The sequence below is a fragment of the Epinephelus moara genome, chromosome 16 (assembly GCF_006386435.1).
Source record: "Epinephelus moara isolate mb chromosome 16, YSFRI_EMoa_1.0, whole genome shotgun sequence".
Taxonomy (NCBI): Eukaryota; Metazoa; Chordata; class Actinopteri; order Perciformes; family Serranidae; genus Epinephelus; species Epinephelus moara.
This window is the reverse complement of record NC_065521.1, coordinates 36,731,898-36,969,617: the sequence shown is the minus strand read 5'-3', so window position 1 is coordinate 36,969,617 and position 237,720 is coordinate 36,731,898. Positions and strand designations below refer to the sequence as shown.

Genomic DNA, 237,720 nt, shown 5'->3' with positions numbered 1-237,720 from the left:
TTGCCTAAACCTAACCTATGTAACTTTACTTGCCTAACCCTAACCTATGTAACTTCATTTGCCTAAACCTAACCTATGCAACTTCACTTGCCTAAACCTAACCTACGTACCTTCACTTGACTAAACCTAACCTATGTAACTTTACTTGCCTAAACCTAACCTATGTAACTTTACTTGCCTAACCCTAACCTATGTAACTTCATTTGCCTAAACCTAACCTATGCAACTTCACTTGCCTAAACCTAACCTACGTACCTTCACTTGACTAAACCTAACCTATGTAACTTTACTTGCCTAACCCTAACCTATGTAACTTTACTTGCCTAACCCTAACCTATGTAACTTCATTTGCCTAAACCTAACCTATGTAACTTTACTTGCCTAACCCTAACCTATGTAACTTCATTTGCCTAAACCTAACCTATGCAACTTCACTTGCCTAAACCTAACCTACGTACCTTCACTTGACTAAACCTAACCTATGTAACTTTACTTGCCTAACCCTAACCTACATAACTTTACTTGCCTAACCCTAACCCTAAACTATGTAATTTACTCACCTAAAGCTAACCAACGTACCTTAACTTCCCTAAATTAACTTAACTTGCCTAAACCTGAACTATGTATCTTCACTTGCCTTAACCTAAAGACGCCTAACCATGTTTCTTTTCCTAAACCTAACCTACATAACTTTACTTGCCAAAACCTTACCTATGTAATGAGGTGCCTAAACCTAAAGATGAGGGCTGTCCTGAATATCAGTTTTTGGACATTAAAGCCTCAGTGAGAAATATCCACAATTAATCAACGCCTAGGGGGAATGAGGGTAGAGGAGGACATAAATCAGACTAAAACACAATTAGCCACTTTGTTAGCATGTTGGCAGGTTACAAGAATACTTTGCAAGACGGCTAAGATGTTACCTACAGTTCTCAGCTAATTTGCCAAGCCTGTTGTACTTTAATTTGACATTACTGGCACACAGCTTTTTGGGGGTCATCTTCACAAAGTTTGAAACTTTTCCATTTTCTTAGTTTATGGGCTATTTGCAAGCTTTGAGGCTTTGAAGCATTCATGTCAGCCCTACTAAAGACATCCAACCATGTTTTTTTCTAAACCATACCTATGTAACTTTACTTGCATAAACCTAACCTACGTAACTTTACATTAAGTATGCAATGTCATTTGTAGGGTGCTAATTTGTTAGTTGGTTCATAGGAACCATTGTGTGTACATTTCAGAAGATTTCATATGAACTATGTACTAGGAGAATACGTTTCTAATTCACACCTCACCCAACTTCACAGAACATGTTCTTTTTTTTCTCCACACATTTTTGTGGCCAATTTATGCTTTAATTTCAGGTATAGGGTGCGAGCTGTCTCCTACCTCTCCCTCTTACCTTAATTGTCTGTTTCTGCTCAAGCTCTGTGTTCAAAGGCTCAGCGGTCTGCGTGTACTCCATGGCTGATATCCGCAATGTCTTCAATGGACCATTTGCCCACAAACATGGCCATAATTACCAATGGACAGAGTACACTGGCAAGATTCCCTACCCACGGCCTGGGACAGTATGTTTCAGTCATGTTATCTCCAATCAAATAAACCACAAACATCTAAAAAGACACTTAACAAATTATTTTTCCACCTCTTCTCTTTTTTCATCCAGTGTCCAGGAGGAACCTTCACTCCTGGTATCCGTTCCTCCAAGAACTTTTCAGATGAGGCTGTGAATTTCATCCGAGCCCATCCCCTCATGATCCATCCAGTTTATCCAATCCACCGCCGCCCCCTGGTGGTGAGAACTGGGGTGGACTACCGCTTCACTGCCCTGGTAGTGGATCAGGTGGATGCTGTGGATGGACGCTATGAGGTGCTCTTCTTGGGGACAGGTGAGGCAGTTGCGGGGCTGATGGCACTTTGTGGCCGGAAGATTAGTTTGGAAAGCAAATGTTAAAATAATTGTTCTCATTTCCAGATCGAGGCACCGTCCAAAAAGTTATAGTGTTGCCGAAGGACCCAACTAGCATGGAGGAACTGACACTAGAGGAAGTGGAGGTTTTCCGGGTATGTCTAAATATGTGGTCCTGAAGAGACAAAATACTGTAATCTCAAAGACTAAGAGGTGTTGCTGATTTATCTTTTTGCTGTTTATGAATTTACAGTCCAGAGCTCCAGTCAAAACTATGAAGATATCCTCCAAAAGAGTAAGTCTGACATGGTGATACATCTTTCAGCGCATGAATTCAACCACCCAGCCACACTGAGATCAATTTATTTTTCTTGTGTCACCACAGCAACAGCTGTACGTGTCATCAGACGCGGGGCTGACCCAGGTGTCACTGCACCGCTGCAGCGTGTACGGCCGGGCCTGCTCTGATTGCTGTCTGGCTCGAGACCCCTACTGTGCCTGGGATGGAGAGAGCTGCTCTGCCTTCACCCCATCCACCAAGAGGTCAGGGGCATCTCATATAATACAGCGCACTGTCTCTGGAATATAAAGTGATGTTGACTTAATCCTGAATTCTGGTCTGTGTCTCAGGAGGAGCAGAAGACAGGATGTTAAACACGGCGACCCACTGAGGCAGTGCAGGGGCTTCAATGCCAAAGGTGTGGCAGCCTTTTTGTGTGTTTAAAGATCATACACACTTCAAATTTTTGTTTGTTTTGAGCAGTTGTCACCATTTCTTCTCTCTTTGTCTCTGCAGTGGAGAAACGTCTGAGAGAAACGGTGCAGTTTGGGGTGGAGGGGAGCAGTACATTCCTGGAGTGTCAGCCTCGCTCTCCCCAGGCTACTGTCAAGTGGCTGTTCCAGAGGGAAGGAAAGAGGAAAGTGGTGAGGAAGAACAGTTAGTTTTAGGAAATGTTAAAGGTATACTGTGCAGGAATTATCGGTTATTGTTTGTAAACACAACATTAAAGCTTGGCCCCTCCACCCTACACCTCTTGCATGTACACTGCAAGCTACTGTTGTGGGAGCAAAAATGGAAGGGGTGATACTTCAGCAAGCTCACTAAGCTAACCGCCGGCACCCACCTGTCCAACAGAAAACAGGCCACCTCTGCTTTGTTCTTCATCTTCGCTTTCAGTGCTCGCCAGCAAAAGTGAAAGCCAACCTCAGATTCACTCTCAGTTTGGAACGAGCTTCATCCACTTCCTGTTTCGCCACACTATATTTGCAGTTTTTTGGTGCTGCATCCATGGCGTTTTAGCTCCCTCTTGATGCGTGCTGCCACTACTTGATCACTACCTTTATTTTTTTTTTTTAAAAAGTTCTGACCTCACCTGTGGGCTGTTTTGGCTGGGGGCTACACAGAAGAAAATAAGACAGTGTCTCTGCAGATAAATACACTACCACATATTTAGGTTGTGGCCCCGATCACACACAAGGTGTTTTGCAGCTTGCAAATGTGAGGCGCACCGCACTTCCTTTTTTTTTTTTAAATGAATGCCACTATTAAAAAAAAAAAACGCTTGCTGCACCTTTTTATTGTTGCCAGCCTCCTTACCCTAACCTTCCTGTGTAATCAATCGACCACTTTTTTTTTCACAGTAATTAGTATCTAGTCCCTAAAATGTTGAGGCAGAGAGTACTTGCTGTAGCTCTGGTTGAGGGTGAGAAACTGTCAGCAAATAGGTTGTTGGTCACAGATAAACAGAGATCTGTGTGGGTACATGAGACCCTAAAAAAAGAGGGTGGATTGTGGGGAGTACAGCAAGTTGGTCCAGGAGCTTCGCCTCCATGATGGCTGTTTCCAGGCATATTTTAGGATGACTCAGGGGCAGTTTGACAACCTGCTGTCTATCAATTGGGTTGTATAGCTCTGGGTGTTCTGCAACTGCTCCACCAGTTTCTCCTCCGTTGTTTACCAGCTATAAATGTGTTGTCATGACCACCACAGAAGGCCCGCCTCTTAAATCATCTGATTGGACAATGGGGAAAAAATATGACAAAAAAAAGAGATGATGTGGGGCAATTGCCGCTCTGAGTTGGAAGTTTTATTCAACTTCAGGAGTTCAGAGTGCGTTGGCAAAAACGCCAGGCGCCTAGAGTGCAAAAACGGTGCCTCACAATGCAAAAAAACCCAAGCAACTCAGTTCTCTTTAAAAAAAAAAAATATACAAAAAGCCACCACCAGCTGCCTAAACACTTTTTGTGTGATCAGGGCACTAAGAGGGATTTTTTTTGTGGGAGCCCAGACATTGTATATTTTTAGGAAACTCCTGCATAGTATATCTTTAAAGGGATTGTTTGACTTCATTTGTAACCTGTATACAAACTCAGATATGTTGTTCCCTCTCTCAGACTCCTGCGGTTTCATTCCCTTCTCTGCAGCTCAACCGTGTGGCAGGTGTTCTGAAGACCAACCATGGCATCCTCCTGAAGTCCCTCAACCAGTCAGATGCGGGGCTCTACCACTGCCTCGCCACTGAGAACAACTTTAAACACACAGTGGCCCGCGTGGCGCTGCGCATCCTGGATCGAGACATAGTTTTAGCTCTCACCGCTCAGGATGAGGACGAAGAGCCAAAAACTCGCCAAGCGGGACCTTACCCAGAGTCGTCCCTCGTCTCCACACCCTTCCCGCCCGAGATTAGACTGATTAACCAGTACTGCCAGTCCTACTGGGAACAACTCAGCCCCAAACAGCAGCAGCAGCGCAAGCGCACCAGCCGCAGGCACACAGAGGGCCAGGACCAAGGCCTCGGTTAGAGGACGGGACTGACGCTGTCCAACACTGGTCTGTGTGGACTTTTATGGTGGACTTTTATGTTTGACATGCATGTTTGTGTGTCGCCTCCAGTCATTAGGCAGGTGATGCTGTCATGCTGTCGTCAAAGTACTGTATTTGTGGTTTTGCAAGTGTCAGTCTAAAGAATGCAAATTGTGTATATTTTACATTACCTGTGACATTTTCCCAAAGAATACTGTACAGTTTTAGGATTTTCTGTCTTTCAGGGATCAGCTTGTGTTAAAGGACCAGCGGCTAGTCTGTAAGGGGGCAGAAATGGAACAAAAGTATGTTTTCAATAGTGTATTATCACCTGAATTTAAGAACTGTTGTGTTTTTGTTACCTTACAATGAGTCCTTCATATCTACATCGGTAGCAGGTCCTTGTTCATGGAGCCTATCATGTTGCACCGCCATGTTTCTACAGTAGCCAAAAAAGAACAGATCGAGATACGACTCTAGATAGGGCCTTTTGCATTTTTACGTAACCTGAAGGCCTCTGTAGGTTCTCATACGTGCTTGGAAAGGGAGGGGTGAGCAGAGAAGTATTCAGTTGGTTGCAATCTGCAGTCTCACCACTAGATGTCACTAAATGATCCACACCGCTCTTTTAATTTGACATTTAAATCAATTTACAGACTTGACACTCCCTCAAGATTCATCACCAATCATAGAGATTGTTTTAAAACTTCTTCGCCATGGTGTGTTCAGGTGCTTGTGGGAAACTCCGGCATCTGTTACTCAAGAATCACTGTGGAAGATCAGCGTTTTAATCTGAGAACTAAAAAGAAATGTTCACAACTTCCATGTTTGTTCATCATGTGTCTCCTAGGTTTGATTTTCCAATTGGCGGCTGATTCATCAAATTTATAATTGTCTTTAAAGGCACCAACAAAGAAGAGTTTTCTAAACAAGACTGCTCACTGTAATGGATTACATATTTCACACTTTTTTGTCGTTGTTTTGGAAAATTTCAGAGCCCCTAAAGTCCTGAAAGGTGATATTTTTTGCTTTGTGCACTCAAGATAATTAACTTGTTCCCACAAGATAATTAAGTTGTGTGCACAAAATAAAAACTATCACCGTTTGGGACTTAAGGGGCGCCATATAAATGGTAAACTGTGATGTAAAGTATATGCAGCATGTGGTTAACAGGCTCCAACATGCAAAACCACAGGTATGGTACTGTTAAGTATCTTGAAACAGAAATGTAATATATTGATTGTGAATATAATATATATGGTCATTGGATTACTCTTGTATTGTATGAAGATAATATGATGATATAAATGCATAATGTTGCATGCGTATCTGTTGTTTGTTGCAAGTTGTACATTTTACTTGGTGTGTACTGATGTTTGTAAAGTGTACTGTATTCTGTTAAGCTAATTCCATTGGATGTTGTCATATAATGACTCCCCTACTGTCCTGTGCTCTAGTGACCTACAGTATGTGAGTGTTGAAGATATGCATAGCATACAGTGTTCTTCCAGTTATGCACTTTGTCGGTGGTGGTATTCGAGGGGATTTTGGGATCTTTGCACAGATGTATGAGAAAATGAAACGGGAACTTAATGTTTTTTTTCTATGTACAGTATGTTATTATAAAAATGGGAATGGAACTGACTCAGATTTAGTATTGATTGTTGGTGTTCTGTCGTATGCTGTATTTACAGATTTTTTTAAACGGCTCTTTTTAGTGGAAGCATAAGGAACAAGATTTTTTTTTTCTTTTTTCCAGTCAGAGCCACATTCACCGTCATTGTGAGTGACACAGTGCTATGCTGTCATGCTGATGAATCCTACACTGGAAATGTTCGAACAAATATATAAACATTTCAGAATTCTCTTACACTTGTTTTCTTTCCCTTTCAAGTCCTTTATATTGAGTTATTTAGGATTTAATCACATCAAGTCATATTCCAGTTTTATTATTAATTCTTGAACCTGAAATTCAACATGTACCAGTACTGCAATTCAGAAGTTTGACATCAAAATCACAGTTGAAGGAAGTTCAAAATCCACACAAGCAAGAACTTCAACATCAGTCGTCCCATTCATCGTCCTCATCGTCCTCATCTCCACCGTCATCTTCGCTTTCCTCTGAAAGAGAAGACAAATACAAAGATATGAGTCCTTTCGGTTCAACTCTTCTGTTACATAGGGTGTTATTAATGTTCTGATATTTACCGGAGGAATGGATGACTTTACTCCTCTTCTGCATGACCATCATAAGAGCACCAACGATGCCTTCACCTGACTCTGGTGGTGTAGGCGCAGCTACATCAGGGCTGTCTGTCACCTATAACAGGAGAGAATTTAAATATCAACATCTGCTACAAACGTCCAAACAAACCATAATCATGATGCACAGCATGTCAGTCCAGACTTGTGTACTTGTATAGCATGTATAAAATGTTTTTCAGAAGAAGAAGTTTGCGTTACATTTCTGAGCTTCTTCCCCAGTCGGATCTGATCCAACAGAGCTCCTCTGCCATCCCCGCCTCCAGACACAGGAGCAGGTGGTGGCGGTGGGCCTCCAGAAGCAGGAGGAGGAGGTGGGAAATTTGAAGATATAGGAGGTAGGGAAGGTGGAGGGGGTGGAGGAGGAGGAGGTGGAGGGGCCCCTCCGCTGGGTGTCGATGGGACTGGAGGAGGTGGGAAACCCATGGAGCGCTGTTGGTTAGATGGCGGCATGGGAGGAGGCAGGCTGTGGGAGGACATTGGGGGCCTTGAGGGCGGCGGTGAGGAGAACTGAGAAGAGTGCACTGGTGGAGGTGGCGGTGGAGGACCGCCTCTGCTCATTGCAGGAGGTGGTGGTGGCAAGCCTCCACGTGAGGGAGGCGGGTGAGGGGGCGGGGTCCCTCGAGGTGACTGGCCTGGGATAGGAGGCAGGGGGCCAGAGCGGCCTCGTGGAGGTGGAGGGGTGGGAGCGTGGGAGCCGGGCACAGGAGGCAGAGGTCCTTGTCTGCCAGGTGGAGGTGGTGGAGGTGCACTGGCTGTAATGCAATGGGACAAGATATGCATAGCAATTCAGTCTGAACTTTAGAGAATCACATAGGGAGCAGTGAGATTAATAAAAAATGAATCAGTCTAACCTCTGTTCACCTCCCTCTTCACCGCCTCCATGCCTCCAGACTGCTCGATGACATTATAAATGAGCTGGGAGGTCTTTTCATCCTTCATCTCGTCTTCACCAATTCCAGCTTGGGAGAGCAGCTTCCACAGATCAGGGTCGAGGTTGTTGGGATCCCAGCCGACATGACTAACATGCCTGACAAGAAGGAAACAAAAGGAGACTCCTCGTATTTTGGATTTACTTGACCTTTTACTTCATTCTACTTGACTTAGACCTGTTGTTCTTGGTCGTGGACACTTTTTTGTGCCATGTAGTGGTAGTAAGAGCAAAATACACTAATTCATGTAAAAACAAGATGGCAGCCGTCTCTGCCAAGTCAGTCTGCAGCCGATCCTGACACAAAAGAGGACAAGATCCAAAACCTGATCACTTTTAATGGTTGAAACTTGTTTATTTAATAAAATTAATAATGTCTGACACTGTTAATTAGTAAGTGCTCATTTGAAGACGTTGGGACTTTACTGTCGTCACAGTTAAGGACATTAGGCCATAATTATCATTGACAAAGTTTAGTTTTTTATACTAATCTGGTCCTACTGACCCCAAACAACTAGGAGAAATTAAAAATGCATACCAAACAAAAGCTCAGGTCTCAGGAGGATGTTGTAAAACCACATCCTCTCATGCCTAACATAAGGGCAAAACACTCACTTAAATCCACTGGGTGCCCCAATGTCTGCTTTGGAGATTTTGGGGCCCTTCTTCCCTTTCTTCTTATCCTTCTTTCCTTTGCCGATCAGGGCTGTGGAAGCAGCAGGTGAAGGCATTGAGCGGTACCGTGAAGAATGGATATCTGGGTTTTGGATGTCCACTGTGGCCATGTGAAAAGAGCCAGGGCTGCCAGATGATGCGGCTGGAGGAGATACAATGCACAGGCAGGATGGCATGTTATAATTATTTAATTTCATGCATCACTGGTGGTAGAAAGAGTTACAGCAGAGACATGTTGTGCACCTTTCTCAGGAGGACGGGGCAGGGAACCTCTATCTGCAGTGACAGGAAACAGGAAAGAAATAGTTTTACTCATTGTTTGCTACATATGTAAACGCAATCATGCAGTCATGAAGTTCATTGCTATCTTACCACTGGGCGGCGGGGGGCGCTGTTTCCTTTCTGTCATTGAGAAGGAAGTGAGAGAAACCATTTTGAGACACATGCCACAACACAACACAACACAACACAACACACTCACATACAGTATATATACATATATATATATATATATATATATAGTCAGCTAAAATAGCATAGACATTTTTTATATCTATGTGAAATACCCTTAAAAAATAATATTCTACCTAAGAGTAACCTGAAAATTTACTACAGTTTCTGTTTAATGGAAGTCTCCTCACAATAAAAACTCACCTGTAAAATATTTCAGATTTTGGCAAAAAAAAAAAAAAGAAGAAGAAGAAGAAGAAGAAATAAATGAAATAAAATAAAATAAAATAAAATAAAATAAAATGAAATGAAATGAAATAAAAATAAAATACAGTAAGGTAATATAAATAAAAATAAAATAAAATTAATGAATAAAAAATATAAATAGATAAATATGAATAAATAAAATAAAGTTTTTTTTAAGTTCATTATAATTATTTTTTCAGGGTCAAATTGCAAACAAAATATAAGCCCCCCTCAAAAAATTAAAATAAATAAATAAATAAAATAAAATAAAATAAAATGAATGAATAAAAAAATGTAAATAGATAAATATAAATAAATAAAATAAAGTTTTTTAAGTTGATTGTCATTATTTTTTTCAGGGTCATATTGCAAACAGAATATTAGCCCAATAGCATATTGTAGTTGCAAATTTACCTCTAAATTAATTGTATTTATTTTGTGCAAAAAATGACACATCACGGTGATATGACCAATGACCCCACTGACCTGAACGGGTGTGTCTCTGGTTTATTTTATCCTCGACAACATTTTGGAAATCGTCTGCTTCCTGTTGCAGAGCAAAGTTCAGTCCGACCTGACAGTCCTGCGTCGGGTAAGAAATAAACAAGTAATCACATTGAACGTGTTTCAACAGTTGACTTCCTGCTGATATTTGTAACGGAAATAATGGCAGTGCACCACATCAACAGCTCGACAGTGACTGAAGCGGGAGGAAAAAGGTCAAATGAGGGTGCGCTTACATCCGCTGCAAAGGTATGAAAGTACGGCTGTGGCGAGGAGTAAACAATCTGGTTGTAGAGCTCCTGCTCCCAAATCTGCCTCCCTGCCTGTAGAAGAGACACATGGTAAATATTTCTGCAGAGCAACAATAATAACTCAGGTAAGATGTGAGTAATCATGTGCCATAGTTCAGTAGGGGAGACTGGGGATAGTTGTAACAAAGGGATGGTTGTAGCAGCAACACTTTAATCAAGAAGCCATGAACAGATTGTCATGTGATCAGTTTCATATATGGCTGATGTCTTATATGACCTTGGATGTGATAGTAAGTGCAGATTTTACAGCTAAAACACAAATTTTCAGACATGAAAGTAATCTTTTTGCACCATGCACCCCCACTGTTGAAGTAAGAATTAAGTAATTAGATTAAGGAGAAGTCTATTAAAGGTAAAATATAGGGTATTTCATCTGCTAATCTCAAACCACCATGCTGCTACAGCTAGTTTAACTGTGACAGTCAGGGGTTAGGATGGTTGTAACACCTTTTAAAGTGTTACAACTAACCCCCAGTGTCACATACTGTATGCATATACAAATTCAGTATGTAAATAAACACATGCAGTGCTCTAGAAGTAAGTTCATGTAAAGTTTTAAAAGTAGCAACACCACTGTCAAGGCCAAATACAACACTGTGGACAATGTATTACATATGGCACACAGTGCGACTGTCACTGCTAATTTCAGACTACCGCAGCTGTCATTTTCATGGCCAGCGCCCATGTTGTGTATGTAGCCAGTGTACTTGCACCCATGGGCACCTAGGTCTTAAATGGGGCAGGGGTAGGTGCAATGGTTAGCATTGTTGCCTCACAGCAAGAGGGTTTCTGGTTTAAACCCATGGTAGGGGCTTCGTACCCGTGTTGGGGGAGCCTTTCTGTGTGGAGTTTGCATGTTCTCCCTGTGTCAGTGTGGGTTTTTCCGGGTACTCCAGCTTTCTCCCACAGTCCAAAGACATGCAGGTTAATTGGTGACTCTAAATTGGCCGTAGGTGTGAATGTGAGTGTGAATGGTTGCCCTGTGATAGTCTGGTGACCTGTCCGAGGTGTACCACGCCTGTTGTAGGCCTAAAGAAATTCTTACATTCTCCAGTTGTAAAAATATGAAGCCTGTATCCAATTTAAAAAAAAGTCTTTTAGCATTTCAACAACGAAACTGTGTGTAATACATCTACTGCCTGGCGCCTTTACCTTGAAATTTTGCCGAACCTCAATAGCAGTGGCCAGTCTCAAGTCTCCCTAGTGGGTTAGCTATAGATGCCAAATCCAAAAAAGTATAAGTCTCAGAATAAAGTCAAGAATTTAGTAGAGTGTGGACAGATTTGTTTGCTTTCACTGCCAGCTCTGCAAAGTTAAAGTACCACATAATCATAAATAGTGCCCTGCCCCTGTTAATGAATTTAGACTATTAGATAGTCTAATTTAGATTTAATAGGCTGTTTTACCTTCATTATAAGACTCAAATATGTTTTGCGGCTCCACACAGATTTTTTTGTTATTATTTTTGGTCAAAAATGGCTCCTTTGACAGTAAAGGTTGTGCCGACTTCTGTAAACGAGGTGTGGTCAGGCTCGTTGTTAAGGCCTTGCTATATTGAGGCAGCTGAAAGTGTTTGTGCCACTGACCAACAAAAAACTGGTCTGAAGTCAGAATGGCGCAGTATTTTCCTGCTGTTTCAAGGATGCATTAGTCAGACAGTAAGATGCGCCTACACAGAGTTACACTCTGCTTGTTAGACACACAGGGAAGCTGGGGGTGTGAATCAGAAGTTTCATCATGATAAATTAATTTATTGATCACTAAATCTGCCATGTTACGATTTCAGTTCAGTTCAGAGCTTGCAATCGAGACAACATCAGTAAATATCCTCTGTCTTTTTCTTGGCTGCTCACCATTATCTGCCTGGCTAGGCTGCAAGAACTGTGTGAATGTTTAGAAGGAGGTGTGCTTTGACAGAATGGTGACACAGACGTGCCATGGAAACTTCAACATAAAGGTGTATCTTAAAGATGACGATATGTACCTGTGTTTTCACTTAGCATTGATGATATTGGACCATTGATAACTGAATTGATATATTGCTCCAGATTGATGTATCGTCAGATTTAAAAGTCAGTGGTGAGTTCAGTTTGTTGTGGGGTGGTCTCAGTTTTTAATGCGTCACTCTTACTGTGTCAGCTAACCCCTGGTTGTGTTACAACTTACCCAGGCAGTAAGGCAGCTTGAAACAGTAGAACTCCTTGTATTTGACAACAATTAATTAATTCTGTGATATAGTTGGAGAAGTTGAAACCATTGCTATTTGTAGTAGGCAAATAAGGCTACTTTGTATAAAAATCTGAGAGCTCAAACCATGCGGAAACCTCCAGGGCCGAGAAATGAAGCCAACATGGTGGTGCCAAAAACTGCAGTTCTTTGCAGTTCTTTTCTTTCATCAACTGTACATGAGTACATTTTTTTTTTACAACTCACCTGTTTACCTTATTTAGTTAAGGCTTAAAGTTACAGATAACTAAGGGCAGGCAGCTTTGAGTGACAGGCTGACTGCCGGTAGTGTCCTTGGCTTCTCAGACAGACCCCTCCTTCGCTCCTCCACACTGCCAGCCCATCGCCTAAACATGGTCACTTTTGTCTCCCAAAAACCAAGATGGCATTGGCCAAAATGCTGAACTCAAGGTTTCAGAACAAGTCAACAAACCAGTGGGTGATGTCACAGTAGCTACGTCCAAAAAGTGTTACAACCACCCCTTGTCTCCCCTAACTTTACATCGTTAATCTAAGGAGGATCTAAATATTCTTGTGATTAGACTCTTGGTATAAATGGCAGCATTGTCTGAGAGGTTACCTTCAAATCATACATCCGTATGAAGTAGGAGCGCTGAGGGTTGTCTTTGATGAAGCACACCACTCCGGTGTGCTGCAGGCTCCATGTGGAGGGACTGTGAGGCAGAGCCATGAACAGCTGTGCTACTGCAGTGGCCATGGACTGAACACACACAGAGAGACAAACACACATTGAAAACAGTTAAGCACTGATAAGACGCTTGGAAGCATTTTATTGCACTTCATGTAAATCAACAGTTTGTGATGATTCACTTCCTCGTCGGCTTTATTTGTTTAGATAAGAACTTAAAGTGCTGTAATGCTGTTAATTTGCCAGCACTGATGTGTATATATGTCACTAAAATGTGCAGCTGGTGGTGCTCTGTTGTTGACACACACAGTGTTTGGCTCGGTATCTTAAAGAAAGTAAGGAACAAAGCAACTTCTGCTCTACTGTAAGACTAAACTCAGTGATAGAGTCTAATTCTGACACCAGAGGAGGAAATGGTTCAGCCACCATTTCCTGTTAACAGCTACCTCCTTTTTGTGATGACCTAATGTCAGCAAGTAATTTTAAACGGCATTAGCATGAACGTACGGTAAATTCCTTCGAAGAAAATATCTCAAAATAGGACTAGAATTCAAATTGAAATGAGTGTAAATAAGGTAACAAATAGCAGCTTAGAAAAAGAGTCAAACTATGATGCGGTTTGGTAGTAAAGCTGAATATTTAATCTAACAGTCCTCAGCTCAGGTTTGTGCTCATCAGCTGTACTCATTCAAATTCAGGATGTGATGTTTAACCACTAAAGGCAAAGGAGAGAAGTCTTGAGGGCTGAGACGATTTACATCACTATGCAGCAACTGGAACAACCTGTATTATCTTGGACACCTTCTGCTTTCACTTTTACAACAAACTCTGCCGTGAGAAAGGACACAAGACGAGAAATACAGCAGGTTATTATCCCCCACAATGGACAATCCCCTCCCTGGTCAGTTCAGGACTTACAGCACACCTTCTGCCCAGCAGCTCCTCCAACTTCTCATTCTCCTGGAGGCTCAACAAAGAGCTCCGGGCGCTCTCTGTTTTAGCTTTAGATCCACGGCTCATTATCCTCTAGTAATCTCCCAGTTTATCTTAAATTCATGTGTACAGCATTCGAAAAAGGCGTCCTGTCTGCCTGTCAGAATACTGAGCTCTACAGTCAAGGAAGTTTCTCTTCTCTGTTCTGCGCACACATCAACTGAAAGCAGGAAACGGACAACCGCACTTCTCTAACCCCCACTTTTCTTCTTTCTCTCAGACGCAGAGCACAAATGAATGTGTTACTTCCATTTTCAGAGGGAGGCAGTGCACTATGACTGCTCTTCTCTTGCTGTGAGTACACTCATTTTACAACCACGCAGATGACTTATTAGCCTGTGTAACTTTTTTTTTAACTTACCGTATTTGGAACCGGCGGTTATTTATCAAAATATACACCTGCACCTGGCGTTTAAAGGGGACCCTGCGGTTATTTGAAACACGGCTATTATTTGGTAATTTACGGTAGATTAAAAAAGCAACTCAGAGCTTTTGTACAAATGAAAGACATACTTTATTGACAGATAACAACATTAAAATTAATTTAAAATGTACAGGATGAATAACAAAGTCAGATTATCTTTCAGTTAAAAATTTAAAGACAAAAACCAACTCCATTTTAACTTAAAACCCATAGGTCATTATTCACCATACTGAACAGTTTCTGGGACTGCTAAAACAGACACAGCATTTTTAACACTGAATTTTTATTGGCCTTTGCCGAATATTGTAAAAAAAAAAATAGTGTGTTACATCATATGTTACTGTAACACTATATTCTATTCTTTGGTTTTCAATGAGGGATTTTTTCAATAATACATAAAAACTTTAAAAATTGTACAAACCACCTCTCTGTGTCTGTCGATTTACACGCGAGCGTCAGTAACTGTCTGTTTGACCTTCATAGATAGCAGCCGAACACCACAAACACTGTGTCTGTTGGATTCTTTAATACAAGATCACTTCAGGCTGAGGTTTGAAGGTGATCGTATTTACAACAGACATGCTGAGTGTCAGAATAGATAAACACATATATTACATAAAGAACATTTCTTTAACGCCATGTAGAAGCTGTTGTATTTTGGTAGACTAAAATGGTTAGTGTGAAACTGCAGACCGGTCATTTTTAGCTGAATCTGTCAAGTTTGTGGAGACTAGGCCATGTCCACACCTATACAGATATTTTTTTAATTTTGGCCCTGAGTTTTTAAAAATCTCTGTACACACTAGAATGCATAAGAGAGTATTTTGGCCTTGTGATGTGCAGTTCGTAAATTCAAGATCGGCCTAAAAACATTGTTATGACGTATTTAAGAAGGAGAATAAAATGTCCAACACCATAAATTGGTCTCAGGCCTATTAACCTGTTAAATATTTCTTTTTGTCTAAAATGAAATCCCTGATTAAAAAGAATAAACATTGCATGTGGAGTGCCACAAGGCTCAGTTATGGGTCCTCTACTCGAGTCTCTGCCACAAGGGGTTATCATTCAAAACGACTCCAAATACTTGCCGGCTACCTCGCCATGATGGTAGTAAGGTGTACAGGCTAACGTTAGCTTTTTCAAAACACCAACTGGAGATCTCATCAACTTTTATTCTCGTTCAGTTTAAGGACGGTGGAGCTAACTCAAAGATACGAGTACCGCTCTCAACATGAAAAAGTTTTCCTTCCAATCCTTTACAATCCAACATCTGCTGGTTTGACCAGCTCGATCAAAAACCTTTAGCTTTAGCGTACTTCAAAGGTGGACACTGAGGTGGAGCAAAAATGTTAGGTCTGTTTGTCCGAGAAGTGGCGTAGCAATACTAGGTTTAAGTGTAAAGTAGTCATTAGACCAAGCAGTGCTAACAAAACATTAGCAAACCGGTCATTGGCCGTAGCTGTTCTTTCTAGCATATGCTCATTACACAAAGCAACAACAGGAATGCATAATTTGAGAGCATTATGTTATTGAATGCTCTGTTTTACATGCCAACACATGGAACCGCAGTTTCAAAAAATCAGCACTTTAGAAAGCATTTTTAAAAATGACCTAAAACTCTGTTTGCTTGTGGACGAGAGGCCAAATCGTAAAAGAAAATATCCATTTACAAAATTATCTGTATACATGTAGACAGGGCCTTAGACAACACTACACCAGCAAATTTTACAGTCCTGAATTTATAATCTAAAGACCTGATGGTTGAATAAGCTGAAATGCTTTTTTTTGTATTAATAAAAAAAAAACTCCTGGTAAACTGATTGTCTTATGACATATTTCTGTCCTGTAAAATCTGAAATGGTAGGGAAGTAGACTGGGAGGATTTTGGCAGTGACTGAGCTATTCCACAGAACTGTACACATCCATACTCTAAAATGGGATTTCCATTTGAGTCATGCTGTTCCCATTCATCCCTTTTCTGTCTTTACACGTGCCTTCGAACAACACCCTTACTGCGAGGCGTGACATAGGTTTTATTCAGTCAGAACACATTGCTTTGTATTCTCATGCATCCCCTCTGTTACTGGGCCTTTCACCGGCCCCATCACATGTCAAAATGCATTCTTTTTCTTTTTTTGGTTCAAGTGAAGGTTCTTCACATATCCTTCGTCTTGTGCAGCCAAACTTTCCTGTTTGGCTTTGGTTGAGAACTCTGTAGATGAGGGGCAATTTATAATGACAGGGAGAGCTTTGGTTGGCATTTTTTTTTTTGTAGTATCTCTGTTCAGTCACGACGGCTAATGCCCGCCTCCGCTTCTAGACTCCCCAGTCGTCCAGTCAATGATGATAAACGACAAACTCATGACCATGAAGATGAATCCCAGTGCGGCAAAGCATGCGGCCTGCAGCAAAGGAGGGAAAGAAAACATCTGTGTCAACAACACATTAAAAATACACTGGTATTTAAATGACAAAGATAAATTCATTGCATCATTGATAGCTGAAGTTGTACCTGAATCTTGGGTCTTGACAGAAAAGGCTCCTCGTCATCAGGAACGATCCGGACATAGAAGATTCCTGGTAGGATGAAGATGAGGCTGGGGGCAGATGTGGCTCCTAAAGATGGAGAAGAAGTTTATGTTACAAAGAATTTCACTGCTGGAATGATAGTCATTTTATAAAACTGGGCTGTAGAAAGATGAAAATACTTCTGAAATTGGTGCTACATGGCAAGGGAAAACAGAGGAACAGGGCTGTGGCATTTGCTTTTTCTCAAAAGGTAGAAAACCTACAACTACCAGAATGACCTGCGCCGCACTTGACCAATAAATGCTCCCACTGTTTGGTGACAAAATGCAAGCTTGTCCGTTTTGACGCAGGAGACAATATGGCGCAGTAACAGAATCTTGGTTAGTATTTGATCAGCACCTTAGTTTTACCATTTGATCTGAATTTATCCTGCCTCTGGTTTTGCTAAAATATGTTTCTGAAAACATTTTAGGTGAGAAAAGTTCAAACTGAAAAGTTCAGTTAATTTGAGCCAGGCCCACAGGAACCCTGCTCAGTCTTGCTTCCAATTTTTCTCAGTGGCCAGAGCAAAAAAAAAATCCCCAGTGGCTATAAGCATTTTCCCCATTGTCCACTATTGTAAAAGAGACAGCTGTCAAACTGTTGACAGGACACCTCGAACTGCAAACAAGGTCAATTATGACTCTTTCTATTCTGAATTTCTGATCCATGAAGGTTTTGTTTTGTTAAACTTTCCTTGACACGAGAAAAATTGTTTTAAAAATGTGTGACATCATCACCATGAAAAGTTGCGGAAGAAACACCACTGTGCATATTCAGTGGGCCACATATTTGGGAAGTAAACCCAGAGGCTAGAAATGTTTTGTTGACGTATGTGCTAGGCAAGCAACACCACTGGAATGAATAGGCGCCATCTTGGGTTTCAGTGTCTAGTTATTTTTATACATCTATTGTTTGAGCTGGGAGATGAGCAGGGAGATCTGGGCACTGGTGAGATGAAGTTTACCACTGTTCACTTACACATACTACCCACATTGTTATACAAAGCTGGTTGAAAATCAGCAAAGTATTTATTTAAGGTGGCCATTCTTCCTGTGTAAACATACCGATGAGGCCAAAGATGTCGCGAATGGAGGGCACAAAGATAACCAGGATGTTGACCACAAAGATGAGACAAAATGCAATTGTGATGTGTATGGCCCAGTTGAACGGCTTCTCAGGGAACAGGATCTGGAGCACTGCTCTGCGGATCTACAGAGGGAAGGAGGGAAAGAGGAGAAATGTCATGTTTTCTTTACAAATAAAAAGAGCATTAGGATTGACAAACCAAGCTATTAAAAGTAGAAGCTGATCTTAGTTTATCACCACAGGTAACATTATCATTATAGAACTGCTGTTGAGGTTCTCTCTGGGCACTCCGGCTTCCTCCCACAGTCCAAAGACATGCAGGTTGGGGATAGATTAATTGGTGACTCTAAATTGTCCGTAGGTGTGAATGTGAGCATGAATGGTTGTCTGTCTCTATGTGTCAGCCTGCGATAGTCTGGTGACCTGTCCAGGGTGTGCCCTGCCTCTCGCCCAATGTCAGCTGGGATAGGCTCCAGGCCCCCCCCCCCCCCCGCGACCCTCAAAAGGATGAAGCGGTTAGAAGATGGATAGATGGATNCCGCCCCCCGCCCCAAGCCCACCGGGGAAGGCCCCCGGCCCCCCCCCCCCCCCCGCGACCCTCAAAAGGATGAAGCGGTTAGAAGATGGATAGATGGATGGAACTGCTGTTGAGAAGTAGTTGTGCAAGACAAGCTTCTATATGCGTCATGTTAACCCCATCCCAAACAGGTATTGCAGGTATTTTCTGTCACCTGTTTAAAGCAAAATACCTGCGTTAATATGGAGAGAGGTGAGATTCTAGAATTCTAGATATCTGCTTATTTGCTTTCTTGTTGAGAGTTAGATGAGAAGATGGATACCACTCTCTTATCAGTTCAATGTGAAACTTGAGCTGGTTAGCTTAGCGTAGCATAAAGACTGGAAACAGCTAGCCCGGGTCTGTGCAAAGCGTGCCAGCGCCTCTAAAGCTCACCACAGTCAACCAGTGGAGACTCCCAGTAAATAACCCCCTTGTATCCTTTGGCAGCACCAGTTATGTTGTGTGGAGGCAACATCAGGAATACTTTGGATAGGATAGAAGGATAAAAATTGTCCAACATCATACATTTGTCTCATGAAAAAGAATAAGCATTGCATGTGGAGTGCCACAGGGCTCAATCATGGGTCCACTACTCTTTAAGTCTCCACAGGGGGTCATTATTCATAATGCTGAAACAGATCTTCCACAATGATGCAGTACTAATTGAACTTCACACATATATGTATGGTTATCTCATTTAAAGGTCTACTATGCAGGATTGTTGGCTACAGTTAGTAAACATGCTTGTCAGTGAAAATAAAAACCAACCCCAGATTCACTCTCGTTTGGTGTTTGGCCTCACTATAATGCAATTTTTCGGTGCTGTCTCTCTTAGACACCTGCTGTTTATGGTCTGTCACCTGGCCACTACCTTTTTATAAGCCCCAACCTCACCTGAGCGATGTGCGGATACATGCCCATAAACATCCCAAACACAGAAAATAAAAAATAAAAGCAGATGGCAGTCTCTGCAGAATAATAAACTGTCACACACTACTAGTGGGTCATAGTGATGATTGAAAGGGATTACTTCTGTGCGAGTCTATATATTGTTTTTATGAAAATTCTGTATAGTATGTTTATTATGTAGCATTACTACATTATATTTTCAAGATTTTATCTAGGTTAGATGTGTTTTTTAGACCAGTGGTTCCCAACTGGCCCAACCACAGGGTCCAGATTTGTCCTTTGTCATCAGTTCAAGGTCCACACAGTTTAATATAATTAGCGTCATACTTGTGTTTGGCCATGTTGTTGAGCTAGTTTGCTGTCTCTGTCAAGTAACTGTCCATTGTGCACTCACTCTACAGCAGAGAAAGGCACTTCAAAATAAAAGCTCTGGGCCAGAAATTTACTGTACTTCAAAATAAAGTGTGTTTTTTATAAATGTGACACATTTGCGATTTACTTGCGGTCCACTAAGAATGGACCTGTGACCCACTTTTGGACCACGACCAACCAGTTGGGAACCAATGCTTTAAAGAAACTTGTAATATTTCTTATAAGAAGGCTTCACCATAATGCAGTGAGGTTCTCTTATGTACAGCATTTATATTTATATACAATACATATTCACATATTCTAGGAAATTGAAGCTTTTCTATGTTTAAAATGTCTTTACATATTTGCTTCAGGCTGCAACTAATGATTGCTTTTTGAATAATCAATAAATTATTTGGTCAAAAAAATGCCCAGAAATATAAAGTTCACACAGTCATAGTCATCAGTACAAAACACAAAGACATTCGGTTTACTATCATAAAAGACTAAGAAATATTCACATTTGAGAAGCTGAAACCGTTTGGGCTTTAAAAGTCTTAAACATTTAACTGATGAGTTAAATAATTGATCAGTTATGGTTTTAGCTCTGTATTATTATTTAAATCTCCTCTTTTGTGTCTCTTGGTTTTCTTATTTTTTTCTGAATCTACTTTTGTTATTATATAAAGTTCATTGAATTTTGTTTGAGTGGAAAGTAAATCGTAACAAATATTGGGTTTTTTTTTCGTTGATAGATGTCTTACCGGGAAAAGAACGACGGGGACGGTCAGAGTGACGGCCACCAGCACAGCCAGACGCACACAGAGAATCAGGACATCCAGCGTGTCCACTTTACTGTAGGTGTGTAACAGTTCCGACTCCACAGCACCTGCCCACAGAGAAGCAGACACCCCTTAACGTGTCTCACGTGGCCCAGTCCCTCATTCACAACACACTCTGGGAACAAGTGGGTCATTCATTTGAAAGTCTTTCCATTCACAACCTCAGAGCAAGGTGACCTTTGACTCTTGGGAGTAAAGAGCATCTTACCATAAAAGGTGAGGTAACCAAACAGAGCTGTTAGCAGGTACATGACGAACATGGCCAGGATGGAGGTGTTGGCGACTTTCTGCATACGTTTCTTGGTGGCACTGGGGTAAAGCCAAGCAGGAAAATACACATTAATGTTAATAAAACATTTTAGTACATCCAACAAAGGCACTACATTTTGGTTTTGGGGAATGGATGAGGATATTCTGACTTACTCTCGTAGCTCAGTGTAGATTGGTAGCACCTCTGGGTGGCAGACGAAAGCGAAGGCCAGAATTGGAATGGTGTACGCTGTCTAAAAGCCAAACACGCCAAAGGTCAGTGAGAAACCCTCCCAAACGTGACTTGAGGAACACAATCAAATGCTTGTTCTACACCCGACATCGCTGTTGACATAACATGTCTTAATGCTGTTGACATAACACGCAGGAGTGCAGAACCAAGGAATAAATACACAGCTGACGCAAAAAAACTGGACGCACACGTGAAAATGTTTTCTGTCTGACCTGTGAGTTGACGGTGAATAGTTTGGCCTCACAGAAATCGTCTGTTCCGTTAATGAGAGCGTGGTCATCAGCAATAGGAGTTGTGTTGTGATGTTCGTCATCCAGTGGACACGGGATGTTGAATTTCTTGTAGATAACCTGTGGAGACACACCCCTTGGTTAATCAAAGATGGATGTTTATAGGTCCAGTGTGTAGGATTTAGGAGGATATACTGGCAGAAATGAAACATAATATATTTAGTAAGTTTTCTTTAGTGTACAATCACCTGAAAATAAGAATTGTTGTGTTTTGATTTATCCTAGAATGAGCAGTTTATATCTACATAGGAAGCAGGTCCTTGTCTACAGAGATCATCATGTTGCAACGCCATTTATACAGTGGCCCAAAAGAGACAAACTGAACGGCTATCATAGTTAGCAGTTAACGTGAAACTGCATTATTCAGTGTTTTAATAGGTTTAAATCAGTGGATCCGTTTGTTTTGGAGTGAAAGAGACCACTGCGAATAATTCAGCTCACGGTAAAAACCTCCTGACCAGAAAAAAGGTAAGCACACATGAGCAGGTGCTAGGCTAGCGGCCCATCTGCAGCGAGCTAAACATTGTAGGAGAAACACTGATTTGTAACATGAAACTGCTTTATTCAGTGTTTTACTGGTTTTAATCACTTGATCTGTTTGTCAAAGAAAGGAAGAGACCTCTGGGAATAATTCGGCTCCCGGTAAAAACCTCCTGAACGTCTGGATCTTAAGTTATCAAAGAAAAATGTTGAGCCCATATTAGCAGGAGCTGGGCTAATGGCTATCTCCGACATGCCGAACAGCGTTGGGAAAATTTACCGGTCTAAATCAGTGGATCAGTTTGTTTTGAAGAGAAATAGAGCTCTGCAGAAAATTCTGCTCACGGCAGAAACCTCCTGAGAGTCGGGATCAGAAAAAAGGTGAGCAGGTGCTAGGCTAACGCCCCATCTGCAGCAAGCTAAATAATGTAGGAGAAACACTGATTTGTAACATGAAACTTCTTTATTCAACGTTTTACCGGAACAAATCAGTGGATCAGTTTGTTTTGAAGAGAAAGAGACCTCTGCAGTTAATTCCACTCATGGCAAAAACTTCCTGAACGTCGGGATCAGAAAAAGGTGGCCGCATTTTAGCGGATGCTAGGCTAACGGCCCATCTGCAGTGAGCTGAACATCATAGGAGTAACATTGATTCTTTATTCATCGTTTTACTGGTTTAAATCACCAGGTAAGTTTGTTTTGGAGATGGAGAGACCTCTGCAGATAATTCGGCTCCTGGTATTAAACTCTTTGAACACTGAAGGAGTTTTAATGGTAGAAATAGAAGAACAGTAGAAGTTTCATCTGGTGCAATCTGCAATCCTCACCACTAGATGCCACTAAACTCCCCTAAATCCTACACACTGGACCTTTATCAGAGTATCATGGTGGTATTGTAGGTGTCTTTGTTGGCTCAATGGTTGAGACTCACCGAAATTAGGAAGAACACCATGCAGGAGAGGGAGAACCCACTTGTGTAGCCCAAGTAACCTGTGTTGCAATGATGATAAGATGTTGCAGAATGATTTATGGATTCTGGAAGTGATGTTTTAACTTTGATACAGGACATGAAAGTAAATACAACAAAAAAACATGGAGACATGATGTAACATGGGAGAGTACGGGGAATAACAAAAGTGTGTGGAGACAGAATGAAAAACATACCAAGTTGTTTCATGAGTGCTAGAGGAAGGATGATGCAAGCACTAACGATGATGATCAAGTAGTTTCCATTCAAGTACCACTCTCTAAGAGACAGCCAGACAAACAGATGGAAAAAATCAGTACATAACTAAACAAAAAAACTATTCATGAATCACAGTCAAATTAACATTGGGACACTCACCCTGTGATTTCGTGTTTACCCAGGAAAGCTTGAATAACCAGTGGGAGCTCAGACTTGACAATGAAGAGGTAGCTGGACATTGCTAAAAGGAAGTGAAAACAGTCAATCTTAGCTAATGCTTTCACTTACAGATTTCAGACGTGAACATCAAAGAGAAAAATAGCACGACAATACCTCCTATGTTGTGTATTGTAATGATGCATGCAGCCAGCATTTTTCCTGGAGCACCAAAAGCCCGATTTCCAAGCTGCTCATACGCCCGGATGCCTGAAGAAACATTATATATACATGAATAATGAGATAAGTTATGAATGCAGGATTGACTCTGTGGCTGTGTTTGATAAATTGTGTGCACTGAGACTGGCTTTGGTGCTTACCAACAACTCCAGCACTCTTCAGCAGGAGGTGAATTGAATATGCTGACAGAATGGCAATGGACACCAGCAGGATTCTGAAACACACAAGAGCAGAGATCCCAAATGTTAATCTATCTACAAATTACATGGCAGAAATGTATCAGTGGTCTCATACACCTGGACATTATACTTATTATAGGAGCAGTGTGTAAGATTCAGGGGGGTTTAGTGGCACCTAGTGGTGAGGACTGCAGATTGCAACCAGCTGAAACTTCAGGTTAGAATTCCTTCAGTGTTCATTATTCAGAATGTTTTTAACGGGAGCCAAATTATCCGCAGAGGTCTCTTACCCTCTTAAACGCATGGACCCAGTGATTTTAACCAATAAAATGCTTAACAAAGCATTTTCACGTTACCAATCAGTGTTTCTCCTACGCAGTTTGGCATGTCACAGACAGGCTGCCTGCCCAGCACCTGCTAATGTGTGCTCATCTATTTTCTCTGGTAACTTAATGTGTGCTCACATTTTTTCTGATACAGAAATTCAGGAGTTTTTACCCTGAGCTAAATTAAACGCAGAGGTCTCTTCCTCTTTAAAACAAACTGATTAGGTGATTTAAACCAATAAAACACTGAATAAAGCCGTTTCATGTTAAACATCTGTATTTTTGCGACGCACTGGGCCCGGAGTAGCTGCTAACTACAGTGGATGACGCAAATGGCCCTATCCAGAACCAGTCTTTGGTTTGTCTGTTCTGGGCTACTGTAGAAATTATGTAGATATGAACAGCTCATTCTAAGGTAACAAAAACATAACAATTCTTATTTTCAGGTAAATAAAAGAACTAAAGAAAACTTTTTATATCATATTCCATTACTGCCAAGATATGCCCCTAAATCCTGCACACTGATCCATTAAAGCAGGGGTGGGTAACCTGCGGCTCCAGAGCTGCATGCAACTCTTAAGTCCCTCTCCAGTGGCTCCCTTTGGCTTTGACAGAAAATTATATGGAAATCAATAATCGCCTTTTAAAAAAAAAAAAAAAAAAAAAAAATTTAATTTGTATAATGCCTAACCTATTTACCAATCTTTTTTTTTTTTTTTTTAAATGTTTTGACATTTCGTCAACTAAAATGTGCATCATACTTCTGTGGCCTGGTGTCTTTTTTCTCTGAAACATCACTAGCGATGTAGTCATGAGTCTCCCAGACTAGGCTAGCTGTGGATTCCAAATCCAAAAAGGAAAAGTCTCAGGTGAAAATAGAGAATTTAATAGCGCATGGACCAATTTGTTTGCTTTCATCGGCAATGCTGCAAAGTTAGAGTACCAAATAATCCAAAATAGCCCACTGCAGGACAGCCACCTTGTGCTAAAACATATTAATAAATGCCCATTTAGATCTGTTAGTAATGTTAGTTGGCTAAGTTCAACTTAAAAGGCTGCGTTACCCTTATTATGAGGCCAAAACACGTTGCGGCTCTTTTTTTTCTTTTTTCTTTTGATAGTAAAGCTTGCCGACCCCTGCTTTAAAGAAATCCTTCGCCTACAAAACGATCACCTGTATATCAGTTACACACCCTGTGTTATGTTGAATTGTTTGTGTGACAGTTAGTAAATGGATGTTTTGATAGAGTTGTGCTGTTGTTAACTGCGGCCCCCCTGTTATTCGAATTCATCAAGAATTTTCTGTTTTTGGATTCTTGGTTTACTTGAAGCAAGAAAAACAGTTTTCTTCACAAATTCAACATTAACACGTGGTGAGTAATTAATATACAAACAATCATTTTGTGGGTGAAATATTTCTTGAAAGGTAAAACTGTCTCATCAAAACATAAAAAAATGAAACTGACAGAAATAAAAAAAAATCCTTTAGAAACTTCTTCGGAAACTAAACTCTTAATAAGCAACTCTTGTAATTGTTGTCTTTTTTTTCCACCCACACAACTGAGTCTGGCTCTGACAGACTGGCTGCCTAGCCATCCTCCTCCCCCTCCTGCCACATAGCACAGGACTGATCCAGGCAGGCGTGTCTTGGATCTGATCACTACAGGCTGCTATTTTTAACCACTCAAATCTGATTTAGGGAAGCTGCGTGTGTATGAGCTCTAATGTACATTCTGACAGATAAGGCTCCGTACAGCAGCCGGTGTCTATACAGTACAACACCCACAACACACACAGGTAGACAGACAGAAACACACACACACACACACACACAGACTGAAGCACGGGGCCCATCCCCCTGCCTCCACACATACCTGTCCAAACACAAATACACACACAGTCAGATGATACACACACGCCACTGGAGCTCTACTTCTAGCCTTATAAGGACCCTCTATTGACCATATTCAGTCTGTATCCACTAACAAAAGCTTTAGTTAAACCTTAAGCTAAAATTCTAATTCTAATAATAAATAAATTATTATTTGTAATTTACTTAAAAGCATCTTTCAGACAGAAGGCACAGTACTTTACATATGGAACTAAAATATACAACATAGTAAAAGATATGAAATGACCATAGTGCTTTGAAGCTTTGATTGTAGTCATGGTAATCGATGTCAAAATCAGTATTCGAATGCTCCGATTTTCTATACCATTACCCCAAGAATCCCAAAGAGCCCACAAATTTAAAAATAATATTCAACATGATTCTTTATGCATCAACATAATTCAGAATCAGAAATACTTTATTGATCCCCGAGGGTCAATTATTATTCATTACAGTTGCTGCTACAGTATGTTAAGAATAGAGAATTATAAGAAGTAAGAGTAAGACTATTAAGTAGAAGTATGTTAATATAAAGCAATAAAAAACAAAAAAACAAAATAGAAATAAAAATGTGCATTAAAATAAAAATAAAATTAAAAATAGAATGTGCGTTATGCTACAGTGTTTAACACTAGTACTTTAGATATTAAAATATTAAAAATAAAATATATATCGTCACTGAACTGAGGCAGTAAATGTGAAATTTAATAGAATTTAACAGAATAAACGAGCATAAGATAAAGGTAGACGTAAGAAATATGTATAGTTATGTGCATGATAAAGTCGTTTGAATAATTGCACACAATATTGCGGCAGCTGAATAATTGCACCCAATATATAATTATGAATTATAATTGCAGAGGATGAATGAAGTCCAGAGATGCCAGTCTGCTGACTCAGAGCAGCTGACACTCTGAGGGAGGAGTTGTACAGGTTTAAAGCTACAGGCAGGAATGACTTCCTGTGGCGCTCGGTGGTGTTTCCTGGGGGAACGAGTCTGTCACTGAATGTGCTCCTGTGTTTGAGCAGCACATGGTGGAGTGGGTGGAAGACATTGTTCATCATTAATTTCATTATTTTATTAATTATTAGTTATTCTCCAAGAAGGACATTTAAACTTATACATTTACATTACATTTAAACTCCAACAAAATGTCAAGCGTTTGGGAGAGTTTCAAGATTTACAAAGACAACCCCCCAGAAAACGCCGCCCATATGATTTCTAGAACTCCCTTCATAAACCATATTACTCCTGTTCTTCAGCAGCTTCTCTGGCTTCATGTTGAATATCATATCAAAGACTTTGCTTCTCACCTTTAAGGCCCTTCATATCCTCTCTGTATCTTTCTATATCTTCACACCCTCCCGTACTCTTAGATCCTCGTCTGCAATTCAACTCACACCATCATCTGCCCTCTTGACTACCATGGGATCCAAAGCCTTCAGCCATTCTGCCTCCCGCCTTCGGAACTCTCTCCCCATGACATTCGCAATATTGACTCCCTTTCCACTTTCAAATCCCGTCTGAAAACACACCTTTTCAAGCTGGCATAGTCGGTCTGGTGGTGACACACACATCATTTATACCCAGTTTTTATATATAGGATTTTTTGTCTAGTTATTTTATTAACTTATTACTGTATATTACTGATTTGTTTGACTTTAAGATCTATGGCTACATTGCTGCTTGTTTTTAACTGTGTCTTGAAAAGTGTCCCTGAGTACTTTGAAAAGTGGCTATAAATAAGATGTGTTATTATTATTATTCAAAAGTCGAGTGCCCCCATCCTTTGAAACTTTGATTAATCGCAAATGTCCTAGCGAAGCGTCAGTGCCCAAGAACTGATTTTCAGGACAGCCCTGGTAAAAAGTATACAGATATGCAAAATAGAGCAGTGTAAAAGGTCTTTCAAAATAAAAGAATTCAAGTACAGGGTGTCTACGGATATATAAAAGTTAAATTTAAGATTTTTAAGGACCTTTTTTTACCACTGTATATGAAATTTAAGACCAAACCTACAATGGAAATACACAGTTTAGCTTTAGTGTGTTTAATGTAAAAAGAAAATATCATCGCTGTCACAAATGCTATGTATTACTGCAATTTGTTGGTCTCTCCAGTGGATTGTAAACAGTCATTGGTTCTGTCAGGGTTGAGAAATTTTTACCGTAATGTGGCCGAAAATATTTAAGACCCATCAAATCTGAATTTAAGACAATTTAAGACTTTTTAAGGACCTGTAAACACCCTGAGGTATTATTTTTAAAAAGAACTTTAAGACATAGCCCTTTAAAAAGTGTGTACCAGCCCAAAAAGTTTTCAGAAACCATCACTGTGTCCATCTATAACTCATGAACTAAAACACAATATACTGGCTCATTGGCTGCTTTCATTCTTTACTGTTCTGAGTCTAACACAGAAACATCTGAAAGTTACCAGCGAGGTGCTGCTGTCTTTCACCCATACTACAGAAACAGAGCCATTTCTCCTACAAGCTTGAGAACACACACGATTAACCGCCTCACTCTATTCTAATAACCTCAAGGAGTGTACATATATTTTACCTAAATACATTACATAAATCACAAGAAGGTGACAGTATATACGATATACCGCTGTGAGCAAACACATGAACCTACAATGGTAGAATCGCACAGACAAACAGACGGGGCACAAAGTTTAGCCAAAACACAGAGTGTGTGTTTGTCTTGCATACTCACAGAAAAAGAATGATTCCGGTGTTGGACATCGCAAAAGCCAATCCCAGAATTCCACTGCCCATTATGGCATTACTGAGGTTAAAGATGGACATGCCAAATGAAGTCTTCCCCTCAAACTGCAGACAGAGGACAGCAGAGGATGTTAGACGAGCAAATCAACTCATGAATAAGAATCACATCAGCATCAATATTATTTACTGATGTAGCTACAGCACATCAGTCGACACTTTCTAACACGTGGCTCAGTAAAAGCACTCACATCTGTGAAGTGGGTTGCTTTCTTGACACCGGTTTTATGTGGAAGAAACTCCTCATGTTCGGCCAGGGCATCCAGCCCATCGAACCTACGATGGAAAAAAATCACTGGTTTGAGGGAGCCACAAAAATACTGAAGCTTTTTAAAAGACACATGTTTAAAGTTACATTTAAAACACTTTCATCTGTTGAGTTGACGTTTGCTGGGGCATGCTGTGCCAGTATGAGTAATTACTGCTCATTTGTGAGTCTTACCCGTCTTCCCTGCTGTGTCCGTTCATCTTCTGAAGCTCCATTCTGGTTGCTGTGGCTGGGACTCGAGAGACTTTGGAGATCAACTTTTGCTGGACTGGAGAAAGTTTCTTCAAACTGTCACTTGGCTGGAGATAAAGAGAAAAACCTTGTTTAATTTGTGGTGTATTTACCAAAACCTGCTACAAATTAGGCCGTTATTTATGCAAGGAGACGGAGAAGGTTTAATGTCAGCTGGCATTGTTTTCACACACTATACAGAACATTCAAACACACCTCGGCTGCACCCGTCATCCTGCCAACTTTCCATCATTTGTGAGGAAAACTGCAAGCTGTACCTCAGCATGTGTCTTTACCTTACATAACAGCCCTATGTATCACCCTAACTTTAACAAGTTCAGACAAGCTCTCAGATTGAGTCTTCCCAGAAGCTGAGCGTGAGTTGTAATGCATGTAGAGAATACTTTAATGACATAGATGTAAGGTGTCGGCTCTGGTCTACAGTACAAAAACTATTAGAGGTGTCAATTATCGTTAAACATCATGTTTTCTTATACTGTATCAAATCTCAAAAACTCAACTGATTTTTAATTAATAGTTTACATACAAAGATTTGTGGCAGTGTTGAAATCTTTCTTCAGCCATGTGACTCTCAACACAGGGCCGGGCGATATATCGATATTTTGTTGATATCGTGATATGAGCTAGGTATAGTCTTGGAATTTGGATATGGTTATATCTTAAGTGTTTACTTTCCCTGGTTTTAAAGGCTGCATTACAGTAAAGTGATGTCATTTCCTGAACTTACCAGACTGATCCAGTTGTTCTTTTATTTTCCTTCACCCACTGAGTCATTATACCCACATTACTGGCTATTTATCAAGGATCTCATTGTGTGAATATTTTGTGAAAGCACCAATAGTCAACTGTACAATACCATTGCAATTTCAATATCGAGGTATTTGGTCAAAAATATTGTGATAGCACAGGAAGGGAATCGATGTATTGACAGAAGTATGTCAGACTCACTACGATAGATGGAGATATGTCCCCTCTCAGCTTGTTAGTATTGGACCTTTTTCCAGTTGACCCATTACATCACAGACCAGGCAATCGACAAGTTAGCTACAGTTAGCTAGCTGCTAACTGGTACCATGGTGGACAACTTTACAGCTCTGTACATTTCGTCTGTCCAAATATGCTCTGGATGTAGATTTCACCATGTTGTTACGGGCTTCTTCTTCTGTTTCGCATTTAGTGCTGTTTGACTTCCAAGTCAAAGCCTGGGGTGGAAACTGTGGAGCATGCGTTGAGCACCTCGTCCAGTTTGAGTCTGACTCTATACATGCAGGAGTAATTCAACTCCCAGTCACGTTATCTGGGTGTGACTTTGAGAAATCGGATTTAGTTCGATTTCAGTCAGACTGACATGTTTACATGTATTTTAAAAGGTTTTACTTGGACTAACACAATAAATTCGATTTTTTTCTAATGCCATGTAAACATACTGACTGACAAATACAAAGGCAGATCCTGCTGTTCCTGCATACAATGGTGTTTTCTTCATACTATCACAGGTTTCCCCAAATTAGATGTTGAAAATTCACAATATATCGCCTTGCTTACAGTATCGCAATATATTGAATCACAACCACTGTATCGTGATACTAATCGTCACCAGGATGTCGCCAAAGCACAGCCCTAAGGGACAGAATCCCTGAGACATCATGCTAACATCTAAAATCACTTCAGGGTAAATTAACTAGCAGTTGATTTCAAATATTTATTTTCCTTTGTCATTTTCAGCCATAACTGTAACGCTTAAAGATATGTGGTTAAACAAGGTGGTCCGACCTATCTTGACGTTCCTGCTGTGCTTATTTTATCTGCTGTGTTGCTTTGCCTGGTCTTTGATAAACCACTTCTACTGGCAGGAAGCTCAGCAACGTCCTTCTGTGGACAGGGGCCGCAGCAAAACGTATCTTAGCCACCTAAAAAGATCAATATCACTTAAGACAAACACTATATTTGAAATATTTTCCTCACTTTACCCCACACACTGACTGATGAAGGCAGCGGTAGATTGGCAACTCCTGTGTTCTGTCAAGTAAAATTACTTTTTGTCAATGGAGTCTGGTGGCTTTGAGATAACGGCTTCAGTTTCCTGTTGGAAAGGGCCGTCTAACAGCAAGATAAAGAGTTAGGTGGCTAAGAACTACCAAATTAAGGCAGCGTTTGCTAGGTGCTGTTTAATTTTATGTATGAAGCGCTAGGGTTTTCACCCTGAAAGTTAAATGAACATCGTGGTTGAGTCTATAACTGAGTGATGTTACAGTAGCAGGCTGGCAAAGGTGTTTAAATAACCACAGCCTTTTAAAAGTAAACATCCTTATTATTTGTACTTAAACAGAAGGAAGCCACAGCACTAAAGACACACTGAATATGACTAATGTAATACAAACAGAAAATGTTATGTGGCTTCAAAAGGGCAGACCTATTTATAAAGTCTTGAGACACACAGCACTGCAATTTTTCTTGCTTGCCAAGGACAACAAGAATGTTGCTTTTTATAATACTTTTTTTCTTTTGGCGACGCAACAATCTTTTGGCACTGCTTTATTGTAGGAGTTCTGTTCCCTCCTTCAGATGCAAACCATCTAGATAACTGTGGTAGTTAACATGAAAAATTCCAGTAAAAATGGACACTTGGGATGTAAGTCCATTTAAAGCTGTTGTGACATGAAAGGCTTTAAATAACAAATGTTGTCAGAGGACTTATGTTGCTCTAATCTGTTGTGGGCTACACAAAGCTGGCATGGACGGACTCTGGGAATGAGCGTAGGTCTGCCCTGTTGCCACGGGGTCATGGGATACTTCACTTCTCTGCGGGTCAAACTGCCCTCAGGATTTTCACATCTGACCCCGAAGGTCACACTCACACTACATTGCGCCATTCCTCAAGAGTTTCACACAAAAACAGAATTCTTTTTTAAATGCTACGCTCTACGCTCAACAGGCCTGTGAAGGTACAATAATTCATACAGCTTGGTGGTTGATAGCAGTGGGCCATGAAGACAAACAAAGGGTGCCTGTGTATTTTGTCTAAATACAGAGTAGCCTTTCCCCTGCATACTGGCCTTGGGTCAAGTTTGGTTTCAGTAACTGTCTTTAGCTACATACCCGACAAGTTTCCCATGGTCTATGGCCAGGACACTCAACCAACAAAGTACAGAGGAAAGGTCAGGAGTATCTTGTCATTAAAAAGCCACTTTTGATGGATTCATTTCGACTTTCACATTGTAAAAGGCAGAATTTACATGGAAATGCTTTGCATTTTCATGTGGGGAAGATGGAGGAACTAGACAAACCTGGTTAACTAGAAATGTGTGGCTTGTTAGAGGTTTCAGCTTTTACACATTGGAAACAGTCAAAGAGTGGAAAAAAGTCATAAAAACAAAGTGCTCCTGAACTTATCATCTTTCTGTACAACTTTTTTTCCCCAAACAACATGCACTTTACAAAGTTTTATACCTGGAAAACAAACCTAAATATGACATAAAACAATCTCTATAACAATCCTGTCAATGACATTTTAGGCTAATTATAGTAGATATTACTGTATCCTCACTATCCAGCCGTGCGCACCACATGGCTCTTGTCTGACGCAAGACCAGCTCACTATTGACAGTCAGCCCTTCCCTTCTCTTCCTCAACATCTCAAACAGAGGGACACACACACACACACTTCTCAGCAACTTACCTCGGTGGTCAAGAACGAAGCTAGTTTTCCTTTCAGATTATTGACACAATAAATCCTTGTGCAAGTTCACTTAATTTTCAGACTCCTCCAATGTTTATATATAGCTTTGTTCTTAAGAGCCTCTCCAAAGCTCCTTGGTAGTGAGGAGAGGAGAGAGTGAGAGAGATTACAGGCTGGGAGGAGTGAGCAGGAAATGGGAACACCCATTCTTAACCCTTTGTTAAACCAGTTACAGGTAGAGTTGCGGGCAGAGAGGCTGTGGGGGATCCGCTCACCAGGTGTCTACACTGAAAAGGTGTCACCACCTTTGTGTAAACAAAGGAAGTGAATTGGCTGTGGTTTCAGAGACAGTCCGCAGTTGGAGGCAACAGGTAATCCCAGCAGCCCATCAAGTCAACAGGGTTTCTGGTGTTCATACCAATTACCATGTCAGTGCACAGTAAGCAAGTAGAAAGGAGGGGAGAAGCGGGTGTCAGCTGAGGGGGGCTTTGTTAGAGCACGGGCGGATACTCACTGACACTTTGCATCCTGCTGGAAGTCACAGTGATGGTAATTAGCTTAGGAGATAAGCGCTTTTTTTAAGATTGCCCACATGTGAATGTGCTTAAGAGTGGAAACATTGTGCATGCCTACAACTTATCGTGAGCTTGATCCAAAACAAACCGTAACACCTGAGCCGACACGTAACAGTAGACATGGACATGACATGTTAAAAAGATCCCTTAAATGTTCCCACACAGGGCGAGACTCTGGGAAAAGTACCCAGCTCCTCTGTTAGTGCGAAGCATGGTTTGATACAGTGAAATGTGGTGCACCACACTCACTTAACCAAGACTTGCCTATGTAAGATTTACAACAATGTCTCGCCAAACTGTGACAGATATAATCAGGCCCCTGCCAACTATATACATATTCTTTGGCTCTGGTTGTCCATGTCTATCGTCTGGACGATGATTCGTAGTACTTTGTCTGAATTGCCAGGCTGAAACCTTGACCTGAAACCTTTCAGTGCTCCCTATGGTGTGTCGACCTCTACCCTGTTTCTCTTTATCCCTAATGTCAAGCCCAGTTCAGTTCAGTTCAGTTCAGTACTCATTTCTTCCGTTTCCACTGTGAAAACTTGTGGATGGTACCAATTGAAACGTTCCTAACCGTCCCCATTTTTTGGTCATCCCTCTGTTGGAGTACCTAGCACACTGATCAGTATCAAAAGGTGGAGCTAGAAACACTTAAGTCTGTTGATTAGTCATCAGAACTCTCACTCTTGCTCAGGGCTGAGCTGTGGCTGGTTTTATGTAACCACTGTTCAAACATTAGTAAGCTATAACTATAAAATGAAAGGATGTTTTGCTGCCTCGGGCAACAGCTGTAGCCTAAGAAAAAATAACTTAATTCACTGTGTAATTGCCTTCACCATGTTAGGAGATTGATTCTGAGTGTACCTCCATCTCATACTAATTAGATTCAGATTGTGTTTCACTTTCTGAAGTTGGAGAACAAAAGACTGTCTCTCCAAAGAAGGTCCAGTGCATTTGTCAAGGTCTGGGGCCTCTTTTCTCACGTTTATCAAGACAGGTATTCCAACCTACATATCAGAGCTGTTCTGATACCAGTATTGGTAATACCTCCAATACTGCCTAAAATATTGGCACGGGTATCGGCAAGTACATAAGTCTATACGCAGATCTGATACCACGTCATTTATTGATAAACTTTTCCCTTCTTTTTATTACATTTATAACAACATACACATTTACAATTTAACAAATATGTTTGTTTGTTTCCCCCAACCCTAGAATAATTAACAAATAAATAATAATACATAATTTCCATACAATGTCAAATAATTCAGTTCTGAGTTTCCAAAAACTCCATATAGGGGCTCCACAAGCAAGCAAAGTTTTTATATTTCCTTTTTACAATATATGTTGGTTTCTCCAAAGCTAGACAGACTGCTAGCTCCCTAGTCCACATATCAGTAGATGGTATATCCATGCTCTTCCATAATAGTGCAATTGTCTTTCTGGCTTGCAAAAGTCCAAAATAAGTGAGCAGTGACTGCTGGAGTGTCACAGCAAAGTCCTCAAGACATATCCCCAATGCACGGTTTAGCTTGTAAAGGAGTTTCCTTTCCAATTATGAGACTTATACATTCATTGATAAGCCTACACAGCAAGGCAAAGTCATGAATAAAGTTAGTCATTAACAAAATATCAAACTAGATCATAAAAGAAAGTTTACGGCGTTCATTTTCTGTATGAATTTGTTTAGGTTTTACAAAGGGTTTAACCTGAGAGATGCCAAACAACGATAGCATTTTACGTCCATATAGGGTTAGTGGTATACAGGTGCTAGATTTGTTTTGATGCAATGGTATCAGGTCACGACTGAGTACTGGTCAATATGGAAGTTAAGGTTTTGGAATCAGGAAGAAAAAAGTTTTATCTTAGGTTATTTTACCTCAAACATGGTATTGGAAAATCTATACTAATTATTATCGAGAGGGAAGGTGTGGCTATGTTTGTTTTTTGTGTTTGTTTTTGAGTAGAGCTGCAACATTTATGTTCGTGTGTTATTGTTCTGGGTCAAGCGGGGCCTGTACTTACTTCTAAAAAAAAAAATACGTCTTTGATCCTTCATGGCACCCTGCAAAAGGTGATTGTATTTGCCTTTGATACAACTGTTGTATAATCCCGAAAACCCATTTAAAAAGGTTTTAAAATGTTCCTACACAGTTCCAGCATCTCTGACAATGTAGGTCACAGCATTCTGTCAGTGATAAAAGACACAGCAGACATCTATACGTATCCATCATATATGGAGATGGTTTGCAGTTCAGCTTACTTCCTGAACGCAGCAACAAAAACGTGCTCAACGTGTTGCTTGTTCATCAAGATTAAAATGTCATTCACTTCTATGGGACTGCATTTCAGTTGGTTGATAAAGTTCAGTTTAACTGAGATACACACCCAAGAAACACCCACATGCTTACTACATTATCTCAGCATGACACAGATACTCTACTGGAATGTGTGTTTTCTGATCTCATCTTGTGGCAGTATACACAGATACTAGAGTCCTTTTTTTATACCTCCTTGAAGAATATTTAGAAAGCTGGGTGTCATAATAAAAGCAAACCAAAAAACATCACTGCCATGTATTAATTAATATGTCAAGTTCAGACTATTTGGAGCAGCTCGTAAGCACATGATCAGGATCGAGGTCTGTCAGATGACGTGAATGTGAATGATAAAAAGATCATGGCTGCCCCCATCACCTTAAATGACCCTATGGTGACTTCAAGTCATTAGAACAAGAGATCTGGCAGAACTCCAGGACGAAGCCACTGACATATAAAAAGACCCACAGATGTAAAACATAGTTCATCAGGAGACATTTTGTCTGGATAAAACCATGCATCTAACGTTTAATGTTATTTCTGTACCAAACTGATGCCAGCATTTGCAGCCAAGATGATCTCCCATTTCAGTGAGTCATTTAAAATCCCACCTCTGTGCCGAGCAAACTGCCAGCATGTCAAGAAAGGGACAGCATTAATATACTGTATCCACAGCTGAAGCAGAAACCAGCTGAGATTTTTTTTTCATACATCTACTGTCAATACACAGCACATTATCAGTTAAGTTAAGGATAAAAAAATTTCTCACGTTTCCCCCCCCACGTGTATGAATGGGAAATGTGTCGTGGCTCGAATGCTGGAGCAGCTGGATTGTGCTGGTGTGCAGGCCTTCCTCTGGCACTCACCTCTCTGGTATCAGTCAGGCAGCTGGATGTCCTCAGTCTAGACAGAAGTAACAGGGTAAAAGTTAAATCTTGTCAGCTGGTAGACGTCCAAAATCTGCTTTCCTCAGAGCTGTGAAGTCCCCTGCAGCTGTAAGAGGAGAGGAAAAAATGGGGGAAGGAGGGAGGTAGTAATTGCGCGCGTTCAGATATTTCCTGCCATGTCACAGAACAGGCCACTCCCTGTTCCTGCTCAGGCCACACGTGGGACTCACTTACTTTATAAAGTACTTTAAAATAAGTGCAAATATCTGGACACTGTCAGTATTTATCTGAGTGTTGTGTTATGTTTGATGTTCAGTGTTTCATGAAAGTTAAATGCCTTCAACTGACAAACAAAAACTGCATCATGATTAAAGTACTCGGCTCACCGGCCTACTTTACAGTACTCATAATGTCGCTGTGCAGCTGGCAGTGTGAGAAAAATGTGTCACTGTGGAAAGTTTTTGTTCATGACTTCTCTGAGGTTCAGCTTTGTATCATCAGCTCACTGCCACCGCCATCTAGTGGGCACAAACACTGAGGTACCAAAGAACATTAGTGATGAGTAAATAAGAAATAAATGGCAGTACATGGCCTTCTCTGTACGTCTGCAGATGTTTGCATTGGTTGTTACTTGTATATAAATCTCTACTTGGGCTGGTTCGTTCTTGTTTGTGGGGCTGGTACAGGCGGGGTGCACACTGGACAGGTCACCAGTCTATCACAGGGCTGACACATAGAGACAGACAACCATTCACACTCACATTCACACCTACGGACAATTTAGAGTCACCAATTAACCTGCGTGTCTTTGGACTGTGGGAGGAAGCTGGAGTACCTGGAGGAAACCCACGCTGACACAGGGAGAACATGCAAACTCCAAATAGAAAGGCTCCCTCCCGAGATCGAACCAGGTATTTAACTGTTTTGTTTTATGTAATGCATTTTAACAGGATGTTGTGCTCGCTCATTTGTGGTGTGCAACAGTTGTATTTGTCCTACTTGTGTTTATTGTTGTAACCATGTTTTTGCTGATCTCTTGGATAAGATTTTTTATCTCAATGAGACTTTAACCTGGTTAAACAAGAGATACATACATTATACAAATAGTAATCAACATCATGGATGGCATCCAGGTGTGATAATTAGAATATTCACTCAATTATCAAAATAACTGACATTTTAAACCATTGGACTTTAACCCATTCCTACACACACCAGGTTCATATGTTTTATACAGAATCAAGTCAACAAGCAGGACTGCAGCTATTCTCAGAATTGATGCAACTGACAACTCCTTTCACAATGGACTTTTATCACAGCAGACATTGTCACAGTAGGAAAAGCACAGGTGAAACTGGTAGCATTTGCAATGCTTAGTTCCATAAAGTGTCCCAGTGAGCTGTTCCAGTGAACCAGCATGGACAGTATACTGGTCTCCTTTGAGTGGAATGCAGCTATCATGAATGTGATTAAATACACCTGTGCTTTTCCTGCTATGACATGCTAAATGTCTGCTTTAAAAAAGGTCTATTAACTGATTAATCATGTACAGGGTCTCGCAGTTTCTCGAATAGTCTCAGAAGGCACTGAATTCATCTAAAAAAATAAGGCATAAATTGGAATTAAAATGTCTTAAATCAAACTTTCAAAAATGCTAAGACACCAAAAGTCTGATATTAGAAATCTTTTTTTCTGATATTGCATTGTAAAATCTCAAAATAAATGGAAACATCTATTTAAAAAATAAATAAATAATGCACTGAATGCCTCTTGTATTAACATCACATTGATCAGGATAATGGAACTAACAACACATACATTTACCGCATCCAATCAAATGACATATGAACAAGCTTTTTCAAGGCAAACCAAATACTTTAATCATAATATAATTTGTTTATTTTTTACTTTGTTTTCTGCTGGAGATGGGTTTTTTGTTTTTTAAATCAGCATTTGAAGTAGATCATCTTACTTTTTAACTTCACCAAAAAACATGTATTATGTCACAGTACAGATTTGGGCAGAATTGTCCCTAATCCTCAGTAATTGATGTCAGTTCATGATTTTTTTTCCCCTTCAATTTTAGCTATTGTAAAATTGGTTTTAAATATTATTTCAAGTGGCATTAAAAAAGGTAGGAACACTGATTTAGTATTTAAAACGTCAGGAAATGCATACCACAATTCCCCAGTTCCCAAGGTGACATCTTCAAATTGTTTGTTTTGGGCAATCAACAGTCCAAAACTCTAAGATAATCAATTTCCACTGATACAAAATGGAGAAATATTGCAAAGTCTCACATTTCAGAAGCTGGTATCTGATGATATTTAGTACTTTTGCTTGAAAAATGATCAACATTGTTGCAGATTAATTTTCTATTGATCAACTATTGATTGCTTAATTGTTTCAGCTCCAAGATAAAATAAAACCAAGCTCAAAGTAATAGAAAACTACCGTCTTTTATTATTTAACAAAGAAAAAAACACAGTCAACATTTAAAATCTGTGAAATGATGAGAAGTCTGTAGCAGCCTTACAGTGCTTGTGTGAGCTAAAGGGAAAAACTAGTGGTTGGAACAGTAAACATGTCACTTCCCCTTCTCAACCCATAAAAAGAAGTTACAGCGAGCGTCAGGGTTGGAGGCGTGTCCCTGAGGACGGGCACACACAAAGAACTGTTTGCCCATGTTCGGCCCCTCTTTTTTCACAGTACGAAGCACACAGGGTTCCCCGTGGACTTTACAGGAGGGTGGCGGGGGCGGTCCATGAAGCACCGACTTCCAAAACACTGATGATGCCCCTTTCTTGGTGTTTGAGTTTCCCACTGTCAGCTGTGATGTTAAATGTTTTGTCTCTATCTGTTTGTCTTTTTCCTGTGTGTTGCCACTGCTGCACAGCTGCGGTGAATTATCAGGCATAAGGTCAGTGTCTTCAGGTACGCTGCCTGTGACTGAGGATGCCTCTTTGGAGTTCTGTGATGAGGTATCTTTGTCCATGCTGGGTGTGTTTTCACACTGCCTGACAGAGGCTTCAGTAGAGGAAATGACATTTGTGAGTTTGGGTTTGAAAAAGGAAAGGAGGCTGCCCTGTGGCTTTGAAGATGTCTTAACTGTCTTCGTCTTTTTCCCCTTGGGGACAACAGAGTCTGATGTTAATAACCGTTTTTTGCCAGAGGTGTTTCCTGCTCCGGATGGGTTTAAATTCTCCCTTCTCTCCTCCTCTTCCTGAGATCCAGGTAATGCATCGCTCTGCTCAGACTGAGCTGATTTTTGGTCCACCTTCACAAAGAAGCGGGAGAGTTTCTGCTGCTTGCCAGCAAACTCTGGCAGGTAGCGTGTACAGAGGGGAGGAGGCTTGGAGCTTGGCAGGAGTGAGCAGCTCAGTTCCCCCCACACGGGGCAGTGGTCTGACCCCTCTACCTCTGGCATGATGTCTGCTGCAACAAACTGCTCCTTTGCGAGCTGGCAGTCAGCGAATATGTAGTCGATGCGCGTGCCATAGTTGGTCTGCCGCGCTCCAGTGAGAGTGGACCAGCATGTGAAGGCGCTGGTGCGAGTTGGGTGGAAATAGCGAAAGGTGTCCATGAATTTTCCACCGTGGTTGGGATCTGTTGATGTTACCTCAGATTCTCCTTCATGTTCCTCCTCATTCTCGTCCTCTTCTTGTCTGCCACTGTACAAAAAGCCATTCAGCCACTTCCTCCCAGGGTTTTCATCAAAATCATCCTAAGTAATAAGAAAAACAAAGTAAGCAGAGTTTCATGTTAAAAATGTGCATCCACTGTGCTCATTTGACAGAAACATAACACTGACATTTTGTCACAGCTGACACTAGTCGTTTTTTCATGCAGATTTATTTGATTAAAAACATGAAATAAGAGATTTTAGAGGTGCTAGTGAGCAGATTTTGTTATCTTTGGACAGAGCCATGCTAACTGTTTACTAAAGCTGTAAACATAAATCAATTAGTTGTCAACTACTGAATTAATTGCCACCTAATTTGATAATAGATTAATCAGTTTGAGGTGTTTTTTTTTTATGAAAATAGGCCATAATTCTGATTCCAGCTTCTTAAATTTGATTGTTTCCTTGTTTCTTTACTCATCTATGACAATTAACTGAATATCTTTCGGCTGGTAACAAAACAAGAAATTTGAGGATGCCATCTTGAGCTTTGGGAAACACATTTTATTGGAATTTTTCGACATTTTATAGACCAAATAACTAACAGGAAATAATCGACAATGAAAACAGTAGTAAACTGTAGCCCTACTGCTTTTCCATTTTTAATGCTAAGCTAAGCTACCCAGCTGCTGGCTGCAGAGGGTGGGACCAAGTCATTGTTTTTTAAGTCACAGGTCAGTCACAAGTCCTTGCACTCAAGTCCCATGTCAAAGACAGGCAAGTCCCGAGTCAAGTCCTAATTAAAAACTGACAAGTCCCAGGTCCTAAACTAATGCTTTTTAAAATTTGTATTTATTTGTTAAAACAAGTGCAACTGAACTTCATCATAAAAAGCGACCACATTGCACTAATAATTAGTACCACAACAGAATCACTTTTGTATGTTTCGGTGCTTTCTTGGTGTATTATAAACTTACTTACATTATCACTAGGGTCACAGTGGTCTATTTGCCGGTGAGATGTGTTTACATCTCCTAAAACAATCACGTGGCTGAAAAACAAAACAGAACAGAAAAGAAAAACTATTAACTCAGAGTTTTTAATGAGAAGAAGTAAGTTGGAACCTCTCAAGATACGTAGTCTAAAATAGGACTGTTAATGAAAGACTCAATGTTATACTTTCATCACATTTTAAACAGCTGTAAGTTTTGGTGAATTTTACGGAATTGTGACATGAAACATATCAAAGTGCATAGACAGCAAGGTACATGTGTGCCATAGCTTGAATTCAACTTTGCAACAGATATAAATTGGTAAAAGGCTACATTGTAAGAAATAAGGTCAGTTACTTAGTCAAAAGGTCTGTGGTGAAAGTAGGATACAGCTGTGCCTCATTGTAACTACAACCTTTATTTTCAGTCTGTGGAAATTTTTCTGAACTCTCACCTGCCATCTTTCAGTATAGCTTCAGCCCGACTCTGAAGCAACTTGTAGAACTGCAGTTTGAACCGCTTTCGCTCCGGCTTCTCAGGGTCAGCCCGTGGACAGTACACATTGATTATAGTCACAGTTTGTTCTTTGTCCTGACACCTGTGGGGGTAAAACAGAGTCAAAAAGAGGCGCGGACATCTACGGCTTACAGCTACTTAACGAAATGAATCATACACACATCAGAATCTCCCTTGTGGGCTTTGGCAACAATAATGTTTTGATTAACGACTTGCAAGAGGAAACTCTAAATTGATCAAAATCTGGCTGCTTGTAAAGACTGCAAGGGATATGCTAGTAGTGCTTCAATAGTTACATTTTTTTTTAAATGATATTAGTACATGATCACAAATAATTCCCAATACAACACATATAACATGCAAGAAGTATGTTATTATCAGGAACCTCCAAGTGGAACATTTTTTCTCTTACATGATCCTGTGCTGTGTGATAACTGCCCGTCCTTCATTGTCCAAAAGCTGCAGCTCCTCGCCACAGAACTCAGCCTGGTCACTGTAACATCCCACAGCCCCTTCATGGTTGGTCAGCAGACCTGTAAGACCCTCCTCAGCAGCAAATGGAGCGGCACTGTCTTTGCAGTAGGTAGCAACACCTGTGCATGAGAATTAGTTTGTATGGTGTAGAAACGTGTATCAACGGGCAGTGGCATTAACAGGGATATTCTGTTACTTTAATAACTAAGTGCCCATTCAGTGAAGGTCATTATGGCAGTCTTTTATTTTGGAAGGCCACTGATATTAAAAAATAAGTACTTTTCTGATTCACAGACACAGATTGAATTGTTATGACAGTGTAATGGACCTGAATAACCGCTGCGTCCTCGACTGAAGCTGAAATAGGAGTTGTAGCCGTCAACAATGGCAGTTCTTTCATCGAGCAAGTCTCCTGTGGTGGAAAAAAATGTATGGGTTTATGTTTTCTTTACTATAAAACAGACTTATGACCGATAACGTTACATGATAGTTCCCGCGTTTTCCAAACACTACTTACTTGTGACTTTTGTCTCTTGAACACAGATAATATCTGCGTCCAGTGAATCAAGAGCCTTTTTAATGCCGCCTCTGAAAGTCCTGATGCCATTTATATTCCAGGTAACGATCTTCATGGTGCAGAACTAAGTGGAGACAGTGCAGCCAGACAAATGTGCACATCCGGAAGTGAAACGGAAGTAAAGAAAGGAACTAGCGGAAGTGCATTTCTACACTAATCTTTTATTATTTATTTCGCTCGTTAATTAATGAAATAAAATGGTTGTATTTATTTTATTCATGTTTATTTTTTGTCCGACAGCAAAAGCCACACAAATACATGAATTAAAGAGAATCTGGTGTAGTTGCATTTCGCCGTTGCCTAGCTAGAGGGGGTAATCGTGCTTTCACGTTTTCGGCGCGCTTTTGACACCAGAGCCCTCACTGAATGTGAAACCAGAGAACCGGGTGGGAGGAAGGAAAGCGGCTGCTCAGCTACCTGGGCTGGTTGGTACCCCCGGATACTGGCGTGATTAGCAACCGTTGCCGCTGACAGTTACCTGAGGAAGTACACAGCCAACGGTTACGTGCAACTCGCGAGCTCCATCTTTGAATTAAACCCAGAGGGTGAGTGGCTAGTTTGGCTAATGGTCGCTATGTAGCGTTAGCTAATTAGCTTGTCTGGCAGGATCCTGACTGACGTTAGCACCGGAGAACAGCCCCTTGAGCCGGGTAATGTGATGTCGTCTATTACGTTAAGCCTAGTTAAATGTTTCTAATTGCAAAGACAGGACGCTAGCTAGCTAAATTCTTTAACTCGTCGTTGCTAGCAGCATCACGGTGTCATTTGCTGCCTGCATTATAGCCTAAAACTAGTCTTGCTAGCTGTCCGGCCGTGTCCTGTTCCCAGTCCGGTGTCGTCTTAGGTTTTGTTTCCCTGTCAGAATATATTTCACTCTCTCAGATACCCTCTTACTTTGGAGTTATGGGGATGGGCATGTAATATGTCACCACGCATCCTTAAATTTACACTTAGTTGATGCTACGAAGAACTAGTTTGACGGCTATGTGAAACAGATGCTCATGGGATGCATCATTTGGCACCGGACAGCCGGTGGCTGGTGTTTCCATCTTCGGTCAAAGAAGAGGACACGAGGAAATGGGGGAAGTCAGCCCCACCCAGTTGATACTGATGGCCAAAGTATTCTTAATCCATATTCTTTCCACGGCTACTTTATGAGGGACACTTGGGAATACCACACTTCCCACAGCTGTCATAACTGTGTAGCTAACATTAGCTGTAGCTATCAGCTTATTGTGAGATGACGCTGCTGATGTTGAAAAGCAATTTGGTCAGTGATGTGTACTTGCCAGCCTTGCATCCCAGTTTCATAGCGACAATCTTTTAATACATGGCCTATTAAACTCCCTTTTAAGAGGATGAAAGGCAGCAATATGCTTGTTGTATGCCCAGATTATTAGTTATACCTACTAACTAAATATTTGCAAACTGCAGCAGTAGATAATTTATAGCTTTGTTTTTCTTGTGGCCATTTGGCCCTTTGAGCTCAAAGTATAAGTGTTTTTTCCATTCACTCAATCCCATAGTTAATCTTGCCCTTTGCCCAGTTTGTGACACAATATGATTTATACAAAACCTCTTTGCCACACCGGCTATTGTTCTGACTAGTTTACATAACCACCATCTTTGTATTTCTCCTCTGTAGTCTGGAGGAATGAGAGTGGGGGAGTGAAGGAGGCAGGTGTCCCAGAAGAACGTTGGCAGACAAGTTGGAGGCCAGGCAAGGATGCTGGAGGCCGATGCAGATGCAGCAGGTGCAGCAGCAGAGAGAGAAGGGGAGGTGGAGATGGGGAGCGGAGACTTGAAGGCTGAGGTGGTGCGGCTGACTCTGGAGCTCCAGGAGGCCACAGAGGAGAAGCTACAGGCAGCCCGCTATGGCCTGGTGGTGCTGGAGGAAAGCGCTGCCCTCAAGATGAAACACAGGCAGCTGGAAGAGGAGCATGAGGCCCTCAAAGGGGAGCTGCAGCAGCTCAAAGAGGTAGGAACACCTCAGGCCTTCTAGTTATATTTAGACAACGTTAGGTTTGTGAAGGTCTCATTCCCCCAGCAAATGTTGTTTTCCAATAACACGCTACTACTGCTTTATGACCCTTTTTTACCACACATTTCTTTTGCTCAGTGAAAGTAGATTTTTTGCCTTCATGGATTTGGTTTGATGTAGGTGCTGTTTATAATTGAAAGAAGCATTTTCTGGATTCAAATTCACACTGACTGATGAAAATTAGTTGAGACTTTCAACCAGCATGTTTAGTGGATTTTCACAGAATGTTCTTGGCTGTCACTTTTTTCCTCCATGCTGAAAGAAGATTACAGTAGAAAGGAACACAGCAATGGTTGCAATCTTTTTATATACGCACATTTACACAAGCAAATGTAACATACTGTTGGATTTTTGCAGGATATATTAAACAAGATGCAATAACACAGGTTTGTGGACTTACCTGTTGTCACATGACACTGTTGCCAAAATGTAAATGCAGTCAAAATTTAAATACTATCTATTGAGGCTGCTCATTTTAATTTAACAGCAGAGGAGCTGCCAGTGTACGCAGTCGTCCTGTAAAGAAACCATTGTGTCTTTTTCATAAGCACCAGTGACCTATGACATGAATTTGATTGCTCATCCCTTAATTTCATTTGGCTAACTCTGTCTTTCTGCTTCCACAATGACAGTTCTGTTACAGCTGTGACCTCATGTTATACTTTGAATGAAGAGGCTTGTGAGCACACACTGAGTCAGTTTTGCTCTCGTGTGTCATCTGATGCCGATGGCGTCAGAAAAACACCGGAAAACACCGTTTAATGATTAAGACAACTTCAACAGCCAATTAGTCAGCACATCCGGTGCTTTTACAGTATTACATTTGCTCTGTTCATCTTAAACTGATTTTGATACTTAACTGTACAGCATTAAGGATTACATTAGGTTAGCGCCGGATAGTCAAGATAAAAAGATTAGACCAATATGTCAATGCTCAGATTATCATCTAATCCATGTCTTTCTCAGCTGTATTGTAATTGTGACACATGCTTCTCATTTCTGTTCTAAACTAACTAGTGTTTTATTTGAAATCTCTTTTTTTCATAAATGATTTACCACTGCACAGCCAAAGTGACAGCTTGACAGTTTTTCTTCTAAACTGCATTTTATGTAATAATTTATGTGTAATTTTAATGCTCATGCACACGCTGACATAGTGCTGAATGACTGATGTGTGAGGGGTTAATATTGTTTAACAGTTGTGAACTTTGGCACAAATGCAGCAGATGGAACTTGAAGTTATTGGTATTGCTGAAAAAACTGGTTTATATAAGAAGTTAATCCCATAAAATGCAATCCCATCATGTGGGCACATTTTGATGTTGCAATTGTTTCATCCACCTATTTACATTGAGACATTTAAAATCCTGCTTGCAAGCAGTTGGATATTTAGCAATGAATTTGTGCCAGACGAACACTAAAACTGGGCCATCCTGATGTTTTATAACCACGTATCAAGCAAAGCTCTTTATGTCTTAAGGGACGTAGTGGTACAGAATTTCAGCTATTTTTTATAATCTGCATAAACCTCATGTCTTGGCTGTTTACCTACCTAGGCTTTGGCAGGGTTTTAGCAAAGCAGGGCGGACTCGTGTTGAGAATTGGCATAATTATATAACCACATCACGATGATCAGTTGAGCGTGTTTTGTAGCATGTTCATTTAGCACCCTATTTAATAGATCTTTCATCTGCAGTTACTGATGCGTAATGCGTCAAGGTTGCTGATTAAAGCAAGCTGTGAAGAAACGGCTGCAATCACAGCGTTTAGTGTCATCTATTAGGCTCATTTTAGCACATAGGCTGGATAAAAAAACATAGAAACAGCGTGGAAGCTGCTGTTAACGTCTGAGGTGTCTTGTTACCCAACCATTAGAGCCATTTCCTCACTGTAATCAGGTTTAACGAGATGGTTGTCAGTGAAGTCCTTTCCCCTTCCGTTGTTGAAGATGCCTACATTACTGCCTTGATATGAGAAGCACAGCATTAATGCATTTGTGTTTTAGTACTGCATATTATTCCAATGTGTAACTTACTGCAGCCTGCCAGATACTGCGGGTTTTGCCCTGACCTTAACCCTTTTTTTGTGTGTGTAAAGGCATTTGCAGATTCTGTGAGCAGCCAAAAGCGTGCAGCTGCCGATGGAGAGTGCCGGGAGGAGAACCTACTGCAAGAGACCGCCACGAAGGAGGCTGCCATGGCAACCCGCATGGAAGAACTCCAGGCAGAGCTCAAGCAAGCACGCCTTGCTCTGAGCAATGCCCATGCAGAGATTGATAGGCTGGGGGTTGTCTCAGGCCAGCTAAAAAAGGTATAGCAGCTCCCTCATGCACCTGTATACTGGTGTTATACTGAATATCACCAGTTCCTGTCTTGTCATTAAACATAAAATGAAACCCTGAGACCACTGGACTCATTCCCAAAGTAAAATTAACTGTGCATGACATGGAATAGGTAATTGTGCAGTTTAAATTTTATGCTTTGCAGTGGCTTAACAGTGGTTTGTGTTTGACAGGAGTGTGAGTGTCTGGAGGCAGAGAAGGGCCATCAGAGGGATGAGATGAAGGAATATAAAGTACGTGAACTGCGCCAGTTGCAGGACAACAGCGAACTAGAAGAGGAGAACATATCTCTGCAAAAACAGGTGTCTGTGCTCAAGGAAAACCAGGTCAGTTATCACTCAAGCTACGACTTAACCAGATAGATGCCTGCTGGCTTTAATTAAATGGATAGATAAAGAATAAAAATCAAGATATACAGAATGGTACTATTAATATATCTGTAAAAATACACAGTCAAGTGGAGAAAGTGTTTCCATGAACATTGCACCATATTATTGTTATTTCTGAACTTGTTTCTGAACTTGTATTTGTGTTTGCTAAGTACACATAGGTGGTTATTAAGACACTAGCTTATGGTCATTGTAGCGCACTGCTTGTTTGCATTTACCTTTCCTGCATGAGAGTGAAACCACTTTGCATGCAACAAACTTGAAATCTCTGTCACGTTTGTTGACATAACTTCACAACTGGGATACACATTGGCCACTCCTGAGGAGACTAGACAGACCAGTTGCTGGGTGATTAATGCTGTTACGTACGGAAAATTACGTACCTCCCACAGCTGAGCACAAAAGTTTGATCACCTGATCTGTTTGTCAGCGAATTCCCAGTGTAGCTGCCTCGCCTGAGAGCCAGACATCATGTCCAATGAAATATTTTGCTGGCAATATGCAGCAGGAAATAAAGAGATAATTATAGAAGCATGTAGCACTATGGCAACCAGGCTCCAGCCTAGCAATTTCATGATTTACAAGTGATTGCTGGACACTCAGATTCAGAGTGTTTTTCAAGTCTTGGATGACTTTGAATGTTTTGGGAAATAATTAAGTAATAATTTGTATTTTTAGCTGAGGACAAAGTGTCCAACATTGAAAGGATTAAAATAATAACTTAGGTACATTTTCTCTAAAATCATAAAATTTAATTCAACACAAATGAGCAAAAATAATGTTAACATACACATACTGTTTTCCTCAGTTAATGATTTGCTATCATGCAAGACAAAAGCATACTGAAGGGTCCTAATTTGTGTCATTGCATCATAAAAAATACCAGAAATGCTAGCTACGAAAGTTTTATAAACATATGCATACATTCCAAATGCTTCAGACATTTTCTGTAGTTGCTAACATCTCAGTCTTACTCCATGTGCTCAAAATGCATTGCAAAAATGTTGATAAGGATGTTCTGTATTCTTGTCAGTTACATTATGTAGTTATGTGAACTGTCATTGCTCAGATTCTTGAGGATGGAAGACGAGTGCTTCCGAATGCAGATGTGTGTTCTGTGTATGTTGCAGCTCTGCCAAGACAAACTGTCCATGACTGTTTCTAAATGTAGCCGAGGCCTGTTAGTGCGTCCGTGATCCTTCAGCGGACATTTAGATAACAGCTTGCTCTCGCCTTCAGAGTCTCTGAAATCCTGTCAGAAGTCCTTGTCTTGTTGTTTTACAAGAAACTCTCAAATGATCTGAAGGACTCTCAGTCACACAGTTGCAGTTTTAATCTAATAGATGTAGTATTGTTATTATATGTATACTGCATGTAAATATTGGGTCAGGCAGCAAATGAGTCGACGAAATGGATATATTATATAAAGAAAATGTACAAGATTTAGACTCTCTAATAGTGGGAGGAATTGTACATATCCATTTCAAAGAGAAAGTAGGCGTGTGACTTTATTTCCAAGACAAAGTGGGTGTGTGACTTTAACACTGTTGTGCTGAATGCAGTGATAGGTATGTATGTGTGCTGGGGCCGGAATATGCACCGATATGTGTTGCATAAATCAACAGAGAAAGATGCCTTAATAGCCGGTGTGCTCCTTATTCCATTTTAGGTCGAGTTTGAATCGATAAAGCTGGAGCTAACCCAGAAGAATGAGGAGCAGGATGAGTTACGAGCTCAGATGGAGGAGGCAGCAAGGCTGAGGGAGATAGCAGAGAGGCAGCTGGATGAGGCCCTGGAAGCCTTGAAGGAGGAGAGGGAGCAGAAGAACTGTCTGCGGCGGGAGCTCTCCGCCCTGACCCTTAACCCCTTTGATTCTGTGGGGAACCTGGAGCTCCACTTGGAGCAGCTGGATGACAGCCAGGAGGAGGGCCAGGGGGGAGAGGGAGAAGGGGAGGGAGAGGATCAGGACAGCGGCATTAATAACGGTCCTGGGTCTGCTCCCGGTTCTGCTCACCCTCCTCACTTGGGGGGCTCAAAAAGTAACGGCCTCATCCATCGCTACTCCACTCCACGCAACAGTGACGTCTTCCTGCGTGCGCCAGCGTCTGGACTGGTGTCGGACCTGCTGAGTGAGCTGCACTTTTCAGACAGTCAGAAACTAAAACAGCAGCTCCTACAGGTAGGCAACAACACAGCATGTGTCACTCTTTTAAACGTATTAATAGTGCACCAAAGAGAAAAAAAGATTGGAGCAGTGTTTACTTGCATTGTATTATTTAAATTACATTGACAAGATAAGTAATGCCAATTTGTAAGAACTTAATAATAGCCTCTACACTGCTGCAACACAATGCACTCATTAATGCAGTGTATATTAGCATTTTCTATTATTTACAGAACTGCATGAATCTGTTCTAATCAGGCCGAATAGTGAGGAAGTCATACAGGTTGGTTTGTGTCACAGCTGTTGACGGGGAAGTCTGCCACTTCCTGCTTTAGACCACATCCCCTGTATGTTGGTGAAGGAGTGTGCCTTTCTACAGTCATCAAAAGCACCTGGCACCATGTCGTATCATCTACTAAAGTGGTTCTCAACCAGGGGTCCGGGGACACCTAGAGTCCTTGAAGGAGTTTCAGGGGAATGGTTAATTTGTACTATTTAATCACTATAGAAGTGAGTCCAATGTGAGTAACAGTCATAAGAGTGAAAATCCTGATCATAGGTTTCACTTCCTCTGTGGTTATGTCCTTAACTGCTGTTGACAACAGTTAATGATATCTGACAACCAAAATCTTTTCTGATGGAGGTCCCTTAAGTGAAATCTTATCAAATGGGAGTCCATAACCCAACGTGTATCAACTTAAGGGACCTTGACACGAAAAACTGATCTTCTTCACCAAGCAATTCAGGCAACTCCCACTTGATACAGTCACACCTCACAAATACAGGGTACTTGAGAAAGTCAAGGATGTCTTGAACCATCATCCCTCTCTGTCTGAAGGCGATATATTATTCATGATGCACTTAAATCGAGGGTTGGGTTAGCGAGCGCCAGCCCACCAGATGTTGGGTGTGGAGCTGAATGGGGTCAGCTGCCTTTTGACATGAAAAATGCATTAAGAAGAGTAAAGGTGGTGGGGGGAGGAATTTCTGCTACATGAGAACTGTTCTTTTGTTTTCTGAAAAATAATTAACAATCAGTGTTGGCCTGGCTTAGATGAGAATGGAAGCTTATGAACATTTTTCATTCATTAATAATAGGGGACCATTATTCTTTTTCATGTTTTTATGTTACAGTGAAGTATGTTGATATCAAATGTGGCCAAAGTTTTAAGTAATGAGGTGAACATATGTAGAAGCAGCTGTGTGAGCAAAAGCCTCAGGCATCCTATCATTCTGAATACTCTGTTTCCAAGTGTGTTTTCTACTCTGGCTACAGTATGATGTCAAAGTGTGCTAGATTATTATTTTATTTTATTTTATTTTATTTTTTTAAAAATATGATCATCTGCTGCTGATGTTGTTAATTTTTCCTCAATTTTGGTTCATACTCCTGCTGGAACACGTCCGGTTGTGTTTAAAAGTTTTTTATTGGCACAGCCATTCCACCAGCTGCAGTGACAGCACAGAGAGTTGGAGGACTAGGGAATGCTGACCAGTCAAAGCAGAGTGGGCTTTTTTTTTGGGTTGGGGGCTTAAAGAGACAGGTGCTAAACAGAGTGTTTCAGACTGAGAACAAATACAGGTGTTCTAGCAGTGACAGTATGAGGGAATTAAAGGATTTTTTGACCATTAAAGCATTTGAATTTTCAAGTAGAAACCTTAAACAGAACAAAAAAAGTGCATATATGTTAATTCCTGTCAAGATTTTCATCCTTTGTGTGTTTGCGTACACAGGCAGAGCGAGAGAAGTCCGGTCTGGCTAGCAAGGTGGAGGAACTCCAGATGCAGCTGGTAGTGACCAAACAGGCACTCAGTCAGCAAGAGGACAAGGTCGGATCTCTCACCCAACAGCTGGATGCTGTGCATAACAGCCAGCAGCACAACCAGGACGCAGACGACAGGGGAGATGATGAGACAGATAATGGCAACGGTGGCAATGCGGTCTTCGACTATGAAGTAGACACCAAGAGCAAAGAGGTGCTGGAGGCGCGCATGCGGTCAGCAAGCGAAGAGCTTCTGAAGTTGAGAGATGAACTGTCTCAGGCAGGCGCTCGATACAACACCCTGGAGCAGAGATACAAGCAGGAGAAGGACCGTTGGAGGGCAGAGGCCCAGGAGCTGGCCGACAAGATCCGTCAGTGCATCAAGTCCAGCAAGCAGGACCAGGAGCGCATCAGCGAGCTGGAGAAGGAGATCGGAGCCACACGGAAAGTGGCGATTGATTCAGAAGGGCACTTGAGCGTCGCCCAGGAGGAGCTGCTGGCGTTCTCTGAGGAGCTCTCCAACCTCTATCACCACATCTGCGTGTGCAACAACCTAACGCCCAAACGAGTCACCCTGGACTATTACCGCGATGGTGCCAGGTCAAGTGGTGCAGGAGGTAGTGCACGAAGATCACACTACGTTTACCCCCAGCACAACTCCCAGAAGAAGCCACGAGCCAATGACATGTTCATCTCCAAAGCTTCAGCACTGCAGTTCATGGGGGAGGTGGACAGTGCAGGAACAAGCACTGAATCTCCCACCTGCCCTGGATCCCCCACCCTGGATTTCAGGGACCCTTCAAACGTCCGCAACTTGGTAGCGGTCATCCGTTGCCAGATCAAGCACCTGCGGGTAAGACAGCACTGTATATTCCACACAGCATGTCAGACATTAGAGTGCTTCTCTACTAGTACTTGATTGTTTCTGATCTGAAAGTTACAACCAGTGCAGAAACTCTAATTGCTTCATTGTGTTTCGATCACTGAAAGCCAGGCTTTTGTTCTGGGCAAAGGCCTTTCCTCCCTCACAGATTTCTTGCTAAGCGAGGCTCAGCTCAGACTGTTAGATGTAGTTGAGTAGCTCCCGTGTCAGCTCAAATCCAACGCCTGGAGTGGGACTTGTTGACACGTGTGTGTGTGTGGGGGTTTGAATGGATTGGATTATCAGGGGTCAGAGTCCAGTTGTTGCTTCGTCTACAGAGAATCCTTTCAGAAATCAGCTGCGTCTGGAACACTGGGAACTTGTTTCTACGTAGTTAAACACATGTACTTGGTCTTTTACATTGCTACAGTTCTATTCAAATCATGTCATACTCGGCACAAGACATGCTAGTTGGTTAAACTTATTACCCAGAGGAAAACGGGAGGAGTTTGGATCGGCATGCGAGACTAACCAGTGGCTCTGATCGTCAAAGGCAGCCCTTTTCTCTGTCTTTCATACATGCACAAACACACATGCACTCTCTGTCATGGATAGAACTGCGTGCATGACCGGTACAAGTCCTGAGCTGTCCACAAACATAAATGCGTAAAGTATGTCTGAGCCTCACACAAACTCGTGCCGGCTGGATGTTTTCTCACTCAGCTGAACAAGAGAAGCCCAAGAAGCCTGCACTTTGTGTCAGTTTGCGTGCACACTCAGTATGGCGATGAGTCAGGACATAAATTAATGTTATTTGTTCACTTTTAGTAAGTGAATTCTGTTTTGTGGGATAATGTGCAATGTTTATAATGCATAATGCAAAGAGCCGCACATTTCAGCTGCATTTGAATAACAGTTTTGTTTGTCCAATTTTGACTGTTTTCAGAGTGTTTTCCTGCTTTAAGGCTAGTAAACTAATTTAGGTTTTAACTTGGGGAACTTAGTTTTGAGGAATTTCCCTGGTATAATAGTCTTGTGGATGTACCGTATATTAAACAATCCAATACTATAAGGCGAAGAGATTTTCAGTGCTAAAATTCTGACAAAAGTTTAACTTTGTCGGTGAAACAAACACACTAAACTCACTCTTATGAATAACTTGTCTTCTCTCAGGTGGCAGTGGACCTCTGTCGTCAGAGGGGTGCGATGCCTTACTCAGGGTTCAGCAGCAGCGGAGAGGCAGAGCGGGATGCTGAGAGCCTCATGGAAGAAGTCCTCAAACTCAAGTCCCTTCTCAGCACCAAGAGAGAGCAGATTGCCACGCTCAGGACTGTTCTCAAGGCGAACAAACAGGTAGGTCACAGCAAGCACTGGCAACACTGCAGTTACAGGCTCGTCTTCCATTGTAGGGTACTGCTCTGAATCAGCCTGACCTTTTGTTGCCTGTCATTTGAAATAAGCTGTCCCACATTTGTCCTTTTTGGTTTACATTATGTTCTTTGCGTGTACATAAGATCCTGAGAACAGCTCCTTTGGTAGAGCGAGATTTTTCTGAAAACAGACCTGACCAAACCAAAGTGAGCAGGTCTCCACCTTTATCCACACATTTTCATGACACAAGCACTTTGCTATTTGCTATTGTCATTGTCTTGTCTAGACGGTCCTTTGGGCTCACGTGGTCCCGCACACGTACAGTGTGATGTTGCACTCCTCTCTCCTCCCCCTGCTCTTTCCTTTGGCTCAAGCACTGCATGGCCTGCTTCTGTCGTTCCTTTACCTGTCACTCTCCTTTTCACACACACGCTCACTCACTCAAGATAATCTGTTTGCTGATCCGTGCTCACATATGGTAGTTTACCCTCTGAAGTCTGATTTGTAGGACTCTGTTGCCTCTCCGTTTGTTCCACTGATGTAATCATGGTTTGTACACAAGACCTTTTGCATTGGTTATTGCAGTCAAGTCACAGATAAAGACTCACAATACTGTTTGCACACTGTCTTCATTACCAGATAATTTTATTTGCTTTCCTAGCTCTGTTACTGATTGCTCCTAAACAGAATACATGTTGTAGTCACATGGAATAGGAATTAAAGGACAGTAATGATGACAATTATAATTTTAGCGTTGGATCACATGTAGAAAAAAACTACATGTAGAAAAAAACTACAAAATGTAGAAACATGTAGAAAAAAACTACAAAACTACACCTGCTACAGGGTGTTCCCCACCCTGTAGCAGGAGCCTCAGTACATATATATAGTACAGTACATATAGTACGTATATTAGGGATAAACAGTTACCAGCTGCCGATGAATTGCCGTTAAATTCAGGATGGTTAGTACGACCATTTTAAAATATTAATCATCTTTAAAACCATGTTTGATTAATGTGCTTTGAAAAACTCACAGTTAATACTGAGCATCAACCAAAGTTGGCAACAGTCTCCCAGATGCAGGAGCAGCATGCAGTGTGGGTTTGTTTTGTTATTCCCGTGTTAACAGAGTGGGCGTGCAGCAAGCAAACCAATGATGCTACTGATCAGTTGTCCTCATCTACAGAGATAGACACTCGAGCAAGCGTTTCAGAGACAGGCTGTCTTTAATGTTACTGCACATGTGTTATGGTTGTTGTCCAGCAGTCAGGAAGAACTTAACTCTTTCAGCACTTATTAACAACACCATGATAATACCAATAGCTGTGATAATTTTACTAACTATAATCATGCTATAAACTCCTCATAGTGTTTCATTTCACATACGTACATGCTTTCTGCTCCCAAACTGTGCAACAGCATCTCCCTCCAAATCAGATCTGCCACCTCCACTGACTCGTTAAAGTCCAGGCTCAAAACCTTCTTTTATTCATTAGCATTTGAGTCCCTCTGACGTGGCTTTCTCTGACGTTTGCCTGTGTGTGTTGTCTTTCTGAATGTGTGAGCTGTGTACCTGACCACTATGTTGCCTCTTGTGTACGTGTTTTGAACAACGTACTCCTTCTGTACAGCACGTCGGTCAACGTGAGTTGTTTTTAAATGTGCTTTATGAATAAATTTGAGTTGAGTATCACGTATTAGCATACATTCACTTCACAGAAATGACCGCCAGTTTCTATAAAGATAATTAACCGGCAACGTTTGAAACACAAAAAAGGCTGTCAACACTTACTGTTGTTCTAAGGGTATTTCCAAAACCCACAGAGGCCCAAATTAGGGATAGAGACTCCCTAGTATGATGGTGCTATCAGTTTAGAATAAGTGCATGATCAACATTTTGTCGTAATCATTCAGCCATTAATCAGCCATTATTGGTCTGGTTGATTAATGGCTGTGATGTTTAGAATTTTTACGGTTTGAAATTGCTATATTGGAATTGTGACACTAACATTTATATTTTCACTGCAAATGTGTATCGGCTCCAAGTATCAGTTATTGGTCTCCTTGATTATTAATAATCTGTATCAGCCATCATCTGTCACCCCTAACTTAAACACCCCACTTTGAAAAGGGAACAATGGTGCTACAGCAGCATATGATTGTGCAATTGTCTGTCTTGTCAACACAGACTGCAGAGTTGGCTCTGTCCAATTTGAAAACCAAGTATGAGACAGAGAAGAGCATGGTGTCAGAGACCATGATGAAACTACGGAACGAGCTCAAAGCCTTGAAGGAGGACGCCGCCACCTTCTCTTCACTGCGAGTCATGTTTGCCAGCCGGTAAGTTTTCCTTTTATGTATAAGTAAAAAGCATCATATTCAACCGTGTTATAAAATAAGAAAACCCTGTATTTACTTACAAAGGAGATTTTTTTTAAAATTTCTCAAAGCTGAAACATGTTAATTAGTTCTGATCGTCTGCTCTTAACTCTTGTTTTTCATGCTTAGTAATGGTGCTCTTGTTGTGGTACAGCTTCTGCTGCCACTCATGTAATAAGCTTACCATACTTATTACGCCTGTGGACAATCCACTGGTTCACATGAAGATTATGAACCACATGCTCTGCCCTGTGCCGATGGGGGAGGAGGCAAGGACAGATTTGTCCCATCAAGCCAGGTCACCTTAGGGAAGGAGAGGCCTAACGTACGCTGGAGCTGGGTGGGACGTTTGATAGGGTGGGGGGGTGCTGTCAAGGGTTAAACTTATAAGGGCTGTGCCGAACGCTAAATAAACATTTGACAACATGTCTGTTATTTCTGTTTGAACCTGGTATTTCTGCGCAGTTGCAGACAAAGATTAGGCTCAAGTAAAATGAATATTAAACTATTTGTAAAATAATTCCAGATGTAATGATTTGCTAAATTCACAACATGGTTTTGTCCAACAAAATATTCTGCTTCAGTTTATATTTGTTGGTGTTAAGCCTTTTACAACAACAACATTTTTACTGTAAAAAAAACTGTTTGCACCCACATGTGTTAATGTGGTGGTCTAGTAGCAGTCTTAGCAGCACCGTAAGTTACATTCATTCATTTAAGAAAGCTGATTTAATGAGAGACCAACTCATTTAATCTGATAAATCCCTTTATTCAAATTGAGGATTTTCTTAAAGGATTTTTTTAGGGTGATGAAATCATAAAATATGACGACAGACTTTCAAAGCTTCATTTGAAAACATCAACAGAAGCTTCAGATGTTTACAAAAAAGGACATTCTGTACAGCCCTAAAACAAATCATAACACTTCACTCACTAATCACTAACCTCTTCTGTGAAACCGTTGGCATGAGGAGTGATTTTGTGTTGGGTTGAGTGAGTGAACTAATGTTTTTTTTCTGTTTTTGTTCTGGACAATAGAACCTTTGTTAATAATTGCCAGAGAAGCTTCTTAGACGTGCATTACCTGTCTGGGCCGTCTCCAGACAGTTATGAGCCGGCATATGATTATCCCTAAGAAGGATTGTAGAACAGACAGTGGTCAAGGACTGCTACCGTCTGTTGCAGCTAAAGATCCTTTGGTTTGTAATTAAGTTTAGTGGTGCCATCATGTGGATAACCTGAGTGACTGCATTTGTGTTCATATTTAAATTCTTATTTCAGTCAAGTTTGAATCCTGTTGTTGTCATCTTCACATACACCCCTCTTATCTTTCTCTTGACACTGTTATTAGTGTGCAGTCAACATAAGGATTTGCAGATTTTCTTTTGTTTTATATCTATGTAAATCAATAATTTTGTGGTCCAAAAATATAACAAGTGTGAAGGCATCACTGCAATAACTTGTGATCATTTGATGTTTTGCCTTTGGATTTAACAAAAACCTGCCAGATTAATCAATAATGACAATAATCTTTAGTTGCAGACAGTCCGAGTGTTTGGTCACAGCTGGTGTTTAAAGTTTGCATACAACACTAAAAGTCATGTTTAGCATATGTCGTGTGTTTCTGAATTTGTGCTTTAACGTGTTTTTGCCTGCGTGTGCATGTTGCATCTCTTTGTTGTGCACGATCTCTCAGGTGTGACCAGTATGTCACCCAGCTGGACGAGATGCAGAGGCAGCTGGCAGCAGCCGAGGATGAGAAGAAGACTCTGAACTCTCTGCTGCGTATGGCCATACAGCAGAAGCTGGCTCTCACTCAGCGTTTGGAGGACCTGGAGGCCCCTCTGTCTCCCCACAGCCTGAACAGCAGCCCCCGACGCTCCCGGGCCAAAGAGCTGGCCACCAAGTCAGGCCGGGCCCCACGGAGCCCTCGAAGCAGTCCAGCGCGCCCTCCACTGAGAAGCAGTCCACGGGCCAGCCCTGTTCTCGGTGGCAGCGTGTCTGCAATGGCCACGCACCACCTGCGAAGCTTAACCCGAAGCCTCCACACAAGCCCTGTAAGAACCTCCCTCTCTCTTTGTCCCGACAACCCCGTCCAGACAAGCAGCCGCTCTGGCAGAGGCAAAGGTCTCCCACGGGACGCCACCTTCGTTAGAAGTCATAGTGTCAGTGATGTTTTTAACACAGAATCAAGTTCTGGCTACTCTCCAACACGTAAAGGCTCCACCAGCTCTGCAAACAGCGAGATAATGGTAAAAAAAACACAAGTCAGTGAAGCAAGAAAAGGCGCGTCAGGCCGGAGAGCTTCAGTCCCTGTACGTCAGGACACCTTCATAACAACTCGTGTTGTACCGGCCTCATCCACCAAGCTAAAGTCTTCTTTGTTCTCTCCATCCATAGAGAATCTAACCTCTACTAAAGCGTTGTGTGTGTATCCTAACACATCTGAAGCATGTGGTGAAATTAAACAAAAGCCTGATGTAAAACCAAACTCAGATACGTCTGTTAGAAGAAAACAGTTTGGTTACAGGTCTAATTCTGTGCAAGCAGCAGCGGCATGCCGCAACACGTTTCAGTCAGACGCAGCCCCTCCTCAGTCGAATGCTAAATCTTCAGGGGCGCAGACAACCACATCCCAGCCTGGTTACAATCCACCTGGTAAGAACAGGATGACAGGGATCTGTAGGGAGTCGAGGCGTAGATTATCCACCTCCACGAGTAGAACCACTGAGGAACCGCTCGTTATTGTGAGTAGGAGCTGCGGTAATAAAGCTCAGGGTACACCTGCCAGGCCCCGCAGCGCACACTCTAAATCATCTCGCAGGCGGTGAAATAAAGTAGGAGCAGACTTATGCCTGTACGACACCACTTTATCTTTAGCTATACATTATGTTATAAAATACATAAACCATCCTTAATGCCATAAATATTAAATCTCATATCTTTAATATTTGTGTGTGTTTTTGGACAGATTTTGTTTAGAGCTAATGCTAGCATTGTTTGCTTTTATACATCTCATGTAGCTGTTTGCAGGTCCTAATTTGCTGATCCTTTTTATATGTTGTATCGATCCATTTATCCTTATGAATTACCCTCACCCTTTTCACTTAATTTTCATTTTTTTTTTTTTATTTGAACTAAACATGTTTCTTTGTCTCTGTCTCACCCTGTCTCTGTAGCGCTGAAACACTCCTTCCATTACTCCAAACCCCCTCTTCTCCATAAGGACCTGTCTTCATGTTGACTCCCCGGCTCCCTCCTCCTTTCCTGATTCAAGACATCCTGTCCATCCCAGATATGATGCAACATTCCCCCCAGTCTACCCACCAGAACCATGGATTTAAAAAAAAAAAAAAAAAAAAAAAAAAGAATCTCTCATCCCGTCCTCTTGGTTTTCTCTGTTGGAGCGGAGAAACCTGCATGCAGCCTGGAGAAGGATGAAGAGACAAATGTGCTGCTCATTGCTCTGTGAAGTCATTGACTGTGTCTTGTCCCGAGTGGATCCAACTCCCATCTGGTCTTGTTCAAGGCTGCTGTGTGTTGTGGTGAACCATTGACAGTATTTATCCCAGAACGAGAGACCTTTTGGTGTGCAGTATTTACTGTCCTCAGACTCTGATTCAAGGCTATGATCTGTTTTAAGGCTTTACGTCTTTACACTCTTGCCTTTAGTCTGGCTTTCTGGTCAGGCCTGTCTGGCGTCTTTTAGTGTCTGTAAGCCATTAGATCATCTGTGATAGCCCTCCCAGGTAGATGTTTTTGTAGAACAGTGCAGCCTTAACATAATTGCTATCCCACAAGTAGAGAGCCTGCTACCGTCTTGAGGTTTCCCCCCTTTCCACTGGTGGTATTGTTACATTTTTTATCCTGTTACATCTCTGGCTCTTCGGCTTTTGCCCATCAGCCACGCCCTTTAACTAGCGGTCAGTAAACATTTCATTGATGGAAACAGATCAGCCATAAGTCCACCACCTCAGGTCAAAAAGAGTAATCAGAGACATGATTTGGGAGATCTTTAATGCGCATCTTACTTTGCAAACTATGCAGACCAAGTCAGGACAGTGCCTGTATACTTCCTGCTGTTCTTTAGGGTCAGGGTGGGTTTTAAAACTTGCCTTTCTTTTAGTATACAGTGGCTGACTGCAGCTGCTTTAGCATTTCTCTTAATAAGCAGCTTTTGGACGTCATCTGGAGGTGCCAAGGGGCACAAATGCAAGCATCCCATTGGCTGATAATGTAATTTCCTGCTTGTTTGGCTGTGGGTTTTAAAAGACTCAAGTGGCTTGGTTTACCTAAAACGAATCGTAACATACTGGGCCATGCACATTTCTCTTGATTACGTAATCATTATTACAGTTCCCATTCAGCTTCTGCTTTTTCTCCCTTTGAACAGCAAAGCAGCGATACTCATGTTTTCTACTCCATCATGTCACCATGCTTCTGTCTGCTACCAAAATAGGCATGTTGTAATGAACTAGTATTACCCACGACAGGCTAGTTTTCTTCTCCTGTGGCTACGGCATCCATTGTTTTCATTTAGGAATGCTAATAGTGCAGTGTGTAGCAGGCTGCTGTTAGAGTCGCTGCTTGTAGAAAAATTAAATAATACTGTCCCATAATTTTAAAAGCACTTCTCAGTGCTTAATATCTAGTGGTACATTATGACTAAAAACAAAGTATGAAAACAATAGGGCTCCAGCAGCAAGTGTTGCTGGGACCCCCTAATAAATTTTACTGAACAAAAATATTTCAAAGAGAGATCTAACTCCAACCTGGCATTATTTTGCAAGGCAGAGCTCCTCAACCAGGGGCTCTTTTCTTGCAAAGAAAAAAAAACATGTAAATGCACATGTACCTGCTTATTACCCAACATGGGCTGCTTGTAGAGTAGTTTGATGCCAGGGCTGTGATTTGAGGACAGCGGCACATACGTTAAAACTAAACACCCGTCTCATTGAATGCAGTCTAAACTCAAACTGAATCCACCCGATGAGACCAATCATGATCTTTAAGACCACATTTGGAAAAAGGATGTTTAAGAAAAGAGAACTGAACGCAAGAAAATGTTGACATCCATTTTTTTGTAAGCTCAACTGTCCAGTGGTTCATAGAAAAAAGGCCACATCCTGCTGATTTGTTTATTTTTAGTGCCTTGGTTTTTGAACTTGTCTGTTGTTTTTAGACTACATCACATTTTCTGAAGTAGAGGCTACTATTCAACACTGTAGTTGTGATCTTTTTCGACGGTATGTTTTATTTACTCTTGAGGAAACTCAACGAGCAGTGTTCGCACTGAATAAAGCGATATCTCATTTTGTTGAAATGTTTTCACTTTTTAGCTGGCATGAACTCATTAGTAAAACTAATGGATAATAAATGAAGGAAATCAAGTTGATAATGTATCAAAAACACTGCCTTGCTAAAAAGTGGAAATGCTTTAACATTGTGTCCTGTTGCTTCGAAGTTTGTAAATGGATTTCTTAATCTATTTAATTCACTCCGCAGATGTGTGTATAATTTAATTACCATTGTTGTATAATATTTTAACTGTATTTATGTGGTCTGCGTTCTGTGTAAATTGTTCTATAGGACGACATGCACACACTCCGCATAACACATCTGATGGTCCTCAACTTTTTACGTGTATGCAGTTTCCTTTCATTGACCTGTGAACCACTTTTGTCATGAAGAATAAAAAACAAGCCAACACTGTATGTTGACTGTGGTCTTTTGAATTTAAACACAGTGTTTCGGGAAGAGCACTCCCTGGAAAATCTGACTGGAATTTGTTTTCCTGTTGGGGAGGGAAAGGAGGGAATGTAAACATAAACCAGCAGTCCCTGCTGCAACATCACTTTTGGTTTACATTTTAAATGAACTCCAGCTGAGTCAAGAGTCTCTGATGTGACTCAGCTGAGCAGTTTGACTAATGCCAGAATTTCCATGTCAGGGTGCCTGTAAAGTTCAAGAACAGCCCTATGACGAGCCAAACTATCCGGGGGTTGTCCAGACAGTTAATGTTGTGCAATCATTTCCTGGGATTTGTGAAATTTAAAAAAATCCTCTTCAGATGATCTAATCTGCTGAAGACAGACCCAAAGCTAATGAAAAAATAATGAAATGCAACCTGTATTCTACAAAGGACTTAACAATTTCATGTGTGAATTATTACAACTTAAGTCAAGATTTTTTTATTAAGTGTTTTTACTCTTCTTTAGACATAAAAAAAGTTATGGTTTAAACTAAAAAATATATAAACCAATTAAAAAATGTTAAATATCATGTGAAACTATAAAAATATATTGTAATGCTGTTAAACTAATGTGCTCACACTTAACAAATTCTAATACTGTTCAATGCTATGCAAAAGCGTTGAACTCCCAAGCGTCACTCATCTCTCGTTCTACTCCTCCCTTCCTCCCTCTCAACTCCTTCCTCTTCACTTCTCAGCCCCCCTACCCACCTCCTCCTGTTGGACTTCATGAACATTTTCTGCTAAAACAACAAAAATATTGTCAAAGTATTGTTTCTGTTACAAAAAAACTGTACATTCCCTTTTTATAACACAACTGATTCACAGCCAAACATCCACTGCAGATGAAGTAAGTGAAATATAGCCAGCGATGCATGATGCCCAGTTTATTGGAAAGATGATTAACTGCAATTCCCTCACAACATATAATCAATATGTGGAAATTTAACAACTCTACTAGATGTTACTTAATATTACTAGATTTTATTTACCTGCCAGGAGCTCCTATTATAGAAGCATTAGCAAGATATTCTTAAAGGGCACAACTGCCATCTTGGTTTTGAGTGTTTTGTGTTGCACTGACAACACCTGGCCAGTGGGGGGCAGTCTATGACATGACGCACTGCGGTCCACTGTAATGACGAAAATGCAACTATGGCATCAAAACCCATGCATATACAAGAAAATGGCTTTTAATCAGCTGTCCACTGCAGTGACCACTACATGTGAAAGGGTTAACATTAGAGTTAAAAGCAAATGATTAACCAAGTGCATCAAGATACAAACTTCATACAGTATCAAAACATTAAACATTTACATCAAAGATTTAAGCCTTTAATGAACCCTGAGTTCCTCAAACCTGTCGATCAAGTTTCTCAATCTGTGGTGGATTACTCCTGTCAGCGTGAAGCAACGCATTTGCTTTACAGCAGAGATTACAGCCTTTACTGTTGGAACAGGTAGCTAAGGCGAGCCTGCAGAACAAGTTTGATAAGCGTCAGATGTCCTCTTGAGGACTTCAGGCAAATCAGTAGTCTATTTAGAAAAGCTTCCTGGGCAAACACAAGCAGTGATGCATGTGCATTTGTACCTTCATACCTTACTGCCATTTCACTGGGGTACACAGTGTATTAGCTACTGCTGATATAAGTCAGTGTAGCATAGTTGTCAATGTCTAGCCTACAATGCAGTGTTTGTAATATGCAAGTAGCCCTCTTAAGCCCGATCTCCACCGAGCAGAACAGTACAGTTCAGTTCGGTACACTTGTTTCAATTTCCACTGTGAAATGGATGGTACCAATGGAACCGTTCCGTACGGTCCCCATTTTTGGTCCCCCCTCTGTTGGGGTACCTAGCACACAGATCTGGTACTAAAAGGTGGAGCTGTGAACACTGCAGTTTGATTGGTCAATAGAGGACGGTCACTCTGCTCAGGGCTGAGTTGTGGCTGGTTTTGAGGCTCATGTAACCACTGTTCATACTGTGGAGAGTTTTATTTTTTAGAACTTTAATTCACTGGGCCGACTGCCGGCAACTTTTAAGGTGGAACATTAACTTGTAATGTTACTCAATGCATGCACTGACAACATGAATCAATCAGCACAACTTAAATTTCACTGTGACAACTTTAACCATTCCATCAGCTTTTATATAACATAAAATTTTAGCAATGAGTGGATCCTCAAGTGTTTATATATATCATTTTTTAATGGGAGGGCATATATCCCACTCCTCACTTGGAGAAAAAAAGCGCTGTGGAACGTAGTTCCTGTGGGCTTCGGCAACACTTAACCTCTGAGCTTTCCTTGGAAGGACTAGTGCACAAACCCGCTATTTTTAAACATCCCATGGAGAGAGACTCTCACTGCAGCCTGTTTTATTTTGCTCTGAAAATGTCAGGGTGCAGCCTCGTTCTGTGGACGATAAACAAGGTGCAGACTTCCCTCTGTGTCAGTAGTAATGCGGAAACACAGTGAGTGCTGGACGGAGCAGTGAGTGACAACAACCCTGCCCACATTTAAGAGTACTGTTTGCAACGGACATGCGAGGGTCTAGGTACCATGTCTGAAGGGTTACTTTTGGTTCCAAAGGTACCATACCACAAGTGTTTGGTGGAAACTGGGCTTTGGACAGATAGGAAACAGGTGCCCTTCTTGCTGAAGACCTGATGACACTTGTTTGCATGTTCTCCCCATGTCAGCGTGGTTTTTCCCCAGGTGCTCCAGCTTCCTCCCACAGTCCAAAGACATGCAGGTTAACTGGTGACACTAAATTGTCCGTAGGTGTGAATGTGAGTGTGAATGGTTGTCTGTCTCTATGTGTCAGCCCTGTGATAGTCTGGTGACCTGTCCAGGGTGTACCCTACCTCTCGCCCAATGTCAGCTGGGATAGGCTCCAGCCCCCCCAGCTACCCCCAAGAGGATAAGCGGTTAGAAAATGGATGGATGGATGGATGTCCTATGATGTTATCCCCACCACCCACAGTCGCCATCTTTCTCAGCTCAACTGCCTGTTCCACCAGTAGAGACTGACCTCTGGTGGAACTTGCTGTGCACTACAATACATCGCCTCGGCAGCATCTTCTTATCAGTTTAATAGAAAGAGAAACATCTGTATTTTCAACAGTATTGAAAATAATACCTTCAGGTTATACCTTTATAGCGTCCAAGCATAGTGCGTACCTTAAAATGTACAGAGTGTGAATTGTCAAAAAATAGAGTGATAAACAGGATCTAGAGATCTTAAGCAGTCGTGGCGGTTTATACACGCATACAGATGACATCACCATAATCTAGGACAGACAGAAAGCCTGCTTACATAAGTTTATGTCTGCATAATCTGGATTAACAAGTGAAACTCAGCATTACCCTAAATTTGTCAGTTCAAACACTGTAGGCTCCATGACGGGTGACAGCTTTCAAATTGACAAGACAACATTTAGTTCAATCTGTTTTTAACTTTCTATTTTCATGGCAGTTGTATTTTAGTTTGTTTATTGGGAGTGTTGGAAGTAACTAAGTGATATATCAGCATCTGAAATTTGCAGAAGATCCCATTGACAGTTATAAATACCTAGTAATGCGAAACGTTGGGCGAGCATGGAAGCCCAGTATTCATGCTGAATGATGTTTTGACCTACACTATGCTTTGTAGTGTGCAATCCACTGGGCCCCATGACAGACAGCACGTACCTTTAAAGAAACAGTTCAACCCAAAATCAGTAATTGGCCAAAGAGATGTCTGCCTTCTCTCCAGTATAATAGACACAGATAACACTCAGCTTGTGTCTTTTGACCACTCAAATTGCTTTAACACGACATGTCACATTCACCCGTTAACACACAGTCACACACAGGTGGCTGAGGCTACTATACATGGTGCCATCTGCTACACGGTAACCATCCACAGGCACTAACACATAGATGAAACAGCCACCAGGAGCAATTTGGGGTTCAGTATCTTGCCCAAGGATACTTCATCACATGACCCGCTCTGCCTCTGAGCCACAGCTGCCCCAGCTTAGCCAAGGAGGGCGCCATTAGTGTTTACATCTCGCCCTGTCAAGCGCACAAGCCTCTCGTCTATGAGTAGATGCCATCGTCTCCAACACCTAACAGCTCACACCATAACAATGTTGGCTAATGAATAGCACCACAAGGGAGGAAAAATATTTTGTTATTTGGGTGTGAACTGTCCCCTTGAGTAAATTCAAATGAGCTCCATCCTGACCAACTTCAAACATGATAGTAAGGCACTCACAGGGACTATTCAATTCCTCTTTGAATTTTGATACTTTAAGTACATTTGCTTGTAATGGAGTTTTCTCAAACTGGCATATTGCTATTTTTACCTCAGGATCTGAATACCCCCTTTCAACACTGCTTTTGATGCGGATCAAAGTAAAGCTGTGTGTTTAGATACCCCCCCCATGGGGCATGGGAAGAGTGGGCCCTCTGGCTGTGTTTCGGGTGGAGGATGGGCCCTTATCAGTGGTGGCCACCTTTGAAATGTGCCTATAGAAAAACTCTAATCAAAGTCAGAGAGGTACCTTTTGCTATAGATGCACTTGAAAAAAGGCAGACGCATCTGTCATGTTTATTTTGTGTGTGTAAAATAGTCAGTTGCAACTATAAGAGAGGAGCAATATGCAAAGACTTAATGTGGCCTATAACAATGGCATTAGACTGCTTCTTCAACCTCTATGATGGTGTAGTGCCAGCCAGTTTGTAAATACTGGTGTGCCTACCTGCCCTGTTTAAATATGTAATCTTATCTATCTATATATGTGTACATATGTGTATATATGTGCAGGCTCTCTGTCTCAGAAAAGGGTATCATGCAGGCCTTGGCCGACCCTGAGCTTATCTCAGTCAGGTTTTCATCTAGACTGTGGGGCCACTGGCACTGCAGCTTGTTTGTGGGTGCAGTTTATGGATTTTTGTCCATTTTTATGAACATGTATAATGAATGTGTTGGGTATTTCTTGTCTTTATATATATAGTATTTATCATATCGTATTTTTGTACATAGATGATTGTCTGTTTTTGTGTGCTATGCTTTGGACCGTTCTCTGTGTCCTCAATAAAATCAGAATCAGAATCAGAAATACTTTATTTTAACCCCCGGGGGGAAAGTGTTGGCGTTACAGGTGCTCCTTACAAGAGCATAAAGATATATCGTGTAGGGCAATTCGAAGTGAAAATATGAGAAAATCTAACAAGATTATTTAAAAAAATATATATAGTAACATAAAACAAATATACACAGATACAGTGGCATTAAAATAGATCATAAACAGTATACAGTAAAGATAAAATAAGGTTTTTGCACAAGTTAAATTATTGCACTTGTTGACAGTGGGTGAAATAGTCTAAAGTCATTATCATTATTATTATTATTATAACAAAATTATATGCCTATGCATGAATAAACTATAAAATGATTAAATTAAATGAATATATACTTATTTTATTTGGTATTTTGGTCACATACAGATGCAGTGGTGACTGCTGGGTAATTTAAGTCGATGTTGTGCAGTGTTGTTGACTGTCTCTTTACGTGAGGACACACCGTGTGCTCATTTGCATGTTCTGGGGTCACGTCCTGAAAGCATTTTGTACATTACATAAAATAATTTTGTTTACGTGAATATGTGTTTGCTATGGCCATGCAGACTGGCTGCGGTGACTTCACTCCGCCCCTTTAAATTCAGAGGCGTGTTTATCCGGGCCATGGCGCTACACTGAGGGCGAGGCATTGTTGTCCTCTGCCTGCTTGCAGGGTACATACATCTGCAGAGCAGGCAGCAGTTGTTTATAGAAGTGTTTACATTTGCACAGTGAAGATGTCTCTAAAGGCGGTGGGCACCGCGCTGACATGGACACTGAGGACTACCGGACAAGGGACTCCTCCCGTGGTGCGGTCCCTCAAAGTGAACAGACTTTCTACAACATGCAGTGTGTCTGCAGGAACAAAACAGGGCTGCGGAAAAACTAACACACAAAGTTGCAGCTCCAACTCGGAGACACCGGGTGGAGACGTGTCTAACGTGTCATCAGACAGCGAGTCTCCTCACAGATGCGGCGCAGGGGAGAAGAAACGGGCCAAGGAGCCCGTGGGTGCTCCCGGTGTTACTGGTGTGAGACGACGGTCATACACCTCGTCTTCAGCAGCTCCGGTAAAGCAGAGCTCCTACATGTGGGCTCGGTACAATGACACGAAACGACTAGTCCACGGTAAGTTCAAGTTGTCCCCAATTGTCCTCTCAAGTCGACCGTAAACAGCGACGGTTAACCGACCTCGCGGTGCCAGGGCGTTCAGTCAGCCGTGGGGGACAGCTTGTTCACTTGGTGATTGTTTTTCATCCTCTGTCACAGTAACCAAAGCGGACAGATGGCACAATACCGCTGATGCCAAAAGCATTTAAGATAACATTCAAATAACTGTGCGCAGTTTTAAATCAAACTACAACTCAACAAGTCCAAGTCAGTTCCCTATTTGGTGTGGAAAACAACCCCCGCGTTAGCTTACAGAACAACTAGCTAGCTTATAGCTTAAATTCCTATGCTAATTTAAAGTAACAGTTTGTTGCTTTGACAGTAACAATAATGTTGTTTAGGGCAGGTTAGACCACTTATTTATTGTTTTATAATCTAAATTTGACAAAAAGTGAATGAGCCAGCGTTAGAGGTGGTGTTTAAGTGTTTAATTTAAGTATAATTATCTTAATAAGCAAACTGAAGCATCACAAAACTGAAAATGTGACCAGTCTGTGAAAGCACCATGATGCTAAATGGAGTCCCTCTGTCTATTCAACACATTTTATTATTAAATTACCAACAAAAATGTGCTTTTCTTTGTTGTTGTTGTTGTTCTGTCCACATGGTCCAGTCATACTTAAGTGTCGTATTACAATGGGGAAGTAAATATTGAAATGCTTAACCAACAGTGTCAGTCAGTAATAAGCAAATGATATAAGTAACAGTGCACAAGCAAAATGTACATAAAGTATCAGCATTAAAACACACATTATGCAGCATAGTGTGCCCTTACCATGCTGATTATGATATGTGATAAGTATTACTGTTGCAAAAACATGCAAACATCATTTTAATGTTGCAGCTTGTTGAATCAGAGCTTCATTTACTGCAGGGTAGCATCATACTTTATAAACTGATCATATGTTTTTTAGATAGAGTCTAGCTGTTCGATAAATAAGAAGTATGAAGTACAGTATTTGCATACTTAAATGTGAAGGAGTAGATGTATGAAGTAGCACAAGAAAAGTACAAGCACCTAAAAGTTGCATAAATGTAGTTAGTGCACTAGTGGATACATGGATTTTTTTTTTTAAAAAAAAGAAAATGTACAGAAAGTTCATCTCTAAGTAACTGATTCAAATCAAACTTTAAGTGAAATTCTCATTTTGCAGCATAATGTGCCCTCACAATGCAGACTATTATACCTAAAAGCCATGCATTCAAAATCTTAAGTAAAAATGCATGAGCAAAATGCACCTATATCAACAGTAAACTCATTATGCAGCATAATGCCTCCTTACAATGCTGTTATGATATGTGATAAGTATAACTGTTGCATTAACATGCAAACATCATTTTAATGTTGCAGCATGTTGAAACAGAGCTTCATTTACTGATTGTATACTTTCTAACAATGCATCACCATTTCTAAACTGGTCATATGTTTATCTGGATAAAATCTAGCTGGAGATGGAGTGCAATATTTGCCTATGAAGTGCTCCACTGGGTACATTGATTTTTTTTTTTTTTTAAAGTGTATAATCAATGTACATTTCTTTTTTTTAAATTATATATAAAGTTCTTCTCTCAGTAGCTGATTCAAGTCAAGCTATGAATCCCAAGCCTGGTTTTATTTAAAGCTCTTCCCGCTCCTCAGACTGACTTTGATAGATTCCATCTTTTGAAATGTGACCCCGGCAGAATGGCCAGACGAATCTTAGCCTCAGGCTTGGTGCATGCATTGAACTGTGCACAGCTGCAGCCCTCATTGAACTGTCCCAGGACAGAAGGCCATGGCCCACTGTCTCCCTATAGACCTACAGTGACACAGCCCTGTGCTCGCACTCCCGCCGGGGTGTGAGAGGCTGCCTCGGGAACAGATTGGAAACTGTTTGTTTAATCTGTGTCCACGTGTTCGCTGCGTGACAGTTGTGCTCATCAAAACAGTGGCTAACAAAACATGGAAGATACATAATGAAAAGAACCTCTGCCAGAAGAGGTCATGAATAAATGTTAGAGCAATACATTGAATAAAACACTGTATTTTGACAGGGCTGTACTGAATGTTTTGATGTTTTGGACTTAGTTCTGTGAAGTGTCAGTTTATATCCCAGAGCACATATTACGCAACCACCGACGAGCCTGCCAGCCTCACTAGATTGAACTCACCATCGGAAATTTCTGCTTGTCTCTGCAGAAGTGCATAATCAACAGGTTTCAGAGTACAGTACAGATTTTTTTTCCTGCAGTGTGAATAGTCTAATCCTTCCCTGCCTCATATGATAACAGTGGCTTGTGTTTTGCTCTCTTGTCTTGCTTGAGCATTGATTTCTGTCTGATTTAATCAGCATTTATCCTGTTTAATCTGAAGGAAGTATTTCCCCTCTGCTCTCAGAACTGATCCCACCAGGTGCATGTAATCTCCTCAACTCCTCCACCATCTACGCTAACAATGAGGTCGACCTGGCTGAAGTGGACATCTACGGCTTTGACTATGACTACACACTGGCTCTGTACTCAAATTCTCTTAATGAGATGATCTACAATAAAGCAAAAAGCTTCCTAATCGAACACTTTAAGGTGTGTTTTTACGGAGGTGGATCAAGTGTAATGGCATTACAGCTGCTTGTAGATTCAGGTTCACTTATCGCTTTTGTCCTCCTGCTTAACAGTACCCTGAAGGCATCCACAAGTACGATTACATTCCCAACTTTACTGTCCGGGGTCTTCACTATGACATCCAAAAGGTAAATTCTTTTAAATCCCAAATGTCCCGTTTGCAGGAAGAGAAATGTTTACTTTCTTCTGTACGGGTAATTATACGAGAGACTCTTCCCCCCTCTCTGTAGGGTCTCCTGATGAAGATAGATGCCTTCCATTACATTCAGCCAGGAACAGTGTATCGGTAAGAGGCTGTTGCTGTATTGGGTGTTAAGTTGTTTTGTCCAAGTGACTAATGGAAACAACGATTTTTTAAAGTGCTCCAGTATTGAGTGGAGAAACAGGCTGCGTGTAGCCACTCAGGCCACATTTACATTGACTAAAAGTACTTGTTTTTGCTTCTGACATGTTTAGATAATTACTCTAAGTATGTTACAACTTATGAAAAGGACCCTTTAGAGATTTTGTTAAATAGTAAGATCTTTGTTGAAAAAGAAACAGCCATAAAGTCGCTTTGGTCAGACCAAGCAGACTCCATTTTAACATTTGAATTAACAGCCTTTTATCATCGTAAAACACACTTCATTTAAAGTTTACAAAGCAAAATAAAACTCACAAAACCATCTTGGTTTGTCTTTCCACTGTTCCAACAATCTCCAACTCTGGTTTGATTGACATAAACCTTTAATTCACACAGTGGCTCTTTACATGATAACATTATAGTTGATTTAAAATGAGTTTGGTGTCTTGTGTGGCTTTTTTTTTTGGCTGTTTCTGGTTAAACAAAAAGGATCTTACTCTTTAACACAAAGGTCTGTCTCTGTAACGATCCTTTCCATAATGTCAGACACTTAGAGTAACAATCTGAGCCTGCCAGTGACAAAAACAAGCCATTTCAGTGAACGTTAATTGACAGTGTGAACATGACAGTGGTTACATTTCAGCCTGTTTCACAACTGCTGGCTGCTTCACTCTCACTCAATACTGGACCAGTTTCAAAATGGCTTTTACCATTAGCTATGTAGACTCAAAAACAAGGAAAAATAGAGCACCAGTTGAAAAATACTGGCTTCATCCTTTAAGTAGCTCTAATGCGACATTTTTTATTGGGCTTTTATTAAATTTAAATCCCTGCTGCCGAGGGCAAAGACATCTGTTTGTTTTATCTGATAATGTTGTGTATTTGTTTTAAAACTCCAGTGTAATTATTTATGTTTGATGTTCCCAGGGGACTGAGCCCAGTGCCAGATGAGGAGGTCCTTCAGCTCTACGGGGGGACCTTCCATGTCCCCCTGCAGCAGGACAGTGGCTTCTATGGGAAAGTAAGGAGGATGGTTTTTATTTAGTATAGCATGTACAGTTATATGAATACAATTGGACAGTCTGTATGAGGTACTTGACTGTTTGTTATAACTTCAAACAGTCCTGTGGAGAGAGCTATTGCATTTTGGATTCTCTGTGAAATGTGTGTGGTTGTTGGGTTTGGCACAGATGTGAAAGCACTTCTTAACTTTGGGGGCTCAGCACATCTGTTGTAATCTCATCCGGCCACCCTCTGGATTAAATCTGTTACCGTCCACCGATATTTCAAATGTCTGGCTCAGCATGGCTTTACTATTACATAAGTCCCTGACGTTAAATTTTGTAATCTCATTTGTTCCACTGCCGTCATGAAGCCGCTGGAAGGCTTTGTGCCAGTCTTTACAAAGCTGACCACAAGAACTCTTTTGAAATCTCTCAACCAGTCACTAAAGTAGAAATCTATCTTAAGTCTGACAGTCACAAAGGTTAATCTGACTCTTTTTGCTAATTAGGAACAATTTGGACTCAAAATGTTTTCAATCAGGCTCAAATAGTTTTCGGCCCATTGCCTCCTTAAAGAGCTTTCCCACAGCAGGAAGTATGCCTGCCCATCTTGTGATTCTCCTTGAAACAGCACTACGCATTATAGTTCTGGCCACAAGGACTCGATGTCCAACAAAATAATTTATTTTTAGTTTTGAAAGCTGCACGCAACCAGTCATGAAGGTAGAAATCTCTATTGAGTCTGACAGCCATAAAGGTTAATCTGACCTTTTTGCTAATCAGGAACAATTTGGACTGTTTGTTTTGAATCAGACTCAAATAGTTGTCGGTCCATCGGGTCTGCAAAGTGCTTTCCCTCAGCTGTAAGTATGTCTGTCCATCTTGTGATTCTCCTTAAACCAGCACTATCCAAAATAGTTTTGTTGTGACTATAATCTCATTTGGGCGCTCTGTCTTCAGGGTAGCTGCAGTGGTTGTAGGGGAAATGGTTCCTGATGTGATCAGGAAGTGTTTATTTTTACAACATTTCCTGCATGTGAAGTAATTACCAATCATTAAAATACATTTTCTCTCACAGGGACCCAAAGTGAAGCAGTACATGGACATCTTCTCCATCCCTGAGATGACGCTCATGGCTGTGGCAAATGATTTTTTCCTCACCAATGACATCGAATATGATCCAGTTCACCTCTTCAAGGACGTCTCAGTGAGTATGCCACCCCCAACTCTTGTGCTGGCCTGTAAAGTACACCCACGCACACACCATGAGATTGCAATACAGACATAAGGTGCACATCATGAAATTGTCTGCATATTCAGAGCCAATATTGCGTGAAAAAATCTTTGCTTGTCAATAGTTTTCTTGAGTCAGGAAGGTTTAGAAGACAACAACGAGGTCGACAAGGATGAAACAGGCCTACCTGATTGTAAAGACAGTGATCGACAGGAAAAGCAGATTAGATTACAGATGAGGTGGACATTGCAGTGGTGTTAGCATAAGATTAGATTAAGACTTCACCTTCTGCGCCCAGTGAGGGAAAGCCTGGTGTACCCTTGACAGATGTCACAGCGGTTTTTAATGTTAAAAAGCTCCAACAGTTACCCAGTACAATAATCTGTGTCCAGTGTTCTGAAGTGGTCTTGTTGAATTTGTGCATTTGAAATGATAAGTACCCTCACAATGAAAGTTGTTGAAATTCGCCTGCTCTGTGCTGCAGGAAAGGGGCCCACTCAGGGTTAGCTGCGGGAGTGGGGTGTGGGGTGTTCACATGGTTGCCCCATGGTGCTGCTCTCGCGGTATTAAATGTTGCACCCTATGTTTTAAGCCGAGGCCTCACCCTGCAGGTCATACTGAGAAGCATACTGACTAGTGTACTGGACTGTTTTTAGACACTGTGGTCCTTCAGCAGGAGTCTGAGGAATCTGCTGTGTTCAGTTGACGTTTGCAGTGGACTGTCAAGGGCCGAACAAAGAACAATAACTGTGTTTCCTCCTGGTCCAGAGATGCCAGAGTTTCGGGTTACAGGGAAATGCAGCCCAGTGTCCACTTTGATTTGAGAGGAAAAAAAGAAAAAGTCAGGTTTTACGCAATGTCATATAAAGGGCTATTTCTCTGTGAGGGACTGTAGGTCAGAGCAGTCTCTTGGCAGGAAAAGCTACATCTAAAATGTACCATGAAATCTGTAGATTTTGCGTGAAGCTCTGTTGCCTCTGTGGCTTTATTCACACTACAGGGCCTAATCCACATTTCCTCTTTTCCCCCCGATCTGATCTCTCTGCTTAGACTGTTCATATTTATGTTTCAAGTAACCCATATCTGACATCAGCGTCGACGGATCTCTGCCCTGAGCACCTCACGTGCCACTAGTAACGTCACACTTGTGCCTTGGAACAAAAACCAAAACATCACATATGTGCAACAGGCGTTTGGGAAAAAAAACTGATTACACAGCGCCCATTGTCCTGAACTGCAGGGCACTCTCCCCCCATAGACGCACTTGGCTAATCATTATGAAGAATGACTTCATGACCTTCTTTATTCTGCACAATAGTTAGCAACGTGCTGCTGTTTGGGAGAGTGTGTCGCTGTTTTCACAACAATGTGCGCTTGTTTTAGGGATAACTGGCTGTTAAAATGTCCTTTTGGTCCCTTGGCTACTCCCATGGCTCCCAGACTATTGAGGCTTCGGGATTATCAGCCGTTAGAACAATGGCACGAGAAGACGAAAGCAGCTATTGTTGCTAGTTCTTTGGAGCCGTTGCAGGAAGACACAGAAGTCGTCGGGCTGTGATATGGAGGGTTTTGTGGTGGAACGGTTGCTCCAAAACCAAAGCTACATTCCAATGTCCAGAGCTACATTCCAATATTTCCTTCTGCGCCTCACAACAAGCCTGTCATGATATGTAGGCAGGCTATCTCCGTCAGATAGTGTCTGGCGACTGAGGCAGCCTACAGCCTCAGCACCCTTGTGTCCAACACTGCATGGTAAATGATCTGCTGCTGCACAGCGGTCGCATGGCCAGTCATAGGATATGTATCGGATTCAGGACCACGTATGAAAGCGATCAGAAAAATAGATTTCTGTTTCCACACTATGAAAAAATCAGATCTGTCTCACGCAATAGCAAAAAAAGAAATCAGATTTGGGCCACGTTTGTTTGTAATGTGACTGTAGCCTATGTAACACTTATGTAATCCTCAGGAAGCAATTGGCATGGTCCACCTCAAGGGCTACATGTACAAATGGATCATGGAGGATCTCGGTAAGAAATCCTTTCCCTATTTTAGCATCAAGTCGGCATATTACGACACATGAAATAACATTACAGCTACACTATGTGCTACTGAGGCGTCTTCCTCCTCTTCATAGATAAGTTCATTCCGAGAGGAGAAGAGACCGATGCTGTTCTGCATCGACTGGTCAGCAATGGAAAGAAGCTATTCCTCATCACCAACAGTCCCTTCTGCTTTGTGTGAGTGTTGGCTCTCTGTTAGCTTTGAGTGCACTCTGACTCATAATGAGGGTAAACTGTTCTGTTCCAGTCTGTAATTTTTTTCTCTCTCCTTTGTGCAGGGATAAAGGCATGACACACATGGTGGGAAAAAACTGGAGAGAATTCTTTGACGTTGTAATTGTCCAAGCAGACAAACCTCACTTCTTCACCGATTGTATCAAGTGAGTAATGTTTTGGGAAAAGTGGTGAATACAGCATCAGTCATGTGCCCCAGAAATGTCATTAAAGTGTGCTGCTCTTACAGACCCTTCAGGCGTTTGGATGATAATGGGGACCTTCGGTGGGAAAAGATAAACAGTTTGGACAAAGGACAGATCTACAAACAGGTCTGTGTTACTTCAGGCTACCGTGTGACGTCTCTGAAAGGGAAATGTTTCCTCACGTTTAAGCTGCCCCCCTGGTCCTCTAGTCATCAGGCTCACTTCTCTTTCTCTGTTTCACAGCTGTGTTCTTACATGTTGTAAATGTTACACGTTTTTACTTGCTGCATTCTGTGTGACTTGAACTAAAAAGAACGACCTGTTGGTTTGTGGTTTTCTTTTGTGTTTCAGGGAAATCTGTTTGACTTCCTCCGACTGACAGGATGGCGAGGCCCAAAGGTTCTGTACTTCGGAGACCATCTTTATAGTGACTTGGCTGTAAGTGTCAAAGCCATGACGATTTTCCTGTGTGTTTAATCCACAGTTATGTCGTCAGAATTTCCTCTCAAAGTGAGAATTTCTCAGCATATGACATTTATTTAACAGAAGACGGTGGCAACTAAAATAATTACATTAATACTAATGAAGCAGTAAATATTTAAGGTCCAGGCCCTTTCAAACACATACAAAGAGACGCACAGATTCGCACACTGCCAGATTCCCACTTTCTTCATGTATTGCACAACATTGAATGTTCCAACGTGTCACTGGGGGGGGGGCTGGGGGGGGGCTGCACAGTGCAAACTTCAAACACCAGATGGCAGCACAGACTGCCTGACACTGTGTCAAAATATGTGGGATCAATGGCATGGATTACTGCATAGAACGTATACAAACGTGTTGGCAGCTGGAAACACACATTGTTTCTGCACTGCTGTGAAGTACTTGCTGATGAGACACAATCAGAAAGCACTTTGTTTTGCTGCGCTTTTAAAACAGACAACTTAAAGTGCTTATAAATAAATTAAAGCAGCAATTAAAACATATTAAGCAAAATAGATTAATTATAAATTATTCATTCATTCATTCATTCATTAATCTCAGATTTATTTAGCGTAGTACGTGCAACATATAGGCCAATGTCACACTAAAGACTAATTAACAGACAGATTAAACAGAGGAGCAGCTCTGTGTCTCTGAGTGTTGCTGGAGAACCTGTGCGTAAGAGGGGTAGAGCTGTGGGTGTGAGAGAGGAGAGATGCATGCTGGTATGCGTTATGTAAGGCAACTTGACCCTATATCAATATAAATGGTGTTGTCTAAATTTATGTCTTGCTTGAAAATCGATATATCGTATGTAGACGTTATATCGCCCAGCCAGCTCTTACACTGCAGAAGTTAATGAAAGGAAATTAAAGTGCAGTAGAGAAACCAGTGAATCAGAGGCGCAGGAGAGCAGCAGAGTTGTGGAATTAGATTTGAAAATGACTGACATTTGGGGAGCATATAAAACCATTTGGTTTTGACTCAAAGCACCACCATGTGACTGCTTCCTAAAGATCTAAGGGGTCTGCTGGGTTTATATTCTTCAAACAGATGGCCCAAGGTTGTGAGGGGATTCATAAAACAGCAGCAACACCTCAGTAAGGTGGACGGAACGGAAAGCCACTGATTAACTCATAAAATGGAGACATCAAAATGGGTGACACTGAAGGCGCCAGGTGACAAAACATGCTCCTGCTGAGTATATTTGGCGTTTGTGCTCAGATGTTTACAGAGAAGTAAATATGTGGTCTCACAGGGATGACTCCTCGTGTATTTCAGCTCAGGAACTAAACTTTTGCTGCCACTTAGTTCTTGATGCATTCTGGCAGGATGCTACAGTTCAGCATTGCACAGGCTAGAGTTTGACCAAAGCAATTTCACTTGTCGCGGCAGGATTTGATGTTACGACACGGTTGGCGCACAGCAGCCATCGTACCTGAGCTGGAGCAGGAAACCAAAGTGGTGAGCACAGACCGGTTTGGTCTGAGCCTCACCTGGCTCCAGGCGTTGACCGGCCTCATGGAACGCCTACAGGTAAGAAGTGATTACCAGGATTGTGTGGAGCTTTCACTCCGTTTTTACGTAGGAGCTCACCACATAACAGCATTGACACATCTCAGACTTTCCTTAGTGTTAAAGAAAACAGATGGTGATGTTTCATAGGCAGCAGTTACTGGTGTTTGGTAAGCCCCAAATTGCCAAATAAACTGACGGCAAACCACGATCTGCACTGACATTCAATTCCACCTGTTGTTACCAGGCTACACGAGTCCATGCAACTGTTTACAAGCCCATGTTGTCTCGTAATGAAGCAGTGGGAAACTGAATGAATTGAGCACAAAAATGCAGTAAAAACTTTCACTGTGGTTCAAATAAAACAAATTGGGTGTTCTTACATTTTAACAGAAGAACAGATAATTCTTTATGTATGTGTGAATGTTAAGTTTTCCATCTCCATCTTGCTGTTGTTTTGTTTCTGACAACAGCAGACCTTGATTTCCTCACTGTGTTTTTTGCCTCCATTATCTTAGACACTTCGGGACCCGGAGTGTAAACTGATTTTTCAGGAATGGCAGAAGGAGAGAGAAGAACTCAGGTGAGTGCCGTTATCTCAGTTTGTCACTCATCTCATGCACCTCCAATGACCATGCTGTCATCAGGTATATAAGTACAGCTCTGAGGTGCCTGTACTTGAAGAGTAACCTCATCTTATTTTGGCCTAGTCCACAACAGTGCTTAACATTTAGGGGGATTTAGTGACATCTAGTGGTGAGGTTTACACATTGCAACCAGTTGAAACTACATGTGGTCGGAATTCCGTCATTGTTTACTGTTCAGAAGGATTTTCTCGGGAGCTGAGTCACTGCTTTTCCTCTCCAAAACAAACAGAACTGGGATCTCAGTTCTGAACATTGTGTACGCACAAAACAAAGCCTGAAAGAGCTGTACGTCACCTCTCGCACACAAGTTGCTCTCTCGAAAAGCACACTTGATGGGAGAAACTTAGACCCATGCTTATAAACATTTTGGAGACGGGAAATTGGTGACGCATATGGTATTGTAGAAATGATCAAATATTTTTTGGCGCACACCATGTTTGGCTTTTGGAAGTATATACATTTTTAGTATGGATCCTACGCACTGTTCTGTTAACGAGGCCCCTGGTGAATAAAAACGGTAAAAACACTGTATAACACAGTTTCATGTTACAAATCAGTGTCTCTCCCATGTTGTCAGCCCAGCGCCTGCTAATGTGTGCTCACCTTTATCTGATCCAGACGTTCAGGAGGCTTTTGATGTGGTCTCTTTCTCTCAAACAAACGGACACAGTGATTTAAACCAGTAAAAACACTGAATAAAGTAGTTTCACACTGAAAAAAAATCGGTGATTTTCTGATCTAGTAGAGCCAGATTTTGGTTTGTCTGTTTGGGGCTTCTGTAGAAACTCTCCAAAGACAAATTCCCGCTCCCTTTGTAGATATACGGATCATTTAAAGGTAACAAAAACACAACAATTCTTATTTTTAGGCGTTTATATACGAAAGAAAATTGCCAATATATCCCCCTAAATGCTACACACTGGACCTGTAGTGCATAAGTAATGATAATTCCACTGCTACATATATGAACTGTACATGCTTAAAGTCATATAATCTTACACCTTGACCTTTTATGTCACAGGGCGATGACAAAGAACTTGTTCAACCCTCAGTTCGGCAGCATCTTCAGAACCTGTCACAACCCCACGTATTTCTCCAGGCGTCTGTCTCGTTTCTCAGACATCTACATGGCCTCCCTCGGCTGTCTTCTAAACTACGACCTCTCGTACACTTTCTACCCCCGCCGCACCCCTCTGCAGCACGAGGCTCCTCTGTGGATGGACCAGCTTTGCACAGGCTGCATGAAGACCCCTTTCCTGGAGGAGATGTCTCACATACGATGAGATCTGCGCTCTCCTCAGTGACTGATTAAGGTTTTAAACCTGCTGAACATTTCGATTTTTTTTTATTCAGGAAATGCCTCATTTTAGTTTAGAAGGTAACGCACAACGTCCTCCACAGGGTAAAGGTTTCATGTTCTCCACAGTGACCCACTTTCCTGATGATGTCACTAGAGGGTGCTGTAGATTTAGCTGCTGTTTAGAGATTGTACCATTCAACATTGACACACACTCTTTGCTGCCTGATTCAAAGGGATACAACAACACTGCGCAACTTAAAGCTACTACTGCACAATTACAACAAATAAATGAATTAAATGTTGCATAATTATGTGTTGATTTTTTTATTAACCATCTTATACCGTACCTATGTCATTGTAATGTAATAATAGGTAAAGGGAAGCAAGTTACCTTAAGATTATAATGAACAGAATGAGCACAGTTTAGCACAGGGTGTCTGCAGGTCCTTAAAAAGCCATTTCATAAATATAAGGCATTGGAAGTCATTGAATAGTCTGTATTTTGAATTTGTGAGATCTTAATTACTACAAACATTTTATTTGGTGTCATTAATCCATCTTTTAATTTCTTTTTGACAAAATGAGTGAAGCTCTTCTGCATGAAAGTCCACATATCTGATGTTGCACAGCTTTAAACCTACCACTAAACCTAAAACTGCTTTTGTAACTACTATATATGAACCTAACTCACTCTAATAACCATAATCCTACATTAAACCTAGGTCTACACGTGACTACATACATACTGCTTACCTCTATACTTACCTGCAATTCTTAGAAAAGATGATTTGTCCAAAGATCGGCCTTAAATTGTGGTTTGAAATTTTACTGGATGGTTTTAAAAACCCTGAGAAACCTGGAGTGACAACACTTTTCTTGCTCTGCTTTCAGATGCCTTTCACAAGTAAGTTCAAAGTAAACCTTTGAACCCTGAGCTAATAATTTCTTTCAAAAACATGGGGTAAAGGCAATGAGCAACTTTTTTCTCCAAACAATCTTTTTATTGAGTTTTGAAACATTGAATGTGAGCAGTAACATTTCAACAAAGAAAATACCTGTAATATCCCCAACCCTGGCAAGAAAATAAAAATACAATGAATAGATAAAATAAATCAGTCATTTAAATAATAAAAATAATAATAAAAAATACATAAATAAATAAAAGAAAAAATAACAAAATTATAATCACAGCAGTGCATAATTTACAAAAGTTTCAGCAATGAGCAACTTGATAAGAAATGGCCCAGAAATTGCCAAAAAATAAATAAATGGAAAAGTATAAAAATAACAAGGAAAAAGAAAAAATATAGGGGAAAACTATGATTATAATTATTATTATTATTATTACATTTTAAAATTATGAAAATTATGTTACAGAACTCTAATTTTTAAGCACCCTTTCCTGAAAGAAAGTTAAAATGATCATTGTTTGTTTTTAACTTTATTTCTTTTACTACTTGTCTTGTTTTTCATTTTCTCTTTTTACTAATTTCTTTTAGTAATTTCCTCTTTCGTTGCTCATTGCTTTCTTCCTATGTTGTTGATTGACCTCACGCCAAGCGGCTCAGGTTTCAAATGGTTAATTAAATATCCTACATAAAGTGAACTGTGCATATGGTGAAATTGTCTTCCTTTTATTTGACTGGTCGTTTGGTTGCTAAGCAGCGCAGCCTCCATTCATCCCCACTGTACTCAGCATCACAAACTCATTCACTTCCAGCCGCCGGCCCGAAGACAACACCAAAGGTACTGTACTCTCTGCATGCTGTATTCACACGGGGGGTGAGACGACATGTTTAAGGTGGTGCTGTGTGTGTTTGTACAAATGTTGGAGCTGAATTCAAATCGCTGGAAGATTAATCTTCGATCTTGGTTCATTAAGTTTTGTTGCGCCGTCCCGAGCAGGAATTATTGGCGTGGCTGCTACTTAAGCGTTTTTGTGCGGGGCAGTGTCGCTGCACGGGTGGTTGAGTTGATTGTTAGGTGGCAGAAATCTTTGTAGCATCCTTTATTCGTGCCTCTTTTTTGCCTGAATACTGTTTAGTAAGAGTCACAAGTCTGGTTTCAAGAAAGGCGCTATTTTTCATATATAAAAATAGACGTGTTCACTGACATCATCGTTGGGTTGTATGAGGACATTTAGCCTGGTGAAGTTTTTAGCTTTGGATATTTTTAAAAATGTCTCTAAGGAATATTTGGTATATTTGTTATTTGGAATAATAAATATTATTGATTTGGTGACCAAATCGCAAAATGTTTTCCTTCAGATGTGTCACACATAGGTGTAGATTTCAAAAAAATTTCAAAATTAAAGACATTTACACCGACAAATTAACCAGAATGCAGGAAATTAAAGGGTAACTCTAGTATTTTTCAACCTGGACCCTGTTTTCTCATGTTTTTGTGTCTAGGTAACTAATGGCTACAACTGTTTTTGAAACTGGTCCAGTATTGAGTGAGATTGCTGCAGCTGGAAGCAGCGAAACAGGCTGCAGTGTAACCCCGTGGGGCAACTGTGCATCGTCAATGTATGTCCACTAGAAGTGTTTGTTTTTGTCACTGACAGGCTCAGATTGTTGTTCTAAGTGTCTGACAACATTAAGGAGAGGATCCCTACAGAGATAGACCTTTGTGTTGAAGAGTAAAATCCTTTTTGTTTATCCATAAACGGCCTCAAAGTTGCCACCGCCAAATCCACCAGATTCCATTAAAAAAAACAAACGGTAATTTTATCATTGTAAAAGACACTTCGTTCAAAGTCCACAAAAACAAATCTCACAAAAGCCATCTTGGTTCGTCTTTCCACTGTTCCAACAATCACCAATTCTGGTCTAAATGAAATAAACCCTTAATTCACCCAGTTAGATGTGAAAATATGCTGCCTCTATACACACTAAAATTACTGTTTATTTAAATGGAGTCTGGTGGGTTTGGTGATGGCAACTTCAGGGCTGATTTGTGTCAAACAGAAAGGATTTTACTCTTTAACACAAAGGTCTATCTCTGTAAGAATCCTTTCCATATTGTTGCTAGATGCCTACAATAATAATTTGAGCCTGTCTGTGACAAAAACAAGCACTTTTAGTGGATGTAAATTGAGGGTGTGCAATAGAGCTCGTAAGTCACACCCCTTCCGGTAGACCCCCATCGGACCTCTAGGCTTGGAAAATATGAATGGGAGTCAATGGAGAGAAAATTATTATTTTCTGGTCCCAGTCATTAAATGCCTTGGATTACACGAATGTTTTGTGTGGGTCTAAATAATACTTTTTCAATAAAATACTCAATACTGGACCAATTTCAAAAGATGTTGTTCCCATTAGTCACTTAGACACAAACAAAGTTACCCTTTAAGTATCTGATGCTTAAAATTTTCTGGGGGAGGAGCCCAAACCCTGCGTTTGTATGTTTTCCCCAGTGTCTTAACAAAACATATGCCCTTGGTGTAACGTGGCTATTTTTCCACCCCACTTTGTCAATACAAAATATATTGAACTGCATCCAGTTATGCTCTGACAAAGTTGTCATGGAGATATGTCCAGATGACAGAACCAAATTTTATTTATTCCATAATGTCACTTCTCCTGACAGTTGCTGTTGTCTTTAGTTCCTGCAGCTTTGCCTTCTGTTCAGATTCATTTTCAACACCCTCAGACACCATTTGACATTCAGTGATTCACTGCACACCATCATTCCTGTTGAGGGCTCATAGTTTTATGTGAAATTCGATGACAGAATCTCTCAGTCATGAAAGCTACTGATCCATTTGTGGTTAACTGAGACCACATTTCCACTGAGGAGCTGCAGGACTTCCTGTTTTCTCAGTGAAGCCTTGAGTGTGTTTTTTGATTCTCCTCGACTCTGTCCTTTTGCACATCAACACCTTTTCTGGCACGGTGCTTGTTGGCTGCATTTTGCATCCAGTGTTAAATTCTCTTTGGATATGTTGTTTTTTTTCTAGATGAAACTCAGTCTTCACTATGTTTGCATATTTAATTTTCCCCCTCAATAGATGTGACAATACAGGTGTCCTCCATTTGATGTTTTCTTCCGTGGTCGACTAGGGAAAATGTGACACAAGTTTCACCGAAAAAGCACTGAGTTGCTGTAACAGCATCACATTAGCATCAAGAAACAGGATTTTAGGGTGTGCAAAATGAAACTGTGTGAGGAAAGGAAGATTTAGAGCTGTAAGGAATGATTTGATTGCAGCTTCCTTTTGAAACTTGGAGTAACTTATACCAGTGGTTCCCAACTGGACCATCCACGGGGTCCAGATTTGATAAAGTCATTAGTTCAAGGTCCACACAGTTAAATGTGTCACAGTTAAACAGTGTCATACTTGCGTTTGGCCATGTCATCCGGCTAGTTTGCTAACTGTCTGTTAGTCACTCACTCCACAGCAGGAAACAGCACTTCAAAATAAAAGCTGTATGGCGTAAATTCACTGTACTTAAAAAAAAGTGTGTTTTTTAACAAACTAGACACTTTTGGTCCATTCAGATTGGACCCGTGACTGCATTATTTACTGGCAATATTTGTTTGAAGTTGATTGGGATGATTTATTATATTTATTAATGGGATAATGTCACTCAGAGGTCAGACAGAGAGAGAGGGTGTATCAGTTTATTTGTAGAAGAAAATATACTTTATTAATCCTCAAGAGAAAGTTTTTCACTCTGTTGTCATGTACACACAAGCCCGAAATACACACACATGCACAAACAGGAGGGGCGAGGGTGCTGCCCATGGACAGGCACCTTGAGTAGTTAGGGTTTGGTGTCTTGCTTAGGGGCATCTTGGCAGTGCCTAGGAGGCAAACTGCCACCACTCCATACTTGGTCTGGTTGGGGACTAGAACTGGCGAACCTCCGGTTTCCAACCCAAGTGTATCTCTTGGAGTTCAGTCTAGTTTTAGATGAATTTCTGTGCTACCAGCTTCCTGTTTTAAACTCAGTGCCAATACAGGTATCAGGTCGTATTGATTGCTGGTGGTTCCTGGTGATCATTTAACATAATTTTGAATTTAAAGGCACCATATAGACAAGTCCTGGGAGAGCTGTTTTTCCTGCTGTGTTTATTTTATTTCAATGTTTGCAAAGCTGAGTGGTGTTTCAGTCTATTTCCTGGCTGCCTGCCTTCAGTGAATAAGCCTACACCTGAGCAGTTGAAGCTGCCAGGACTAACTTTATTCATATGTGCTGAACTCTTAAAATGCGCCAGTGCATTTGGCAAGAAAACATCAATTTACTGACACACAAGTGAGTAGGCATGAACACATTTAACAAATCCAGTTTCTATTATATAGTGTACACAGACTTTCTTTAGTTGATAGAGAAACTTTCACAGGACAGACACCTCAAACACCTACTTTACTTTCAGTCCCACATTGCCAGTCAGCTTTACCCACCCTGTCCTAGTAACCCTTCATCCTTCATCGCCTCCATCCCAGATTTCTCCGCAGCACTCCATCCATCCACAGTCCCATTTCCTCATCCTTTCCCTGTTATCTGTCTACCTCCCCACTTTTCCCTTTCCCATCCTCACTCCTTCATTCCCTCACCTCTAACTCTCTCAGCTCCTCTCCATGTTCGACCCTCCCTTCCTTCATATCTTCGTGCTTCCAGATGAGTGCCTCCGTGTCTGTCACTGTGCTTGCCGTGGGAGGCCACGCCGCACTCAGAGGTTTGTGTGCTCTGGCAGCCAGTCCCTGCACACAGCAGCCTCTTCTATTATTTACTGTAACGGGACCTTTCCTTTTAACAGCTGAGCGACGTTCTCAGCTCAGTGTGGCAAGATTTTCCCGTCGCAGATTCTTTCATCAGCCTTGAAACTAAAACAATAGAAGCCCTACAGAGAAAACACAGACTTACACTGTTTGTTTTACCGTTTAATCAGTTTTACGCTCCTGCAAAATCATCATAAAACAACATCTTTGTTAATTCATGAGGTTTGTGTTCCTTTTGGCCGAGCAACAGAGGAAAAGCAGATGGGCTCAGCTTGGTGGGATTGGAGACCTTAGTTTGGGCTGTAACACGCAGAGTCAGGGAGGATGAGCTGCAGAGAGAGAGACAGGCCTGAAGGCGCTAACTAATTGGCCCCTTCCAGTGTCCTGCAGAGGGGCAGTTTGAATTTACTGTTGTGTAATCATTAATCAGATCTCACACGATAGGCAATTAGTCTGTAATGAATAAGGCTAAATCACCATTAGCCCAAATTATTTTGTAGCTATTTTGTCTTCAGGGTGAAGTTAAATTAATACCACGTCATACTCATAAAGATAAGTGATTGACATGAGTGGTAGGGATTGTGCTTTTCTCATAACAGGATGTACAGTTAGGAGATATACAGTCTCAGTTTTACATTACATTTACATTAACACATTGCATCAATGAAAACTGCAAGAAGATCTAATCTGTATTTTAGTTTACATTTACACCATATTCCAGACTTTACATCTATTGAACATTTAAGGCCCTAAAGCACATGCTTAACATACAAAATGGTGTAAATGGTAAAACAAAAATGTTTTCTTGCTGCTGTGACGGTAATTTAATACAGAAGTGTAATGCATTCACTTAAGGAAAAGAAATTTGCCCTTTTTTTTAGTATGTGAGTATTATCTCAGAATTCTGAGAAATGTTTTCATGGGGGAAAAAATCCTCTCTGTTATTTTTTAATTCATTTTTTATTTTATTTTTTCAGAATTAATTAGATTATTTAATTAATTAAAAAAAGATTTTTGTTTTATGTTTCTATTACGGATAGATGGATAACAACAATAGAGAAACATAAAAAAGACCATAAATTATGTAAATATTTTTAAGTATTTTTCCAAATAAGACAGTACAATGAAATGTGTTCATAGTCCAGTTGTAAGTAAACCCCAAAGTATGCTTTGTTAAAGAGAAAGAAGGAAAGGTAGATAGATAGAATAATAAAAATCTAATTAAAAAAATAGTAAATAAGAAATTCAAAACAAATTCATTAATTAAAAAAAATAAATTCATATTTTATATATGTATTTATTTTTTTATCATTATTATTTTAAAAAAAAATTAAAGGGGGGGGGGGGTTAAAGGAAGGAATTAAGGTAGTTTATAAAGGCGGTCAGCACACCCTCAATTTTGAGAAGCAGGCAGGAAGAGGGCCACTGAAAGCAAACAATGAACTGTTGTGGACAGGGTCTGCAGCAAAATGTACTTAAGCTACCTAAAAAAAGTCCCACTTAAAGAAAATCAATCACAATTCAAGTGTAAGTGCTATATTGGTAATATTTCTACCACTGTACTGGCCGCAGATAGCCCTGCCTGAAGTGGAAGCAGTTCCCCATCTATGCTCTCGTCACAGCCACCAGACTCCATTGACAAAAACAGTAATTTTAGCTCACTGAACACGGGAGCTGCTGGTCTACTTCTGCCTCCACCAATTAATTGCTTTGTGTTATGTGTGACTTTGGTGAATCTGAACTAAATGTTTTAAACACCACAGTCACAAAATAACACAAACAAACTTACTGATTGAGGCAGCAGCAGACCAGCAGCTCCTGTGTTCAACTTTCTTAAATCACTGTTTTTCTCAATAGAGGCTGGCTTTGAAGAGAGCAATGTAAGGGCTTCACTTCTACATCAGAAATTGCTGTCTGACGATGAGATAAGCGGTGAAAATATTCTAAATATCACGTACACTGAGCACTAAGCAGTATATTGCTAAACTTCGTTGGTGGTACTCCTGCCTGCTTCTCCAAACAGGGGGTGTGCCAACCAACATCTTCATCGTCTTTTTGTCGTACAATAAGCGATCCATTGTCCCACTCGCAGTTTTCTCCTTAAATGTCATCATCCCTCACACTGGCTGCCAATCAGGGTTTTTAATAAGTTCCACATTTGTAATTCCCTCGAGCAAACTGCAACAAATAGGTTCCCTGTGAAGGTTTTTAAAGTTAAATTAAATTTAATTTTTTAGGCAGAGTTTGACTCTTCATTAGGAAATGGGTGCGCACAACATACTGATACAGAATACAATTAAAAGTTCATTCATAACTTTTTGTACAGGCCTAGTTGAATATTGGTGTTCAATATTATATATTGAATATTGTTATAATATTGGTATTGGCAATAATAATGCATGGTTATCACAAAATCCCATGGCACACCTGGATTGGCATCACAGCACACCATTTGTGAATCACTGATCTACTGTATGTAACACACTGTCTATTGATAAGGACCTCACTCAAAAGATCTGAACTATCCCTTAAAGTTGACTTACTTTAAAGGGTCCTCATGGCCTCGTCTGTAACTGTCTGATATTTTTTGTAGTCCCATTTCCCCTCCTGTTACCTCCACTTGTTTTATTCCTATAATTTGGACCTTTAGCTGATCTGGCTGATCTATGTGTTTTATTCACCTCAGTAGCCCGCTGTACAGTTTCTCCACTCATGAGCCTCTGCTGAATACTAAAGAAACCAGGGGAAGCCTCAGAGCTTCAGCCACACAAGCTTTTGCCAGATTTCACATGGATTATTTATATTCTGGTTTATGTGAGGCCACTGAGACACGCCGCCGCCCTTTCATCATCATACATGTAGGATGCCCCTTTTGGCACCGAATCAAACATGCAAGTCTGAAGATGCACTCTTGCTGTGCAGTCTAGCGTCTCCCGAGCTCTTGCCCTCTCATGCTATAGCTTGATATCTAATATGTTATTGAACCCTTCTGTAAATTACAGCCCTGTCTGGGATGTCTGAAATACAAGACTGCGCTGTAATTAACAAAGTCTGTGGGCCAGGGACGAGACGCTGCATGAAAAGAAGGCGTATTCTGTCATTTTGAAGCTGTGGAAGCCTGATTGATGGTAACATGGAGAGAGAATAGTTGATGTGATTGGACAGCGGTGACATTTTATCAGCAACTATAAGTTCTGCTCATTATCTTTGTTTTTAATCATAAATATCTCCCCATTCTCTTCAATATTAAAAGTCACTGCGTTGTATTTTTCCGAGTTGACATTTTAATTGCAGAGCTGTCCAAGGCACAAACAAACAAACAATATTTAAAGCCTCACGTTGATACTTAAAGGTCTTTTTTTAGAAATTGGATGCATCATTTCCCCCCTGTTGAATTATTCATCTGCAAACTGCATTTGTGTGCATTCTCTGCTCAGAGGAGGATGTCAGCTCGACCACTGCAAACAGCTTATTAGAGCGAAAGTGTACTGTCTCTTTGATGGGCTTTGAATGAGTCACCCACTCTCTGCCTCTATCTGCGAGGCTTCTATATTTATGCTTGATTTTCATCACAAGTTGCCTTTGTGTTGGTGCCCATTCAGGAGTTCTAATACCTACCAGAGTCTACAGACGTAAATACTGAATTTTATTTGAATTTACTCAGTGCCGTACCTCCCATCCATGCTCTTTGATGTCAGCCTTATTAACATTCATAATGGCCAAGTTTTAAAATGCAGGACATGTAGCTAAGTGCTGTAAAAGTAGGCATACAGCGCTGCAGTATTGCTGCGGTACAGGGTTTGTATGAACAGGGCTGACATGATATCCAATCATTGATTTATCCTCCATGCTGGCTCCATATAGTCTTTGTCTGTGCTTCCTGGCTTCAAAGAAAATATTAGATTGGATTACTCTTGCTCTTTTTTTTTTTTTAATCATTTTTCTGGAATAAAGATTTTTGATTTTCGCCTTTCATCAGGAACCAAACTGCGAAATGCTGTTTTTGACATAGAACATAATTTGGTTTCAAGCCAAAGTGGATTCCCATAATCATGTATCACTTAAAGGTCCAGTGTGTAAGGTTTAGGGGGATATACTGGCAGAAATTAAATGTAATATTATGAGCTTTTGTCAGTGTAAAATCACCTTTTTGTATCTTTAGAATGAGCCATTTATGAGTGCTTTGGTTCAATTGAACTCAAGTTCATTTGCCCCCTAAGTTTGGTTTATTTGAGCAGCTGCAATAACAGCAATCACACTCCAACGTGCACCAAAACGACCGCACCAGAGTTAGTTTGTAACTGCACTGAGACCACCTCTTCAAGAAGGTCTTGGTCCGGTTACAAACGAACTCTGGTGCGGTTCGTCTGTGGTGAGAACGTGTTCCGACCTGGATGTGAACCAACTGCAGTCACATGACACATTGTTTGGGTTAAACATGAGCATGTTACAGTCCTGGAGGATTATTAATGTGCACCTCCTCCTGTACTGCCTTAATATGCACATTCAGCACATCCAATGCATCAAAACATTGTTTTCTAGTTGGAGCCGCGCCTCGTTTTCAAACTGTATGGTTTGACTAAAATGAACAATGACAGCAATATAGTCCACGATGAGCAGCGCTAAAATCAACCTGCGTAGTTGTCCCTCCATTGTGACATTAGAAAGTGTCACATTTATCTTGTGAGTGTACTCTACTTGTAACAGAATTAGTCCCTGATTTGGACCAAAGCGAGACAACTCTAGGTCTGAAAGCAACCTATTATCTACATAGGGAGCAGGTCCTCGTCCATGGAGATCGCCATGTTGTACCACCATGTTTTTTCAGTAGAACAAACTAAACACTGGCTCCAGATAGGGCCATTCGGATTTCCATGTTGGTCACGTAGTTAGAGGTCTTTTTGCAACAAGAGTGTCAGAAAAAAACAGATTTTATTTGAATGCGAAACTGCTTTTTTCAGCAATTTTAGTAGTTTAAATCACCAGGTCCATCATTTGGCTCCCAATAAAACCTCCTGAACGTTACCAGAAAAAAAAAAGTGAGCACACATAGCAGGTGCTGAGCTACTGGCTCATCTCCGATATGCCCAGCAGCATAAAAGAAATACTGATTTGTAATGTGAACCTGCTTTATTCAGTGTTCTTACCAGTTTTAATCATCTGTTCCATTTGTTTTGGAGAGGAAAAGGCCGCTGCAGATAATTTGGCTTCTGGAAAAAACCTCCTGAACAATGAACACTGAAGGGATTCTAACCGGGAGAAGTTTCAGCTGGTTGCAATATGCAGTCCTCACCACTAGATGCCACTAAATCCCCTAAATCCTACACACTGAAACTTTAAGGCATGCTATGGTAAGGATTTTTACAACTGACTGCAACTCAAAGGTATACTATGCAGGATTGTCAGTTACTGTCTAAAAACACGCTACCAGATTAACTCTAGTTTGGTGTTCTTCCTCACTTTGCGTTTTTTTCCCCCAGTGCTGTGTCTCTTGGATGCCTGCTGCTTACCGTCTGACACCTGGTCGCTACGTTTTTATAAAGCCCTGACCTCACCTGAGTGCTGTGGGGGTACAGGCCCATTAACGTCCCAAACACAGAAAATAGGAAGAACATAAGAAAATACAGGCAGAGGTCAGAGTCACTGCAGAAAAATACACCACCACACACTACTAGTGGGTCATAGTGATGATTTAGCTGAGAGGGATTATTTCTGTATGAATCTTTACTTCTTTTTTTCTTACGGAGAGTTCTGCATTGTATATCTTCGAACATTGTCATCATAATCATCATCATCCGGGACAAATGCTTCCCTGAGATAGATGAAAAGGTTATTCCTAATTAAACATGGCGCCAACATAAATCACAAACGTTACGAGCGGTTCCTCTCTGTAACGATTTCATATTGTTTCTGCTCTGCACCACTGAGCTGTGTGACAGATAGATGGAGGATAGATACAGGAGAGGGGGCCACACACTCTGGTCTCAGTTAGAGCGAGTTCTCTGCAGGAAGGTGGCTGTGAAACTGCTACGATGACAAACTTGCAAGGTGACTTGTATTTTATTGTATTGCAGATAAGAATTAGCTTGACTCATAGGTCAGGACACTGAGCACATTTCTTGCCCTCTGTGTCACCACAGTGTACTATTCCTCTTGGTGACACATGCAGAACTTTCCCTCTATTTTCAGAGACACCTGCTGCTCCCATGACGAGGCTCTGACTGCCCCACCTCCACCCTAACACACACACTTCCCTCCATTAGGTCTGTATCTAGCTGAAGACATAAAATAGATGTCAGACCTGACAGCACACATGAGCACACTGTCAGGGTTTATATCTCAGCTTTGATGCATTAGAAGATGTTTTACGATTTTCTCTTGAAGGCTTTTTAGTGCAAATACATTACGCATCTTTTTAAAGATGACTCTCAATCAATCGTGTCCTGGTCTCTAAGAACCCCTCAAATGGGCCCGACCTAAATATCTAAAAACCGCAATGAAGTCATGCAGAAATGTATGTTCAGTAATTTAGATAATCATGTTCAGTGACATTACTGCACTTCATCTGCCAGCAGCAGTAACATAACATTTGTTGCTTTGAAAAATGGAATCCGAGCACAACCTGTAAGACCAAACAAATGCACGGCACACGCTAAAATAAACATTAAATACTAAATATTTGCACCAGAAGCTTATTTTAAATAATAATGTATCAAATTTAAAATGTTGTAATCAAATCCCTTCTGATTATTTTGTCATTTTTAGGAAGCAAAATGGATTAAAAATGTAAAAATACTGCAAATTATAAGACAGTAGTATTTGATTTAACCTGTTAGTACAATCTGGTTTACGTCACAGTGTCCAGGAGAGGGCAGCGTTACTCTGCTTTCTCATGAGCATCACTTCCTCTCAGCCATAAAAGCACAGACGCACAGACTTATTCTTTCCATCATAAACATATCCACTTTCTTTACCAACTTTCTTATTGACCTTTCCATTGCAAACATTTCTGGAATCCCCAAACAGCTAATGTTGGATTGGTCGATACAGCAGTAGCGGTCAGTGGAAATAAAAAGCTATCAGATTTATTATTCCCACCTTGAGTTGAGAGCAAAGGGATTAAAACTTGCCCTTTAGCTTTTTGGCATTTCTCCACCAGCTGAGGGGTTTTAAAGTTGAGTCCGTCTCCGCTGTGGCGAGTCATCTATTGATCACCTGGCATGGAGACAAAGTCCTTCTCAGTAGCAGAGAACCATCCATCACCGCGCTGCCCGGGACAAAGCGGAGAGATAGCATGGCACTGAGGATCCATTAGAACTGAAATAGATCTTTCACTGCAACAGAGATCAATGAACAACATGTCCCATAGCTGTTCCCCTCGTCCTGCATCAGATCATAATTGTCTGGGAAAGATGAATCGCTGATGAGTCACTGATTTTGATGCTTTAAAGAAGTCCCTTCATTAGTAAGTGTTTGGTAAAATAAGCTCGAAATGATGTCATTTATTATTTAAAATGAGGTAGACTGATGAAAACAAAAACCTGCATACTCCCTCTCTTGTCACTCACTTATTGATATGGAGGGCCCCAGAAACTTTCTTAAAAATAATTGGTTTGTATCTCAAAATAATGATTTATCTAAAAAATAATGACTTAGTATGTCAAAGTAATGACATCTTAGAACAGCAACTTACTTATCTCAAAATAATAATGTAGTATCTGAGCATAATGACTTATTTAAAAAAATAATGATTTAGTATCTCAAAATAATGACTTTGTATGTCATGATAGTGACTTAGTATCTCAAAATAATGACTTAGTATCTCAAAAAGTGGCTTAGTATGTCATGATAGTGACTTAGTATGTCAAAAATAATGGTAGTATGCCAAATTAGTGACTTTGCATCTCAAAATAATTACTTAGTTTGTCAAAATAGTGACTTCATATCTCAAAAATAATGACTTAGTATGTCAAAAATAGTGACTTAGTATCTCAAAAATAATGACTTAGAATGTCAAAATAGTGACTTAGTATCTCAAAATAATGACTTAGTATGTCAAAATAATGACTTAGTATCTCAGAATAGTGACTTAATGTCTCATAATAGTGATTAAGTATCTCAAAATAATGACTTAGTATGTCAAAAATAGTGACTAAGTATCTCAAAAATAATGACTTAGTATGTCAAAAATAGTGACTTAGTATGTCAAAAATAATGACTTAGTATGTCAAAATAGTGACTTAGTATCTCAAAATAATGACTTAGTATGTCAAAATAATGACTTCATATCTCAGAATAGTGACTTAATGTCTCATAATAGTGATTAAGTATCTCAAAATAATGACTTAGTATGTCAAAAATAGTGACTTAGTATCTCAAAAATAATGACTTAATATGTCATGATAGTGACTTAGTATGCCAAAGTAGTGACCTTGTTTATCACAATAGTGACTTTGTATTTCAAAATAATGACTTAGTATCTCAAAATTATGACATCTCAGAATAGTGACTTACTTATCTCAAAATAAATTAGTATCTCAGCATAATGATTTATCTCAAAAATATTGAGTTGGTATCTAAAAAATAGTCCCATAATCTCATGATAATGAGTAAATATATCAGTAAAGAGGAACTTTCTCAAACATGATATTATATAGTTTTTCATTACTTTAAGATATCAAGTATTACTATTTTGAGAAAGTTTGTCATTATACAAAGTCACTATATTGAGTTAATAATGCATTATTTTGAGATAATTAAGTCATAATCATCAGAAAATTTCTCATTATTTTGAGTTGCTAACTTCTTGTTTTGAGAAAGTTTCTCTTAATCTTTACATACTAACTCACTGTTTTGTGAGATATTCTCATTATAAGGACTTACAGTACAGGATCTTTGTTTTTCACCACAGTGGCAAACATGGGCTTCCATACATTAAAGCGTGTCTCTCGCCAATTAAATGAGTAGAATGGGAACAATATAGGGACTTGATAATTGCATTCAAACCTCAACAGAGTGGAACATAAAGTGGGATGGGGCTCAGTCTATTCAAAGACAGTGCAACAACACCTCTTTTCTTTGGCCGTGTCCGCCATAATATCCCGGCCCTCTAATGAGAGGCTATGAAAGGCTGCAGTGTGTGCGTGAGGCTGTTTGTAGTGGCTCCCAGGGGCCTGAGCAGCACGTGACCTCATCGGGAGGAGGATGGGTTAGTGGGCTCGCTCCACTCCTTCCAGTCAGACAGTCAAGAACCTGTACTGTAGCTTCTTTTCAGCTGTGTTATTTTCAGACATCTGCTAAAAGAGTCCAAGTGTGTGTACAAATCCAGCAGAGGATGAGAAACTGATGTAAATTCTACATAAACTAAAGAAGAAGTGTGAAAAATGTCTGAACAACAAAGCAAACGTAATATCAAATATCTCCTCAGTTCCTTTGAAGTGACAATAAAGTTAAGTCAAGTGTAGTAATAGACCTTCCTCTGTTCAGTGTGACTTGACAGGCAATTTGAACCAACCAGAACAAACAAACAGCCACAGCTTTAAATAATTACATCTGCCGTGGCTTCAGTCTCTTACGCTCAGCCAGCTACTGAAATTTTGAAAGTGTAATGAAAATAAAATGCTCGCAGAGATAAAGCTCAGCTTATTTCCTCATGCTTCAAAGCACAATTGCCCTTTGAATATTTGCTCCCTTCAAATATTTGTATGGCACCCCTTCTTCCGCAAACTCACCCTCTCCAAATATCCATGTGTATGTGTAGTCCTTGTTCAGCTGAGTATCTGGAAAATATTTAGAATACATACACTGGCCATAGGCAGTGTGTTCATGACGCTACAGTATAAATATTGTGGAATGATTAACCTGGTTCTTTAAGGGACTGTTCACTCGCTCAGCAGCCACTCTTAGACCTATCTTAAGAGGTCCTTTACAAATAAAAACATCGACTGCCTGGCCCCCTCATCTGAAACTACAATATCCTCTACTAGGTAGACATAACTGATCATTTGAAAGCAAGTGTGCCTTTAAAACAATGGGTGTTTTTGATAGCGGTTTGAGCCTGGAGGAAGGAATTAGTTCAGTCAGAGACACTTATGTCGACAAACTGAGCATTTATACCAAATGGTTAAACAGTTTCTTTTGACTCGGCTGTTTTGGGAAGCTCTCAGTGAATCCAACAGGGATTCTACTGAGGGAGCTAATCCCCCAAAACAAAATTATTACTCCCTGCTTAATAAGTATCAGCAGGGAGCGCATTAGAACCACTGTGATCCACCACCCTGAAACCATGTGGCAAACATGTTGTAATTTCCCTTTAATGCTCGTAAAGCCCTTCTTATCTGAGCTGAAGCTCAGAATGCTGGGCCATCTTCAGACATACATGCAGCCCTATGGAAGATGCGTGTAGGTGGCATGGTGGTGCAGTGGTTAGCATTGTTTCTTCACAGCAAGAGGGTTCCTGGTTCAAACCCAGAGTGGGGGATCCCTTCTGTGCAGACTTTGCATGTTCTCCCCGTGTCAGTGTGGGTTTTCTCCAGGTACTCCAGCTTCCTCCCACAGTCCAAAGACAGGTTAATTGGTGATTCTAAATTGTCCGTAGATGTGATTGTGAGCGTGAATGGTTGTCTGTCTCTATGTGTCAGCCCTGTGAGAGTCTGGGATAGGCTCCAGCACCTTCGCGACCCCCAATAAGATAAGCAATTACAGAAAAAGATAAGCAATTACAGAAAATGAATGTATGAACGTACCGAATCTGTGTGAAGCAACAGCAAGTTGCGATATCCCTTGGATGCAAGCTATCCCTCCTTATCTGACATGTAACACAGGAAACTGTATTCATGTAAGACCCCCGCACTCATAGTGAGTAGCTGATTGAGAAATTGAGAAATTACATTCAGTACATTTACATGACACTTGAAAAAACCGAATTATTGCCTTAATCCGACTATAACTGGACAACTGAAGTGCATGTAAACGCGCTACTCCGACTAATATCGGAGTTCTCCAACTCCGATTAAGACACCCAGTTAATGCGATTGGAATTCGATTTTCTCTGGCATGTATATGCCTTAATCGGAGTTAAACTAGACAATGCATGTGCGCATCCTCCACAACCCCCGTGCTGGCGTATGACCCTGGAACAGACAAGACATGCTATTGTTGTAGCCCTCCAACAACATACGGCGTTCTTGTCTGCCTCTCGAAATCACCATGATCACGAGGGATAGCGTGCACCTTATCTGCACAATCAGTAACGCGTACATTACGTACGAGATGAACAAAGCTGTACAATTATCCATCTTGCTGTTGTTCGAAAATGCCGGTCTACTGCCTGACTCCAGTTGTTTATTATTAAGTGACGTAATAGGTCAACCGGAAAGGGGGCCGTATTAACCCGCTGAAACGACGCATATCGCCACCTAGTGTTGAGGAAGAGGACACGTTCCCGTCAGTAATTCGATTTTCTCAGTTGCATGTAAACTGGGACAAGGACAGAAGTCCGATAAGACCCCAAAATCGAATTTTGAGCATAGCTCGATTAAGCTGTGCATGTAAACTTAGTGATTCTTAGGGCCTTTAAAGGGACAGTCCACCCCCAACACTGTCTACATTGTTTTGGTGTGAGTTGCAGAGTGTTGGAGATATCGGCCGTAGAGATGTCTGCCTTCTCTCCAATTTAATAAAACTAGATGTCACTTAGCTTGTGGTGCTCAAAGCGCCAAAAATATATATTTGAAATACTCTACAGCAATGTCTCTTTCCAGAAATCATGACCCAGTAGCTCAAAATAATCCACAGACCTTTACCCTTTTCCATTGCCACTCTTGGCCGCGCCGAGTAAAGCAATGCCGCGCCGATTTGTGTTTCCATTGTCAGTTTAGACGCCCTACGTCATACCAAGCTGCGCTGGAGATGGACCTTCTCAGGAGTAGGTCCAAAAGCTGGGCCACCCGCCCTCAAGCAGTTAGTAGTGATGTCTCGGCCAACCGCAGCTAACCCCCAATGACCCCCATTCTCCCTCTCTAAACAAGGGTGTGTGTTGCGAGACTCTACTCATGAAACATAGAAAGATGTTCTCAAAAGTCTCTCAGTACTTTTGTAGCTTTTAACTGAATCTCTGTGGTTTAGAGTTTAGTTTTTCTTCTGCATCCTGTTTTTACTTTAGATATCTGCTTTATTTGACTGTTTCATGTTCGCTATCAGCCGTATTAGAAGTTGTGTGAAGTTGCTGTTCGAAATCTCAACATTTCCTTATTGTGCTGCTTCACAATTAAAGTTTATACGTAACAAAATGATGGTGGACTTTTACTGTGAAGAATGTATAGGAAATGAAATGTGTTATTACTGAATTAGCAGCAACTTCTCTTCAATAAAGGCTACTCTAATAATACTGCAGCAAGGAGGAAGAGTAAAAGCAGACACAGCCACAGTGAGATGTTGATGAAGAGCTGCAGACAACAGGCTCTTACTGCACCTCTGCAAACAGCTCACCTCCAACAGGTAAACTTCATTTACCTGCCCTGCTGTTGAAAATGTATACAGCACAAATAGCAGGGACTTTAGCCATGGATCAGCCTGCTGCTCTTAAAGTCATCACTGAGGACAAGCCATCATCAGTTAAAGACACACCTTCAAGCAGGTAGCCCTATTGTAATAGAAATGCAAATCCCTGCAGAAGGAAGCGTGCATCTACTGCTAGCTCACCTTTGACCACTGAGCTAGCTAATGTTACAGCTAAGGGGGACGCCATTAGTGTTTAGAAGGTCTCGTGCTTTTTTGAGCACGAGCCTCTTGTCCATGAGATGTTCGCTTCCTTCTGCACTGTGATGCAGTTGGTGGGTGTACTTCAGTAGAAAGAAAATAGTTCCTACATGAAACTGCTCACAACAAGGTCTGTGGATTATCTTGAGTGACCAGGTCATGATTTCTGGAAGTCAGTTCTGGCCACTGGATAGGTTAAAAACTAAGAACTACAGCTCTCTCTCTGTACTGGCTCCTTGGCTTAGTGATGTTTTCTTTCCCATATAAAGCACTTTGTGCACATTGCTTGAGAGGTGCTAAATAAATAAAATTGTATTAACAATATTTGCCCTGCTTTGAAAGCAGAAAATGGCCAGGAGAATAAACCGCTCTGACATTACAGAGAAAAATTAAATATTAATGAGAATAAAGATCAAGCATAAAGCTGAATTGTTTTATTCTGCTTTATTCTAATAATGTACTTTTGTTGAGCCAGCACAGCTAAACATTGCCCTGAACTTCACATTGCTTTGTATCAGGGGTGATTTATGATGTTTGCCCAGCCTCAAACACATTAAACCTCCTACACATAGAGAATCAGATTTCTTTTTAAGAGAACCAAATGATAAATTACGATGCACCTCCCTAACAAAGGCCTTTGCACAAGTTCCCTGTTTAATCAGCGTCTGCTTCTCTTTAGACAGGCACAACGCTCATTTGTTCTGCAGGAGCAAATTTCCTGTCCCATGAAAGCAGAGCTGAGGGTGAATGAATGATCTTTGCCTCGGCTCTGTCCACTCCTCACTCCTCGTATATCACACACCTACTCTGCCTCCACATCTGCCCTACTGCTAATACAACTGCTGCTGCTACCCTTTCCACACAGGGAATAAATTATTGAGTTGATGTGATGGTAGCTTCCCATTCACAGATTCGAGCAGGAGGAGATATTCAACATCTGTTTACACCTGTGGAGATGATAGCCTGTATCAGTGTTGGGTTATGGAATAACAGTGTGTTTTCTTTTTGTCTAGGTCTGTGTTTTGCTGGTGTCGCAGTATCGGTAGTTTCTGAGTCTGACAACATGGATAACAAGGAGAGATCTCTATTTCTTTTGTCCTCTCGAGGGTCTTCCTGCCAGTCCACTTCCTTTAAGACAAAAGAGGAGCCAGAGCTGTGGGCTTGAGGGACTGGGCTTTGTTTCTGAGGTGATGTGATTAAAGGCCTCTGTCTAGGCTGCACCCATTCAGATGCCTCGCACACACCACAGCTGCTTTAGTTAATTGAATTGTCAGGAAAGCAGACAGGACTGAAGGTAGCACCAAGACTGAAGCGCCAAATCAATAGAGTGGCACTTAAATAAAGTTGGGCAGTGGCTGTGCCAGGGATGAAATGAACAGCTGGCTGTTTGTTGAAATCAAGCAAGTGGTTTCGGGTAGTTTCAGTTTTGCGGCGAAGAGCTTGTGCTTTGGATAAAGATATCTCTTCATGTTGGATTAGATGAAAACTGATTTTGTATTTAAAACGTTCACAATCACAAACATCTGCTGAAGTGGCAACGTTACATAGTTCTGTTCAGATTCGGCTTCCTTTCTATGCATTTGTTTGTAGCACTACTTATTTAGTATCGATTCTACTGAACCACCTTCACTGCGGCTTTATTTATTGGTGGATGTGTACAGTACTATCATTATCTCTGCTTGGTGTAAGCCTGGAGGGGATCATGCATTTGGTCATGTGTATGCGTGTATGTGTGTGTGTCTGTTGCTAGCAGCTAATCTCACAGACTACTGGACCAGTCAGCCTAATATTTTCTGTGCACATTAATGGCAGTATGCTCAAGGATCTCTCGTGATTGCGGTCATTCACATTGTTGAAAAACCTGTTTTATTGACTGTTTTACAATGTCATTGACTGCTGACTGCTCTCAACCAGCCGGTTGGGGCCGCATGTTTTCTGGAATTCATTCCATTCATTCATTTATTATCTGTAACCGCTTATCCTGGTACAGGATCGCGAAGGGGGCTGGAGCCTATCTCAGCTGATATTGGGACAGAGGCCTTGCACACCCTGCACAGATCACAGAGGCACATAGAGACAGACAACCATTCACGCTCACATTCACACCTACGGGAAATTTTGAGGCACCAGTTAACCTGAATGTCTTTGGACTCCCACGCTGACGCCGGGAGAACATGCAAATTCCACACTAAAGGCCACCAGCAGATTTGAACCAAGAGCCCTCTTGCTGTGACACTACAGTGTTAACCATTAGCAGTGGTTGACACTGTTGCCTCATAGCAAGAGGATTTCTGTGTGGAGTTTGTGATAATCGCCACACCTAAAAACAACAAGTTGCAGCCAATCTCACAAACTCCCAGACCAGTCAGCCTAATATTTTGTGTGGTCTGCTGCAGGCCACATTAAGGCCTTTGTCCTGGCTCAAAAACTGACATAGACAAGTTTGGTCTCATTTCTAACCAGAGCATCAGCATGTTACCTTTCTCAGTGACAGCTTACCAGCTCAGAGTTTTAGCTTGGCTCGTCGTTATTAGCTGGTAACTAGCTTCTAGCAGTCCGGACCACTCTGCAGAAGGAAGGATGGTGAGGCCTTCGGGTGCTGTCTACCAACAATGACTTTATTGCTTATCTAGACACTTACTGTAAATCTGCTGCTATTATCACTCTTTGCCGCCTGCCATCTTCACCATGACACCCCGAGAGATTTGCTTCCCTCCACATACAATGAAGCACATGTCACACCCTCACAGGTTACCCACCGTCCTTAAAGGGGAAAAAGAGTGAGCCAGTAACAAGCAGATTAATTCCCTACCTAACATGTAATGAGCCACTAAACTTAGGCATGACACCAGATGAATAAATCCCCATTTTTTGTTATTCTTGCCGCCATCTTGACTGTAAGGCAGCTGGGAGGGAAAATTCCACGGTCCACAGCTCTTCGCAGTCTAGCGCCTGAAGTCATACCACACTAGAAGCGTTTTAGAAGCAGAGCTCTTGCTTGCCCAATTTTGTAGACTTGCAGATTTGTTGATTTGGTCATTTTTCCTTAAAGGAGCTATATGTAAGAAATCTAAAGCAAATAGTCATAAAATCCTCCTAATATGTCACAGAGACTAAGGAATAATGTTCAGATAACATACTGATCTCACCGACAACAATAGTACAGCCAGAATATTCGCATTTAAAAAAAAATTTTCGGGCCGCAAATCATGTTTATGTTTTGAATTTGTGTTTTGGCCTGTTGCGCCACCCACCGCCGTCTACCAGTCACACAGTCAGTAGAGTCTCAGCATCAGTTACAGTTACGACTGAGCTACAGCAGCACGGCAAGCAGCATTAGCAGTGTCCCGGTACATAGCATTAGCAGCCGGCTCCTCCTCCGCTGTATCCCGGCAGCAGCGTTAGCAGCAGAGAAGCCGGACTTGCTCGAACGGTCCGCTGGAAAACCGAAGATCAAGGACGCTGCGACGCGGCCCTGCCACGGCAGCCGCCCGTGGGCAAACAAATCAGTCTCCAGCGTGCCGCTGTCCAGCAACCTCGAATCTGTAGGGGAGGGGGGGCAGACACGACTCGCGGCAGTATTTTGAATTTGAGTGCAGTAACCGTTTTGGCCACATTCTTACATACAGCGCCTTTAATATTTGTGCTTCTACCATAAGTATGTAAACAGGCTGTTTAGTTAAATGGTTTCTGTTTTTGTCTGTTTTTATTAGGTTTATTGTTGTTATTTCCTATTTTGTTGTGCTGTCGTCTACAGTCAAAATTAATGCCATTAAAGGCCAGTTATGAACGACATGGATCAAAGATACGGTCGCTAAAAATACATCCATACTCATAATTATATTGTTAGGTATCCATATTTCACGTACAGTGCCTGTTAGGAGGACAATTGATTTGCTCTGTGGCTCCATCAAAAATAGATCAGGCAAGTATTTTTATATTATTAGCTTTTGAGATGCTTCTAAAATACAATGCTGCATGTCTGCTGGTATTACCAGAGTTGGCTGTGATTAGCTTGAGTGGCTGCCTGGCAGAGATCTGCACTCTAAATGCACATTTCTAGTTATATTTACCATGTTGCTTATTGTCTGTTATGTCTAAATAAATTTATTAACACATAGCACAGTGTAGGCTGCACAAATAGGACAAATTATCATGTTGACGTAAGGATGGTTAGGTAGAATCAAAGTTATTACAGTTCATCCAGAGGGGAACATGAATGTCTGAACCAAATATGATGGCAATAGTTGTTGAAACATTTCACTCTATACTACAAATGTTGACCTCATGGTGTCACCAGAGGAAAAGTCAGAGATCACCAGTGTACGTGAGGCTTTACTCTCTGGGGGCCATGAATGTCTGTACAAAAATTCATAGTAATCCACCCAATACTTCCTGAGATTTCTCAAAAATGGTGGAGCAATGACTAACAGACAGACAGACACAGGCTTCCCCAAAGCCAAACCACTTGTATGGCTGAAAACAAATCGTTGGGAATGTCAACCAAATCAATAATCATACAAATCAATGAAGCCTCTATCAGCCAAAAATCTGTCTGGTCAGATAAATGACCACCTGGCCGAGACACAAAGTGAAGTCCATTACCAACAAAGTCAGCCAGGACTGTGACGCTGTGGTGAAATGTTTTTAGAATATTGCAGTCTCTGAGGAAAGAGATGATGTCATGGTGGAGAGATGATGTAATTGTCTATCAGCGTGATTGTGCTTATTTGTTAGGTGCATTGATTAATTAAGTGCTCATTTACTACGAGTGCCGAGCAGTTAATGTGATGAAGACATCATTGGTCCGTGGGGAGATTAAGGTCCTGGATGGGTGAGATTTTATTTATCCATGATTTAGAATCAAATTAACTAAAAACTTTCCTTTTCCCATCGGACACAGCTCGCTCTGTCCTGCCTCACACTGTGTCTGTTTCACCCGACATACTGCGAATGCTTTGGAGGTGAGCGTCTATCAGATAGCTGGCTGATGCGCTGCACTGCAATCCCTCTTTATACAATAATCCATGGAGGCATTAATGTTGTCACCGCTGCCAGTTTATCAAACTCAACAGCCTGCTAAAGTAGAGACTCTGCGTCCAGACACTGACTCAGTTTGATCAATGCGGCTAATACTAATGCAGGGTAACTCTGCGCTACATTAACTCTCCTTTTATGTGCATACCAGAGGTGATGGGCTTACAAAAGAAAGAATTAGGAGGGAGATGAAGGGACAGATTAAAAACTTGTTCAGAAATCATCACCTACAGTGTGCAGGAGTGGAGCTGGGGCACGGCCCTGTGATTAGGACGTTTGTGAAGAATGATAAACTGTTTGTCTGATGTCTACAGCTTGTTTAACCAGCTGTCTTGCAGTGACAGAGAGGAGTGTTGCAAGACTTGTTCTAGGTGAACTCTCAGCGCCAAGAAATCCTCTCTGTTTTGCCTGTAGCCATTTTAAACGATCAAGTAAGCAGTGGTTGTGTGGCTTGTGTCAGCGTCGTGTGGTGTCAGCGTTCACAGTTTTTTTTTAATATAAAAACACCTGTCATTGTGTACTCTGTGATCCCACTGCACGAAAGAGAGAGGATGTAGCCTGTATGTGAGAAAGGCTGCCACTACACTCCTGGTTCCCTGGGAGACTGGCATGGTCAGCAGCCCCCTCACACTCCAGCCCCACCTCCCCCCTCTTCCTCCCTCATCCTCTTGCCCCCACCCCCCCACCCCGCTTGTGAAGGAGGCGTGTGAGCAAGGAAGAGGCAGGGCACGTTAGCCGAGGCTGCGGGAGTGGAACTCAGACGGCAGGCAAAGCATACAAACACACACATTCACACACACACATGCTCAGTCAGCGTAAGTGACACAAGTGCTGGCTCCATTCAGCACTGAGTTGACTGACTCACAGCTATCCATTAGCCGGCATGCCGCAGAGAAAGAGGAGTTTCACTTTTGGAGCCTACGGAGGGTAAGAATGAATATCCTAATAATTTGTAGAACAACAAAACCTCTTCAGTTTTCATTTGTGTGATTGTGATTTTGTGTATTTATATGTATGTCTGCCTCTGTCTCCCTGTTTGATGACTCGACAGATTCTGTGTCTGTATTTGTGTCTGCATATTCGTGCTGCTGGCACTAGACTGTCATCATGTTCACGATAACAGCTTTATTGGTTGTCATCTTTGTGGCTTCTTTATCATAAATCAGACTCCCTCATCCTGTCGTTTCTGCTTGTTGATGAACCATTAAAGGTTACATTCTGTACGTGATGGGATGGCGTCAGATATAGAAGCATAGACGAGATAAGGTGACAAAAACAACACGAGAGGAAAGTAGGTACAGTTCAGGTTACAGGGAAAGTATTACTCAGAGCCTGACAGCTGAAGGTATGACTACATTTATGCTTATAATAGAAAACATGTGCTACACATATCAGTGCTGTATCTCTCTTAATGTCAGTCAGCACTCATGTCCCTGGGGGTTTTTATGTGGCCCACTTCAGACTTTACAGGGTACTGAAGGGTAGACACACAGTCAGCAGAAATCTTTTACTGGTCAAGAGGTGAACAGGTGCTTCAAAGCAACTGCAAGCCTGACTGCCTGTACTCAGAAGTTATGTGTACACCTATGTTTTTCTGTGTACATGTGTTAAAGGTAGCCTCTTGAAAGTCTGGAAATATACCTGGGCTGAGCTGTGAGGCGATTTTGGCATCGTGGCTACAGTTGTAATTACTGTGAGAGTATGTTGGCTGTTGGCCCCATGGTGCCAGAGACTTGCTGCCTCATTCTGGTGAATCTAAACTAACCTTTTAAAACATCAAAGTCACACAATAACACAAATTAACTAACAGATTGAGGGGGTGGTAGATCAGTAACTCCCATGTTGTGCGAGGTAAAATTACTGTTTTTGTCAATAGAGTCTGGCTTTGAGGAGAGCATCTGTAAGTTTTAGTGTCACTTTAGTTCCCTGCTGAAAAGGGCTGTCTGATTGGGTCCATGTCTTTGGTCCGACATCCCATTAGTCCGACGTCCCATTAGTCCGACGTCCCGTTGTTCCGATATGTGATTATACTAGGCTATACTGTGTTTGTGTACCATAGAGGATCAGCAAATGCAACAAAGGTAGGCTACTGGTCGAGATACAAGTGTCATAGAGAGGAGAGAGTGAAACACCATAACCTCCTGTTATTAACTCTGGGGTCCGGGTTGTGTGGGGAGCTTTCCGCAGTGCTGAACGGCTCCTGGCAGGTGTATTTCTGCCTTGATGGCTCTGGGTCAGCTGGGAAAGGCTTGAGGCGAAGCAGGCTCACGACTTATGTGTTTGCCACTTTCTTTTTCATTTTAACCCACACCGTGATCTTTTCCTAACCCTAACCAAGTAGTTTTGTGCCTAAACCTAACCAGACCTTAACCACAGGGCATCATGATGATTTCGGAACAATGGAACTTCGGAACAATGGGTTTAATATGGTCGGAACAATGGGATGTCGGAATAATGGGCTGTCGGACCAATGGGAAGACCCCGTCTGATGGCACCAGAAAGCGATAAATATTCTAAGTACAGCGAACACTCACGTTCACACCAGTTCATTACTTAGCATTTGTGTTTGTACTCCTGCCTGCTTCTCCAAACCAGGGCTCGCCAAGCGCCTTCTGCTGCACAATATACACTGACCATAGATAGGAACCTCACACAGCCCCACTTCCATCCAAACTATGCCTTTGACTTGGGCATTAGCTTTCTTGGTGTTACAGGTTTGGCTAGTGGTTGCTTTGTCCATTTATGGGAAGGCAGCTGTCGATGGTCCCATAGAAAAACTCAGAGAAGCAGCTGTGCACTTACATTTGATTTACGTCTGCCAATACGCTAAGTTAGTCTTTATGTATCCTTTTGTTCTCGTAAAAGCCAAAAATAGTGTTTGGTTAACATTTTCAATGAAGCGTAAATCTAATCATTGTGTTGTATAGGAGCCATCCCTGGTGTAAAATGTATATCGGATGCTAATTTGTCCTGTAGGACTCCCTGTTCTGTCATAGGTGTCTCTTAATATAGTTGGGAGCCATTCATTCAGAAACAGGTTTTGCCAAATGGAGGATCACATATAGTTTTTTGCCCGCAAAGCCGGACCATGTTAAGCCAAATGTACCTTTGCTGAATGTCAAGGTGAAAATTTGTACCTTTGAATGGTTTATGAACACAGATTCATTCATGGATGTTTTTCATTGAAGACTACAGCAGTGAGAAATAAGTGTCGAAAAAGAAGAAGAAGTTTCCATCTGATGAGCAGCAGTCGCTTAGGTCATGTGAGCCTGTCAATTAGTAAATAGCCTGTCTATTCAGCCCCACAGTGGCTTTAAGTTTAGGCTTAGCAGCTATATGTTGCACAGGCCCCAGCCCTTTTTTTCGGGATAGAAAACCAAAGATGCTGTCGCTGTCAATGCAATTTGACGTGTGTTTGGATTGTAGTATTGACAAGTCTGTGTACATTTATTTTATTGTTAAACAACCCTGTCCAAGTGGATCAAATATCCACAGTGGCTGGATATTGCTTATTTGGACTTCTATACACATTTGATTAAATCACCAGGGATTGTTAGACTAAGGTCAGAGATATACTTACCTTCAACTACGTGTTCGCATGCTCATGATGGTTGCTCTTTTCTTCAGTTTGGAGTGTTGGCTGTGCACAGTTCAAAAAGTGATGCTACATGTTCGCAGGATGCACACATACGTACATTTACATTATGAAAATGCGAAGGTTCTCTTCAGTCTGAATTCTCTGATAGTCTGATGATCTTCAATTGAATCCTTCAGTGACAAGCAAAGCACATACGCAAGTATTTCAATCAGGAGAGACTCTTTTTTTTGTGAAAATAATATTTATTTACTTGTGCACATAAGAACGAAAAATGTGAAAAGTCTTTGGCGACCCCATTTAGATGGTATGTATTTGAGGCAGGTGATGAATCCATGGTAGAATAGGCAACCCCCCAGGGTCTAGAAGCTGGTGGTGGTAGAGATGGTAAGGATGAGATGAGAGGAAGATGGAGAAGTGCTGATGATCTGGATGAGTAGCATCCTGCATCCTGACTGGCTGATAGAGATCATGGCAAAGGTTGATTGGATAACTAGAGGAGTGAAAACCCATTATCAGCTGATTAGAGGAAGCAGTGGGAGTGGGATGGAGAGAATTGTGAATGGATGAGCACAAAGAAAGTCGTCCCGATTGAACTTACACTAAGCTTCATGTGTTCTTGACGCAGCTGGCTGTCTCCTTAAATGCTTGGCTAAAAAGCAAATAAATCTCCGTCCTAAGTGTTGTCTTTAAGTAAGCAACCTGCTCGTAAAAACTCTTGTTTAATCTAGGCTGAGATTTAGTTGGAGACGACAGATGGGAGCTGCTCTACTTTATGACATTAGCTGTCCATCAGTCCTAACTGTCACTGGCATTATTTAGTGATTTACCATGCTAACAGTGAATATTCATGTGTCTTATGTGTCTTAAATCTCTCTGTTCATTTGTTTAACAACCCATGACACCACAGCTTTTCAACATTTTATGCTTCTCTACTTATGTGACAACACAATTCTTTCCCCCAGAAGGGAGCACAGTGTTGGCAACTGACACTTCAAACACTTAGCGCAAGTGTTCTTGTTAAGTGTGATGAAGTACCAGTGGGTATTTTACCGCTCAGGCCTCAGGGGGCAGTAAAGAGCCTATCATGGTTTAGCGCACCACAATGAGACAAAAAAGATGTCGCACTAGAAAACTGTTTTGAGCAAAAACAATATTTTTCGGTTTTACATGAAAAAAAGTAAGAGGTGAAGACTGTTTGTTTTGGAAAATGTCTGCACCTCTGCAGCACATGGCCTCATCCCTGAGCTTTTCTAAAGAACCATCCACTGTGTGAGAGACAGTCCAGAACGGGGCTAGATAACTACAAGTAAAACCCACCTCAAGGTCACATAGCTCAAACTGAGATGTAAAATTTTCGGATTTAACTGGATTTATCATTAAGATTTAGAACCTCATGATTAATTACTTCATCAGCTGCCTTTTAGTGGCCTCCCAATTGGCACACTTCTAATTAATTCATTCCTGTCATTTTCTTGTGCACCCTGGAGAGTCCTTTAGCCAGTGCACAGCATAAAAGCTAAATACTTGCTTTTCTGTTTTCTGTTTAGCACCGGCCTTGAATGCCACTGCACTTGGCATTTCGATAGGTCACTCTGATTGCTTACATCAGTGAGTGATCTGTAAAACACTGTGCCCCCTTGCATCCCGTTGGCATTCACTGAAGGGAACGCAGCCCCTCTGCTCTCCGCGGATCGGCTTTTCTTTGACGCAGCATGCTCTGTAATTTTGGCATCAGATTTTAAAGGAGCTGTCACTTAATTTGAGTAGTTGTGTTAGGTTTTTGTTTCACCTTGGGTCGGTTATGATCCTTTTTTTTAATTACAGGCAGACCACTTTTTTTTTAACTTTTCATAATGTTCCCATTATTCAAGTGTGGCCAGGATGTTGCAACACTTTCATATCCTTTTATTTTCTATCCTTTGGATGTGCTCTTACATGCCTTTTGGATGTCACATGACACATCCTGTAGCTCACAGTGTCTTCTTTTTCCCATAAATGACTAAATCATGAACGAAACAGACCCATGGCTGGCGTCTTTAGTGAACTGAATGCTCTCACCGCAGTGGTGAGACATTCAGGCCACATGAACAATGATGCTGTATGCTGTAGTGTCGCATAGAAACACTTGAAGAATGCGCGTCCATCCTGTTCAAAAACAACCAAGTGGAAAGACCCATATTGTTTTGAAACCTGAGCGGGCCTGAATTGTAGTCGACATTCTCTGGTCAGCTGATCAGAAATGTCATTTTTCCAAGTAAACAAGACGTCAGACTCTTTAGGGAAAAGGTATTTCCAAGTGTTAAACAGATTTGATTCATAATAACGTTGTGTGGATATGTTCAAGAATGATCACACCAGTTTTAAAGTGTTTGCGCAAGTTGTTGCTCCAACAAAAATGCAAGAATTGTACGTTTTTTTATACCTAATGCTGTTTGAAGACAACAAGAAGCCTCTATCTCTGTTTGATTTTTTGATTATCTAGCGTCTAATGCTGATTGTATTGAATATTGTGCCACGGACGACAAGAAGACATCACAGAGAGGGTCTCTTTGTTTGACGAAAGCAAATGTTTGCATGACAAAAGATGATTAGACCGCAAGGCACGGCTCCTTGAGAACAGGAGGCCGCTCAAGTACCTTTCCAAAGGTGGAGGCAAAACAAACAGGAGATGTAGGGCAACCAGAGGGCTCTTCATTGCCTACTCAGTCGGTCCACCTTGCATATTTACTTTGACATTCACATTCACAATGGCAAGCCATCCACAGAGAAGAATGGGGTGGGAGGGCACTGGGTGAGCTGCAGTTAATGACCCAGTGCTCACAGGACTAACAATTGTTGAATTATATTTGCTCTGGTGAGAATAAAAACAGATTTTTGTTGTAGTTTTGTACTTTCTAAGTCCCTCTGTGCCCCCAGACGTTAAAATAGTGCGGCCATGTGCAACTTTATGCTTCTTGACACAGTAAAAACTCAACAAATAAAGGAGTTTTGATTGTAAAATAACACTTACAAGAAAGGACATTGATAATATGAGCCCAGATGGCAGTAAATAGAGTCTTAACTGGGTGTTCTGATTTAAAGGTATTGTTTTTCAAATGGAAACTAACACCTATTACCTGCTCTCCTCTATCTAACCAGTTCACCAGGGGCTGTGTCTTTTTTGTTCTTGTCTCGCTTCAGAAATATCTTTTTTATCTTGATTCTATCAGAAAAGCCGGTTACGCTGTGTCAACAATTCCTGTAGCTGCAGTAAAAGTCCTCCAGTGGTTCGCTGATGAAAAGCTTTCAATGTGAAGCAACCGAACAGTTTGCTTTAACTGTATATTAACACGGTAATAGACTTCATTAAGAGAGCAGGTTATAAAACAGAAATGTTCCTAGATAAAGGAAACAAGGAGGGAAACTCCAAAAATGCACGTTAAGGAGCTTCAAAACTACCTAAACCTGAACTAAGATATTCTTTGAAAGTGGTCATTATAATAAGGGCATTACAGATCCAAAATAATGGCAGTATAAACTCAAGAAAATAACATTAAAATGATATGAAACTGATTAAATTAAACTGCGTGTGAGAGTCTGAGTTATACGCCATATCAAAGTAAAAGCACACTAATCATAACACTGCCAACACATAACACGTGATTTTTGTTTGTGGATGTGATAGATATCACAGTGCCTACTGGCAGTCAGTGTAGCTGTGGTACCACTTTGTGTGTGTGTGCGTGTGCATGTATGTTCACATACACACTGTATCCTACTGTACTGTAGCTAAATGAGGACATTCAACCACTTTACGCTCATTTCTCTGTCAATGGGCTCATTCAGTCCACGCTGAGTCCAGATACAGTTTACAGTCTTGATCTGGTCACGTGTTGTTTGACAATGTTTCTGCCCTGAAAGTTAATATATAAAGATATTGTTCAGCATTGCTCCAGGCCTTGTCTCTGTCTCTGTCTCTGTCTCTGTATTTTGACAGTTTACACTTCCTATCCTAAAGCATAGCGAATCACTGACTGCAGAGTCAGATGCTAGAATATGTGTTTACTGTATGTACTGTCGGTGTTAATGTGAGGAAGACCTCATTCAGAGTAAAGCGAACATGCTCACAACTGGATTCATGCAGGCAGCCTGTCTTAAGCCTCGTTTACACCAAGTAGTTCAGTACGGTACAGTTCAGTTTGGTACATATTTGTTCTGTTTCCACTGGGGAAAGTCGTGGATGGTACCAATGGAACCGTTCCGTACCGTCCCCATTTTTGGTCACCCCTCTGTTGGGGTACCTAGCACACAGATCTGGTACTAAAAGGTGGAGCTGTGAACACTGCAGTCTGATTGGTTAATAGTGGATGGTCATTCTGCTCAGGGCTGAGTTGTGGCTGGTTTTGAGGCTCATGTAACCACTGTTCATACTGTGGAGAGTTTCACATACATTAGTACACTATAACTATAAAATGAAAGCATGTTTTGCTGCCTATTGCAGCAGCCGGAGTCTGAGAAAAAATAACTTTATTCACTGGGCTGACTGCCGGGGGCTTTTAAGGTGGAATGTTTACTTGTAATGTTACTCAGTGCATGAGCTGACGACATGAATCCATCAGCGCACCTTAAATTTCACTGTGACAACTTTGACTGTTCCGTTAGTTTTTATTGCCTCTCTTGGATTTAGTGATAAGTGGATCTTCAAGTATTTGAAAATGTATATTAATTTTGACCAGATTATGTGAACTGCATATATTCTAATCCTCACTTGGAAAAAAAAAAGCGCGGCGGAGCGTCCTTCCTGTGGACTCCAGCAAAACTAAACCCCTGAGCTTGCCTGAGAAGGACTAAATGCACAAACCCGATATTTTTAAATATCCCATGGAGAGAGACGCTCACTGCAGCCTGTTTTATTTTGTTCTGAAAATGTTGGCGTGCAGCTTTGTTCCCTAGATGATAAACAAGGTGCTGACTTCCATCTGTGTCACCAGTGAAATTACAGGAAATACAGTGAGTGCTGGATGGAGCAGTGAGTGACAACCCACATTTAAGAGTAGGCCTACTGTTTGCGGTGGACATGTTTAACAGACCAAGGGTCCAGGTACCATGTCTGAGGGGTTGCGTTTAAATTGCTTTCAAAGGTGCCATACTGAAAGTGTTTGGTGGAGACAGGGCTTTACTTGACAAATATCAGTCTATTGGTCAGTCCACGTCTTTGGTTGAGATTGACATATCTTGACAACTGTTTCATGGATTGTCATAAAAATTTTGGAGACATTTATGGTCCCTGGGGGATGAATCCTACTGACATTGGTGACCTCTGACTTCTCCTCTCCTCTCTGGATTGACATTTTTGGCTTTTGTTTTCCCCTCAAATATCTTGACAACTATTGGATGGTTTGCTATTTTTCAATATTTACCTTTGGTTACGTATATATCCTATTTAGTAATATCATACATATTATACATACTGTATTTTATATATATGGGTCTGTGTAAATATCCTTATAAATTTTCCTCATATGTATATCTATACTGTGCAGCTATTCTGTGCAGTTGTCCTGCTTGTGCAATAACTTACTATGCAATAATATTTATATAATTTTATATTGTCAATGCTACACACCATGTGTGCTGACAGATATCCTGTGCAATTATCCATCATGGACATACAGGATCTGTATAAGTAAAGCTTTTATATATTAATCATTTATATTACTATATAGCTTTTTAAAAATCTTTTTTTTATATTTGTTTTTTATTATATTATATTATTTGTATTTTTGTAGTGTTTTTAATCTTCATTTTTACTTATCACTTTTCCCTTTGCTTTTGTCTCTAGAGCTGCTGTAGTAAATTTCCCTGGTGTGGGATTTAGTTTTATCTTATCTCAAATTTTGTTCACATATTTACGACCCCTAAAGATTAAGTGTAATTACTTTGGTGATCCCTTAACTCCTCCATCCAGCACCAGCACCAGCACCAGGTCAAAATTGCAGTTCGTCCTGCAAAAGTAATGACATTCCCATTCAACGTACTTTCTGTTTGGTGCTATCTAGAACATGCCTGAAAAACAGCATATGAACATTGTCACTGTGTGCATGTTAGCATGCTGGCATTTATCTCAAATGTGTCTCAGACTGCAGCCTCACAGAGCTGCTACTGTGGCAACTCACAGTCTAGTTGAACCAGGGTGGAGCTGTAATGCCATAATAATGCTATAATGGTTATTTCCCCTGCTATGGTGGAGTTTGTGCAAAATTTAAATGAGGAAAAATAATCCTTTATTAGTCTCACGGAAGGGAAATTTGCAATCAAAGATGTATTCTTCACTGGGTGGACCACAGGCATCCTATGCGACCTTTTCACTCCTGTTTTGGTTGCAGAGTATTAAACCTCAAACTGGACATCCACAGAGGACTTCAGTCAGCATGCTCTGAACTCGTGCTGGGTGAACTGGGTGTAACGCTGACCGTGACTCCACCAGAATTTGTTGTAGCTGTAGGGAAAAGGAATAATTTCTGTGTGACCTTGGTTCACTGGGATCGTGTTCTTATTAGTTTGACAACATCAGTTGCATAAATTTAAAACTAAAATGTGTTATAGTATGCGGAATAACACCAGCTGTGTTTTTATTACACATCTTTTTCTTAATGAATATTGTTGTCAGAGGGTTATTTGGGGTCTTTACACTTTTTTTTCAGCTGAACAAACAGTCAGCTTCTGAAAAGTGAAATACTGAACGGCCAGTGTGATCGTTCAAGTCGAGTCCCAGACCTTTTAAGATCATTTGGTCAGGGCCGTGTTTATCTCCATCTGGATTATTCTACATTTACTTATATTTCATATATAGAATTAGCACTGCGAGAACTTGTTACTGCAGCAGATTTAGTAGCTGAACAACAAACTTGTTTGCTTTAAGCTGGATTTCCTCGGGGCTGACTCCTCAGCCCTGTGTGCTGACCTACTTGCCATGAGCAGTGTTGCTGACTTGATGTATACCGCAGGCCTCAGCTAATTCCTCAAGTGAAGGAAAACGTTTAAAAGTTTAAGCAGGGAAGAAATTAGGAAATTTTGGAGTTGCACTTAAAGTCAGATTAAGTTGAATGAACTCATTGTCACAGCTGCTGACACGGCGATGGCCTAGCGTTTCTAGGACCCGCCTTGAGCCTTCTTATCCCTTCGCTGATATTTGTTTCCAGGGAAACCAGCTTGTGGTTGATACCTAGCTGAGTGTGTAGAAGAAGCATGAAAAAAAAAATTGCCAATATTTGGTGAAAACCTCCTGAGCTGTACTTCCTATCAGTGCCGTGCGTTCCTAAATGCGCTGCTTCATGGACTCTTTCTTTACACAAACTGTTTTCACTGTGTTCACAAATATGACTCATAGCCCACAAATGCATCAGTACAGGCACATTTCTTATAGCTTACTTTTGTCCACTCCAGCTGTTGTGCTCTCAGACAGGGACAGGATATTCTTTGTATTGCTGGTAAGGTTGAGAGTTTTTGCGTCTGCTGCTTCTTTGTCAGTGTGCGATCCTGCTCAGTCCAGGTTTGCTTTCTTTTTCATGTCTCTCAGGGACGAGTTAAGTTTCTTTTTGACAGGAAAAGTGGTTTTTAAATCATTGTTGGTTGTACAACAGATTTACTGAGCGACTAAAGAGGAAAGCATAGGTTGAAGTCAGGTCATTTTGAAGACTTTTTGGTAGATTAACCAAAAAAATTGTAAAATCCAACCTTTTCTTTTGCTGCCTGTTGGTCTGCAATCGACATTTATGTGTGTGCTTGCATGCATGTAATAATGATGGCTAGTTCTGGGCTATTGTGGCTGACATAGACTCACTGCATCATCTTAAATATTTCTAAGTGACTTATACACTCACACTTTATTAGGTACACGTTGCTAGTACCAGGTTGGACCCTTTTGCCTTCAGAACTGCCTTAATTCTTGGTGTCATAGATTCAACAAGGTGCTGGAAACATTCCTCAGAGATTTTGGTCCATATTGACATGATAGCACATGATAGGCTGTGGTGTTTTAACCATGCTCAGTTGGTACTAAGGGACCCAAAGTGTGCCAAGAAAATATCCCCCACACCATTACACCACCACCACCAGCCTGAACCATTGACCCAAGACAGGATGGATCCATGCTTTCATGTTGTTTACACCAAATTCTGACCCTACCATCTGAATGTGGCAGCAGAAATCCAGACTCATCAGACCAGGCAACGTTTTTCCAATCTTCTGTTGTCCAGTTTTGGTGAGCCTGTGTGAATTGTAGCCTCAGTATATCCTAGACCTATCAAAATGATTGATTGATTGATGTAGAGCACATTTATAGCAATAATGCAATAACACATTTGGTGATTAGTTGCTAATCCCTAAAGAGTCGAAGGTGTAAAACCGTATTGGTCCCATTTTACCTGAAGTCACAAATACGATACGATGCGATGCAATACGATGCGATACGATACGATATGATACGATATATGATGTGATATGATACTTTATTGTGCCCATAGGGAAATATGTCTTGGACTCAGGAGCTGCACAAGTCCACAACTGCAGCCTAATAATATTGTGATTATTATTAGACCATTTGTATATTTCAAACCAAGCCTCTCACAAGGTTCAGATAAACTGTTGAACGTACAGTGACTGATAGGAATAAAGGGAATCAGCTTTTCCTGTATCTCCAACAGTATTTTTAGTTTTCTTGTCCCCTATCTAAAAACAACTTTTTCTGTCTTCAGACAGCTTATGAAGTCCTTCTTCTGTCAGACAAGTACAATATTTGTACGTGTATGTAGGCACATGTTTTAGCAGATTAGCGCAAGCAAAGAGAAGAGCATGTTCAGTGCATAATCTTGGACAAATGTATCTTTATCCATCCCAGTATGCTGATGTGAGGTCTCAGCTCTTGGGTGTCATGTTTTGTTTTGTAGCTAAGGGTGCGTTTTATTGCAAATTTCCTGTATTGGTTTTCAGTTTGGAACCTTTATCCAATAATCTCGACACACCCTGGTTGATTTCATTTATGGGAATTCCATGAAACCTGAGAATGGGTGAGCAGCGCGGGATGAGGTTCAGAAAATGTTATTCTTAGTGATGCAGTACATATGAAAACAGCTTTTCTCTCCTCACACTGGGCTTCGCAAGAGCAGTGCGGACAGCCCGTAAGTATGTTGGCTCTCTCCCAAAGAACCACTATGCATTCCACTCAAGATGGAACTCTGATTTATTTGCACACACGTGTCTGTCAGGCACACTGAAATCAACACTGGTGGTAGATTTGAGATAGGACAGTGCCACTAAATCCATCTCAGTGACAGTGCGTGTCACGTGGAGACCAGAGGTTGAAACTGATGAGCGATCTTCTGCACTGAGGTTAATCAGGCAACGTCCTACTGTAACAACACAAGTCTGTTGATTTGTGACTCCACAGCACAGTGAACAAACAAACCCCCCAGGGCCTGTTTCCTCTCACTAACACAGTTTTCTGAGAAGGAGGAAGCTTTAAGCTTTCATTTTTCTTTTGAGAATTTCTCACAACAAAAGAAGAAGTGTAAAAACTCTTTTACTTTTGGACCTTAAGTTACCTCTTTTTATTGGTCTTTTTTATATGAATGGAAACAGGAGCTCCTTCTGCAGCCTGACTTGTGGGCTAACCTGCTGATATACTGAATGTAAACGAAATCGGAGGGAAATCCAAACTGTCATGTGGTCCACAAACTGACAGAAAGTGATCCACAAATACGCAAAACCCATTTCACGTGTAAAAATGGATCCAGACATGTGTAAATATGACTTAACCATAGACTGTAAAAACAGTGTACACATAGCTACTGAGACATCACCCATTGGTTTGTGGCCGTCTGCCGTTATGAAGCTTCGAGTTCGGCATTTCGGCCATCGCCATCTTGGCTTTTTGGAGCTAGAAGTGACCGTATTTGGACAAGAGGCTGGAGCTGTGGAGGAGCGAGAGGTGGGTCCGACTCATAGACTCCAGCAACCGGTAGCGAGGCCTCACAGACAGCCTGTCAGTCAAGCAATATGTGTAAATTTGGGCCTTAATAAAATGTAAATGGGTGACAAAATTCACCCCTTATACAGTTATCATGAATGTTGAAATTAGCTGTAGAGACCAAAACTGTTTTCTGTACCAGGCTGTAAACATGTTTATTTCTGTTGTAAAGTTTGATATTTTAACATGGAGGTCTATTGGGATTGACTCACTTTTGGAGGCAGCCTCAAGTGGTCGTTTGATGAACTGCAGTTTTTGGCACTTCCACCTTGGCTTCATCGCTCAGCCTCAGAGGTTGCTACTTGGATTTAACATGTCATTTTACTGGAGGCAAATGCCTATGGTTTGTGTTGTCTATGGCTGTTTCAGTTGATCAAATTGGGAAAACAAGAGCCACTGTAGGTCCTTAAAATAATAGGAGGTAAACGGGAGAGGTATTATAAAAAAGCGTTGTCTCAAACATGCTTCAAGTCGAGTGCAAAATCAGTGTGCTGTGACAAGTTCTTCAGATTTTAAACCCCGACCCAGATTTTATATATGGCGTTTCACCAGACCTCTGGGAACAGTTGAACAGGTAGATTTAAACTAGCAGCTAAAGTGCATCCATGTACAGATCTGAAATATAAAAGACATTTATACTCGAGCACATTTACTCACCCAGCCAAAAACAAGTTGGCATTCGTTTCAGTCGTGGACCCACTGCACACAAAATAGAGTCCACTAGACTCTTGTACACCTTCATTGATATGCTGTGTAATATTGGGAACATCAGGAGGTCTGGAGGACGAGGTTGCTTAATTTATTTCAACAATATAGTGTCCACACCAAGTGTCAACCTCCAAGGCTTGGCCAATGCTCAAGTACCAAAAACTGCAGTTCATTAAATGGCCTCTTGAGGTTGGCTCCAAAAGTGAGTCAATCCCCAGAGACCCCCATGTTGAAATGCCCAACTTTACAGCAGAAATAAACATGTTTACAGCCTGGTACAAAAACCAGTTTGGGCCTGTACAGCTAAATGTAACATTTATGACAACTGTAAGGGATGTCATTTTTTAATAAGTCACCTGTTTACATTTTATTAAGGCCCAAAGTTACGCATATTTAAAAGCAGGGGCCACTTGATTGACAGGCTGTTTGCTAGGCCTCGCTACCAGTTGCTGCAGTGAGTCAAATTCACCCCTCGCACCTCCACATCTCTAACCTCTTACTCAAATACAGACACCAAATAAACAAGGTGGTGATGGCTGAAAGGCTGAATTTGAGGCTTCAAAACGGCAGTCCACACGTCAATGGGTGATGTCACGGTAGCTACATCCATTATTTATACAGTCTATGGTCCACACAGGGGAAATCATTCAAGTTGTTTTAGATGGATCACATCCAACATGACTTTGAATTTTCTGTTGATACCTGCAGCCTGCAGGTTCATCTGGACCTTTGATGTAGTCAGGTTCCTCTATTTTCAATTCACGCAGTATATGGATTCATAACTTCCTGCCCTCAATTTGGATTTTGCGCATCATAACAGTCATGTAATTGTAAATAAGCTATTAAAATCTATGTTTATAGATTAAGTCATGTGTGTGGATAGTGAGATATCTGTGGGTCATGGTACATACTTATTGATTGTCTTCTGTTAAAGTCCAGTCCAAACTTGTATACACTGTGCTGATGCTTGGCTCAGAGCACCATTGTGCCTGAGTGCAGCCTCTCAGAGCTACTGGCATTCCTGTGGATTCTTAAATCCTGTTTTTATCCTTCTTTCTGATACAGGGAGAGTCACTTCTCTTTCCAGAAGTGGTTGTTTGATTTCCTTCGGGCATTGCTGTGTCATGCAAACTAATCATGTCCAGGGAAAGATGAGTAAAAGGCCGGAACTCTGGCGGCTTACACAGGGTGGACAGCAGTCTGTAGCTTTTGCTCAAGGGAAGGAGATGAACATACAGTCACAGGAGACAGGGTCAACAGCAAGGATGGAAAACAACGTAAAGGAAACCTTACAGCTTGAGGCTTGTTTGTATTATGTATTGCTTTTGTGCTGTTTGGTGGTGTGTCATCCTGGGAATCTCCGAGGGGTTGATACACGGCCTCGGAGGCAGCTGCGGGAGTCCTGAGACACATACTAAACATTCCCTTTTCCCTGTGTCACCAACACCAGCTATCACAAGAGACAGGCCTGCAGCCATGAGTCATTCACTGGGCCACGGTGCAACAGTTATCAGTATCAAATATCCTCTTTGTTTTTGCCAGTGAAGTTAAGTGCTGCATCCCAAGAGAGATATAGTTTGTGCTTATGATTGTGATGCTTTACGATTAGAAGTACTCAGTGCTTTATGTGTGTCAGGTTGTTAAAATGCCTGCTGTGTGGACTTACATATCTTGATAGATGGCTTTCTGATGATGAACAGAAGCAAAGCTCAGTTTTTCACTTGTCAGACGTGAGGTTTCTCCTGCACACACAGTGCCATCTGTTGGCAGAAACGACACTCTGCATCTCTCTTGAGTTTCCAATGCTGCATCGACTTGTTGTTATTTCCAGTGATTACTGCTCAAATCTGTTTATCCAGGGCGATTTGAGGACAGATGATAGTCTGTTCTTGACTGACAGAGAGTATTGAGCCTCATAGTGCGATTTCAAACCAGGACAAGACTCATTCTGTCTCAAGAAACACCAAGCTAGTAATCATGCTTTCATCCTCAGAGATGCTACTTTAACAGATGGCAGGAGTTATTTCAGGGTAACCCAGCACACTGCATAACCAGCCTCTCTCGGTTCATTCGACTTCTAGTATGTCGAAAGGATGGTCCACTGTTCCTCTGTGCTTTCCACACTTAAAGGATAACTCATTATTAGTATACTTTGTATTTTTCAACCCTGACCATATTTCTCGTGCTCCAGCTTCCTCCCACAGTCCAAAGACATGCAGATTAATTGGTCGCTCTAAAGGTGTGAATGTGAGTGTGAATGGTTGTCTGTCTCTATGTGTCAGCCCTGTGATAGTCTTGAGACCTGTCCAGGGTGTATCCTATCGACCAGTGTCAGCCGGGATAGGCTCCAGCCCCCTGTGACCCTCAACAGGACAAGTTGAGGGTGTTATTCTAAGTGTCTGGCAAGATTATTGAGAGGGTCCTTAATGAAACAGCCTCAAAGTCGCTAACACCGAAGCCACCACTCCATTCAGAAAAGCAGTAATTTTAGTGTATATAGAGACAGCATATTTTCACATCTCACCCTGTGAATTAAGGGTTTATTTCAGTCAAAGCAGAGTTGGTGGTTCTTGGAACAGTGGAAAGATGAACCAAGACAGACTTTTTTTAGATTTTGTACCTTTAAATTTAGTTTTTTTTTGTGATGATAAAATTATTGCTTATGTAAATGGAGTCTAGTGGCTTTACATTTAGATGTATGCAGGCAAGAGCATGGAAACTATTAGTATAAGTGCAGTATACCTTCATGTGTCACCTGGTATTAATGTTTTCTAATTTGTATCTATATTTAAATTATTGTTGCTATTTGTGGAGCGATTAGCACTTAGCCAACTTTAAATGTTGAATTCCTCACCCTGTTGTTTTCATAGATTTGCCAAAAAATTTTCAGTCAATTTTGATTGTTTTTGAAACAGATTAACTGTAATCAAAGACGCACAGAATGTCATGAAATGACTTTTAAAGCAATATGTAATTGCTGTTTATAATAGCGGTACTTTTATGTTTGTTTTCTAGGGTGGACAAGACCTTCTCCAAGGCCAGAAGCTTATGGTGAGTTATCTCCTGTTTTTATTTTTGTTAATAAATGTGGTAAGTTATGACAGAACAAGTTTTATGTTGCTCTCTGGAGCGGTGTTCAATGTCACCGGCTCAGACTGGCCTTGTAAGTTTTTAAATGTGTGAATCAGTGCACCGAGTCGAGTGAAAGTAAGATGAATGAGCCAGTGAAAGGTAGAGCAGATGGGCAGCAGAGGGGAAACACATACCCGGTACGTGCTGCTATCTCTGCAGTGCTGGCAAGGTCTGAGTGCTGCTGTGAGTGGCACGTGGAGGCAGGCAGGGAGCTGAGCATGCACGCCTCTTGCCACTGCAGATAGACCTCTCCACGGCTGAATGCTTTAGGTGTGGTGGCACGAGTGTCTGGCCCTCAGCCCTCTGCAGGTTAAACAGTGCCTCGCCGCAGTATCATCACTCCATCCCTCTGGAATACAGATACGGGAGGATCCCTCTTAGCAGCGAGGCCTGCATTACTCAGCAGTGGCTGGGCTTGTTTGCAGGGACTGCAGTCTGGCTGTCGGGCTGCTGCTGCATCAGACTGTAACAGAACGACTGCACCTCATGGTAGAAAGAAGAGGAAAGAGGACTGGAGCAAAATGAGGATGAAGAGGAGAATCTAAAAGTGGATACAAAACAGCACAGGAGATAGAAGAATTGTGGGTGTGAAGAGGAGGAAGAAAGACAAAGGAAGTGAGTGGATGAGGTGACATGACAGGAAGAGGAAGAAGAGTGTGATGTCTGCAAAACTAATACATCAGAGTTCAACAGAGTCACACTTGGTCCTCTCAGCTTTGTCCCTTTGTCAGAGTCATGCACTTCTGCATGAATTCGAAGGATCCTTCCCACTGTGTTAATAGAACTTGAGTGATATTAAATAATCATCAGTGTTCACACCCAGCAGGACAGACCAATTTCTAACAACAAAAGCTGTGTTGCCAGGATGAAGACTCAGTGACAGTGGCATCAGATATTTCACAAAAGAGAGGACTCCTCACTCTGTTGAGCCCAAGGACAAAAGTTAGATTTCAAAAGACAAAAAAAAAACACTGGGAGAGCCAAAGTCCAAATCTTCCTCCAGGTTCTGTATGTTGGACAGGATGTGACTGGAAATTAGAGCAGAGAGCTGAAATTCTCCGACGGCAAAACTGTAACAGCACAGCCCAGCAACATGCCGTGCTCACCTTTCCGAATTGGAAGGCCGAGGAAATTCTGGTGAGTCTGTTTTAAACCTGCCTGAAGACAGTTTTGATGGTAACTGCATGACTCCACAATCGAATGCTACAGGAGAATTAAATTTACCTGCCTGATGCATGCGTTGCTTCAAAACTACGGATGCAGATGAAGAATGATTGATGAAACCAACCTGTGTGGTCTTTACAAAAGACAGCAGTGTACTGAGGATTGTCGATCAGTCAATCGATCTTAATTAGTGAGAGAAAATGTAATAATAAAATTAATAAAATAGATCAAAAGAAAACACAAAATTAGATAATTAAAATATATATAAAAATATATACATTGAATAAAAACTGCTAATTAACATTTATTCTAAAACAATAATAAATAATTGAATAAAATAAATAATGGCTATACAACATTTCAATCAAAAGCCAGGCTAAAGAGGTTTTAAGCTTCCACTTAAAGGAACAGTTCAACTCAAAATCAAAAATGCAGATTTTTCCTCTTTCCTATAGGGCTATTTATCATTCTAGATTGTTTTGGTGTGCCACATGGAAGCCAGTGAAAATGTTACAGCTGTTGCTTCTTTTTTTTTAATATATAAATACATATATATATATACAGTATATATCTGTTATTTGTTCAGTCTCTTTCAAACTTGGTACGGACTAATTTGGACAACCTGATATCACTCTGAGTCGTCGAAATCCAGCACTTGGGCATTGACTTCCGGTGTCAGACACTGACGAAAAAGCTGTCCTTTAACTTTGGCATGATACGAGGCAGGTTGGCGTTAGGGGGAAACATGGAGGGACAAGAACGAAAGTTAAGGTGGAAAAAGTCCAAGTAGGATGAGAGCGGTGTTTGCGTCCCATAAGATTCTAAAACCAAACCCTGTTCTTTTATCCTAAACCCAACCACGTGCGTTTACCAACAGAGTGCTTTTATTTTGAAAGAACAGTAAATGTAATGTGACAACAGAAGTGTACTTTGAAAGTGGACAATGCATGTAACAGGAAGAACTTGACACAGTGTGCCAGAACGTCAACAACAACACATCCAGGGTACCTTTCACGGCCTTATTTTGTTGAAAAGAGGCGAAAAGTTAGTGTGTCCGTCCAGGTGTCGTGTTCCATTCTTGCCAGTGAGAGCCAATGGTGGCCAATTAAAGCTGGAGCTGATAAATACCTGTGACCACTGCAGTCATTTGTCCTGGGAGTAAATGCCAATTATTATCACCTTTCCCCTTAAAGACAAAACCAGATGTCAGTGGGTTTTTGTCTGGTGGGAAAAGGACTATAGGAACTATTTTCTTTCGACCGAACTACACCCACCAACCGTGTCACCAAACAGAAGGAAATGTGCATCTATGGACGAGAGGCTTGTGACAGTGCTAGATGTAAACATTAATGATGTTCTATTCGACTGAGCTGTAACATTAGGTAGCTCAGTGGTGCTAGGTGAGCTAGGAGTAGATGCACTCTTCCTTCTGCGCAGTGATACACTTGGCAGGTATAGTTTGATAGAAAGAAAATAGTTCCTACATGAAACTGCTCACAACAAGGTCTGTGGATTATCTTGAGAAACTAGGTCATGATTTCAGGAAAGAGACATTGCTGTTGAGTTTCTCAAATGTATTTTTTGGTGCGCTGAGCACCACAAGCTAAGTACAATGCATTTCCATTTTATTGGAGAGAAGGCAGACATCTCTACGGCCGATATCTGCAACACTCAGCACTTCACACCTAAACAATCTAGACTGACATAGCACTACAGGTAGGAAAAATATGTATTTTTGATTTTGCCGTGAACTTTCCCTTTGAAGATATCAACAATATCAGCTGCTCTCAGATCTTTGGGTGAACTATTTTACAGCTCGGAGCATAAAAACTAAAAGCTGCCTCACCAAAAATCTTTGTCCTGCCCTAAAAGATTACTGCCAGAGGACCTGAAGGGTCGTCCTGGTTCACAGATTTTAAGCACGTTGGACAATAAAGTTGGCGCAAAACCATGGAGTGCTTTAAAATTGATTTTAAAATCAATACAGACACTGAAGGCATCCAATGTAAGGAGTTTAAAATAGGTGTAATGTGTTCTTGCAGCACTCACGCAGCAGAGTACTGAATCAATTGTAACTGATTTATAACTTCTTCCAGTTGGAGCGCTTAATAGTAGTCTAGCCTGCTGGATCTAAAAGTGTGCATTAGTCTCTCTGTGTCACTCAGAGAGAAATGGCCCAACACTGCTGTATTATATTTGGTAACATAAGCCCTAATTCTGATTCAGAGGCGACACTGAGGTTTCCTCGGACTGAGAGAGGATTCCATTTTGTGGCCAGTTTCTGCCTCTATGATTAAAATGTCAGTTATATCCATATTATTTCACTCTTTATGTTTATTCAGTGGGTGATGACGCCTAATCTGTTGCACGTATTTAATGTAATGAATTGTTCAGTTTTGATTCGGCCACCCTCGTAGTTGATTAAATGTTAAATGACCATCTTCCATCTGGTCATACACAATAAATAGATGATCTCAAACCCTGTGTCTGCGCTCTCCGGGGGAGGCCTGTAATTGGTTGTAATCCTGTCTTGCTAAGCTCCCCTGATGCGAGGAAATGGGAGAGGAGGGTTAGTGTGGATAATGGCTATACTGAGATGTTGTATAAGAGCCTCACTCGTTCTCTCTGTCCTACACACACATGCGTACATACGTCCAGACACAAAGTGCACTCTGCCTCTCTGTCCCTGAAGCATGATGGATTATCATGGCAGGTTGTCCATTGTATAACTTCCTGTCTATTCTTTAAAACAACTTGACCACAGATCACACCATCTTATTCATGCTTCAGATCATGCAGGGCTGGTCTGCACTTTTGAACCACCCTCGGGTTCTACTTTTGCTTGCAAGGAAGAGTTCAGGGTAGTCGTTAAAGAACAATATCAGCCTTTGCTTTAAAAACAGTAAGAAATAAAAAAGACAATCTTTTCTCAAACCCATCACACTAATTTTGTGTCTTCCAAAATATGTATCTAAAGTCCCCCTCCGCTCAAAAGTGGGTTTTGCTTTATTGCTCTCTTGGATGTTTGAGCTTCACTGCGCAGAATCATTTATGTGCTGAGTTTGACACTAGAGGGCAGTTTTCACATTCATGTGCTGAGAGCCGAGTCTCATTCTGAAGTTGTCAAAACCCGGCACTTGGGCAGTGACTTGCGGCGTCAGAAACCAACAAAAAAATGTGTCCTTTAAAGTCAGCATATACAGGGCCGGTTGCCGTTATAGTGTAGCAGCACTCGGCGGCGTCAGGGGGAAACGCGACGGGACAAGGAGGAAAATTAAGGCGGCGAAAGTCAGAATGGGGCGGACGGGACTAGTCCAACAAACACTGACCTTCACCCGAGAGGGGTTGTACGGTGTAAGAAGCCAAACCCTGTTCTTTTTTTCTAAACCTAACCATGTATTTTTGTTGCCTAAACCTAACCTCGTGTGTTTGTTGTTGAAGGAAAAAAAAAGTCAACATAGTGCATTTATTTTGAAAGAGACTGTATGTAAACGTTAAATTTCCTGTGAAAACGGAAGTGTATCTTGAAAGAAGAGAACTTTACACGATGTCCCAGAACGTCAACAACCAACGCACCCAGGGTACCTTGCTCGTCGTACATGGACGTGGAAAGTCCATATGTGACGAGGTCAGAGTGAGAATGTGTTGTGTGCTGAAGGAGAAATGTTTACCTGTGCTCACCTGATACCTTATTTCCACAGTTTTGTTTTGTATCTGTATTTCTGTGCAGTAAAGAGAGTATGCCCCCTAGTGTTCGATGCAAGTGTAGCCTGAGGACTGGTGACAGTGAACACAGCTACATGTAGCTCTGAATAAGCACAGCAGTCCAAATAACCAGTTCAAGTGCTGTTACAAGCAGTTTTATTATTTTCTTTTTTTCTGTCTGAAAATCAGTAAGAAATCATTTATCTCCTGGTCGTACTAAGAGAGAGGCTGAAAGGAGAGGAGACAGTCAGAGGGGGGCAGCACAATGTGGCACCAAAGACAGATAGTAGGATACCCTATAGTGAGACAGGAGGAGCACACTTAATTTTCTTTAAATTGTTTAAAAAAAACCCAGCAGCAACAAACAATAAAATCAAATAGATGATAATCTGCACTTGACAGAAATTTAAGTTCACACAACCCAGGCAGCCATAGGGGTGTGTGTCCTCCGGAAACAGCTCGGACTCACCAGCCACAAAAGTACTTTGAATTACCACAACGGTGTATTTGAGGTGGGAAGGGCTGTGTTGAATCAGCTTTCTCTGGAACAAGAGGTGACAGACAAAAAGATCTTAACACATCTAGCTTGGCCTTTTCTAAACTCAGCACCTCCCACTGACCCTATTTCCTCATCTATCCTCCCCTAATGCACCCAGTGTCCTCTGTCCTAAAGTCCTACCGTTTTTCACCATCCAGTCTTGTAAAATATGCACATGGAGCAGGCAGAGCCAAAAACAGGACCTAAAACGCATGGTGACAAATATGTGAGGAGGTTGGCCTGAAAGGTGTATGTAGTTATTTTGTTGCATGCACACAGCTAGCATGCAGCCAGTATACGCTAGCTATATGCCACTGAACTTTTACCTTAATAATATAGAATGCAGAGCTGTATAGTGTGCTGCAGGGATGTCAACAGGGAAGTTAGCATTGCCCTGGTTTTCTTGTCACAAAGCCAATGGGATTTGTCCACTGGATTTTGGATTATTGCAGAAAATAAGCTCTGTGACAAACAAACATTTATGATACTTCCTCTTTTTTTAGCAAGATAATCTTCACAAATTAACACTGCTTTTAGGATTTTTGAAGCATCGATGCAATTGCCAGAAGTAGAAGCTAACGTTAGGCTATAAAGCAACTACACGAAGGTCAACGTTGCCACCACATGGAGGCTGTAAAACCTAAGACATGAGTTTCAGAATTCACAATTTGGGTATTTACTGACATATTTTATGTTTCAGGCATTTGAGCAAAAACCCATTCAATAAACCCACTGACTTTGAGACGAGGGAACCAATAGTGCAAAAATGCTGACTCATTTCTGGGTGTCAGGACTGATTCCTGCAGCATACATTCTGTACATACAGTCTGTCAGCTGATTTGCTTCGTCTGAAATCTGCCACACAAGTTCTTTTTTTTTCAATGTATGAGTTTTGCAAACACATCAGAGATCATGGAGGTTCTCATAAGAATGGATGTAATTCCAGGTGACTCGCATACACACACAGAGCTATGTGGAAATGAATCTGATTGATCTGAATTTAACACATGTATAAGATGATTGTATGACTTCCTAACTATGTTTAGAAACCAGTCATGGCCCAATATGCAACTAGCAGTGGTAAATGTGCTTTTTTTTTTTTTTTTTTTTTTTTTAGCAAAGTAAGAGACATAGTGTCCAATATGTAAAGTTTGAAATGAAAAATATTTTCATATTCACACATTTTAGATATTCCAGTGAGGGGGGAGAAGTAGATTTTTTAGACTTTTGTTAATCAGGTACAAACTGTTTTTTGCTGGAAAACCATGTTAGTCAGAGCTTTCCGTGTTGGGCAAGCTACTTGGAAACTGTAGTGAGCTAAGCTACCAGTTACCCTACATTAAAATGAAGTTTAACCGCATTAAAGCTATCTCTGGAGAAACGTGGCAAGCTAACTCGCTACTTGCAAAGCTACTTTTATTTTTTAACTTTGTGTCAAATCAGTGTTATCTCAGAGATAGAAAAACTGTCAGTCAAACAAATAGGCAGGCAAAAAATGTTCAGTTGAACGGTTAATTATATAATAACAGACTTAAATTAAAACTTTTTCTTTTTTTTTGAAGGCTTTGTGACATTTGAATATGTCCTCCAATAACATGACATCATCAGCTGGCCTATTGCTCTCTCTCTCTCTTCTGTGTCCTCTTCCTACTTAATGCATTTCTCTGTCTTGGCTTCTGTCAGTCTGCTATCTGGCTCTGTCAGTAATTCATATACAGAATTCCAAAATATATTTTTTCAGTCAATAAAACCATAATAAATAAAGGACAGTAATACAAACAATAAAAATAACAGATCCAGATTAAACATGTCCTGAAAAAATCTCTCCTCTCTTCCTTCTTAATACTGTCTCAGCTCTTTTCTTAGCCCTTGTTGTGTCTATTTCTCCAGTGTCCACTGCATATCCATATACAGTCTATGGGCAAGACACATTAGAGACACGTCAAGAAGTGCAATGTAACCAATCTGAGGCAGAGAAGAAAAGCCAATAACGAAGCAGCAAGCCGAATAAACTAAAGGATTAGTACGTGATGTCATGAGGAAGTGCTTCCCTCGTCTACATGCCTCGGTGTGGCGCTGGTGGCAGTCACGTTACTTATCCTCAGATTTATTATTATTATTAGTTGTATCCAGGCCTCCGCAGAGAAGAAGTCGGCTGCACTTCAGAGCATTTCCTGGGAAAAAGAGCTTGCAACTTTAGTGGATGCTAGTGCGCTATGTCTTGCTATGTTTTAAAATGTGTCTGAAGGGGATGTTTAAATCTGAGCAGAGGTGCACAGCAGTGTTGGATGGTTGTGGTTACCCTGCCCTCTGCCCTCTGGTGGTAAAAAGTTATGAGTGCATATAGTTCAGGTGCAGACTGCAATGGTCTTATTATTAATGATTAAAATGATATAATGATAAACTGGACCTCAAGTCAGATAAACCGGCAACCTGAGGTCCTCAAGAGACTTTTCCTCAGGTGCCAGGTTTGACAGGAACGAGTGTGTGTGTGTGTCTGTGTGTTTTAGGGTGATCAAATATCTGTTGTTTTGCTCAGTGGGTGATACGTTCCAAAAACAGATTATTTAAACTCTGCTGAATGACCTTGCTATTTATTCCGAATTGTGTGATGCAATAATATCGTTCTATTTTTATGATGCTTTATAAATTCTCGGCCTGTTTCATCCTTTGTGTCCCGTGTCTGCCCATAAACACTTACGAGGTGTCACTGTGCACACTCCTCTGTTTGTGTTCTCTGATTTCCCATGAGATGTCTCTTTGCATCATCATCTGTCTGTCTCATCTGCACATGCTCCCACCGCCGTGCGGGAAGCCGAGTGTCAGTTTGCCTGTGCACGCTCATCTGTGTGTGTCAAGCTGCGTTGTCTGGAGGAGCGGACATGGTGGGAGAGCAACCTGTCAAGCCAGATCAGACTACACTGTCTCACTGTGAGTCTCCTGCTGTCTGACCAAATATAGCACCGCAGTGACAAGGTTGCCCCTGGTTCTATCCGTCTCAATAATCCAAATCCGAACGTGTCATGCACCATCCAGCACCGGCACAAGATGTCTTGAAAAACATAAAGCTCGGATGACAGCAGGCTGTTGAAGGTTGAGATGAGCGCCAGGCAGCTCTGACAGGACGTCCCTGTTTTGCTTTATCTGATTCTTAAAGCTGTTTGAGTGGTAAAGTTGTTCTGCCAGCTCGTTTAAAGTTCGCTGCTTTGCCCTCAGACAGTCTCTTGCAGCTGCAGTATCTTCAGAAGACAGGGCTTCAGGTGTTGGAGAGGCAGCCAGGGTCTTTATTCCTTATGTTTGTGGAAGGGTATATCCCAGAGCATGCGCATGAGTGGATTATGAGACAATGAGCCCCTGGAAACACACATGCAGAAGGCCCCACCACCTCTGCTATATAGGAGACAGACACACAGGCCTTACAGATGTTTAGTCTATTTTTGTTGTTGCTTTGTGTCTCTTTGTAGTCCTTACATATCTCTCTGTTGTTTTATAACTTTCTGTTGTCATTTTGTGTCTCATCGTAGTTGCTTTGCTCCTATTTTAGTCATTTATAACTTCTGTGTAGAAGTGTCTTTGTCGTCATTTTGAGTCTTTGCAGCTGTTTTGCATCTCATGTAGTCATTTTGCATCTCTTTGTAGTTGCTTTGTGTCTGTTTGTGGTCATTTCAGGTCAGCTGTTTTGTTTCTCTTTTGTCATTTTAGTGTCTTTGTAGTTGTTTACTATCTCTTTGTTATTCTCTTTTCAGTTGTTCTTCATCTCTTTGTAGTTGTTTTGCATATCATTGTAGATGTTTTCTGTCTCCTTGCGGTTATTTTGAGTCTCTTTATAGTTATTTACATCTCTTTGTAATCATTTTGAGTCTCTTTATAGTTATTTCGCCTCTTTGTAGCCATTTTGAGTCTCTTTGCAGCTGTCTTGCATCTGCATGTAGTCATTTTGCATCTCTCTGTAGTTGTGTTGTGTCTCCTTGTGGTCATTTTGAGTCTCTTTGTAGTTACCTTGCACCTCTATCAGTGATTTTGAGTCTCTTTGTAGCTGTTTACATCTCTTTGCAGCCATTTTGGGTCTCTGCAGTTGTTTTGCATCTCTTTATAGTTGTTTTGTGTCTCTTTGTAATCATTTTGTGTTTGTTTGTGGTCATTTTGAGTCTCTCTGTAATTGCTTTGTGCCTCTTTTAGTCACTTTTAGTCTGTTTCTAGTTGTTTTGCATCTCTTTGTAGTTGTTTTGCATCTCTTTGTAGTCGTTTTGTGACTGTGGTCATTTTCTGTCTCTTTGCAGCGGTTTTGCATCTCTTTGTAGTTGTTTTGCATCTCTTTGTAGTTGTTTTGCATCTCTTTGTAGTCGTTTTGTGACTGTGGTCATTTTCTGTCTCTTTGCAGCAGTTTTGCATCTCTTTATAGTTGTTTTGCATCTCTTTGTAGTCGTTTTGTGTTTGTTTGTGGTCATTTTGAGTCTCTTTGTGATTGCTTTGTGCCTCTTTCAGTCATTTTTAGTCTCTTTGTAGTTGTTTACATCTCTTTGTAGTTATGCTGAGTCTCTTTACAGCTGTTTTGAAACTTGTAGTCATCTTGTTACTTACTGTAGCCATTTTGCATCTCTTTATAGTCGTTTTGTGTCTGTTTGTGATCATTTTGAGTCTCTTTGTAGTTGTTGATATCTTTTTGTAGTCATTTTGAGTCTCTGCAGCTGTTTTTCATCTCTTTACAGTTGATTTTGGTCTCTTTGTAGTTGTTCTATGTTTTATTTTGGTCATTTTGAGTCTTTTCCTGGTCTGTACATGTCTCTTTGAGTGTCATTTTGTAGTTAAAGGCCAGAGTGGGCCCCTGGGCCTGCTGTGCCCAGTAAGTCTGTTCACTATTCCATCCATGTCCCTGAGTATACATGTAAGGATGTGTATGTCCCTTGTGGGGCCTGTTTACTGACACCTGTCATATTGAGGATGGTGTGGTAAGCCAGTGGGAAGAAGAGGACTTTTTGTTCCCTGCCTTCCTCTTGGTCTTTCTCTCCCATGGGAGAGGAAATTCTTGCATGGTCGTATTGTGGTTGTTGTTGTCTTGATTGATAGGAGAAATGTTTGCTTCATAAATCAAACTGTATGAAGTTCCACTGAGTACACTAGTAGCTGTGAGCACAAAAGAGCAAACAATGATCCTGCAGTGACTCCCTGTTGTTGAAAAGCACATCTGCATGGCTGTGATTTCCCCAGGCGGCGTGTTTCCAAGGAAATCTGGACACTGACATTGTGAGAGATAAGCACGCTGAAAATCTGGACCTATTGGTAGAGTGAACATGCTTTATTCACAAACACCTGCTATACCTGGCCTTTTAATGCATACTGAGCATAGCCAGCTGTCAGGAGAGGTGTGGGCTCAAGAGAACCCATCAAGGAGTCTCCTCATGCATCAGATCCCACAGATGTTTTATTATTTATTATTCCTAGAATGTAGCATTTGATTGTGCAGCCTTTTGTATTTTCTATTCTTCCCCTGAATACAGTTGTACATCATGTGCTCATGCCTTCAAGTAAAAAACAGTTGGTTTGTTCTGGTATCTTGATAAGATCTACTGAGAAGGATTTCCATATCTTGTTTGTCTAAAAGGACTTTTAGAGGCTCAGTTCCCTGGGGAACAAACAGCTTCTCAGACTTATCTGCTTTTTTTCCTCTAATATTTGCTTAAGTCTGATTGTGGCAGCGGTGACTTTTATAGCTATCAGACAAAAAGGCTCAGAAGGTTTTTGCATTTTCCAAAACAGATCAGGGAAAGTCCTGGAGAAGTTTTTTTTTGTTGTTACTTCCCTCTCACACAGAAAATGAAATACCTACATCAAGCTGACTCAGAAGATCATATGAAATGTTATGTTACATATACAGTGTTGGGGGAGCTACCAGGTATTCCACACTGGAAGAAGCTGAACCACAGTAAAGCTACCCTAGAGAGAAATCTAGTTTTATTAAATGAGCAATGTGTAGGATTTAGTGATGTCTAGCGGTGAGGATTGCAGATTGCAACCAGCTGAAACTTCTCCCATGTGCCAATTCCTGCTTAGGATTCCTTCAGAATTCATTGTAGAGGTCTCTTCCTCTCCAAAACAAAGGGACCAGGCTATTTAAACCAGTAAAAACACTGAATAAAGCAGTTTCACATTTAAAAATCAGTGTTTGTCTGATGCTGTTTGGCATGAGATTAGTCCAGCACCTGCTAATGTGAGCCCACCTGTTTTCTCTGATAACTTAACATCCATATGTTCAGGAGTTTTTAACTGGAACCAAAATTATCTGCAGAGGTCTCTTCCTCTCCAAAACAAATGGACCAGTTGATTTTAACCGGTAAAAGTGAATATAGCGGTTTCATGTTTAAAAAGCAGTGTTTTTCTGAAACTCTTGTCACAGCGGGGCTTGTAACTATGTTGTTGGACGCAAAAATCTAGAGCCAGTCTTTGGTGTGTCTATTATGGGCTACTGTAGAAACATGGCAGTGCAACATGGCAGACTCTGTGGACAAGGACCTGCTCACTGTGCAGATATAAACAGCCCATTCTAAGGTAATGACAACACAATGACTCTTATTTTTAGGTGATTAAACTCTAAAGAAAACATACATATTATATCATGTCCCCTTAAATCCTGCCCAGTGGACCTTTAACTACAGCCACTTAGAAAAAGAAGTTCAAACTACTTTGTAAAAAAATGCGATCAAACTGACAGTGTCCATGTTATCATGCTACTCAGTTAAGTGGCAATCAAGTGCCCACTTGTTCACAGGTTATAAACAACAATAAATAAAAAAAAATTAAAAAAAATACCCCGCTTTTCATGGGAAAGTGTAAGGAATGTAAGTTTTGGTTTGGTATATAATGTCCGTCAGTCAGTCAGACACCTGCCTTCAGAAACTAGAGACCAGGGGCGTCATTTATAAAGCAATGAGTAGGACCCATACAAAAAATGTACGTACAGAGAAAAGCCAAAAATGAAATGCGCCAAAAAATATTCTACAGTTTCCACAATGAGGCTTCCACCTCACCATCTGCATCGCCAATGTCCTGTCTCCAAAATGTTGGTAAGCATGGGTTTCTCCCATCAAGTCTGTTTTTATCGATCACAACTTTAGCATGGGAAGTGGCGTACGCCTAGCCTGGAAATCCAGACTCAAATCGTGAAAGATTTTGAGTCTGGCCCTCACCAATATACCCTTCCTACCCAAGGGGCGGCACTAACTGAGGCATCTCAAATGCCACCGCACACAATTGGATAGCACGATGGCCAGTCAGAGCAAAAAACAAGGTGATGTATTCATTGCACTAAGCCCCATTTGTTTGCCGAACAGTGGGGCTAACTGCTTTTGCTGTATCCCGTCAGCAAAACAGCAAAAACGTCCTTCCTGGAAACGAAGGCTTCTAGGGCAGTCTTCTGTTCCTCTCTCAAGGAAAAAGATAAGTGTAGTTGGCTTAGCATTTCTTCCAAAGCTAAATTGAATGGACGCGGTCCTTCGGCAGCTGCCATCTTGGCTGTTTACTTTTCGACTCCTACGGCGCAACGCTGTCCTCATCATGTTACGCCTGCCTAGAGCCCACCTCTATCAGATAGACTGATCTGATTGGTCCGATGGCGATTCAGCGGGCTCTGCTCGTCGGGGCCAGATCCCCGTGCAGAGCAAATTCGAATTTGCTAGGGCTGGGGCATCTGGATTTCCAGGTTAGCTTTCGGTCCTTGTTTTGTGCATTCAATTACAGCAGAGAAGCAATGGTAAAATAAAAATAAAAAAGAATTCCTTTAATTTTATGGCCCCAAATTGCTCACAGTTTCAGCAAAAAATATTTTAACTATCCGAATGACTGTGAAAACATAAATGTAGTTGAACTACCAGCAAGCTACTGCAAAATAAAGTCGAACTACTACTTTAAAAACATACATTCCACTACTCCCCAAAAGGCACATAAAGTATATGTGTAGCTAAACTTTTACCAAAGTAAACCATTTTTTGGGGGAATGGAAATCAGATCTTTTCATGTGGAAAATCTGCCCTTTGAGGCTCACAGTGCAGCCACGTACACACAAGGCAGTATGTAATTCATATAAGCGCCGCTCAGAGAAATGGTTTCACAGCAGAGACAATCATCCTCCCATTTGTCTGAGTGCTTCAGGTCAGTGTGAGGGGGGGTTGGGAGGGATGACCCTGAAAGGAGGGCAATTCCAGGGTCTATCTGTGTGGTAATTCATTGCACATGTGCTCCTCATATCACTGGCTGTTGGAGGACTGTGAGTAGGCGAGGCAGCAGGTGTTGCTACTCTACGACAAATTTAAAAAAAATCCAACAGGGAGGTCGGCTCCTAATATCGGCGCTCTTCAGTGTCATCGCCGTAATATAAAATGACACAGGGGGAAACAAGATCACTGAGAGGCACGGCTAAATGCCTTATGTCTGACCTCTGCAGTACATTTTCACACACATTATAAACAGCTTGCCTATTAAATGATTTGTGTTTGGGGATTGTCAACGGTGCTCATAAATTAATTGAGGTCAAAGCTCTGGTTCAGTAGGTGGATGCTGACGAGGAAGCGAGGGATTTGGGTTGTATTACTCAAAGACCATGAGCAGTATCCATTTAAGTTATTTCAATACAGTTTAACCTCTTCTCTTTTATTGCTTTAGGAGCATGGATTGATCGATTGCCATGAAAATTTGTTCAAAGAATCCCACTGTCTTTGATGATCACTTGACTTTTACTCTGGCACCACCAGCATGTTGGCACTTTTGCTTTTTTCTTGAAATATCTCCAACATTTTTGTTAAGGTTGGGATGAAATTCATGTCCTCAACCTTTCATCTAGCACCACCGTCAGGTCAAAATGTGATTTGTAACAAAATGTTTGCAGCCTGACAAGCAGAACTAAGGTGAACATGGTAAATATTAAACAGCAGCAAGGCGCTGATGTTTCCAGTCCCCTCTCTCTCAGCTCTGCTTAATTTTGGTCAAATCTTATGTCTGTTTTGCAAGTGTTGGTGGTGCTTTTTGTGGCGGCTGTTGGACGGTCGTGGCGTATGGCTGCGAGTCACTCACTGAGATGACAAAATAAACTCACCAGTCTGTAAACTCTCTTCCTGCTGACTTCTGCCAGCTAGCCAGGTTGAGGTTTTCAAATGTAAACATCAGTAAACATCAAGGAAAAGATGGAGAAGATGGGCACTAGCTAGCCAGTGTACAGGCGATGGATAATAAACTAGACAACCTCCATGCTGCATCAGTTTCTAACGGGATATCATCAGGAACTGTAAAATCCTTTGTTTCACCAAACTTGGCTAAATACTGGACAGCAATATTCAACCAGGTAACCCATTTCCCATATGCCGATCTGACAGAGCAGAGGACTCTAGTGAGAGAAGGAGAGGAGCCGCATGGTTTATGGTGAATAAGGACTGGTGTGACAGTGGGAATGTGAGGTGCTGTCCTGTTCCTGCATCCATCTCGTTGAGGTGCAGATATGTTAACAATCCAAGACACATCCACCTGGTGATGCGAGATGTGAAGAACGATCCAGGACACCACCGTTAACATAAATGATGGCATCAGTAACTGTAACCAAAACTACAGTTAAATCAGTAGTTCCCAACTGGTCCAGCAACAGGGTCCAGATTTCTCCATTGCCATTAGTTCAAGATTCAAGGTCCACGCCCTACTTGCATTCGGCCATATCGTCGAGCTAGTTTGCTGTCTCTGTCAAGTAGCTGTCCATTAGGCACTCTTTCTGCCGCAGGAAATGGTACTTCAAAATAAAAGGTCTGTGCTGGAAATTCACTGTACTTAAAAGTAAAGTGTGTTTTCTTCAAAGTTGACACATTCACGAGTCATCCACAGCCCATTCAGAATGGATCCGGGACCCACTTTTAGACCGCAACCCACCAGTTGAGAACCATTGAGTTAAATCATTCCACAGCCAGACACCATGGATTAACAGAACCATTTAAAAACATGGACAGTTACAAAACAGCAGTGCAAGAAGAGGCAAAAAAGGACTAAGTTACAGTGCACAAGTTGATGGAGCTGACCTTGAATGATTCCATGTGACAAATGATTGATTGATTCATTAAAATTTTTCAGCAAACGTATTATAGCATGCTGAAGTTAGCATTTAGTCATAGTACAGTGCAGCCAAGCAGAGCAGCTAGCATGGCTGTAGACTCTTATTTTTCATAGACGATCAGCTATCATTGTTAATGAAGCTGCTGTGGTTCCATTATATCAACACACTGGTAATTTTATTTTAATTACATAAAAAAAGAACAAGAATAAATACTCTGGGTCGGGATGACAAGCATGAGCATTATTTTATGTTTACTTTGTGCCTTTGTTGTCACTGCCCGACCCAGCTGGGCTGTTTAAACAGGAACATGATTAGGCATGATTATCAAACCAGTCACAATCACAGTCACAGTGGGGCTCAGGCAGTCTGCAGAGAAATCATGGTGGGGATGTAAAGTTTCTTCAAAAGTTAGGAAGCAGTTGGCACTCCTGCTTTGCCTTGCAAACAAACTATGGGCTTGATTAACACAGAGAATTTGTTTAAGAGCGACTGGAGGCGGGTTTTAACAAATCTGGAAGCAGCAGGAGAACCTGCAGACCTCCTACACCCAACATTTTGCTGCAGGAACAATCTTTGATTGACTCAGAATTTTAGTCACAGATGAGTGTGATGAGTGGCTCAAAAATATTTTCATCCAGGTAGTTCAAGGGATAAAGTCTAATGATTTAACAAGAGACATTTTCATTTTTGACAAAGTAAATAGCATAGTCTGTGACATTTATGAAAATGAAAACCTGGTACTAAAAAAAACTGTATTTTTACATCAGGACTCTTTGATATGGAGAAAACCAAAAATCAAGATATTTGTGACCAGATCCCTCAATACTGATAATCAGCCTGTTTGCACTTCCAACTTGTCAAATGTCGATGCTTGATCAGTAGCCCTCCGGCGACCAACACTGAGGCACAAAGGCACCCTTAGCAGCAATGTGATATGCACCAGGCAGCTGTTTGTGATGCTGCAGGCAACTACCAGATTTTAAACAGCAACATAATCTGTGAAAGGCAGGCAGGAGGAGAGGGGGGTCGAACAAACTCCACACTTTCAGCTGGGAGCCTGCTGCTAGTGTCCTGTGTGAAATCACAAAGTCAATCGAGTTATTTTTTTTTTACTGGAAACGTAGTGTGCTAGTATGTATGGCATGCTACGCCATTCTTATTTTAAGTCAAACCTTGATGTTTTTTTTTTAACTTAACCATGGACTTTTGTTGCCTACACCAAAGGAAGTAAACCTTAAAACAAAGTGTTGAACCAATGTTTTGAGGTTGTTTCGAAAAAGACTGTATGTAATTAACGAGCAGAAACTGTAAATTTCTTGCGAGAATGGAAGTTTATTTTGAAAAGACACAACACATGTAACAAGCATAAATTGACACGCTGTCCCTGAACGTCCAAAACTGACAGCGGAGGGGTACTTACCAGGTCTCACTCCAAAGTCATCAAAAACCGGCGCTTAGTCAGTGACTTCTGCATCAGACACTGACGAAAAAAGCTGTCCTTTCACATCAGCATGATATGCAGCCATTATTTTTTAGGGCATCAGGGGGAAAACATGGCAGGACAACAGCGAAAGTTAAGAGGGTGAAAAGACCAAGTAGTGTGGGTGGGTTGGAGGGGTGGCAGTTGTCCAACAACCACCAACTTTCACCCGGGAGACCAAATTTTGCTTCCCATTTGCAGCCAAACCCTGTTCTTTTTTCCAAACCCAACCATGTCAACCCAACCACATGTGTGTGTTGACTAAATGTTACCACATGCATTAGTCCAGGGTTAAAAAAGCGTCAGTCCAGGGTGCTGTACCGACGTATAGTGTGTTTATTTTGAAAGAGACTGCATGCAAACTGTACATTTCCTATGAAAACTGAAGTGTATTTTGAAAACAGACAATGCATGTAACAGGCTAAGGTTGGCACAGCGTTCCAGAACATCAATAACCAACACACCCAGGGCACCTTGCATGTCATATCTTGAGGTGGAAAGACCATGGCCAAATGTCGATATGTGGAGGTCGGAGTGAGAATGTGTTGGTACTTAATGCGCCATATTTTGATGTGTAGGGCCACTGACCAAATGTTGGTATTTGACAAGTTGGGATGAGAATGTGTTGAGATATTGCAACAATATTGTAGGGCTGACTATCAGTGTTTTCACAAAAAAATGTACATTTTTGATAAATACTAAGATATTACCATATCCAAAATCTACAACAACATCTATTTTACATTCATTATTTCTTACTTTTGTGCGGACAGTAAACTCTGCTGGAACGCTGCATTCATGTACAGTCATCACATAGCTCATTAATTCCATGCTGTTCTCAGCCGACTCTTGCGGCTCAGTGTTGTTTGCACTTCCCAGCCCCCCTGTCCCGATCTCCCCCCTGAGGTCAACCACTGCTAATTACATCTCAACCTGTGGGAGACTCTCAATGGTCATGCATAAATAACCATTCATATATATTTCAGCAACAGCAGCCGTCTTGTTTTCTGGAGACCTCTGACATGTTGCTGGTATATGTGTCTGTGATTGGAGTCTGAAACCTTTAACTGCCCTGCGGGGTCACTGGCTGGTCACACACACCCTCCCATACACACACCATACAGAGGACAGTTGTAGCTGCTTGCTGGGCTGATTTTGTTGAGCACAACAACATGAGTTTGAATCAGAGGGAACTTTCATTTAAATTTGGATAAATTTAAATGTATTAATGAAATTTGATGAACACAGTTGCTGAATCTTGATTTGGCTAATCCTTCTGGATTATAGAATCCAGCTACTTATTTCATTATTTCAGTGTGTCTTGTTTTATTATCCAACTTGTCTTGGTTTGAGAAATAGCTGCTGCTATAAAGCTGCAAGTGTGAGAGGCAAAGTGAGAGTGTGAGATGAGGAAATTTCTGGAGAGCAGAAATGATCAGAGGATGAGGGATGGGGGTGGGAGAGGGGAGTGACCGCGGGCCATTTCACCACCATAATGGGATGGGAATCCCTGGCAGCGGGGGCTGGTTGGTAGGGATTTACTGTGGGATTCTGCAAAGGACATTGGAGCGACTAAAACCAACTATCTTTCCTCACAGGAGATCAAAAATGAAGCCCCGCATGGCTCCGGATTTTCCTCTTCTTCTGCTGTAATTATTATTTCGTCAGCATACAGGAGTGTCGAGTCGTCAGTGAGGCTGCCAGTCTGACTGCATGTGGCTTTGATTTGATAGGAACCAGCTGCAATGATCCGCGTCAAAACACCACTCAACACACCAGATCTGGCTGCTCTTATCCGATAATGTGTTTTTATCTATAAGCACTATTGACAAAAGCCCTCACAGACAACCATGACGCGTTTTTAACCCCACACCCGCTGCTCCTGAGCAATTCTGAAAATAAATTAAACCACATATAACATCTGCAGTCTTTGCTCAAGGGTTTAAAAGAGGGCCGGAGAGAGATTATTGTCCCACTACAGCAGGATGTCTCTGCAAATTACTGCTAATCTGGACAATATTAAAGTTTTGTCCAATGATATAATACAGTTTTTTTTAAGCTTTGGACAGTGAGCGGATTATCTGTTTTATTTCTCACAATACACAGCTCTTAATGGTGTAGTGTGAGGACAGTGCTGTAATCCCTTGTTATCTCTTCATATCTGACACATACAGGACACACACACACAAAAACACACACACGCTTTAGTGTTAGGTACATACTTGTTCATCAGAAGCTGGACAGATGAGTCGACACTCTTGCTGCGTAGAATATTGTCTGGCAGGGATTTAGCAGGAAAAGGCGGTATTGGTGACATTAGTCAGAGGTCTGCTGGGAGCTGCGGATAGTAGCTTAGTGGAGAAAACCCGCATGTTCACTGGGGATTGAATGAGACTCATTACAGTAATTAAAAAGCTTCCCTCACATCCTCTCTCATGCTGCACAATGAGCATTAAGGATGCTGCAATGCCTGCTCACCTTTGGGAGCTCAGTGTTGGACATAATCACTTTGTTCAAGTCAAAACATAATGAACATGAATTTGAATGTGGGTGTTATTTTTTTTTTTTACGTGTGTAGCTGATGTGGTTGCCACAGCAACAGCCCTAGCTGGCTCGTTGTGAGGCAATGTGGGGATTTAAGGCAACCCCCGTTACCCTAACCAGCCCTGCTTTGCTTTCCCTTTCTGAGCGGCAGACTTCAGTCGTTCCCTACATGGAGGAGAGGGGGGAGGGTCTCCTGCTTTGAAGGGGTTAAGGGTGGCGGTGGTGGTGGTTGGGGGTGGGTGCGTGGTTCAGAGTACAGGATTTTGGACACCACATCATGCATGTGTGAGCTTAAGAGCACACAAAGAGGGTGGAGATGGAGGAAGTGACAACTAAAGAGCGCATATGTGTGTGTGAGAGACTGAGTGGGAGGAGAGAGCGTGAGGGAGGAGAATCAGCAGCAGATGAGGATGCTCACTGGGAGTGTGCGGCACTCTTAAGAGCTGAGAGTGAGGCCAGCAGGTGAACGACTGACGGGAAGCAGCAAGTGAGCTGACTGAAAGCTGGAGAGAGAGAGAAGAGTGAATGCAGAGAGAGAGAGAGGAGATAACTGTGAAAGAGAGAGGGAGGGAGACGGGAGCTTAACCAGAGGAGAAGCGTAGACAGTGAGTCATCTGCCAGAGTGCTGGTCACTGTCCGGACTTCCCAGGGAGAGCCCAGCTGCCTCTGTGTGAGTTAAGTTTGCTCCTCCGCTCTACGCAGGACATCAGGTTCGCCCAGATGACACGCTGTGACTTCTTCACACGGCTGATTTCTGTGGTGCGTCGCTAACCAGCTGGGGTGTGTTATGTAATTTGTTGTGGTGTTGTTGGGATGAAGCTGTGGCTTAGTGATGCAAACTGATCTGCAGGAGGGCTTACGTGGTAATGCCACGCAGAAAGGGCAGGTGTGTGTGAACAGCAGTATGTAATGTGTGCAGCACAACATGCTTGTGATGGAGGGTGAGTTTGTGGTGGACGTTTCTTGTGTCACTTTTACTCTGATGTGTGTTTTGATGTTGCTGGAGTTGAGTATAGATGGAGTATCTTGCCACCAATTTATGTCAGGCTGTAGTTATTATATAGTGTGTGTTTTGTGCATACAACACACAAATATTATCTCTATCTTTAGATATATGTAATACATCTATATCTTTAAACCAACTGTTAGAAATGAAAGCATTTTCTTTCACACACGGTCCATCTGTGTGTGTGTGTGTGTGTGTGTGTGTGTGTGTGTGTGTGTGTGTGCGTGTGTGTGTGTGTGTGTGTGTCCTGCATCCATCTATTGTGCATCAGTTCTAATTAAGAGTTCAGAGCAGCTGATGCCCCATTGTATCCTGCTCTCCCATGGGAGAGCTCCTGCCGGGACTTCTCGCCTCGTTCATGTTTATTTGATTCTGCTGAGAAAAGGTTTACAGTTGTTCACAATTTATTTAGGTGATGCAGGACTTTCCTTGATTAAAGATTCACTGGACTCATTGTGTCATAGCAGGCAGCGCTGTGTGTTAATGATTCACGCTCTCTATTTTCTCCTTCACCTATATTTGATCCGAGTGCACTCTGAAAGCAGATTTCCATTTCGGTCACTGTCCCTTTTGAGCAGCTGTTTGTCTTATCTACATCCTCAGCACCAGACCAACACAGCTTCATGCACTGTCTCATACATAACTAATTACTGTGTCAGCGCAGACAGCCATACTATCTCTTTGGAAAATGATTAGTTTTCCGGGGTCAAGAGACTGTTGTATCATTGAGTTATTGAATGATATTTCTCTGCCTGTGGGGCTCGGTGCCTTTTGGCAGCTGGAGAGCACGTCGCCTTGTTGATATTGAGATATGATACGTATTTCATTGTGGCTGCTGTAGCTTTCTTTGATCATCACAAACAGCAATGTACATTTTTCACTTTGCATTATGGCGGCCTCGAGAGCATTTCATCTTCACCAGTCGATCACTTTGTGTGTTTAAAATTGATTGAATTCATCAAATAAGTTGAAAGCCTGCTGTGCAAATTGGCTAGTTGTCAGTGTCAATAGGGCACCATATCAGCGGGGATTATTGATCAATGATCCTATGGGGATAAAGCCATGCTGGTAGATTTATTGAGTTTAGAGCACAGAGATGTGTGAAAGTAGTATTGCTCGGTTTTGCATTAGAGGTGTGTTACTCTCCTGGGTTTGAGAAGAGAGATGCTCTGTTTGAATAAATGTGAAAGTATGGGTATTACATCCCTCGGTCCCTGAAGTGTTTGTGAATAGCAGCTGATGTTCTGAAAGAAATGGGGAACCTGCACAGAGGAATATGATTTGATGCCTTTTTGTCCTTTGGGAACAGTGAAGAAATCATTTATTGATTTACTGGAAGTGTCAGACATAACATGTATGTCCCTAGATCAATGCATTCTCTATCCCAACTTGTCAAATACTGCAGCTTGGTCAGTGGCCCAATGCTTCAAACTATGATGCTAGGTACCCCTCTAGCAGCAGTTTTAACATAATTTGGGTTGAAATGACTTGTTTCCATGCGGGACATGAACAGCTGTCTCCTGGGTAAAAGTCCTGTGTTTGTTTGATTTTTGATCTCTGTGTTTTTTCAGTTGTAGGTTTCGGCATCCAACTACTGTAGGTTTAGGCAACAAAAGTGCTTGGTTAGATTTAGGAAAAGATCATGGTTTGGGTTTCACACGGGACACAGACAGCAATCTCCTGGGTCAAAGTCCTGTGTTTGTTTGACTCATCCATCCACCCCGACACAACAGACACCTTCTTTTTCGCTCTTTATACTATGTCAGTTGCTCTGAGAGATAAATATTGTCACGGATGGGTTTTTTTTGGAGTTAGTTGAAAGCTTGGTGCATCTCATACAAATGCTAGACTTGGTAGGTACATATATTTTCATACTTTCCTGACATTTCACTTGGGTATAGGGTGTATGACAGTATTTGTGTAAAAATACATAAAAAATAAATAAATAAACAAGGTAAAAACCAACCCGGTCTCATGCTAAAGTCATTGAAATCCACTCGAAATCAGTGACTTGCAGTGTCAGACACTGAGAAAAAAAAACATCTTTTGATGTCAGCATGGTACACAGCCGGTCGCATTTATAGCTTAATGGCACTCGACGGCATCAGGGGGAAACATGGCGGGACAAGAACAAAAGTTATGCTGGCAAAAGTCTGAGTAGGGTGGGTGGGAAAAGTGGTGGATGGGTCCAACAAACACCGGCTTTCACCCAGGAAAGCAGTGTTGGCATCCCATAAGACTATATAGCCAACCCTGTTCTTTTTTTCCTAAATCCAATCACGTGTATTAGTTGTTGGAGGAAAAAAAAAAAGTCAATTTGCGGTGTTGTACCGACGTAACCAGCTCAGTGGCCTAGTGGTAGAGTGTCCGCCCTGAGACTGGGAGGTTGTGGGTTCGATCTCCGGCCGGGTCATGCCAAAGACTATAAAAATTGGACCCATTGCCTCCCTGCTTGGCACTCAGCATGAGGGGTTGGAATTGGGGGGGCTAGATCACTACAAGATTCCCGAGCGCGGCACCGCTGGTGCTCACCCCGGGTCGAATGCGGAGAACAAATTTCACACACTCGGGTGTGTGACAATCAGTGGGACTTTAAGTAGTGCGTTGTTTTTTTTGGAAAGACACTGCATGTAAATGGTAAATTTCCTGTGAAAACAGAAGTGTATTTTGAAAGAAGACAATCCATGTAACAGGCATAGCTTGACACGGTATCCCAGAACGTCAACAACCAATGCACCCAGGGTACCTTTCATCTAGTATCTGGATGTGAAGGGCCATGACCAAACATTGATATGTGAGGAGGTGGGAGTGACAATGTGTTGTAAAAGCTGGGCTGCTGGGGACAGAATTCAATATAACATGTATGAAATTGTCTTGTAGGGTTGGGTGATATGTTAAAATCCTCCAGCTGGCCACCGTCAGCCTAACAACTTATGATTACTCTTAATTCATCGAGTTAGATCTGAAAATATGCTGGCTCTACCAGTTTTCCCTGCAGTCTTTCTCTGCTCTTGTAGCCCGGCTGTTTACATTCCTATTACGTTATCCCAACCACTAGCGGTCGCTATCTTCCCCGCTTAGCTCCCTGTTACACCAGTAGAGACTGACCTCTGGTGTGGGGGCTGTGCACTACAACACATTGCCTCAGTAGAGCACCTGTATTTTATACTGTATTGAAAATCATACCTTTGGGATTTTTATATACCCTGGTATACCATATTTGATATTTGTTTTGAACGTATAAAAAAAAAGACATGAACAAGCAGACAAATAATATAATATAAATTAACGAAGTGGGAGGAAGTATACCATAACACTGTGGTATTAGAGGTGTTAGACACCAAAGGGCATGACAAAGCTGCGGTAACTGACGACCTGGGAATGAGAATGGATTATCTTAGACAGGTATAAAAGAAACATTTTAGACTTAGACTGAATATATTGAGGGTTAAGGAAAACACCTGGGCGTCAGGTTTAACCTTAATTACCACGACACTGCAGATTAGACAAAGTAGAGGATTCCAGGTGAGGAAATCGAGGATAGCGACAGTTCTTGACTTGACTGTATTCTTTCCTGTTACATTTTCTTTAAACCCTGTCAGACTTTACCGCTTTCTGTGCTTCACTTTCTAGAAACATGAATAAAAAAAGGAAAGGATCAGTAACACAGAAGATGACTCATGAATAATGTAAAAAAAAAAGGAAAACCTCAGTTTTTGGTCTGAGGGCTGTTGCGTTGCCTCAGACCACCAGTCCATACAAATGCATTCAGCTGCTAAATGAGACCAACAACATTTCCCGAGGCATTCTCTTTTGTTGTCTTCTCTCCTGATCTTAAACTGAGTGACCTTTTCTGACTGAATGTTCTTTTGGATCTGTCTGATTGTAGGAAACAAGATGGGAGTGACCCCAGAATTTCTGCAACACTAGAGCCCCAGCTGTTCCAGCCTACACTCCCATACACCAGCTCGCCATTACACAAGGTAGGAGGAGACCAGGGGGGTGTTTGAGTTTGCACTTTGACCCCTGACCTTATCTGGTAGACCTCTGTGTGACCTTTCTCTCTGTGATCTTTGTAAGGTGTCTCTGCTCATCTTGTCTCTACACCTGCTCCTGTCTGGAAACACTTGCTGGGTGCTTCTGTCTGTAATGAAACTGTCATGACTGTATTAGACTCAGACTTTCTGCTTGTAGTGGTTCTTTGCTTTTTATCCTTGTCTTCTTTTGTTTAACTTGTGTAATTAGAGCTCACAGAGCTCGGTGCCTGGGATGATTATATTTGCCTGATTCAATTAATACAAATCTATTTATAGCAGGAATTTGTCAGCTGGATGACGACAGTTTCTCAATCCAAGCCTAACAAGTCTGATGCCATGAAAGCAAACAGAATACAGCCTGTCTGAGCAATTGTCATTTTTAAAATCAAAAGACAAACTTCCACGCCCCCACCGTCATGGAGGATGTGTCACGAATTGGAAAGTCAGTGATGTTTAATCATGTTTAATCAGTTGTTGTGCAGGGTTCAATTGTCATCCAGTTGGGAGAATGCCATCCTAAGCAATGAGCCAGATTTACTTCAGTGTCAGTTAAAAAATAACTGTTTTTGCAGAAAGAGTAAGCTAAAATGTGCCAATTTCTTTCCCTGTGAAGTGAAACAACTCTTCAAGACCCTGATACGTCATCAGTAGTTGTCGTTGTTGGCATTTAGGTTATGTAAACACACGCGATGACTGTTGCCGGATGTTGTGAATATGCCACCTTCTGATGTGGTGATTTCTCTTGTGTTGGCTACAGGCATCCCTTTGCAGTTGTTGGGACTCTCACCAGTGGTGTAGTGGAAGTTGATGAGGTGTATGTACCTCCTTAGATGGGTTACCTGGGAGGACGTGGGTATACTCTCCTATATATTCCAGTGGCTTTTTGGCTGATCGGTGGGTATTTTGTAAATTGCCAGAAAAAGAGGTGGATGTACCCCGTATACCTGAGTATACCCTCCACTACACCACTGATGCTCGTGATTTGTTCACAACTTAAATTTTATAATATCAATCAATTAAACAAGGCCACTAGCAGTGCTCTGTGGGCTAACATTAGCAACCCATATGCCTACCTTGTCAGTCTGCTCAGATATTAGAATAACAGTAACACATGCTGCAACTATGCTGCTGGACATTGGTTAAATTTTGGGTACCGTATGCCATCAAAGAGAATAAGGGTTGCTTTCAGACCTAGAGTTGTCTTGCTTTGGTCCAAATCAGGGACTAATTTTGTTACAAAGCTGCATAATTGCCTAGAGTTGGTTCGTGTTCTCACGGCAGCATTTACAAGCGGACCAGATAAAATGCCTCGTGCAAGAGAGCTGCTCTTGATTGGTCAGAATTTCCATGTGGGAAAAATCCAGGAAGTAACAAAACATTGAAGAAGAGTACACTTGCAAGATAAATGTGACACTTTTTAATGTCACAATGGAGGGACAACTACGCAGGTTGATTTTAGCGCTGCTCATCGTGGACTATATTGCTGTCATTGTTCATTTTAGTCAAACCATACAGTTTGAAAACGAGGCGCGGCTCCAACTAGAAACAATGTTTTGATGCATTGGATGTGCTGAATGTGCATATTAAGGCAGTACAGAAGGAGGTGCACATTAATAATCCTCCAGGACTGTAACATGCTCATGTTTAACCCAAACAATGTGTCATGTGACTGCAGTTGGTTCAGATCCAGGTCAGAACACATTCTCACCACAAACGAACCGCACCAGAGTTCATTTGTAACCAGACTGAGACCACCTCTTCAAGAAGGTCTCGGTCCAGTTGTTTGGTGCGCAGTGTGAGTGTGATTGCTGCGTTCACACCTGCCCAAATGAACTGCACTTAAGGGGCAAACGAACATGAGTTCTATTGAACCGAACCAAACAAGGCAGATGTGAAAGCACCCTAAGACATGGCAATACGTCATTATGTGGGACTGTAATGCACAAATCAGCAATAAAAGTATAATGTTAGCCAGCTAGCTAGTTAGTTAGCTACTAGTCTCTATATACAGACTATATACAATCTATATACAAACCCCGGAGATCTTGCCTCCGGAAGAAGAGCGGAAGAGCCCTGGTTTCCGGTGCTAGGCTGTTTGTAGTCCGCGTGATATTGATCAATCACGTTTGAGCCGGCTGCAGTTGTTGCCAGGTTAAACACTCCGTGCGGTGAACTAACGAGGCGGAACATAATTGGTGTCACTGCAAACTCTGAATCCATCGCAATGGTTCAGCATATTTACTTATATATAAACGGAAGTCGGAAACGGAAATTCGCCTCCTCAAACCGGAATGCCAAAAAATCAGGGGTCTGCCCCCAGAGGCTGTATCGCCCTCTGCCGGAAGTCAGATGCCGAATACAGCCCATGGGTTCTGAGAATGGTTAGCTACCAATACATCAGCATACTAGCGATTTCCTTTGTTATTCTTGTTATAAAGAAATAGACAATAACATATTGAAACACCATTAAACTAAGGTAATTAAATGATTACTGCAATTCTTAGATCTTTATTAAGAAAGAAAAGACATTTGTGGGTTTCTTTTGTTGCTCATGCAGCCATTTGCCAGTGATTTCTCATGACACTCACTTTAAGGTCTGCATCTGAAATACCTTCATTTGGAGAGCCATGTAGCCCTAACATTTGCCCAACCTCTCTATCCTATTAAGAATCAGGACATCCTACCCCTAGACTTGAACATGCAAAACAGAGTGTAAGGACAAGGTTAGGTGAAGGGGGTGTAATGGGATTGGGCTTAAATTTGTGTGATTGTAGATGCAGCAAGTGAAGAAATCATCTCAGTAAATCTATTTAGATTGTCACAGTACCTATCACATCCATCTTGCTGTCAGAATCTTCATGCCCACCTTCTGGCACATCTCAGACAGGAGCGACTGACATGAAAAACCTGCCAGGGATATTTTGGGAACTTAGAAACTGAACAAAGCTGAGTTTGGTGGTGATTAAAAGTGGATACAGTCTCACTCCCGTCGGATTGGTTTCATAAGGTCTCTCACACTTTGGATGGGGCTTACGCTTCCCGCAATCTGACTTGATCTGAGTCGAGCAGCAGGAGTGGGAAGAGAAAGGGATTAAAGGAGAATTTGGAGGTTTGGTTGTTCAACAGTCACTCCTGATCCCTGCGGCACACACCATCTGTAGGTGCAGCAGACTTTCTGGTTACAATTAGTCAGACACAAGGACAGGATTTTTGAAACTTCTGTTTGTCTATAGATTTGCATACAGCCACTTAAGGCATCGCTGAAGGTATTCCAGACTTGGCTCATATTGTATTTCCCCCATTTTTCTTCACATCCTGGAAGAGAAACTGCCTCTAAATGCATCACATGGTTTGTAATTGGACAAACGGAAACACTTACACACTAAAGAGTGTCAGCAGCAGTTAAAAAGCAGTCAAATTTAATATCTGGTCTCTGTGACCCCATTTAATTCAACCTTTTATGATTTCAATTCAGGCAAAGGAACATATTTTTGGGGGACATCAAGGGACAGCATGTTAATGTAATGTACTGTAGTGTAAGGGCTTAGTGGGGCAAGACTCAGAGGAGCGTATCACTTTAATCAGAGCCCTGCGAAAACCAGGTCAATCTGCAATTAACCCCACCAGGTCTTATGGTCACTGCCTAATTCAAACCACACTGCTATACACACTGATGAGATGTAGCAAAGTACATTTGCTCAAGTACTATACTTAAGTACAACTTAAGGCACTTTTTGCATCGTTGTTACGTGCATAATCTTTTTTCAAAATAGCTTTACAACCCTGGTAAAACACTTTGTTTTTAGGTTAAGTTCCCCATGTAGACTTTCTCTCCCTTTATACTATTGTAGCTGCCCGCATCCTCAACAAATGCAGCTACCTGGGCTGTCTCATATTGCCCCTAAATGTACCTGTGTGTGCACGACCACTGCAGCAAGGACACAGCCTTTGTGCATGGGGCACCTGCTCTACCCACTGAGCCACCTGGCACCCCACTTTAAGTATATTTTCATGCTTATACTTTTGTGCTTTTACTCAAGTAAGATTTTGAATACAGACTTTTTACTTGTAACAGAGTATGAAGACAAGACGATCCTGAGATGCCAGTAACTAGGGTTGCCACATATGACTTGTGAAGAGCCGGGACATTTGACGTGCGATGCAGAGCATTAAACCATATTTGCAAATATTCTATGTTAACAGTTGTCGGACTCCCTGTTGCCTCTTACCTCTATTTGTCCTGATGTGCAGCCAAGCTGATAACACTCAGCAGTCAGATACAGCTGCTGCTCTCCTCTCTGAACATGGACATAAGCTTCACTAACTACACCTGACCATTTACTGAAGTAATGAGAAAAGTTGTTAATGTACGAGTAACGTTTGGTGCTGGGTTTATACCATGACCATGACAGAAACAGGAGCACATAATCCCCATCAAAATTGGTTGTTTCAGTAGTTAACTACACTTAAACTGGCTAAAAAGTAATTTAACTACTTGAATCGCTATGCAAATATGAATTTAGTTTAACTTTACCAAAGCTGCTGCATAATGAAGTTAAACTACTAGTTAAATCATGTTCACTACCCCCTGACTCTCTTTACGATGGGGTTTCTAATGCAGACAGGCTTTTTGACGGTTACCATGCGAAGAGTTTTTCCTCAAAAGTTACACTGATCAGGCTGAAGCCCTACAACCCTCCATAAACACATAATGACTGTGAGATCCTAAACAACCTTAAATAGCTGGAACTAAAAAGAAGAACTAAGAGCCAGGGGCCACTTGTACAAAACGCCGTAAGTAAAGATTTTCCTTTAAGTCCGAGTTAAGGTTTCCTTAAGATAAAATTCGTGGCAGAAAACACCCTAAAACACCTTTGTGGCACAAAACACCTTAAGGTTTCCTTAAAATTTTCACCTAAGTATTTATGGTTTTCACCTTGTCTTGGTCTTAACAAATCTCTAGAATGTTGCACAAAAGACCTTAGCAACCAAAGCGAGGTTAAAAAAAAACTTCTTAACTCTATCTTAACTGCAACATGACTGAGTTCATGGTGATAAATGAAAAAATACTTACACAAGTCCCTTAAGCCTTAAGTGTCATACTTAAGGTGAATACGTAAGGTGTTTTGTGCAAGCAGTCCCAGACGTATTATGCATCAAATATAAGACCCTCCATTGTTCTGATATTCTCCAGTGTTTTGGAGCTGGTCAGTTATTATGGCCTCTGTGAAGATGCACAGAGATGCACCTGAGAACGCTGGAGCTGAGAGGAGGTCTTACACATTTAATTTGCCTCTTGTCATACTGACAAGCCTATTAGCTCTCATTATGAGAGATCTAGGCACTAACACCTGCACTGTATGCCAGCCTGGCTCCCTGTGGATTCAACACCTCCTCCGCTCTGGTCATCTCTGCAAAATGTTTTTTTTTTTTTTATCTGCTAAAATGAGATGTCTGGTTGCTGTTTGTCTCCACTTTGTTTCCACTGCAGTTTTTTGTGGTTATGTAGATTTCTTTTAAGGCTTTTGTTTCCTTTACATCTTAGTTAACTGCCCATATATTTGAGGACGTGTTAATGAGAGTAGAAGAGTTGGACTCCACCTCTGGCCACCTGTCAGGCTAAGTCAGGATAGGGTGATAAAGACAGAGGTGGGTGATGTGTGTTTTGGAGTTCTTCCTGTACTGCCACACAGTGACAAAGAAAGATCAGCAGAGGACAAGACACCTCCAGCGTCAGTCAGAGGATTACTGCTCTAAACTTCAAGCAGCAGCAGCTGCCTTTACATTAAACCTGAGACATTCGAGACACTTGCTGATGCTGTTACATGTTTAGAGCACGCAGCGGGAGAGCCTGTAGATCTTGTCTTCAACTTTGTGTCATCCAACTCTTTGTCAGTCATGGTTGCTGTGAGCAGGGATGCAGCTTTACTTTGGGTGTCACAGTGGGACTCAGTCAGCTGTCTACGATTTAACAAAGGTGCAGCAGCCAGAGAGCGAGTTTAAGCCAAACCTGTTGTCAGTCGAGGAACATCTTTTGAAGCTGCAGGACTCCGGTTTCAGGAAAGTTAAAAATGGCTAAAAATCATAACAACAACTTCAATGCTCCGATGATGACAAAGGCACACTGGAAGAAACCCAGCCATGTAAGTAGCTTTACTTTAGAAACATGCTGGATGAGAAACATCACCAGATGACAAACTATAGAGGGAATTTGCTAGGATTTTCAGCAGAGGCCTGGACAACTGCCTCTCCAAACTGAGATTAAGGCTGCGAATGCAAAGCATGACAGTTTATGTTGCTTGTGTGTTGAAGTGATGAGCTGAAGAAAAATGTCTGTCTGTGGGGGGACATTTCTAGTTTTATTATCAGGTGTTTCTCTTTAGTGTCAACAAGCTGATAACATGACATAGCCATGTCTTTTTTAAGGGCTGTGTTACATGTAGTTTTATGGCTAATGCAGTTGTTTGAGTCCAGAGATAATATCTAGCTCAACACTACAGCCCCTCTTGTTCTAATCTCTAGTTAATGTTGTTGAAGCTGGGGTTATTTACTTTCAGGGTTTGTGGCAGACTGTTGTTTGCGCATGGTGGAGGACTTTACTCATACTCACACTGAAAGCTACGGCGAGATTGCTCTGTACACAAACTGTTTGACTCCGTCAGGCTTTACTGGCTGAACCTTTCAGCCGTCACTTTACTACTGCAGGCCGCCGTTTTTTATGGACTGTTGTAATTCGGCTTTTTCTGCAGCAGTCAGGGTGCACGTTTTGTATGTAAAGATTTCAAGGACAATTCCCCGACAGCTGTGGTTGGGGTCTGAGGGATTAGGCAGGTGTTTGACGTGGAAAAGCCGGTCTGTCACTCATGGCTGTGTGATAGTGTGACAAACCCAAGGGAGAGGCGAGAGATCACATCAGGTAAAATGATTAAAATAATTATGTAATTATAATAATTATACATTTTAATTTAATTTTTATAAGTATTAATTGTGGCAGTGTTGCAAGTCATGGGAACAGCTGACATAAAGTTTATGCTTTACCAACTCTACAACGCCTACTGTACAGCACTAAGTAATGGGACAGTCATGTTTGAGCATTTAATGTTGTGTTCGGGGTCCTTGAGACCCTGCACACTCTTTAAAAGCTCCAAAAAGCTACAGTTAATACTAAGGGTGTAAGAAAATATTGATACACTTGAGTATTGAGACATTATCTTTTGTGATACCATATTGATTCCCAAAAATACTGTATCAGTTTTTAATTAATAGTTTTCATGCAAGTTTTGTGGCAGCTGGATCCTTCAGTGTTGGAATCTATCTTTAACCATCATTTCAATTTAACAACATATCACTAAACACAAAGAACACAGATAGTAATACTCTTCCCTATTGGTTTGGTACTCTATTGATATTCTTATCGGTTATTTTTCATGACTAAATAATCGCTTTTTAGAAAATATATTGACTTAAAAAAGAATAATTGAAGAGCAGGATCCGCACTGAATATTTTAAATATCACTGAATTTTGTTTTAGACCAGCAACAGTAACAGCAGAGTCACTATATGAACAATATTCCTGACATCACAATATTGAGTTAACTTTAGTTTTCATCAGTCAATCTTGCTGCCTGCAGGTAACGCTTGTCGAGGGAGGAGGGGCTGTTTGTCTCAGCCAGCAGCTATGTTTAAAATAATTAGCCCAATTTGAAGATAAGTGGCAAACTAAGCTAAACAGTGAGACGACATACAGGCAGCTTTTATTTTATCTTGTTTGAAATATTTCTCTATTAGTCGAACTAGCAGTCAGCAGCAGTGGATGAGAGACTGCTGATAGAGCAAATTTAAATGTCACTTTCTATGTATTTACATGTTTATGTTTGTATTATACTGTAATTAAGTTTTGCCTTTTTACTCGCAAAGGTTTTATTGCACGTGCGGACTCACAGTAAGGAGCACAGTTTTCGTCAACTCGAGTAATCTCAAAGTTATCTTCACTTTGTCACCACAGCGGCCTCTCTGCTCTGCTGTTCACTGACTTCACTGCCCGTTCCGTTGTGTGTGTTTATTTGTTTGTGTGAATGTGAAGGAGTTTAGCCCCGACACAGAGAGCAGCATGATAATAATACACACTAAAAAGTTAAAAAAAAAAAAGTATCAACAAAAGAACAGATAATGTCGGAGCTTATCGAGGCTTTGATAATTTAATCACAGGGCCCGTTGAATACCATGTTTCAGTACCCATCTCTAGTCATAAAGGGCACACAGCTTGACAGTTTTTCTGAGAATATATTTTTTAAAAATGACTAGGCGGCACGGTGTGTAGTGGTTAGCACTGTCGCCTCACAGCAAGAGAGTTCCTGGTTCGATCTCAGGGGGGAGCCCTTCTGTACAGAGTTTGCATGTTCTCTCCGTGTCAGCGTGGGTTTTTCTCTGGGTACTCCGGCTTCCTCCCACAGTCCAAAGACACGCAGGTTAATTAGTGACTCTAAATTGGCCGTAGGTGTGAATGTTTGTGTGAATGGTTGTCTGTCTCTATGTGTCAGCCCAGTGATAGTCTGGTGTACTCCGCCTCTCGCCCAATGACAGCTGGGATAGGCTCCACCCCGCCCCCGCGACCCTCAAGAGGATAAGTGGTTACGGAAATGAATGAATGAATCGTGATGCGGATCGTATCACCAGTTCTCTAGATTCTTGCCTATACACAGCCCTAGTTAATATTGTTCTATCACCTTATTTTGTCATGAATGTGGAATGTGGAAAATATGGAATTTTCTGATAAATGAATTCAAAATCTGACATGTTTTAGAAATCCATTACAGAAAACATCACACTTGTTTCACAGATGGAAAAAACCTTAAAAAGATAATCCTGGTAAAACCTTTTTCCACCTCTTCTCGAGTCATAAACACACGAGAGAAGACAATTTAGGAAATGGATCACCAGATTTATTTCTCACTTGCCGCTCAGGGCTTCCGCACGGGATGGAGTGTGATAAGCTCCACATAATAAGTAATAGACAGGGTTGAACTCACTGCTGTAAAAATAAATTACACCTTAGCAACCAAACAAATGAACTCAAAACATGTCATCTCACTCTCCTCTCTCCAGACCCCAGATATATTTGAAATGATTGAAAAGATGCAGGTAAGATGCTGTGTTGATTTTCATATTTTGCCTCGGCTTTCTAAGCTGTACTCACCAAGCAACTAACCAGTGAGTGTGTCTCTCCTTGCTATTCCTGCAGCACTTTGGCCGTCTCCTCGGCTACAATACTTCTGTGCACTCTGCACACGAGAGGGATGTTGAGTCTGGTGGTTTCAGAAGAGATTTGTCAGAGCATTATATGTGTTTTTCAGCTGTTAACATTCTGGTCGTAACACTTGCTGACAGCTCTGTAAGCTTATTATCTCACCTCAGAAAATGTCTCCTGGTTTCTGACGGCTTTGAGGGGAAGTTTATTTTAATCACGCGATCCCACACATAACAGGGTAAGAGTTTTATGATGGAGCGCGTCAAAACTCATCATGTTTTTGCATCACATTGGTCACTGTTTTCAGGAATATAAAATGAATATCAGTGATAGTGGCTTTCAGTGGCCACAACATCCGTCTGAATATTTTAGAAATGAATATTCCTCTTCAGCAGGGGATGTGATGCAGGACTGTGTTTTCTCCACAGTCAGACAATATATCGATGTGATGTATCGTCCTCCGTGATGCCAGGCGCCATCACCTAGCCCTTATTTAGCATCACTGCATCTCTTTGTCTGCGTTTGTTCCTCTCTCTTTCACACACACACACACACACACACACACACACTCACACCTCAGGTCCAGTAGGTGTTTTTAAGTGTAGGAACGTCACTTAGCTCAGCATCTTTTTAATCCCTGGGGTCTTATTACCGCTCTTCCTCTGTGTGCTAACAGACGTTTCAGTCACTCCCAAATGCCTGCTCTTTAGCATCCTTTAATTGCCTTTTGGTATCTGCTGTGCGTGAGCGTGAGCGTGTGTGCGTGTATGTGTGTAATGTATCTCTTTCTGTGTCTTTCCATCTGTCCCTTTCTGACTTTGCTTGGTTGCCTGCTGCATATCTCTTGGGGGAAACTGTGTCATTATGTAATAGGGTTGATATTCTCTCAGTTTGTTTTTTGTTGTGGTCTTTCAGGACATGATTATTATGCAAACTGTTTTTGTGTGTGTAATCAACAATAAGTGTTTGAGTAAAGATATTCGTGTTGACTTTTTGGATTGCAAAAGCAGCCTGTGTGTGTGTTGATGACTGAGCGATTTCTCTCTCTGGTTTCTTTATCTCACCCTCTCCTCTTGTAGGGCAACAGGATGGACGAGCAGAGATGCACCTTTCCTCCCCCTCTCAAGGTGCGACTCTCCGTGTAGAGACACGGTGTTATTCACATGATGCGGTCATTGTCTCACGACTGCGCCGCCATATCTCGCTCTGCCAGACAGGCTGATTACTTCGGCGCACAGTTGCACAGTATTATTCATAATGCAGGGAGACGCTCTCAAGCCTTGCCATCATTTTTACACCAACAGAGCAGGTTTGGATTCAGACTCACATGTTCTCTGATGCTCTGCAGAGAGACATGGTGAAGTCTTAGCAACAGAGAATTTAACAAGATGTGTAATAAAGTATTTTAAACCACCAATGTCTAAAACAATGGCAATACTTTGATCAAGCAATGCATTGATTCCTATGTAGTCTCCAAACTGATTTTCATTGCATAACAGTTATGCAATTACTCTGAATCAGTGTCCTTTGGGATTACAGAGTTGGACAGCGTGGTTATTTTTATTCTTTGATGAGGAAACAAAGCTTTTTTTTCCTCTTTTTTTCAGACAGAGGAGGACTACATTCCATACCCAAGTGTCCATGAGGTAGTACTTTAATCATTAGTCCGTCTGCATCACTCAGACATCATCTCAGTTTTATTCTTGTCCTGATATTACCTTCACAGTTACACTGCTGTGTTTCTCAACCCGTTATTTTGTATTTTGTGGCAGGTGCTGGGCAGAAAAAGCCCCTTTCCTCTCATCCTCCTGCCGCAGTTTGGGGGTTACTGGATTGAAGGGACCAACCATGAGATGAGTGACACAGTGGACATAGAGCAGCTGCAACCTCCGTCCCCAAACACCCGCACCAAGCTGGAATGTAACACAATAGCTATGCTCTTCCGGAAACACTTCCTGGGCAAGGTTAGCCGCTTTGACACACAGAGAGAGATATTTCTTTTTACATAATGTATGATTTTTACTTTTTATTGTCATCTTGAAAACAAACAAGAAAGAGAGGACGCAATATCTGTGACAGTGTAGGCAAGCTCGAAAATGACACCACAGGCAACACACACACAATATAAAAAGAGAAAAGAACAACAGTACGAGAGCGGTTGATGCCAAAAATCCAATACACATTCAATCCTTAATTAAACAAGCTCATGCATATGTTTGTTTTCCCTACTGAAACATTTCCATCATCGTCTTTTGTGTAGCGGTAAATTCCCTCTTGACCTAAATGTAATTTGCTCCATGGTCTAAATTTTGCCTATGATTTTCTTCACGTTGTGGATGCCTGAGCATGATTTCTGTAATAATTTATTCATAAGGTTTAAGACAGAAATACAAATTCTATTAAATATATATTGCAGATAAAATTGTTTTTAAATATGTGTCAGTCTTGCACTGAATCTCTGTTAGTATTCCACCATGTAATATAAATTCTACATCCAAAACAGGAGGATATTTAATAGATTCTTCATGTACAATATTTTGCTGTAACAACTGTTTCCCAGGATGTGGGCAGAAACAAAAAATATGACATTTTGATAACATGTTGATGTTACTGTGAAAACATATTTAGCTTGTTATGCTGAAATTTAAGTATGAAAGCACGTTTCCACCAGTGTGATATTAAAAAAAAGATCCTGTGAGTCATTATATTCAGAAACTTTCTCAAAATAATGAGAAGCTTAATTATTTTGAGACAATAAGTCATACTGAGTTACACTCAAAGGCCACTTTATTAGGCACACCTGTTCAACTGCTCTTTAAAGCAAATAGCTAATCAGCCAATCATGTGGCAGCAACTCAATACATTTAGGCATGTAGACATGGTGAAGACAACCTGCTGAAGTTCAAACTGAGCATCAGAATGAGGAAGAAAGGTGGATTTAAGTGACTTTGAATGTAACATGGTTGTTGGTGCCAGACGGGCTGGTCTGAGTATTTCAGAAATTTTCACACACAACCATCTCTAGGGTTTACAGAGGACGCTCTGAAAAAGAGAAAATATCCAGTGAGCAGCAGTTCTCTGGGTGAAAATGCCTTGTTGATGCCAGAGGTCAGAGGAGAACGGCCAGACTGGTTCAAGATGATAGAAAGGCAACAGTAACTCAAATAACCACTGGTTACAACCAAGGTCTGCAGAAGACCATCTCTGAACCAACAACACGTCCAACCTTGAAGCAGATGGGCTACAGCAGCAGAAGACCACACCAGGTGCCACTCCTGTCAGCTAACAACAGGAAACTGAGGCTACAGTTCACACAGGCTCACCAAAACTGGACAATAGAAGATTGGAAAAACGTTGCCTGGTCTGATGAGTCTGGATTTCTGCTGCCACATTCAGATGGTAGGGTCAGAATTTGTTGAAAACAACATGAAAGCATGGCAGCAACTGTGTGATGTCATCATGTCAATATGGACCAAAATCTCTGAGGAATGTTTCCAGCACCTTGTTGAATCTATGACACCAAGAATTAAAAGGGGGTCCAACCTGGTACTCGCAAGGTGTACCTAATAAAGTGGCCAGTGGGTGTATATTGAAGAAATTTCCTAATATAATGATTTAAAATATATATTTTTTCATCACACTGGCAGAAATGTGTATTTTCTCTCAAAAAAAAGTGGACGCAGTAGTGGTGTGTTGTTCTCCCTCCATGTCAGCTAAGCGTATTCCTGTATCTCCAGCTGAGCTTTCACATCTTCATCTTGTCCCTGCTTTTAATTATGATTTTAATTATAATCCCTGCTTTTAATTAGGATTTTTCAGATGAGGTAGTTCATAGTTTTTCACCCATGTTCAATTTCCATGTTCGTGATCATACAATTAAATATAATGACAGGAACATGACATGGTTTATTTATCCATAAAGGCAGATGTACATGTTTCTTACATGGTGTGTACTCAGAATGTCTTCAGAGAGATATTATCAAAGTCATACTCATGAAGGCCATCATTATGACAGCTTCCTTCCTTCACAAATGAGCCTCATTACTCTCATAGAATATTTCACAATCAATTTCACTTCTTGCTCGTTACAGTAATGAAATGAATAAGCAATAAGCAAATCCCGGTAGAATGAACCACTACCAGCGACCAGCCTCACTGTTTGACACCTCGTGCACTGCTGCTAATGAAGATGCATTAGGCTTTGCCACCTGTTCTTACACACGCATAATATGAACAAATTTGAGCTGCCTGTAGTGGAAGAGCAACAGCAGAGGGAAAGCTCCTCAGACTGGAAGGATATGGGTAATGGCTGGAGCGTGCGTGTCTGTTTGTGACAGATACAAATGGCCGTATCCTTGTTGTACTCTGCCCTCAGGAACACTTTAATTACTATTCAGTGGACAGTGCCCTTGGACATCTGGTGTTCTCGCTAAAGTACGATGTGATTGGTGACCAGGAACATCTCCGTCTAATGCTCAGGTAATGATACATTATGCATACATGCTGCAGTACAATGTTGCTTAATTTAGAGAGGAAAATAAAGCTGCACTTCTGAGGCAATGACTGTAGCCTTAAAAACATGTCAGCACTTTCACCATCAACAGGAAAAATATATGCAGGATGAACCATTTTCTCTTTTCCTAAATACCCAGTATTGACTGGATAAACACATCCTACCAGCACGGGTGTTATCGTAAGAGTCATAAAGCCTGAGAGAGTGTCAACAGCACTGTCATTTCCACAGCAGTGTAACAGATGGACTATTTAGGCCAGCGAGTGGGTGGGGATGGAAGGAGGGAGGGAGGGAGGGAGGGAGTGAGAGAAAGCAAAGAGAGGCGAGGGTGGGCAAGTTTGATAATGGTCCATACCGGATCATCTCTTCCCCATTTGATAGGTTCTGAGAAATGTTGCATCACTTTTTATGGCTTAGAAACCGCACTGATTGTTTTATGACATCACCAGGACCAAGCTGAAAACCTACCATGATGTGATCCCCATTTCCTGTCTGACGGAGTTTCCCAATGTGGTCCAAATGGCCAAGGTAAAAAGAGTTGTTATTATGAAGCAGAGATTCATCTGCTGGGAATGTGTCCAACCATGTTCTAACATTTTCTCTCTCTTTTTTAAACCCAAGCTCGTCTGTGAAGAGGTCAATGTGGATCGTTTTTTTCCTGTCCTTTATCCAAAAGTAAGATCTGGTTTGGTTTGTATTGTTGCAGCTGCTGTATGTGTCCCTTCCAGTTGTACACATCTGATGATTTTAAACAACAGGGCTGCAATTTGTCTGTCTTAGTCTGTCTTAAAGGAGCAGTGTGCAAGATTTAGGAGGATTTAGTGGTGAGGATTGCAGATTGCTACCCAACTTCTCACAGTTAGAATTTCTTCAGTGTTCATTGTCCAGGAGGTCTTCTCCTCTCCAAAACAGACCCAGCGATTTAAACCCCTTAAAATACTGAATAAAACAGTTTCATGTTAAAGAATCAATGTTTTTCTGACACTCTTGTCACAACTACTAAGGATGCATGATAATGTCATTATCAGTATCAGCCGATATTGGCTTTAAAATTAATCAGCCAATGTGCTTTTTCTTGTTTTGCACAATGAATAAATATTACATACATTGAAAACGATGTGTGTCATATCTCCATCTGCTAGTGGGCCATTGCGATGAGAGTATGATGTTGATTCCACTACAGAAGAGACTTGATCACTAGAATTAGGTGGGGAAAAAAGTGGTATCGGTTATCAACCAAATGAGCCGTTACAGTTCGGCATATCGGATCATTCATTCATTTTCTGCAACTGCTTTCTTGTTTGGAGTTGCGGGGGGCTGGAGCCTATCCCAGCTGACATTGGGTGAGAGGTGGGGTACACCCTGGACAGGTCACCAGACTATCACAGGGCTGACACATAGAGACAGACAGCCATCCACACTCACATTCACACCTACGGGCAATTTAGAGTCACCAATTAACCTGCATGTCTTTGGACTGTGGGAAGATAGCACAGAAGATAGCACGAAAACACAATGACTCCTATTCTCAGGTGATTATACACTAAAGAAAACATACTTATTATATTATATTCCATTTCTGCCAATATATCCCTTTAAATCCTACACACTGTGTTCCAATCACTTATACTGGTAGCAAGTTAGCGAGAGATCTCTTAAAGGCCAGTATGAACAAGAGGAATGATGACATTCATGTGGTCACCAGTCTTGGAAAACTGAACTCATCCTTAAATGTTTCTTGTTATATCTCTATATTTCTCACAGGCTTCAAGACTTATTGTCACCTTCGATGAACATGTGATAAGCAACAATTTCAAGTTTGGGGTCGTCTATCAAAAGTTTGGACAGGTGAGCTATAAAGTCTGAATGTAAACTAAAAGGAAATATGCCTTCTTTTTAATTTGGTCCTCGGTGGTTCTGTGGAAGTGCATGCATTATTTATATTCATTGTATTCAGTGCATGAACAACGAGAATGTACAATACATTGTAATTTGTGATTTCCTCAAGGAAGCTGATAATGCTCAGTCCTCCTCAGTCTTAATTATGGCTTTCAGCCCAGTGACTGGCTGTCTTCATCGCCCCCTCTTATTTTCTGAGGCAATCACAGCCCTCTTGTTTACTATGTGGGGGGCAGAGGAGCTGCTGAATGCTTTGCTGAGGGCACTTGTACCTTTGAATGGAAACATCAGTATGTAGAGATCTGCAGTGGAGAGCCGTGCAGTAGTTTAAACATATGCCCATACAATTCGTATGATATCTCATGAAAAGTTCTGTACACATGTCAAATTATACCTTATGAATTAGCACCATGATATCTTGTGAAATAGCGCCTTTACCAGCTAGGTGATGCTGGGTTCATACTGGACATGGAAGCGCTCCAGTTTAATTGTTGCACAGCCGCCTGTGAGCAGTCGCCTAGCCAGTAACACCAGAAGTGAATTTCTCCGCATCGGTCAGCAAGCTGCTCTGATTCTGCTCTGTTTAAATTACATGTAGAGCTCTGTCTCTGTCTGCTTGTGTCTGTGTGTTTGTGTGTGAGTGAGTGTGTGGTTCTGCTCATCTGTCTTGCTCTCTGTTTAGACACAACTAAGATATATGTGGAAGCATGGGATGTCTATTCTATCATTTATCATAGTCAGATCATTTGTATCATATTAGTATATCCTTTATATCCTTTAAAAAGGATTATCAGTGTGTTTTCTTACCCAATTTGCTTGCGCCTTGTGGAAAAAAATAGACCAGACACAAAAACTATTGCTGCAGATTGTGAGCCAGCCAGGGCACCCGGCGCTGCACTGCGGTGTAAGCAGCCCAATCGGTTAACATGGGTGCACAAAGCAAGCCGTCAGTGCTCCACAGTAAAACGGCATCCTTTGCAGCGCTTCTGTGTCAAGTGTGAACCTGATGTTGGGGTTTGAGGAAGATTTGTGCTTGGGTTTTCACTTCACGTTAACAAGTCTGAGGAAGAGCCTGCGTGCTCGAAACGTCACGAATGACAAAATAAAATTATAAAGTAATGGGAGCTCTATTTGGTGTGCGGATCATCTTTTTCTTTTTCATCTTCAGTTGAGTTTTTTGATCCAGCACCCAATTGAAATTTTCTTTGGGATGTCTGTGTCGCCACCTATTTTTTATGGGTTTCACTTGACATCACGTCATGTCAGAACTGACGTGACAACTTGACCTTAAATATGTACCTTAACTCAACACTGACTTTTGGTTTCACATGGTACTATTGAACCCTGGTATCTTGTGTTTGTTTGACCCATACATCACCCTCCTCATGGATGTATGAAGAAATTACAGATACAGGGTTAGAGGCAGGTCCCTGTTCATTCCTATGAAAGTTGTTCAGTTCAAGCCAAAAAAGTTTGACTTCTGTGTGTAAAATTACCCGTACCTTCTGTATCATCGGGCCCATAGCGCAGGCACACCAGAGACTTTGTCAGCTAAGCAGCTAACTTCCACTTAAGTTGCCCACTAACCTGAGATGATTTAATCATGTGAATCGTGTCGACTTTTGAAATGTTATCAGACTGAATGAATCAAATTTTGAAAGTGAAATGAGTCATTTTGTAGGGGGTTGTGATGCTCAAAAAACATTTGCCACTGATTTACAATGTAAGTCTATGGGAAAAAGTCTTTTTGGTCTCCATGGCATCACGTGATGGATTTTAATTGCCCGATTTGGCTGCTATGTTAAACTGGCTCAGCACTGTTCCTTCAGGCTTGTTCTCCCTACGCAGACTTTGTCGCTCTTCATACTGTGTGACCTGACTTTATCCTACGCACTCGTCATATGATGAAGGACAGCCTGCAGCATATAGGTCACATGATCACCGCCTCAAATGATTGTGCATTACTTTTCATAGGTACAAGTACAAATAGTGAAAGAGAACAGCCTGTTTAAAAACACTGTTAAATAAACTGTAAAAGAACTGAGGGCCATGTCACAAAGACAGTGAGGACCTTCTGTTCATGCTTCCAAACACTTTCTCTTCAGAAGGGGTGCTGAGTGGAGAAAGGCATGATGTTTAATTTGGCATACTGCACACAGGAAACAAAACAGAAATATTCAATGAGCAACGTAAGCTTCTTCTCAGGCGTGTTTCCCTGTGTTGTTGAGGCAGGTTTGTTCATATCACTGCTGCACTTGTTGTCAATAGATAGTCAACTGTCTGACAGAGCTGATCATTATTGCACCAGCTTTTCCTTAAGCCTGTCTTTAAACCTTCTGTTATACAAAGTAATATTATTGATCTGAAATGCAAATGCACTGTGTTAAACACACCGGATACACTTCACTCCCCTACATTCAGTTATCAGCCCTAATGATCTGTTGCACTAAAACTGACCTTATATAAAGTGCTCAGAGGCACTCTAGTATGCAGATCTTACCTCTTGTGATCAGTTTTCCTTTTGCTCCTCACACATTGTCCTTACTGCTTGCTTATTTGTAATGCAGAGACAAGTGCTGTTATTACTGGACTCTGGTGTACAATACACAGTCGACCATACAAATCGTCCTCAGCCCTGCTGCTGAAATCCGTTTGTCCTCCGAGCCTTGATGTTTATGAGGGATTTTTTATTGGTTACAGACTTCAGAGGAAGAGCTGTTTGGCAACAGTGAAGAGAGTCCTGCCTTTGTAGAATTCCTGGAATTTCTAGGAGAGAAAATTGAGCTGCACAACTTTAAAGGGTAAGGATCTGACTCTGGTTTGAAGGCACTATATATACTCTGCCATACATAGTTGTAGCATGATGCCAAGCGCAATTTACAGTATGTCAGGCCAGCTACTTGAATGATGGTCATGGCACTGCAGTGAATATCTTGTTAGACATGGCTCTGTGTGCTTGCAGTTTCCGTGGAGGGTTAGATGTGACTCACGGGCAGACTGGCACTGAGTCTGTCTACTGCAACTACCGCAACAAAGAGGTCATGTTCCATGTGTCCACAAAGCTGCCTTACACAGATGGGGACACCCAGCAGGTACTGTAATCCAATACCAGGCTAACACACCTTTCATGATTCACTGTGAGCAGTCAGACAGGTTCCCTCTGGTTATTGTAGTACCATATTTTGCATGTTCCTCCCTGCTGTGCCAAACACCCGCAGCATATATTTGCAAGAACACAGTGGTAGTAAACATGAATCACTTTAAATTTATGCTTTAGTGTCCGCATATGTGAGCAGCACTCCTCCCTCTCAGTGATTTAAAGCACATTGTTCACACGACCGAGTCCTCCTACTCCGCCTCGCGTATTCACACAAACACTGATTAATTAGCACAAGCTCTCACACCATTTGCTGTCGTCGTTTGTACAAACACAGATGAGGCAAGGTCTATATGCTCAGTCTCCCCAGCAGTAGTGGGTGTTAGGCATTGGCTCCTCTGATCCAATAGCTGCTTGCTCAGGCTGTCGTGAGGAGAAACAGCAAACCCTTGTGGTGGTTTACAAATTTACATGCATTCAGATTTGAGACAGGGAAAAGGAAGAATTAAGAGGAAGCACCTCTTTGTATTTATTATGCTTTCTACAGTCTATTCACAGCACAAATCAGAGCCTGATTATACAACAAGAAAAGCAATTGTCATTTTATCTTCTTAATAAACACAAACTGAGGAAACTTAATATTTTTTTCCTACAGTTTCACACAATTTATTAGCTGTTCAGTTGGCAATGTGCCACATTTGCTAGCTTTGTGTCGTCATTGTTATTAAAACAAAGTGTTCTTTTAATGGCTGGTCTTTATCAACAATTAGTAGAAACTGCAACAATAGGTTTTTTTTACTTATTGTCTTCCAAAATCAATTTCAGGGAGCATTACAGTAAATTTGTCCTCATAATTTTCCCTTTCCGAAACCTGCAGATAACAAATAACATTAATGAATATCATCCAATGTTTTGCATCAGCATTCTTTCATCCTAAAATAATTGCCTTTCACAGCTTGCATTAATTCACCCCTAAATTAATTGGTCATTAAAGGGAAACTTCTTTTTCCAAGCTCTACCCCATTTTCTCATGTTTTTGTGTCTAACTGACTAATGGGAACAACAATTTTTGAAACTGGTCCAATACTGAGCAAGACTGCTGCAGCTGCCAGCTGTGAAAGCGTCAATTACGTCCACTCGAAGTGTTTTTGCTACTGACAGGTTAGGATTGTAACTGTAAGTGCCTGACAACATTATTGAAACAACTCAGATAGACATTTTTGTTAAAGAGTAAGATCCTTTTTTTTTAACAAGAAACAGCCACGAAATCACAATCATCAAACCCACCAGACTCTATTTGAATAAACAGCAATTTAAGCGTGCATAGAACCAGCATATTTTCACATCTAACTGGGCAAATTAAAGGTTTATTTCAGTGAAACAAGAGTTGGTAATTGTTGAAACAGAAAATAGACGAACCAAGATGGCTTTTGGGTGTTTTATTTTGCTTCTGTTGACTTTGAAAGAAGTGTGCTTTGCAATGATAAAATTACTGTTTCTTTAATTGGAGTCTGGTGGGTTTAGTGATAGTGATTTTCGGGGCTGTTTCTGGTAAAACAAAAAGATCACATTTTTTAAACAACAAGGTTTTTCTCTGTATTATTTCTTTTCATAATGTCAGACACTTAAAATAACAATTTGAGCCTGTCGGTGGCAAAACACAAACGCTTTTAGTGGACATAAATTGATGATGCTCATTTATGGATTACATTGCATCCAGTTTTGCCACTGCTGTTTGCAGCACTCTCCCTCAATCTTGAGGCCTGTACTACGAAGCCAGTTCAACTTACCCAACATACCTTTTCGTTATCAGGTTTGACTAACCCGTCACCCTGGCCGTCTGGATAACCGGTACTTAAAAGCTGGTTATCAACTAGTTCAGTCAACTCTGGGTTTTCCTATCCAGCCACTAGCGTGTCCAGAGGCGGGGGTGATGACTACGAGTGACATCATCACAACCACGAATGAAGGAGATGGCTTCGTATCATATGAGATGAAACAGTACAAAAGTATTTACAGTACTGTCCTGCAATGTCAGTGATGCGGGATGTAAATGAGTAATCTTATAACAGAAAATGTAGAGCCTTTGAAAATATTCACCGTCGGTCAAGATATAAATTCTGTGTAGGTATCACCAGGCTATATGTGACATTAGAATAGAATATTTTTCGAGTTAACCCTGAAGTTACCTCGCTATCTCCAAATCCTGCATACAAGCCTCTGGACCAATTCCAAAAAAAGTTGTTCCTATAAGGTACTTAAGACACAAAAAAGTTACCCTCTAAGTTGCTGTGTGGCTGGTGTATTGCAGTTGCAGAGAAAGAGGCACATAGGGAACGACATTGTGGCCATCTTATTCCAAGAAGAAAACACTCCCTTTGTACCGGACATGATCGCCTCCAACTTCCTCCACGCCTACATCGTGGTCCAAGTGGTCAACCCGTGCACTGACAATGTTCTCTACAAGGTAACTAATCTCCCTCAATATGAGCTGACATTGCCTCCTGTGATTAAGGCTTAATTAACCTTCATCTTACTCATGATTTTTAGGTGTCAGTCACAGCACGAGATGATGTACCTTTCTTTGGCCCGGCCCTCCCCAACCCTGCTGTCTTTAAAAAAGTAAGAGAAAGAACCTGTAGATCTGAACGACTGCGTCCTCTAACCAGTGCACTTTCCCCCTCTTGATAATCCAACATGTTGCCTTGTCTCTTTGCTCGTCTCTTCCCAGGGCCCTGAATTCCATGAATTCCTTTTTACTAAGCTCATTAATGCAGAGTATGCCTGCTACAAAGCTGAGAAATTTGCCAAATTAGAGGTGAGTTGTCGTAAAGCATTTAAAACATTTATAGTATTTTGAAAATACCCTTTGTTTCATTTCACTCTTTGTGTTTGTGTGTGTAAGGAACGAACAAGGTCGGCCTTGTTAGAGACCCTTTATGAGGAGCTTCATGTGAACAGTCAGGCCATGATGGGTGTCGGAGGAGACGACGACAAACTGGAAAACGGGAGTGCAGGAGGAGGAGGCTTCTTTGAGTCCTTCAAGGTAACTGGAGAGGCAGCAGCAGAGGTGGGAGCTTCAAACTGACAGCTTCACTCTCTGCAACTCTCTGCTTCAAATAAAGAAACAAAATTAAGCTAAAACATGTTTTCATAAACACCTTGCTTTGTAATTCGAAGATAGCAAGACTATTAGTTACACTTGGGCAATTTTAAAGGAACAGTCCACCCCAACATTTTTAAAAAAAAACTGTTTTTCCTCTTACCAGTAGTGCTGTTTATCAGTCTAGACTGTTTGCTTGTGTTTGAGATATCAGTCATAGAGACATCTGCCTTCTCTCAAAATATAATAGATGCCACTCAGCTAGTAGTGCCCAAAGCATCAAAAAACTTCATTTGAAAAACTCAACAGCAATGTCTCTTTCCAGAAATCATGACTTGGTTGCTCATAATAATCCACAGACCTTGTTGTGAGCAGTTTCCTGTAGGAACTATTTTTTCTCTACCTAACTACACCCATCAACCATGTCACCATGCAGAAGGAAGCGTGCATCTACTCATGGATGAGAGGCTGATGCTTGTGATAGTGTGAGATGTAAACAATAATGGCATCCTCCTTCGCTTTGCTGAGCTGTAATGTTAGCTAGGTCACTGGTGCTAGGTGAGCTAGCAGTAGATGCTCACTTCCTTCTGCGCGGTGATACGGTTGGCAGGTGTAGTTCAGTAGAAGGAAATAGTTCCAACATGAAACGGCTCACAACAACTTCTGTGGATTATCTTCAGTAACCAGGTCATGATTTCTGGAAAGAGACATTGCTGTTGAGTTTTTCTAATGTCTGTTTTGGGCACTGTGAGCACCACAAGCTGAGTGGCATCTAGTTTTATTATATTGAAAAGAAGGCAGATATCTTCATGGCCAATATCTTCAACACTCGGCAACTCACACCAAAACAATCTAAGTTGATACACGACAGGTAAGAAGGGAAATATGTATTTTTGATTTTGGGGTGAACTGTACCTTTAAGTCAAGCGTAGGCTTATTTCCATTACAGTAGTTTGACATTTAAGGACTATGTTTCTTTGCTTTTTCACCAAGGGTTGGATGGAAAATTGTCTTTGTGTCTCCTAAATATGAAGCGGTTAGCTTAGCTTAGCATAAAGACTGGAAACAGGGGGAAACAGGTAGTTAGACCTAGAATATTTCTCAAGAAATAAGTACCCACAAATTGCAATTTTTACACTTTGGCTTTTGTAAAGATAAAATCAAGTGAGATATAATGTGTTATTTAGCGAGCATTAGAGGTGCCAGTACTTGGATTTTGTTATTTTCGCACAGCTTAGTTAGCCATTTCCCTCTGTTTTTAGTCTTTATACTAAGCTGAGAGAACCTGATGCTGCTGGCTTTAGCTTCATACACCAGTGCTTTGCGTCTTCTCTTGGCCAGAGAGTGACAAAGCACATTTCCAAAAATGTTAAACTATACCTTTAAGTGTCGTTATAAAACTATAAAGAGTATTGTTACTGCACAGGAACAGTGTAAAATTGGTATCTACAGTAACCTTTTCTACCAGCTGTCAGATGTTTCCTCTGTGGATGTAAAGAAGGGTGTCTTTTCTCTGGCAGTCTCTCAGGGTTGTTCTTATCTATATGCAAGCTGTGGGGCTGTAAAGGTTTATCAATCTCCCTCAGTCTCTGTCAATTTGACTGAAGAGAAGCTCTGCTGCTCTGTCCTGCTGGAACACACCACTCCTGGCTTCCCGGCTTTTCTTTCTCATGCCTCCTTGCTGTTTTGTGCTGCTGTGCTCTCCGCATGCTCCAGTGTTCACTCACTAGTCCCTTATTTATATGATTCTGTCATAATATGAAAGTGGATGGATAGATTTCTTTCATCATCAGATGCCTTTGCCTTCACACTCTGTTCCATGTCTGCAAAGAGGTGCACTGGGCTTTAAACCTCTCCTGGCTGTATTTAAACTCAGTGTGGCGAGACATCTGCGAGCCACTTGGTGCTTCTACTTCTCCTCTCTTACCACCTATCTAGCATAATGACTCATCTGAACCCTCCTCTGGGCATTAAAGCTTAGCAGTGCTCTCTGTCGCTTCCTTGTCTGTCAGGATTAGCATCAGGCCGGCGCTCTCTGCCTGTAGTGGTCAGTGTTCAGGGACAGCCCCGAGGCTCCTCTCAGCCTGTAACGCCGTACAGCGATGCTGAGGGGGTCACAGGGGTCAGCGCCATCTGAATGTATCTCCTCCTCCTCGTCTCTCTCTGTAGCGGGTGATCCGCAGCAGGAGCCAGTCAATGGATGCCATGGGTCTTTCTCTCAAGAAGCAGCACACATTCTCTACTAGCTTCAGCAGCAGCTTTAACCACGAGCCCGCAGAGAGCCCCAAAATCCCAGGGATAGTAAGTACAGACCCACTCCTCCTGGTCTCGAGTGAGGCGACTCTCGCTTCCTCTGCCCACTCCCCCTCCCCCCAGCAGTTCTACTAGAGTTCATGCCCCCTCCTCCCTCACTTGCCTGCTGCACTAATGTCTCACAGAGAAGAGCTTGAGTGGAACATTTATGCCTGGGTCTTAAACTTGGCTCTCACCTTGCAACGGTTGCACATTGTCTGCCACCACAAGATGGAGTGACTGGACACTCATAGACCTGAATGCTTTGAGGACACAGGGGGAATTTCTCCCCGGGGTTAAAGCTGCTTCTAATACCTGCTGTTTATTACCTGTGTTGTCATTTTTGAAATCCCTGTGCATCTGCATTGCTCACAAGTGCTCACTTGAATTATAATGAATGTGGGTTGAGTCCTGTTTGTGTGTGTATGTGTGAGTGTGTGTGCATGTGTGCAAGATGAAGTGTGTCGTTTTTATTTTTTTAATGGTTATTATGAACAAACGGTTATTTCTGGCATCAGGTGAAAACCTTGTATCTGCAAACTGGCATTTTTTTTTGCATTTTGTTTTTTGGTTTACCAGTATATGATTGGTTCTGCAAACACTGTAAAAAGTTGAGTGTTGCATAACAATTTTTGGCCCCAAAGAGGAGCTTTTTGCCCTTCAGTTGTAAGTCAAACATGCCCTTAAATTGTAGGTACAAGGTCTTCACTTAAAGGAATACTTAACCCCCAAAATGAGTACTTCAGTCACTCACCCTGTGTTGTGTTAAAATCAAAAAGAAAACTTTGTTTTTCTCACATGCCTCCACACTGAACAAAAAATCCAAAAATGGATAATATTCTTAATCAGTTTAAGAATAGGGGTCCATGCTAAACAACAGTAAAGCTATATCAAAAACATCTGTTTACAAACCCTCACACAACTTGTGCAGACCCCAAAATAGAATCTGAAGCTGAACTGAAAGTGAAACTTATCTATGCCCTCTTCCAGGCCAGACTCCATTTACAAAAACAGTAATTTTACCTCATTGAACACGGGAGGTCTACTGCTGCCTCACTCAGTAGTTTGTTTTTGTTAGGGGCCGTACACATGCCGTGTCTTTAACCGCCTGGAAAACACGAGGTTGGGAGCTGGGCGCTGCCCTTGTGCCTTTTGGTGCCAGCTTTCAACAGCGCAGCGGCAGGTTGTGTCTGCACTAACATGATCAATTTTTCCATATCCATCACAGACTGATATTTAAGGAAGAAGGGAAAGATGTATGTTGGCTGTGCTTGGTTGTTCCTCGTCACATGACATGCGGTGTTTGCTGCTGCATTCCAAAAGTTGAACTCAGTTAATCTCAGAGCATAGCCTGAAAAATGGGTGCTTGCAAACACATGTGCGCTGCGACGGCATCACTCTGCCGTTTGATCATGCCTGCTGTGCATCTACATTAAAAACAATTAAATTGCAGGCGCAAAACTAACTGACCACAAACTAACTAACTGATGGAGGCAGTGGTCGACCAGCAGCTCCTGTGTTCATCGAGGTAAAATTACAGTTTTTATGAATGAAGTCTGGCTTTGAAGGGAGCAAAAATAAGTTTCACTTTCAGTTCAAATCCAAAGGTTTTAGCGATAGTGCATGTGTTTGGGAAGTACTGAGCATACAACTGGATAAATGAGACTTGGTTTATACTGCACAAGCTGTGTGAGAGTTTATGAATGGATGTTTTGATGCAGTTTTGTTGTTGTTAAACGTGGACCCCAATGACTTCCATTATTAAGAATTTTCTTTGGATTCTCTGTTTACCATGGAGGCATGTGAGAAAAGGTTTAAATTAAATAAATTCAGCATAACACAGGGTGAGTAACTGATACACAAGAGGTCATCTGGGGAATGTAGTATTCCTTTAACAGTGACTATGCATATGGTTGCTTGTCTGATGTACAAAGACTATATACTGTATATTTTGCTGGGCTGAGGGTATAGAAGTAAAAATCATTATGAAACAGACATCCACATTAATACTGTATTTCTGGATCATATTTGAAATTGCCTTCAAAAATAACTAACCACTTATTAACCAGCACTCTACATTGAAGAAGATATAAGTCGAGCTTGCTTTTTGCCCATAACCCTGTCTCGCTGTGAAAGCTAATGTATAACATGCTGTGTGTCCTCCTCTGCTGTTTTTATCTTCTCTCCATCCTCTTTCTCGCAGGCATATGGCTCACATAAACTGACTCATCACTTCTCTCTCCCATTCAGCTGCCTGTATTGCACCCATGTAGCCAAAAATGTCCCTCTTTGTATTCTCCAGTTAGCACATGCTTTGTATTTTGCTAACAACTGACTGCATGGAATCTCATATATATTTGTATATATCTCATGTTTTCTCTTCCCCTCCCTTTTACCCTCCTCTCTTCCTTTTGTCATCTGTCCTCATCACTATCTCTCTCTCTCTCTCTCTCTCTCTCTCTCTCTCTCTCTCTCTCTCTCTCTCTCTCTGTATCTCCTCTTCCTGTGTGGCTCAGTCATTGCTTGTCCCAGGCAAAAGTCCCAGTAAATATGGACGTCGAGGCAGTGCCATAGGGATAGGAACAGTAGAAGAGGTTCATGTCTAATTCTAACTACTCTCTAACTACTTGTTTCTCCTCTTTGCTCCTTTTTTTTTGGTTTTGCCTGCATGGCTCCACTGCATCATGGCCAAACACCTTTCTCTATACATTTCTGTATTTAACATAATATGCATTGTGTGTTACAGACAGGATATATTTGCATTCAGAGCATTAGCTCAATCTGTCATAAAACAGAAGCAGATATAGATACTCTCCTCCACGTTCTCTCATTAATTGAATGATTTCTCATTTCCAATCTTTTGGATTTTACATAGACTACCATCTGAAAATCATTTAAAGGAACAGTGTGTGAGATTCAGGGGGATTTAGAGGCATCTTGCAGTGAGGATTGCAGATTAGAACCAGGCGGCAGCCTCCAGGGCTGAAACATGAAGCCAGCACAGAAGCACCAAAAGAAAGTCAGTCCCCATAGACCCCCATGTCAAAATGCCCAACTTTAAAGCAGAAGTAAACATGTTTACAGCCTGGTACCAAAAAAAGACCACTTTGGTCTCATTAGCTAATTTCCCTAATTATGACAACTGTACAGGGATTTTTGTTAAACTCATTTATTACATTTTATTAAGGCTTAAAGTTATGCATAACTAAGGGCGGGCTGCTTTGAGTGACAGGTTATCTGCTGATAGTCTCCTCTCAGTCAGAGCCACCACTCACTTCCACACAGCACCAGCCTCTCAGCCAAATATGGTCACTCCTAGCTCCCAAAAGCCAAGCTGGCGACGGCTGAAATGCTCCACTCGAGGCTTCAAAATCGGAGTCCACAAACCAGTGGATGACGTCATGTTAGCTACGTCCATTATTTTCACAGTCTATGAATGCAACTAGCTGAAACTTCTCCAGGTCAGGATTCCTTCAGTGTTTATTGTTCAGGAGGTTTTTACCTGGAGCCGAATTATCAGCAGAGGCCTCTTCCTCTCCAAAACAAACAGAGCCAGTGATTAAAACGAGTAAAAACATTGAGTAAAGCAGTTTCACCTTGCAAATCAGTGTTTCTCCTACCCTGTTTGGCCTAGCACAGGTTCACTATAGCAACTGCTAATGTAAGCTCACCTTTTTGCTCTGGTAAATTCAGATCAGTGCATTTAGAAGGTTTTTACCAGGAGTTGAATTATATGCACAGGTCTCCTCCTCTCCAAAACAAACAGACCCAGTGATTTATAAATTCCCCTAAATCCTCCACACTGGACCTTTAAAGCAATTAAAGATAGGCACTGTTCTGTTGTATGACTGTAGCACATAGACAGTAGAACCCAACTTTGGCTCTCTTCTGACTAATATTGTAGATTTTCTTCTCTTCTCACTGTCCTATCTGCTTTACTGCAATATATGTTCGCCTTCTGTACTCCTTTATGACTATTCTGTATTTTAATCCCAGTATGCTTAAATTCCCTATTTGTTTAAAAATGATGAATATTAATGATTTAATGACGCCCTTGCAGAGAAATTATGAAGAAAAAAAAAAGAATCCCCGTCATGCTCTTTGAAGCCACATTGAGTTAAAAGGCTTTTTCAAGTTCTTATTTGAAGAGCTTTAAAAGGGAGATTGAATGAACAAAGCAGTCGCTGAGAAAGCATATTTAGTGGTAGGCCCTGGAGCCTTTAAATCCATCTTTCATCTCCCGCCTTAGTGTGCCCTGTGCTGGCTGAAAGACTGGCACCAGGGCTTGACATTAAGCCGCTAAGTGCATACTTTAACTTTTTTTTTTCATCATAGTAACAACTCAAAAGGGAGCTAGGTTACTGTTCAGCCTTTTTCCCCCAAATGAATACAATAAGAGTGAAATTCAAAAACTCCCCTCAGTTATAAATACATAGATTGATATGCTCTTGAGATAACTTGATATTACTCAATAATATTTAAGGCATTTGAAGTAGTCTGACTCTTACTGTCTTCCCTCTCTCCCTGGCAGTCTTTGATAATCCCGGGGAAAAGCCCGACCAGGAAGAAGTCTGGTCCCTTCAGCTCCAGGCGAAGCAGTGCCATCGGTATTGAAAACATTCAAGAAGTCCACGAGAAGAGGTGAGAAAAGACGCCTGCACATTACTGCTGTAATTATTTTTCTGTGTACCCATACACCATTTAGTATCATCTATCTCTTATGTATCTAAAGCTTCACTAACGTTCTTAACTTACAACCTTTTAGGGACTGTTCGATGCTTATCAGAGGAGGGGGTGGCTGCAGTGTGACTTTGTTACTTTTGCTTGTATTTTTTTATCTTGACCGTCCCCCACAGCTACAAATACTTTTCTTTTAACTAATTTTTATTTATAAAGCGCTTTTCAAAACAGAGTTACAAATAGCTTTATATGTCAATAATTAAAACAGACAAGACATGAAAACAAGTTATTTTAAAATAACTGATATTTGAACTGAACTGATAGGATTTCAGAGGATATTTGTAAAGGAAGATGTCCCTCCCCTAAGCCAAAATAAAAAAACACAAGTCCCTTCCCAGTGCTTAAAAAATAATTTGACATACCTCCCCCATTTTGCACCGCCCTCTTCCCTCTCATAAGTAACAAACAGTCCCTTACTTTTTATCTGTGCGTCCACATGAATTGCTTTTGTCTGTGTTACACCCTGTTTGCTTTTCCTCATATTTTGTACCACGTCTCATGCAGCAGCAGAGAGAGCTCCCCAAACACCCAGAAGACTCCTGACAGCGGTCACGTCTCGCAAGACCCCAAATCTGACAACTCGTCCAACCAGAGCTCCCCTGAGGTGCTCACAACCACCAAGAACAGGTGTGTATCTTAGGTTACAGCCATATCAGATGGATTTATTGATCGTAGAATTCACACCTTGTGTTGAAATACCCGTGTCTGTGTAGCCGCTGGGCAGTCCTCAGCTGCAGCAGCATGTTGAATGACTGTGTCCTATACATAAGATAAAATCAGGTTTGGCTGTGCTGGAGGGTGATAACCCAGGGTGTAGTTCTTATCTCGGTGGCAGGGCCCCATCCATCCCCGAGGGTCATGACCTCTCCCGCTCCTCCTCCAACGCCAGCAGCTTCGCCAGTGTGGTGGAGGAGAATGAGACAGAGGCCACGGAGGACTATGACACAGGCATGGTGAGTGCTACATTCAGCCTGTAAGAAAACATGACGAGTGCATAGAAATGATCTGTTGATCACTAAGTCTAAAATGTCTCTCATCTGCATGCTCTCCAGGAGAGTCTGTCATCTGCCGGAACGCCACACAAGCGAGACTCCTTCACCTACAGCACCTGGCTGGAGGACAGCGCCAGCAGCGCCAGCACTACCAGTCGGGGCAGCTCCCCAGGTGAGGGGTGGATGAGATGTTTGGAGAAGCAGGTTTAGCATATTAAAAATGTATCCAGCACTTAGAACGAATAAGAATTAATCAATCTCACAGGGTTTGTAAAACAAATAATAGCTTCTTTTACAAACTACTTGTTTTCTCATTTGTATATTTGTTGATTTATTCATTCACTCACATAAATAAGTCATAATAAGGGGAGAAATTATCAACTCATGCATGCAATGACTCATAATCATTTAATGCATGAATGAATGCAGGATGCTAAATGAATTCCTGCTGCTCACTGTGAAGAAATAATTAAGGCGTTATAAATGTATGTGATTTATCTCACACATCTACAGTCCTCCTCGAGGGGTCATCATTGAATAAACAGGATATTAGTTAGGCTTTCAAAGAGGGCAGTAGGACAGCAGATGACAATAACCACAGAAGAACACAATGATAAATTTAACAGAAATGTAATTTCAACAGTATTTCTGTTGTTCTACCAACGGAATTAAATATTTTAGCTCATTCTATATGTATAATTGTAATGAAGAAATGAACAGGCCATGGTATATGACTGGCTTCAGTTTCTTTCTTTGAGAATGCACACACAGCGAAGTGCAAAACATCCAGAATTGAAAAATATCACACAACTGTTCTCTAGTACATAATGCTTTGTTCACCTCCAAAAATTTTTTGACAATCCTGCCTTTCTCACGGTGGTGCTTCCGGTTTAAGCCCTTACATCAGTCATGTGAAAAATAGATCAGCCGATAGCAAGTATATGAAAGAGCACTGTCATATTATTATTATTTTTTAAATTTTTTTATTTTTTGGCGCCCATGTTAAGTGGTTAGAGCAGCAACACTGCCCGTGTGAGCAGCGCATATATGTCATGGAACTTCTTGTATTTATTTTGGCACCCATTTTAACAGGTTAGAGCAGCCACACTGCCCGTGTGAGCAACACTGCTCACACGCAACTTGACTGCTGTTAAGCTGCAGAACATCTAGAGACTAGTCTTTCCAATTTTCTCAACATGAAAAAAGGTTGAATATCATTTTTTTTCACCACAAAGCAAAAACATTATGTAGTCTCTCTACTCTTTTTTTCAGACACAATGTACTCAAATCTCCTCCATCTTCCATCTTGAAATGTATGGATACCCCAAGTTCATTTTAAAATCAATCTGCGATGGACATACATATGATTTAATACAGTGTTGACTTATCCTTCAGGGCCTGGTAAACCTGAACGAGGGAAGGGGACAGACGTCCGTATCAAACTGGAACGACCACACGATCATCAGTCCTCATCGGTGAGTCAACCCCACCGTAGACTTTTCTATTATTAGCTACCTTTGAATCACTTTTGCTGCTCTGTGTGATTTTTTTCAATATCGCTTTATGTGTGTTGTTGCTGATGTTTGGTTCTTGTACTTTGTTTTATGGCTGTTTGTGCATCTCTGTGTGCAGAACTGTTAGCTCCACCCATCTGGTTGTATCCTGGATCTCCATCTTCAGGTTAGTCTTTTGTCAGCATTCTCTCATGGACCAAATGATGCTTGAGTACTGTTAATGCACTGTGTATTCAGGTGTTTTCTATTTCACTGTTTAAATCATAATGCTTGTCAGGATTACTGAGGAATATACAAAATCAAGACAAATAGATGTTTTTGCAAGTTTAAGTCATTGATATAACTAGTGATGTGTGCATTCTTATTTTGTGTCAAGAGTTTTGACCAAGCATCTCTTTTATTCCCAAAGCATTCCCATAAGTCACAATCCCTCTGAGAGGTGAGACAAGTGCAGGTGTTCGCCATGATCAATGATGACAAGGACGAAGATGAGGAAGATGATAAAGAGGAGGAAAAGCAGGTGAAGCCTGGCCGGTCTGCTGCTCAGTGAGGGCCAGAGTGCAGCATATCCAGAAACCTGGAGGACACTGGAGAGGGTGACGCACAGAGAGGGGCCAGCTTTTGCACAGTGTTGTTTCCTTCCACTCTTTTCTTTGCCTGTTCTTTTCTTTGCCTGTTCACACATCTGTTGCCTAATTGTATGGGGTTTTTTTTACCACACCTTTTGTTTCAAAGGCGCACATTTTTATCGACAAATTGAATAGTTTTATTTGTAAAAGGTATAACTTTGATTTAGTTTGTGATGTTGAAACCCAGTTGTGCTGGCTGACAGGGTAAGGACAGTGCCATTGAGCTCTTTGTAGAGACTGTGACGACTTTTGCTGCAACATAGAGAAGATAATCGCCTGGATGGTTTTACCAAATGAACAAAGGTTTCGGCTCAATAAAGATCTCTAATGTATACATTGTACCAAATATTAAGCATCAGATAAGGGTGTTTTCAAACAAAATGTCTAATGTGATATAAGATTTTTCTGTTGGATGCTGTTTGGGTCCTGACACACCAAGCCGACTGTCAACCATTGGTCAATGTCAGGCTGTCGATGAGCATCTCTTGCGCTAAATCCTGTGGTGTATCCTGCACCATTGACACTAGTAGGCCCTTTATGGCTTTTTTTAGGCTGACACAGTGTGTTGAATCAGCGTCAGAGCCCGTCGGTGAGTGAAATCACTCTGATTGGCAGTTCAGCTCAGTGCACAAGAAGAAAACCAAAGTGAGGAAAGTAAACAAATGACTAAATTCAAGAAGGCATGAGATCGAAACAAACTTGTTATATTAGCTAAGGTTATTTTTTTAGCCACTGAGTTCTTTCACAGAAATTATACATAATTGTTTGTGTTATTGTTTGCTGCCACGTGGTAAATAGCATTTGTTCTTTCAACATTTGGCTGTGTTGTTAATGTGCTAACTGGCTAACTAGTGTCTTGATATGTCTTGTCGGTCTTCTGGTTTCCCTTTTTGAATGACAAATACAGACTACCACCGTCTACTGGAGAGTTACTGCTAGGTGGTTGTTGGCTGTGGTCCCTACGGTATGTTCAAGTGCAACTTTTTGGCCGAGACAAAGGCAACGTGAGGCGACACAACAGCCAGTCTTAGTCACATAAAGTGTTTTTGATGTCGGTTTGGTGTGTCTGGGCCTTTAAATGTCATTATTTTCTGGGTTAAAATCCAAATAGAAGGACTGTATAGCCACAGTTAAAGGAGTGTACTACTACTTCCTTTACAATCAAAATCTCCACAAGATTAGATCAGAATTTAACACCACAGCTCACAGTGAAGAGATAACATGAAATGGCCTTAAAACTTAAAGGGACAGTTCACCTCAAAAACAAAATACATATTTTTCCTCTTGCCTGTAGTGCTGTTTATCAATCTGTGCAGTGATGCAGTCAGAGGATGTAGTGAAAGAAAATAGTTCCTGCATGAAACTGCTCACAACAAGGTCTGTAGATTATCTTGAGTAACAAGGTCATGACCTCTGGAAGGAGACATTGCTGTTGAGTTTTTCAAATGTATTTTTTTATGCTTGGAGCACCACAAGCTGAGTGCCATCTAGTTCCATTATATTGGAGAGAAGGCAGACGTCTCTACAGTTGCTATCTCAAAAAACTCATCAACTCACACTAAAACAAACCACACTGATAAATAGCACTACAGGTAAGATAACAAATGTGTGTACTGTCTCTTTAAACATGCAACTTCTTTGTCCCTCAGATTTATTTTACCTCACTTTTTTGACATGTTCTGCAGCCAATAATGGGATTGCATTTTAGATTAATTGCAGAACTAATGTATTCAGAATCATTTTTAAGCACATTAGTTTCTCAAAACATATCGCAATACTGTTATACTCCAGTGCTGTCTGTGTGGTCTGCTAATGTAATGGATATATCCATCAACAAGTGATCTCAATGCTTTGTCCGTCTTGTCTGTTGGTGAGTCTGTTGGTGAGTCTCTACATTATGTTATGAGTTTCTTCTCTCTTTTATGTTTTTATTTATTGATTTGGTTCCTGTTGAAGTGGCATTTATAGCGTACATCTGTTCTACTTTACCTCTATGGTGACTACATTCAGCATCCTGCCATGTGCTTTTACTGTATGTGTTGCTTTTGAGTAAATTATGAAATGTTCACATCTGTAAAGCTCTGTCTATTTCAAGGGTCGGATCTCTTTCAGTGCAGTACATTTGCAATGCAATTATAATAAAACAGTGAATATTTATTTGCTTTTAAAGTGATGAAATAACTAAATACAACTACTGATTTTGTAAATAGATATCCTAGTGGAGTACATAGTGTATAATGCAGAGACCATTGAGTTGAAATGGGATTGACCAACATCCTGAAAACTGCCAAGTTAACAATTTATTGTTTTATTTCTTGTACTTTTATGTTTAAATATTATTTTGAGAGGAGCATTTTGTAGAAGAGAAATATTTTAAAAGCTATTCCGACTGTTCTGTAAAAGGGAAATCTCACAGTGCATCCTGCTGATCATTTCAGTTGCCTTATCATCACAATCTGATGGTGTAAGTATAGACAGTGAAGCAAATGGTCAACAGCTGGCAGGATTTACAATGAAATGAATGTTTTGTTGTTGTTGTTTTTATTGTAAATAAATGCCCTAAGACATTTACAGTCTATTGTACTCGCACTCTTTTGCCCTGCATGTCATATCACACACAATATTCTGAATGCCACACAGTGAAAATCCCTGCTGTGAAATGACTACAAACTGTAGATGTTCCACTTCCCGCCATCTTAATGAAAGCTGAGAGAGAAAGCCCCATGAATAAATGATTTGATGTGGCTGCCCACAAGTATGTAAAACTAGAGCAATCTAAAAGTGGAGGCTTCCCTTCTTATACAACTGTGCCACATGGAAGACACATTGGTTTTAATGAGTCAAAGGGAAATAAAACTGAATTACGACCAAAAAGAGCTTTCCAAATGAATCTGCTCACAAAATAAGAAGGGGACTATTGTAATATGTTTATAGCACTTCGTAAATAGGTTTAGACATATGCAATTTTACAATGGGAAAACAACACGAACGACAAAGTAAATACTCTCTTTTCTACTCTGTTCTGAATAGTTTGGATTTTTTTTAAATGCAAATAAGTGCTATAATATGTGCAAAAACATTCATATTGTAAGTAAAGTTTAAAAAAAAAAGGCCAGTCGACAAAGTGAAGGTCAGTTTTTGTGCATAAACAAAGCAGTAGCTTGCTGCTCTGAGCAAAGACCCCTGGGCCATGCTGGGTTTTTCTTGGCCTGCAGCAAATGTTTTAAATTCAGTCACAAAACACAGCACATACCAGGCATGTTAGCATTTGTGATATCACAGATAAAATTATAATTTTAGAATTTTATTAGTATAAAATAAGATATATTTCTTTAGTATTTACAGATGCAGTTATTCATGTTACACAGCATTTATGTAAACTCTTTGGTATGTGAGAGCTGTCATTTCCAAATTGAATGTTTTTTTACTATTTCGCATAAAACTGTTGACACTCCTCCCCCTCCTTTACTCATCAAGTGTTTATACAAGTCATGTGACCCCATTAGGAGGAACATCACGTGCCACAAGCAAAATTTTCTGTCTCATGTAGAGTATTTCCCCTGGGCTGCAGGTTTAAATATTCATATTCAAATGTTTGTTCAGATAAATGCTGATGACCTGTTGTTCTGCAGGTATGTGGTCCATAAACATCAAAACATGGCAGCAATTTGAGCATTTTGATTAATGATTCTGATTCTGAATAAAGATAACAGACAGCTACATCGAGCTCAGTAGTTACAAAATTGCCCGTTGCTCAGTCGCTGCAATCATCTTAAAGCGATAATAGAAAATATTAGAATTGTTGAAGATAATAAATAAAAGGCATAAAATTAACCTAGATCAGCTCAGATGTAAATGATCACAGACACGTTTAACTGTATTTGTATCTATTGTTTAGCTGTCTCAAACACTGAGTCGCATTTCTGTTCATATTCAAGGGTTCTATCTCAGATATTTATCCTAATTATCACTGAGCTGCATACATAAAAACTGAGGCGTTAATGGTTCAGTTGGAACGACCATTGCTGCTCAGATTGTTAGTGACCTCCAGTGGCGTCATTCAAGCATTGAATTTACCCACTGTATGTTGCTACTGTAAGCATAAAGGTCCACACCACAGAGTATTATAAATGATCCAAAAACAGTCTATAATGAGGTTTTCTGTATTTTATTTCATAATTGTTAAATAATAGTGCGTGCAAGCAAAAATCCAACAATGCTATGACTATCAGGGCACAAACACAGCTTATTTATTTATATTTGTCTCTACATTATTATTATTATTATTATTATTATTATTATCATTATTATTATTATTCGTTACAGCTAAAGTTCTCAGACTCCTTCTTTTAGAGGTTCTATATAATTGTTCCGGCGGAACCCTTGTCAGCTAAGAGAAACAGGAAGCGTGTTAATTTTCTGTTGCTCGAGCCGGAAGTAGGCTCCCGGAGTCACATTGAGGACGAAAACCCCGGTCAAAGGAATATTAGGTAATGTAACAGTATTCGTAAAATAAGTTACATAATTTCATTCGTGTTGTCAGGTAGTTATTGGCCAACACGTCTTAGCTGTCAGCCTTTTAGTGTTTAAATCTTGAATTTCACGTCCAAAGCGGAGCTACAGTGCTAACTAGCATTAGCAACAGCCCGAAGCGGGGGCACCCGGCAACTAGCGTTAGATGATCAGTTAAATTCTTTTCAGTTTGTGTTAATATTAATTCTGTTGCATTCGCTCAGTATCGTAAGTGCATTTAATTCATTTAAACAAGGTAAAGGACATCAGTTATTGTCGGTCGTCTGTCTGTTGGCCAGCTTAACCCTTACCCAGATACTGGACACGTTATCTGCAACTGAAAGTCATTTTCATTGCTGCATTTTAAACAAAAAGATGCCCATGACAGTTTCACGGCGTTTACAGGGAATTTTCAAGTGTCACAGTCTGAACCGGGTCATTGAAGTTGTGCAGCAACAATTATGTCCCCATAAAATACTTCCTCATATTTTCTTTAAAATGTGTCAAACAATAATAATAATAAATGTCTTAAATTGTAGATTAAGGCCTTCTTTCTCACATAAACACAGAAAAATAAACATTGAAAATACTTCTTTCCTTCTCTTTTTGTTTTTACTTTACTGACTTTTTTTGTGGGTACGTGCTCGGTTTAGTAATGCCCCCATTGCAAAGTAATCAAGTACTACAGGAACTGTAAACCATAAAATTATTAAATATTCTGCATATTCTATAATTATTTGTAGGTGATGATAAACTCTCTGATTATATACTGTGTATTAATATTTGGAGGAAAATTTTCAATTCTTCTTCTTCTTCTTCTTCTTCTTCTTCTTCTTCTTCTTCTTCTTCTTCTTCTTCTTCTTCTTCTTCTTCTTCTTCTTCTTCTTCTTCTTCTTCTTCTTCTTCTTCTTCTTCTTCTTCTTCTTCTTCTTCTTCTTCTTCTTCTTCTTCTTCTTCTTCTTCTTCTTCTTCTTCTTCTTCTTCTTCTTCTTCTTCTTCTTCTTCTTCTTCTTCTTCTTCTTCTTCTTCTTCTTCTTCTTCTTCTTCTTCTTCTTCTTCTTCTTCTTCTTCTTCTTCTTCTTCTTCTTCTTCTTCTTCTTCTTCTTCTTCTTCTTCTTCTTCTTCTTCTTCTTCTTATTATTATTATTATTATTATTATTATTATTATCATCATCACTATTCCATTTATTTATTTTTACTATTTTCATTATTTATTGTGTGTTCCTGAAGTCATTTTCCTCCCTCCCTGATGCTTTGTAGTTTCTCACCTCCATTACAATTCCATTGAGACCATTTTAATGTGTTTCTTCAAGTTCCACTTTGCTGAGCTGTGATCTAGATCTAGATCTACATGTGACCAATATAAACCGGTCTTCCGATAGGAATTATTGTTTGAGTGCCTGAGATATGCAAATATGTTTTCCTGCCATCTTGACAGGTAACATGACTCACTATTCTTATATAATGTAATGTCTAAAAGTTATGAGGCCAGAATGAATGAATAAATTGTATCTATTTATTTTCTATGGATCAATTAATTGTTTCATTACTGATTTGAAAGTTCTATGAAACATGTATGACCAACACAGTACTTTGCTCATGCCCACAGGACCAGTGACCAGTCAACCCGTTCCTGATGACTGTACTTTGATGATCATTAACAATGTTTATTTCAAAGGTTGCCCCTCGTCTGTTACGTAGAGCAACATGTAAGTATGAGCAAATATGTATTCATCAAACCGGTCTTAACTTAAACTATATTTTCTGTTCATGTTATAGATAACATAATTTACATTTTCCCTTAATCACCAGGTGCACTTCAAGCCCATGGAGAAGTTTTAAATATATGTGCACAACCGGTTCTTCCTGCTTACTGCTCCTCGCTACAACAAAAACTAAGAAACTACTCAACAGCAGCAGACAACACACCCCCCCCTCGATGGGTACAACTTGAGCCTGAACTGGAGGAGGCTCTGGTGCCGCGTAAACTGTCAGTAAGTCCTCTGGAGAGCTGGCTCTCCCTGCGCTACTCCCTTCCTCCCCTGCTGGAGTCCGCTCAGCCGCAGGAGGACGTTGGGCTGCTGGAAGAGAAGGTGCTGCCTCCCATCTCTGTCCCTGTTTTGGAGGATGGGGAGGGTTCAGCGACACCCCTTAAATGTAAGAATGTTCTGGAGATTCGACGGCGGAAGATTAACCGGCATAAATACAAGAAGCTGCTAAAACGGACTAAGTTCTTGAAGAGGAAAGTGATGGAGGGCAGGGGGAGGAAGAAGCAGGTGAGAGTTTATTTTCTTTTGGAGATAAATTAGGATCCTGTTATACGCAGGAGACACATTATGTCTTACTGTTTTGACAAATTTCTTCTTTCATTTAAAGCAAATTAATATCTAAGTATGATGTGTGATAGTTTGATAAGAAAACAAACACTAGTGTAGTTTATCTTGGTGTATATATTACCAACAACAAAGTCTCAACTCAATTTGAAATGTTTATTTTGTGCAGGATTTTTGTGTGTGTGATGTACAGTAATTGTAATTAAAATCTAAACTAGCTGAACATGAATTTACGGGACTGTTTGTTTGTCCTGTGCAGAAACGATTTGAGGACGACATGAAAAGGATCTGGACACAAGCTGGACTGAAGAAGGCTCCGGAGGGGTGGAACGCACCTAAGATCTTTCTCAAACATCACGGAAACAAAAGGGACTGAGAAACACTGACTGTGATTCAAGTTCGTGTCACGTGATCTCTCACACTGGACGGCTCTGCACCCCTCACTTCACACACTGCAGTTAAAACAATCAGCCTACTCTGTGTTCTTCGCCGCATGTCTCAGCGATGAGGACGTATTCCCCGATGGCATATGTACAATTATTTTTAACAAAGTGTACATAATCTAATAAAGATCTTTCTGTGTCAAGCCCAAGGCGTGGTGTGCTGTGCTTCTCTGTTGACCTCATTTTAGGCTGATTTAAGAATTACAGGCCTGCTTACATGTTTCCTTGTCTTACTGTGGATGGCAGTATTGTGCAAAATGTGGAGAAAAAAAGTGCAATTACCACTATCGCTGGTTGTTTAGTTATCTTTACAGCACAACTAAACCAGAAGTAGGAGCACCAAAATCCCAGTGGACTGTGTGACCCTTTTAATAAAATTAGCTCGCACAATAAAACCTTTTTAGAAGAGGCCTCAAAGTCAAATGACTTCCTTTGAGGGATTTAATTCCAAAAGCAGCCTTTTAAGATCAAATAGAGAGGAAATGAGGAGGGATCTTTTTTTAATCCTTTCCTTATGTGGAAGCTTTCCGAGGACTGTTTTAACAACCATATACTGGTATCTTTACACGTGTAACTGAAGAGTTTGATGTATAGAAAGCATGTTCCTCAGTTGATGGGAATTGAGATGAGAGCACAAGCCTGATTTTTGTAACTACAGTAAGAAAATATATAACTTGATGGCATTGTTCTGTGTGCAGTATTAGTGTGTTATAAGACCTAATAGTTTCAGATTGATAGAAAGTTATATGGTGTGCATTTTGCTTGTGTCTGTGGCTGGCTTTTTTGTTCACATTTAGTGCATTTTTAATTTTTTTAGTGTGTTGGTGAGTTTTCTGCAAAGCCTTAACGCCTTTGTTGCACTACAACACCCGTTTTTCCTCCAGGACTGCAGCAGCAAAGTGTTGGGTTTCCTCTGCTGGTGGAGGCGGAGCGTGTGAAGCCTCTACTCTGCAGGAATACAACAAAATACAGCTGAGCCGCCGCTCGCTGCTCAACTTGAAGCCTTCTTGTGTTTTATCAATTGATGCGCACACCAACTCCTGGCAGGCTTTTTTACCTCCGCTGACAGCACTGTGAAAAAGATGCACCTCGACATGACTCTACTTCAGAGTAAGTTCTTCACTCATCTTTGCTTTTTAAGGGGAAAAGTTACTTGGGGGAAACTTTCTTTGTTCCATAATTGGATCCAGGTTAGAAATTGCGCGTCGGGAACAAAAGCCGAAAGCCAGTCTGATCTCAGATCTGATCTGATCTGATGCACTGAAAAAATGTTCTTTTAAAATAGATTTTCAATAGTTTTTCCTCAGAATACATTTGATATGTGAACTTTAACATTAACCCAATAACACTCTGCAACATTAATATTTTTTACTGGTGTTTGCTGCGGTATATTTTTTTTTAAAACCACCCAACTTATTTTTCTTTTCTTTTCTGTCTTTGTATGGCCTCTTATTTTTATTTATTTATTGTTAACAGTGATAATCTGCATTATGATCTTTTAAAAGTAGTTTTAGTTGCGGGATGTCGACTTTTTTTACGACCCAGTTTTTTACGACTTGTTTTGCTCGTTTTCTGTGGCCTATTTATTTATTTATTTATTTTTTGTCAGTGCTGTTTATTTTAGTCCACATAATGCATATGTTCTTATATTTATTGGCACATTTTTCATGTTCATCCATCCATTTTTACACTTAAGTGATGTTACTCACAATTACAGATTTATTTTCCTATCTCCAGCCTTTATTTTGAAACATGCATGCTGAAAATAAAACCCATGGAGCCTCATGGACTTGAAACTTGAAAGTGAAACGGATCACTGCATGTACAGTAACGCAGCATGGCTTCGCCTCGGCCTGTTTGATAGTGCCTATGTGGGATTTTGTTTGTGGCTGAAGCCCAATGTGTTTCTAGTTAACTGCGGTCTGAGTCGAGGAGTCAGCACAATCCGGCAGCCAGTCATTATATGTGTCAGTAATGAGTGTTTCACCACGAGTGGGCTGCTTTGAATCCGGACGACGTGGAGGAGGGGGATTACCACTCCTGCATGTTTATGATGGGCTCTGTCTTAATTACCGGCCACAGACAGCAGGGGCATGGAAAAGATTGGAATTGATGTTTTGAAGAAAATAAGATCATAAACATGAAGCTACTCATTCAAAGGAGAAAATAACAAGGTCACTGTGAGGTTATATGTTTGTGTTCTGGACAGCTCCACTTTGTTCCTATAGTAAAAGGTGCCCACACACTGACATGATGCACAGTATATTATTATCAAGTTGCTTTTGCCACAAAGACATCTAGACATAGGCCGACATAACGTGACCAAGATGTAGTGGTGGAAAGTAAATAAGTTAATTTACTCAACCACCGGAAGTAAAGTTTTGAGTCACACTGTAGTAGGCCTATGTCTCTTCTATTTTACTGCAAGACAAAATACAAACAACTGAAAAAACAACACGAGAAAGACAAGATCAGTAAATATATTCAGTGAATTATTTTTCTGCTGCTTTATTATTATTATTATTTTTTACCTCACTACATTTCAGCAGGAAATTGTAATTTTTTACTCCACTACATTTATTTTATAACTTTAGTTACTAGTTACTTTGTAGGTTCAGATTAGTAATACCAGATATTATCAACAAATCAAGTATAATGTATAATTATGGATAAAGACAGTGTAAGGTAGTTGCAAAGCCCCAGGGCACATGCTATTATAACGGGCCTTAGTGCACGCTGTTGTGCACATATGGTCTCAACATGATCAGAGACTTGACACTGGATAACATCAACATACATATTACCCAGCAATTATCAGTGCATATCTGTTTATGACAAACAATGCCAAAGAAAGTAAGAAATTATTAATTTATTTCAACATTTCTTTATTTTATTTTATTTTATCTTTATTTGTTTAAAAAAAACCAAGACAAAGATAGGTTTGCCTTTTGCAGGGGCATATTTAGCAAATCACAATGTTTTTTAATTTAGTAAGACTTCTTATTTGAACACAGGCGTATTTCCAAGTTGGCAATCCCTCATAAGGGCCCATACTCCACCCAACACATTGTTTGAGGGCCCACTCTCTCTAACCTCCCCCCACCCTACAGGCCCCACTGCAACCACACTGCCTGCACTGTCTATATTTACGCCCCTGGATAAAGACAAGACTTTACTGACCCCTTTGTTGACTCACAGTTCACAACAACCCAGCAGTACAAACGAGCTCCATCTTTACCGGCTGCATGGTTAAAATGATGTACACATTAATGCACCAATAATTATAATTCAATAAAATACATAAATCTGTATAATGAGTACTCTTACTTTTAGCACTTTTACTTAAGTGACATTTTAAATGCATGACTTGTAACAGAATATTTTTTTACTCAGACCTGAGCTCTTCCACCACTGTTAAGAATATGCAGCATATTTGTTGTCCCAAATTTAGCTCTACTATCACATACATGAAGGTACATTCATACATTTATGGTAATATGCTCAGTGAAGTTATGCATTAACATCAAACATATAAATCTACAGAAAGCTATACAGGCAAGCTTTTACCCACAAGGAATATATAATGGTGTTATAATATATAAATATGATGGCCAACACAATTGAATGTACCTACTATGTGGTAATATGGGGAACACCTTATTTGGATAGTCCCTCTATAGTTTATAGAGAATCTGTAACATTTCAACAGTTAGTCAGTGTTTATGTGCAGCGTACATGTGACAATTCACCACATAGTCTCAGAATAATTTAGTTCAACTTAATCTATTTATGCAGCACAGGTTGAGTGGATAGTTTAAGCTTATACTCCATAGATAATCTGTAAAATATTTATAAGGAAGCCAAACAGCTGAATTGTTGAATCCTAACTGATAAGCAGATAAAGTGTTACAGATACTCTACAAAACCATTTGCAGGCAGACTGTCCAAATGAAATGTTACCGGTACTTACACAAAATCTTGAATGCAAGACTTTTACTTGAAACAGAGTATTTCTACACTTTGGTATTATTACTGTTATTTAAGTAGAAGATCTGATGACTTGTAACACATGTAGACATGACCTAAACATGCACAGGTGTGGTGCTGTTTAGCTCTATACCAGGAGTATCCAAACTTTTTTGACTGGGGGCCAGATTAGATCATGTGAAAATACCTCGGGGCCAGCTGCTTCTCACATCAAATGGGTTACCAAAAGAAAATCACGAACAAACGAGACAAACACAACTGTTTCATCCTTCAGTGAAAATGTATTCAACTTTCCACCACTCACATTTGCACTTCTTTGCAGTGGTCATGTCTGCTGCCTATAGCAGGAAATATCTGCTGTTAGGTAACCACTCCATTTGCTTGTTTACCGTCTTTTAATGAAAAAAAAACATTAGTTCCACCTGTGATGCATGTCTACAAACTGTATAATAGTCCTGCCATTGTGAGGTGAAGGGAAAAAATGCCAAGTGATCTCGCTCCACCAACTGAAAACTGTGTGGTGGGCCACATATAGTATATTTTCAAAGTCAAACCGAGGGCTGTTGAAACTTGGTCTGTGTGCCACGATTAGCCCCTGGACCAGACTTTGGACACGACTGCTCTATAAGGTATTTATATACATATACGATAATATACTCAGTGAAGTTATCCATAAACATCAAATGCATATAAATCTTTAGAAAGTAATACACATAAAAACATATTCAGCAAACTTCTAACTCACAAAGAAAAGGTTTATAATGGTAAAGTATATAATCAGTGGCGTAAGGTGATTACCACGGGCTCTAGTGCACGCTGGTTACTAGTTATAAGGTGCACACACACACCACTGGCACCTGTAGATCATTGCCTAGCTGTATATGAGAAAAATGTCAAAGGAAATAAGAAATTATTCATTTAATTGAAAAGTTTTTACATGTATTGTTTATTTATGGGTTTTCTAATTCATGTAGAATAAGCATATCATTTTGTAACAGACTATTTTATAGAAAGAAAAGAAAAAGAAAAGAAAATGGATGACGGAGATGGGTGTGCATTTTGAGGGCATATAGCCTGTAGCGAATGGCACCATTTTTAATGTAATGTGAGCTCTTCTTTGAGCACAGGTGTAGTTTTAAGGTGGCAATCTGAACCATTTCCACAGGCCCCAGTGCAACCACGCTGCCTGTACTGTCTGTATTTACACCCCTGTGTGTAATTATGATGATTAACACAATGGAAAGTACTTGTTTATACTAATTGTACTAATTTGCACACGCTATGCAAACAGACATGACTAAAAATACAAGAAAATCTTGGCTGCCATCTAATGTCCACCCGAGTGTCTCCACATGGGAGTCAACAGGCTCCTCTGCCGTCTGACTGTATCTTTGTACATTTAGCTGACTCTGCAGCTGGACACATGTGTTGGATTTATTCTCAACCTGTGACGGGGCTGTGAGTAAACTTCACACACCCACAACAGCCATGAATCACATAAACTATGCTGAGTAAACTCATGCTTTATGTTTGACTAGAGACCTTTTTTGTTTTTACGTTTGGGCCGATATTGTGCTAAGTGATTCTCCGTGTGATTCCCGGGGTTACAAGTGACAACAGTGATTTGGCAGATCATTTGGTTAATGCCTGTAATTAAAGCCTGTGACTCAATAGCACATTGTTAAGTCTTTAGTGTTAAACCAGCTTCGTGAGTCATCAGCCTGCGTGTGTCTGGAGGAGAGATGAGAGAAAATTACAGGGGCTGGGACACTTTGTTTTACCTTCCACGGGAAAGTTTATAGCCTTCATTAGAAGTTTTCCAGCATGAGGTCTCCTCTCCGATGCCAGTGTGTGTGCTGAAATCATTTCGCTCAGCTTGAAGTATTATTATATACTGGTGTATACTTACCAAATTACTGTATGCTGTGCAGGATTCATATCACTGCATAAAAGCACAGTAGCAGTGCTCCAATGAAGTATTGTTTGGACGTAATGAAATGAATACTCTCTTCATGTGTCTGTCTGTCGCCTGTGCTCACATGGGAAGTGAATCAACCACGTGCAGCCATGATGAGCAAAACACCTGGATGGAGAGGGCCCTTTTTGAGACTTGAAACCTGTACCAAACAGATTTTGTGCCTGCTTTTGGATGTCAGTGATAAAAATACTCTCGAAAGATGAATGAAAATGAAAAAACTAGAAAATACACTTCTGCTTTATGACAGTGGAAGAAATATTCTTTACGCCGAGACATCCCAGGTGAATAGGGTATAACTTTTAACTTTTAGATGTCACCATGAAACTTCCCCAGTTGACTACTTACATTAAGACAGTTATTTTTTGTATTACAAGTTTTCTGAATTGTTATGTTAAAATATGCAAATGAAGCACTATAAATAAAATAAAATGTGTGCTTTCTGCAAACATTTTCAGAGCAGAAATCTGAACTAAAATAAACACCTAAACTCTGTGAAGAAGGCAACAAGTCCTGGCCAGTCAGAGGCAAGATGTCCATATTGGTTGCTTTCTTTTCACCAGTCTGAAAGAAAACATGTTATTAAAGCAAAATAGCCTGAAATCTCAAAATTGACCAGTGTTAAAAAAAAACAGTTTTTACCTGTGGAGTCTCCCCTGTAACTTAAATGACAGTAGAAACTCTGCAGTGTAAAAATACTCCATTACAAGCTTGGAAATGTAGCAAAATATACTTTAAGTATCAAAAGTAAAAGTGTTCATAATTTACCTGTGAGTGTTATGAATACCTCAGACATATTAATTTAATGAAATAATATATAATAGTATGTTTAAATAGCATTTAACTGTCGTAGTTGTTTGAGGTGGAGCTAATTTAACACCTTTAAATACAGTTATGTAGATAAGTCTATAACAGTGCATCATATTTATTGAACCAATTATATGTTTTGGAAGTAAAATCTTAATCTTTAAATAACTAAACCTATCAAACAAATGTGGTGAAGTAAAAAGTATAATATTCTCTGGATTGTAGTGGTGACATCAAGGAGAAATGCTGAAGTACCTCAAATTTGTACTTACAGTAAAACTTCAATTAGTATCCCAGGCTATTATTGACTTAAATCACTGAAATCAACAGGCCTACATTTGCGACAGGCCTTTAATTCCTTTCATACAAAACTGTTGCTCAGCAAAGATCAGGAAGTACAATCAAATTCTTTATATAAGCCAGTATGAATATAACTTGTATAAAAATTAGGCTTCAAATAACATATTAATTATGAATCTTTTATTTGATCTAGCTCCGTCAGACAGCACATCAGAGACAGAGTTACAACAATCATTTCACAGCACCTGGCTTACCAACACATCCTGTTAAAACAATACTCTTTTGATTCTTTTGCTCGATGGACCTTTACGAATTAAAGGAACACGTATAACTTACTAGGTAATCAAGGAAGGGACATATAGTCTGACTTTAAGGCAGCTTCATAGGTAGAGAGTCACCACCTTTTCTTTGGTCATTTTTGTTTACCCTGCCGGTAAATCTGAAGGAATTACAGTCATCTTTGGTGCTCATGGTTACATCTGTTTGTGTGATTGAAGCAGCCAACTAACATTAGCTCGAGTAGCCAACAGCCTGGTTTTATACATCCAAGAGCTTCTGTTAAAATTACCTGCTTGGCAACAACACCGGGCGTTTAATTGAAACAGGCCATTATTTGTTATAAAGTATAGCGTCACCAGGCTGGTAAAAGGGACTAGGCGATTAATAGGCACCAGGCTTTTAATTTAAGTTTTACAACAAGTGCTTCATAACATCCCACCACTGCTTTTAGAATATGTATATCATTGCACAGCAGATTTTTCAGTTTTAAGCAGTTTTAGCTTCCTTACACAAACTCCAGAGATGTTTTAGAATTGATTTACAGATATTTTTTGATTACTCTGGTCTACTTCATGACCTTCCCTCTTGCTATATTTTGACCTCTTTGTGTTGTACAAGCCCATGTGATGTTTAAGATCCTCAGGCAGAAGTCTTTTAACTGTTCCAGAGGAGCGACATAAAGCCAGAGGAGACAGAGTTTACAGTCGGGGCCTCAGTGATCTGCAACGACCTGCCTGGGGAAACCAGGTTTTCTGAGTCAGCTCCATCTTTTAATCTCCTCTTAAAACATACTTTAATCTGAGAGCTTATCCTTTTTTTGTTTCACTGCAATTGTCTTATTTATTTCTACATACGTATCTGAATTTTTTTTCTCTCCTTTGTTTTAAATTCTAATGAATTCATAATTTGTTCATTTTAATTTGCTGCCATTCATGAAGTATTTTGTAACTTGTGTTTTGAAAGTGCTCATTAATCATCACATTTTCAAATCTGCATTAAAAATAACCCATTCTCAATCATATATTTCATCATGTAGTGAATTTATCCACACATAACACCATGCCGAAGCCTCTCCACCTCCAGCCTCTGCAGTTCACAGTACCCATTAGCAATACAGTAAAAATACACAGGTGTGTGACAGGGTGACTGAAGTGAGCTGAATAGCAGCCTGGTTCTTCATCCCCTCAGGATCATGGCCTTGCAACAAGCCAGCGGCAGTCAGGATGAATAGAGGCTCTGTATGACTTGGCCACATGCATCTCTGCTGGACCTTCAGTAAACACACGATGAAATAGCACTGTGGGGGAAAATGCATTAGAAATAGCGAATGCACTGTAGGAAAATTTCCTATCTCTTGAGTGAGAAAACGCAAACAGCAAAATATACTCACAGAAAATAGACTTTGACATCTGGTATATTTTTTCTGCTGTCGTACTCCTGTGTGGAACTTTTTAAGTCTTGCCTGTTACCGTGTCCTTGTTGCTTCACTTTTCCTCTGTTATTCCAAACAGTCCGCTCACTGAACCCACATCTGTTCCAACACTGGAATATTTCACTGCTGGGTCAATCGAGGTCAAACCCAAACTCTGGAGCCACTGCAGCGTTCTGCTGACTCTTACAAATATCTCTCAAGAGTTAATTTGTAAACAGGCTGATATCTGTGATCTAGCAGCAACTATTAATTAAGTGCCTCAGGAGGATTTAGCTCTAATCACGAATGTTTTTGTCTGTTTCAGTTCTTGCTGTGCTCCTCCTGCCAGGAGGTAAGACATTATTTGTTCCCCCATGCACTACTTTAAAGGAAAACCTCCCCCAAAAATGATGATTTGTATATCAATTACTCGCCCTGGGTTAGGTTGAATTTGTGAAGACAACTTTTTTCTCGCATGCCTCTGGTGAACGAAGAATCCAAAAATTGAGAAAATTCTTGATGAACCGAAGGAAAAGGGGGCCATGTTTAACAACTGCAAAACTTTATCAAAACATCCATTTCCACAACTCTCACACAACTCGTGCAGTATAATCCAAGTCTCATTTATTCATATGCTCAGTACCTCTTAAACACATGTGTTTTCACTAAGGTTTAGCCGAATACTCGGATGAAACGAGGATCCAGTATCAAGTATCTTTCAAAATAAATGCAGTACATGTTGGTACAACACAGCAAATTAATGTTTTTTTTTCCTTCAACAACAAACACACATGGTTGGGTTTAGGCAACAAAAACATGTGGTTAGGTTTAGGAAAATAGAATAGTGCTTTAGAATCTTCTGGAATGTGAACACCACTATCTCGAGTGAAAGTCTGTGTTTTTTGGACCCATCTACCACCAGTCCCGCCCGACCCAGTTGGACTTTCACTGCCTTAATTTACATCCTTGTCCTGCAGTGTTTCCCCCTGACTCCACTGGGTGCCATCAAACTATAACGGCAACTGGCTGTGTATCATGCCGACATTAAAGGATGCCTTTTTTTGTTGGTTTCTGGTGCCACAAGTCACTGCCCAAGCACTGAATTTTACTTCCACATACGAGTAGCATGCATGGGCAGAGCAGGGTTCAAATGCACATGCTTGTCCTGGTGTGCTACTAATTTGTGTGTGTAACTGATGTGGAAGTAATTCCAAAAGTAAGGTTTTAGCAAAAATGCATGTGTTGGCGAAGTACTGGGCATACAACTGGATAAATGAGACTTGGATTATACTGCACACGTTATGTGAGAGATTGTAAACAGAACATTTGATATAGTTTTGCTGTTGTTAAAGGTGGCCCCCATTTACTTCAATACATCAAGAATTTTTTCATAGTTTGGGTTATTCGTTCACTCTGGAGGCATGCGAGAAAAGCTACGTTTTCTTCACAAATTCAACACAACATGTGGTGAGTAATTAATATACAAATTATCATTTTGTGGCTGAAGTATTCCTTTAATGTACAGTAGCTCATGTTTGATGCTTCTCCTTCTGTCACTGATCTTCTGATCCCCTTGTGTTTACTTCTTTGTGTCAGCGTGGGGTCAAAGTGGCGGCAGCAGTAGCACTCTAGGCGTAGTGGTGGAGGCCAAGAACGTCACCCTTCCTGCAGGGTCTAAGGCCACTCTGCCCTGCCACAGCCCCCGTATGGTGTGGACCCAGGACAGACTGAAGGACCGTCAGAGGGTGGTGCATTGGGACTTGGTGCGCAGCAGCCCAGAATATTCAGTGGAGCGAGTCCTGGACATGTCCCCCGGAGCCCGCCAGAGGGTCTACAACGGCTTCAACAAGGGTCGCATCTCTGTCCCAGACTCTGCTTTCAATGATGGCAACTTCTCCCTCATCATCAACAGTGAGACTTCTATATATTTCCAGTAGCAGCATGAACGTTGCATTCTTGCATTTATGATTTCATCTCACGGTTGTTTGGATGCCTTTTTTTTCAGATGTGGTCTCAACCGACAAAGGAGTTTACACCTGTAATCTGCACCATCACTACTGCCAGATTCACCAGTCCATTCAAATCCAGCTCAATGTCACTAAGTCAGGTGAGGTATGCTTATCATACAGCCTTGTTCAGGGGTCGGCAACCTTTTTGATACAAAGTGCTATTTTAAAATTTTCTTGTAAATTAGTGTGCCAATCTAATGCCATCCCTTGCTCCTCAAAATGTTCCATAAAAACTTTAGGTATGTCGTCACCTTTTGATGTTTGAGGCACTAGTCTTAAGCAGCAGAACTCCTTTTACTGTCCAATCACAGTATCATGCCATGACTGTTTATATGTCATTGCAAATACCATGGCTTTTTTTAAACCTCTGCGCTCTAATGTTTTCTGCCATTTCTTCGTTCAACAATTCAGGCTGACATGGGAATGTTTTTATTCTTGATTTTATTGTTTCCTTGTTTGGTGAGCCACTAAACAAACCTCTGAGCTACCAAAGAAAGCCTCCTTAATATTCTCTTTGAATGAGTTTCCAAGATGCAATGAACGGCGCTAGCTTGCTTTTTTAGCAGGGTAAGGAGGCAGGTACTAGCCAATCAAAGACAAAGAAGGGTGGGTCTTCGCAGAATGCTTGTGGATGTCATAACAACAGCTGTGAAAGAGGTAATTTGACGTATGAATGAGAGGTTTCTTCAACATTTCCAAAAAACTCCCTTGCACACTTACTGCTAGTGTGCCATTGCCAAGCTTGCTGACCCCTGGCCTAGTTATTCCACGAGTCATGATGCATGAAAGAGATTAAATATTAATGTATTTCACACTCATATGTTTCTAGTTCGCAAAGAGAAACGTTATTGGGATGGAGAGAAGACCGTGTTCGTGGTCTTGTTGGGCAAGTCAGTGGTACTGCCTTGTGTGAACAGACGCCCCCTGTGGAGAGAGGGCCTCCAGGAGGACCAGCAGCAGGTGGCCCACTGGGACTTCCAGCCCCCTGGTGTGCGTCCTGATAAGGCTGACCGCTTGGTGGACCTCTACGCCTCCGGAGAGCGCCGGGATTATGGTCCACGCTTTGGCCAGAACAAGATGAACGTGGCGGAAGATGCTTTCACTTTAGGGGATTTCTCACTGTCCATTTCTGACTTGAAGCCTGTCGACAAAGGCCTGTACTCCTGCCACCTGCATCACCACTACTGCGGTCTGCACGAGAGACGCATCTTCAGGCTCACTGTGGGACCTCCACTTCCGCCCGCCCCCACGACAGCACCCAGAGTTTTCCAGAATGATGCGCCAGAACCAAGTAAGTCACTCAGAATTAAAAACAACAAGAGACACATCACCAGAACTTTGTTTTTCCAGACAGTAGTAATGGTAAATGTTTTTCCCCATATGGTTTCTCGGCAGAACTGTGCATAGAGTGACAACGCAGCCCCTGGACTTTTTGTTATAATTATAGACATAGTTGGTCAGTTGAATCAGTTCCTCTCCTCGTCTGCCAAATCTCTCCTCGGTCCTCTCTGTTTTTGTGTTTGAGCTGAAGAAGGAGGGAGGAGGTAGAAGGAATGTTGAAGCGAGTTGAGTAAGAAAAAAGAGGGGTCGAAAGAGAGAAATCTGTTAGTTGTTGACTGTAATTCAGCATTGCAAATGGAAGGTGTTTTTGGACTCAACTATTTGCAGCTCGAGCTTGAGTTGCTGCCTACAGTAAACAGCTTTAAATTGGCTGCAACGGAAGTGGTCTCATTTTCCGTGCTGACTCTTTTTTTCATTTTTACAGCTTTTTCATTTACAGCTGGAGACATTTTAACTGGGCTGAGCAGAGGAGTAGGCTCCAACAGCCAGTAATTTTGGGCGTGGAGAGTCCTATCTCGTGTTTTTTCCTCCATTTGACCCCATTTTCCAAAAGTCCCAACCACATGTCTGGACTGGTTACTCTGTATCTCCAGTTTTGTTTATTCTTCATTGCTCCCAGTCTGCTCTGTTTATCTGCTGATGTATATCGGCCTCTGGTTGAGGCTTATTTAGCAGCACTTAAAGGACGTCTGAGACATGTGTTCAACATCTGGGCCAGCTGTGACATGAAAGAGCACAGTAAGGGGAGGGGACGCAGGTATGTGTTGGACTATAGTTCAGCCTCTCCTGTAAAGATATGACAGCTCCATGTTAAAGAAATGCACATGTGGAGAGATGACATCCTGCCTGCGTCCTTTTTGTAAACCTCATCTAGGAATTCAATTCGTCTTTACGCACCACTGGACTTGTCTTTCAGATTAAACGTAAACTGTTTGTGCTCACGCAGGTGCTGGCAATCATTTGAAATTACAAATGTCATGAGAGCTTTTCATCTCAACACTGTAATTATTTGTGGCACAACGAACATTATTTCTTCATAATCATGACGGAGGCGTTATGTGAGCTGTCAGGAGTTCAGCTGAAATCTCTATCCTTCAAAATGAAGATGCTCTCCTTCAGTTCATTGACTTGCAAATGACGCATATCCCACAGGAACCAAAACACAGGGTAATCTCCGCGCAGCATATGTGAAATAGCGGTTAACACGTACACACTTGTCAGATCTGTCAAGAAAATGGAAATGGGCTACTGCTGGGACATGGCTGCAGCTCGGGTTGTGACAGTGGAGCTCTAGAGACAATGACCTTGGACGTGTCTTTGTAGTTTCATGCACATTAGCTACATTAAGCAATGACAGGTGATAATTGCCAACCACGCTCCCACTTAGGAGGTGGATGATTAAGTCAGAATAAGATTTTTTTTTTCATGATTGGCTGGTTCTGAAAGCATGATCGGAGATGCTGCATTGCATGTCTTCTTCATTCCCACATTTAGGCCTTTTACTAGCATCCAACTTAGCTGCTTTAATGAGAGACCACAGAGTAACGCGATACTTGAGAGGAATGTTCAAGAGGAAAAGATTTCATGTCTTTCACGGTCCATTTTTTGTGTGATCTGGCTTCTGTGATCAGGCTGCATTTGAATTTAGGGAAATTTAGAAACTGAAAGACTGTACCAACAAGCTTTTATTTACCCTGCAACATGCATGACAGGGTTATTCTGCAGAAGTATCTGTGGCTCAGCACATTGTACCACAGTGTTTATAGTAGACAGTAGTTGTTATGGTGTTGCATCTCCAAGCCCAGATTTTTATGTGCTTGCTTTTAATACTTATCATCGACTATCTACAAAGTGAACACAAACAGACTGGGTCAGTGTGAGACTGGGTGCTGCCTGCAGTGTTGTCAGATGTGTGTTTAGACTGTCGAGAACACTGACGAGCTCTGCTGAAGGTGTCGCAGATTTATTTTCTGTGCATGCAGAAACTAGACTTCTGTGTTTGTGAGAAGATGTGAAAAAAAAGGCCTAAATGGAAAACTAATAGAGACATGCAGACAGACCACATATAACAGAATCTGTCTCTCTTTCCCTCACACTTCTCCTCCTCTTTTCTGGTCAGCCTGTGTTTTTCTGAGGATAAGAAAAAAAATAACAGCTGCATGACATCAGGTCTGGAAGTCGTTACCGCCGAACAGACGTTTAACTCCTGCTCTCCCTCTCTGGCTTTGGGAAACAAATGAAAACGAGGAAGCCTCGGGGGGAATAAGAATATTTAGTTATGTCGAAATACATTTAAATTTGATCTGTGTTTATTGCCAGTAAGTTAATACAATGTAACAGTCCAATATTTTACAGTTAGAACATGACAATAAATCCTCTGCAGTACGTCCCATTGTTCTCTGATATATAACATGTGGAGTATTTACTACATCTCTTATAAACTTTGTCAGGGTGTGAGAGAATTATTGGAAAGGTTTAATTTTATCCATGTTCTGTCTTTAGGGACTGATGAAGTGGAGGGGCCACGTGTGGTGAATGTCATTCTCCCTGAGCATCGAGGTTACTTCATGCAACATCTGGGCTACTTCCTGGCGACTTTATTACTGCTGGCATTCATCGTTGTCGCTGTCATTGTGCTGACTCGACGGCGCAAAAAGAGAGGTATTGTCTGAGTTGTTTAAAGGAGCAGTGTGGAAGATTTATGGGGATTTTAGTGGCATCTAGTGTTGAGGATTCCTAAATGCAACCAGCTGAAACTTCTCTCGTTGCCAAGCGTGAACTCCTGCTTTGAATTCCTTTAGAGTGGGAGCTAAATTATCCACAGAGGTCTCTCCCTCTGCATAAATAAATAAATAAATAAACAGACTAAGTGATTTAAACCCCTAAAAACACTGGATAAAGCAGTTACATGTTATATCAGTGATATTTCGATGCTGCTTGGCTAATCGGACATGAGCGGCTAGCCCAGCACCTGCTAATGTGTGCTTACCTTTTTTTGTTTTATAACTTAAGATCCAGATGTTCAGGAGGTTTTTAATGGGAGCCAAAATATTCGCAGAGGTCTCCTCCTCTCCAAAACAAATAGACCCAGTGATTTAAACAGATAAAAACACTGAATGAAGCAATTTCACATTAAAAAAATCTGTTTTTCTGACACTGCTCATTACGATCAGGCTTCTTGCTTAAACGATACAATGCGATTTGATACAATATATTAAATGCTAGATATGATACGATACGATACGATACAACATAATACAATACAATACAGTACGATGCGAGACAATATAATATGCTAGATACAATACGATATGATACGATATAAGACGATGCAATGTGATATGCTGGCTGCAATACGATACGATACATTATGATACGATATAAGACGATGCAATATAATATGTTAGATACAATATGATACGATATGATACAATGTTATATAATGTGCTAGATACGCTAGAATACAATGCGATACAATGCGATACAATACAATATGATACGATATAAGACGATGCAATATGATATGCTGGCTGCGATACGATATGATACAATATGATACGATATAAGACAATGCAATATAATATGTTAGATACAATATGATACAATGATACGATATTATATAATGTGCTAGATATGCTAGAATACAATGCGATACAATACGATACGATGCGATATAAGGCGATGCAATATGATATGCTGGTTGCAATATGATACGATACGATACAATATGATATGATATAAGACGATGCGATATAATATGTTAGATACAATACGATACGATATGATACAATATTATATAATGTGCTAGATACGATACGATACGATACGATACGATGTGATATGATGTGCTTGATATGAGACAATACAATATACTTTATTGTCCCATAATTCCCCCGCGGGGAAATTAGTCTTGGACTCGGGAGCTTGTATTGCTTGCGAAATGTGAAAATACCAATGGCCCTATTTTGAGCCAGTGTTTGGTTTGTCCATTCTGGGCTACTGTAGAAACATGACGGTGCAATGTGGTGATCTCTGCAGACAAAATCCCGGAGTCTGTAAGGAAATGAAAACACAACGACTCTTATTTTCAGGTGATTATACACTAAAGAAAACATACCTATTATATGATCTTCCATTTCTGCTAATGTATCCCCCTAAATCCTCCACACTGGATGTTTAACCCATAAACTCTCACGTTGTTCTTGGCTTGTGTCCAGCAACAAACTATTTTATAATAATGAAAAGCATATTTATAGAGAACACATTTCATGCACACAGTGTGTTTGAGGTTGTGTTAATTTTTTTTTTAACAGGGCTGGAGTATGACCTGCGTCGATCTGATCGGTAAGACTTATTGTGCAATAAATTACGTATCATTTTCCCTCTTAATTAAATCCAGCAGCTGTAAGCAGAACTATTCTTATTTCCGTGCAGGGGGAATGTGATGAGTGGAGGTGAAATGTCATTAGACTGCACAGAGATGAGGGCCTGCAACCAGGAACCTCTGAACTCAGGTACAGAAAGCCTCCTTCATACACACACAGTAAACACACACTTTCTACCTTAACAAAAAAAGATACGTTCTCATAACCTGTGTATCTACCACAATCCACAGACTACAAAAACAACCTACTGAAAGAGAGAGATATGGCCAAAGACTGCAATAGGGGTGAGCAAACACTGTTCAGAGTTTTATTTCAGTCAATAAACATCCAACAGTAACATCCGTACAGCCACAGATAAGAAGCATTACATTTTATTGATGTGATGTTCGTCTCTCACCTCCTCGTCCAGACTTTGATGGGAAGCTGTGGAAGTGAGTGCGATATTTCTGAGATGCTGCTGGCAGGTCCAGGGCAAACACCGGAAGAGTGAAAGGACCGCGGAGAGAAGAGAAGCCCAGGAGAGGACAGGAGGAATGCTCCCTCTGCTGTAACTCTAACACACTAAGCTTTTTCACTGAAAGCCACAAACATTTTTTTACGTTAGTTGTTTTTATACCCTGCCTCTTCACCAGCTGTTATAACAATATGGTTAAACATATATTTGATCCTTACTCGTTGCATTTGTTGTTTTATTTTAAATATATTAGGCATTTTTTTAATCATTTTTGATTTTATTTTTTACAAAAATGCATGCTGTTTATTAAAGTATGTTTTATGTGTACTTTGCATGCTTACAGAGCTGCAAGCTCACAGCTCTACTTCATTCTTAAATTTGATGATTTTCTTCTTTTTTTTTGCACAAATTCTGCTGTAATTTGTAAAGGTGTTTCATCAGGTTTCAAAGGTGACGTTACTGTAGGTAGACAGTTTCAGACAGTGTTTGGAAACAAGTGCCACACATTTCTAGTTATAGATATATAAGATATATATATGTGTGTGTGTATGTGTGTGTATAATAAGACATTTTAAACAGATTACAGTACTTCTTTTAAACAAAACTGTACTGTGGATTTTATGTTTTTTAAATTTTCAGACTGTCAGATCTAAATTCTTCCTCAATTAATATTTATTTCCCAAATGGATTTATCTGTTCATTGATTATGTCTCAAGTGAAAAATACTGAAATTTAAAGACCATGGACTAAAGGCTCAGTCTACCGAAACTCAGGTAAAAACAAATCTGTTGACCATTTATTTGGTTTTTAATGGGCTGTGCAGTACTTGTTTGCATCAAGCATGTATGACGTACCCTGGTTTGTAGAACACTGAATTTTCATGACAGAATCTGCTGGTTAATGACACAGGTACAAATCTGTTATAAAATGTGCGGCTGTAGCTCCGTGAGGTTCACTGCAGGAAGAAGAGCGTCTATCTCGGTAATGCTAAATCAAAAGCTGTAATCCTAACCCCCTTTTCTCTCTCTGCCTCTTGCTCACGTGCACTCTCTCTGATGTTGGTCTCTTCTGAGAAAATATTTCTTTTATTAAAGATTCTCAACAGTGGCCACAGACTCATCACTCTTTGATCTGATTGTTAGAGATTCACACACATTAACCCACATACTTGGTGTTTGGGTATATATATAATGTTTCAGTAGCCTCTGAAATCTTGACTATGAGGAGTAGGAGAGAAGCAACATTTGAGGTAAGTAGTTTAACATTGTTTTAAATTGCAGAAGCATTAACACTGTGCTCAGTCTGATAAATGTGTAGTTTATGACTCTGTAACCAGCTGTGCTGTACAAGGTTTCTATTTTCACTCCTGGGGTGATGAGTCACAGCCAGTGATAATCAAGCAGCTACAATCACATAATTAATGTCGAATTATTATTACTGCCATTTGTAATTATTGTTATAGACATATTTAATAGGCCTATTAACTTGAGAGAGAAGTCCATTAGCCCACACAGTCACTGATGCATTTTTATGCTTTTATCTCAAACCTTTGTGTTTTCTCCTGTACTTTTAATTTTTTTTTTTTTTTTTTAATAGATTTTTGATTATTTCATAGGATTTTAATGTTTGGATATTCTTTTTTTTTTTTTTTTTGCTTGCTTGTTTGTTTGTTCGCTTGTTATTGTGGATAATCACAACTCGTTATCCTATCCAAGATAAGTCCTTACCACACAGACACAGACACAGTTGGAAAAAAAATGTGTGTGTATATATAATATAATATTATACTATAATATTTGTATTAATTTATTTTTATTTAAATAGGAAAACTAAGAAAACATATATATGAAAATAAAAATGTATTAAAAAAATAATATATGTATATATGTAAAATATATGTTTAAAATTACAAAATCATACTTGACATACTTCTTTGGCCAGCCATCAGATTCTGGCTGAGAATACGAACTCGGCTGTTCATTTCGCCTACACCAAATATAAATAAATTAATCAATTTAATTTAATTTAATTTTGTTTTGTTTTGTTTTGTTTTGTTTTGTTTTGTTTTGTTTTATTTTATTTATTTATATATATTTTTTTAAAGGCCACATAGGTAGAGTGGCAGTATATTTAGCATATTAAATAGTATTCTGGTTGAATTAAACGTAATGAACTTAATAATTTATGGGATTTTGCCTTAACTACCGTATTTCTGAAATAGGATTCAGTTTTGTTTGTTTTGTTTTTCTTTCTATGGGAAGACCCCACAGGCCCAATTTTATTGTGTCCCCCCCATTTCTCAAATCAAAGCTACGCCCTTGGGTCATCATATATTTCAAACTACATATATTTTTTTCATTTGAATATCTTTGTTTAGAATATATTTAATTGTATTAAATTAAATAAATATTGAGTTTAATTGTTTCTGCTTCACACAGTAGCCTAATAGTCCACTGTTACACCAGACTTGATGGTAATAATTAAAAAACTAAATCAGTGTCCAGGTTTGATGAAGCCAGTGCACTTCCTCTTTGTTCCAGCCATGCCTGTACATCATCACCGTGTACAGTATGAGTGTGTTGTATAAGACAGGCGCACAGGCCTGCGCACAGCCCAGACACACCACTAGATGACAGCACTGTCTCACCAATTAGCCTGTGAAAATAGCAATATTCCCAACTCCATATCGCAAGGATGTGGACTGTCCCTTCCTGTTTTAGTGCCGAGAGAGCCACCGTACCGACTCACACCGGAGCAGGAATACGGGCACTCCGAACGCGATTATGTCTGGATCCTCACCGTGTCGGTCCAAAACACGGTGCTGCGTTTTCTATCGTGGGCTGTACAGGTTAATGTATTAGGGAGGGCTGTGATGTTATTCTACGGGTAGCTGGTAACATAGCAGGCCTGTTTATTGCGCTGCCAACCCTTGTTCCTTTCCTGTGTCAATGATTGTCCTCCCCTCACTCTCATGGCGGAGACTAAAATAATATATCACATAGACGAGGAGGAGACTCCTTATCTGGTCAAACTCTCCGTTTCTCCAGAGAAAGTCACCTTAGCGGATTTTAAAAATGTCCTCAACAATCGTCCGGTCAACAGCTACAAATTCTTCTTCAAATCCATGGACCAGGATTTTGGGTAAGTGGCCACCATGATTATTATTAGCCCGTTCGTCTGGCTCACTTGCTATTTATTAATGCAGTGTGTGTGAATGTGTATATGTGTGTGTGTGTGTGTGTGTGTGTGTGTGTGTGTGTAGGCTTTATAAATAAGCGTATTACAGGCCGTCATAGGCAACATTGTTACATGTGTGCAAACTACAGTGCCATGTCTGTTTCCATGCGCCTGGCACCTGCTCATTATTACTATCCTGTGCGCAGTGGAGGAGACACACGAGTGTTTGAAGTGATACCAGATCTGTCCAGAGCCCTAATGACGCAGCCCTGCATGCATTACACACAGCCAGACCCCTGCTCCCCTTATTAATGTCAACGTATTAACCCATGTTAGTGCCAATATATGAAGCATGTGGGGTATCAATGTGGGAGCAGTGTTGACAAAGCGTCCATATGTTCAAGTTCTCAGGTTTCATATTGTTTTGTTTTGTGATTGTCACCATAGATCAGAAGAAATAACCATTTAATAATTATATATATATATTTTAAAATGTTCTCCCTAATAGCCTGGGAAGTGTTCATTATTTACAGATGCACACACACACAATGGCCTGCAGGTGAATCCCAAGGGAATATGGCAACCACAAGCCGGTGGTTGTGACTGTTAGCTATGTAATCATGCAGCCACCTTTTTGCATTTAATTGCCCCAGAGGAGAGGATAAGGCAAACAGTGCTTCATCATCATAACCTTGTTTTTCTATTGAGTATTCTATTATAGACTGTGTTATAACAGTGATGCATTCAGGTGCAATAATGCTGTGTATGCTGCTCATCACACCCCACAGTCTGTGGCTAGTCTGTCAGGTGTTTAGAGACATGAGACGAGAGAAAGTAAATTAATTATTAAACCTAGAGTCATATTTTAACCTGATTATGTTGCAGCATTAGTTATGGAACAAAATAGAAGATTTTAAGAAGAAGTTTTTGGACTAATTGAGTAGAATTTGTCTGTGCTGTAACTCATTTTATAATTTTTTATGCTGAATTTTACCTCACAGGAGCTACTTCCTCTAATCACTCCATGCAGGATTTAAGGAATAATAGAATAATTCCTTTCTCTCTCTCTTCCTCTCTTTATAATCCCATCCTGATTTTCAGGAGTTACACCATGTCTACACAGCCCTTCAGCTCTCTTGGTCAGCGGCTTGTCTCGGGCCTCTGCTGAGGATGACATATTTGTGTCAGGGCCTGTTTCTCATTCCAGTCTGAACAGTCATACACGGAGGCCCACACACACACACACATTAATATCTAGCACTGTAATCGCAATCACGATTGGAGGAAATGCAGAGGCAGGCAGTGTCTATAGAGCCAAGCGTCACACATTTCCACTGCAGCCTGACCTTGTGAGGGAAACTGGCTCTTCCTGGTAGCAGGCTAGGCTTGGTGCGCCGCTTTGTCCCCCCAGCCCCGGCTTCCTGCCTCTGTTGCACTGCGGGCCGGCCTGCTCTCTGGGCCTCAGGTGATCGACAAGCAGATTATGGAAACAAACAAAGCATGTTTGCTTTCTCCACATGGAGACGTGGCTCCGTGTTGCTGAACACAGCGGCTACAGTAGGCCAACCAGCTCCTGCATGTGCATCAACAAAGCGTGGTAAATGATGGCGTGAATTGGACATTGTTAAACGGCTGTGTATTCACACAGAGCTGTTATACACAGTTTATAAAGGCGTCTCCATCAGCATTCCAGCCTTTGAGTTAAGGTTGAATATTCAGGCTCTGAGTGCCGTATGGTACTGGCACAGTATGGAAGCAAACCCAGTCAAAGGCACAGAGGATAGCAGCGCTTTGTGGTAGCCATTCTGGCTGTACTGCATACACACAGACAGTATGGCTGCTGGAGAATTAGCTAGGGAGGAATAAGACTGCTGAGCAGAGAGGGAAAACATCAAATCCCTTGCAGTTATAGACAGTGTTTGAAATGTAAATGAGCAGTCAGTGCAAGGTCCTCTGTAGTAGACCCCCTGCTGTGCAGGAAAAACCAGCCATTTTCTTATGGGATTGCTGAACTACATTTGTGCTGGCAATATCAGCTCTCTAAGCAATGGCCACACGAATGTGATAAACGGCTTGCCCCCAAAACGCCTCAGCTTACCGCAGTGAACATGTCATTTCAGCTCCCCTTGGAGCCGCATGGAATACATGTAACCATGGGCTGTGGCATTTCTGTCCACACAACAGAGCACAGCAAATTAAACGATGAACGTCTCTTTGTGCACATTTCATACCTCAGTTGTTTTTCTCCCCCCCGTAATATTCATTCATTCATCAATATTCATAAGACAGGAAGCTTATTGAGGCCGTGTTGTTTTCAAGCAGCCCACTTGGCTTTTTCGCAGACTTCAAGGTGATGATATGGCGTTTTGTCATTGCCACTGGTGGTGAGTGGGTTTGAGACCTCACTATAATGCAAGTCACAGAGGCACTCTGGAGCTGAGGAAGCAGCCAAGCTGAAGCTCTGAAAGAAACAGTCTTGTTTGTGCTTTAGAAAATAGGGGGCTGGTAGGGGAATCTTTCTTCTGCTGAGGTAGGGGTGCTAAGCCCCTGTAGTTAGAGGACAAAAATCTGCAGCTTTTTGCACAAATGCACCCCTGCCTTACCTCGCCTGTTCTCGCTGTTTGAGGATTGTGGCAGATTTCGACGGCTATGCTGCATTTATGTGTCATAGCATTAACAACAGCACTTTGAATGTGATATTAAGTGTCAGATAGTGACATAATGAACGGAAAACGACTTATAACATCTGAACATTGTTATTATGATGCTGCGAAAATCACATGGTTACAGTTCTAAATGTGACATCAGCAGCCTACATGCTATTATTAACAGGTTTCAAGGTGGTTCAAGTTGAATTTAGCTGTTTACCTTTTCAGTCTCTGTGTCATATTGAAGTCTATCCATTCACAATCTTGTTTAACTAGAAATATTTTGCTTCCCTGTTTATAGTATCATTAGCATCAGCCCACCAAAGTCCTTGGGCTGCTGGCCGGTGTTGGCTGGCTTCTCCTCCTGCCCCTGGTTTCTGGTTTAGGCTGCAACTACCCAGCCCTCCTCTGTCTCTCAAAGCATAAACAAACACGTCTAATCTTCCCCAGCTACACAAATATCCCCGGCAGCGGAATATTCGGCGATCACCAGGATAAATCTTGTCATTATCCTGTGAAATCTGTTAAGACCTATTTAAGCTGTCAGCTCCAAGAAGTCAGATCTGTGACAGCAGCCCACACCAGACATATGCTTCTCTAAACAGAGGTTACAGTTTGTTTGTGTGTGTGCGTGTGTGTGTGCTTGTTAAAGAGTTGAGGGTGGAACAAACACTGTTCTTGATATCAGATGGGAGCTGAAAAGAATGCAGGCCATGGGTGTTTTACCGCATGATAAAGACGTCATCTGTTATGATTGGAATTGTGTCTTAGTTCATCTGGTTTCAGTTCTTTTAACAGACACGGACATGTTTAAGAGATTTATTTTGCATGCCAGTTCTTTCAGGAACCGTAAAAAAGCTGTCACGCTGCTGGAAGTGGAACAGGCGACCTTATTCCTGTCAAACACTCAAAAGAAGAAGCGTTGCTGATATTTTATTTGCACAGGGGCCACTCCCACATCCTCACAAGTCACCTTACAGCTGGTCATGCAGCTCGAGAGAGAGGATGCAAACACTTCCTACCTAACGAGCAGCCCGGCAGAGTCAGCCCTCGCCTCCCTCCCTTTTCCTCCCTGAGGTGGAACAGGCCACAGCAGCAGACTCTGTGGTCATCAGTTCCAGCCACAAGGCTACGTTATCTCCGTCCACCACTCCCAGCAATCCTGCTCCCACAGCAGCAAAGCGCTGAAAAACACAACCGGCTTGGCTAATCATTTCAGTAGCGGGGAAGTTCTGGCAAACAAGAAGTGGGGGGGGGAGCTGTAAAGTCGCTGTCAGAGAGACACCCCTGCGTAAAATCTTCTTAGGCTTTTCCTGCTGCTCTCAAGTCGTGCCTCTCCCTTTTCATGTACCGTGTTCAAAGCCAAGAAGCTAATATGAGATCTCCAGAGTCTCAGAAATGCTTGCTTGTATCAATTCTGGGAAAATCCTCGGCAGAAAAAAACAAACAATGCACACAAAAACATACAGGAGGTTATAATGGAAAGCGGTTAATATATCAGGGTGTTTTTACCCCCTGTGTCTGTGTGGGTGTGTGTATGTAAGGTGTTTGCCAGCTCATCTCCTGTACCCCTTGGCTAGCTCCAGGCTTGTTCTACTTGACACAAGCCGAGCAGGTGTGGCGACCGGTTGCTGCTGAACTGTGTCCCAGCAGGTCAAAGGGTAACTGGGAGGTATTTTTGTAGGGAATTTACAGCCAAAGACGAACACACTGAGGGAGCCTCACACACACTAGATCACTCTATTAATACACACCCCTGTGCCTTGACGCCCTGTTGTCGCCACTCTGAGGATTTTCCTACACACACATACATACATAAAACATTCACACAGACACTTATCTATGTGTCTATCTATCAACAGTGGCTCATTGTGAAACACGCTCACCTGCGCAGGTTAGACTCATTCATTACAGATTTATGGCCCTGTCCTTGTCAGTGTGAGCGGCCCTTATCACATTGTTGTGCTTAGTGATACAGACAGCCATGATGTCCATAAATCAATAAGTAGAGACTCAGACTGGGAGCATCATCCCTGCTGCTACGTGAGCTAGCAAGGGTGCAGAGCTGGTTTGAAAGCCATGTGGAAAATGTGACTGACAAAGCCTGAATGTCTCTCTCAGTGTAAATGCATCAACGAGGCAGAGGAAGGGGAAGTTTCCTCAGAGTAGGCCGTGCTGTTTTGTCGAGCTGGGTCCTTCTCCTGGTCCATTAGCCTGACTGTGTCTGTCTGCTTCTTCCCCAGGGTTGTCAAAGAAGAGATTTCCGATGACAACGCCAAGCTGCCCTGCTTCAACGGGAGAGTGGTGTCCTGGGTAAGTGAGATGGATGGTGCACCCATGCTGCCCCTCTCTGCAGGCTGTGCAGCCTCAGCTCGAACCAAAGATATGCAGAGCACTCACGGATCATGTAAATGTAGCCGTGTAACGCCTCCACACAGCTTTTTAAACACTCTTCACCTTCATCTCACTGTTCAGCTCTATTATATAGGTGTGAGTGATTCCATTAGGTAGTAAACTTAGCGATTGCTGCAGAGCACAGTCGGAGGTGACTAAGTTTGATAGCTAAAACAAGAAATACCATAGCATATTGACTTCTGTAGCTTTATAGTGAGTTGTAATCATGGAAGATAAGCAGTGCTGGGAGCCCAAGTTTCCCTACGGGGACAATGAAGTATAATAAATCAAATCAATCTGTCATGTTAAAGGAGGATTTACATCTTAATCATTGCTCAGACACAGGCTAAAGCTCCAGCTTTAAATATTGATGGAGGACTAAAAGCAAGAATGTGTAAATTAGTTTGACAGGCTGCATGTTGAATCTACTCAGGTTTTTTTTTTTTTTAAGCAACCTAGTATAAGAATATCATGATTTATTGATCTTGGTGGGGAAATTCATTAGTTTGCCCCAGAGGGAGGTCAGAGGTCAGAGTCAGTGACACAGAGGTAGCTACAGAGTCGTTATTGACCATCTCTCTTAATATCACTTAAGCAGTGTCGATCGTAACAGCAGAGCTTGAAGCCTGCACTTAAATGTGGTCACACTCTACCACACTGTAACTCAACAACTAGTTTATGAATCATGCAAATATGCATCTTCATGAGTCATTCAAAAGTTGATTCACCAGAATTACTCCATACACACCAAACCAGTGATTCCAAATTTTCTTTAAAGCAGAACGCCCTTTCATAAAGAGTTTTGTTTTCATGCGACCGCCCTCTGACTGCAGGTGATTCTCAAAGATGTTAATGTTTTTATTAAAATGATTCAGGATTGTTGGTTACTGTTTATTAACACGCTCGCCAGTGGAAGTGAAAGTAAAAGCCAACCTCAGGTTCACTCTTGTTTGGCGTTTTGCCTCGCAGTATTTACATTTTTCCGATGCTGTGTTTCTTGGATGTTTGCTGGATGTTTGCTGCTCACGGTCTGGCACCTGGTGGCTACCTTTTTGTAAAGCTTAGACGTCACCTGAGAGCTATGGGGGTGCATGCCCATAAACGTCCTGAGCACAGAGAAAAAGAAAATACAGGCAGAGGGCAGAGTCTCTGCAGATAAATACACCGCCACACACTTCTAGTGGGTCAGAAGTGGATGTTGAGAGGGATAACTCCTCGAGTCTATACATAGTTTTTTTTTTTGTTTGTTTTTTTAGGAAAATCCTGCATAGTATATCTTTAAATAATGATAATAATAGCAATAAACCTTATTTATAAAGCACCTTTCATACAAGAAATGCACATGAAAGTAGGCAGAATGAACATAAAACAAAACTAACTACTAATCATGAAATCAAGATTTTAAAGAGCTGCAGCAGTGAAAGAAAGTTTCAGACCTGTATCAGGACATCAGAGCTAGTTAAAGGCTGAAGTGAACAGATACGTTTTTAGCTTTCTTTTGAAAATATTTAGCGAGCTAGCTTCGCTGATAGCGTGTTTCATAGCTTTGGGGTGTAAATGACAAAGGCTGCATCCTCAGTCTTCTCCCAGCTGTTTCTGGGAACCTCCAACAAACCAGCAGCAGATGATCGCAGTGTTCTTGGAGGCAAAAAGTTAACAAGGGAGTTAGCAATGTAGCTCGGTCCCAGCACATGTAGAGCTTTGTATACAGGGAGGAGGAGCTTAAAATCAATTCTAAATGTAAAATAAACAAATTAAGTACATTTTTACCATATGCCTTTGCACACAGTGCCCAGTATAAAACATTGTTAAATAACTTTATATCAGCAGACTGTAATGCAGTTGGTAGAAGTGTACTGTTCTAAGTGTATTTTTGCTGCTTCAGTGATATAGACCAGTACAAATCTTTACATAATTTGCCTCGTTATTACATAATTTTACATAATTTGCCTTCTGTTTTTTAAAACCACAGTAAAAAAAAAAAAAGAGGAAATGAACAAATCTTGGGATTAGGGCTGTGACGATATTGTAAGGTTGACTTATTGGTGCTTTTACAAAATATTTACACAAGGAGATTTTTGATAAATATTCATCAGTAATGTGGGTATAATGACAAAGTGGGTAAAGGCAAATAACAGAAGAGCTAGAACAGTTTGGTAAGTTCAGAGAATTACATCACTTTACTGTAACGGAGTCTTTAAAACCAGGAAAAAAACAACACTTACGATATTATGATATCCGAAATCTAAGACAGTATTCAGTCCCATATCATGGCATCAATAAAATATTTATATTATTCTCCACCCTTTTACCAGCACTTTATTAAACTTTATTATAACAATATTCCATTCAGCTTTATTATAACAGCACTTCATTTAACTCTATTTTTAACTTTGTAAAAGTACCTTGTTTAAAGGGATAGTACACCCAAAAATGAAAATTCAGCCATTATCTACTCACACATATGCCGAGGGAGGCTCAGGTGAAGTTTTAGAGTCCTCACATCCCTTGCGGAGATCCCAGGGGAGAGGAAGTAGCAACACAACTCCACCTAATGGAGGCTTACGGCGCCCCAGATTCAAACATCCAAAAACACGTAATTGAAACCACAAAATATCTCCATACTGCTCGTCCAATCCAAGTGTCCTGAAGTCCCGACATAAAAAGTTGTTTGGAAAAACGTCATTTGAACTCTGTTTTTAGCCTCACTGTAGCCTGCAGCTCTAACTGCCTCTCTGTGCACCGCACTCACGTGTGCGCGCTTGCACGTGAGACCAGCGAAAGCATGTGAACACACATGAAGGCAGTGCCCATGTCTCATGGTCTCACGCAAGCGCACACAGTTCAGCACACAGAGTTCAAATGACGTTTTTCCAAACAACTTTTTATGTCGGGGCTTCAGGACACTTGGATCGGACGAGCAGTATGGAGATATTTTGTGGTTTCAATTATGTGTTTTTGGACGTTTGAATCTGGGGCGCCGTAAGCCTCCATTAGGTGGAGTTGTGTTGCTACCTCCTCTCCCCTGGGATCTCCGCAAGGGATGTGAGGACTCTAAAACTTCACCTGAGCCTCCCTCGGCATATGTGTGAGNGAATGCGAGCGTGAATGGTTGTCTGTCTCTATGTGTCAGCCCTGTGATAGTCTGGCGACCTGTCGAGGGTGTACCCTGCCTCTCGCCCGATGTCAGCTGGGATAGGCTCCAGCCCCCCCGCGACCCTCAAGAGGATGAAGCGGTTAGAAGATGAATGAATGAATGAATGAAGTTCTTACTGTAAACAGACGAGAGAAACCTGAGATATATTCTATTGTTTATGAGAGATGGGAATCCACAATATGATATTATCACGATACTTCTGTCATGATACAATATTATTGGGATTTTAAATATGTCACGAAATACTTAGTATTGCGATAAAATATTATAGATTATAACCTTTTTTTAGCTATAAATTATGTCCCCAAAGGAGTCACTGGCTTCGTTTAAGTCTCTCCTGAAGACATACTTCTATCGGAAAGCATATCCTGACTTTATCCGAACTGTCTGTCTATTTTTATTGCTGTCTTATTGATTTTAATGCCTATTTATTATCTTGATTTTAGCTTTGGCCTTATTTTATCTTTTACTAGATGACATTTTATGGCAGTATTATTTGTGTTATTCTTCTTGTGTTTTAATCGTGTTTTGTTTTAGCACTTTGTAACTGAGTTTTGAAAGGTGCTATATAAATAAAGTTTATTATTATTAAGCCACTTTTTTGCAGCAGCAAAATATATCTAGTGGACTGAAAAAGCACTTGAATTGAAAGTTTAATTTGTATTTGTCATATTAATAGTTTATACAATTAAAAAAAATTGACGCTTGGCTCTGTATGACCATACGATTTTGCCACACAAGAATATTGCGATATTATGTCGTATCGATTTTTTTCCTCCGCCCCTACTGTTCATATGTCTGATTTGATTTTTGGGGTGGGGAATGTACACCATGTCAAGTATGTTGTGATGCACTGATCTGATCCACAGTATCAGTATCGGGGCTGATACTGTGAATACACAGAGACCACAACTGATTCACATTAAAAAGAGTTTCTTCATCAATGAAATTACAAAAATGTTGTTTCCACTATCACTATGCAGGAATTGTCAGCTACTATTTGCAAACAGTATTGCCAGCGAAAGTGAAAGCCAACTCTAGCTTTGTCTGCTTGGCGTTTCACCTCACTATATTTTTGTTTTTTGTTTTGGCGCTGTGTCCGTGAGTTTCGTAGCTTCCTCTTGGATGCTTGCTGCTCACGCTCTGGCACCTGATAGCTATGTTTTTATAAAGTTCCAACCTCACCTGCGCTCTGCGCCCAGAAACATGATGAACACAGCAAAAATAAGAAGAAAATAAGAAAATACAAGCAGAGGGCAGAGTGTCTGCAGATAAATACACAGGCACACACTTCTACCACATCATAAGAGAACATTGAGAGGAATTACTTTCCTATGAGTCAATACATTGTTTTTCTTTCAGGAAAATCCTGCATAGTTTACCTTTAAGTCACATCAGGCTGTCCACAACTCCACAGCAATCTCTGGCCTCATGTTGCCTTACATAAAATAATTAGCTCGCTCTGTACATTGTGCTTCACAGACTTTAAATAAGGGGAAGAGAGGGCCCTGCTATCGGATAAGGAATCAGGATCGGGGAGAAAAAGACAGAGGTATTTTTCTTTCACAAAGCTGTCAAACACTGAAAGAAAATATTTTTATGAAGCAGTTTTCCATGAAACTGGAGAATAAGGGACCAAAGCAGAGTCTGCTCATTCTTACAACAGAAAGCCAGTCAACACACACCAGACACAGGCAGAGGAGGTGATGGAAAATGCAAAACTGCTTTCAGTCTTTGAGATGAAGCACATAAAAAGTAGCCCACAGGGTTCATTTAAGAATCCAGCGACTCCTCGGTGACACCTGTGAATCCCAATGCTGGCATCAGAATGATCACGGTCCATACAGTTGTTATTCTTTCCACGGCTGCCGCCTTCAACTTTCATTATTCTGGCTCAGATGAAAGGAGAGCAGTCGTATCTGTGGGTCATTGTACATCGTCCTTTGTACTGACACTCAACTCAGTAAAAGCATGGCGGTCTTTTAAGTTTGTATGTCGTTTGCTGTTTCTCAAGTTGTTTGTGTGCAGCCACCAGTCATCTCCAGGCCTCTTTGCAGCATCTCATTTCATAGCCTTTTCCTCATGCGTACTTGTACACAAGATGTGTTTGTCTCTGGTGCCGGCATCACTGTGTGTTTATCTTTGAGTGTCGCAAAGTCTGTTGAGGTCTCTTTTGATCTTCTCCCTCCTCACTATGGGGCCTATATCATTCAACAGAATATTTATTATTGTTTGTGTTTCTCTCTGAGCTGAATATGTCTGGTCTAATCTTTCCTATGCTTCAACTTCTCTCTCTCAGTTGGTCCTGGCAGAAAGCGCCCACTCTGATGGAGGATCTCAGTGCACGGAGAGCCATCCAGAGCTGCCCCCTCCTCTCGAGAGAACAGGGGGCATCGGAGACTCGCGGCCCCCCTCCTTCCAGTAAGTAGGCTGATTACTGCCTGTCATATATGCACAATTTCACACACACACGGGCATGTAGGCAGGTGTATTCAAGCACACAGTCCTGTGCAGTGGGTGACCTTTTTATATCACAGCGTGCCATATGTGCTAATCAGAACGTGGAAAGCTCATCAGAGAGATTTGTCATCACAGGCTCGTATGGGAGGTGTAGGTGGTCCGTGAGCCTGTGTGTGAATACGGCATGAAGTATGTGCTGAAGCCTGAGTGCAGGAACATGCATGGGTGTGAGCATTTCTCCCACTTGTGTGTGTATGTTCCCTCCCGCCCACTCAACCGTGGAATAAGGCGTTAGTCCGCTCGTCGATGTAAACATGATGTGTACGCCGCCAGTGCTGCTGATTCTTGAAATAGCCTTCACAGCATAAACATCTTCAGGCAAATACTGGCACTCAGTGAGGCCCATTGTGTTCAGTCACTTAGAGCATTCATCCATATTCGGCTAATAAAGGCATATGTGGCTCTAAAAGCTCAGACATGGAGACCGTCTTGATGACTGTTACCTGAACAGACTTTGACTTCAAACTGGTAGATTAGAGAATATCACTGCACTTGCTAAGGAGAAGTCCCGAGCTAAATATAGCGAGAAGTGCCGGGGGCAGTGGGGGCGAGGGTTGTTGCCATTACAGCGCTAGAGCAATATGGCTGAGGCTCTATATTGAGAACATGCAATCTGTCATGTCTCAGTGTATCTCTTTATCCAGTGTTTGACATCTCAGCTCGCTTTTGCCCTCTATGGGCTGCCCCCTGCTGTTTGGCTGTCAGCTGTTCTGATGATTTTATTGTTCCTGGATAGCTTTCACTGGGACTACCGCCACCTTGTGGAGCCAAACGACAGTGTGCCGGCCCCCTTACCCCCACGTCATATCCCCCCGCCTCCTCCCTCCCACCCTCCCTCACTCTCCCTTTCTCTTCCCCTCTTTGAGTCAGACAGGCAGGCCTTTCTCTCAGAGAAACAGCGTGGTGAATTCCCTATAGCGAACCTCCTCTCTTTCTGAAATGAATCCAGTCTTCCACCCTTTACCTCTCTCTGTAAATAGCTAGAATATTATTACCACTTCATTTTCTCTTGTGCTTTATTCATGCATTTGATGTGTTTGTCGGCGTGAATGGCTCTATTTGATGAGCACACAGAATAGGTGTTTTGGGCAGAGAATGCACACAACTGATGTGCTTCTGCGTGGTAATCCGGATTAACGGACATTAAAAGCACCCATCTCCATTTCCCAAGAGGGAGGGGGTGGCGATTGGCAGCAGAGAGGGGGCAGCAGAGGAGGGGGGGTTGAAAGGGGGGGTGGCATTTGTTCACAGCTGCAGCCTAGCGCCTTGGATAATCTCCCCCCGGATCAGCAGACCTGCCGCCCGGCTGGTCAGCAGCCATCGACAGCCTAACAGACAGGCAGTTACCACCACATCAGTCATCACGCTGCTGAACGATCACTGCCATTAGAGATGCATCCAAACTATGCATCTACAGTGATATTTGCACACATGCGCTGACCTGTGCTGGTGCAGCCCGGCCCAGGTGCACCCATTAGCACCCTGTAGCAGAAGCGTGTAAGCATGCCTCATTGAGCACTTTATCCCGCTGAGTGAACACAGCAGACACAGCATCTTGTCTGCTCTTGTGTTTTTAATTTGCATTGATCATCCACACGCTGCCACTGAGGTGTGTGAGAACATTGCTTTTAAACCATCGCTGGACAATGTTCACGTTCTGTGCCTCTTTTGTTCCGTTGATGCACTATGAATATGACACTGTTTGTATACGTGCATCATCGCTTGAGCGTGCATGAACGCATGAATGCGCTCGCATGCAAGTACGATTATTTATGCAGGTGTAAAGTACATGTTGCACACATGCCTAAGTGTGTGTGACAGGCTGACAGGGTTGAGTTGAGTTCTCACCAGCTTCAGGTTTCCTTGGTGCCCGGTGGCTGTGTAGGTCCCTTAACCCCGGTGCCTGAGGCCACGGCGTCTCCAGCCCTCTGACAGAATAACAATCTGCCCTCATGAACCCCCAGACTCCTCCCCAGACCTCAAGTACACAGGCCAGCTTATTGCTCAGCCCACACCTGATCTACCACTTCTCGCTTTTTTATGCAATCTGTCATTCTCCGCTCTCTGTCTCTCTCCCAATCATGCTCCAGGCACCATCTGGGCTTTCAATAGGTCTCATTAATGCCAGCGTTGTCCAGAATGGCTCCCTCTCAGGGTATCTGGTCATTAATGACACTTAGTGAAAAACGCATCACATACCACACAACAATGAAACTGCTATTTTTGCCAGAGGGATTGAATTTGAAACAGAGTCATAATATGAGTTGCATATCCCCCTAAGGCTGAATGGCAGGCAAACAGATATTATAACAGACACAAGTATATTGTAGCAGGGGATTATGTTCAGGAGTGTTGGTCACAGGCTGGCGAGAGAATTAATTTGAAAGAGTTTCTGTGAGAGAGAGAGACAGAGGGAGTGTGTGTGTGTGTTTTGTACATCATTATGAATCTGACTGAAGTTTTCCGATGTGTGTATTGCAGTGCCAATGCGGTGAGCAGTCGAGATGGCCTGGACACCGAGACGGGAACAGAGTCTCTCCTGAGCCACCGCAGAGAGCGAGAGAGAGAGCGGGCACGGAGGAGAGCTCGAGAAACCGAGCGTGAGTATTATCAGCCAGGAACAGATGGATCCTAAAAATGCAATTATCCTGTCATTTCCAACTTATTACATTTCAGTGCCTCTTACTCAACACTTAACTTTTTCGCTCTGCACAAGTCACTCACCAGAAGAAGAAAAAAAAGTGGACAGACAGCAGACATGTATGAAAAGAGGCCCTCAGGGACCGCATGGTGTGTGTCGAACTGTAGCTATGTAAGACCGAGAAAGACATAGACATCCAAGTTCTTGGAAGAGCGAAGAAAGTAAGGAGTGAATAAGTTCACTGTATGTCAAATTCACTGTCTTCCCCGATGATTGTCCTTCTTGTGTTTCCTGTGTGCGGCTCAGGTTTATGGTCAGAGGCTGTTTTCCACTCAGTAGTCACACTCCAATCTTGTACGATGATTATACCCTGTCAGAAGACACCAGTGTTTTGTGAAATATCACAGGAGAGTCTCTTGCAGCCATTGTTGAGATATAAATGCGACCATCTACAGTCTACCTGAAGAAGAAAATGTCAGGATCTGTCTCTTAAAAGCCCTGGAGAGCCATTTGTAAGAGTGAACACATCTGTTTTATTATTTTGGCTTTTGATTGCAGCAATTTCTGTTAAAATCACTTTGGTAGGAGAGAGACAGCTTTCTTTCTGCTCCTTCAAAAGAGCTGCTCTCCTTTACAGGCTCTATGTTTTTAGTATGAGAGTCTGCCAGGCAAAGTCACATGACCACAGCAGAGGACAGGGTAGGGCCACGATATAGGAGTGGGCGATATATTGACTCTACTCAATGTATTGCGCAACTTGCTCCACATGGGATGATTGAAATGACTCTATTGCGGACAACAAGTATAAAATGTCATGGTTTTTTTAAGCCACTGGAACAAACACATCACACACACTCCCCTGCCCATCCAGACCACTCTCCTCTGAACGATAGTGTGTGAGGCAAGCCATGTGTGTTCGTACCTGCAGGGCTCCGGACAGCAACCATTTAGTCGTATTTTGCGACCATGGAGCACCAGTGCCACTTGCAAACCCTCACGTTTAACGGCATCACTTTAACAGTTTAGCTAACTGCTAGCATCTAACTGTTGACCCGATGCTTCAAGTTCACAACAAAAACATCAACATTTCTGGCCCGAGACGAAGAGGGTGCTGAAGAATAAAAGCAGAAGTGGTTCCGTTTTGTTTTATTATAACTATAATTTGTTTAACTTTATTATAACAGTACTTTATTTTACTCAGTTACATCAGTACTCTATTTAACTTTATTATAACAGCACTTAAATTAACTTTACAAGACCTGCAGTACTTTAACTTTATTATAACGGTACATTATTCACCTTTATTATAGTAGTACTTTATTTTTATTATAACAGTACGTTCTTAAAATTTATTATATTGATACTATATTTAACTTAATTACTTTAATTAAAAATTATTTATTTAACTTTACTATTGAAGTCTTTTATTTAATTTTAATAGAGAAGCACTTTAACATATTCTGAACAGTACTTCAGCTGTCTTATAACAGTACTTTATCTTTATTATAACAGTACCTTATTTAGCTTTATGATATCAATTCTATATATAACTAAATTATAACAGCACTTAATTTAACTTTATTATAACAGTACTTCATTTAACTTTAAAAGAGAAGTACTTAAACTTTATTGTAACAATACTTTATTTAACTTTATTATATAACAGTACTTAATTTAAATTTATTGTAAAAGTATTATAATTAACTTTGAACAGTTGTTTACATTATTATTAAAGTACTTTGGTTAACTTTATTAAAACAGTTCTCCGTTTTACTTTATTATTTAACTTTATTGTTTTTATTAAACAACAGTACTTTAACTTATATAAACTTTAAAATATATAACTACATTACTGAACTTCATTGTAACGGTTGTTATAACAATTCTAACCTACCTTCATTATAAGAGTATTCTAAGGTTATTATAACAGTACTTTATTTAACTGTATTGTAACAGTAGTTTAGTAGTCTACAGTAGTTAAGAGGAGATTTCAAAATATCGAGATGTATACTGTGTGTTGAGATACAACCTTAAAAATTTTGCAGTATTATTTATATGCCACATTGCCCAGTTCTGTAGTGATGATATTATAAGACTGATTAATCAGTGCTTTAACAAAGTATTTACACAATGACATTTTTGATTGGTCATCATCAGTAATGTGATTTGTAATGACTAAGTGGGAAGAGACAAATCATAGAGCAGTCTGCCAAGTTCAGGAAATGACATCACTTTACTGTAATGCAGCCTTTAAAACCAGGAAAACACAACATTTAGGATATTACGCCATCCAAAATTTAATCTGCCTACTCTCATACACTATCATATCATGAAATTGATATGATATCAATATATAATTAATATATTACCCAGCCCTTGAACAGGGCATAAAGAACACTGGTGCTGCAGGATAAGGTGTGTGTTCTGTTATCAGCATAATCATACCTGCGATATTTTGAGATATCCGCTTCATTCTATTCCTGCTCTCGCCACACAGACATTTTGGCAGAATTAATTGTTTTTATGGCAGGAAGTAACAAACCAGCAGCTTCTGATGCTCGCAGTCTGCTGGTGTATTTACTCCCAGCAAAGCCAGTTGTCTCTGTGTCTCTACTCCCAGTGTCCTCTCTTCACAGCAAGCCTGGCTCTTTGCATCCTGCACTCCAGGCTCATCATGCAATTAGTATCGCAGAGCGCAGCCTCAGGCTGTGGTTGTAGGAAGAGCTGTAATGGTCTCGCACACTGGAAACAGATTCAGCTTCATCCTGACAGAATAACTGCACAATCACATTCTTGGGCATCTTGTGACGGTGTGTTTGACTTGGCCCAAGACACATTGTTGGCCCTCACCACGTCAGATCTGCTGCCGCTAACCGCCAGCTGCACATCTGTTGTTTTGTGGCTGATGCGGAAATACCTCAAGCCTAATGAATTTTGCGTCTGTCCTCCATCCTCTTCTGTGTCGACTGACCTCAACGCATTCAGAATAGAGAATTACTGAAGGATCATATTTCATTTTCCTCTTCCTCTCTCTCTCACACACACACACTCTTGCTGCCTTTCCTTTCTCTGTTTCCTCGCCTGGCATCTCCCCGCCTGCTTGTTTGTTAGCTCTAATTAAGTGAGACCATAGGGGGCATTGGTGGGTCACTGTTGGTTTGCCAGCAGTTTCATGGCTCATAAATCTAGCGAGCAAGACCCCACATAATGTACTTCAATTTGGCTGCGTTGGCTCTGGGTCACAGTCACATGGCCTGGATGTAAAGAAGGAGCCGGTAGCCCCACCTTTTTTTTTTTACCTCTCTGCCTGCAGCATCAGCAGCAGCAGGAATTCCCCTGTCACCTTATACACACGCTTCAAGTGATTTTCTCTCAGCGTGAATGCTTTGCTGTTTAACAGTGATCGGTTAGCCGTGGTAAACATATCCCGTCTTATTTTCTGTGTGTGCTGTGGCGTTTTGAGAGTGAATGGATGAATAATGCAGCAGTTGAACATTTCAGGAGGCTGAACAGGTGTCGGACACAGTTATGGGATATGATCTGTTTCGATGCCGCCAGGTGCTCTGCAATCTTAACCTGCTGTAAGACAAGACTCTAATGTTCGGTTATGACATTGTAGCAGCGGATATTCAATACTCTTTAAAAAAAAAAAAAGAACATCACCATTACATTATTGCTGTTTAGTGCTGCTGGGATTTCAAGGTTGAGGTCAAAGACGACATTGCTAAGCCAAAGCACTTATGCTTGTATTAAAGTATTAACACAACGCATATAAACAGCTGGTAAACCGTCCTCCGTTATGAAAAGTATCTCAAGATTATTTTTTCTGTTGCGACCCTGCCAAAAAGAAGAGTTTTTGATAACCTGATGGCGTTGTCACCTGAGGCAAACATGAGACAGGACAGCACATCATTTCAAATCTCATATTATCTCCGTTTGGGAGATAACCATCATGTGATTGGTCAGAGGCAGATTAGCAGTCATTCTATAGTTGCGTGCCATGTGAGGGAGGGAGGAGGCAATACTTTCTCCTGACTCTCAGCTCAGTTCCTCTGTGCGTCGGATGAAGGCACACTGTCGGCTGCGGTGAGAGGGATTTGTTTGTGTTACGTCTGTTGGTGATGTTTGACATTTAAATACGTTATATGATACACGTCATTTCATATTGTGGTTAGTTTAATTTAATGCCGGTGGGGGTTTTTTTTCTATGATTCCAGTGTGATTATGGAAAGTTAAATAAGGGGGTTCTTATTTTGCAGTGAGGATAGAGGTTTATTGTTGCTTGTTTGGAGCTTTTATATGGTGATGTTGTGTATGTAATGTCAACCCACCAGTAGAGACATTTAAATTGTTTCACACTGAGTGCATTATAATTGATTTATTAGCTAATCCTTTAAAATGTCACAACTTCTGAAAAGGTCATGATGGCATTCTGTCCAAAGTTTCACATGTCTCGTCAAACAGTGACTCACTTCTTGTTTTCTGTCTTGCCGCTCCTCACAGAGTACCCTTATGCTTATTCCCTATTTTCACTGCCTCTGTTGTAGATAAGCTGTGAAGCCTGTCAGCAGCCAGCCGGTGGGCAGAGACCGTCTGAGGCTCAGGCTGGGCTTTTTTAGAGAGCAACTAGCACAGACGGAGCGCAGCACAAAGACACAATCTGGCCTGATGAACCTGCACTCTTGTTTTGTTTTTTGTGTTTCTCTCTGGCGTGGCAGTCTTCTGAGCGTGGGAGGAAATATGGTTGTGTGAATCCTGACAGCGGATGTCATGTCCCTCTGCTGATTGAGTGCTTATGTGCAGTAGCTCGGCTTTCATAGACGCACCCTCTGGGCGGAGCTAGCGATGGGAACTACCACATTGCTGGAATGTTTTGCTTGCTCTCGGCGAATGCGCTGGCTGCCACGCCCTCTTCGCCTTATGAGACCTTTCCAGCCAATCCGCTGTCACCCTGAGACAGCACCGCCTCACTGGCAATGTACGTATGGAGATGGACAGGGTGGTCATGCACTGCTGGGAATTCTAAAATGAATTTGTGTAGAGATTTCTAAATGATCTCAAGCAGCTGCATTCATTTATTTCAAAGTAATTGTTGATGCTTTATTCTCTTCACTCTCCTGTATTCTACTGTCTGACTGAAATCCAAGTTCTGCTTTCAGTTCATATTTTCAATAATGCTAAAATCTTCCACAGGTATCAGAGATGAAAGCTCCTCTGTTGTTTCTGTCACTCTCACTAACACTGACTCTCCTCCCCTCCTGGTTGCTCCCTCTTGTTCTGATCTGACCCACGGTGACCACCGTGGCTTCCCATCTGACTCACTGCTGCTCTGCTCCTTCTCTCTCCAGTCCCTCGTATCAACGGTCACTCCAAATCAGAGCGCACCGCGAGGGACTCAGCCATGGGTTACGACAGCGCCTCAGTAATGAGCAGCGAGCTGGAGTCCAGCTCATTTGTTGACAGCGAGGAAGACGAGGATGCTAGCAGGTAACGTACAGCCTCACATCTAAATGTCTTTCTGCTCCATCAGTAGCTTTTGTTTGTTTCAGAAACTATCTATTGTTCATAAAAAGTAGTTCTACAAAAAGAGAAGCACCTTAAAATTTCTTGAGACTCTCTGAGGTCTTCATTCATATGATATATTTTTGCATTGGCTGCGGCTATAGCTGCAACTATCAGTTATTTTCATTATCAGTTCATGGATTGTTTTTATTCATTAATCAAAAGATGACAGCAATTAGAGATAAATGCCTGTCTCAGTCTCCCAGAGTCCAGTGGGATGTATTCATGTTGCCAGTTTTACTTGCCAACAGTCCAAAACCCCTAAAAAATTCAATTTACAAAGACACAAAACACATAAAAAGCAGAAAACCCTCACAGCTGTGAAGCTGGAATCAGCAAATGTTTGGCATTTTTGCTTGATAAATTATTAAAATTACTTAATAGGTAGAACTTTATTTATCCCGAAGGAAATTCTTGTGCCAGAGAATGCTTCAGTTACAGTAACACTAAGTATAGTAACCACAATTTAACGTTCCAGTAACCAGAGCAACACGTTTGCATGTTCTCTCTTTGTCAGTGTGGGTTTTCTCTTGGTACTCCGGCTTCCTCCCACAGTCCAAAGACATGCAGGTTAATTGGTGACTCTAAATTTTCCACAAGGTGTGAATGTGAGTGTGAATGGTTGTCTGTCTCTATGTGTCAGCCCTGTGATAGTCTGGTGACCTGTCCAGGGCCTCTCACCCAATGTCAGCTGGGATAGGCTCCCAGGCCCCCCATGTGACCCTGAACAGAATAAGCAGTTACAGATAAAGGATGTATGGATATCTTAATTTAGAAAACATAATATCAAAGTCATCATCCCATACATCAGTCTACACCACAGGCATTCAAAAATATAATGTATTAAGTTAGAGTCAAAGCAACAAATCTTGAATACATGAACAGAAAATGGGTCTAAACACCTTTCTGAAGAGGCAAGGGAAAAAAGCAGGCCTGTTGTGTTCATAAGCAAATTTTTGCTTTTATGAATATGTGTGTGTCAAGGTGTAGAAAAGGCAACATTAAGCAACAGATGTTGTGGGGGACAGGTGAAACAGCACCACTAACTTCAGCTAAGATGTGATAAATTATTGTAATTGTTGTCGTGTAATGTGCTGTTGTATTTCAGTGCAAGTGTTTTCTTTTACCTCAAACATCTACACAGATGTTTACAGTGTAAACTAATTTATTTTAACATCTTCTTTGTCTCCTCTTTCTTCTTTTCCACCTCATTATTCCTCTCTGTTTCAGGCTCAGTAGCTCCACAGAACAGAGTTCTTCTTCGCAGCTGATGCGCAGACACAAGCGCCGCCGACGGAGGCACAAAGTGGCCAAAATAGATCGGGTGAGCATCTCTGAGACACGTCACCGCCTCTGGTGAAATTGAAATTGACATTAAGCAGGAGAAACAGATGAGAGGGCTGATTGGTATGGACTTTATGCCACTTTGATTATTTCTAAAGGTCTTTACTTATTTTATCTCCTTCCTGCCTTTCCAGTCTTCATCCTTCAGCAGTATCACCGACTCCACGATGAGCCTCAACATCATCACCGTCACGCTCAACATGGGTAAACCTGACATTTCATTTTGTTTATATACATTTGAATATAGATATTTAAGTTTTAATGTACACGCATCACTAATACTGTGTGTTCTGTGGTTTCCCCCTGACAGAGAAATACAACTTTTTAGGTATCAGTATTGTTGGTCAGAGTAACGACCGGGGAGACGGCGGCATTTACATCGGCTCTATCATGAAAGGAGGCGCTGTGGCTGCTGATGGAAGAATAGAACCAGGAGATATGCTCCTCCAGGTACTCAAGCATACTCCTCCACTTTTACAAAGTATCACTGAACATTCAGAGTTTTCATCATCATATATTTTTCGTGGTAAAATATGAATGAAACGCCTCTGCTGCTGCTGTTTGTACAGCGCAAAAGCTGAGGATGACGCATGTATTTCTATATGAGGTTTCGTGGCCTATACAAACCACAATGTTGCATTCACTTCCATTACGAGGCTCTTTTGTAAAAGTTGTAATTCTGCCTCTCCTTTTCCTTCCTGTTAATGCCTCTCTTTTGATGTCTGCGCGGCAGAGCGCTGCAACTACACCCTCCATAAAACACACGACGGCTGACTACAATTTGTCGTTGTGCCCCAACATTCACAATATATTATTTTGACTGTGTGTCTCATAAAAAGCAGCTTAGGATTTTCAGGCATTGGAAGGCCTAAGAGCACTGCGGAGATTAATGTGTGCGGTACAAGTGCATGAATATCTGAATCCTCTGCAGAGCTTCAAACTAATATTTCAGTCATGAAAACACACAGTGTATTTATGTAACGAGTTGTTCTCTGCCCGCCAGGTGAATGACGTAAACTTTGAGAACATGAGCAATGACGATGCCGTGAGGATCCTCAGAGAGATTGTATCCAAAACTGGGTAAGAACATACAGCTTGGTCGGACCAATGACTGAGCGCTGTGATCACATCGAGGGCATAACTTACTGTATGTAAGGTGTAATCTTACACTTAAGACTAAGGTGTTAATCAGATAGGGGGCTGTATTCAGAGGATTTAAAGAATTAAAGAAAAGCCTATTGAGGAAAATCATGGGTGTAAAATACGAGCCTATCCCTTCAGTTAATCCAGTGTTGCCAGAATCACATCTTCGTTGCTAGATTAAATGACTTCTCAAACCTCTTTTGTGACTAATGACTTTCCGATCAGCTACTTTCCTGCCTCCGTCTGGTGCTTACGGACACCCAGAGAGGCAAGGTGATTTTTTTTTTTCTGTGCGCAATTTTGGCCAAACCCTACTGAACCTACTGTACAGATGGCACAGGGGACATTGAAGAAGCTCCAAAGCAACAGGTCCTGACCGCTAAGGTGCAGAGACACTCCTCAAAACTTCAGGAAGGAATTTTACACAGACATTAAGTATCCCAGTCTGTCAGTGCTGTTGCTGCTTTCAAACACACAACTTTGTGCACAGCGTCTCTCTTAATGGGGACACACAGCCGCAGCAGACAACAGCTCTGCTCTGCTCTCTGCTATGTTCACATTTTAGAGACTATAATTGATATTGTCCTCATTAATGATGTATTATTTCATCCACCCACAGTCCATCAGCTTTATATCTGAATATTGTATCAGAGCCACAGTGATCATTGTGTAAACCTGGCATGTTGGCTGGTATTGGAAATTGGCGATAGGCTGATCAGTGTTTTATGGTGATGTTGCACCGGTAACATGCAAGAAAGCATGAATCAGTCTTTTTTTTTCTGTCTTGCTCGCTCACATTACTGTGAAAATTTCTCCAGCCTGACAGACCCAGTGACTGACAGACCAAAGAATTGTAATAATAAATAGCATTTATGACAGTGATGAGATTTTGGGGTTTTTTTTACATTAAACACATTAAACTTAAACTCACCCAATCGTTGTCATTTTACCTTACTGTTCATTTTGAACTCACATCAGTGTGTTTACTTGTAAAGAGTACTTACATGTCAGTCACACAAACACACACACACACACACATATAAAGATATATATATATATATATATATATATATATATATATATATATAAAACGTGTATTTCCATTGCAAGTTCTGTCTTAAATTTCATATAAGGTGGTATTACAAAGGTCTCAAAAAGTCTTGAATCTAACTTGGTTCTATCTGTAGACATCCTGTCACTCTCTGGCAGTGGATGTTTGTAGGTAGTTAAGTGATAAGGTAAAACTTGTTATGCTGCATTTGGTTGAACTCTCAATGCCCTTTTTATCTTGCACTAAATGCTGTTTTTGCACCACTTTTAGACTCTCAAAACTGCTTAGTTAAGCCTAAAAGTTTATCTCCTACGTAGGAGGTAACATCCTGTATGTAAGAGATATGTAATATCTTGTACATAGGAGATAATATCTAGGACGTTGGAGATGAACTTATGTCATGGCCAAGATTGCCCGCAAAAAAAAAAAAAAAAAGAAATCACCTTTCCTGTCAGGGCTTTGTACCTGCTAGTTATAGGAATTTAAAGTGAGTTTTTACAGTACATACAACACTGTGTCAATCATCAGCTCAGAGATCAAATCAGTGTCTTTTTCAATGGAGAGCACTTGACTCAAGTCAGTAAATGACACCACACAATAATTTGTGTATTCATACTGTAGAGTATTGGTATGTTGTGTAGACCTGATATTTGTAGACAGTAATCTGCAGTATTATTTGGCTCAGGCAAACTTGCCCCTGTGTGTCTTTCAGAGATCTCTATTCAAACTGATGTTCTATTTGCTTCTCTTCCAGTCCTATTAGTCTTACTGTTGCCAAATGTTGGGACCCATCTCCACGAAGCTACTTCACCATCCCTCGTGGTAAGACACACACTAATGCTTCAATTTCAATTCAGTTTCATTTATAAAGCCCAATATCACAAATAACAGTTTGCCTCAGAGGGCTTCACAGCATGCAGCATGCCTTCAGCGTCCATGGACCTTCACAGCAGATAAGGAAAAAACTCCCCCCAAAAAAACCTTTAATGGAGAAAAAAGCATGTTAACTGTCTGACCGCTGAAACTGGAAAATATTTAACCTGTACCTTTATCAGAGTTGCCTTATTTGTTTTGTTTGTTCAGCTGAGCCGGTGAGACCCATCGACCCAGCAGCCTGGATTTCACACACCACCGCTCTGACAGGACCTTACCCTCACTATGGTAAAAGCAACCAGTCACCACCTCCACCACACTCCATGAAGCATCCATACTGCGGTGATTATTTCAACCTCACAACATTTAAACATTGAAAAAGTTCCTCCTGTCAACATTTTCTCTCTTCTCTCCCATTGCAGAGTTCGACGACTTGCCTCTATCGGCAAGTAAAACAGACATGGCGACCATCGTCAAGGTGATGCAGCTGCCTGACTCTGGCCTAGAGATTCGAGACAGGATGTGGTTGAAGATCACCATCGCCAACGCTGTCATTGGTGGGAGCTGCGTGGGCACACACAGAACTAAAAGCAGAACTTTATCTCATGTAGACCAAGATTTTGAGTTTTTAAGACAGTAATTTACTGTCTGTAAATACACAATCCTGTGTTGTATGCACACTGCTCTGAACAGTGGTGCTGTCCGTGAGGAATGAGGCCTCAGTACCTCTTTAAAACACAGAAATTAATGTTTAATTGCCATTTCTAAGGAGCACAGAGTTAAATTATAAATGTGTAATTTAAAGCCGCCATTCTGAAGATGATTAAATCTGTAATCAGACACTTGCTCGTTTCAAATCCATCCAGTCTTTTCCATGAGGCAGTTATTGTTCCCTAATACAAGTAGCATTTGTTTTGCAGCTCAGCAAGTTTTTAGTTTGTTTCTTGAACCACAAAATCGACGTCTGAGGCCTTTAAAGTATCATGCATTATTTTGGCTTTAACTACACCAATTTTATTGTGGTTTTTGCAACATTTTGCTGCTTGTCTGCACATACCCAGTGTAGCTGTTGTGCATATAGCATCTGTTCAACACATTAGAGCAGGGGCCTTCATGTCTGTGTGTGTTTGTCGCTGTGTCAGGTGCTGACGTGGTGGACTGGCTTTACTCCAGAGTAGAAGGATTCAAGGACCGACGGGATGCGAGGAAGTATGCTAGCAGTCTGCTGAAACATGGTTACCTGAGACACACCGTCAACAAGATCACCTTCTCCGAGCAGTGCTACTACACCTTCGGGGACCTCTGCCAAAGTACAGCCACCTCTCTTGGTGTATCAGTGATGCAGCTCCATGTGTACAGCTTTTTTAATGAATAGGAGGGTTGTACTAAATCTTTCCCTCTCTGGTTCTGTTTTCTCTCCAACAAGACATGGCATCACTCAATTTGAATGAGGGATCCAGCGGCGGAGGCTCTGAGCAGGACACTCTGGCACCGCTCCCTCCCACCAGCAACCCCTGGCCCCTGGGCGGGCAGCCATTCCCCTACCCTCCCTTTCCCTCCGCACCCCCCAGCTTCCCGCCAGGATACTCAGACCCATGCCACAGTTTCCACAGTGGGAGCGCCGGCAGCCAGCACAGCGAGGGTGAGCAATGAAAAGGGAGGGTAAAAAGGGGCCTTTGAGATTTCCATCAGGCTTTCATTAATTAATGTGATAATTTGACTCAACATGCAACATGGCATTATCCCTAATCTAAATATTCCTGACATATGACGTCAGTGTTAGCAAGTGTCTGACTCATGCTAATGCTAGCTTTCCTGCCTCTCTCAGGCAGGAAGTTGACACTGGATTGCATTTTTATTAATCAAATATGTGTATTCTAAAACGCGTCCTGTATTGTCAAGGTCAATCATGAGCATCTTGAGTCATGCAGCGGACAGCTCTGCAGTACTGGGTGTGTACACGAAAAAAAAAAACCTGATCAACCATGTGATTGCAAATCGCCAGCTTGACATGATCAACACCGAGTCCATCCTTCTCCATCGAATGATCTTTTGTTTTCATGTTGAATCAGAGCGTGATCTTTGTGTTGCTTCTGCATGGTTTTTGATATCTGCATCGAGGGAGAGTGGAGAACAGGGGGTGTGTGTACACATAAGTGGGTGGCTGTGATAGTGTGGCTGTAGTTTACATTTTAAACCAGGCAGTCCAGACAGATAATGGTAAGTTACATGTTACCATCTATCAGTCTGAGTTTCATTGTTTTGAGTGATTCATCCAGACATCGTCATGTCTTGCTTTCCGCCGGTTGTCACTCTTTCAGTTGGTTTATCTGTAACCTTTGAAACGTGGAGGGACAGAGATGACAAGGATAAGACATGCGATGTGTTTTACACAAATTAAATTTGTAGTTGTGTTTCTTCAGGGACTTCCAAATAGGGATGGGAATTGATTATCATGCATGGAGTCGAGCCTGCGACCGCTGCCTCTGTATATGGGGCGCCGGCACTATCCACTACGCTACCGACGCCCCAAGGTCATTGAAAACATGTACATTTTAAGATTCGTCTTAAAAGTGTCAGTGGAGGGGGAGCATTAAATTGCGAGCAGAAGGCTATACCAAAGCTTTGGAGCAGCTACCACAAAGGCACGATCTCTCTTACCCACCAGTCTCGATCGTGAGACAGTTATTTAAGACATTAAGCTAGTTAGTTAAAGACATTGTTAGGAGGGTCTGAGAGGTCGAGAGTTCGAGTAGGGGCAGTTCAGCCAATATCCAAGTACCGCTCCAATACCATTGCATTAAAAAAAATACCTGAAAAAATGAACAGCTGTATGCTACTAACACTGTGTGGATGCGATATGAATTATATCCTTGTATTGTGGCATGGTGAACAAATACATACAGAGACTGAACGCCATAGAAATTTCCTGTATCTGATATTTTCCTAATGCTACACTATTTACCAGAAATCAATCAAATCTTCGCCACTCTAAAACAGTACCTGCCAGTGCTATATCGTCAGCAACTAAACTTGCTTAAGTTTCTTGAAGACGATTCACCTCTCATCCAAGATGCTGTGAGAACTGAAGAACCCTCTTGAATGAGAGGTGATACGTCTTCGGGACACTCAAGCAAGTCCAGTTGCCGACGATATAGCACTGAAAATTACCGTAATCTGGACGACTGAATATTTTGCTAAGTAGTTGCCAAGATATGTTTTTGGGCATTTTGCCTTTAATTGATAGGACAGCCAAGTGTGAAGGGGGGAGGGGGGGGGGGGGGGTGACATGCAGCAAAGGGCCACAGGCTGGACTCAAACCCGGGCCGCTGCGGCAACAACCATGTACATGGGGCGCCTGCTCTATCCACTAAGCCACCGACGTCCCAAACTACTGTAAAGTTTATGATAAATTATATGGTATTGGATCAGTGTATAGACCCGTATACTTGCAGATATTCGACCCAGCACTTAGGGGATATCAGAGGTGTTACTGATACTGATGTCGGTATTGAAACAAATCTAGTTTCCATCCTTGCTTGAAATGATCATTTTACAGTCATTACAAGAGCAGCATTGTTTTCTTTTGTCATGAAATGAAGCCACACTTTGGACCGTACGTCTCCACCATGACTCTTTCTTGTTGCAAGCTTTCAGCAGTGTAGACACATGAGTTTGACATTTTGCAATTCCCCCCTGTTTGAAAAACAGGCCGGCATTGATATAAGTAATTGATAAGCTCAAACGCATATGATTCTGATGGATCAGACAATTTGAAACCGGCTCTCAATTCCCATCCCTACTTCCAAACAAGTGTTCATGAGTAATTACGTGTCTGCCTGCTTATTTGAGTGCATGTAAGTTTTGCATTTTTGAGGAGCAGTTTCTCCATGACTTGATTAGATTATTTTTAGTCAGAAGACAAGGACAATAGCAACAACAGCCATGGGTGTAATACTAGTTATGACCATATGGGACAGATGCATAGTAGTGTAGGGTACAATAGGTAGAGCGTGAAGGGCTGGGCTGGGAGGTGTGTGTAATTCTGTTGTTCCCTCTGTTTCTGCTGGGCAACGGTAGACTGAAGGAGGAGGTAGTCCCAGGACACTGGGGGAACCGGTAAGCCTGCTAACCCCCCTCTCCTCCTCTGCTGCTCTCTGTCTTTTTGCCCTCACCGTTCCTCCTCTTCATCTTATTCTATCCCTTTCTCCTCCTGTGCTCAACATTCTCCACGTCATTCTGTGGCTTTAAGGGTTTTTTTGTTGTTTTTTGTTGTCCCCTCCGTCCCATACGTCCTTTCCGTGTGTATCCTGTGTGTGACTCTCCCAACAGTCCATTCTCCCTCTCTGCACCTCTGGGCATGCATTGGTTCTGTGCTGGGAGGTGCATGATGCAGGATGATCACTCCGAGGCTTGTGCTATCATTCTCGCTGATAGGGGGCGATCATGCACCACTTTACCCAGTACTGTTGGGCTCATTGCGGAAGGGGAGGCGTGGAATGTGTGATTTTGCAGCAGCGTGGTACACCTCTATCAGTATGACGCCACCAGTGCGCAGTAAGACACTAACCTACTTTTAAAACCAAACTGAGCATGTGAATGTGAGAGGTTTCTAACACAGATCTGCTGTGTTATCATGTGCTGCGTGGTAGTGTCTTCCTGATGCAGGTGTATCATGTTTGCACCTATAATCTGTGAATGTTTCGGTGTTTGTATGAGTATCAGATGATAGTAAATGCTGCAGGTGGAATTTTGGGGAAGAGATCTTTGAGATAATCATGTTTGCCCTTGACTGCTGACTCTTGGTAGATTGTATTAAGATATCTTGTCACACCTTAAACAAAGTGCTTTTTTTTACTGTGTTCTGTGTAAAAGGAGACTTAATGACATGTCATGTGATGTGTAGTGTCTGTTGCAGCTCATGAAGGCTTCAGTAAACATTAATATACAGTGTTTTGTTTAATGTGTGACCCTCTGTCAAAATCAGCTGTAGCTGCTGAGTTGGAGCTGCTGACTGTTATTATAGTTAAGTGTGCTCGTACTGTCGAAGGCCGAGCTAAGATGTCTGTTTTATTCCTCCACAGGAAGCCGAAGCAGTGGATCCAACCCCAGCGCAGGCAAAGGTAGACGCTCCTCCCCACAGGAGAAGGGTCAAAGGTCAACATGCAGCGAATCAGAGCCCCGCGTCCGTGGAGGGAGGCGCGGCGACAGGTCCGCCAGCCAAATGAGCCATCACAGCCACGCCGTCTCCAGTCACAGTCACGCCCGATCAAGTCTCAGTCACAGCCAGTCACACAGGAGTCACCCCCACTCACAGAACAGCCACCCCTCCTTCACCTACAGCCACGCCCCCTTCACCCAGCCAGGGCCGGGCTCGTGCGCCCACAGCGAGCAAAGCCATGCCTCCTCCTACGGCCCCCCAGGCTTGCCTCCCCCTTATTGTCTGGCCCGTCTGGCCCCCAAGACCTCAGTCAGCAGCAGCACGCCCCCCGGAGCCCCTCCTGGGAGAGAGTTAGCGGCCGTTCCTCCTGAGCTCACCGCCAGTCGCCAGTCCTTCCAGCACGCTATGGGCAATCCCTGTGAGTTCTTTGTTGACATCATGTGACAGGACAGTGCCTTCAGAACTCATCGAGCACAAAACAGTTCTCTTCGACCCCCTTCTCTCTGCCCTCTCAATCTTTTGCCTCTGACCAAGTTCAGAATGTAGACACTGACTGACCCTCTCCCTACCTACCTACCCCCCGCCCTCCCCGCTATCTGTCTATCCCTCTGATGTCCGAGCAAAGGAATACAGGCAGCAAGAGCACAACAGGAGGGCGGCCTCTCTCTCACACACACAAGCACGGGTCCTCTGTGGCTGAAAACCCTCTTTTGTATTGACGTGACGTGTACAGTTTGTGAAACGTGAGTGGTATTCGATGTGGTGATTCTTTAAAGCTGCCACGCAGACATTCTCGGGAGTGTGTACTCTACCTAGGATATTTTCTGTTCTGCAAGACCTTTAAGCTGGCTGGGCCTGGATCTCAATCCCCCAGACCCAGGCCAACACCTACAGCCTGCACTTAGGAGCATTTCTCTGGGCCTAGAACTTGGAATTGATCTCATGACTCATATCTGTTTGTACAGATACAATTCAGCACGTTACAGAAAACCTCTGGCCCCGTTTCCTTTACACTGTGGCATCGCCACCGGCTTATTTAAGCTCTTACCTGCCAACTACTAAAAACGCTAACCTTGATCAGTTCACAATCCGTGGATGTTTTCTTCATAAGGGAGGCCCCGTAGCCAGCCATTAGTTTAACTAGGCTGCATATTGCATGACTGTCTCAACTGCTTTAAAGAAAAGAAATTTTATTAATACATTTTGTTTAAAGTATTACCATTGTTGGGGGGGTGGGGTTACCTCTTGCCAATGTTCGAAAGGAAGAATCCGTACACTGGATGATTTTTGTGATGTTATTTATGTGATCATGTTGCATTGATGGTGTCATACTTTGTCTACTAAGGCTGACTGACAGACAATCAGACATCACCCTTTGTGAATCAGTGGCCAGTTTCCACTGTCCTAGCTGTGCTTTGTCGAATGTATCATTATTCCTGTCGGTGATTAAACCCTGACATTCATGACACTTTGGTTTAAACACATTTAAGTGAGCAAGTCAACTTACAAACAGGATTGCAAACAGTGGACGCCCGCCACAGCCGTGAAAGCAAACTCAAAGTGTTGACAGGAGATTTGCTGAGAGCGTCATGGTCGTCTCCTTCGTAGCGAGTGTGCGCTTCGATAAAAAGTCAGTGCGTTAAAAGCCAAAGCCTCACGCTGTGTGGTGGATATTTCTTTACAATGTAGAAGCTGCCTGTGATCTCTCTGTGGATCATCTGGCACTTCTCATTTTGCGACTTCAAAGTGACTTCAAGGGGAATCCTGGCCTTCAGATTCTGATCTCCTTGCAAAACAATGGCAAACCCCTGTTGTATCTACCTAAAATATGGTTACAAGAGGGAAGTAACACACAGACACTTGTTTTATGAGCACTTTTCCATTTTGTCTCTCCCTCCCTTTAGTATGAAACACTGTTTGCAATCAAAGCTTTCTCTTTAATTTTGTTTCTTTACGAAAGAAGAATAAATTGTACATAGAAATTTATTATATATATGAATAAAAAATATATATGTTCAAAACTCTGTCTGCATTTTCCATGATAATCACCTGTAGTGTTTTATTAAGGAAAATTCTTCACTATAAAATTCACTTCTTTTTTTTTCTTTTCTTCTTTTCTTCTTCTTCTTTTTCTTTTTTTTCAGAAGACCACTAGAGGGAGACAGTCAATGTGTGATTCACTCCCACTTACCCAGTTTAGTTTTAAACTTTAATATTTACAATGTATTTTCTGTGGTAATAATTGCCAGTTTGAATTAGGCACAAGCAATTTAAATGTTTTCTTGACGCAATAAAGTCGGTTTCTGAAAGTGGTCATTAAGCAGACATGCACAAAAAAGTACAGATGAACTGTCACTGAATGTGTCACCTTTGCATCACTCGGGTGACACTTAACAGTTAACACCTCTGAGTGGAACTTCCGAGCACTTGCACTGCGTGTACTTTCCCAGTGGGCTGACATTAGACTCAAAGGGCTCAAATGCACAGACCCCTTTCAGCTTGACCCAACAACCACAGGCAGCTGTTTGAAGATATATTGTTTGAATGTTACGCCACACACTCCCCCACATGAAAGCATATAGGACGTTTGTCAGGAAGGAAGTGATGTCAGAGCTTTATAATAACGCCCTCGCTTGAGGAGGCAGATTAAAGTACCCTGCTAAAGAAGCAGAAGAGCACTGTGAGCTGTGTTCTTCTGCATGATAGTCATCTAAACGTGTAGTTCAAGATTCACTTTACGCACAGCTGACATAGTTGCAGTTTGACTCTCTGAAGCCTACATGCAAATACACACACTCACACACACTCATTTACCAGCAAAATGAATGTGATCACTGCTCTGCTTACCGAGCATCTCAAAAGTATTTCCCGGGTCAGTATGTTAATTGAGCTCCTGGGTTTTACTGTGCTTCATAGCTGAATTTAGGAGGGAGGTTGAAGGGTAAGCGTGGGGGGTGTTTCTTGGCCAAGGAGGCGTAGGTGGGTGAGGTGCTGACTTTATGACATCACAGCCTAAGCCAACGTGTGTGACCTTAGAGTAGGCGAACCATCGTAGGCTGAGAGTGATGCATTAGAATGTCAAAGGTGAAATCTCTCAAATGTCATTCGCGTGTCATATGATCATACGCACTATTCGCATGACGCAGCAGGCAGACCTTGAGGCGCTGAGTGTTTTTCTTGAGTCAGAGGATAAAATACTCCATTGTCAGATAACCCTGATGAGAGGTACTGTCGCATGCAGTCACCTGCCATCTCATCATTAGTCAGCAAATTTTCCGTTCTCCAAAAGACTAAGCACTTACTGTAAGGAAACACCACTTCCCTTTTCAAAGGAAATAAATGCCATGAACTTGTTTTGGGGAATGGACACGCTACAAATCATCCAAGTCAAGCTGCTCAGTAACTGGATAAGCTTTTGAAAACCCCACTTTCATTTTGGTACAGTGAAGTATTCATTCTGCACTTTTTGTTTCAGTTTCCTTCTCTACATGCTGTTGTTGTTGTTGTTGTGCCAGTGGCGTGAGCTGCATGGAAATTGGCAGTATAAACCACAGGGCACATAGTGACTGCAGGAAATCAGAGCAAAGCGGAATTTTTTAAAATTTTCGCGCCCTCTAATAAAACTCATGACTGCTGCTTGAGAAGGTCATATGTTTGTTTGACATGAGTCACTAGCAACAATCCTTTTTGTGACTAATGGTTTTTATGGACTTAATAACAATGATACTTCCCATTTTCAAATAATGTGATATATTTTCTTCCATTTCATTTTTAAAAAGCCTTAATACTACGATATATATATTTTTTTAAAGGTTTCAGTTTTTTTTATAACTTTGCGCATCCTGTGAGACAACGACAGTAGCGCACAAGCAGGAAAGTCCCCCTTCACAATGACATCAGCTTAAGCTTTGTCTAACAAACAATGTAGTTCCCCCCGTAATCAAAAGAACAATTAAACTACCATTCCTTTTGCATATGCCAAAGACGCTGGAAAGTTTACCAAGAAGGCTTTGATTAAGCAACTTCTCAGTTGCTTAATCAAGAATTATATCAATTTCTTAGATAGGCTACTCAGTAGCACTAAAACCACACTTTTTTCCTGTTGCCAGCAGGTGTCAAAATGTGGTCTCTACTGATTTAAAGGTTTAGATTAAGCTATAGCATGGCCTTGATAATGTTGCTCACATTACTGTTAATTTATTATGCTGATCTGTTCTGTACAACATCTATTGCATGTCTGTCTGTCCTGGAAGAGGGATCCCTCCTCAGTTGCTCTTCCTGAGGTTTCTACTGTCAAATAAAATTTCTCCAAACATGTTTCTTGTTATTTTAGGTAGTTATTATCACGCTAATGTATGTTCAAGTGTCCATTTCCCCCGATAAGTTGGTTTTAATTCGTTA

The 237,720-nt window shown here is 41.2% G+C and overlaps 10 protein-coding genes and 1 long non-coding RNA gene across 44 annotated transcripts in view; 7 read left to right on the top strand and 4 right to left on the bottom strand.

The window, feature by feature from the left end:
- The window catches only part of LOC126403154 (uncharacterized), a 3,135-nt gene extending 2,677 nt beyond the window's left edge, over positions 1-458 (bottom strand). The window contains exons 1-2 of one of the 2 annotated variants that reach the window (XR_007571292.1): positions 306-458; positions 16-218 (exon numbers count right to left, since the gene is read on the bottom strand). This is a non-coding gene — a long non-coding RNA (uncharacterized LOC126403154). The remainder of the gene's footprint in view (positions 1-15; positions 219-305) is intronic. The other variant, XR_007571293.1, reaches the window with a different exon arrangement.
- The window catches only part of LOC126403147 (semaphorin-3F-like), a 19,813-nt gene extending 13,242 nt beyond the window's left edge, over positions 1-6,571 (top strand). Inside the window, exons 12-19 of one of the 2 annotated variants that reach the window (XM_050065631.1) lie at positions 1,427-1,571; positions 1,670-1,892; positions 1,979-2,067; positions 2,166-2,207; positions 2,298-2,455; positions 2,543-2,610; positions 2,709-2,836; positions 4,307-6,571. In XM_050065631.1, coding sequence (XP_049921588.1) covers positions 1,427-1,571; positions 1,670-1,892; positions 1,979-2,067; positions 2,166-2,207; positions 2,298-2,455; positions 2,543-2,610; positions 2,709-2,836; positions 4,307-4,714 — 1,261 coding nt within the window. In that variant the 3' untranslated portion in view covers positions 4,715-6,571. The remainder of the gene's footprint in view (positions 1-1,426; positions 1,572-1,669; positions 1,893-1,978; positions 2,068-2,165; positions 2,208-2,297; positions 2,456-2,542; positions 2,611-2,708; positions 2,837-4,306) is intronic. The other variant, XM_050065632.1, reaches the window with a different exon arrangement.
- A 77-nt stretch (positions 6,572-6,648) lies between these two features.
- LOC126403150 (actin nucleation-promoting factor WAS-like) lies at positions 6,649-14,123 on the bottom strand. 2 transcript variants are annotated; one of them, XM_050065639.1, is made up of 11 exons: positions 13,888-14,123; positions 12,901-13,041; positions 10,020-10,106; positions 9,766-9,862; positions 8,956-8,985; positions 8,827-8,859; positions 8,524-8,725; positions 7,832-8,007; positions 7,179-7,732; positions 6,924-7,035; positions 6,649-6,836 (listed from the first exon to the last, which is right to left on the bottom strand). In XM_050065639.1, the coding sequence occupies exons 1-11, from the start codon at positions 13,987-13,989 to the stop codon at positions 6,778-6,780; spliced, it is 1,593 nt and encodes a 530-aa protein (XP_049921596.1). In that variant the 5' UTR covers positions 13,990-14,123; the 3' UTR covers positions 6,649-6,777. The 2 variants fall into 2 exon arrangements, with proteins under 2 accessions (XP_049921596.1, XP_049921597.1); XM_050065640.1 differs by having other exon boundaries at positions 13,895-14,031.
- A 500-nt stretch (positions 14,124-14,623) lies between these two features.
- Positions 14,624-36,867, bottom strand: LOC126403152 (sodium-coupled neutral amino acid transporter 3-like). 2 transcript variants are annotated; one of them, XM_050065645.1, is made up of 16 exons: positions 36,708-36,867; positions 29,186-29,310; positions 28,935-29,019; positions 28,676-28,791; positions 23,699-23,772; positions 23,496-23,588; positions 23,322-23,403; positions 23,141-23,223; positions 22,908-22,966; positions 21,419-21,556; positions 21,128-21,207; positions 20,913-21,013; positions 20,627-20,751; positions 18,022-18,166; positions 16,899-17,002; positions 14,624-16,788 (listed from the first exon to the last, which is right to left on the bottom strand). In XM_050065645.1, exons 2-16 carry the CDS (start codon positions 29,224-29,226, stop codon positions 16,684-16,686), a joined length of 1,431 nt encoding a protein of 476 aa, XP_049921602.1. In that variant the 5' UTR covers positions 29,227-29,310; positions 36,708-36,867; the 3' UTR covers positions 14,624-16,683. The 2 variants fall into 2 exon arrangements, with proteins under 2 accessions (XP_049921602.1, XP_049921601.1); XM_050065644.1 differs by lacking the exon at positions 36,708-36,867 and adding an exon at positions 32,943-33,116.
- Positions 36,868-39,168: 2,301 nt separating this feature from the next.
- apex2 (APEX nuclease (apurinic/apyrimidinic endonuclease) 2) lies at positions 39,169-43,012 on the bottom strand. The gene is made up of 6 exons (XM_050065006.1): positions 42,850-43,012; positions 42,661-42,744; positions 42,271-42,451; positions 41,797-41,940; positions 41,332-41,401; positions 39,169-40,452 (listed from the first exon to the last, which is right to left on the bottom strand). Exons 1-6 carry the CDS (start codon positions 42,962-42,964, stop codon positions 39,316-39,318), a joined length of 1,731 nt encoding a protein of 576 aa, XP_049920963.1. The 5' UTR covers positions 42,965-43,012; the 3' UTR covers positions 39,169-39,315.
- Positions 43,013-43,276: 264 nt separating this feature from the next.
- zgc:162200 (uncharacterized protein LOC558638 homolog) lies at positions 43,277-61,931 on the top strand. 2 transcript variants are annotated; one of them, XM_050065169.1, is made up of 10 exons: positions 43,277-43,454; positions 44,555-44,887; positions 47,048-47,260; positions 47,465-47,617; positions 49,350-49,859; positions 51,579-52,460; positions 53,643-53,822; positions 56,031-56,182; positions 57,918-58,278; positions 59,401-61,931. In XM_050065169.1, exons 2-10 carry the CDS (start codon positions 44,636-44,638, stop codon positions 59,404-59,406), a joined length of 2,709 nt encoding a protein of 902 aa, XP_049921126.1. In that variant the 5' UTR covers positions 43,277-43,454; positions 44,555-44,635; the 3' UTR covers positions 59,407-61,931. The 2 variants fall into 2 exon arrangements, with proteins under 2 accessions (XP_049921126.1, XP_049921127.1); XM_050065170.1 differs by having other exon boundaries at positions 43,277-43,559.
- A 5,749-nt stretch (positions 61,932-67,680) lies between these two features.
- nt5dc2 (5'-nucleotidase domain containing 2) lies at positions 67,681-80,168 on the top strand (the record flags this gene model as incomplete). Its single annotated transcript, XM_050064251.1, has 14 exons — positions 67,681-68,209; positions 70,629-70,813; positions 70,906-70,980; positions 71,083-71,138; positions 72,123-72,216; positions 73,278-73,406; positions 75,403-75,463; positions 75,571-75,673; positions 75,775-75,876; positions 75,960-76,041; positions 76,267-76,353; positions 77,794-77,934; positions 78,432-78,496; positions 79,582-80,168. Coding segments are annotated over 14 exons (1,971 nt in total), but the record flags the coding sequence as incomplete, so codon positions are not given.
- Positions 80,169-104,165: 23,997 nt separating this feature from the next.
- Positions 104,166-179,981, top strand: LOC126402424 (rap1 GTPase-activating protein 1-like). 25 transcript variants are annotated; one of them, XM_050064378.1, is made up of 26 exons: positions 104,166-104,311; positions 120,712-120,747; positions 145,239-145,332; positions 154,492-154,527; positions 155,713-155,760; positions 156,241-156,279; positions 156,406-156,597; positions 159,009-159,112; positions 159,596-159,674; positions 159,768-159,821; positions 160,911-160,994; positions 163,746-163,846; positions 164,008-164,137; positions 166,454-166,609; positions 166,693-166,764; positions 166,874-166,960; positions 167,048-167,188; positions 169,415-169,546; positions 172,054-172,131; positions 174,069-174,178; positions 174,785-174,904; positions 175,113-175,230; positions 175,330-175,441; positions 176,665-176,744; positions 176,902-176,949; positions 177,193-179,981. In XM_050064378.1, the coding sequence occupies exons 1-25, from the start codon at positions 104,268-104,270 to the stop codon at positions 176,908-176,910; spliced, it is 2,256 nt and encodes a 751-aa protein (XP_049920335.1). In that variant the 5' UTR covers positions 104,166-104,267; the 3' UTR covers positions 176,911-176,949; positions 177,193-179,981. The 25 variants fall into 25 exon arrangements, with proteins under 25 accessions (XP_049920335.1, XP_049920333.1, XP_049920334.1 ...); XM_050064376.1 differs by having other exon boundaries at positions 175,095-175,230; XM_050064377.1 differs by having other exon boundaries at positions 174,782-174,904.
- Positions 179,982-181,798: 1,817 nt separating this feature from the next.
- aurkaip1 (aurora kinase A interacting protein 1) lies at positions 181,799-184,849 on the top strand. The gene is made up of 4 exons (XM_050064887.1): positions 181,799-181,902; positions 183,534-183,633; positions 183,737-184,200; positions 184,517-184,849. The coding sequence occupies exons 2-4, from the start codon at positions 183,588-183,590 to the stop codon at positions 184,631-184,633; spliced, it is 627 nt and encodes a 208-aa protein (XP_049920844.1). The 5' UTR covers positions 181,799-181,902; positions 183,534-183,587; the 3' UTR covers positions 184,634-184,849.
- An 802-nt stretch (positions 184,850-185,651) lies between these two features.
- LOC126403306 (matrix remodeling-associated protein 8-like) lies at positions 185,652-201,865 on the top strand. The gene is made up of 10 exons (XM_050065891.1): positions 185,652-185,810; positions 193,785-193,811; positions 195,056-195,370; positions 195,465-195,566; positions 196,298-196,759; positions 199,312-199,470; positions 201,123-201,153; positions 201,244-201,323; positions 201,425-201,478; positions 201,604-201,865. The coding sequence occupies exons 1-10, from the start codon at positions 185,783-185,785 to the stop codon at positions 201,627-201,629; spliced, it is 1,284 nt and encodes a 427-aa protein (XP_049921848.1). The 5' UTR covers positions 185,652-185,782; the 3' UTR covers positions 201,630-201,865.
- A 2,507-nt stretch (positions 201,866-204,372) lies between these two features.
- dvl1a (dishevelled segment polarity protein 1a) lies at positions 204,373-235,645 on the top strand. 5 transcript variants are annotated; one of them, XR_007571270.1, is made up of 17 exons: positions 204,373-204,789; positions 209,717-209,786; positions 215,324-215,445; positions 218,026-218,144; positions 223,534-223,672; positions 224,978-225,071; positions 225,226-225,295; positions 225,402-225,541; positions 226,095-226,171; positions 228,040-228,107; positions 228,369-228,500; positions 228,581-228,715; positions 229,301-229,468; positions 229,585-229,800; positions 230,061-230,110; positions 232,239-232,277; positions 233,243-233,378. XR_007571270.1 is itself a non-coding variant. In XM_050065215.1 (16 exons), exons 1-15 carry the CDS (start codon positions 204,620-204,622, stop codon positions 232,241-232,243), a joined length of 1,725 nt encoding a protein of 574 aa, XP_049921172.1. In that variant the 5' UTR covers positions 204,373-204,619; the 3' UTR covers positions 232,244-232,277; positions 233,243-233,378. The 5 variants fall into 5 exon arrangements, 4 of the variants coding, with proteins under 4 accessions (XP_049921172.1, XP_049921171.1, XP_049921170.1 ...); XM_050065215.1 differs by lacking the exon at positions 230,061-230,110; XM_050065214.1 differs by lacking the exon at positions 232,239-232,277 and having other exon boundaries at positions 233,243-233,357.
- Positions 235,646-237,720: the final 2,075 nt, after the last annotated feature.

Coding starts and splice junctions, on each gene's coding strand:
- LOC126403150 (XM_050065639.1), bottom strand. CDS start 13,989: ATGAGCCGTGGATCTAAAGCTAAAACAGAGAGCGCCCGGAGCTCTTTG. Junction 8,008..8,523: donor GGGGCACCCAGTGGATTTAA/GTGAGTGTTTTG, acceptor CCTTCTTGTCAG/GCATGTTAGTCATGTCGGCT. Junction 7,036..7,178: donor TGGGGAAGAAGCTCAGAAAT/GTAACGCAAACT, acceptor CTCCTGTTATAG/GTGACAGACAGCCCTGATGT.
- LOC126403152 (XM_050065645.1), bottom strand. CDS start 29,226: ATGGAGCTTCAGAAGATGAACGGACACAGCAGGGAAGACGG. Junction 23,404..23,495: donor TACAATACACAACATAGGAG/GTATTGTCGTGC, acceptor ACTTCCTTTTAG/CAATGTCCAGCTACCTCTTC. Junction 18,167..20,626: donor TCCCCGTCGTTCTTTTCCCG/GTAAGACATCTA, acceptor TTCCCTCTGTAG/ATCCGCAGAGCAGTGCTCCA.
- apex2 (XM_050065006.1), bottom strand. CDS start 42,964: ATGAAGATCGTTACCTGGAATATAAATGGCATCAGGACTTTCAGAGGC. Junction 42,452..42,660: donor AGGACGCAGCGGTTATTCAG/GTCCATTACACT, acceptor TCTCATGCACAG/GTGTTGCTACCTACTGCAAA. Junction 41,941..42,270: donor ATCACACAGCACAGGATCAT/GTAAGAGAAAAA, acceptor TTACCCCCACAG/GTGTCAGGACAAAGAACAAA.
- zgc:162200 (XM_050065169.1), top strand. CDS start 44,636: ATGCTGGAGGCCGATGCAGATGCAGCAGGTGCAGCAGCAGAGAGAGAA. Junction 44,888..47,047: donor AGCTGCAGCAGCTCAAAGAG/GTAGGAACACCT, acceptor GTGTGTGTAAAG/GCATTTGCAGATTCTGTGAG. Junction 53,823..56,030: donor TTCTCAAGGCGAACAAACAG/GTAGGTCACAGC, acceptor TTGTCAACACAG/ACTGCAGAGTTGGCTCTGTC.
- LOC126402424 (XM_050064375.1), top strand. CDS start 104,268: ATGCCGCAGAGAAAGAGGAGTTTCACTTTTGGAGCCTACGGAGG. Junction 156,280..156,405: donor CATACCCAAGTGTCCATGAG/GTAGTACTTTAA, acceptor ATTTTGTGGCAG/GTGCTGGGCAGAAAAAGCCC. Junction 159,675..159,767: donor ATGTGGTCCAAATGGCCAAG/GTAAAAAGAGTT, acceptor TTTAAACCCAAG/CTCGTCTGTGAAGAGGTCAA.
- aurkaip1 (XM_050064887.1), top strand. CDS start 183,588: ATGTTTATTTCAAAGGTTGCCCCTCGTCTGTTACGTAGAGCAACAT. Junction 183,634..183,736: donor TCTGTTACGTAGAGCAACAT/GTAAGTATGAGC, acceptor CTTAATCACCAG/GTGCACTTCAAGCCCATGGA. Junction 184,201..184,516: donor GCAGGGGGAGGAAGAAGCAG/GTGAGAGTTTAT, acceptor TGTCCTGTGCAG/AAACGATTTGAGGACGACAT.
- LOC126403306 (XM_050065891.1), top strand. CDS start 185,783: ATGCACCTCGACATGACTCTACTTCAGA. Junction 199,471..201,122: donor TCGACGGCGCAAAAAGAGAG/GTATTGTCTGAG, acceptor TTTTTTTAACAG/GGCTGGAGTATGACCTGCGT. Junction 201,154..201,243: donor GACCTGCGTCGATCTGATCG/GTAAGACTTATT, acceptor ATTTCCGTGCAG/GGGGAATGTGATGAGTGGAG.
- dvl1a (XM_050065212.1), top strand. CDS start 204,620: ATGGCGGAGACTAAAATAATATATCACATAGACGAGGAGGAGACTCCT. Junction 228,108..228,368: donor CTACTTCACCATCCCTCGTG/GTAAGACACACA, acceptor TTGTTTGTTCAG/CTGAGCCGGTGAGACCCATC. Junction 228,716..229,300: donor CATCGCCAACGCTGTCATTG/GTGGGAGCTGCG, acceptor TCGCTGTGTCAG/GTGCTGACGTGGTGGACTGG.